The sequence below is a fragment of the Hirundo rustica genome, chromosome 5 (assembly GCF_015227805.2).
Source record: "Hirundo rustica isolate bHirRus1 chromosome 5, bHirRus1.pri.v3, whole genome shotgun sequence".
Classification (NCBI taxonomy): Eukaryota; Metazoa; Chordata; class Aves; order Passeriformes; family Hirundinidae; genus Hirundo; species Hirundo rustica.
The window spans coordinates 23,244,564-23,532,921 of NC_053454.1; the positions used below are offsets into that span (position 1 = coordinate 23,244,564).

Genomic DNA, 288,358 nt, shown 5'->3' on the forward strand with positions numbered 1-288,358 from the left:
AAAAAAGAGAAAGGCTAGCAGGGACTTTTTGTAGTTGTTACTTTGAGGGCATTAATGCGTGACTCAGCTTGAGAAATCTGAAGATTAATAACTTTGCTCTTAAGTAAAACTTGAAAAATGAGGTCAGATACAGTTCGAACTGGTTAAGATTCCCCAAGAGTAAAGTTATAAATATGAATAACCCCAAGACCAAATATGTTATTAATTACCTTCCAGGGAGCTAAAGGGCACATAGTAAATGAAGATAAAGAAAAACTCTAGTAAATACACAGCAGTAATTTATCATTTTCGTGGACAGGGGGGATTGGGGCAGAAGGACTAGGGACTCCACCTTTGTGTAGACTGTTATAGAGAGATACTCCACTAAAATATATAAATCTTGCTTATTCTAGCAAGAAATGCCAGAATAAGACTCCACTCAGATGGTGATACCTATCCACTACAAGAATCTGTATCAAAGACAAATATTTTCAATATTCTTTTGCTCTGTATTAAAACCAAACAGTCTGGTTTGTTACCTTTACCCAGTTTGTTACAAGCCTGGCAAACCTAACAACAGATACACATTTGATGCAACATTTCTTCAGAAATTTGACACATCTAACATTAAAGGATACAGGGATTATTTCCTTGAAACTGTTATTCATCAGTGATGGTAATTTAAAATGATAGTCCATGAACCTATGTTTTATTGCCTTTAATGTGTAAAACTGACCTAGACTCAAGCCAGACTCTGAGTTTATCTGACATTTGATGATAAATTTATTATCTTTCAAAATTGAACACCATAATATAATTATTTAGATCTATTTATATTTTTCTAAGTAATGAGAAAAGATGCTTTTTGTTTACACTCACATCTATTTTATAAAATTAGAATATTGGTGATGAAAAAAATTTGTGTAAGCCATGGTGATATTCAGAGACCAAATTAAGCATCGTTATTTTTGATAAAAATCTAATAAGTAATTTTACAGAGGTGAAGGATTACTGATCCTGGACTTTTTATATCTACATATTTTAAAGGATCACTGGGGCAGGATCACTGCTCTTAACAGAGTCAAAAGTATCATGTCTGTAGTGTTTTAAGTGGAAGCCTGGAGCTATACTCAAATGAAGACACAACTGATGCCGCCTTTCAGGCTGAAGATAAGGTGATAGTTGAAAAAATACAAGTGATGAAAGGGGAATGAAAATCACTTTTTTTGTAGTCTGAACAAGGTGGCAGGAAATTTTTGAGTCAGGAGACAGTAAACAAAGGAAGAGCCTCCAGAAAAATGAGTGTGAGGAAGATAATGGTGGGCACCCATCCCTGAGTCTCAACTAAGAACAGGACTGACAGAGTCCCTGCATTTCCCTAGACACATTAACTCAGGCATAGAAACTGGAAAAAATCTAGTTGCCCCAACTTTAAAAAGAGTGCAGACCGAAGGCAATCTTCAGAAGCAGCACAATTCTTTCACAATACTATCAAATGTAGGTCCATTCCCCCCCCTTCCATATTTTCAAACACCATCATTTCAATGCCCAGATTGTATTGTATGTATGTGCATGCACTCAGTTACTAGGATGCAACAACACCAGATTTACATCTCAAGATGCACCTGCTTCCAGCCTCAGATTCCTGCCTGAAAGGTATTAGAAGTCAGGAAGAAAAGATGCCAAACCCACTGGGTCTTCAGTTTCCTACTTAAACACAAACATCCACAACAGTTTCACAATACTTTGCACTCATCAGGATCTTGGGCAGGCAGATATGGGGAAATTCCCAGAACATCTCCAGAGTGGCATGTGTGCAGCTGCAGCCTCCTTTCATTACCTCCTCCCTCAAAGCTGTGGTGATTCTGCCATTTGAGGCAGAGGCAGCCCAGCCTCATATTTTCTTCCTGTTTAGTTCAAGACTTGCACAGCTCTGTGAGGACCACTCCTAGCCTCGCTCCTCTGTGGTTATCCCTTGTGACCGTGTCCTGTTTCCACCTCATCAAGTAACTAAACAAATAAATATGTTCACAGTGACACATGCTGAAAGTTCACTCTTTTGATTAAAGGAAGGAGAGGATCTGACATTATCGCCTAGTCTGGCTTGGAAATCTCCCAGAACAAGCTGGGGCTTTGCCTCCCTCACCCATTCTTTGGAAAGGGGATTTGTCTGTCTCAATCTGACTGAAGAAATTCCTGACTGTAACAACTCTGTGTGTGGCAGAACCAACATAAATTTACTCCTAATGAAGTGGTTGCTAATGCATCCTTTGACCACGTGATGAAACGGGCAGATAAGACAAACTTCACCTCAGTAAGATTCTGCTACTATTTTATCTGGATTTCGGAGCTTGTCAGGCTGATATAACCAACCAGAAGAGCATATGAACATGACTGCAAGGTTATGCGTTCTGCAAACTGTCATGTCAATGGTCACGAGCATGGCTCTGGAACTCTGGGGAAGCATTGAGAAAACCACCCAAAAAGACTGCCTCAGAGGCAGTGAAGTTCTGGACTCATATCTAAAGCCAAACTTCGATAAAGTTTAGACCTGGATATTTTCTACCTGGCCTGGAGGCTGCTTCTCTTTCACAGTTTAAATGCACACCTGATTAAGGAAGTTGTAGTGTGACACCCTGTGCCAGAACGCAAAGCTCTTCAGAGCTGCACATTGAGCATTTACAAAAGGGAGCAAGGCAGAAAACATGGTATAAGTATCCAAGTATTGGGGCACCAGATAACTTTATATTAATTCCTTGTGCACAAATGTCATATGCTTTTAGGACCCGGCCAGTTATTTTCCAGTTAATATAGTGCCAGCCTGGTAAATGAAAGCAAGCATATCTTGGTCTAACAAATACTTAATGAGAGAGGGAAAAAAGATCACTGTGACATTGCATAGTTTGAGAAAGAGACAGGAGGAGCAAAGATAATGACCAAACCAGCCAGAAAACCTAACCAGATGGAAGTTATTAGATAAACCTGGTATGAATAAGGCCAAAATCCTACAGAGAGCTTTGCACTTGCTTGACTTTGAGCATGTACGTTGTCTATTTGCTGCCATTGTATAATTTTGCCAAGTACAAAAGCGTTTATTGGCACAAGTGTGGGAACGAAATGCAGAGAACATGTCACAGGATCTGGTCGTGACAGAGTCCTAAGGTAAGAGAAATGAATGGTAAGAAAAAACTTCCATGAAAAAGATCAAGGTTATAGATGAAGATATACCAGCAGAATGAATACATTTTAGCGATGAAACAGACCAATATACAAGAAGGGTACAGAAAAAATTACATGCTGAATAGATAGCCAAATTTCCTTTTATCCATAGTTAAATATCTATTATTATGCACAGTCAATTTATTCAGGCTGCCATTTCAGTTCCCTTTGCTTAGTTGCACTATTCTGTTTGTTTAAAAATACTGCACTAAGCAATAAAAAGCTAAACCTATCATGTCCCTTTCAATCATATTTATGTCTCTTCTACCTGGATTTGCACAGCTGTCATGTACTCAGTTGCTAATAACTGACAGCTGAAACTCAAAATATTTGCTATAAATGAATACTCAACACTGGGGCTTGGAAAACATTGTCTTAATTACTTGATAGACGTTTTACTCCTTGCAAAACGAAGAATAAAGCTGTTGATAATAAATGAGCCTCTCAAAAATATCTTGTATTTGACTGTTGTACAGTGGCGTGGGCAAAAGGGAACTCTCCTGACAAATGATCCCAGGTACTTTTCCTTAGTAGAAGGCTGAGAGGAAACGGCTCCTTGTTCCTGCAGCTCCTCCTGCTGGAAAAGCAGCAGAGTTGATGGGAGAAAAAAAACCAGAGAGCGTTTCCTCGCCCTCTGCGCGGGGAGCAGTTGCCAAGACCGGTCATTTCCCCGAGCTGAATGAAACTTTAATTTTTAAAGAGAAAAACCTGAAAATATCTGCAGCCATAAAATAGTGCAGTTATAGTCCTTATGGAAGAAAAAATGTTGCCTTCTGGCTTGTATGCATGTTATGATGCATGTTATGATTCTATAGCAAGAAAAAAAATACATATGGCAAAATGCACTGATAATTACAGTGATACACACATTAGTCAGTACCAGTCCAGACACTTAGTTTCACAGCACTCTGGTGACTAATTGAAAAAGCAGCTCAAAAGTCAGCATCTATATTACATTTGACCTTGCAGTAAATGTTTTACGATCTGTGGGACCCCAAATGTTGATGTTTTTACCCAGTCAGCACTTTGAAGTTGGCTGTTTCAGTTCACGATCTGCATCTAGGAAAAAAAACGGAACTGAGAAGTTTGCCTATCAATTAGCACCATGACATCTGCTCTATTTGAGAAACATCAGACTCATAAACTTTTTATTTTAATATTTATTTTAATATTTCATTTTAATGGAAAGGTGGTGAAAGTGCTGAGCTGCCAGTCCCGAAGACTGGAATGTACTATTTGCTCAGAGGAAAAAAGTGTCCAAAAACTAGCCTTAGTTTTGACATAGGACATTGCAAAATTTTAATCTAATTAGGTTTTCATTTGGAAAATGACATATAAAGCTACTGATGCAGGAAATCTAAAACACTGCTGATAGGTCAGGTTTTCCTGTCTCATGTGTCTTCCCGAGAGGTTCAAATAGGTAGAAACCCTCTTCATGCCTGCTGGTCTGAAGTCCTCACATAAGCACTCTTTCTGCAATAGAGCTTGCAACATTTTCATTCTCCAGTGCCATCATGCTAGAGAACATTATCATCTTTACCCAGGACACTGCTGATGCATCTTGAGTTTCTCTGTAGTTGGTAGTATCTTTTGGCCTGTTTTTGCCTCCTTCTTCACAGGTCTACAAAATCTAATTTAAATTCTAATTAAAATGGCTCCTCGACTGCTGTATAGCTGGGCATATTCATTTCACCAGAGGCACAGAAGAAAAGATATATAATGCTAACTACTTTTTTTTTTTTTTTTTGCTGGTTTTGTAATATTTATTAACCACCCAGCACTTTAATGTTTTCATGTATTAATGAGATTTAAATAGAAAATGCACCTGGAAAACTGCAAGAGAAGGGTGCATTTTCTAAATTTGATGTTAAAATGTTTCATACACAGCAAGCTGAGGAATATTTAAATGGAATGACTCTAAATAAGACCAAGGTCTAAGTATACTTTCATTAAAAGCCCCCAGTGAAAGGCACGATACAAATCATACACCAAGTATTCCCTGAAAAAAATACCAGAGACTGACAACGCATATGGCTCCCTACTGCACGCCCCGCTCTGAATGTGTGTCCCTCTCAGTTCTGCTGGCAGAAGAAAATATGTGGGCGTTTTCTGTCTTCTATGCAATATCCCCCAGCTTCACCTGAACTGCCTTGCGCAACAGCTTAAGGTTAAGCCATCAGACTTTGCACTGATATGGCCACAGTGTTTAGGTGCCATTACAGCAGTGATATCTGACAGGTGATAAGAAATCCTTGCATAAGAATTGTGGTGAAAAGGCCTTAGCTCTAACCCATTTGTCAAACGAACAAATGTTTTAGGCTTAGGTTTACTTTTGTGATGGATGAATGTCATCTGTCTCTACCTGCTATTGGTTATAGAGAAGGGTAATATAAATGGAAAAGCACAGGCAAGGAAAATGAGGCTGCTGCTCATTTGCCCTGGGTGCTGGTTGAGAAATACTGAAGTTCGTCCAAAAGTCAGCCAGCACCATGTAGAGCCGACGAAGCGGATGTGTGAGCACGGCCCTGGTACAACAATGGATTCTCAGCCTGGCTTAGCGTTTGAAAACACAGTGAGGGCCTGCAGTGTCCTATGTGAATCCATAACCATCGCATACACGAAAGCACCTTTATACTGTGACACGCAGGGATTCCCAGCGCCATTGTGCCCCATCTTTCCCTGCTCACCAGGCTCTCCTGTAAGGCCGGAGTGCGGCACACCCCGCGCAGCAGCGCTGCCAGGAGGCTCCAAGCGCCTGCGGCACTGCCCGGCTCCGGCTCTTCGGGAGCGGACGGGAGTCCAGCAGGATGCCGGCCCGGAGCGCCGGGGCTGGCCCGGGAGGGCAATGCCGAGCCGGGCCCCGGCGGCACAGGAGCCATCTCCTCCAGGGGTAGAGCTCCTTGTCCGCATCAGAGCTCCGGACAGCTCCAGCGGGCTCAGCGCTGACTTACTGCGTGCGTTCCGGGGCGCGCTGCGCTGCAGAGGGTCACTTCCCTCCCAAAGAGTCTGAATGAACCAATTAACAGCGCCTGACTCCACAACATCTCCTTAATGCCTGAGGAGGTTGCTGAACCAGCTAATGACGCTGTTTTATTTGATTGAAGGTGGTATTTTTTCCGTAGCGATTGCAGTCATATTAGTGCATCCAGGAGCGTAGCAGAAACCCCCAGATTGTTATGAAGGGCTCAGAAAGTCTCCGATTAAATTAAACTTAGCTAGACAAAAGCTTAATGACTTTTATGATATTTAAACATTATGTCCAAACACAGAAAAGTTGGATCTGCAATTTTCTGCTAAGATGGACTGAATGAGCATTAGCACCAGAAATCACATTAATTCAGTTACAGACGGAGTTTGAGCTCTGGACTTTATGGGTTGGCCTAACTCTTTTTAACCATGTGCTGTCTCCAATCACAGTTTCTTAACAGTGAGCAAGATCTCACCAAAATGGGTGCTTTTCTGTTGTCTGAGATCAGAGATGTCATTCATTCCTTTGATCCAACACGTTCAAAGAGTAGGGGATATTTTCTTATTTGACTCCAGGGCTTGGATTCCAATGGGGAGAGATATAACACCAGAACAAGGAGAATTTAGATATGTAGCATTAATGCAATCAGATAACTAAGATATCTGATGAAACACTGCCAAATTGACAATGTCTTCTGTTGAATTTATATACATGTTTTGTATGGTAAGTTCAGTGTAATGTTACAGAATTTTATTGAAATGTTCAGTTTAAAAAAATACTCTGGCAAAGTTCAATTTGGGAATATTGTTTTTCCCCTGGAATTCTTCTCATGTGAAAAAAATAGATGGCAGTATGTTTCAATTTCCTTCTATGTAGGCATCAGGATACAGCTCTGGCCTGGGTTCTGCAAGATAAACTGATGGAATCCGAACAGTGTCAGGAAGTAGTAGAACCATAGGAAATTCAGCACCAGAATCAGATCAGGTTTAAACTACTATTAACTCTTCTCTTGGCTGGAATGATAACACAAATCACTACTAGAAATCTTTCAGATGAGAAGAATAGCTCCCCACTCCACAGATATCCTTTCTATACATTCTGGGAGCTTTCACATCATCGGGGGGTTACTGCCGAGCCAAAGCAGCCAAGTGCCAGAACTGAAATCTGTAAAAAGACTATGAGATTTTTGCTGTAAGTTCTGAATGGATCATTGGACCTCATGCTGTGAACCTGCAACACAAACTTGAGAGACTAAATGTGGAAGGTTTCTTAGGAGTAACCCAATGCCTGTTTAGAAGACAATGTTCAGATTCCTTATTGGAATATCACTGAAATCACCCTTATTAATTGTTTTGCCTTCTCACTGGTCATCTCAAGTAAAAAAATGCACTAATTAAGTGGTATGAATCTGTTGGGTGAATATCCTCAGGCAAAAGTAAAATACTCTTAATTTATTCTAGAAACCTAGAAAAAAACTAGTTTTTCTAACTGCCAATCACCTGAATATATAAACTAAGAAAATATGCAATTCCATGTAACAAAGATATTTTTAATTCAAACTAGGTGAGCTAATGTAGTATTTTGACTGCCCAAGGCTTCCTATGACCAATAATACACTGCTGAATCCAAGCGGAGTTGATTTGGGTGAACAAGACAGGGATTTAATAAATTAGAAAAGAAAGATTAAATAATTGAGGACTCTTTCAGTAATTTAAATATAAATCTATTGGAGCTCTTGTTTCAGAAAGGAAAAAAGTTGCTTAGACTTGCATCCCTGTATTTTCCTCTCAATGATACTTCTACAGATCAAGGGGAATTCAGAAGCCCTGTCAGGAAGAAAAAAAATCTTCAAATTGCCAATAAATACACTGATACCAAACAATTAGTGTTTCATTCACCTACATAAAAAGATGAAAAGTCAGGGCCCTCCAGTGCTTCTATGATGATTAACAATATCACTGAAGGTTTTAACAAGTGAAAGAACAGAGGAGCAACAACCTTCCATGTCATTTAGCAAGTTAATGTCATGATATCCTTTGCTAGCATACTGAATGAGTGCTTCACAAAGAATTTAATATATGTAAAGGTTTGGAAAGAAGAGATGATTATAAATGGAAATATACTCTCAATCTGTTATACTCTCATCTTTTTTTTTAGTATTTCCCCATTAGTTTCCTCGCAGTATTTAGAATAGAACTCTTTTTCTCTTATGAAAAGCAATAGATCTAATTCCAACAGTCTCTACAGAAAACCATAATGTTTGAGAACAATTACTAAGTTGTGAAATGCTAATGTACACAGTGTTCTTTGGCTTGAACCAGACTGGAATACAGATGCAGAATCAGTGAAATTTTACATGGAAGCCTGATGGCTGTTTTGATCTAGGACACTGCTATTTCTGTTCTGAAAAGTTTTGCTTGGAAAGCTAATATGATCACAGTGGTGCACAACAGCTTTTAGAATCTCTGCCTATTAATATTAACAAATTTAACCACTCAGAAAGTGCAATCTTATCACTAACATCCACTGAGTAATGCAAAAAAGCAAACAAGCCATAAAATCACACGCAAGAAAGGATGTGATGTGAAGTCCTCAATGAGAACAGTAAGAGCTGCATAAATCCTTTTATGCCAAAACCATGGGGAAGAAAATTGTCTTCTTATCTCCATGTTGGCCATTTCAATATTGATTTGATGTCTTTGTCCTACATGGAAAGAACAGAAACCTATCAGCAGCCTGTAAAACTGTTTTTCTTAGCTTGTAGCTTGTATGTCTCTGTCTACTTTGACACTGTGATCACTTGCATGAGGCACATGCACAATTCCTTGCCTGAGAGGCTATTATTAGATGCATGAAATCAGTTGGAAGGCTGTGTTTTCTAAAGCCTGCCCCATTTGTTAGAGTACTTAAACACTGCATGGTACAGGCTAGGGAAGTGCCAGACTTTATAACAGGTCACATCTGTTCTTCACTCCCTAAAAGAAACCAGGCTTAAAGTGAGGAACACAAAGAGAGGAAAGGATGGGCACTGTGAGGACAGGCTTCAAGCCCTAGCAGTGTTCTACTACACAACATAAAGACAGCTTTAAAAGCCACTGGGGTATGCAGGTTACCTGTTTTACAGACAAAAGGCCTAAAAAAAGCCACTGATCTAAGATGTATAAGAAGGCAAAGAGTGACCACCTGCTTCTAGTCCCAGGTAATGTCCTGAGCAACACTGATCTTCAGCATAATACCAGAACAGAAATATGATTCAAAACCACTGTTTCTCCTCTTTATCCTCCTGGCTTTGACAAATACTCTTATGTTGCCTCTGCTTGTTCAGTGAATTAAATTCTTTTAATCTTTGTTTGGGAGGACCGTCTCATTTCTGTTTGTTCAAGAACATAAAAATGCAACTGTAACTTGCCAGGACTAAAAATGTGCCTTTATCATTATCAGTTCTGCTAAGTATTGGTGAGAACACAATGGTTATACTAAAAAAAATGTCAATTCATGTTATTAACAGATTATTTTGTCATTATTGCTGGAAAATTGTGACAAAGTACTCAAAAGGGGAAAATGGACGATTTCACACAAACAAACTTATCAAGTGAGTTGCAAATGGTAAAAAGCAATAAATAGGAGCACAATATATTTCCTATGGCTGTGGCTGCATAATAGATCAAGACATCTCATTCCCAGGCAATGATCTGATGATGCATATGCACTGCCACTATAGATGCATTGAAATTGCTCTGCTTAAAAAACACTTTTCACAAATCTCCTTCACATAAAATACATTTGAGAGAGAATTGATTGATCTTGTGAATAGGGTTGAGTTAATTTGAGACTTAAAATGGCTGGCAGCATTCCAAGGAGAGTTAGACTCACAGATTTCTCTGCAATATTTTTATCTGCAGAGCAGTGCTGAAGATTTCTGAAAAAGAAATCAGCTTCATCAGCAGAGAAATTTGCATACAGGCACTGTGATGAATGCTCTTAATCAGAAAGGTGTCTGCAACACATGTGTGTATCTTAAGTTGCAAAGTCAGCATGTTGACATTCAGTTGAGATTTAGCTCTTGGTTACTATGTTACTTAGTTTCCAGCATGGAGAGAAAGTAGGAAAACCCTCACAAAGATGGTAGTTTTGTGCCTGCTCCTGTAAAATCTACTGGATCGAAATAATAACAATAACAACAGGAACAGTAATAACAACACGTGCCTAAATATTGATCTCTGTCTTTTTAAGCTTTGCAGTTTTTATTTATAACACTGCCTAACACATATTACAAACTTTTAAGAGACACCCGGAAATAGTCTGGGCTGAAAAGTGTGCTATTAGATGATAGTGAGTCATGGGGAAGACTACTGGAATGCAAGGCTCTTCTGATAAATTACCCCTGTTCTTACAAAGTACTCAGGATAAACAGCCAGAGCTGTAAGAGCTGTTTGATCTGGCTGACAGATACTCTCAGTTTTGTAAGAAAGGGGCTGGAGACCCATTTGCAGATGGAAGGAATTTGAAAACAGGAATTCCCCTCCAGAAAAGGGGGGAAAAAAATTAACCAAGCTCAAGAAGATTCTTGGGCTTATCACTAATTATGCTAACAACAAAATTAAACACAGTGAAGTGGGTGCTTGTGGGCATTAGCAGTATGTCTTCACTTTGGTTTAGACCACAGATACCTTAATGCTTTGTTTAGAGTCTACCTTAGCCTTGACATGTGATTTACAGAGCAGAGACAAGATCAGGGGAGAGACATGGGCAGCAGTGAATTTGGATTTTAGGGAGAACTAGCAGGCACAGATTCGTGGTCTCTGTAACTGAAACTGCCATCATAGTAAGAGGGGTATCAACAACAGTGTGAAATGTCAGAGTGGGGAAGGGAACATGGATAACCCTACAACACCAGCTCTCCCACAGAACTGGATACTTACTATTTCCTTGTGAACAGAATGAAATTAATTTGGAGCAATGAGTACAATGAACTAAGAATCTCAAAACCAACAGGTGGCTATTACCTGGGCAGAGGCAAAGCCTGATCCTGTATCACTAAACTCAGTAGGAGTGTTTAAATATAGCTCAGTAGATGCAAGTTGTGAGAGGAAAGGCTGAATGAGTGCCAGGAGCCTAAATCCATCTTGGTGTCTAGTGTTACCTGTGCAGGGGTGCTGGAAAAGAACAGAGGATCTCATTTCTTCACATCTGCTCAAGTTGTCCTAGACATTCAGATTGTCTCTGAACCTAAGTTATAGAAGAAAGGAAGAATGCAGACAATAGAAGTGTTGAGCACCACTTTAGACATGTACCACAAAATATGTACTAATGAAGCAGGTTACAATTGAATTTTGCAACTGCAGGGATGTGAACAAATCTTTTGAGGCTTGATTCATTACACATATACAGCTTCAGGGCTCTCCATTCTGTATAGGTGTGCTTACCTATGTACAAGATGAAAACTAAAGGAGCTGTTTATGTTACTAAAACCACAACGTGTTGTCCCTGAAAGGTGAAAGAAAGTCTTCTCTTATATCTTGCCAAACAACATAGCTGCTGCTTTTTGGTGTCAAATTATCTGACTGTGCTTTACTTCTCTGTGCTGCATCTCCTTTATCTTCCTGGCAGACATCTCTGCAATTTTATTAGTATTTGCATAAGTGAACACTGTCTTGCACAAATGGTTTCTATTGAATGTATGCAGTAGCTTTATTTTTCTTGGTAAAGTATAAGCATTAGTAACTGAGGTGACTTATATGTTAAGTCCTTACATTTGAGCTCTAATTAAATTATCATGGGAAATATTTGTACTGGTAACTGCTCTCCTGTTCTTAACTTCCAGGAATAATATTTTAAATACATATCTATATTTATATACAGATATAAACTATAAGTATGCATATTTAATATAGATATATAATATCAATATCAATATATAAGATATTATATATCTATATAGACACATGTATTTATATTAAGAGTATCTGAAGGGGGTGTTCTTTTGTATGAATATGTCAAAGTCTAGCTTTGCTAAACAATATTATTTTGATAATATGCCAACTGGAATTTATGCTTGCATGTCTATGAAAAGTATTTGTGAACAGAAAATCACTCTTAAATCTTAATGTTAGAAGTAATGATTACTATATTAGCTAGAAGTCATATCACAAGAAACAAGGAACTCAGTTTTGCATGTTCTTGGTAAATAAATGATAGAAATACTTTTATATAACCTAAGCTGTAATGAAAGAGTATATCTGAAGAGGAATGTTTTATTAATACCCTGGCTGCTGTGTTTTTACAAAACATCAATAATAATAATATTTGAAGACTTGGAAAACTAAGGTCATGACTGACAAAAATGTTAAATACAGCTGCAATGTTTTTTGTAACCCTTGCTTCTATGTGACTGAAAACTCCACTATTTTGCTCTGCTCCTTCTCTGATAGCTTCTGGCTAGAAATTTTGGCTCTGTTTCCTCTGTCTCTTGCTCCTGTTATCCCTGAAGCAGCTCATATTCCTCTGGTCCTTTTTCAAGCTCCTACACATCTTATTAATAGCAACTATTCTGGTACCTGATCTTCAGATTTCTTCCTGAGCTTTCCTTGTCATGAGCTTTCCCTTGTCCTACACACTTCCAATTACTAAAATAATGCTTTAGTTATCCTACTGTTTTCTTCCAAGGTATTTTTTAGTTTCAAGCCAATTCCTGTTAATGGCTCTGTGTTATTCTGAGTTACAGTCCTCCCAGCTGTAAAATAATTGGTCAGAAGTGTGAATGAGGTAAATTTATAACATTCCACATCAAAACATACTCTTCCCCCCGCCCCCCCCCCCCTTATTATAAAGCCTAATACAAGATTTCTTGCAAGTGTAATGAGATAAAAATTAAATAAAATCTCAGTTGTTAAGGACAAAACATATCTGGGCAAGATTTCCAGTGAAGAGCTAATCATTCAGTAGACATTACCAACTTTTGGACTCATTTGGCCACTACCTTTAAAAATAAAATTAAATATTCTAGAAAAACCAAATGTAAAAAAGGGTTTTGAATGAACCCCTTACATTTTTGACTGGATTTGCAAATCAACTAGAAAAGCAAAGGAGGAAGATTTGTTTATCACCTGTACTTCCAGGCAGCTGTTTGTGTATGCTTGTATAGCTAAAGATTTAAAGTTGAAGTTATTATACAGAATTCAGTTTAGTTTCAAAATCTAAGCAAAACAAGCTGCTCTAGAACTTAAATCTTCCAGGTCTGAGGCAGGAAACCTGACCATAACCAGGATACTGATGAGTATTCAGAAATTTACACTAAATGTAACACTTCAACAAGAAGGAAAGACATAAAAGGAAAAAAGAATTTCAGATAACATCTCATATGTTTTTCCCCACTATAGCTCCCTAGATGTTTTAAGTTTAACACATGGTACTCATTAAATGTCCTGAAAAGTGAATCAAAGACACCCTTGAGTGTCTTTGAAACAAAGTATTACAGGGACTAACAATTAAATCGGAACAATTAAATTTCCTAACATTTCTGCAACAAGATTATTTTCAGTTTCACTGAAACCACAGTGATTTTGTCCCACATTATAAGGGACAAAACTGGTGAGGTCTTTGTTCACTTACCAATTCCCAGTTACTACATAATAGGTCTGTTTACACATTAATTTGGCAACCTGTGTTAGGTCAAATAAAAATAGCAACCTTTCTCACATATTTAATCTAGTCCAAAAGACTTAACAAAAGACAGCAACACCACACAGGGTCATATGGTGGCTATGGTTCCATAGCCACCAATAACAGCGTGGTTACATACGGCATCCTGGTATAGAATGTTGATAACATCTTACTTGCTTTAATTATTTACTAGTCTTTAATTATTAAGAACTTCACAAGCCATTAAACCCAAGTTCCTGTGGATTCAATGAGTAATCAAAACTTCTACAATGTAAAAGGCTTAGATGTATTGAAACTCCTTTGATATGTTTGATTTTGCTATACCATGTCAGCACCTGCCACTTCACTAGAAAAATCAAATATTTGATGTTTCTTGATTTTTTTTTTTTTTTTTCTGAGAAATTGAGAGATTCAGAAATCAGCGTGATAGATGTTTGTGGGCATGATCAGTATGGCAGATTTTGATCTTTCTGCCTCTGCATAATTTATTATACTGGGATTGTAATTTCAAAATAAGAAGGGTACAAAAGAATGTCCTTTTATGGGTGAATAATTGGCAAAAAGATTGTAAGGGAAGTCATCAGTAGAGTTCTTTAGTAATTTATATTCTGACTTTTTTGTTCAGCAACAATCTGGAAAAAGAGAGGTGCAATGAGATGTGATAATTTGCCAATACATAGAAGTATTCAGAGTAGTGAGGATGAGGGAAAGCATTAGAAATGAAGTCACAAGGACCTTATGATACAGAATGAGTGCTCAGATAAAAATCAGATACATTATGTATGTAAGAAAAAAAGATCCCTGGCTTCAAATATAGGTAGGTGGACTTGAGATTAAAGTTGTGATTTAGGAGCAAGATCTCACTCCCACAGAAGTACCAGTTCAACGCACTGTGTCATCTTCATGCCAGCAAGTTCAAGTTTTACCATACGCAGTCCTTGAGTAGTACTAGATACAGTTTAAACCATTGTCTTACATAAAACAGCCTAATGGTTTTCTATTGCTCACCTTCAATGAAACAATTTACCAAATTTGACATTGTTTAGCCTAACACCTAACAAATACACTCAAGTATTCCAAGTTGTGCTGGAAGGAAGTGAGATTTAATATTTTATTCTCGTTCTTAATGTTCTACTCTAACTTTGTCAGCAATTCATTCAAGCACTACCTAGAGTGCTGAGCCTGCAAGCCAGTGAGCCACTTCAGCTTGCATCAAATTAACCCTAATGAGATTGCTCAGCTCCAGAGCATGCTAAACTCTGGGAAGAAAGGCCCCAGATGGAGCAGAACACTGTTTCCTTTTTTGTCCATCCATGAATAAGTTAAAAGCATGTAGGCTAAAAAGTCTAACAAGTACTGGAAATTCTTAACAGAACTTCTGGCAAGATAAACTACTTCAGAGTGAAGGTGAAATATTAGTGCACATAAAAGAAATTGACTTTGGGTGGCAATTTCCAGTTGCGTCTTTTTAGAAGAGCTGCCATATCTATTTGGACAAAATGGAAAAAACAGCACAAAAAATTTCTTTCCATCTATACTGTAGCTAGCATAGTGCTCTATTGATCCACACAACCTATTAAACACGTATTTTACCTCTTTATCAGGAAGGATTCAAGATCTGTTTGAACTGCTACGTGCAAAGTTTACCCAGCCTATTTGGCTCGCTTTGTAACTAATTGCTGCTGTCAAAGTTGAACCAGCCATGCTGGAGCACTTAGCAGATCCAGACCAGAGGGATGTCTTTGTACCACCAACAAATGAAGCATTATTTTTAACTCCCCAAATTTTCTAGTCCTGATGCATGTGATTGCATAGAGTCACATCTTGGTTTGCTTAGATATCTGATAAGATTGATACCAGAAAGGGATCTGGCAAACACCCAAGATTTTGGGAGGATTAACAAGCACTGGCTTGTGTGCTTCAATACAGCTTGCTCCCAGAAACTCTGTAACCTCACAATTTATAAAAACACGGCTAAGGTTTGTACTGAGGTTTACAAAATGTGCTGCCAACCTATACCAAAGCCTTGGCTATCTAGCTTTTGTGCAGCCCTGCTGCAGAAGAGTCTGTACTTCCACCTTTCCTGTGAAAGGGCACTCGTACCTGTGACAGATGCTTTTGTGAGGTGCCAGGCAGGAGCTTGTTGGAGAAATGACATTCCACAAGTCATCACAGATTTTAACAGAATCACGGGGCTTTTACCCTTATTCAGGAGAATTAAAAGTTGTCCATGAATGCATTGATGTAACAGGAACAAAGTTTACAGGGAAAAAGCAGATTGCTGGGTTTTGACAAAGGTTATGGCTGATTTATTGATTATTGGAATATTTTAAATAATTTCCCCACTTTTCCCCCTTAAAAAACCAAACAAACAAACAAACAAACAAACAAACAAAAAAACCAAAAACCAAAAACAAACAAGCAAACAAAAGGCCAACCAAAAAGCCACCAAACCAAAAACAAACAAACCAACCCCCCCCAACACCTAGAAACAACTTCAAAGCATGTTCCAAACACGTTTTCAAACTCTGAATAAAAGCAGTGGCCAAGATAGTTAAATATTACAAGATCACGCTGCTAATTTCAAGTGCAAGTGAAAACCCAGCGCCTTATCTGCAGCTATTCCTGTACTTGGGGGATTTCCAGTTCTGTCACTGGTGGCGTTTCAATGCTGTTAGGAATATGAGTGTTGGTGACGCTTGGCTGTAAACATGCTCATGGAGTTTGCGACAATCAATGCTGTTTGGACTTTCTTCTTTTTTTAAACAAAAGGGTTTAAAAAACAACAACAACCCACCCACACATACAAACCCAACCAAACAAACAAAGAAAAAACATCCAAAAACCACCCCAACAACTCAAAGTTACAAAAGGAGCGCGGGAGCAGCTGTTGCTCCCGTGAAGGGATTTTCTTCGAGGTCCGTTCAGCGAACCCTCTGGAATCACTCCTCCGCCCCCGCCGCCGTGAGTGCCGTTGTCCGGCCGTCCTGCGCCTCCCGGTGGGTGCCTCTGGCGATGGAGCCCGGCTGTCAGGCCCTGCTCGGGGGCAGGCGGGGGCTGTGCGGGCGGAGCCCCCTCCCCAGCCCAGCGGGCGCGGCGCCCCGACCCCCGCGGCGGTGTCGCAGGTGCCTGTGGGCCGCGGCGGGGCCGGCCGGGTGCGGCCGGTGGGCCGTGGCGGGGCCCCGCTGCCCAGCCCGGCAATGGGGCGACCCGTGCCCGGCAATGGGGTGACCCCTGCCCGGCACGGGCCCGGGGTTGGTGGCCGGAGCCTGGCCCGGAGCGCCCCGAGGGAGCCCCGGGCCCGGCCCAGGCGAAGGGCAGTAGCGCGGCCCGCGACTGCGCGGCTCTGGGGAGCTGGCTGTGTTTCAGGGCCTTTCAGGGCAGTGTTACAATGAGCGAACGCTTTGCCTGTTCTTACAAAGAAGCAGCTGCTTTCTTCCCCCCCATATGCCTGTCCTGTGAGTCGAGTTCAGCCGTTTCTCACATGTAAAGCGCAGTAGGGGAGCGGTGTCGAGGCTGACTTGTTTTCCTGACTCTCACTAGTCTTTGCTGCCCTCCAGCTTGGCCGGAGCTGAGGACATCAGAGGCTTTGGAGCTCAGTGTTAGTCGCAGTGATTGGGAAGTAGATGCTGTGTACCCACAGAGTTAGTGAGACGAGAACTCCCGTGTATGTACGGCTGTCAAGGAGTTACTGTTTGTCGGCGTGTGGGCAGCCACGTCCATGCTCACTCACCCACTTGTCATGCAGTCCCTGTTAACGTGAATTGGAGCTGGGTGTTCAGGCTGCCTGCTCTGCCTGGTACAACACAAGTGCAGTGGGACTGTTTTCTGTTTATCTCTTTTCCTTATTTGTAGACTTTCCCTGTCAACTGAGCTATCTGCTTGAGGTACACAAGCAAAGACGGGATCTTTCTCTCTTTTTCCGGCTGAGCTTTGTATTAATCCAGCTTGGTGTCCTCTGCTTGGCCCAGCATTCAGTAATTCAGATTGTGCTTTACAGTGTTGCAAACATGCAGCGTGTCTGCACAGGGCAAACACTGCCATCTTGTCTTTATTAGGATGACATTTGTCTTTTGGGAAAGTATATTCATCAAATCATCCTAGTAGCAGTGTGTGTTGTGGCTCAGCAAAAATGGCTTTGGCAAAGAAGTCACAAAGAGTAATTGGCAACTCTATAAATCTTCAAAGTCCTTACACCACAGACGTAGTTCACGTGCTGAATATTCTAAAATGGAATACTTGCGTTCACCTGGAGAAGACATTTGAGTTTCAGGTCTCTGAGATGGTGCCCCTGTTTCTGTGAGATATATGTTTGCTGGTGAAAATAGTGTAAAAGATCATGAAAGCATTTATGGATTTTTTTCCTTTCTAAGCACAAGTGTTTCAATTTGGTTTAGGTGATCTGGTGCTTTATTCTAGTGATGAATAGGGCTTTCTTTTGATAGCACTGCTTGTTCTGTTTCAATATAGCTTCATAAAATAAATTTATGTTTGCTCCCTGGACCCATCACTGCTGCATCTAACAGGGATGTCGGAACAAAACTCCCGCTAGAAGAAACTGTGGCCACTATAAAGTAACAGTAAAAGCTGCTTCTACAGGGTTAGCAGTTCTCAGTTTGGGAGAGTAAATCCTGGGGAAGGAGCATGAGTTGTGGCCTCCTTCAGATGAGCTGCCAGAATTCAGGAGTTCACCCTGGCCTATTGTGTGGAGTATGCTGGGCTAGTCAGACGCTGACTTGTGCTGATCTTGGAGAGGGGAGAGACGGGCTGAGTGTCACCCATGTTTGGAAAAGGGAGTTTGAATGGGGCAGTGCTGGCTCAGCATGGAGCATTTCATGGCTGCCTGCTGGAGAAGCAACAGTTTGTGTTCCCCCCCGCCACCCCTCCAACTCTGTGCTGCCATCTGCCATTGCCACCGTGGCTTTTTGTGATGGGGGCAGGAAAGGAGAGAGGAGGAAAGGATGCTGAGCAGGTATGTCTGAACTGGGGAGAAGAGGTATGTGTTTTATTGTAATGAACTAAATTATGTAGCAAAAAAGAAGACCCCTTCCATCTGATCAGAATAACTCCTTTTTTTCTTGATTTTTAAACTGGCACACCCCCTCCCTCCTCCCCAGTTCTGCTGTTTTGTGCAATTCATCCTAAAATATCCAGAACTCTTTGGCAGCAGTGCTTTGCCTACCTTTTTTGTGCCATAGCTGCTAAATTCCTCATAGTTCTGTTGTATTATTCTTCCCTAGGCAGGAAGACTAGTTTTATTCTTTAAAAAATCTTTATTCTCTGTTTAAATTTGTCCTGGCTTAACCCACTTCTGAACATTTAATTTGACTTCTGCATCTCCAGGCATTATCATAAATGCATGTTATAACAACCAGAGTAAGTAGGGTCAGTCTAATACTTTAGGTACATTTTATGTGGAACTTTAGCATATTTTTGCATTCAACTGACTCTGAGACTTTTTCATTTTCTTGAAGTCCCATTCCAACTCTGGGGAAGGTAATTTTTATTTTACTGTTAATGTAAGATGTTTAGAAAATTTAAGAAATGCATATGGGCTTAAGGAGAGTTGGATAATACCTCCAGAGACTCTCAGAGTGTATTTCCTGCATTTAAAACTGCTCTGTAGGTGATCTCTGTTTTCCACTTTAAGGACAGATGTTTAGTGGACAAACATTTGGAATTCACTGCAGCTTTTTTCAAGATGATTCTTCTTTGGAAGGCATGATGTCTGCTTTGAAATTCTGGTGTTTTTTTATTAAGGGAGAATTCCTAGTAAGAGATACTATTCTGCCTGCAATAATAATGGTTCTTTTTAGACACTGAGAATCAGACCTGTGTGTATAGTCCGTAAAGGACCAGTGATTATAAAGCACTGGCCTTTTTGAAACAAGTAACCAATCTTTGCATGTGCATTGATGAAAACAAATAATGTAGGGAAAACTCTTATAAATACTCCTCTATGTTGTATAAGATGATAGATGTATAGAAATATGGATTATACACGGAAATATGTATTTGCAAGATTAGAGCCTGAAAAAGAAAATAAATTCTTTTGAAAACCCTAAAAGGAAGGGAAAAGTGTATTCTAGTGAAAGAAAATGTCATGATTTGAAATATACCCCCTCTAGCCACCCCCTGGGCTATAGCTAGCTCAGTTGTTCAGGGGTTTTAGGAAAATATATTTCATAGAGACTGAATAAAGATTTCGAAAGAGTGGCTCTCACCCCCAGCTTCCGTCCAAGCTTTATTCTCAATGTGATGTTCCAGGAGGCCGAGGAGAGAGAGAGCGAACAGGAAGAGACGGGGGTTTATCTAGCTTTGGGCCAAGGAAAGATATTGGCCCTGAGCCAATAGGGTCAGGAGTAGGTAAGATAGTGAAGAAGGGTTCAACTACATGGCACAGGCTTCAGGGGGGCTCTGAGGGGAAAAACCATTCCTCAGAGGAACACAACAATGATTCAGTACAAACTTTGTTTTTTGCAGAGGCAGCAGGATTGTGACGTTCACTTACACAGTCAGTAACTGGAAAAATGCCCGATTCTGAAAGTAATTTGGTGCCTTCACATGAGGATGTTATAAATGGTACTTCAGTTTTGAGTAAAATGAAAATTTCAGATGAAAAGAGATCTGTTGCAAAAAAACCAGTGACTCGGATTGAGAAGCATGGCTATCCTGACTCCATATACATAAATGCAGCTAAGATTTTTCAAGGCATTCGTCCTGAAAAGAGTAATGATAGAAACCCAGTGCAGTATGGTGATAACTCAGAATCTCCCATGATGGCTTTTAAAGATGAGCATTCCAGACGTCTATCTTATGAACTGGCTTTCAATACTCTAAAATGTAAGTACAAAACTTACCCAAGAACTGCCAACAGAAATGAAGCAGCTGAGAAAATGTGGAAAAACAAATGTTCAGTGTCTGCCTGACAGCAGTCATCTGGGGAAGTTTTTGTTAAGCTTCAGGTTATTAAAGAGTCACAGATTCACAGAATATTCTGAATTGGAGGGCATCTACAAGGATCATACAGAATGGCCCATAAGGGGATTGAACCCAGAACCTTGGTGTTACTAGCACCCTGCTCTGACCAACTGAGTTCATCTTCGAGGTTATTTTCAGGTCCTAAATATGGATGGATATATACATTTATTAGACTACTCATATCCCTCAAATATTAAAATATGGCTGTTATTAGCATTTGTGAAATCAAACATTTAAAGCCTATTCTTTTTCATGTAAATGAATGACGTAGGATTGCTGCTGTTGGTGATTGAATTTGCCCTCAATTTTCATGATGTTTAAAATTACAGTTTAGTGATTTACAAGGTCACTAAACTTCCATAGAGTCTCGTAGAGAGTGGCATAACTTGTCAACATTTTCTCCTTTTTACAGATCAAGGTCTTCTTGAAGAAATATTGTTAGATAGTAAGACTTACCCATCCCACTCAATAGTAAGTGAACATTTTTGTGAGGCATTTTTATTTTCCGTATTGATGTCATTAATATCTTTTCTGAGGATTCTACAACATTCTTCAAAACAACCTTTGTTGTTTTGAGCTACATGACAGCCTTAGACTGAAGTATTCCTGACCTTTTTACATAGTTGTCTAAAGCATCCATCTCCAAGGTCTGTTGTGAGATTCTCTTACAACTGATTGCTGGGAGTCCAAACCTTCAAAGGAAGAAGTTGGGAGAACGAGCCATGAACTTTGCTGCAGCACAGTACTTGCTCAGTGATATTGTCCATGTCCATGTGCTTTCCTTCTCAGCTGTGTCCCTGTGTGAGCATGGGAAAAAAAAAAAACCAAAAAAACCAAACATTCCTATCCTTGGGAGTTGGAGAAAACAGAGTGAATCCCATCAGAGAAAAGAATGCATTGAGCCCATGGTTCATTTCCTGGGCAAACTGTACTCTATGCAAATACTGTACTGGCTAAAACTGGTCCAATTTACTCTTTCAACATGCTTTGCTGCTTTGACATGAGAAGAAATTTTAGAGCTGGCAGAATATTCTTGCTGTTCCTTCCAGTTTTGTCTTTGGTGCCTTTGAAAATTGAAAGATAAACTTGAGCTGATACTGTTTGTGGAGGTTGATACAAGCAGGCAAATGATCTAACACCTTTATCTTTGGTTTGTTTTTGTAAGAAAGTAAGACTTTCACAATAACATTTTGTGTTTGGTGGTATTTCCCTAATAACTTGAGTTTTCCAACTAATTTTGGTCATGTTTGTGAGAAGGTGAGAATTTTAGAAGGCATAATAGCTGTAAGAATTTCATGTAAAGAGGCAGACAGTAGTAACTGAAGTGCAGTAATTATTGTCCTTAAGTAGGAGATGCTCCCTGGTTTAAACATTTAGACAGAAAGAGGAGGTTTTATATATATCCCAAAAGCAGAAATGTTGTTATAACTGAGCATATAGGATCCTATGTATGGAAGAATCCCACAAGAGAGGAATTGATAGACAAGAAGTTTTTGTTAGCTTAGCTATTTAACAAAATACTTTATGAAGAGAAAAGAATTTCAGTTTCCATTCCGATAACATTAGAAGTTAAGATACAGGATTTTATCTGTGTGCATGGAGAATGTTTTTAATTTTGATAATCTAAATAACTTGTAAGTTACGTATTTGAGTTTTAAAAACATCTTAAAAAAAAAAAAAGTTTTATTATCTCTCCACAAGTAATTATTTTCATATTCTTGCAAGTAAGCATTTAAGGGGTTTTAATGCCTTTTACATGGGAGACTGCTGTTTGATATGGATCTTTTTTCAGAAATAAGGCATGCTTTGGTTCATTTTCACTATCCAGCTGCTTTTCTCTTGCAGCCAGATGAGTTAACCAGCTTGCTTGTTGTGATGCTTTATGACCTACAAGACCGAAAATTTCGAAAACGAAAGATTTTTGCTGAAGAGGAACTTGTAGAAGAAGTTCAGGAAATAGGGCGTTATTTATACAGGTATATCTGCAAAAAGCTATTTTTTGTTGATAAAGGTCAGCAAAAATGAAGATTTGTATAATCACTGCCTTTTAAAGATAATTATTAAACATGTCTTTCACCTTAAAATTTTGAGGGCTTTTTTTTTTTTAATGAGGGCCTAGTTTGGAGGCATACATTCAGATTTATACAGTTATGAAAAATACAGATAAGAAACCATTCTTACGTTGTAGATTATTTTGCAGGCATCTTATTTTGGTATTGTTGAAACTTTCAACAATGAAAGTTGCAAACAACCTTGCATCTGCTATTGTCTGGGGCAGAAAATGTTCTGTAACTGTATTTTCTGTTGCAGCTCACAGAAGGTGTCCCTTTTAGATTTGGTTTCTGAGCAAGATGGTATTGTAACAGAAAGGTTGCATGCTAACAGATGATGAAGACATTTATAAAACTTATTAAACTTGTGACTGTTTTTATAGTTACAGGACCAAACTGGCAGCTGCACTAGCACGATGTCGTATCAAATATGATGCTCTTTCAATTGAATACTTTTTACCAAAAACCATATGGAAGCAGGAACAAAGGGCTTCTGCTTTACCTATCTGTTTTTGGATAAACACACTTAAAATCAGGTAAGGTCTTTAAAGTATCATCTGATATTTATGCTTTTGCATATGAAATTATATAGTTTGCTACATGCTTGTTTTAGAATTTCCAGGTTATATTTTTACCAGTAATTAATAATTCTTACGGGAAACGCTGCTTAGTCCAGTGCCATTGTTTCTTTTTTTTTTTTGTAGTTTTTATATATTGCAGTATTGATATTTATGTTTTGAAACAGTTCAAAACAGAAACAGTGTTTTGAAAGAGTTCTTCTTACTATTCTGTTGCTTGTGTGGGTCTTCACCAAATAAATGAGGAAATAAAGTTAGGAAAAAAATATTGGTGAATTAACTTGGTGACAGAAAATAAAAGAAAATGTCTTTAAAAGCAGGTGTATTAGTGTAAACCATAATCTTGGCAAAGGGTGCTAAGGCGCTGTTTATTCTGAAAGGATAGTGTAAACTTGAAATTAAAATACACTTTTAAAAATACTTACATTCTGTAGGCTACTATATATGTAACACTGATGTTGCCAGCACTGTACTAACTGATACATGAACCATACCAGATTATCCTGTTATCTGTTTTGTTAGACAGGTAATCCATTTTATAACTTTTTCAAGAATTTTGTTCTTGTCTTGGACCAATGTTCAGTGCTTAGGTTATAGGCTCTTCAAGATAATATTACCTTACTTTGGGTGTGCCTTTAGAATCCTTAAATAGGAAATAAATAAAAGCTGCTCCATTCATCCCATTTTTAATGTACTGTATTAACTTATGGCACTGCCTGAAATAGCATTTCAGCAAACACCTCTTGCTATATATATCATTAAATCTTTATGATATCTGAATTGCTAACCTCAGCAGTTTTGCCTTCATTACATTTATACAAGGATTCTTTCAGTATCAGCCATTAAAATTATTGGTGAGTTGGGCTAGACTGAAAGCAATTGAAAGAACTAAAACATTCCAGCAGTAAATTTACTACAGTGTCTCCTGAGCACATGGACACTTCTGTTTTGATGCTTTGAATCATCCTCTGGAGACACATACCTCTTTTTAAATTAATTGTATCAGACTTGTTAACTTGATTGTTTCAAACCAGAACTTACATGTCTAAAGTAGAGTAAGTTTCCCTCCTGCATTAGACAGTATGTATTTTATACCTATATATGTACACACATGTATACACTCACAATAACAGAAGTAAAAAATTCTAATAAATGTGAACTATGTTGCTTAAGTAACTCATGTATATTTAATGGTCAGAGTTGTACGTTAACAGCCTTGAAGATGTTATCAGAGATTTGGAGATGAAGGGATTCACAAAGGTTGAATCTGTGTCAGACTTTGACCATTATACGTATGCTGTGGACCAACATTGCCATGATGTATTGGTTTTTCCTTCATCTCTGAGAGAAGAACTGCTTAATTTAGATCTTTTTGCAGATTGCAAACTCTTACTGCAGGTGAGTTGATGTTCAGCCTTGAGTCAGATGATCTGCAAATTGAAATAATCGCTTTGCATTAGAAAGGTTGTATATTGTGTGACTATTCTGTTAAATCAGGCTGCAACAAACTCCCATAAGGTTTTGGACATTTGTAATAATTAGGTTACAAATTGATCCACTTACTAAATTTAGCATACAAATGTCAATGCTTATAATTGATAGCTACAATTAAGTAAGTAGAATGTTTAAAATTTAATCTTAGAGCTGTTGAACTAAATATAAAAAGTGGTGAAAAGAGGCAGTCTCACTTCTGAAAATGTGAGGAAAGTTTCAATATAACTTTATATGCTTTTCCCCAGTTAGTAGATAGTGCTATACTATTGTAATATTTCTTCCTCCTTAAATGCGTGTTTGTGATGGAATGATCACACTTCTTTGTATTTTGTGCAAAATGCAAAGTTCCTTGATCTCCATAACCCCCACTGGTCTTTTTCCTGACTTGCCATCATTAGACTCCCCAGTGAGGTTTGGTGAGAGGTTTCTGTTCTAGAGTAGTGGTTTGCAGTAACCATGCAACAACACAACCATGAACTATCTGAACTGTTTGATGATTCTTGAGTGCCTAGTGAAAACATTTCAACCAGCATTTTCACTAGATGTCTGAAAACTTTAGTGTCAAAGTTTATTGCTCAACTTAAAAAGTGACTCAGTATTCAATACTCCATAACTGTTTGTAGATTTTAAATAGAACACTTAGAGAAAAGAACTATAGATGATAGCCCTATCGACAGTGGGAACAAATTCTGAGTATTACTACTTAAAAGTATTCAAAATGAGTAAATAAACCCATCAAAACCTCCATCTCTGTGGTGGGGTGTGGTGGTGCTTGAATGCTGTGTGTACATAGACAATGCTGTGAACTTAAAGGCTTAGAACTTTCTTTTTCCCATTCCATATATCATCAGTTTGTCAGATTTGGTGCAAGACCTGGTATCTGTAGTCAATATCTTCACTCCTTGCCTTTTAAATTTGATAAAGTTTTTTCTTAATCACCAGTGGTACAAGAGCATTTACTCTTTTGGAGCTGTCCCTGTGTTTTCTGCATTCCAATCTTCCTCTCTTGTTTGAATTTCAGCAAAATCTTCATATTTGATCTATAGGGGCAACTTTTCTCCTGTAATTATCATCAAGAGCTATGTAAATAGTTTTACATTTCTCTGTTAAGCTGTCTCGGAGGATGAATTCTGCCTGAATTGTGGCCTATGTTTGTCTTTTCTGGAACAAACTGTTGCTAGGGGTTCCTCCTCACAGGGATGATATGTACTTTGCTTTCACCTATAGATATTATGCTTTTTTATGTATTATTTAGAATTAAGTAATTTAAATTTATTGAGTGACTGCTTGGTTTTGTAATTTATTTAATTCTGTTTTAGCAGATATCCCTGATTAGTTTTTTCCCTCCCTTCTCTCCCATTTCCTATGAAAACAATGAAATACTTTCCTAATTTGAAAAAGAAGGTTGGCATTCACAGAAACCAAAGCAGTTGATCTTACTTAATTTTTGTGTCATTGTTTTGTAGGATAAGTCTCGCAGCCTTGCTGTACACTCTGCACAGGCGCTGTTGAGTGAAGGTGGTGACATTTTAGTGGCTCACGTAGGTTCCCATCTGACCATTGCCCATTTGTCAGCGCTGACAAACCACAGCACATCCACAATTTTTGTTTGTGGCGTGAAATCTTCGGCAAAAGAAGAAGAACTGAGGAACCGTTTCAGTCCTATGGGATGTGAAAGTAGGTGATAAAACAGTTGGTATTCAAAAAGTATTGTAATACAGATGTTTCTGATATCTGTAAATATGGACTAATTCTGTCAGAACTCAGAGATCCCTTCTTTAGAGGCTTGGGGATGGCAGTAGCAACTTTTTTGTCACAAGGTGAGCTATTAGCTCTTCAGCTACAGTCAAGTTAATTGCAGCCTAACGGTATCACAGATGCAAGCTCCGGAAATATTGGTGAATTTTTCCATAGAAGTAGCTACTAAGTAGCAGTTGGTGTAGCTGGTAGCGGGGAACTTTTGGTGTTTTGGTTGTTGCTTTCAGCCTGATTTCCAGCTGTTTGATAGTGTTAGTCCAAAACACAAGCACTTGTTCAGTTTACCTGGAGGACACAACCAGGACAGAATGCAGCATGACTGCAACCCCATTAACTGTCTTTTCAGTGGAAGGTGCAGCCCTTCAATCTGTTTGAAGTCCATAGGCCATGTTTTGGAGGATCTGAATCTAGCAGGCTCTAGCTCTGTCGAATTCTGTGTAATACCAGTCTCTTCACCTGTATCACCTGTAGGCAGGATTGCTCTCAGTCTACAAGTGTTGAGTGTTCCCTGTTTTTCAGATATTCAGTTGTTACATGATGACTTTACTGAGCTTGAACCAAAAGACTCAAGACTTGAAAAGGCAAAAGTTATTTTGCTGATACCACAATGCTCTGGACTGGGTGCTGGCAATCCAATGGAGCTTATTTTAAGTGAAGACAGAGGTAACTTTTGATACAATATCTATCTCATGCTTTCTGGTAGAAATAGATCCTAGTATTGTGGTCTAGGTAGTGTAGGTGCTTCAGTAAATTGTATAATTTTATTAAAGGAACCTTTCTTATCTTAATTACCATAAAATATAAAAATTAACCTGCGTAATTCTGTGACTGCTTCAGGTTGATAGTATGAAAGTTTGAGGGTGATTCTGGGGAGCAGTGTGTATAGCTTTTTTTTTTTTTTTAAGTAAAAAGACTATAGGCAGAAAATTTATTTCAAGATACCAACATGGATATAATTTTCTATTTGATTACATTCCTTTATTGACTGTTTGTATAAGTCCTTTCACTCTACAATTTTCATTAACTAGAAGCAAGTAAGAGGCACCAGCAATTACAGGTAAAGAAGTAAGGCAAATAAATCAGGCACTCCTTGGTATTCTAATTTGTAAAACCTATCTTCCCACTGCACCAGTAACAACCAGGTCTACTTCTGCAAACAACTGAGTTTTCAGACACTAATACAAATTGCAAGACTAAATATACGACTCTCTGCTTTTAGATGCAGGATTGCTACGAGACCTTCTCCAGGGGTTTGTGTCTGAGGATAAACTCAGTATTCTTGCTGAGAGGCAGCTTAATGAGTTGATTCATGCACTGAAATGTAAGTAGGCTACTGTCCCAATCTCTGGGAACACGTTGCACTATCAATTCCATATATTATCACCAGTTATAATATAGTTAAAAATACACCAATTACTCTATTAATTAACAATAAACATGTAACCAAACCCCCTGAATGACAGTCTCCTCCAGTGTGAGGGTGTTTCTGTGTCCTGGTGTCCACCACACATTAATACAATACTCTTCAGCATTGTGTAGAGAACTGGCTTATGGCTTAGTTATACTCTGCTTTGGAAATTCTACAAATGTAGTCTCCCTCCATCTGCATGCTGCCACTTTCTTCCTCTCTCCTTTGGTAACTCTCCTTTGGTAACTCTCCTTTGGTGTGAAAAGACTGGAGACAGCTTTGACTTTGTGCTGAAATCTGAAAATATTTGAAAATACTTGAATTACTTAAAAACACTAGAAATCAGGAGGTAAAAGTGACATTATTTTTATGATGCTTTTAATCCTTATCAAACCACTGTCTGTATGAAGAATCCAAAGAGTAAAAAAAGTTGTGTTTTGTTTTGTAGTTAAGAAAGTACAAGCTATTGTTTACTGCACTTGTTCAATTTACCCAGAAGAAAATGAACTTGTAGTGAAAAAAGCACTGGAATCAGGAGTGGAGGGAGAAAAAGTACAACGATACAGGTACAGAACGAGTTGTTGTATCTGTGGAAAAATTAAAGTATGACTTTAAATTGTAGCATAATTCTTATCCTAGACTGATACGTATTTTGCATGAAATTAAAATAGCTTTTGCTGCCTGTCATGACATTTTTTTCTGTTTATGAGAGTTCTTAGCAGTATTCTACTGAGTTTTTCATCTAATATTTTTGTTCATCTGAAATTAAGATGGGAGGAAAGCATCACTGGTTGGAAATAACATTCTACAGATAGAGCTATTGCTATTGTTGTATTAATATTCAGAGAATGAAAGAAACTTGCTAGCATGCACTCTGCTTCTGATATAGAATGATCAGTTTCAAAGGAAAAAGAAATTAAATCTTGAATTGTAAGAATAATACATAAGAATAAGAACCATTTCCTGTAGGATTGCTCATTGCTGTATTTAGATGAACGACCGCTGGGAAGGACAGGTTACAGTACGAGATCATCCTGTGCAATCATGGCAAATGCAAATATATATGAAAAAAGTATGTATGCTGTATGCTTCATATGTAGTTATAACCTGTTAGCTGTCACCCCTGTCAGCCAGAGGAATTGTTAAAAGACTGATGGATGTTTTCTGGAATTTTTTTTCAGTCACATAAATGCAAACAGTCAGCACTCACTTGCACATAGATAAAATAGTGGATTACAGGATGCAGGTTTAAAGGAGTTTATGTTATAAAAAGCACAGAAGAGTAATACTATGTTTTTAGATTTTATATTACCTTAGATGATGTTAATTGTCTGGCTATCAAGGGGAAATATACTGTGGCTCAAGATATTCAGTGTAACTAAATTTTGCATGATTAAAATGGTAGCTATTTACTGAGGCCAGTCCAAAGAAGGTTTAAAAGTAGCATGTTATTCATAAGGCACAGTGCAACAAATGAAATTCACTGATAGAAAATAGCTGCCTGCCTGATTTATTTTTACGGTAAGTGGGATGAAATCAGGGTATGTCTTGCTCATGATGGTCTGTTAGACCAAAAGCATTTATTGCCTCTTGCTTATGTTTTCCTTTGGAATTTGAAATTTTCTGGAGTCTGTCTTGACCTCTGTGCAGCTCTATGGGGAGAACTTGGGAGACCTTGGAATGTAATGGTCTCTAAATTACTGAACATAAATAATACGTAAATTCATAGCATATAAAATAATCTTTATTTTAAAAAAGTTCCTGGAGCTTTAATTATTTTTTTAAAAATCTCCCTTGTGAAGAACACTTCCCCTCCCCACAAAGCCAACCCAAAATCTGTTCACTGTTTTGCAGAAGCATCATGAATGTTGTCAAACCACCAAATCATACTTACATTTTTAAAAAGGCAATCTTGGATGGTAAGAAAAGGACAATAAAATTTCATTAGGATTTTTTCAGACCTGAGCAAATTTATGACTGAAGATTGATTGAGCTCCATAAATGACTTTCAGTTTCAGTTCCTCCTTCACTGTCATGCAGTATCTTGGATGTTTCATCGTAGTCCTTGCTACAATAATATAGCTACTGGTGACCAGCATGAACAGAGCAGTAATAAAACACCATAAATAAAATATATAGAGTGATTATGCTTAAGATGAAAGCTCAAGCTATTTAAGATGCATGTACTACTTACAAAAATTTTACACTTTTCTTAGAATTAATTAGAGAACTTACTTGACTAAAACAGTGCAGTACAGAATGAAAGGCTGTTGCAGAGTCACTAGCCTCCATGTTCACAGCAGTATCTTTGAGAGACAAGTCATAATAAAACATCTTGTATGATCATAAAAGATCTACTGAGTATTAATTCTCTTTTCCAAGAAAATTGATGCCTTTCAGGAAACTCTTAAATTTTGCTTATGTGCATTTTATCTTTTGGAATTACTCTGCAGTACTGAAGTGGTGCCAAACAAAATAAAGCTCTGTTGGAGTTTGGGGTCACAAAGCCGGTCTTAGGGCTGTGCAGTTTTAAGGGTGATTTCAAACGTGTTTGCATGGGTTAACCTGAACTTACCTTTAGGATATGAGAGTTTATAGCAACAGCTTTACCTAAAGTTAAGAGTACACATGGTGAACAGCTGTGTATAGAGAGGAGTCTAAACCACTCATGCATTTTGCTTGGGCTTATCAAATTTGAATTAATTTCTGCATCATTTTTTAGGGTCTTTGAAGGAATTCCTGGTGAACAGTAACTTGTATACATCAATAAAAGATTTACCACTGTTTTTTTTGGTGTTTTTTTTTTTTTTTGTTTTTTTTTTTTTTTAACATTGAATAAGCTGATCTAAAATCAAAAATCTGTTTCATAAGACATAAGAGTTTTATTTAGTAATGCGAGGAGGATGTGAGCCTTGTAGCTTGTTTTATCAGGTTCCACGGAACGTAGAAAAAAAATCCAGATCATGGTGAGAATTTGGAAACAAACAGTTTTGCAGACTTCCCATTAAAAGTGAACTAGTCTGCCAAATCAGGATATTGCTTTCAAATATTGAATACATTTCTCTGTAACCATCTTTGAATAAAGTTCTGTAACAAGAGGGTTAGTGGAGCATTAAGGAGTAGGACTCTATCTTCCAGTCCTCAGTGAGGAAGAGGGGGTTATAATTACAAAAGGACATTTTGATATGTTTTTCTGTACTGAGACAGCTTAGTACTGGTTTGCCAGCCTTATGAGCCAAGTCCTTGAGACTGCTTTATAACAACCAGGCATTTCTGGAATACAAGGAGAATACAAGAAGAGGCTAGGTCTTCCCTCTTCCCTCCCCACTGATGCACTGCAAAACTGTAAAATTGGAACATAGTTTTCATTGTCTGATTAGATATTTATTATCTGGTGATTAATATACTTAATATTGGTAAAAGAAAGGAATTACTAAAAAAAAGTAAAAAATCCAATTAATTCCAAAAAGATGAATTCTCATGCCTTTCTTGAATTGCAGTTTTTTAAAATTACAGTAAAGCTATGTTATTGAAAGACCTAATTTGAAGATTACTCTTAATGTATCGTTGTTTGTTTCCTTTTATATTCTTAAATATTATTTTCTGGCTTTCCATTTCTTTTTTACAGGCTTATTCCTTCTGTTTTTTCTACTTGCTCCAATTCAGAGTCTTCCACTGAAATGTTTTTCAAAATGGAGCCATCAGAAATTTCCAGTGGTTGCTTCCTAGCTGTTCTAGAGAGAGAGGTAAGATAGGAAAATAACCATTTAAAATCATTTCACCACAGATGAGCACTGCAATTTTCCACAGAATTAACAAAACAGAACATCTGAAATAAAATTCCTGGCTGCTCTTTAGTTGTCTTAAGACCAAAAGGTGAGTTGAAATGTGCCACTTCTGGAGTTTTATGCAGAGCACAGCTTTAAAAGATGTGCCTGTTCTTCTGGAGCTGTTCATGATCAGAGCAGGCCCTTGATCCAATTTAGTGCCAGCCAATATCTAGAGGAAATATATTGCTGTTATCACACTTTGGAATGAAATACACAGCTTGATCATGATAAATGGTATCTAGTAAATGTATCACCAAGATTTTCCAGTAACCAAGCAGCTGAAATCTTAATCCCTATGGGTGACACTATTATAATTTGAATAAAATAGATATGAATATGTTTCCTTCCCAAACTAAGGCATATGCAAATCTGGCTTGAAAGGCAGGGGGCTTTTGCTGAGTAAATGGAAAAGTCTTGGCATGATTCCTGAGGAAAGGCCTTAAAGGGCTAGTTTGCATCTCTGAGCATCAACATTTTCCTCTTCTCTCTTAGAAAAATACACATTTCTTCCACCAAAAGTGGAAGGGCTGTGGGGAAGAACTAATCAAAATTTCATTGCCAGTTAAAGATAAGAGATCTTACTTGGTTATTTGTACCATCTTCTGTCCCACTGTGATTACAGTGCTAGAAAGAAGCTTGCCTCCTGGGGGAAGTTAGATTTTGTTAAGAGGAAGAGAATTACATATGAAAAGCCTTTCAAGTTACCTATTATTGACCTCTTTACAATATTAAATATTTTTAACTTGGTCTGAATTTTAGTTAATCATGCTATGTGCATCTCTCTACCATATTGTCTCTCTCCAGAGAAACAAGCACTTTTGTTGCAGGTAGTTAATTCAAGTAATTTCTTTGAGTCAAATTCTACTACAAAGAAGCAATTGCTTCAATGGCCAATTTTTAGGTGATTCAGGAAATGAACATTTTCCACAAAGTAGAAAATATGTACTTATAATTTAAACCAAAATTCCTTCTTTACAGAAACCATCTTCTTGGCTAGTTGTAAATAGTTTCTCCTCCCTCATTTCTCTTTATGTACTTGGATGTTGACCTGGTTCCTCTATTTTTGTAATTATTTCTGATACACACACAGGTAATGGCTGTGTTCTTACAGACTCAGAGCAGGTCAGTGTGCGAGTATGTTGGTTTGGGCTGGGGTGGAGTTAATTTTCCTCACGGTCACTGGTGTGGACCTGTGTTCTGGATTTGTGCTGTGTTGACAACATGGAGATGGTTTTGTTATTGTTGAGCAGGGCTTACACGGAGCCAAGGCCTTTTCTGCTTTTCCTGCTGCGACACTGGTGAGGGGCCTGGGGGTGTGTGGGAGGCTGGGAGGAGACACAGCCAGGACAGGTGACCCCAACTGACCAAAGGGATATTCCAGACCATGTGACATCAATGCTCACTGTGTAAACTGGGGGAAAGGAGGAGGATGGGAGGACATTTGCAGTTATGGCACTTGTCTTCCCCGGGGAACCACAGTCTTTATCCCAACCCAGGAATTCCTTAGCTTTACTCTTCCAGTTCCCGCCCTGAACCTGCTGGTGGGGGAGTGAACGAGTTGCTGTGTGGCTTGGCGACCAGCTGGGGTTAAACACAAGTCAGACACACATTACAGAGCCCAGAATTGAGTTTCCCCTCATTGGGTCATTAGAGAAGAACACCTCTGAAGAGCAAATGCTCCAGTATCTCTTCACACAAGTCAAGTTCTTAATTTTGTGAATAAATAGTTTGGTTAGCATTTATCACATGTGACTTAAGTCCTTCTGCTAGATTCTGCTGTCTCTTTCTCATGGAGTAAGTTCTTAGAAGCTCTGTATTGTGGCTTAGATTCATTGTTGTTTCCTGTGAAATTTTCAGAAAGATACTTCTAAAACAGCTAAAGACATTTTGGCTTCTGCTGTGGCAAAAAGACTACTAGATGGCATTGTTGAAGAAAAACCAAAAGAAGAGGTGAAAAAGCAGAAAGTAAAACAACGTAGACGTAAGGTTACTGCTAGTGAGGGTAAGCCAAAAGCTGCAAAGCTCCTCAACTGCCAAACTGGAGCTAATGTTAAGGCTGAAGTTCCTGTATCCAAAGCAGCCAGTAAGATACAAGAAAATCATGTGCACCAAAAAAAAGCAGTGAGTAACACACCACAGAAGACTGTGCACCAAAAAAAATCAGCCAGTAACACACCACAGAAGACTGTGCACCAAAAAAAATCAGCCAGTAACACACCACAAAAGAATGTGCACCAAAAGAAAGCAGCCAGTAACACACCACAGAAGAATGTGCACCAGAAAAAGTAGTCAATAACATACAACAAAAGAATGTGTGCTAAACGAAAGCAGCCAGTAACATGTCTTAAGCAGTCAGCAGTCAGTAACACACAGCAAAAGAATGTGTCCTGAACAGACAGCCGTGTTGAGCTGAAGAAATCTGTGAACCCTGATTCACACACAGCCCCATCAAAAGTGCTGAAGCCCAAATCTCATCTGTCACCTCTGGGCAAGGCCTATGAGAGACAGACACCTGCTCAAAAGGCATGTGCAGAACAGAACAGAACAGGGTTGTACTGAAGCCACCGACAATCACTTTGCCTCCACTGGTAACACCATATGAAAGGTTGTAATGAAACAAACCCAAGTTATTAACTTAACATTGCCTTCATGGCCAGACTGGCGTACAGGGTCCAAGTGGTTGGATGTTTCCACCACTCTGGTCAAAAATGGTTAAGCCAACTTGGCTGTATGAGCCTTCAGACTTCTTTGTAGAGAAGGTAAAGGTTCCTGTATATTAATACTCTTACATTACAGTATGTCTTTATGCAAGGATAATCTGGCCCTAGGAAAGATATATTATAGGCTATTTATGTAGAAATATCCATGTTAGATAGTAACTTTTAATCCAGTAATCACACTTTAAAGTGAATGGAGCTCAGCTGCCTAAGGCTGATAGACTGTTGGTGGAAGTGAGGTCAAAAAACTATTGCCTCTTGCTATACACTTTAAAGTGTCAAGTTAAATTATACACCAACCCTCCCCGCCCGTGATCTAAACCTGTACAAGTAATCAGTTTCAAACTTATGTTTTAAAGGGAGACTGAATTTCTTAAAGTGGCTTTTCTTTACAAGTGCTAGATACTATTTTTGTGAGTTTCCCCTTGAGACTGATGCATGGAAAATAAACCTTGCACAGTAAGCCTGTTAGCTCTCTTTTTATTTCTAAAACTAGATGTGAACTTTTGTACAGGAAAGTGGCCAAGTACATTGAAGCCCATGCATAAGCTTTCTAGTATGTGCTCTCTTGGTTTCTACTTAAGTGTGCATTGAAATACTAACAAAAAATAGAAAAAAAAATAGATCAAATATTCTCATGCTAAAACCACTGCATTTTCATCATAATGTCACAGTCACATCAGACTATGTCATGGTTCACAACTGCTTTTTACCAATTTCTTAATATACACAGTTCTTACTTGAAAAGAGCTGCTACTGTCAAAGTAACATTTTTATAAATGTTACTGCTAGTCAGCTGACCGACAAAGAGTAGCTGCCTGTCTTTGGAAACAGCCATGGGCTTTCTAAGCTGCTCCCTTTTGCTAGCAAAGATAAAATAACTGTGAAATATCCACAAATGTCTTGTAATCTGAATAGAGGATAAAGGGAGGCACAGAGATAATTTTAACAATAAATCTGATTTGTATTTAGAACTTGTGAAAATGAAATAGAGAGAGCACAGCAATAGAGAAATAGAGAAAAGCAAAACTAGCTGTGGTCCAGAAATTTTCCTCTATGCAACCGTTTCAGATACTTGGCAAGAGCGTTGGCAGGAGCATCACCAATATAGTGTGGAACTTAACTGATTTGACATGTGGGTCTGGATTTAAACCCATCCAGAGAAAAGTATAACATCTCCATTTTGTTTTCACCCGCACCAGTCAGTGTCACTGGATCAGCAGTACCTTTATAAGAAAGGATATAAATGATGTTACACTAGCAGTGTAGACAGCTGGTTCTTGTTCATCTTTGCTTCACTGCATCAGTGAAAATTTCTTTTAGCATTTTAATCTGAGTCAGCTGTCCTACACAAAGACATCCCTCACCTTGTGCACATCCCTGTGAGGAATCCATGCTCTTTACCTGTTCCAGTAACACGGCAAACTCTACTCTTATTTGTGAACAAACTCGTAAGGATAGATTTAGACCCATACATGTGCCATGTGTAGAACCAGAAAAACAGAATTTCTTATTTTATTTCAAAACCATCTAGTAGGAGGAGATTCTACATGTTGGATAGAAGGAATGGACAGTATGGATATGTTTTTTTTTCCCAGTATGGTTGTTAAGTGCTTAAAATAAAAGAGATTCTGCAGTTACTTCTTTTTTTTTTTTTTTTTTTTTTTTTTTTAATAAATAACTGCCTCATTCATTATTAAAGTTAAAATTACTTGTAAAACAACATGTATGTGTCTAACAACAGAATTTCTGGGCGACTTACATAATACGTGCCATGATGTCCCACACTTGGCCTCATCTTGCTTTCAGGAATTTGCATTTTTGACACAGTATGGTGGTTAAACCAATAAGGATCTTGATGTCTTACCAAGAGTATCTTGACAAGTGAATATTTCAACTGCAGGTCAGCAGCTTACTTTGTAAGCATGGAACATCTGGGTGGTGGCAACATGCTGGGACTGACTTCAGATGGCTTCTAGGTAGATGCCTACAACACTCAATGACTTTTTACAGTAAAACTGTATTTTATGCAACTATTTTTTTGTAATCCAGTTGACTATTCTACTAGAAACTCTTGATTCAGCTTTATAGATACAAAACTCTTTATTGTACTGCTATTGCCTCTAAACCACCAGTATGTTTCTTCCTTCCCTCAACCACCATTTTGAACAAAATAATTTCGCAGTTTCACAGAGCAGTAACAGTTGAGACAATCACTTTGCGCAGCTAAATTTATTCTCAGAACAGATTACATTTAAATGTGGAGAAGTGGTCAACAGCAGGGAAAACTGTCCTTTTTGTTGTCAGTCAGGTACTTTTATGTAAGACTGGGCTCTGCTAATAAACAGGGGTGTGGTTCCTTCTTTCTTACTGCTGTTGAGTCAAACCTGTATTGGCTGACGGGACAGCACACGTTGTGGCAACGTGTTAATTAACGTGGCAAAGAAAGGAGTAACGCTGAAATGCTGAGCCCGTACTGGCTCTTGAAATGAGAATGTTCTCTTTTCCATGGGTGATGTACTAACATTTTTAGATTCCAGGATAAATGATCCATGAAATGCTTGATAAAATTAAGAACTCTTAGGAGAGACAGAGAACTGGTGTAAGCTATTAGATAACTCCACAATTGTTCCCTCTGCCACTAAAGGGCATAATATTTCTATCAGGTACAGGTGACTGCACAGGAAGTATTATATAACTCAACCTTGTTTTACTGAGAATGGATTCTATGCCATTCCCATGCTATTTTTGTTATTCCCACCCTGTAGGTGGTCTCCATAGCCTTGCATCTCCCATATCTCCTTGCTCCCCTGTAAATGAAGCAGTAAGTGGCTTAAATAAAACCTACAGCCAACACTACAGATTTCAAAAGAAAGGCTTTTATCTATGTCATTGCCTGTGAATATAAATCTCCTTGCTTTTGCAAGGGAGTGTGTTAATGACATGATTGACTGACACGTGATACCTCTAACTTACTACTTGCATTGAAAAAAATTAAGAAATTAGGTTTGCTTTACATGATTCTTCTACAGACTTCAATAAAAATGTGACTACAAATAATTACAAAGCCTGCCTCTTTTTAAGGCAACCTATAGGATACAGAGTGGAGAATATTACAAGAGCACATCCAGTAAAGACAATACATCAACATAATAATGGAGGATATTTCAGTAAAAATAGAATAAATAAAATAAAAATATTTTAAGCCGTATTTAACAGGTTAAGTTAGAATATGGCATCAGACATACAAGGCATAGTGAACATGGCTGCCAGCCTACAGAATCACTAGGTATTATAAAAAAATGCATAGATAACCGAAGGGTTGCTGTAACATCAACTAGAACAGTTGTAGTTGCTCAAACACACACACATCCCATACATACTTTTTTGGCCATGGTAAAAAAAGAGTGTCTGAATATATTGTGAAACGAAAGATAATAGGCATTGCAGTATTAGGCTCTGATTCTGCAAACACCTGGCTGTATATTAAATCTTTTGGAGAATAAGGAGCTCTACTGAAGCAAAAAGGCCACAAATAGTCAGATCATTGAGCACACATTAAATATTTGCAAAATCAACAGCACTTTGTTAACAGACATAAACCTCTTAAAACACACACTGGCAAGTGATGTACAGCTTTTCAAATCCTTTTCTGTCTTCCCCTCAGCCCTGCCCGCAGTTGCACACATTGCTAATGAAAGCTAACCAGATGCTCCTAGCCTCAATAACATGGATGTAGAAGCTTTACACTGCTGTTTGCTAAGTGTTGGTTTAAAGAGAGTCTAGATCTCTCTTGGGTAGAATCAGCACTGTGCAGATGTAATGACAAAATTAAATTATACTGTATAAAATTAATTCAGTGCTGTACAACAGTTGCCAATCCCAAATCATGACGTTGTCAGCAGGAACTTTAAAAAAATGCTGTCAAAGTATTTAACTTAAAATAATATAAAATGTGAATCACTAGCACAATGACAAACAAGGAAACTTTTATCTCTTAACTTCACAATCCTACCCAAGGGTAGAGTGTTGGCCACCACAGTTTGAAAGCAGTCATCCCTGGAAATGCTCAAGATCAGAGTGGATGGGCAACTTCTTCTGGTGAAAAGCGTCCCCCCGAGAGGGGTTTGGAACTAGACAACCTTTGAGGTCTCTTCCAAACCAAACAGCTCTGTGATTCTCTGAGAGGAAGTGAGTTTTACACTGATCCTAACAGAGGTGACTGGGATCAGTACTGGAAACTAGAGAAGCTATATGCGAGCTGCCATCCCCATGCTTTGTGACTTGGCTCTGTGGTCAGGTAAACCACAGGTACTGCTAAAGAGGGTGGGTTTGTTTGCAGCTCTCCCTGTGTACTCAGCGTAAGCAGCTTCTCCAGCTGTACAGGCTATAGAGGTGGTGCAAAGGAGGTGGCAAGAGCGTGAGCCTTGAGAGGTGAAACAGTTGCTTCAGTGCCTGAGGTGCAGAATTGTGGTCATGAAGAGATCTGAGATCCATAGAGGATCAGCTCTTCAGGGGGATCTGTAGAAGGCAAAACTTAATTACAATAGTTGCATAGGCAGCCTTCACCTGACGCTTGCTCATACATCATGCTGACTTTAGTAATGATTTTCCTGCATTTTTCAATGCAGAAATTTCTTGAATCATCATTCCTTTCCTGTTGTGTTCCTAAGTTACTTTGCCAGGTGTGGTCATTAATTTCTTCAAACAAGGAAATAAAAAATAAAATAGTTTGTTTATAACAGTCTCTTGATAAGTAAAATAAAAAAAGAGTTATTGTAACAAAAACTTTGCCAGTCCTCCTTTATCATTGGAGTATGACGAGATTTGCAGACTCGGGAGACAGTTACAGTTTGGAACCTAGCTATAAATGGAGGAAAACATTTTTAACACTAGTTAAACATAGTTAATGTTCCATTTCCAAAATCTGTACCGATCTGCAGGTTTAGACAGAAGATGACAAAGGGAAAGACTGAAGATGCATGACTGCATTTCAAAATTAGCCTGAGGTACAATTTTGAGGGCAATGTTGGGCTGATTTGTGAGGGTCAGCAGGTGTGTAAAGCAGATCAGCTAGATGAAGTCTTTGGAGCAAAAGCATTGACATCCAATTACCTGAAACACTATCATGTTAAAAAACAACTCTCTTCTTATTTTGTTACAAGAGCATTAAAAGTAAAATAAATTTAATGAAATTTTGTAAATAACAAGAAATGTAATTGTTCTTCTGGCATGCTAAGTATTCAGCAACAAACAAAAAAAAAGGGGGAATTATGCAACCAGACACTGAACTGAACATTTCATCAAACACTTGTATAGAAAAGGTATGGAATAGTTTAGTCTCTATAACAGTTGTAAGACAATAAAAGCACTAACTACTTCTTTCTTATTCCTGATTGGTTTGTGCCCTCCATGAAGCAGTGTTTTTGATGAATTAATGATAGATTTAGGAGAATAAATTTAACAGCCAGCAGTTGAATTTGTATGTTTAAAGCTGAGAAGCTTCAGCAGATCACCCTGCAACTCAATTACTGAAAACACACATGGATTTTTCATCGTTTGGTTTTAAACACAATTCTTCTGTAAAACCATGTGTAATCAGAACATGACATAATGACACTAGGACTTAAAAACATGTGAGGGAGATGTTAAAGTAGTTGCTAGACCAATGCTGCCAAACAATTTAAAACAGGTGTAGTTCTGTAAAAAAAAAAAAAACCTTGGTATTTAATCTACAGTAATTCAATTGTAGCTAATACTTGATCCTATTCCAGTGTTGAAGAGAGCAAAGTGCTGTAGGATTTAAGATTGGTTTGTGAAAAATCCAGCTCAAGAAGGTGAAACTTTTAACTCAGGCATCATTCACTCCAAGGACTTTAGCATGAGTTCACTAGGAGGGACGTGGCCATATTCTCTTTTTTGTGTGAGTTTAAGTAATGTTCATGTATTTACAATCAAACAGACCTTCCATTGCCCATGATGTAACTCAATGACAGCAAAAAAATTATTCATGCTTCTTTTCATATCACACGATGGTGGCAAGAACGAGAGGACATGCTTGTCTAACATTGCTTCGATAGGGGAAAATTCTCTGAAGAGAAAGCATCAGCAACTGAAATGGAAGGTCAGACATCGTCCGTTCATTTCCTAGTGTAGCTACTGTTATCTTCAGTCAAATGGTAGGAGAGTCTTCTCTCTTACACTGCTATGGCATCTCAGTGACCGGACGCTTCTGTTTCAAAGTGTCAATGAGAGACAAGACTCCTCTTTTCACGTTAGTTGTAACTCTTCTGGTCACCGAGTCTGCAGGAGGTGGGGGAGGCCGAACTTTCTGTGAAGGAGGTCTGGCTACTAAGCACTTCTGATACCGTAACTGCAACAAAACAAAGCCGTTCTGCAATCATTACTGGATCAAGTAACTTCACAGACCATTTAAAATAAACTTTCAGTATTTTCTCATTAAATACAGTCAAACCTCTGTTTTGGCTGTGACAAAAAGCTCAGCTTAAGTTAATGGGAAATTGGTCTGACAATGATTGGGCATAAACTGTCCATTAGTACACAACAGATACTAAATCATATAAATACCCATTTGAAAACTGAAAAATAAGTTTTCTGGGTTCAGTTATTCTTGAAAAGGGATTATTCTTCATTATATTACCACTGGATTTCATAGCACAATTCCAAGCAAAACGTTTTTTCTGGCATTAGGTAACTTGTGTGGTGAAAGAAAAAGATTTCTAATTTACATAGATGTTGCAGAGGTTAGGAGAGAAAATAATTAAAGGGACATTGCTCACCAAGCTGGCACATCAAACATTAAAATGTTTGGAATTTAATTTATTAAATATATCATAATATAAATTCCTATTTTTGTTTTTCTTTTCTCTGTCTTGAAATTAATATAATTGCAAATCTGAAAAAATGATCATTTATGGAGGCAGTGAAAATCTAAAGTGCTATTAGGTGCCTTTGAAGGAGGCCACTTACCATACAAGCAGCCTGAACAGCTTCTGATACATTGCCTGCATTTGGTTCACACCAGAAAACATGGCACTCAAAATGCTGGTTCCCTGTGTCCATAATGAAGGCGAAGGTGTGGATGTCTTTGCCTACCCCCATGAAGGACAGGAACCGCACACGACACTCCACCATGACTTCCTCTTCATTCTGGTCATGAATCAAAGATTGATCATTACTTCTGGATACTCTGTGGAACTTTCAATTTCGATTCAATGGGAGGATAGCCCGGTAAAGCACTGTAATTCCTTCTTATCTATCAGCATAAACCAAGCATGCTCAGGCCTGGGCTGGATCTCCCCTTCTAGGCTGACACCAGAAAATCGAGACTCTGAGCATTACCACAAAATTTTAAAATGTTGTACATTTTAGAAGCTGCTTGTTTTGTGAAGAAACAAAACAACATGGCTATAATGACTCCAAAACATGCTCCCCTATCACTGGTATGTTATAGAGATATTGGTTTAGCACCTTATCAAAAGACATATATAAAATACTACATTAGTAAGCCTCGCTGTATTAAACTCTATGGAAAATGCTCTATATTTTCTTCTGTAACACAGATTTTTATATTACTCTTGGCTTCCATACCAAGAGTAAGGCAAATGCAGTTTGGAATTTAGGATTGCTACTACTTTGGGCTTAACCCACAACATTTTAGGCTCAAAATTCCTTTAAAGGAAAACACTGAATTTAAGTATCTACTGAATACTTATAATTTTTTTCTGAGAACATGCTTGGAATGTTAAAGAAAACTGAAGCTGATAGAAGCAGTAAGAGCCTCTGCAGATTCTGGAAGGAAATAAAATGCAAAACAAGCAAATTAACTTTAATTTAAATTAACCCTACTAGCATTTCTGTGTTCCTGGGTTTCAACCCTCATTATTTTAAGTGTGTTTTAAACAGCACGGTCTGCCTTACTCTTTCATTGATGACTGTGACAGTAGCATCAGCAACATTCATGGTAACTGGCAACCAGTCATCTTTGCTAGAGGAAGCCATTAGACTTTCAATGGCACTATTCAGAGTATCCATTCCTAAAAGAGAATAAAATGCAACAGTGAAAATTAATATATATAAAATAGAACAGATTTTTTTATCTTCACACGGTAGTATAGAAAACAGAGTGTTTTGGATTTCTCATTAAAATTAATTGATCATGGAAGAAAGTATTGTGAAGTTGTATTTCTCCATGTGGAAAACCAAAACAGGTTCCTCTGGCTTATAAAAAAGCAGGATAGCATCTTGTTTAGCTTCTGTACTGTTTCAGTTCTTTAGGTCCCATCTCATTAGTAGCAGAGAAAGCTGTAGAAAGGAACTCTGCCTCCTTGGCAGCTCCCAGAATACCCTATTTGCAGAACACATCTTCATATGATGCCCAGAATATTAGGAGTCTTCATGCCTGATTCATGTGACTGAAACACAAGAGTTGCTACCCTTCAAAAATCATGCACTGACAGTTGAGTTAGAGCCATTAGAATTTAAGCAAGGTACTTTGGGATTCACTTAAGTGGTACATACCTACAGGTTTAGCTACAGGTAACATGCCCAGGTACTGGACGTGAAACTTCTGTACCAGTTCTGTCTTTGGTGTTGGGAAATCTACTGCATGGGAACAAAAGTCAATTTCTATTAATCAGCAATCACAGCAGGAAAAAGCACTTCTATTTCATCAATAACATAAAACTGTTTACCCATTAATTGTACTCGGAAGGTATTGCATCGATTTAAAGAAATTTTTATTCCTTCTAACAAGAACACACCTCAATAATTTCTAAAGGAATTTATGGTCTATGCTAAGAATAAAATCACATTATATTGCTGGCATATTAAAACACAGAAAATATAGATGAATGGGTCTCTGAGATGTATAGACCTAAGTTTCACTGCAATAACTATGTAAAAATCTGTAACCTGCTTTTAATACCATCCTTGCTAATATGGTAAACACAGTCATGCAAAGGCAACTTCCTTCTACCAAGCAGTAAAGTGTGCAAAAGCTGGATGACAACCCACTTGGACCCTTGCCTCAGAAGTTGCTAAAAATAGATGCTGAAACCTAGGAATAATATCCCTATGGCTTTTCTGAATCCAAATGAGTAACTAGAGTATATTCTGGTTTTAAGGAAGATTTGGCTAACTGGTGCAGTCTCAAGTCAGGAGGTATTTTGATTTGAAAAAGACAATATTCTGAGTAGCCACAAATAGGTAAGACTTTGTTTGCACCACCTGCATTTCAAAATAAAAGAGGAAATGCACAAGTTGACGTAACTGAGCAGGACTCCATAACTGTCAACATAACCAAGAAAAATACTTAAAGTAATACAGGAACAGATTACAATCAGTCAGATACTTTAATTAAAAAGCAGGAATACACTTCTGACTTCTCCACCCAGCATTCTCAGTTTTTGTCAAAAACTGCATCAGAAACAAAACTTATCTAAAACAGAACCATCCTGAGGATACTAGCTGTAATACACAGTACCTTGCAGAGGAACATCAAGGGTGACATTTGTCCTGTCTTGCAATGAGCTGCAAGCCATAGCTTTAGCATTCTTCCGTTCAGCCATAATCTGAAAAAGACAGTGATCATACAGCATTTAAAAAAAGATATAGTACAGCAGCAACTACAAATCTACTCCTATTACAACCCTATTTCTGAAATCTGAAAAAGTCAGAAAGTACATAACTATGCAGGTTATTTTTAACCTTATATTTATATTTAAATATATATTTATATTTTAAATATATATTTATATTTTAAATATGTATTTATATATATTTAAAGTTATATTTAACTTTAATTTTACTCCACTTTATTCACCATTCCTTGACTACATAAAGAACTTAAGTGGTGTCCAAGGCCAGATGAAAGAGAGGTTGAGAAGGGAAAAAAAAATCTAGTCATTTTTATCAATAGCAAAATTATAGTGAGGAGTAATATAGAAGAAACATAAATATTTAACAGACACAGAAGAGTGCTCATTATGCATGTTCCTCTCTGAACTATCTTATGCTGTGTAAATTTTTTCCTCCATTTTTACATCTATTCTGCAATTAGAAATCCCATGCAAAATACAACATGTGGTTCCTTCAAAATGTGTAGTACTAGCAAAAGAGGAATAAAGCCCCACTTCTAAATAAACATTTTGGATGGCTGAGATATATATGACTGAGAAAGGATCCAGGGAAGCTAACAGAGGTTTTCCAAAGCCCATATGTGAAGCATCATTATCTGCTTCTTTATGTTAATGACTGTTCATTGTAACTAAGCTATAAAGATACCTGGTCTTACAGCAGATTACACTTGGTCTGAAAATGCTTCTAGCAAAATTCTCTCCTCTGCCCCTCTTTTCTTTTTAGGTTTTATATTCTGAAAGTATTTTCAGTTGCTGGGTCACATTGGAATATTCCTGTCCCCTCCGATGAAAAATTCTACACACTAGCTTAGGAAGAAAACCTGACTCAGTAAAGATGTCAGCACAAGTGCTTCCCTGAATCAGGATTACATCTACTGCTGAATTAACTGTGTTGCTGTTAGCTATGGTTTTAAATGCCTAGTTGTTCTATTATCCAAAATTAATGTCAGAAGTTTCACGTCATAGTTACTTATGTGACAAGCTCTGCTGCCTTTCTGATATTCCTGTGTAAAGCTACCATGGCATTTACTTGATGTTGACCTTCCTGGACAAAAGCAGTAGTAGTAGGGCCTGTGTAGCACATTTCCTTAATAGAGTTGCTGTAAATACCTGTGTGAATTGGAGAGCTGGAGGAGAACTAGGAAGAATGTAACAGGTCTCCAGTCAGCCCCTGCTGCAGTGCTGGTGTGAAAATTCACCAAGCACAGCCTTGGCCAACCTGAGCAGCTCCCTGAGCACTGCCACTGGCACACCCTCTGGAGCCCAAACCCACACAAACTTGCCAGGTTTTGCACAGTTGCTGGGCTATCTTCTGTCTCAGGCATAACCCTGCTGCCCACAGGGTTCCAGTAATGCACACTGTGCAAAGGCTCACACTGCTTGCGTGAAACACCACAAACAAGTTCAATACCACATCTTCAGAGTTGCAAAATTGAAAAGTTTTTAGACTATTCAACGGACTACAGAGGATTTGGCATCACTGATTCCATTCACTTGAATGAAGACAAAATGCAAAAAGCAAATGACAGTCATACAGCAGAATTTTAAAATCTCAAGGCTTCCTAACTAGCATTTCTAGAAGAGCTGTGACTCATGAGGAGAGACAAGTTATACAGGGATAACTGATAAGCTTATTCACCTCCACAGCCCACTTTTTATGTGACGCAAACTAAAGTCTTTTAAGGAAAACCAAAATGAACAGTATAATATTTTTAAAAAGCGGGATGCACTCTGAAGTCCACCACAGCTCAATAAAAGAATAAAAGAGTTTCAAGCAGATTAGTTCAACTTTCTCTTTATAAAGTGTTTCAGACTGCCCATTGTAAAGGATATGCTGTGTTGTCACTGCTGCATAGAATGACTGTACAGAGGACACTCATAAACTGATCATACAAGAAAACCAAAATTAATAACCAGTAATAATCTGTAAGGCAAAATGACTGAAAAGAACAGTCCTCCCCAGTATTTTGGACAACACCATCAGAGCAGGACCTAAGATCTTTTAGTATACATAACTATAGGACCTCAAACCCCTTCTACCCCATTACTTTTTAAAATACAATTAGCAACTATTTTCCTCTATGTCTTGCAGGATAAGACCATTGAATTACACCATTCAAAAAAGGTCTGATTTATTTATGAAGTTTACCATAATTGGTTATTATTAATTGAACCTCTGTGTTCTTCTTCCATTTTGAACCTGCAGCTTCTTTAGTATTAAGGGAAGCATTTGGCCTCTATACACGCTTGCCAAATCAAAAGCACATATCATCCTCCTCAAATCTCCTCAAATCTCCATGCCCACTCTCCCATAATTCCCATCTATTTGCATCTTTTCCCTTACAAATTCTCTACGCTGTCTCTCGTTGCCAGTTATATCAACTAAACTAAAACTGCATACAACTGCTGATTACATGTATAAGGCTCAGGGACCTCTGAACTGACAAATGCAGCTGATTTTAAATCCACTTGCCTTTGAGCAGATTTCATGTAAACTTGTAGCAATGGCTTTTGCAGGTGTGTCACATCGAAACACATGACATTTCAGAATTCTTGTGTCTTTATCTCTTGCCACATAAGCAAAGTCTCTGTGTAAACAAGATAAATGGACACATTAGAAACATGCAAAACAAATTTGATGACATTAGAATCAGTAGTATTTCCAAAACTGCAAGTCCTACTCCAGTTTAACAGGTGTATGCCTCAGGTCTCTAGGTATAAAATACATACCTTTGACAAAGCAGGTCTACAAATATAATTAACTGCTTACCCAAGAAATATATATCGAACGTTTGGTGCTTAATCTAAATAATTCAAAAGCTCATTACGGTTTCCTAACCATGCAACTCACTCAAGTTACAATCCATAATTCCAAATGCAATTGTAAATAAACAGCAAAATTTACTCAAATGTGTTATTGAAGATGAAGTAGAGAGAGAATTACATATTAAGACAGAAAGCATATGCAGCTCATAACTGCTAAAAAACCCCAAGAAACAGCATACAACACTGTAGTCAGAGAAAAATTGTATTTCAAAGGACTGTGTGAAGTGTTTAAAATATGCAGATAGTAATTAGAGATCTGGTTGCATAAGGGAGATGTGAACCTGCTGAGCTTTGCTCACACTAATTGCCCTAAATTCTGACCTTATTTTTTCAAAAGTTAAATAAAGCTGCCCTACAAAAGAGATTTTCCCACTGTACTGGCTAGTCACCACAGCACAGTATAGCTTTCTAGCATGGATGAAGGAAGTACCATGACTAGGTTTATTTGTTCTCAGGCTGCTTAAGAGTTGGAGCTCTTCTGAAACAGTCAGCAATATTTACTGAGCCAGGAAGAAGCCTGACTTTGCCCAGCTGCCATCCTTGCTGTACCAGACTCTCTCTTCACTTGCACCTCTGCTTCTTCATGTCCTCCAAGCAACCACAGCTCATTCCTACTTTTTGACCCTCTTGCTACCTTCAGATTTCTCTGGGACCTTGTTCCAGCCTCTTATGCCTGAAGTCTCTTTTCAGTGCCTTTCTGCTTTACATATAAATAATTACCAGCAAAGCTCTCTGTGGTAAAGAGATAGGAGGGATATTCCTAAGCCACATGCCTAGTATAAACTGAAGTATTTCTGTATATAAAAGTCTGTAAATATTCTGAGCAACATTTAATGTAGCACGGATGTCCAATTTTAAAATTCATTTTAAATGCCCAGTGAATTGAAGAATTTTACACTGAAGCTATCCAGAGAGAACCAGAGACTGTGGCAATTGGATTGCTGGCCTTCCTGCTCTGCACAAGACACAGACACTGTCCTGCAGGCAAGTACTGTACCTGTGTCTAATTGAACAGCAGATTTTGCTCTTCATGAGCCCTTGCAATATAAGAGCTGCTCAGTAACAGGTACAGGTGGTTGCTCCGAGTGCTTTGCAACCTGAAGCCTGATGAATAATATCTTAAAAAACCCAAGCCGCACAAAACTATCAGAGCATGAGATCTGAAAGCAATTCCACATGTCAGAACCATGCAGAAACACAGCGAAGCTGGAGGCCCCTCTCCATCTTGCTGCATCCCAACCTGCAATGGCACACATTAGGGCACAGCAGGGACAGGAGGCAGTGGGGCAGCATGTGGAATGTGCTGCCACCTGAACCTTTCCTGCATGGGGAATGCAGCCCATGGGCTGCCTTGGCTCTCGCTGGCTGCGGCACTGCCCTGCCAGCATGTAAGATACAGGCATCCTTTGGGATAGTGTTTCACCCAGCTGATCCTGACCTGCAGGAAAAATCACAAAGCAGTAATCCAGGAAGGTGCGCTGTCTATGACAGAAGATGCCTCAAGGCTTCCTAGCTCCAGCCTCCAGCCTACCCCCAAGTCCCTCGGCCACAAGAGTCTTTTGGCATGTTGTTCTCTTTTTCTGCACTGCAAGATGCTGAGTTTCAGCTGCAGTCTTGCTCCTGGAAAAAGACTGATGCTTTTGGCTCATGTGGACATGTGCCAAGCCTTGCTTTAGAATGGTTTCTTCCTCACTTAGTGCATCAAAAGCAAGCTGAAGACTCCTAGCTGGACTCCAAGAGAAAAGGGTAGCCTATGAAAAATTAGCAGCTCTGGCTACAAAACATGAAATGAGAAGCCATATAAAAAACCCCAGGGGTTGGCTGTGGGTGCTGGGAAGGAGCTGCCAGGACCACCTGGCCCACGCCCCAGTTCCGCAAGCGCTGCCTCAGTACTGCAGAGCTGCATGCGAGGCTTGTGCCCAGCCTCTGCAGCACTTGGTCCTGCAGCTCCTGTCAATATTTCTGCTTGCAATGGTATGCAATCATAAACAAGGCTGTATAATACAATTACAGAAGAAAAGGACACACCAGCCAGTACATCAGTTTCAACTACTGAGAGCTAATAAAACCCTCGTGGGGGTGTTGCAGACTCTTACACTAGTGTTTTGCTCTCAGTACCTGAACAGCTTGAACAAAGTAAATCAGCTAATTACAATAATGGATTGTGAATATACTTAAAGTTTTAGATGATCAGGGCCTGCATCTACTGAGACAAAGTATGAAATGTGAATTCTTGTAAACCTGTGGTACTACATCACACTCAACCCTGCCAGCACCATCTGTTTTCAAATCATCAATCAAAATTAGCACACCAGCCATCCTTCCCCCTTCTGGCAGTGCACAGATAGTGCCACTGATGTGATTCATTCACGGAAGTCACCTAGATGCCCTGTGTGCTTGCACAAGTGCCCTACATGGCAGCCCAGCAGCCAAGACCTGGAGATGGAGTACCAACTGGTGGCAGCTGGCTCCTCCCCTGCCAGCAGGAGCCTTGCAGCCTTGCTTCAGGCACTTCTAGGCATTCAGAAAACAGAGCTCCACAGTTCCTCTTGGAGAAGAAAGGTATGGCTTTCTGAGGATTTCAGAGTATCTGCTTCCTACAGCAACAATAAAACTTAGGAAAAGCTTCGTGTTTCCCTACATGGGACCACAATGGAACAGCTTCTTTTTTGTCCAAAGCCTTGAATCCCAAGTAAGCCAGAAGCCAGTCTCTGATTCTTCTTCCACTTGAGATCCCTTCTGGGTTGCTTCATCTATAAACCTTCATTTGACTGCAGCTACTTGAAGCTGATTAACATTTAAGTGAGATTTATGTGCAACAGGCCCCTGGGATAATGAAGAAGTGCTGAGCAACGTGTTTGCAATAGAAATTTATGGAAAAGGGCAAATGCCTCCTCTTACCACTCCCCTGTCTTTACATTCTGCTGGGAAAACAAGTGAAAAAAGACATTAAAAAGCCATTTCAAAGCCCATGGCTGAATAGAGAGCTAGCACAGGGTTAACAATCAGATGGATGAGTGTCAGTCTCCATAGGGTGTATGTGCACATGAAAACAGTGGGATCTGAATGACAGCTCCTAGTAAAATTTCATTCCATGTCAGTGGGGAGAGCAGCAAGGTGTTTAGTGTGAGAATGGTGTTGCAAAAAAACGTGTATACTCTTGAAATTTTATAACACAAGTGCAGCACTTCAGTTGATACAGGATTATAGAGAAGAAGTACCACATAAAAGGTAATTTTAATTTTTTTTAAATCGCTTGCACACGTACTACATCACCCATTAATAACTTTCCAGTTATACTAACTGGACATAAGCTAGAAAAACAGAAAAACAGATAAGAATCATTTTGTGCAAGGGTGGGTAAAACTGGTTCTGCGGAACAGTTAAACATTTAATAGTAATTTATTTTTAAAGAATACAGAACTAGAGAAAGACATTTTTAAAAGCAATTTTGAGCATTGAAAAGACAATATCTAAATGCTAAGTAGAAGGGAATTTAATTTTTATTTGCTCTTTTACTCTATTTAATTGGCAAATGTCTACAGTCGTTTACTAAACCTTAGATAGTCATACCTATTTAACACCTGGCTAAGCATCACTTAGCTGCTCAACCTTGGATGAATATAATCACATTAAAAGCAATTTCTGCTAATGCTGTCCTGTTTGAGTAGCACTTATAACCATTTGCCACTATTATGCTGAAATCCTAGGAGGCATCCCAATTAAGTACGGCCTAAAAGAGTGGCATATCCTCCATTACCTTCTCACATTAAACTTATTTCTTCAAAAGACTGTAGAAGAATGTAGAATTGCATGAATCCATTTTTTTGTTTTTGGTTAAAAATCCCTAACATCCTAACCCTAAAGTATGAAATAAAATTTTTTACTCTTCCCAATAAAATTAAATTGCTATTTAAAACACCTACATTAAAAATGATGCAGGAAAATGTACATTTCTTTCCAGATTTATGTATTACAAATTGTAACTAGAATCCTTGAACCAGAAAATTATATTCTCTGGGTTTGTCTTAAAATTGATTGAAATTCATCCAGAATAGCCTACGGAAGATGATTTCTCTGCCCTGGTGCATAGACTTCTGCAACTGCAGGGTCACAGAACAGATACCTCAGGCTGCGGGGAAACCATCTCCTGAGTCTGTAACTTTCAGGCTTCCCTTTGCTTTCCTGCAAACAGCTCACTAGAGACTTAGGAAAGCAGGAAACAAAAAGGGGAGGGCAGCCACCACTATAGCACAGCAGGGTCAGAGACACCCGGCAGGAGGCTGCCATTCGCTGACAAGAGACTTGAATGTCCATGAGAGCAGAGAAGGAGAAAAGCAAGAGGAAATATAATGCCATCAAGACCATCCTCGGGTGGGGTTTTTTCATGACACAAATATTTTAGTATCACAAATGGCAGAAAAGATGAGGTGCAAGAAACCCTACAGTGATATGTATGTTAGAAATGACATATCATCTGAATTAACATTTCAGGCTTTTTATCCAGACTTCTTATTCACATGGGAGAAAGGACAACGGCTTATAGCTGAAATAATGTTTGTGACTGTGTTCAGTTCACTTGTCTTTTTATTACGGTCACACCAGGGAACTTGCAAAGATACGGAGAAAAATCCAAAGGTAAGAAAGAGATAACTAGATCAAACTTGCAGCACACACAAAGGCTGCAAAATCTGTTTGTAAAAGATTTACTGAGCACCTTTCAACTACCAGATACCAGACAGATACCAAGTGAAACCACTGCTTCCCTTCCACCTGTTCCAAATGCAACTCATAGCCCCTTCTCCAGGTGAATATACACCCAACACTTCGAAATCAAATCCTGGAGGAGAAGGAAGGAAAATTACTATTCCCAAGAGTCTTCTCCTTCCCGTTTTTCTTATACAGTAACCACGTCTACCCTTCTCAGTCATGAGAGCTGGAAGTGATGTGGGGGAGAAGGAATTTTCCCTGTGTTTCTGACAGTTGCTGGAAATCCTAAACACACATGAAAACCTTCCATTTTCTTCACTCCAAGCACTTCACCTCACAGAGCTCCTCTACCTCTTTAGCTGCTCTCCAGCTATAACCAAAATGGTACACTTGGCCACCCTGACATTACCCTGGTAATAAATTTTGGATCCAAGTAGTTAAAACGTCCTTCCCAAGAAGAAATTTTTGGGAGACTTTTCTTGTTTCAGTTTTTACACAATTTGAAAATGGATTTCCTTGCAGCAAAACATCAGTTATGCATTTTAATAAATTCTCCTCAAACAGTCTGGAATTGACAGAGTGCAGCTTGTTTTTCTAATTCAAGCATGAAGTTTGTAGGGCAAATTATCCCCTGCTGAAAGGCTGTTTGCTTCCTTCCTTGATAATGTCACTTGCTCACTCTGAAGGAGGAGCTATGGCTACTTTGTGTGATACTTAGAGGCTTTAATCTGGCAGCCCTAAAACTCACAGCTGCCGGTTTTTCTTTGATGTCTTATCATTGCCACAGTTCTGTGAGCTTCCAAGATTTGTTTAAACCCTCTCAGAGCTGATATGTCTGATACCCAGCTCAGCCCTTCAGAGCCCAGCACTTCCAAGCCTGAAAGCATTTGTGTGACTTTCACTCCAATTTCCTTCCTGCAGCCTGATGCTTAGGCAGCTGCAGAAGCCGCTCCCCCAGATGGGCTTTCCAAGCCTCAGTGCTGCCCAGGACCTCTGCTCTGCAGAGGGGACAGGAGTCCTGTCAGCCTCGCCACCACCGCCTCTGAGATGTTACAACTCATTTACCCCTCTACTACCAAGGGCTTTATTCTGCTCCTGCAAAGGGCCACAGATCTGCATCAACTGGGGTCATGCTGAAGTGCAATTCTCCAGACCCATGAGCTCTGTTAGCACAGTGACAACAGTACAGATGGTACAGTTTAAATGTATGTCCCGTGCTGGTCCTCATTCCCAGCCTCGCCTCACTATCACCAGCATCATGGCAAGGACAGTCTGTCACATGTGCCATGGGCACCAGCCAGGGGGTGCCCCGGGAAGTGAGCTCCTGCAGGACTGGCAGCCCAAGGGGGCCCAGCTAACAGGGTGTCACATCCAGCCTGGGGGTCAGATGGGGCTTACTGCTGCTCACCAATGCTAGACAGGCACGGCAAACTGAAAGGTCAATTAGCAGCTAGACCTCTGCTTGCTTTATAGATGGATTTAACAAGACAGAACTTCTGGGACAGATCATATGAAAAATCACCGGCCGCTCACTTGGTCAACACAAATTTTTCAGGGTGTTTTGTTGAATTCTTCCTTAACTACTTCACAATATTTTTGAAATGTGCGTGGGCAGAGGGCTGCCTTCCTACCCTGTGCAGCAGTTTTCGAGGAAAAGGCACACACATGAGGTAGTTTGTCAAGGCCATTATAGCTGCTGCTTCTCCCTTGAAGCATTGTGAAGTGGTGGTTTAACTCCTCAGGATGGCCAGTGTGATGAATCTTGAATTTCCTTTAAGTAAATGAATGTGTTATTATGCCTGTGAACCTCTGAACAGGCTCTTAGCAGCAGATCCTGTAAATTTGACTTGGACAAATTAGTATTTGGATATTTTTGACAATGCTTCTGTATTCCAGATCTATTGGAAGACATGGGCTTTTGTTTAAAAGGAATATTTAAAGATTTAATAAATAAATACATTAAGTTGAGATGCTCAAAGCTCTCTAACAGATTTAAGTGGAGACAGCAGACTACACTAGAATAGTAAATCTCTCCAGTGTGTTTTGTTTTAAAAGCAAGGCTTTCTAGTCCTTTGTTCTTTATAATTCAGACAGAGAACACAGCAGTTGTGCACAGACACTATCCATGAATCTGCCTGAAGCACACTGTTGCCAGTGCTAGGCTGGAAGGATCATCACTCTCCACATGCAAGAAACCTACATTAGACTGCAAAACCATAATCAAGAAAGTTCAAATATTTCCCTAGGCCAACACTGCCTGAAGAATTGATTAAAAAAAGTCAGGCCTGGAAACCATTCTCATTGTATTCCGCAAAGCAAACATGAGGAATAGTCTGCATCTCTAAACTACATTCCTTTCACCCAGTCCCATTTACAAGTTTCTGCAATTTAAAAGAGCAAACAAATCCCAAATCTCATCTGAGGGACGCAGTTCTATCGCTAAGAGCCTTTGGAGTGGCTGCAGCCGTTGTGCTGCAAAGCACCTGACTACAATGCCTTACTGTCTGTGCTCCCATGAAACAGGAAGAAGCATTGTAGAGAATTTCAAACGATCCCTTTGTACGTCCAAACGAATTAAACATACCGGGGACAACTTTTCTTCAAACTTAAAAGACAAGCAAGCAACCCAGACGCAAAACAAATACCAAAAATAGAAAATAAACGTTTACTTTTCCAAATCTTGCTAAACTTAGCTCTGAAATCCCCTGCTCTCAGTATCATGATTTTCCAATTTTAAAATAAAAACTGGGATTTTAACACTAGTGTCTTGCCTTTCAGATGCCAGAGAACATCATAATCTGAATTTAAATCCCAAGACCAGAAGCAAATACTAAAACCCACTGCATCACATGATTTTAAACTATTAAAACTATTAGAGGGTTTGGGACCTGAGGAAAGAAAACCCAAAACAAACAACAGCCAGTATCAGTTGGACAATTTTGTTAATAGCAAATTGAAAAGGTAACAGATATGAATTTACTCACTGAAGCTGAGCTTCTGCTCACTGATACAAGCAAACCAGTACAAGATTTTTCAGTGCATGCCGGAAGGATAAACACAAAAATGGAAGAAATGAAAATAATTTACCTCTCTCTGAATCCAGGGAAGCATGAAGAAACAGAAAGAGCAAGTTAGAAAGCACTCAAGCAGACAGAGCTCCAGCATATGATAAGACAGGATAGCTGAAAAGTGCTGTACATTTAACATACACTGTTTGTTTGTAGCACAGCGTATCTAAGCATACGGCCACTATTTCCTCTCGACACCTTTTTTCATTGAATCTTGTTGCTCTGAAGTTTGTATTTTTGGAAGCGTGCAATGAAGCCAACAGGCATCAGCTGAATTCAGCGAGGCAGTGCAGACATATCAACAGTGGGAGGTAATAAACCTTAAAATACCACACACAAGTCTGGGATGTAGTATGCAGAAAGTATAAATAGACACAGAAAGTGCATGAAGCCTCCTTCTTCCAAAATAACACTTTCTACAGCAGACACTGACAAAAGAAACAAGAATAATTTCTTGTGCAAACCTTACATTGTTTAAACTCAAAGAGTAGAAAGATCATCATCAGGTTTTTTAAATGCCTTTTCCAAAAGCTCATGCCCAAAGGTCACTTGGGGTCCTCTGAAAGTTGCACCCCGAAGAAATGACAGCCTGGGGAACAACCTTCCATGATCACCGAACTGAAGCCAGGACCGATAAAATCACCACACACCTTCATTTCTAAAACACTTCAGCAACCACTAACTCTTGGTGTAACTCAACCAACATCCCTTTCCCACAGGCAAAGGCAGACAGGAGGCACAAGCTTCCCTGGCTGGCGGCTGCCCTTCTGCCCCCTCCTGCAGATCTCTATCCCTGCCTGCCTCCTGCCCTGAAGCCCTGGAGGGGGCTCCCTGCAGCTCCTGGCACCTACCACAGCCTGCTGCTTTCCAGGTCATGCCAGCCACCACAAAACCCCAGCAGGGTGAGGTGGCAGAAGCTAGTGTGCTCCTGGAGCTTGTCCTGTGGAGAATGCTGTTTCCTGGGATGTTCCCACAAAGGTTAGCTGGCCTGGGGAAGGATGTGGGTTGCAGCCTTCTTTGCTCCTCTCCCTAAATACTTGATGCCATTCTATGCAAGGCATAATGTCTCTATAGGGATAATGGCCATTCTCAGAAGAGAGCTACATAGTCCTGCTTTCCCACTCCTGCCTCCACCTCACAACCTCCCTTTTTTAAAAGGGCTTATCTCTAGTGAGCATCTGAGCATAGTTCATGCACTGTGTGCAAAAATGCAGGACCCTACATCATTCCAGCTTGTAACCTACTCTTGAAGGGAAAAAAAAAAAAAAAAAAGAAAAGTGGAGTGGAGTGGAAAAATCATCACATCTCAAGTAATACAGCTAAGATTAAAGACAGAACATACTGAAGGGAAGGGATCCAATTCCTATTAGACATCTCATGTCAGCAAGCTTACAGCAATTGATCTGTTGCTTAGAAATGGCTTAGTGAGTAGATCTGGAATAAATGTAAGTTTCTAAGGCAGGTTTTAGCTAAATGTGCATATGGTTCCCTAATGCATCCACCCAAAATGGATGTGTATGTGTGCAACTAGAGATTTCATATTTTCTCGTGTTGAGATGAAACCCCTCCTGCTGCAACTTGTATACCTGCTATCCCTTGTAATAATCTTGATGTGGCTCCCTGTGATGAACAGGAGTTCACTGCAACAGCTTCTCCATGGACATGTCAGAGCTCCCATCACAGGAGGCTTCACTGGACAGGGTGCTAGACTATTTCATTTAGGCTCCTTTTCCCAGAAATGGCTGGATCAGATGATCTTTTCATATTCCTTCTGATTAATCTGGTTCTATGACTCCATGAAAGCAGCCAAGTTGGAAAAATTATCTATATTTACAAATGTAATGGACTTCCCTAGAAATTTTACAACAGAAGCATGAAACTTAGCGTCAGTGTCAAGAAGAAACACGTGGTGCTCTGCTCCACTCCTGTCATACATTGAACTGGGAGTTTCCCCTCTTCAGCATCCAGTAGTGACCTGTGTGGATCTCCCTGGCCAAAACCCTACTCATTCCTTTGCTTCAGCGACATGGGCTTTCTGCCGGGCTTTGCAGAATCAGCAAGCACTTCAACTATTGCTAACATTTTATAAGTAAAGGGTTAAAATTAGATCTCGAGATTGCAAATATTGGAAGTCTTTCAAACCTAAACACCGTTGATACTATATGTCAGTGCCAATATGAAAATCAGAATTGAAAAAGTACTACCACTTTCATTCTCTGAGAAAATGCAGTGTTTCTAAGTAGTATGAGAAGTAAAACATACACTATTTTCTTTGTCCGTTAATCACTGGCTTTGTATGAAGTGGACAAACAGAGATTTTCATCTCTCAGAAACAACATTATATTGGAGAAACTCTCCTGTGACTTAGATACAACATACAGGGGGGAGGACAGGAAAAGAAATGTCTTGGAGACACAAAACATGACCCGCTGGAGCAAACTCTGAAAGGGAGATCTGTTAATTCCCCAACTGTTATGCAAAATACAACTGTACAGAACAATCACGATTGCAGCTGCCAGCCCAGAGAAAAGAACACTGAAGGAAATTCAGGAAGGTGAGAGAAAAACAAGCAGCTGAGCTGCTGGACTTCCCCAGGGAGGGAGAAATGAGTGGGGCTCTGGCTGCCATGGCATGCATATGAATCAGCAGAGGCTACCTCCTGCTTCTAACCAGTTAATTACAGCTTTCCAATTAACCCAACAACTTCTCACAGAGTGTCTCGTAATTCCTTGATTATTTTCATACAAAAGACTAGTTGCCTGTATTCTCTTTACATTCTAGTAGCTCAAAAAATGGTTGAATAATTTTCCTTCAAACTTAAAAAACCAATTTTTTTAAAAATTGCCCCAAGGGTAAAAAGAAGATATGGAAAGTTTCAGTTCAAGCGGCAGATTTTGTTGATTGCTCTAAGTGCCAGAAATGCTTCAAGAGCAGCTGTACAAATGCTTCGGTGTGGTGTCCTACATATCCCTTTCCAAGCTGACTGAATTAAAACGGGTCAGACCAGAGCCTGCCAATAACCTGGGAAGACAATCCCCAGAAAAATGTGCCAGGGCTGCTACACAGGATTTGAGATTCATTTCTGAGGGGAGAAGGCCAAGACCAAGAAAAACAGCCCACGACCTTCCAGGCTGCAGAGGTGTGAGAAAAGACCCTGCTCCTGGAGCAAACCCCAAGAGGACACTGCCTTCCAGGGAAGGCGGTAACAATCTCTTCCTCCCCATCACTTCTGCCAGGCTATTTTATTTCAGATTGTTTTCTGATTAGTGCCTTTAGGGACAGAGCATAGCAGTACTGGAAGGGCACCTGCCTCTCTGATCCCGGCTTTCCTCCAGAAAGTCCCCAAGCCCAGGGATGCAGTGGAGGCAAGAGAGTTGTAGAGTGCTGTAACTGATGGGGCGAGTACAAGACAATTCCTTCTTTCAGTCCCAGGTTTTGTACATCAGTGACTGATGCAAACTGTATCCTGGGGGCTGACCATTGATGTGCAATGCTCACCCCACAAGCAGAAGGGTGGAGATTTCACTGAGGTGAATAAACACCGCTTGACATGGTGCTCATGAGGCTCTATCTGCACTTCTGCGTGCAAGTTCGGGCTCACCAATGCATGGAGAGTGACAAACTGGTGTAAGCCCAGCTGCAGGCAACCAAGGCTGTAGAAGCCATGCTTGTTTAGCTTGGAGATGAGGTGGGCTTGTTTAGCCTGGGGACGAAGTAATGGGAGAGGATCTATTAATGTCTCCCACTTGTTCATGGGAGGGTTTAAAAAACAGAGCAAACCCAAGTTTCTTTGCCAAGAGAGTGGGTAAACCCACAGATATATACTCCAAGAGGCTGTGCAATCTGTTCTTGGAGCCTTGTAACTATCAGCCTGAAGTGGCTCTGAGTGTAATCCTGAACCCTGCCCAGGTTTGGGCAGCAGGCCGGTCTAGCTGACATGTTGCAGTCCATTCCAGGGTAACTTTTTTCCCCTGACTCTAACAGAAAGAACTCAAAGCACAGATCTGAGATGTGCTGTACTGATGGACATGGTGATGCTGTGTTTATGCAGATGACCAAACTATCTGACTGTCTCGAGTGAAGAAGGAAGCTGGCAGGGATAAAACAACATGCTCCAGAGCCTCAGCAGCTCAGGTGCCTCACATATCCATCCCTATGGCTGGGACAGCAGGAGTTATCCTGGGCTCCGAACACTCCACAGTTGCTACTGTTGTGTCTTCTACTTCAACAAGGGCCACTGTAAGGCTACAACGTGATGGAGAGCAAATCACACCAGAAAACCTGACGTGTTTTGGTTTTGTCACCTCTAAAAAAGGGATTTAAGGATCAAGGTGATGTTCCCATGCTTGGATAATGTTTTAGTGTGGCACAGCACTGCACATAAGCCTGGGAGACTGTTTGGAGTTTAATCCCCTGTACCTGGCAGAGGTCTACAGCCTAACCACTTTTGTGACTGATGCATTCAACTAATACTTCACACCTCCTCATTCCTGTAGCTTCCCCTGGAGTCTGGCACACTGCAGCTTCCTCAGTTGTGTTTTTTAAGCAGATCAGAAAAAAATAAAAGGCTGTCATGTGTTAACTACACCATTAGGAAGTACAAAGGTCTGCCCTGCAATGTTCAACATTTTCACATGGGACAACAGCCACCAGCAGCAGCCCTGACCATCTCTCTATTTAAGAAATAATAACCAGCTGAAATGTCTTTGCTTGTCAATTACCATAGAGTTTTAATGGAGAAAAACATATTTAACTTGATTAAAAATTGCAATCCATTGCGCGAGCCTTTCATCTTTATTTAGTTACAAGGATTTGCCTGAGCACATCCTCTGAGGCACAGAAAAGGCCCTATTCTGGTTCTCTAATTTGTAATTACAAAGTCTAGTAGCACTTATTGCAACAAAATCCCTATGTAAAATGTAGTTACACATCAAAAACACAGCATGAAAAAATAAAGGACACAGCCTTCATTTCTGTGCATTGAAAGTCTCCTGATGCTCAGAGAATTATTATGTGTTTCACTTTTGTATGCCGTTAAAGAAATAGTTTCTGTTAATGAAAGGAAAAAAAGCTGTGGTTTATAATTTTTCTAAGGGTTTGGTAGCTTTTTAAGTTTTTTTTTTGTTTGGGTGTGGGTATTTTGTTTTGGATGTTTGTTTGTTTGTTGTTTGCTTTTGTTTTCTTTTTTTTTTTTAAGTAATCCTTAAGCCTTTGTCTCCCAACAAGCACTGAAGCTGCAGACTATTCCAGCAGACTGGTCTTGAGTTTCTGGGTCCCTGCCACCACCAGAATGGAGACTGAGTAGAATTACAACTAATGCTTTCTGCATGAATCCCCTGTTCATTGTGAGCCAGATTGTGCCATCAATTTTTAAGCAATTCTCTACTGGTAGCAAAGAAGAGTTCTGCTTAAAAATTGATGGCTTGATCTAGCATTCTGTTGCTAATTATATATTATGAAGACTACTATAGCCTAATCAGATTCTACTTTTAAAATAAAAAGAAAATATGAGGCACCCTGACAAATCCACATTTTGTAAAAACTAAATTTTACTCTTAAAACCAGGAGAGTTTGTTTTAGAGTACAGACTTTCTGAATTAGTAAGCCCCACTTACTGGGGCTTTTGGTATTTTGTCGGGTATCAATGTGACATCTAGCACCCAAACTATGAAAGTTTCATAGTTTGGTATCTGACAGCCAAGCTGGTTCCTTGTTATTCTTATGTCCTCTCCATAAATAAGCAACCTCAGGTCATTTTGCCTTTCCTTCAGGGTTTCCCTCATCTGCACACACTCAGTGACAGAAAACCTGAGATTACAGAGTGGGTGCACTTAGAGCCCTCTGAAGCACATGGCAACCCCAGGTGCCTCCTCTCCCAAGGTAAACCAGAGATGTCTTTCATAATACACTGCAGATCCTTTCCCTCTCATGAGAAAATGTTGGCCTGTTAGGGAAAACAAACACATTTCTAGAAGCAAGAAAAGAATGTCAAACAGCAGGCCACCTTTCCCCCAAATCACTAGAGCACCATTTAAGATGGATTGGTTGGGTATTCCCAGGCAACCAGCAGCAGGACAAGAGGACACAGTCTTAAGCTGCACCAGGAGAGGTTTAGGTTGGACATTAGGAAGAAGTTCTTTACTGAAAGGATGACTGGGCATTGGAACGGGCTGCCCGGGGAGGTGGTGGAGTCTCCATCCCTGGAGGGGTTTAAGGAAAGACTGGATGTGGCACAATGAAACAGAACATTTTTTACTGACTTGATATCCCTGATTTGGAACTGTTAAATTTCAGTGTTTGACCTATATTAACTTTATCCATAGAGTAAAGTTATCTCAGCTATCTTAAACTACATTGAAGCAAAGTCGGCACTCTAAAACAAATTTAAGCTTTACAGTGCAGTTGAATCAATACTAGCACTCTAATATCAACTATATAAGAACTTTGTCCACTGTAAAAGTTTTATTTCATGTCATGAAATACAGGAAATTGTGAATGATGAATCAGAAAGCCTTGCTGAATGCCCAACAGACTGCAACAATACAAGAAATATCACACACCTTCAATACACACCTTGATTATCTAAAATACTAATTCAAATGGTTTGCTCTCCATCTACATTGCAACTGATCTTTGCTTAAAATGTCTTCATAGATAGGGTTTATGTATATACACACACTTGTTGTAAAAGGGAAAACTAACCTGTACTTAAAAAAAACCAACAAAAAACAACCCAAAAAAACCCCCAAACTTAAAAATTATAACTGGTATTACATAAGAAAACCCCACTATCTTTCCCTTTCTCTCTTTTAAATACTTATGAAAACAAATAAGCCACTTTTTACGGAGAAATGCTCCTGGGTTAAATAACATTCTTTTCCTCACTCACAAATTGTTACAATTACCACAAAGCAACAGCTATAGGAACATAATTAAAGCCATAGTTTTAAAAATGAAACAGATCATGTACTTCCCTCATAGACTCAGCTATTATCCTTTAGGAAAGCAAAAAATACTGCACAGAACAGGGACAGCAATGAGGTTCCATAACATGTGAGAAACCTAACTGAAGAGCGAAGCTGCTGAGTTTAAAGAAAAAGAAAAATGTGCTTGTCTCTCTTCCTTCCTTATGCACCCAGTGTAATAAGGATTCAAAGCTATATATCAATTAACAAATCAATGAAATTTCTCCTGCTGCAATTTCTTTATAAATTCAGATAGGATTAAGCAAGCACGGAGACCTTAAGGCAATAGACTACATTTAATCATGAAGTTTCCTCTTCTGTCAAAAGAGCTGCTAACCATTTCACTTCAACTAAATATATTTAACATGCATGTATACCCATATATAGTGCAATACTTTTGCCATTAAACATGTTCACATCTTTTAAAGAGTTACTCAGATTGTTCAATCTTCATTATCAATTATGGGCTGAAAAAAAAGAAAGCCCAGACTGTCTAGCTAGAAGTTAGCTGGGAATTAGACATAGATAATTATACAGGTGGTGTATGTTGGGAGCAAAACCACACAGAGCTTTCTTCACTTTAGCAAATTAGGTTTTTTCACTGTTCTTAACTACAGCATCTTTTTATACGTTAACATGGCATTACCAGGAAAAAAAAATTATGACCAGCCTTTACAGAATCAGGCTGGTCAGTACACAGTCAGTAACCACAGCCAGTTTAGGCACATGTAATTCTGAGCTGAACACAGTCCCCCAAACCTATTAATCATCAGGATCCATTAGTTAGCTTACTGCTCAAATGAGCAACATCTGAAGGGATAAAGGAGAGGGAGAACAGCATCAGATACTTACCGCTCAGCACACAGTCCCGAATTTCTGCTACAGTGCTCTCCTGAAGGTTGTTAAGTGTCAGCTCTTGGAGAAAAGAAATCTGACTTGCCTTTGTCACACTAGGAGCTGTAATTTGCCTTGCAGGCATCCACACAGTAGCTTTAGACTAATAGACCATAGCTTTGAAAATACAGCTCGAGACAAAGGCTACACTAATGCAAAACTGTTTTCTGGGGAGGTGGAAGGGGGAAGGGCTTGGGTTGTTTTTCTTGTCACTTTTTAGGTTTCTTACCTTTTTGTTGCAGCAAACAGGAATTAAATGCCAAACACGTCATACAAAACACCCAAGTCAACGCTCTGACTGGTCCCCGTCTCCGTTAATGTGGATGTAGGCATCAGATGATGCAAGTGCACTTGATGCAGCCGCGTACTTGTACTTCAGCGATGGGGGGCCAAATACCCCTGGGAACAGCAGCTCATTCATTTTGCATCGAACTGAAGCACATCATGTCAGCTCCCACTCTCCCCACGGACTGTGCACGCCTGTGTTTGCCGGCTCCAGCTGGGAGTGAGTGGGTGCTTCTCCCCAGAAGGCTGTCAGGGGTGTGTCTTTCCCACCCTTCCCATCCCTTCTAGCACTTGTCCGCTCCCTGCGCTCTGACCCGCAGAAGAGGTGCCTCTCCTCCCCCGTTAATGAAGCTTCACTGCTGTGCATTGTGTTTCTACTCCGTAAACTTCAAAGATTAATCTTTTGTGACAGAAGTAATCTTTTGGGGAAAGCTGAAGCGCACGGGGAGTATGCCCCTCTCAATTTTCCAAAACCTCTGCAAAGCATTCACAACGTATCTCTGTGCTGAATGCAACAGAGAAAGAGGGTTTCCTTAAAAAAGGCAACAAAGACTTACAGCTAAATCCAAAAATTCAGACACAAGTAACAGCTGCATTTACTACAATGAAATTACATCCGCTTATGCTGGAAGTGAGATTTATCCTTGAGTTGTAAAAACAAACACACCAAATAATTTGATTTTCCAGAACTGGAACAGGCTGTAATAGTAAATTCAATTTAGAGGTGTTGCTTGTACTAAAGGTTCCTGGAGCTCTAGTTTTTATCAAAACTCCCCATCAAATGTGCTCAATCAGCAACAAAGATCTGCTTCTGGCAGGGACTGCACTTGAAACGTATCAGGGATTAAGCCCCATTCCAGGCCATTCAGCTTTCACAGCTACCTGCAACATTGCACATCACTCCTCAAGGCAGGAGGACGACTGGGGGGAGGCAAATTCTGACCAAGGAACAGCTCCAAGTTTGCAAGGACACTGGTCACTACCCAGCAAGTCACTCTTCTCCATCCAAAGGAATTTCTCTTTTAAATGTGCCAGCAGAGGTATCTCTGGGATCACACCTGTTATCTCCAAGGAAAATGAGCCAACATGAAAATGTCCAACAACAAGTCTCTTTAAATTATCTGAGCTCAACTTGAGTGAAAGTAGGGGAAGGAACATGACCATGAATATTTCCACCAGCAGAGCTGAGAGGGTGAAAAGCGGTTAAGGACAATTTTCTGGCAGTCACTTCTTTCAGCCACACAGATGCATAAGGAGCAGAATGTTTTTTTCACCACCTAAATATACCCTGAGAGTCTAGTGGGATTCCTTCCTTCCTTCCTTCCCTGCAGCTTATCATCAACAAGGTTTGGCAGGACCAGTTATGCTCAAGTAACAACCTGTGCAATCCCAAAAGCTTTCCATTGATTTCCAGGGAGTAACAGGAGGGAATTCAATAAACAAATCTGTTGATGCTGCCTAAGATAAAATAGCTCCAACCACTCCTTGGATGTGCTGAATGCTCAGTGCTAAAAAGAATTCAAAGCCATGTAATAATTTTTTCATTGTCCAAGTAACTTCTCTAAAGTCTTGATACAAGTGTGGAATTCAGAAAGGGGCATTTTATGGACAAACAAAGTGGCACCTGAAACTGGTTAATGTGGTAAAATATAAACGCATTACATTTATAATCTAGGTTCCAATAAGCATTCAGTGTAATTTCTTTACATTTGAAAATGAGGACACAATTGATTTGGATATTAACTATTACGACAACCCTCTTCATTGCTGTTGTCCTCCTTTAGTCTTGGTAAGTAGAATACAAGAGGGTATGGTAGGTTTCCAGCTGGCCAAACAACAGCACTGATGAGAACAATGTCAGACGTTTACTTAAAAGACTTCTAAGGAGAGAAGCCAGAATTTGCCATTTTAATATGCTGGATCAGTTTGTGGGAGAGAACTGCTCTTCTCTGATCCTCCTTCAGTACAAAGAAAGAAAAAGAGATTCAGCAAAACTTTATAAACCTGTAAAAAAAGTGTAATTAAAATGAAATCTCAGTTTTTAAGTTATTAATTGCTTTTCAAATTAATTGCTTTTTATTAATAAACTTTTCAAAAAGTGAACTGGGGTTAAATTCTAATCCTGTGTTGGTTTTAATATTCTGTTAAATGCCACACTTACTGCCTGGGCACTGTCAGTAATGATACCACTAGATACAAACGTGTTTCAAGGAATAACTTGCCCTGGTTTCAGCATTTCACGTTCCCTTGCCCCACACCCTCTGTTTCTCCAAGTTTGTTACTTCTAGTTGCAACTTATGGAAAGAGCAACAGATTTACCTCTGCCACCAGATATAGGAAAATCTCCCAGGGCTTGACCAGCAGCCACTTTCTGAAAATGAAAAACAATCTGAGACAAACCTCTTCCTATTTGTGCATAAACAATTTGCTTAATAACTACAACTGTGTTGCTGTGGCAAAACTTAGCTTTATCAATTCTCAATCACACAAAAAAGAGTGAATTCAAGCATGAATTAAAATTTTTAGGTACAGGCTTCAGGGTAATGGAGGCGTCTGGATTCCGACTGCTTTTAGTTTACTTGGCCAAGTGTCCTTATTCTGAAAATGAAAGGTGAAACACACAGAGAAGTCTTCTTTCATGAACTGTATTGTAAAGAATAATCATCAGTAAGCTTTGAGACTTGTCCTGGAAATCACAGAATGCACCACTGGATGCCAAGTTTGGCTGACAAGCTCTCCCTAGCAACAACTGCTACCAAAAACACAGTAAAAAATTTCCAGGGCAAACACCACACCGAGTCCCATTTCCCACCGCCAGCCAGGCGCTGGGAGCTCATAGCCAAATCTCTTGGGAGGAAGGATCTTTGTACTGCAATTTACCCGCAGGCTGCCAAAGAAGTAAATTTACAGCAAGTAATGGGTCAAATTTACACTAACAAAAACTTCACAAGCAGCCAGCCCAGGCAAGGTGAAAACAGCCCAGGGGAGCACTCAGCTCATGAAGAGCTGACAAATCCAACTCCTGCAGCGTCAAAAGGGCCAAATCACGGTAGAAGGGATGTTTTGGGGCATGCCTGGTGTATAAATAACACCTGTGTTCTAGGCTCACCCAGTTATCATATGCTGCCCTCTCATGGGTCCACAGCTGGGGTCTATTTCCCAAGCTGCTGTGCTCTTCACTGGGGATGAGGTTGGGCCAAGCTCATAATGAGGGAATGAGTATTTAACACTGCAAAGAACCTGGGCAGATCTCCATGCACTTGGTAGCAACGACGTGCCCAATTCTCTGGTTAAACTGCCAGTGAACAGCAGGGCGCCCGAGTAAATGAAATTGGCTTATCCTCTAATCACAGCTGGGATCACCTTCTCCCTAAACTGATCAAATATTCCCATTGCATGGCCAGAATCTGCATCTCAGAGTAAAATACCAAGTATCCCATCCCACACTGCCCATGTAATACTAGCAGAGCTGTAGATGGGCTGAAGAAACAAAACCACTATTGGCATCTGAGATCCTCATACTCACCCTGAGCATGTGGCAAGGACTGGATCCAAGGGTTTCACACACACAAAATTTTGAGTGAAAAAGAAAATGAGTTTATGAGTATGGAACTTGGATTCAGGTCGCAGTTTGAGCAAAAGGAAAATTTTATTATAGCAACATATTCATACTGTGAAGCCAAGAGTGTATTTTAATCAGTCCTAGCAGCTGCCCTCACACTGCTGGCTCACAACTGTACCCTTGCAGTCCCACACCTGAAATAAAAGCTGGAGCAGGTTTGCACCCCAGCTCATTCTACTGCAGCACTCAAAAGCTCCACCTCTGCCCTAAAGAACAAATGCTTCCCAAACTAGTCCTGCCTTTTGCTGTTCTGAAGCATCCATCCTATCCCTGAAACAAAACATTCTGACACTTCCAGGAAACAAAAAATTAGTCCTTTTTGCAAACCTCAGAGCACTATAATATTCTTAGTCTTTAACAACCTAGAAGCATCAAACCTCCCCTCATCGTGATCATCTACTTCCATCACAAATTATCACGCAGTAACAGAGGTGCCAGTCTTCTAATTTATCTGAAATTTCCTATTATTTTTGAAAAGAGTATAGAAAGTGAGAGGCAAGAGAGGAGGCATTTCAGAAGGTTTAAATCCTGGATTCAGGCAGGTATATGTGAATCTCTATGCAAATCAGAAAAATGAGTTTCCAAAATCCATGGATGGATGAAGAAAATTTGAAATACTACCTTGAATCCTAAAGGAAGTGACAAAATGAATATAGCAATTGTGAATGCCTGAGTTGGCAATACTCCAGAAGAGCTTTGTTTGTCTTTTTTACATGAAGGCCCTTGAAGGGCCTTCATAAATGATACTTCATAATTGTACTTCATAAATGAACAGCGAGCAAGAACAATTGCTCCGTTTGCTTTGTCTAATTCATCTCATTATGTTCCTAATGGTGGTTGAGTAAAAGCAGAGATGAAAAGCTATTTCCCTAAATAAATACACACAAGTGTTCTCCAAAGAGAAAAGAAAAAAAATGGAATTTTTCTTAGTAATTTATTTTCTTGTGGGTGTGGGTACTATTAATCTTAAACACATATCTACATTGTTGGAAATACATATATGAAGTTTCTTTAGGTTCTTCAGACACTGCTAAAAAGGAACAGGCAGAAAATAAACTTCCTAATCTATGAAGAAAGACTGATGAAACACAACTGCAAAGCAAATGCAGATCAATACACCCTTAACAAACTGAACTACACTTGTGGTAACCTGCCAAAGAAGGACCTTCACTGCTCTGATATTGTCTGCATAAGGACCCAGGAGGGCTCTTCCCATCTGAGCTACTAAAAAAAAAATATCTGTAAGTAATCTATAGTACCTCTCTCTGCATCTTGTTGGCAAATACAGCATGATTACAAACACTGCTGTATCAGTATGAGATATCCCAGAACACAGGCAAGCTGGCTTTCACAGGGTCTTGTCTGAAGTGGAAAAACTCACTTCATTGATGTTAAACAGGATCAGAATACTACATCAAATATTGAAGACAGCCACCTTGCAGACCTTTAACTCTTCCATACTCTTTTAAAAAATATAGTAGGCTCCTTACTTTTTCTCCTGCTATTTTGAGCTTGTATGAGAACCTTAGTCCTGCTAAAGAAATAACGTTTACACCGTCCTGATGCCCCCAGAGGTACTACATTGATTTTGCTGAGCAGTATTCAGGTCTTGGAGGTCCACCTCTATAAGTTACAACTCGTGGTGAAGCTAATAAAAAACTTCCCATCAATTACAAGGGGAATTTGGTACAACTCAGGGGGCACAAGTGTACGTCCAGCCAGCTTCGAAATTAATCAAGGTGGGGAGAGAGGAACTTCAAGCAATGAAATATTGAAATTTAGAGATAATTGAGTGCTATGTTTAATGCATTAATTCAGATTAGAAATTGAAATATTTTTTATGGGATTAAGATGAATAGCATTTGTGTGAAGATGACTGTCATCAGAAAAGATACAATGCACACTATTTTTTCAATGTCACTAAGCACAAATTTCTTTAAAAAAATACAGATGTTAATGTAACAGTTTCTAAATACAAAACCAAGTCAGTCAGTAAATAAATCCCTAAACGTTTAAGACACTTGAATAATCTGTTGACAAAAATCTTTTCATTTGCTCAAATTAGTGTTTAAATTTCTGCTAATCAATCTGCACATACCAAAGTGGCTTCAGCAGGCAATCTACCTCTTTTCCCAGAGGTCAAATTGTGCTGAATCCCTGACGAACAAAGGCCCTTTTCTGCAGTGGAGCCAGCTTTAGGAAAGAAGCCAACATACTATTCTCAGAATTAAAATCCTAAAGTGAAAATGCTTTCTAAATACATGGAATGGATAAAACAGTATATGCTATGATTTACATAAAAATGCACTGCATATAAATATTTGAATTGCAATCATCTAGCAGGAAATGTGAAAAACCATCCAGAGGTAGATGTGACACTTAAATAGTTGAAGTGCTAAATTGCTAGCAAGAGAATCCTCTTATATTTTAGAGGCACATTTCCAATTATTATATAAGTGCAGGTAGTTGAGTTTGTGACTGTGCATAGAGAGAAACACAGGTCTAAGTCTGTCCCTTGTTTTACTATTGCATAAAGCAAATGCCAGAAGACATTCAGTGGTCTGCAAATACACAGACATATCAAAAATCCTCTAGATATCAGGAAAACATACACACAAACATCAGAAGTGTTTTTATGTAGGTGGATATAAATATTTACACAGTAAAGGTGAACATAGACACATCCTACTCTCTCTCTAACCAACCAGTATAATACTGGCATAAGATGTTTGGACAGGAAGAAGAGCCATGACAAGGTCATTTTCAGTCTGTACTTTTGCTTTTTAATTTGCTACATTAGAAAGTTGTCAATGTCCTATATTCTATTAGCCAGCCTAACAGTGAGATAATTAAATACTTTCTGCTGCACAAAGTATTTTTTCCCCTCCACTATTTTTTCTGAAATTATTTGCCTAGTAACAATTTTTACGAAGTCAAAGTTTTGCTTACAATAGAAAACAATAAGCAAAGTAATTACATGTCTTGCAAAAGGTTGACATTTTCAAGTGAACCACTACACAACAGAAAAGTCTTTTGCTGCTCATGCAAACATACTACAATCAAAGTTGCAGAGTGCTTTATGAACTTTTAGCCAGCAAAGTGTTAGTAAGTGTTCTTGGCACAATTTTTCATAAAGCATGCTCTTTTCTTCAATGGCCTATGCTTTCTGTGGCTTTTCTCCTCAGAAGGTTTTTTATATGTCCCCCTTAATACTAACTGAACAGCCTCAATATACATTAGACTAACAAAGTGAAATCACTAGTGGATTAATTTGGTTTTCTCTCATCTGCTACAGAGACCTTAAACTAAAAAAGGTCTTGAGATGAGAACAAAAGAACACAAAAAAGTCACTATTGAGTTTTTTTGTTTTGTTTTTAAGAAAAGTGTTAATCAATTATCTGACAAACATTTATTCCATAGGTGGCTCCCTCTATACACAGTCCCTATGCTGATATAGCCTCTGAGAGATGTGTAATTAAGAGCAACTTCAGCACTGCTGAAGAAAAAGGGGGTGAATGAAAGGCAGGCACCTTCCATTGACTCCAACTGGTTTGGGAAGGAAGACCTTTTTTTGTTTGCACAGCCTCTTTGGACAGGAATAAACAGAAGGTGTATGCACTCAAGTGATGGCCACCCAAAGTACACAAGGGAAGTTTAAACCATCTTTGACTGTGAGGTAAGATCAAAGCTTCTGGGTGTTGACATCTAGGAGGGTTGTAGAGAGCTGGGAGTAAGACAGATGTTTTCTGTTGACAGCTACAGTGTGGACAGCAGCTGCTTTTTGCATCACTTGCATCACTGTTTTGCCATGGAGTTGAAGCAGCAGTTACAGAAATCAGTCTGGACACAGCATCTGCTTGATTAACATGCAGCAAAAAGAATAGTAGAAGAACTCATCAGATTTCCACCCCAAACTGGCAGTCAATAGCTCTCCCAAGCCACAGACACTTTCACAGGCAGCTCAGCTGTTCTCGAGGGACCTCTGTGATAGCCACTTAAATTCATGGATTCCTCTAGCTGTATCCAAAAGGGTTTGAGTTTAATAGCTGTAATAACAGGGAATGTGAGCAGATTTTCTAGCACAAATCTGTATAAAGGCTTTAAGTCAGGGACTCAGTCAATATGCTATCTTATTGAGACAGCCTATCACAGTGGTTATTTGTAGTCCACGTCTAGGTACATCATTTGTCTTAACTGAAACTTTTACAGTTGAATAATTTCAAGTGCTATTTTAAAAGGTTCAGGTTGGAGATCAGGAGGAATTTCTTCCCAGAAAGAGTGACTAGACTTTGGAACAGACTGCCCACTGAGGTGATAAGGTCACCATCCGTCCCCTGGAGGTGTTCAAGAAAGACTGGACATGGTGCCACGGTCTAGTTGACAGGGTGGTGATTGCTCTAAGGTTGGACTCAATGACCTCCGAGATCTTTTCCAACCTAATTGTTTCTGTGTTTCTATGTATTAATTTTTCATCTTGTTAGTGAGATTACTCAGAAAGGATAGAGGATGCTGCCCCAATTGAAGCCACCAGCAACAGAAAATTATTGGGGCAAAACTACAGGTGTTCTAAATTATATATTTCAAGTTAATACCAGCCTATCTCAATGAATCTTCAATCTACTGTGTCTTTCATGTAAATCCCAAAGCTAAAATAAACCAGTTTAATGAATCAAAGTATGAATGCACACATGCAGCTTTTTGCACCCACTTGACCGCATTTGCTTTAAAACCCATTAATTCCGTAAGCTTGACTGGATTCCCCCTTTTACAGCTGCATTGTTTCATTACTCCCTGCTAGAACACAATGCACCTCCAACTATGCCAGAACTTAAGGATATAAATAGGAAGTTTAGCATAAATAACTACCTAAACTATTTCTTACTGAGAAGGGAAAATGCTACCAAAACATACAGAAAGCAATCTTAAAATGCAGCTGGTTTAGGGAATAAGAAAAAGCAAAAGATAACTGTAAAAACCCAGCTAAGAAGAGAGGCCAGAAAAGCCAGTAAAATCCTCTTCCTCCAGTGTAATCCTTTACCCATGCCCTATTTATGTGATTCCTTACAGTATGTTTTGTCCTTATTCCAAGGTTACAGGGACCAAAGGGAATAGGCAATATTGATTAATGGTGTTTCAGAGATTGAAGAGCTCAGCTGAAATTACACATTCTTTCAGAGGTGTTATCTTTTCAGAAGAGCAGGTGCAAACACCATTTCAGTTTTAATTTATTTTCTGCTTTTCTTGACCATGTTGCTATTGCAGAATAGAAAGTTTATTCTTCATTATTTTGTGCAAAAGAACACAAGCTGAGAAAACCATATTGTTGAGCTGGAAACTGCACTGCAGCTCTTTTCATCTATACATTAGCACACAATCCTTACATTCATCCTGGTAAAATAACCTGTCGCTACTGAGGTGAGAAATAGTAAAGCCATTTTTCCAAAAGCAACTTACCCTGATTATAGGTTTGCCAACACCAGAAAAAAGCAGTAAGATAAGATGAAGAGAGAAGCAAAAGCAAACCTAAACTTAAAAGTTACAACGATAAATTTATTAACACACACTAAAAGAAAAAAAATGAGAATCAAAATGAAACTTTCAAAGCACTCCTTCTCCTCCTCCCAAGTGTTTACTTTCCTACAAACAACATAAAAAGACAAAACTTGTGATTTTTAGTCAATTTCACTATTTAAAAATATTCTTTCATTAGTTCTTTAGAAGAAGAGTCTCTCTTAGAACTTCTGTAGAATTTCTCTACTAACAACATGCAACAGTTCTCTTGTAGGTCTTAACTTTCAGAAAAACAGCTGCCTAAGAAATCTGAATCTGTGAAGGCCTTCCTATTAGCCGCTTTCTTAACACTACATATGGGCTGTGTTTGCTTATTTTAAGGTACCGTTTAAGGATGACTCTTCTAATATAAAACAAAACTCTTCTTCTATTTCTAAAGATCATTTTCATCTCAAGGAACAGAGGCCTCCCTTATCCCTGGGAGCAAAGGGCTTTACATCACTTTCTATCTTCCTCTGTTTGAAATTCCCTGTTAAAGCTCAATTATATCAGTCCACAGCTATAACTAGATCTCTACACCCTCCTAAACAGCATTCATATGTTACAGAGAAAGTTAGTTTATTTTTTATAGTTTCACAAAAGAAGTCTAACCAAACGAAGGAACTCTTCGCTCTTTTGTCTCACTTAAGACTTAACTTTCTCTCTTTACTGACTTTCATCTTATCCCGTGTCTTCTCTACGTTCACTCTGGCCTTTTCTTCTCACTCAAAAAAGAGTTAGGCTTTAGAAACTCCGTATGTGTAAGAAGAAAGTTGTTCTCTTGCTCAGGGCCTGTGTTGGTCACACGATCTCTGCCGGGCAGCAGCCTCTCAGGCCGAGGGATCTTAAAGCGGCCGAGTTTCTCTCCCTCCTTTTCCTCTCTGCTCGGGAGTCACCGGAGGGGGACAGGGGCCTCTTGCCCACCCCCAGGCCCACGGCAGCAAAAGCGAAGCCCGGCCGGGCCGTGCGCAGGCCCCAGGAGGGGCCCGTGGCGGAGCGGGACCGGCCCAGCCTAGCAAAGCCCGGAGCGGCTATCAGGGATCGGGGCTCGGCAAACACCTCCCCCGGCCCGGCCGGGGTTGGGGCGGGCTTTACGGTTAGACAGACGTTAGGATGCAGCCTCCCACTCCCCCGCCGGCAGCCATCGGGGCTCGGAGGCACGGCCAGGCTGGAGGCAGTCCCACCGCAGCGGAGCGGGCCCAGGGGGGCTGGTGGTTAACTGCCAGCGAGCTGGAAGGGAAAAGGAGAAATTCCCTACTCCACCCACTTTATACAAGTATTCCCGAAGTCACATTCAACTTCCTCAATTGTTAAACAATGTGTCAGCATCTAAAAACTGGCCTCAGATAAGTGCCTGGTAACCCATGACAGTAATTCGTCCCATCATCCTGTTAAGATTAAACCATAAAAACAGTGTTCTATCCCATTGAACAAAGATTGTGAGCTCAGATGGTGAATAGAAAGTGGCAAACTGTAAATTTAAAATCTTACATTACTCAAGAGCAACAAGGATTTATATGTACAAGTAACATAATGGATGCCCCAGACATATCTAGATGCTAAGCAAAGCCTCTGCCATTTTGAGATTCACCCAAGTACTAACCAAAAGACTATAATTACATATATTGACCATAGTTGTGCATGCTTAAGAGCCACTCGTACATTTATAGAGATAAATAAAAACAATGTATCCTTACCTACTAAAAATCATTCTAATTTTTGTATCTGCAATTTTGTTAAGATTGTCAGGTATGACTTTTCATATTTAGTGCCAGTTGTATCCCACCAGTTGATCAAGTCTAATTATACAACCGATCACCAATTGTTAGCCACACATATTAGAATGAACCTAACCCTAAAAAAGCAATTAATGAAACATTAATTTGATTAAAATTTGATGAAAATTGTTAAAGAAATTCAAAAGAACAAACAAAATACCTTAGTAACTGTCCAACATGATACCAAAAACCTAAGTAAAGTCCTACAAAAAGTAAAGCAGGACGCAATCCACAACAGGTGGGATGTACTCTTTAGATAGTCATCAACAGCAACTAAAGTCTTATAACACCCTATGTCACCCCATCATTATTCTACTGATATAATTAGTATAAATTTAATCATGTCTATTGTAATACTCATACAGAACTAGAAGATGTTAAAGCAAGTAGCAAGTTTAACCTCATTATCTAAAACACACAGGATAATGTTAAAAAAGAATTATCAAGATAGTTGGTTAGGACCAAAAAGAATCCCCAGTAGTGGTAAAGGAATTTACTAGATCTATAGAAAAGGGGGGATTAAGACAGAAGTTTGAAAATTCTAGCTGGTCTTTATAGTAAACTTAAGAACATACTCTATATTTTAGAATGTATTTTAAATAGTGCTTTAAAACGCTTTTTAAACTACATTTTAAAAGCCATTTAGTGAATATCAAGCGCTGTGTCTGTTACCCTTTATGTATTTTAAAGCAGTACAAGCATCTGGGGCCCCTCAGTGATAAGAAGAAAAACTAACCTAAACACAGCAAGATAATAAAGCTAAGAATACAGATAAAGAGAAAACCACAGAGTCTTAAACAGCAGAGACTAATTCCTTGCGTTAAAAAAGTGCCAGAAAAACCAAAACGCACACAAGAAAAATAAAAGTGAAGAGTGCACTGAATAAGACTCCATTTCTTTCATCCTCTGGAGACCCTCAGAGACCACCATGAAAAACTAAGCACGGCCAGAGGAGAGTGGAGTTAGTTACCATAAGAGGCAAGGACAGGCAAAGACAGAGAATAGATATATATATAAGGCAGATTGTGAAATGCCATCCATATGTAAGACCTCGAAGAAAAATACCGGGGGCAAGCACTCTAGTGTTTGTGAGTGTCTTTAGTTAATAACAAAGTTATTCCCCAAGTATCTCAACATCAATTAAAATACATACCGCTCTAACAGCAATTATTATTTGTGGAATTCTTTTCCACCCCATTTCAAAATTACTCAGCAAGAAACTACTGGGCCAGAAACTACTCGGTAAAAAACTACTGGGCACAAACTACTGGGAAAAAAATCTACTGAGCAAGGAAGTACTGGGCAACCAACTAGTGAGCAAGAAACTACTGGGATGGAAAATACTCAGAAAGAAACTACTGGGCAAGAAACTACTGGGTAGGAAACTAATTGTCAAGAAACAACTCGGCATAAAACTACTGGGCAAGAAAATACTCCATAAGAAACTATTGGGAAAGAAGCTATTGGGCAAGAAACCGCTGGGCAAAAAACTACTGGACAAGAAACTACTTGGCAAGAGATGTGTCCTCCTTTTGTTCTGTCTCCAAATGCCTTTTTCCTGTGTGTTAGTGCTTCTTCAGCAAATGCTACATCTTTTATGCTACCCCTGAAAGCGTGTTTCCTACACTGAACATCCCTATGCCCAAAACATATTGTACATCTGATTATGCACTCCTAAGTTTATTCTTTCTGCTTGTCATTTTGATCTTCTGCCATTTAACATCACATGTTTTTCCTACAATCTTGTTTTATAAAATGTGTCAATAAAACATTAAACAAATTAAATTTCAAAAAGAGTGGGCTCCAGACCTGAAAGTCATTCTGGGTACAAAATTTCTCTAAAAGCATCTATCAAATTTCTTAAAAATAGCTATGAATAGGAAAGGTCTGAAATGAAATTTCTTATGATGAAAACCCCCAAATTTCCAATAAAAGTGGCTAGCAACATTTGTGTTCCAGCAAATGAAATATTAAAACTGGTTTTGACTTTGTGTTCAATACCTGAACACAATATATATTAAAATTTAATAAACTATTTCTTGCTGTTCCTACAAGAACTGGTCAAGAAATGTCATGCTCTCTAGAAACATGAAATGCTCACTTTGAACACAGAAAGGCATGCTCCCATTACTGACAGTAGAAACATGAGAAAAAATTAGTTTATGTCCTCTGCCAGTTTCTCTATATTGTCAGTGTCTTGTATAAAACTTCCTTTCAGGAAAACAGTTGAGAAAGTGACTACTTTTTATGACCAAAAGGAAGAACTGGGTTTGAGGGGTTCTTGTTACTTGTATTTTTAAAATTGGACCTGTACTTCTCCCATATATTCCATATCTAAACATTTTTTCTTAATAGAGACATCAGTTTCTACAGAAGTCTTAGCAGAACTGCAATTCATCTTTGGCCCATAGAGATGGCATGAAAAAGGACAGGAGTGGGATCAGAGATTTCCTGTCCTGCATGTAGTTTTTGATAAATATTGTGGCATGCCGCAGCGGGTCAGAGCAGAGTGACAGTGCACATGCAACTTTTCCCAACAACTCCTGCCCTATTGGTAGGGCTTATGGTCATCTAGGAGAGTCTACTATTGCCTCCCACCCCCAGACACATTTCACCAAAAGCATACGGTGCCACATGATTGCAAAAGGTACATTTCTCTTGAATGTTTCCTAGAAACATCTATGACCAGTTCTGTCTTTAGGAAAAGTGTGCACCTAGCCTGAAGAAATATGATTCATTATCTTACTTTATAAAGAACATAATGAAATTATTTTATTTCACAAAGGAACGTAAGTATTTGGGAAAAGAACTGAAAATGCTTAAAAAAAAAAAAAAAAGAAAATCAAAGCTGGCATCCTTTACTTTGTAAAGCTGTGTCACGTTTAGGTGCTCCTTAAAATGCTCTATTTATTTTCTGACTGAAGCAAGGTACTACAAAAACTGACTTGAAGGGAAAAGTGTAATGCACCTATTTTCTAATGCAAACAAAGAACTCTAATGGATTATTCATTAGGAGTTAAAACCTTTTTACTTCCCAGCATTTCAAACTGGATTTGCCCCTTTTAGGGCTCTTAAAAATCTGTACCCATGGAAGTGAAAAACAGTTAACCCATGCCCTGTCGACTATCAGTCATTTATAAGAGTAAAAAATTAGAAACCTTTAGTCACCTAAAAATTAATCACCTTTCCTTTCAGAAATTTAGCCATTGGTAATCAGAAACTTTGAGAGAGATAAAACAAGTCTTAGAAAATCTTTTACTGGGAAAGATATTTTATGTTTGAAATTACCTTTCCTATCGGAAGTTAGAGGCAAAAACCCCCAGACTCCTACTATCGCAAATATTTTGACAATCACAGAACAACTTGGGTTGCATGGGACCTCAAAGTTCATCTGCTGCCTTAGGCAGGGATGCCTTTCACGAGACCAGGTTGCCTAGAGCTCCGTCCAAGCTGGCCTTGAACCCTCCCAGGGATGGGGCATCCACAGCTGCCCTGGGCAACCTGTTCCAGTGCCTCACCACCCTCACAGTAAAGGATTTCTTCCTGAGATGTAATCTAAACTCACTCTTTTTCAGTTTGAAACCATGCTCCTTGACCTGTCACTACAAGCTCTTGTCAATTGTCTCACCCCATCTTTCCTGTAAGTTCCCTTCAGGTACTGAAAGGTCACAATTAGATCAGCCTGAAGCCTTTTCCAGGCTGAACAATCCCAGTTCTCTCAGTCTTTCCTCATAAGAGGGGTGCTCCATCCCTCTAATCAACTTGGTGGCCCTCCATGTCCTTCCTGTGCTGGGACCTCAGAGCTGGATGCGGCTCTGCAGGTAGGGTCTGACCAGAGCAGAGCAGAGGGGCAGAATCCCCTCCCTCCCCTGCTGCCCACGGTGCTCTGGATGCAGCCCAGGACACGTTTGGCTCTCTGGGCTGTGAGTGCCCAAGGCTGGGTCATGTCCAGCCTCTCATCCACCAGCACTCCTGAGGCCCTCTCAGCAGGGCTGCTCTGGATCTCTTCATCTCCAGTCTGTGTTCATACTGGGAGTTGTCCTGACCCAGATGCAGCACCCTGCACTTGGTTTTGTTAAACCTCATGAGATTTCCACATCCCCACTTCTTGAGTCTGTCCAGGTCCCTTTGGATGGCATCTCACCCTTCAGGAGTATCAACTGCACCACTCAGCTTGGTGTCATCAGCAAATCTGCTGAGGGTGTATTTGAACCCTTCTTCTATGTCCTTAATGAAGATATTAACTAACACTGGCCCCAATACAGATCCCTGAGAGGCACCTTTTGTTACTGATGCCTATTAAGACTTTGAGCCATTGACCACTATGCTCTGGATGCAACTATCCAACCACTTTCATATCCATCTAACAGTCCACTCATCAAATCCATTTCTCTCCAATTTACAAAGAACAATGTAGTGGGAGACTGTGTCAAAGGCCTTTCAGAAGTCCAGATAAACTACATCAGGAACCCTTCCCTTGTCCAGTGATGTGGGTACTCCATCACAGCCAGTATTAGTCATGCAGGACTTATCTGACATTATCAAACATGGACACAAAAAGCAGAAGGTTGCTAGTGTTACTCAAGCCTTACTATCCTTGTGTCTGGATGGGTACTGTCTTGAGATCCCAGACTTTCTTGATGTGAATGGCAATGTTTTCACTACATCAAAATGCCCAATCAGACTGGGAGACAGCTCACTGTCCTGCTCCAAATAAGTCACTTTCATGTCCCTGTTTCCACAGCAATGTTACATGACTGTCCTGGGGTGACAGACAAGAATGCTACCTAAAGATCAGTCAGGAAGGAAACCAAAGGAAAGACTGCTTCCAGGGCAGAAGGCCTTTAGCACACACTCCTGGTTGCTCCCTATCACAAGGAACAACTTCAGCTCACAGGCAGCACATTTCAGGGACAAACCTCAGTTTTCCACAACACCCTTGGGGATTTTCTTACATCAAGAACTAGAAGTAATAGTAATGACTTAAACCTATTACTTTTCCCTCAATCCAACTTTTTTCTCCATCACATTAAATATCTCAAGAAAGTAGAAACACACGCATACAGTCAGAGCATTGGTAGTACATTTAACTTGAATCAGCAGGAAGACATGCTATATATATATATAGCCAGGAGAAACTTACTATGAGACATATTTGAAAACATGCTTTTATACCAAAAAGTACTACATATATCTAAAAAAACCCAATTTAACACGTGCAGTTTTATGCACCTGAGTTAATCTGAAAGGCTTGTTCAATGCAGATTTAACAAAACTGCATATAAGTGATACACTACGAAAAGCAGAGAGTTTAAAAAGTAACACCAGCAACAAAAAGAATAATTTACCCACCTTCTCATAGGCCCTGGGACAGAACAATGTGTACTGTGTATTAGCAGACCAAATTAGCAGCAAGTAAAGACAGACAAGAGTGAACACTCACCGACCATTGTCACGCCCCACGCCCCAGACTCTGATGCTCACAATAGGCTGCGAGTGCAGAACTGTGCGGTCCATGGGATCAATCAGGTTCAGCATGTCATTTTCCAGTATAAGGTACATGTCTTTGCCCTGCAGTTCCAGATAAAGTACAATTACACAGTACATCACCCTCTCAAACTGGCTGGGCTCAAGGTGTTATGTCTGTGCTGTTCAGACTAGCTTCACCTTTACTCAAAGTTTTGGGTTGTTCCAAGAGCAAATGAAAAAAAAAAAATCTTCATATACCTCTGGTGTGAAAAAAAGATCTAAGATGCTATCTTGCTACTATATTTTTAAACAATCCCAATGACAAAAAGCTTCGATGTTTTTTTAAATACAACTCATTCAGACCCAAACCACTGAGTTATTCAACAAGTAGTGTTTATCTGCTTTTCAGTATTTCTAAATATTTGAGAAGTCATGGTTTGTCCTCACAGTAAAACCTTGTATCAAAACCCGTACTTTTGAGGAATAGTTCCTTCCTTCAAAGTGTTTTGTTTCCAAAAACTGTAACAAATGGATTATGGGAACAGACAGCAATTTGTATGTGTCAAAGGATTTACTCTTTGAAGAAGAATTAAAGGGGAAGACCTAGGATTAAGACCTGAATGTGAATTCTGCTAGTGACTGCAGAATCTTAGAGCCAGGACTTCTCCCCAATTCTTCTGGCACATAAGAACAAGGATAATGCTTTTTTCTCCTACAGGATACAAATTTAAAAATGATTTTCCTTTTGATGTTAATTCACAAATGCTTATTTTCCTTCTTTTGACAGCATTTGTAATAGGTCTGCTGCCTCTTCTATCACATGTAATAACCCTCTTCTTGGAGGCTGTACATATACTCTTCAGACCACGAGATCCTGCAGAAATGATCCTGGACCTATTGCTGAGCAGTAAGACAAGCTCCTGCTGATCAGAAGGTGGAAGCTATCAGCTAAATATAGACTAATTTGTTTCCTCTCTTTTGTGCCAGAATCTATACATGAACAGATAGAACAGAAAGGGTCTGAATCCCTACTGACTAATGTTTCAAAATGGACGTTTTTCTTCACCTCACTGACACAGAAACCCTCTTCCTGCTTGGTTACAGTGGCTCAAGTCTTTATGATGTCCAATTCTGTGTCTGTATACAAAATACATTTATGTCACTCTGTGAGGGCTTTCTGCCGCTGTTTGTAGGCAAGGCAGCAAGGGGCAGGCACTGCCCATCTCCTCTCCCAACCCCAGACCTCCTAACAGGGATTCCAAGGGAAGCTGTGACACTGGCAGCTGTGAGCTGGCAGTGCAAGTACCAAGAGGGATGTGGAAGAGATAGGTGACACCTGGTATGAGCAAAGCCAACACAAGAATATTTTGACTGATGGAAAAAGCACATCTGTGGCTGAAATGCAAGGCTGGATATATAGGCTGCTCCTAGGGAAGCAGAAACAGATGTAGCTGTGAGAGTCATGGAAAAAAAATGGGAAAACCCAGCAGCACTGAGATGGTAGTGGCAGAAGAAGAAACATCACAAAGCAAAAAAGGGAGAAATTTGCTTGGAGGTCAGAAGCAGTAAACAAATTGTGTGAAGAATGCTACAAAGTGTCACAAAGATTGCTTTCTGGACCCATTTTATACTTATATATTTGTTCCAGAAGGAAATTATTACAAGAAGGAAAAATATGTTATTCATGCAAAATAACACTGGGATTAGAGTAACATAACAGAATCCAAATTAGCTGGAAAAAAATTGGAGAGTGGGCAGATAAACAACATAAGTCACAGGAAATTATCCTTGCAATGCTCAGGGGAATCACTTGTCTGCAGCCAGAAGCAATAAATTTTGCTAAATTTTGTTGCCTTATTATAAAAAAGCTATTTTAGAGATAAAAGCATAGGTCAAAAAGAATTTAGACAGGCTAGGAGCTTGAACATAGGCTTTAATGTGTCAGACTGCTGAAGAGCTGCATTGATCTGATGGTTTGAGATGAGGAAGAGCCATGGAGGGAAAGTGAATAAAGGAAAGAGAGGCTCAACCCCAGCAGTTTTTCTGGAAATGCTACAGGCTGCAGTATATAGGTCAATGGCAAGAGGATATCTTTTACATGTAAGTGATATTGTAATGTACAGAAATGTAATTAATGGCAAAAAAGCAACACAAACAGATGAACCACATTTTTAGATTTTACGGAACAGTAAAAGTTCAAAATCTATAGGTAATTTATTTTGGAGCGAAGGCCATGAAATCCCACATTAAAGCCACTAACAAAGCTTCTGCAGGGTCAGGATTTTACCCAGGGTGTGGGAGGTTTTGTGGCTTGTTTTGCAGTTTTTTAAATCATGAAAACTTGGGGCTAGTCCTAACCCCAATTTCACTTTCATTACATTCTAGCTCAAGTAAATCTTCAGGCAATCTTAAAACTCCTACATGCAGTCATTCAGCTTCATAATAAATTCCTGCTATAATTGCCCCATCTGATACATCAGTGATGGAGTATAATTTTTTCAGGTTCCTCTAAAACATGCCTCTTCAAATCACTCCTGAAGACTTACATTGAAGGCAGGAAAATGTGTTTGGATGTAATGAACTCTTAAAATCAGGATTATAATTTACTTCAGGAGCCACCTATTCAAACACAGTGTCTGTATTGCTTTGTCAGGCTATTTTTTTTTCTTTTTTAATGAATAGCACTCTTAATTTAAACATCCATTCAAGAGGACCAAAACTTTTCACCAGCTTGGCTTGAAAACCTGCAAGGGCTTCCAACAAACAACAAAGGTACTGACAGAGAGAAAAACATAAAAAAAAGTGAACATTAACTCTTAAATCATGAGCGTTCAAAGTAAACAATATATTTCAAGCTGATCAAAGTGCTGAAAAATGGATGAGATTACACACATACAGGGATACTGGTTTTTTTCTCTCCTAGGGTCAGCAGTAAGTCCGAAGTCCATGACTGACACATATCAAATTGCTAGTCTGTACATACATTATCTAAATAAAACTGTTCCCAGGTGTAAGAAAGAAAGAAAGGAAAACAATATTATTTTGTTAATTCATATGTACAATATATTTTTCTTACTTAAAAAAATCCTTCTGAAATTATTTTAAATAGATAGGACACTATATTGCTCCTTTAAACATAATTTCAGTTTTTAAGGGTGCTTTCTCCCAGTTGTTCCCCTGTAGCATCTTGGCATTGCTGTGGTCATAGGATGGTGGACTCGAGCCATAGACTGCAACAATAACTTGGGAGGACTGAATGCTATTTTCCCTGAAATTTTTACTGAAATGTAGACAAGTCTTTCTTTTGATTTCTTTTTTTGTTCGGCAGTGCAACTTCTCTTAGATCGCACAAGGAAAAGTTACAACATTCACTCTTTTGTGTTCAGATCTTGTGTGGCCAATCCCCATTAGTGTAACCCTTCTGCAAATATGTCAGGAGAGAGGTAAAAAATAAGATTTGGCAGAAGTTTAAGTTGTTCCATGAACAGTCAAATAAAAAAGATACTTTACTGTGGCTTTGTCTCCTGTGCCCTCTGTATGTCCCACCTTTTCCCTTCTTGTTTCACTTACTGACCCCTCAACATCCTCCACTTCTTCATCTGTCCCCCAGCACACCTATTTTCCACATCACAAAACCTAAAGCTCCCTTCAGTTTTCCCCAAGTTCCCACAGCGTTATCCTTTCTTTGCTGCCAACCCAGAAAGAAGCACAGTGCAACCGCGGTTCAGTCAACGAGGGCACACCGACCCTTCAGCAAACCAAGGAAGAGGAAATCTGAGCTTTTTCCCTCAGTGTGTGGGAATCTGGCATCCTTCAAAACTGGATGACACTGGTACAGAGATTCAAGAGTTATTGGAGAGGAGCCAACAGACAGACTGATGACACATAATTAATTTCCTTCTGAAATACTGATAAATAATCATCGTAAGATAAACCATCTGTCCACCAGTTCCAATCTTCTCATACATTTCAGAATCACAAACCCTGCCAGCGTGGGTTTCCTTAAAGCCCTTTGTCATTGCGAGACCTTCGAAAATGCTGTTATAAAGCTTCACTTTCAGACCTCTGGCCAGGAGGAAGAATTACACTGAATTTCAACAGCTTGGCCTTGGTGCCCCCAACAGTGCCACTGCACAGGTGTGTACTAGCAGAGATGTGGCATCTGCTGTCCTGAGCAGTTTGGAACAAAAAGGCCAACATTTTCCCTGAACCCTTTTATACATTTGGCAGTGCCAGGCTGAAGTAGTAAAATCCCAAACACAGAGCATGGATGTAGTTGTCTACAGAATTGTTCCTTTGAGATGTTTTATGACACAAGAGGGATGTTCCAGGAGCAGGGAAGTTCACACTGTTCTTACCTCTCCCCAAATGCCAACAGTGTCTCTGATGTCATTTTTACAGTAAGAGAGTTGTCTGATGCAATTGTTCACAGCAACACTGCTCTTTCCAGGAGCCAGATCTTCTTCTGCCATTTCTACCCAGCCCAGAGATCGCACAGCAAAGCACTAAAAATAAACCAAAAAACATCTGTCATACAACAGCAACTAAACAGTTAGGGTTAAAGGTCTTCATCTAGAATGGGAAAAAAATTAAGGCCTTGTAGATGGGCTTATGCTCAAAGATAAGTAAATGAAAATATATTTTGTTGTGATAGTTTGGGAAGTTCAAGAACCAATTAGTGACTAGGCATGAAAATTGGCATGAATGGCAAGGTGAAAACGTTGAAAGGAACAAAGAGGAATGTATGACTTCCTATGAAAGGTGTCTGTGGAGGTAACACTAATGCCTTCCAATAAAATAATTTTGTTAACAAAAAGGAGGAAGCAAGAGAGCAGTAAATACTAGGATGCACACAAATATAAAAACAATAAAGGAAAAAGCACAACTATCGATTGAAATTTTGTAGAATTGTAGAATTGAAATTTTACCTAGAATCTAGAGCAGTAGTTGAAAAGAAAGAAAACACTACTGGATTATGTCTCTTGTGAGATATCCACTGTCTGGCTTTTAACCAGAAAATTACTCTTTTTTGTGGATTACAGCAATCACTTCTATAGTGAGTTTACCTAAGGTAGCAAACAGTAACAAATTCAAAGCTAAGAAGATAAGCTATCATAAGAGAAAAACAGGCTTCTTCTAGAACATCTGCAAAGGTAGAGAATAAAAAGTGTTAATTCTGAAAAGGCACCAAAACCTGCTCATCTGCTCTCAGTCATTATGGTGGGAGAAATAGAAGTCAATAGGAGTTTGTCTACGAGACCAAGACTCCTTCCAGAGGACATCGCGGGTGTTTCACACCGACCTACAGGAGCACCGCCACCAATGGGCACAACAGGCTCACTGTTGTACCTCCTGACCAGACACAACAAATGCTTGAGGTGGTGCCTAGAAGTTCAGCAATAGTAGACCAACACTCATGGCTGAGCGCTGCTGCCTTGCGGCACGCAGCTTTCTCTGCTGTTGGCAGCATCCCGCGGATCCTCAGGAAAGCAGACAATGATCCTGGGAGCTGCTGGGAGGAAGGCAGTGCCAGTGACTGCTTGGAGCCCTGCTGCCTCCAGCAGCACACTGCCACACAGCCCAGGAGCTGCAACAGCAGGCCCATGCTGCAGTTATCAATCCTTCTTCTTAAGATGCAGTAAATGAATCAGCTTCAGAGCTCAAAAGCTGAATATTCACTTGCCACCTTCTAAAATCTGCTGTGAAGTCGGTGAGTTGACCAAGCTCACACACCATCACTGCTGTGCCATTTGGGAACAACTGCCCTCAAAAATACCTACCCCAAAACACCAAGGTATTTTAAATATGCATAATATGCCAACTTTGGCAAACCAAGGGAGGAGTAAAATTCACCAGAGGATAAAAAGATTAATGAGTTTCTCCCTCCCTTTAAAACTTCTCTCCTCCTTCAGCCTTCTTTGAGTTGGCACAATGCATTCATCCAGGCTCACTCCACCAAGCAGGAAAACCAGCCTAAGAGCCTGCTCCCTGTACCTCTGGTACCCACTCCAACGAGTCACTAACCATGCATCTTATCTCAGGTATCAGACAGCAAACACACTCTGCAATTGCACAAAACCTTTTAATGAGTGTAGGTAAAAAAATTAAAGCCTTTCATGCCTCCAGCTTTTCTGTGGATTTTTTTTTTTTTTTGCTTTGCAAACAAGGGAATCAACATGAAAATTCCCCCACATTGCTGCTTCCTGACCCAGCTCTGCTGGAAACCCACAGAAGTGCTGACTTTCCATTCTAAAGGGCCATGAAGGAGAAGATGAAAGAGGAGACAAAGGAAGGGTCAATACTCAGGGGTGCTCTTTACTTCAGGGCTACACAAGATACTTAAAAAAACATTTTTTTACCAATTATTAAGGTGGCATAATCTTAAGATTGCAGAATTGTTTCAGGCACATTAGATGATCATGAATCTTGCTAAAAGTGCTGCTATACCCACTGGAGTATTAAATATTTATCTTTGCAAGCTTTAAAAATACTAATTTTTACTGTACCAGAAGAAAGGGGTTTTTTACAAGTATATAAATATTAAATTGAATAGCAGAATACTAGCAGAAAGAAACATTTTCCATATCATAAGAGAGGTGAAGAACTATATATATAATAAGCCTATTGTTTCCTTGTTGCTCTTCACATCTCAACCACATCTTAAATTTGTTAACCGCTTTCTGAACACAAGGATAGATACGGAATCACAGAATGCTTTGGGATGGAAGGGACTTTAAAGATCGTGTAGTTTCAATCCCTGCTGTGGGCAGGGACACTTTTCACCCGAGCAGATTGCTCAGAGGCCCATCCAACCTCTGCACCCCTTGCTAGGAACAGAGTGTGTCTTAGGAAGGCCATAAAATGAGGAAAGACTATCTGTTCAACCTGATGGCAGCTAAATCTCTTATTAGTAAAGATGGTGAACTGTTTTGCTATTTTTTTCCTGGCCTTTCTTTATTCTATGTTTGAAATTCTCTGGTGGCAGCATCCACTGTATTTATGCAGCCCACTGTCAAAACAGTACAGTGAGCTGAATGCAACACTCTTGTCTGCCCCACATATCGCCCTCCATGGGAAGGAGCTGGCTTCCTTCCCTGCTTCTGTTCACTCTTCACGCTTCCAAGTGAGGTAGACATGAGAAAGCCCTTGGTTTCTGGCACCTGACAAGTTTTTGTGTATTTCACAAGAAGCCCTTACCATAATCAAAACGAAATGCTTCAAAACAGCTTCAGAAAACAAACCAATTTCCCAAAAACTCACTGCAAACAAAAACCTCTCAATAAACCCTAAAAAGACTCAAAGTTCTACTCACAAGGCAATGAATGCACCTCAGCATATATATATAAGTAACTTTCTTTTGCTCAAAGTACACCTAAACCCCAAAAACTTTGTATTTTGTGGTTAAGTGAATACATGTGCTGATGTGGCTCAGTAGACATAGAGTCACATAGATTTTCAGAAGTAGAAAATAGGAGGACTCAGTAACGTGATATGTACCAGGGTCCACTCAGCAGAACAGAACGTAACAGAACTCCACAGGTGTGTATAAACACACTGGAGTGGGAGAGAGGTGAAGTGTGAGCATGCATGCCTACATGTCTGTCTTCTCTGCATATTGCCAGCAGCTGGATTGTAAGAAATATACTTCATGTTTTATAGTTGGTTGCTTTTTTCCTCTTTCCTTATTTGACTTAGAGGTTCTCTTCTCTTTAAAACAAAACAGCACAAAACCAGCAGAGACAAAACATCTAGTGTCTCCAGTCAGACATGACCTAATTTTTAGACCATGGCTGGCTGAGTTAGGTCTAAGACATTAACACAGCATCATGATTCCCTGCCTCCCACCAATGATACTGACAAGCCAAGAGACAAAGCATTTCCTTTGACCCCCAAGAGTTTTGATAATGCACTCTATTGTCTTCTGGAGCTTACACCTAGAGGCAAATCAAGCCAAGCTAAAAACCAGAGTGTAGCTTTTCTTCATTAAGAGTCTATGAGCTCAGTAAAACCATCATCCCTGGCAATGCCAGTTTGTTATGCATCTCTACTCGAAGCTTAGAGATAAGTAGTGGCAACTAATAATAATTGGCCTGTCATAATCTCAAAGTAATCCCAATGCCAACTTTTGTTTTATGGTAGTCTATCTAATTTGTTTTCTCTCTTAGAGAAGGTTTTCTGTGCCTGGTCAGGCGCTGTCTGCTTGCCCCCAGACTCTTTTCAAGAGCTGGCAAAGAAAAACAGGCTTGAAGAAAAACAAAAGAAGTTGATAAATACAGCAGGATGAAAGATACTTAGGAATTGTATACTGTGCAAACGTTGCTATTTGGGATTGGGAAGATCAAAGATACTACCACAAACATTGCATAGCTAAGAGAAGCGAATGAAAAAATGTCTCAAACCATGGGAAGTCAATAATCTTGCACTTTTATCTTGTCTAAAGACTTCATCTTTCCTGTCTGGCTACACAGGACATTGAGCAAAGAAATTACACAGAGGAAAAAAAAAAATCCACCTTATCACACACTAGCCCATGAAAGACAGGTGAACAAAAATGAAAACACAGGTACTGCTGCTTGATTTTACAGTTCAGGGGAACCTATGTTTAAATAGTTGCAAATCCAATTAATGTTTCAGGGTTAATGATCTGTAACCTAAGAACCAAACTCAAATATTGTCATCTGAAGTCTGTATAGAGCTGTAAACCTCTCTTGCAGCGCAGTTGTGATCCAAAACATTGCCTAAAGCTGGGGAACTTTAGGACTGAAGAAATGAGCAAACCACAGATCACACTTCTGCTCTTTGGCATTGCAAACCCTTCACCACAGGACAGGGTTCTGCTCTGCAGCAGCTTTTCCAAGGGGAACTCTGGAAGGAGCTTTGGCAGGGACGCAGAACTGTGACAGAGTTCTAACCATAAGCAAATGCACACTCTAGCTGTTGCCTCATGCAGCGCTAGGCATGTAGCATTAAAGAAAATAAAAACAAAATAATTGAGAAAAACAAAGCAAATACAATCCCCTACTAAAAAGAGGACAAGAGATCAAGTGCACATGACTGATGGCAGAGTAGTATTGGAAACTTGATGGATCATAAAGGCGTGGATAGACAAGACCCCACTGTCGGGTGAAAATGAATTAGAACATCAGTTTGAGAATTGTAGTAAGTCGGCTGAGACTCCATTATCTTCATGCAGGGAAAAGCCAAATCTTTATTTTCACAACCCATTTTATACAGTTTTTACAGATCTTGCCTGCAACTTTAATCGGTTAATACCTTTCTTTCCAATTATTCTATTGGTTAGTAAAAGGTCTTGTCTATGAAATATCTCTATTTTTGTATTGCTTACATATTTTCTTTACCGATTCTCATGGGAGAAATCCCTTGTTATTGCAGGTGCATTTATTTTTCAACCCAAGAATAGGTTGTAATGCTAATGAGTTTTCATACCATGATTGTTTTCACTTGCAAATTGCTTAACTACATTTAGAAGATATGTAGGCTAGCTATTAATTTAATAGAGCAGGCCTGCTTTTATGAGGCCTTTCTTTTATAATTCTTCTACCTGTCATGACAGAGAACAACAAACTAATGTACATTACAAGACCACAGCCAGATTGCTCTTCGTATAACACAGCTGTTAGCAGCCACTATGAACACATCTGTATTAAGAGTATGTTTGCCTTGATGCTTTAAATCTGTGCTACTTATCTCTTCTCTACTTCCAAGCCCACAGGACTTGGTTTTGAGCAGTTTCCCTTTGTTTCCCTTTATATTTTTCCTTTTTAAAGGTTAAATCTGCCTGCAGACATACGTAAATCCCTACAGTTTTTAATAAGGCCTTTTATCACAGACCACTGAGCAGGTTTGTGCCTGAGACACAGCATGTAGGTCACGTAATTAACCATTTATTATGCAGCCAACATAACCTTCGAAATTTCACTTGCATTTTCTTTGATAGTTTGAAAATTAAAAGACCTATCATATTATTTTATGCTTTGGAAGATCAAGTATCCTAACATATTATGTTTCTATTCTGAGGAAGAAGTATGTTTCAGTATATTTGCCTGCTACATAGCAAGAAAGATTACATTGATTTCAGATGAAAACACTGGAGAAGATCAAAGATAAAGTAACAAGAGAATAAAAAGAACTTATGCAATTAATGAACGAGCACTTTCATTTAATTTACATGAAGATACTGCAGTGCATCTGCTTTCTCAAAGAAATACTCACAGATGTCACATAAAAGTTCTTAGCTACAAAAAAAATCAAAATGCTTAATCAAAAACATACTAATAAGACTTTTAAACATTTCCAGCTTCCTGTTGCAGTACATCTTGTATTACTTGAATTACTGAAAATGCACATGAAATACAAAAATAAGCACAGAAATATTCAGGTCACAACAGAATTCAGGAATCACTAATAAATGCTCTTTCAGGCAGATGATTATCAACTAAACTCCCCTAGAATTAAATATGGGGACTTTACAAGTACTATAAAAAAACCTTTATAATAAATTACTTCTTTAGAGAAGGTCAGTATCAAATGTTCTGCTCTCGCAGTCCCTTACTCATTCTCCAAGCCACTACAGTCTCATTTTTCCAGACCTGCAGACTTTAGTGTGTAGGATGACAAAAGTCCCTCTCTTGTTTTGAGCTTAATACTTCTGTCTCAGTGGTTCCTCCTGGCTTACAGCCAGAGGTCAAATCTGCTCTATCAAGGCAAGAAGATGTCGCAGGAACATTATGCTGGTTCAAGACTTTTTAAAAACCAGTCGTCTGAGCAAAAACTAAAATGGACGCTACTACTCTCTACTAACACCCCCTTCTGAAGAAGAAATTAAAATCACCTTATTCTTTTCCCCAGTCTTCTCAGCATGAACAGGTTTTCACTTTAGATGCTTCACGGATAGCTTGACTTCAGATCCTAAAGGGATGGGTTTATGCACTTTGCTTTGAGCTAAGGCTGGTTTGGGCTTCAATTTGATACAGTGAAATAAACCCTGTGCTTCCTCATTTAAGAAAAGGCAGTCATATTTTTCACTAGAAACTAATAAAGGATGTTCAAATTGGGGAGTAACTGAGCTGCGAGGGTAACTCAAACAGATTTCACTATTCTGCGACACACAGCCATGACCCCAACAAACACACATATGCTTTGTCAGTAGAGACAAGCCCTGCAGGAGTTTACAAAGCATAAAGAACGTGTGCATTTATTTCTTCAAAACTAATGCTCTGCACTTGTTAACTTTAACCTTAAACACTGTGTTTTCCCAATGTGGGCTCTTCTTCAGGCTGACAGATGTAAGTGCTTTTAATGCCACCAGCAGTACTTTATTTGCTACTGTGGTGCGTAATTTCAAATTTTTCTGTTTCATCCAAATTTTAAAAATCCCATCAAAATGCACAAAGAAACAAAAACCCCTGAAGAGCTTCCAACCTTTAAGTGAACTCTTGACCTTATAAATCAATGGAGAAAACCTTTCCAGCTTCAATAAAATCAGAAATTCATGTCTCTTTTGAAGCAACATTATTACAATAATTTGATTTCTGCAGAAATTATGTTTACAATAGGATCCAAAGTCAATGAAGTTAAACCACTATTGATCAATTCCCACTTTACAAAGAAGACTCAAATAAGCATGAATTCAGAGTCCAGAAATCATGTGCCCTGCTGGACCTCCCACATTTGAGGACCCATTTACTGTCACCTTGAAGCACCATGGAGTCATCATCTCCAAACATATGGAGTAATGCATAACTGTGCAACATGGCACTATGATGGATGGCACACCTCATGCTTTTACATCTCTTAAGAGATAAATATTATCCCTTCTCTCTTGAAGGTAAATGCAGAAAATTTTGAAAAGGGAAACTTCTCATTTTTTAAAGTGAAATTTAGAAATGGAACTAAAAATAAATATATATGCTGGCTAGAGCTATCTAAATATTGCTCTCTGTCATTCACATCAATGTTCCACTTTAATTGATTTTTAAATGAACTTCCTCCATAAATGTACCTTTCAGCTAGTCCACAACGGATAAATAACTCACCAAGTTTGTATCATGCTGGTTTCAAAACGTATATGTGCAATATATAGCATAAATAAATATACATATTTTTATATACACATAAATACATACAGCACTTTTTTTCCAATAAAACTCTATGCCATGGAATGGTAACACCGTAACATTTCAAACTAGAACAAGCTATTTCCCTGAGCTGCCCTAAACTGGCAAGGTAATGTAAATAATTGAAGAGAAATACAAAAATATCTGTCAGTTCATTTTCTAGCAATAGGATGAACAGACATTCGAGAGGCAATTCACAATCAACAGGCCATTCTATAGCTGAAGCTGACAGAGGCTAGATTGTTTTAGAGGTGAAATAGTTGGTCTCAAGTGGGGAGTATGAAGGGTTGCAAGCTGTCATTACCTCTGCACTGTACGAGCAGAGATGCTGCTGAGCTGCCAGCGAGGTCTGCCAGCAATACCAGCCCAGGCTGTGCTGAACTGCGAGCTGCTTGCTGACAGAATCCATTGGTCCATTGCTTGTGGCACATGAGTATGATGAGCTGCTGCTTCTCCCAGTTTCTGTCCATTCCTGAGGGTTCCTTCAACAATCACACACAAAGTACTGCTGGCCCAGGAAAAGCTTACTGTGTTGCACCACAAAACAGTGAACAAACTGTGATTAAAAACTACTAAAATAAGCTACACTAAAATATTAGAAAGTGAAGATTCTTAAAAAAAAAAAAAATATTGCTTAGATCAGCAGCCTGGGGTCTTCTGTGTTCTACTGAATCACCACAGTTTGTTATATGTTGTACACAACAAGATGCTGCACACAGACTCCAGCCAAGAAAAACTGGACTGTGCATCTCCATGAGAAAAGTACTGAAGATGACACTGGCACTTTGACCTAGTGAAGCAACAGAAACTGCCACCACGGAAGAAACAACATCATTTAAAACAATACATTTAAAAATAGATATATTCATATTTTCTCAGACGTAGCCAATATCCCATGCCTGAGAGGCCACAGCAGCACATTGGGTGTCTCACAGTTGCAATTCCAGAGGCAAGGATGCCTCCAGTGTCACCTCACCTGACTGGCAACCAGGGAAGGTGCCTCCCCACAAGGACATGGTCACTGGCATGCACCTAAACTGCCCACACAACCTGGCCACTCATGGCAAAGGCAGTAATTGTTCCAAGGGCAAAGCATGACCCACACGGCTCCCATGTGGCAGACACAGCCACTGTCAATACTGGGACTTTACTGGCCATGAAGATACTTTGTTTTGATTTGAAACAACGGTGTTCTTATGATTTATCTTCTCTTTTCCCAGTCCTGCAGGAATCTCACAGCCCAGTGCAAACCTTTTGTACAGTGTATCTTAAAAAACAAATCCTGATAATGCCCCTAAACTCAAGACCTAATTCTTGCATTACAAACCTGGAACCTAACCTAAATATTCTAGCAGCTCCCATTCTCTTTTCACACGAGGAAAAGCTTTGTGATGTGTTCTCCTAAGAAAGACTACAAGTAAAATCTCTCCTCTACATGCCTCCTGCTGTTTAGGCACTCATGTCCTGATAGTGCATGTTAGGTTCACAGCTAATTAGATTCCAGAGATATATGGGATTCCTAGGAGTGAAAGACATGCAGTATTTTGAAGGATCTCATTATAATTTTGAATGGTTTGATAAATTAAGCTACATTATCCCAGATATTTATATTTTACATGTAATATAACAAAACCCCACACTGTAACTCTGTATGCCCTGATAAAGTAAATCCATGAGACTTGGGAAATGCTACATCTTCCTCTGCCCTGAACTCATCTTCATATCTGATTAAACAAGACTCCATTTAGGAACAAGGTGGAAACAAAAATCCTCTACATGGAAATCTGTATTATGATCTACATCACAGTATTAGCAGGTTTTACCTAATGAAACAATAGATGTCAATAGTAGTAACTATCATGCACAGAGGTAAATGCAGCAGACACATTCTCTGAAAGGTCTAATGCACTACATGAAAAAGACTATTTAAAAAAATAAATCATTGAGGATATGTATTTTGGTGCTTTAGTTGGCTATTTCTAAAATGGCTTTTGAAGCAGAACATTTTCAAGCACCTGCAGCATCTCTATAGATGGGAGGATGCCTTAATGCTGCTAATAGGAAACAGGCAAATTCAGAAGTAACAAACCAGTTTAGAAACAGCCACCCCCATCACTCACCACTGCTAGCCAGGAGCTGCAAAGGTGGAATGGTGAATTACAGTTGAATCAGTTTGTCAGTAAAACTAGTCAAGGCGGGAAAAAAACCCACAAAAACCACTTTAGAATAAACTTGAAATTAATACATGGGTTTATATATTGTGGTTCCCTTTTATGAGTAAAGGAATGGGTACAAGATCTCTTCTATTTCCTAAGAAGTGAAAATAAAAGATTTTTTTGAAAGAAATAAATTCCTAATCCAAAACCAAGCGAAAATACCACTTTAGACAAAAAACTGTTGAAGATACCCTATTTCTCATTTAGACTTAATCTGCTTTTGTAAAGAGACTTAAGATGGAATAAACTCATCAAATTTAATTAATTGAAATTAATTGAATGGAGGCTTTCTGCAGCATTTTGTGAGATCATGACAAGACTGCAATGCAGCTTGAGATGTAACTGATGGAAAATGCTGAATACTCCCTGCTTGCACCAAGAACTTTAGAAGCTACTCTGTATGAAAAGAATTCTTTCTTGGGATTGCTGGACATGGCAAAAGCTCCTCTCAGGTTAAGTCTTGGATCAGAAATCAGACTGATGTCCATCCCCAAGGATACACCCTAATTATTTACACATGATCTCGTGTCTAGGCAGTCCTGTATTTGCCTCCAGAAAAGACCAGAAAGAAGCAAATATACATACAATGCCTCCAAAACACATATACCAGCTTCCATAGTAAGAAAAGCAGCCAAGATGTGGATATTAAATCTTTGGAGAACACATAGTATTTAATAAAATTATTTTGATAGTGCTTAGATAAATTATTTTGATTTACAGGCCACTTTCACAACAGACCCAAATCAGCTTACCAAAAGCCATCTGATTAAACCCTAAAGCCCAGGTAATCCATAAGAATTCATTACCAACTCACTTTTCAAGTCTCCAAGTGTGTTTCCATTCACCTACAGGTGAATCACTAAATTTAAATACCTGTTATCAACATCTGCTGATGCTCTCTCTCTTAGAAATAGTCTCATTCTCTTCCTTTGAGATCCAGAGCATTTATGGATTTCTAAAGTAGAAAACAGTCTTTTGGAGTAAATGCCTAGGACTTCCACAGGTTTAAATACATTCTTCCCATTCTTAGACAATGGTACACAGCTAAAACTGCTCTACAATGGTGAGGCTCAAAAAGCAAAGCTTTTCTGAGCAGACTAATGTGGATAGGGAGTTTGAAAATCTGTGCTTGAAGAGAAAAGGAGAGAACAAAGGCATGTCCAAATGTCAGGCCAAACAGGCCAATCTGGAAAAGGTTTTAGAGAAAATCAGTCACACAGGCTTCCCATTTTTCATCCATTCCTAGGTACAGTGACAGGATTTCCAAGGGGATCTGTTTCTATATACAGATATAAGAAAAAAAAATTAGCACCTTCCTATGTTTTTACATAGAGAAATCATATTTTATAACAATGAAAAAAAAGACAACCCAGAAGGATTTACAGTCTGGGATTGGTAAAAGCATCTTTTGCCTTCCTTGAAACTCAATTAGGAAGGCACACGTTGCTCTGTAAATTAACCAGGAAGGTTACGATCTGTCTCCTGGGAAGCACCAATTCAAAACTCATTTCTAGCTGTGCATGTTTCACATACACAATTAGGATCCTCATCAAGCACAATGAGCCAGCTCTTCAAGAAATTTCTACCAAAAAAAATTACTGGAATCAAGAAGCTGGATGCAATAATTCTCCTCTTTCCACTTCTCCTTTATGACCTTCTGCAAACAACCTGACTGAGACACTACAGATACGAAACAATGAACTGCATCTTAAGCACATGATACATAGAGAAACATTTGTTCTTTACTGACAATTAGGAATGCTTGAACGTGGTGCTGCAGAAGTCACTTTTCTTACAACAATTACGTGAATTATAGTCCATGCTTTTCCCAAAACAGGCATTTTTGCAGCGCTTCAATCTTTGCAGAAGTTGACACTCCGGGGGAAGACAACCACTACAGTCTTCCACGAGGTGGCACAGTTCCCTTTGTGAAATTCAGCATCAAACGAGCCATAAAAAAGCAGGTTTTTTTCACAAATGTACTGGCCAATGTTTAAGATCTCTAACAGACCTCTAACGAAGTTCAATTTCAAATTCTTCCAATAGATAGTTTAATGAGTTAAAAAAACCTTCCTTGTGATGAAATGAAGAAAAAATATTTATCTGTGCTCGCTGCCACACAAAAGCAAGCTTCAATCAAAGATAGTTAAGGCGCATAATATGGCAGGGGAGAGCTTAAAGGGCTAAAAATAACTGATTTTTCCAAGTCATCAATTTCACATCCTATCAGACTTCTTTCAGGCTCTCAATATTTGGGGTAAAATGGACTAGCAAGGAATCCACCTACCTCATCATCCCCTTCCCATCCACGTGAGAAACAAAGATGCCTGAGCATTTTCCACAGGTGAAGATTTCCCTGCTGTTTCTGGCCCACTTCCCATTCCTGTGACACATGGCCACGCTTGCCCTGTCCTTGGGGCAGAGGCAGATGCAGTGGACAGCTTTGCCCTCAGCCTCTGCTGCTGCAAATCAAATACCGTAAGGCTCATCCTGAAAGGAACATCACTATCATTCTCAGGACTGAAACCTAATGCTCCTTGCTCCCTCCTCAGCTCCTTTTATTGTGCTCAGGATTTAGTGCTTGTCATTGTAATGAGCACAGCTGAAACCCTTGCTTTTAAACTACCAGCGGGCCAAGCAAAGTACAACTATTTACATCTCATTTAAACATCACAAGCCAAATAATCAAGATAACAAAGAAAATTTCGTGCCCTGATCAGTCTGTTTTCTCTCTTAAAATATATCATTAATGCGATTAAAATTATCAACTCTGTTACATACATATTTGTTCCTGCAAATAGATAGCTTCTGATCCTGTCAGTTGCTGCAGCTGTATGGCACAGCCAAAATACTTATTTAAATTACTTGGATTTTCAATTCTAGATATTCATATACACCTTTAAGAGTAACAAGGCAAAATTATCAACAAGACAAATCTGGAGATAGAAAGGCAAGTATTCAAAACTTTCTGCTGCTCTGTTCTCCTCAAAATCCTTAGATTATAATAGCAGAAGCTTTGATTTAATTATGTGCTTCATCATATAAGGGTCAAATTTTTCTCTGTGAATTGCATCCTCAAAGTAGGTTGCATTCTCTCTTCCAAAACACGCAGTTTCTTGCTCTAAAAAGTACTTCCTTGTTAGTAGGTGTAAGTTGAAGCAGACATATAAAAGAGGAAGAGTACTTTAAAAAGGGACAAACTTGAAAAAAAAGAGCAAATTCTGTCACTGGATGCCCTGGAAGCTATCCAGAGAGGATAAAAAACAGAGCTCTCTCTCACACAGATACTCACTTAGTTGTGCAAGAGGACATTATTACATCTGGACAGTAGAATCTTGAGCTCTAAAATCCAATTTACTGGCTTATGTAATTTTAAAATAAGTCACACTTTCCTGACCCAATGGAATGATGCTTTAGATCTGCAAATTCCTTTGATGGAATTAGTCTTGCACGGTCAATCTACGTTGTGCCAAGAGGAAGGGTACACTGAATTTCCAAACTTAGGAGACATTCTGCATCTTGCAAGTTTACGCTTACAAGTGCTAGATTTTTAACTGCTATATCATTGTGGATCTTCATACAAACCTTGGCTTCTGGATCACTGTTGATGCTACAAGAATCGTCATCATCAGATTGTGGACCATTTCTGTTACATAGAAAAAAATAAAGAGACAAAATCAGTCTTAAAATCATATGAAAATTACAGCACAACACAGAATAGAGTTGGTCATTTCACTGAGTCTTCTGAAGTCATTGTACCTGAGCTTCAAGGAGGCATAGCGTAACGTTGCTCCTTCAAATTCTTTCAGACTTGGATCTGGGTTCACAGTGGCTGCATGCAGGTCCTAGAGACAGAGGCAGTGCTATTAGTATAGTTCTAACACTACTATAATAGTACTCAGTACACCATCATGTTATTTCTTATCTCAAAGGGAAATTAAATCCTCCCTGCAAAGAAGCAATAGTATTTCTGGCTGAAGTTAAAAAGAGGCATGCATATATATATAGATATATATATTTCTCAAGCTGCATTTCATTCAGTGCAGGCATCTTACTTGTTATATCGTGGCAGTTGCCCTGCTAGTTTAGATTGAATCCATTCCAAGTGGAAAGATTAGAAAAGGCAGCATGTTTGTGAGCTAGACATCCCTAGAAGTACTCCCATTAACTTTGGCCTAGGTTATGAATGACATTCATGGGAAAATAAAAGGGGAAAACAGCCACTGCCATGCAAAAAACAAGGGTAATAATAGTAAAGGTTCTAAAATCTGACAATATACTTGCCTTCCAAATGTCACTATTAATCTTTCCCCCATTCAGTACAGCAAAATCACTCCATGGCTGTTTCTAGACACATAATTATTCACACAGGAAGAAGCACATTTATTAAAAAAAAAAAAAAAAAAAAAAAGAAAAAAGAAAAAGAAAAAAAAAACACAAGACACTGTTGTTAGCATTGATATTTACAGGATGGGTTAGGGAACAGATCACCTCAAACTTCAACTACTTATGCCACTATACCATGGCATTTGGAGGAAAGGGGAGAGAAGACATGCCTCTAACAGTTACTTACCAAAACAAATGATTGAAACAAGGAAAGTTAATATAAATTAGGAACAGACAATGAAATTACTCTTTAACTGTGATCTTAAAAGCAAGCAAAATGAATCTGAATATGAATGTTGGCCACAGCTGCTACAGCCTTCAATCAACAGCAATCAGGGGAAACATTAGGCATTCCATTTGATTAGCACTTGTTAAAAGACCCTAACAGTACTGGAATTAGAAATACTGAAACACAAAAAATATATACAAGGATAAAATACATACAAGGTAAAAATCAAATATTTCTAGAGAGAAAGCACAAGGAAAGGGCAAGGAAGGGAAGGAGGATTAGTGAGGAGTGCAGAGATTTCTTGCTGAAAAAGTAGTTTTGAAGTCTATCAGCTTTTTAAAAAAATAACCCCAAACCAATCAAAGCACCCACTCTCTCATTTTCCATTCAAGTTTCTCAAATTTTTTCAGAGGTGTTCAGTGGTACAATCTAGCAAGCAGCAGTGTGTTTAGCACTAAGCAACCTGGGGTTCAGGCTTTTCTGTAAAGCTTGAGAGGAACAGCTGATGCTGGAGTGCCTCTCTCTGTCTCACCAGGAGAGAATTCCTACAGTCCTCAATAAAAGCCAGGAGATTTGATTGCTGGGAGGCTCAGAACCACCTCTTTATAGCATCACCAAATCAAAAAATCCTGAAATTAATTCCCCTTTTAAGATGAGCTCTGCTGGGCTGTCCAGCTCAGCCCCAAGGTGAAGCGGTACCCACTAACACGGCCCAATGCATTAATCTGCAGGGTGGACTTTTCACCCCAAAAGCATTCCCAGTATATCCCCACTGGAGGAATTACTTTGTGAGAAACAACTCCCAGGAGTAACCCTTTCCTAACATGCCTTTAAACTAATTGAGTTGTCACTTTTTCCTCACAAGCCTCTTCCCTTTAATTATTAGCTGCTAGTGGTTATGTTACCTACAGAAGAACTTCTAGAGGTGCTCAGGACCTGGGATGAGTTAGGCTATAAAATGACACAACTACCATCACCAAATTCTGCTATGATCTCAAAGAAGCTCCTACTGAAACTTAAACACTACAGCCTTTTCTCTGCACAGGAAATGGGAAAGAGGCAGCAAAATTTCTAAAATTTGGAATAGACTGTTACAAAAGACAAGGATTCAAAAAGGAAGTAATTTGACAACACATGAGAGAAAGGAGGGATCTAAAACTAAGTCAAATTTAAACAGCTGAGCAAAACCAAAATACATTTTCATGCTTTTGAGGGGGAGGAAGGGAAGGAATGTTACAGGTTACTCATATTTAGCATTTATTAGCATTTTTGTTTAATCAGCAGGATTTTTGCATAATGCTTAGCCCATAATTGCTTTGGATTGAAATTTACTGATTCTCTTGTGAAAAAATTTGCCTTGCACTTTGTGTAAAAATAAGACATCTTCACATTATTTTCCTTTTTAAAACATTTTGCCATTTCTATGCATGACAGCACCATTCCTCCCTACCTTTTTTTTTTTAAATTATCTGTTCAACAGTAATATCTGTTTTTCTTTATGCTAAATATTCAGAGTAAGCTACAACAAAAAAATGGCTGACTTGATCTGTTCTTTGATGATTGCCCTCAGCTGTGAGCCACATTCTACCAAATGAAGGAAAGCTTCTTTATATTACATTATTTAAGAGACAGGGACAATAAAATAAAATGAAGGAAAATAAAAGGAGGAAACAAGACAAAGGGTAAAAAGGTCTTACTCTAGGGGGCGGGGGGGGGAAACCGTGATTCTAAATATTTCTTTGACAAACTCAAAACCTGAAAGAACTCCAATAAACTCCTTTCAAGACTGGCACGTGATGCTTTACAGACAAATGTGACTTAGATACAGTATTTTTATGAACTCATGGAAGCCAATTGGTTCAGATTTGAAATGCTACTCATGCCAGTCCTCAATCCTAGATTATACTCTTTCATCTGTCTAAAACCTATCTATCTCCCAACCTTTTCAGAATGAAGCAATACAAATCCAGCATGGGAGAATGAGCACAACCAGCTCTCTCCAAACACATTATCTTGAAGCCCAGGCTTCCAGCAGCAATGAGGGAACCAGCAGCACACAGCTCACACATGGGTCCAGCTTGGAGGTGGAAGTTCCACTTGGAAGTGATGCTGCCAGTGGTAGTGCTGGGATAAAGGCATTTGGGAGCCCCAGTTTTCTGTGAAGTGTCAGACTGACCTTTTCACAGACACCTGTATTACCCTTTCCCAGGGAGGAGCACTCGGGTATGCAGCAGTGCAGTGAACAGGAATTGAAACAACTATCCCCTGCCAGTGACTCGGAGATGATACAGTGCTGGCATGTACCAATTGCAGAGAGAATAAAACCCAAAAATTCATGACAGCTGACACTGTCAAATTATTTCATTACCCCAATCTCTTAAACACACACTATGACTTATTTCTCTCTTACTGCTCTGCACTGGGGTTCTGTAAGGATTCTTCCTCCACTTCCTTTTAACAAAGCTTGGCATCTGTGGTTTCAAGAAACACAAGACCTTTTCTAACAGTTCTCACTCTAACTCCAGCCAGCTATGCCTGGAACCTCTGAAGCTCTTTCAGTATTTGGAAGTGGACAAAATCCTGAGCCCAATTCATGCTCTTGTTTTGAACTCCAGTACTGTAAGTCTGGCGGTACTATACTGGAATGCTATCCCAATGACCACTGAGTCAAAAAGGCAGTACTGCTTCAATAACACTAGGACGCTTATCAATGAATGCAGAAACTGACAAAAAACAAATGCTTTTGCCTGTATCTACAATTAAAATAACTACACGATATCATACTAATACAAATTGTGGGGATGTGTTTATTTTCTGTATCACCTTTTACAGCACAGTATATGATATTGGTGCTGCCATAGAACTGTCTATGCATTAATCTTTGCTGGAACAAATTCCTTGCTGAATTAAAACTGCCATACCAAAACTTAGGTGAGCCTACTATGTACTCACATACATGTATGTCTTACTTAATACACCTATACTGTATTAAAATCTATGTTATTATAATTCATACATTTTGTACTCTCGCTGATGCTGCTGAGAATTAATGACTATTATTCATGATCATAAACTACAGTTCATTTAAAGCAAACAGAATCATGAAAGGTTAAAAAGACACATAATACATTACCAGCAGGTCTGAAATTTTAATTGCAAAGACACTTTAAACAGAAGTAGAAAAATATTTAAATGAAATACTGAAAATGAAATGAAAAATGAAAATACACCATTTTTCCCCCCGCAGTCTACCAACCATAATGATTTCTGGGTTTTTGTAAAAACCATCTATAATTTACTAATTAAGGTCCCATTCGCTACATTCTAGAGTAAGGACAATAATAACGCTAAAGTTATAGCCTTCACATGTATATTACAGGAATTTATACTAGAAGCTTGTGCAGCACTTTACATTCAGCATTTCTGAATTTTTTTTTGTTTTCTACCAGAATGGTAAGAGTTACAATTCTTTCTCCATTAATCCTCTCAAAAATTATTTCCAGCATCCCTGATACACAGGATGAGAGCTTCACTGATGTAAACCATAACTGAAATGTTGTGGTCAAGTTTGCAGACCTTATGAGTAGCATTTATGAACATGTGGGAACAACCTTTCTAAAATAATGAACAAGATTGTACATATTTAAGCCTACACAGGATAAAAGTTTCAGGGTCAAGATGGTAATACATACCTGAATGTCCTTAACTCCTCTTAATTTTCATGTAAGTTAGTTTGTTGCATATATGAACACAATCAAGAACAGAAAAAATGTTCTCTCTAAATGAATTAAAAACCAAAAAACAAAACCCCTAGGCATTGTCTGATCCAAAATTCAGAGCCAGTACAAAGACTTCTCTTAACAGAGCTGTGGATATTTTTCTTAAAATTCAGTATAAAAATAATTTAAAACCAACCTTATATTATATTAGTATTTAATTCCATAGAAGTCTTCCCAGCATCCTAAAACAAAGTGATTATATTTTTTTGAAGCATACTCTTCTTTATGAGAATTGATTTTATTTTTCTACTTACATGACACAAAACAAACCCTTGGATTGTGCCTGAAAGTATTATTTTAAAAAGCAGTACCACATACCTCTCTTTCAGCACATGTGGAGGACAGAGTGTAACTCTCTGTTTCTAGTTGAAGCCTGACTGCAACACTGATAGACATTTGGTACTGGCAGGATGTACAGAGTCTTACACTTGAGAACACTACATGTTTATTCAACAGAAACTACCCTGTAAAGGAACTAGTGTCTCAAATGAAGACTCATATCTTCTGTGATACTCCTACCAAATGAGCCAAAAAAATGCAAACAAAGAGTCCGGCCAAAAGTCATCTATCATGTGCAAAAATTATATGTATCCTGTATCCATATAACGCAGCAATGCTTCAGCCTATGCTACAGAACTGCCAAAGTTTCACACTCATCAGACACTGCCTAATTTATCAGAGAGATGTCTGGTTTCATCCTACACATGCAAAGTTTAGGGTGTTTCTTCAGGCACCACCATTATAGAATGAACATAGAGAATTGATACTTACGAGGTATTATCAACAAGTAGCTACACTTTGGGACATTATCAGGCCAGTTTAGCTAACAGCTAAACCTGCAAGTTCAAAAAGTTATTTTAATTTTCCTTACAGTATGTAGCCCACAAGAAGACACAGCTGGTTACCTCAGTTTCTGGAGTAGGAGATGGAGTAATGGAACCAAGTGATCCTTTCCGTGAGCCCTGGAGATCAGTTGGGATGGACACAGGACGCTGCCATTGAGTTGTTCCTGTTGGTATGTGCCAGTAGTAGATCCCAGCCACGTCATTTATTTTTTTCCAACCAGGTGGTAAGTCTGGGTCTGTCTGAAATGAATGATCACTCCATATATCTGCTGAGAACAAGAAAAAAAAAATAATCACACAAAGACACAAAGTTCTTACGTGGTATTGCTGTTTTACAGTTCCTGTGCAAATGAATACCAGAAAAACATCCAATTATTGAGGCTCAATGTAACATGACAGACTAATAACCTCTTGTTATACTGCTGTTCTTAAATCCCTTTATGGAATTAAAAGTTCCTTGTTAGTCTACCCTTCAAGCCTTCTTCTAGGAATTTTCTTATGGGTGCTTTTTTCCGAGTCTCTCTCATTTCTGGTACCCAAATTTACACACATGCACACAAACAGACACACAAAGGTCACGATAACTCAAAATAACTCTTACACTCCAAGGTATGATTTATCATTTGAGGACTAATCTAAGCAAGCTCTGCAGATGAAATGCTAGATTGCATCATTACACTCAAATTTAATAAAAAGCTTCAAAAGCCTCACCTACGGCTCAAATCTGAAATCAGCAGCATTACCATAATCAGTTCCAGAACTTCACAAGTATTCTAAATATTTGATTTTAAATGTCTCCTATTGTAGCTTCTATGGCATTCAAGTACATAGCTCCTGACTCCAAGGTCTTACATGTTTTAAAACATATTCATCTTCAACCTTGCCCACTTTTGTTTTCCAGCTGAATAAATCAACTTTCATTCTTCTCAACCACATAGAAGGCAAATAAACACAAAACACGTTCCACAAATTGAGCCACATCATGCAAGAAGTAATGTGACCAAATATCTAAACATCACAATGAAGTATGTTTGCAACATCTGCAAGTCCAGGTTAAGTTTAAAGTTCAGGCACAGCTTCTGTCCTTGCTATACATATATATGGATGTATACACAGCCACTCAAACATACAGTCAGAAAGGTCTTAAGCTATAGTTGCATTTAACTACCGATTTCACACTAATCAACCAAAGACACAGAGGAACCAACATACTATTATTTATTGTTGCAATGACATGCCGTAGCAGAAAGACCTAAACAGGAATTACTTTGAAGTAAAAGCAGATGAAACTCACAGCCGAAATAAAATTTTTAAGCCAGAGACTTAAACAAAGAACATTTCTGCAACAATTAGTTGCAGAATTACAAGAGAACAATTACAAGAGAAGAAATTATCTTGTACGTGAACAAACAGTTGGAAGGAAATAATGTAAAATATCTGGGATAAGAAAATATCACCTAGTTGAGTAATATTAATTTATTTTGAAAATGTATCCACTAGCAAAAATAAATACATCAAAAAATGTTTTCATATTTTAAGAAATGAAACAAGAATTAGATTCCTTTTGAATTAACATAGCTCAGGACTTGCGGGGGCTCCTTTTGCGGGAGTTTAAATTCCCCGGCATTCAGGTGGTTTTAGAGTTCTGGCCCTCTGCAAAGCTCTGTGCCAAACGCAGGAAAAGACGGAGTCTTCAAGGTTACATGCTTCGTTTATTAGTTCTTATCTTACAATTTTCTCAGTGTCCAAAAGATGTTTGCCGCGGCTCGGACATCTGGTGACTCCCCCCGTCTCTGGGCTGTCCTTATCTTTTATACTAATTGCTACGTATTCTTTATTTACTATTTCTTACCAATGTCTATCACTATTACTAAAAAGGTCATCTTCACTCTGACCCAATCCTCACTAACTACTTTGTGCCAACGTCACTGCAGAAATGGAGTGAGGGAACAAGAAGGAAGAAGAAGGAGACAACGCCCCAAAATCTCCATCTTGCCCCATTCACTTCAATGCCAAAAATCCCAAACCCACTGTTTTTTCACCCTGTGATACACTAAACTACTATTTTTCACACTCTTGTGGCCTGCAAACCCTCTTGCAGTGCAAGAAGCCTCTCCCATGGACTGAGATCAAAGCCAGTGTCTCTCTGAGCTCTGGGCTGGGGTCCCAGACCCCCCTGCCCAGGTCCCTGACCCTCCAGGGCAACCAAAGGAATGCCCTGGACTCCAACAAGGACTTTGAAGGAGCAGCATTTCCCACACCAGTGACTGACCTGTGTCTGTGTGCGTGTGCAAAGGGACTGGCCTCAGACCGTCCGATCAGCGCGGCTGAACAGGACAGCACCAGAGGGCACGTGTTCATCCAGGAACACCAGGCCTCATGTTTGCTATGCAAACCTGCTTGGAAAAAACCAGACATATGTGTGTCCCAGCCCATGCTGCAGAATGGCAGACTGTTGGGATAACCTTTTCACAGGCTGTGGCTTCCTACCAGCATGGACTGGGAAGCCTCCCTGGTGCACAGACTGCTCTAACACAGGAAAGCACTCAGTGTGCAAGTCAAGGGTAATGCGGCGTCACAAGAGATGCCAGCACAAGAAAGACAACAAAATAAGCATCAACATACAAAATCTAACGAGACAGATGAAAGTGCTTGAGGCATCAGAGACCTACTACAGGATATCAGGACATTGGTGGCTTTACTCTGAACGCGGAATTACAGGCAGGAAAATAACTTTCCTCTGAATTTGAACTACCCCATTCAATGGCATGACATTTCAAAACATGTAATTCGTGTTGCACAACAGGTAGGTGTTATCTCCACTTCCAAGAGAACTTGGTGATGATGATAAGCAAGGTGTGGGGACAGAGTCAGTGCATCTCTGCTTAGGTCCTTGTGCATGAGGGAACCTGGTTTACTGAAGGCCAAGCAAACTTCCTTCCTGAAGAAAATACTCTTAAGTAAGGCAACATCCCTAACGCGATAAATTTTGTATTGAACTGAGACTTGCACTTGGATATTTTGCATGTGCATCTTTTTCTTTAGGTGAAAACAAATCCCACCAATCAGCATGGCTAGGGCACTAATATGTGGACAAAAAGAGTACCCTTGAGTAAAAGGAAATGCAGCCCCAAAGGACTTGAGTTTGACAGTATACATGACTTCAAATCAGAGACTGTAAAATGCTCTACAGAGTTATCAGAGTGCTGGAAGTTCTGTTCCTGGGAGGTGCAGTACAGTGTACAGCTCTTACGCCACAGGACAATTTTAACTGTTATTTCACATGCTAAAGCCACATTTTTTTGAAAATTGGGGGACAGCAGCAAGGTAGAGGCATACTAAGACAGCAAATATATTCAGGGAAATGTGAAAAGTGTCATTGCACCATTCAAAGGACACGTGCTTTGCTTTTCCAGGGACTCGTTTCAACAGAGGGATCTCATTTTGCCTCCTTGGAAGCAGTAGCAGCAGATGTGAGTGCACAGCCCCTGGCTAATGCAAATGCAGCTCTGTTGGAGTTAGTGGAAGCACTAGACTTTCAGTCAGTCTTTCTAGCTTACAGAGGCCTTATTTCACTGCGTGGGAGCAGAATGCCCAAGTGGGACTGCTTGTCTGCAAGGCTCAACAATACCTGCAAACACTTGATCTATGCTATCTAAATAGGCTAAGTAATAAAATACCCCCACTGTACAGAGATAAAGATGAGATATCTCTTTCCTGTTTTGTACTTCTAGCTTAGTTATCTCAATTCTTATGATGGTTTTGTAACAATTTTTCTTCTGTTAAGATCCTCTGAAGAAAAGGGACACCATCTCAACACTGGATTTGATCCAGACTGTGACTGCCTATCACTGTCTCAAATGTATACTTCCACATTATATAATGACTGAAAATAACTGAAAAGGAGTGTTCATTGTCCAGGCTGGAAGCAGAAGCATGATGGTACAAACATGAATACTTTCAGTGTTTTCCAAATGTAAAAAAAAAAATCTGACCAATAATAAATCTGTAAAGTCAGTTCTGAATCTCTGGACCTCCTATTGCTCACATTCCAGCAGGGGATGCACAATATAAATGAAGAATTCAAACTGAAAAGCACTTCGTCTGTAATAAGAGATCTGCACCAAAGCTTCCTGGGTCAAGAATTTCAGAGAATGGGACAGCAACCATATTGGACATGTTGTCCTAGTGTTTGTGCACCAATGGGAAATCACTAGCTTCATATCTGATGTCTGTCTTCATTGCTGGGCTGAAGCATAATGAAAGCTGTCCACCATATCACAGTGTTACACATGCTCTCCTGGACAATAGAGGGGAAGCACAAAAACGAACTGGAAAAACAGGATAAAAAGGCTTCAATAAAAGGAAAAGGTGGGGGAAAATATTGTTTTCTTTTATGAAGTTCCAAAATCTTGAAATGAAAATGGTTTACTTCTGTCTTCTACATCTAAATAAAAGCAAAACTAAAGGAAAAGAAGGCCACAGAAACAGTCTTTTTGAAGAGATGCCAATCACTTCAGCAGATCCAGGATTTCATCCTAAGGGAAGCATATTGCCCCCCACCCCATATGCACGCTGGAAATCAAGTCAGGCACTGAAGGGAGAAGATTTTGTATTAATGACTGAGGGCAAGCAGAATTCAAGGAGCACTCTCCATTCAATAGCACAACACAGGTCATGTATATTTTTATCCCATCTATTTCCTGCAGTGGGCTCAATGTGCTAGTTTAAATTGTTTGGTTTTAGCAAAAAGAAGTCTCCAAAGATTCCTTCTCACTTTTTATGCACCGCAGCAAAATCAACAGCTTCACCTACTCGCATGATTCACACCAATGATGGCCAGCAGGCAGCCTCGCCTAAGCATCGCTGCAAGAAGCATGAATGCTATCCCAGAAACAAATGCAGTAAAAATACATACCAACAGGTCAAATAATCGTAAATCAGACATGTCTGTCTAATTTGGGGAACACTGCTCAACAAGGAGTGATAACCTGCCAGAAGCTGGTCATTTGTCACCATCTTTGCTCACAGCCCGTAAGCGGTTGTCATGACAACCCTGTCGTCCTCCTTGCCGAATCGCTGAACCAGTCACATGCACTTGGGCAGAGGAAGATTCTCTAACACCTTCCAGGAAAACACGCTGAAACGTGGGATTTACAGGCATACATGTAACCAGACTCTATTTGTGCTAAAGGGATTTTCTGTTTTGATCAACTGTAAAATCAGCCATGATCAGAAAAGACTGACTTCGTAAAAATCCTAAGGAACTGGGATGAATCGCCTGTACTATTTTTCTTGAGATATGACCTTTGTCTGGCTGTATAAATAAGTTACCACAGGCATAAGAGGCATTCAAGCAGAGATGATTAATCTGATGGAAAGGAGATGAAAGCAGATTTGTCAATATTCAGGAAAAAAATCCAAAACCCACGACTAAACCCACTTGTTTTGCTGTCTTGGCTTATTTTCCCTTTCAATGACCAAAGCCCAGGCTGCTGATATAAGGACCCCAGTACTAGCACAATTACCAAAGAAAACAAGGGGAAGTGACTTCAGCAGAAGGGCTCTGAAGAACTGTTGATGACAGCCATGGATGAGGGTGATGGATGACACTAGCTGTCCTGTTTAAATGGGAGAATTTTTGGGCTCTCCAAGTTGCCTGCTCAGGGGCAATACTGTCTGAGGTGCAGAGCTGAAGCTGTGAGAAGCCAGCACCACAGCTTGCATTTACAGGAGCTGATACTAACAGCAACAGCAGTAGGAAAAAGTATTGCAGTAAGACTGTGAGGAAAGGTCTGTATGTTTTTTCCTGGAAAATGAGCAAAAAATAGGTAAACACAAGAAGACTAGCCTGTTCATCAACCAAGAACATCTCTCCAGAAAACAGGCAGAGTCTGGTAAAGTAAGGAAGGAAGACTTGGAGGCGACCTGAATTGCTGTCTCAAGGGAGTTGTTGTGGCAACAGATGGACCAGGAAGAAGCCAGCCTCTGTCCCATCTGGAGGAGGGTGGCTGTTTAGCCAGGTGAAGCAGTGGTGACAACATGAAATTGTAGACGTGTAGGAAGGCTCATGTCAGCTTGAGCGAAAGCTGATGAATGGCTACCTGAAAAGTGCTGTACTGGAGACATATTCTATGGCTTTTCCACAAATTTAACTATGACAAGATCTCAATCTCTTGATTAGGGAGCTGGACATTACGAGAGCTGGGCAACTAAGATGATGTACTTGATTTGGTTGATCTGGTTGATTTGGGCTAATTTTTCTTCTTAGCAGCCTGTAGGTACTGCACATTACATTTGTGACCAAATGTGCTGGAAACATACCCACTGTTTGGTAATTGCTGAGCAGTGCTTGTATAGGCCTGAGATCATCTCTACTCTCAGCCTCAAGCAGACAGGCTAGTCACTGGCCTGCTAGCGCTGGTGTTTGCATCACTTTTTATATATTATTATTTATTTCTTCACTCACTAAGCTTTCTTTATCATGAGTCATGACTTCTTCTCACTTTCACTCTTCCAGCTCTCTTCCCCATCCCACTCGTGGGAGGAAACAAGCCAACACAAAATTCAAAGCACATTAGCCAACCTAAGATCCAGGAGAAAATAAGCAGGTAGTGTCCAGGGTGGAATGAAAAGGAGACACAAACAAGTGAGGGCAGCATATAAATGAATGCCCTTTCCACCAACTTGGTGCTTAAATGAGATAGTATGTGAACAAGATAGAAGATTTCTACCACCTAATTTTCAAAGCAGTCAGAATAATTTGCTACTGTTCTAGCAAGTGATCTACTGCTTATAAATACATTTTGCATATCACAGAATTACAGAATGGTTGGAGTTGGAAGGGACTTCTGGAGATCATCTCATCCAATCCCCCAGATTGTACACCTAGAGAAGGTTACACAGGATTGCATCCAGGTGCCTTTTGACTATCTCCAGAGAAGGAGACTCCACAGCCTCTCTGGGCAGCCTGTTCCAGTGCTCTCACCCTCACAGTAAAGAATACAACCAGTATAGGTGGGTTTCTAGCTTACTTGAAATACTAGTTCTCTATTCCTTCCACTAGATGGCAAAAGCTTTTACCTAAGGAGTAGTCCAAAACACAGCAGACTGTGCACTTCTGATTTGGTCTAAATCCACTGTGATCTCTCATCGCATGATTGTGACCCAAACAACCTCCTCACCTCAAAGGACTGTGCAGTAAATAGCTCATCAAGAGCTATTCAAGAGCATTTTCATTATCATCATTAGCAAATTACTAAAAACGGTATTGCAAGTTAGCTTTCAGGGCTAAACCAGTCCAACAGCAATCTGCATCTGCTTTTCTGATTTTATTTTTGCATAGTATCTCTTCTTCCCATGCCATTCCCCACAGAGAGCAGAACTGCACCATATGGTCTCATGTTCTGGGTTCATAACCCATGTAACTACTTCATCTCGTTTTAGGAGCAAGGTGTTTGGTCTAAGGAGGAAGGATTAAACAACCACCCACACCCAAGGGACTGCCAGACTCACAGAGCAAAGCCTGTGCACACACTGTCACACCAGCAGGCACGCTGCACAGCGCACCAAGGGAAGGCACGGAGTCCAGCCCTCCTTCCCTTCACAACATTCCTCTGTCACAACAACAGCAGCCAAGCATTTGGTAGAAAACCTGGCAAAATTATGTTGGTAGCAGCTCTGGATTTATGTATTTCTCTCTTAAAACAGAGAGTCTGATTCTCCTGTCTTCTCAAAGCATATTGGTATGCTAGTATCAAACCATCTATAGAACAAACCATTAATTTTGGGCAATGAGCAAATATAATCTGTAATTTTCACACAAAACAGAAAGATTCAGTCTATTATACTGACACAAAAAGAACTCAAACCACATGTCCTTCTGACTGCAATACACAGGATACCTGCAGAGCAGGAGGGGATGTTGTGCCAATGTCTGACATATGGCAGTAGGGTCACCTCAGCAGCTTCAACTCTCCACAAAGGAACTCCTGCAACATAGTGCTTTACCTACAACTAACACTCTTGTTTTGCAATCTTCAAAGAGAGCTCATTATCTCCCAGCCTCGCACTCTCCATTTTACTGGGACTGGCTGTAGACACAAGTGGTTCCCACCTTCCTTACATTTTCTGCTAGTAGCTGGTGTTTCTTACCTTGGTACAAGCCATGAAAGACAGAGGAACAGATCTTAATCCCACCAATACACTCGCCACCAACCCCTGGTACTAAAGAATGGCAACAAGGTAGGACTCCACACATAATCCCATTTGTTTGAACTCAGGAATAGCTTTTTATCCTCTCTATTCTATTTCTGTTGCATCCTCAATAGTTTAATTTGAGGACTGGTGAGAGCAGTGAGTGCCTCTTTAATCTGAATGACACAAGAAGTAAGGCAGAGTATGGAAGAAAGAACCTGACTCACAGACCTCATTTTTATTCCTGAATTTTAGAAAAGGAACTGCATAAAAAATATTTGCATTAAAAGTCAGGTACTGGGCAAAGGTAATTTTCTTCATCTAAAATATAATGAGGCCTTCAGCAGTCCACACAGAGGAAGGACTGCACTTCTCTGGAGAATATCCTGCATAAATATATTTATATACTCTGAAATTTTAGGGACATTAGTGGTTTTGTGCATATGAATGGCTAATTAAAAGCAAGTGAAGCTGCCCAATGGCACAGACATACAATTCAACTGGTGGCTTGACTAAATCTGCTTTGACAGCTTCATTTAGAGCACTGTGCAAATACATTAGAAAAGTATTTTTTGATATTTAATGATTCAGTGAAAATAGAACATAAAATTGAATTACAATGGAGCTACTGTCTGAAATTAAATGTTTTACTTCACCAAAAAAAGCAAAGTTTGCAAAAACAGTCATTTCCCCTCTCATATGCAAGCTCTGCTCATCCTCCAGTTCACACACTGCAGCAGAGGCTCTAGGATACCAGGAAAATGACTGCTTTATCTTCACACCAACCTTGTGAGGCATAAGAGTGCAAGCCCCATTTTAAAAAGTCAGGGAGGTGTAGGAGGAGAGGTCTGAGATGCATTAAATAACTCTCCTGGAGTCATGCCCAGACTCCAGGCTGGTGCAGGCTCCCTGCACCCAAGCACCAGACAAACACATACAGTGCACAGAGATCAGCCACTGCACTCCAGTGGGACTACACATCAGAATCCCCTTCCATCCTACAGTGTGGACTGCTCCTCCTAGTATGGCAAAACTTGCTCAATTTAGTACTATCAGTAAAAGCTGGAATGTAACTTTTAACAATCTATACAATGGATTAGTTTGCCACTTTAAAGCTATGTGAAAAGTAGTGAAATGTGCATTAGAGAGCAAACTGAAGGCTCCTGGACTTTTTCAACATAGAAGCCAAAGACCTAATATTTCCCCAACTGCAAATTTCATGTTGCTACAATAATGAAGGGATGGGAGAATTTATTATGGTGAAAATCCACTTAGAGATGAGTAAGTGTGCAGTTTTGCACAAGCCTAGGAAGCAGCACATTGGCCCCATAGCCTGCCTGCAGTGAGAAACTCTAAGGGGGAAGCTTGGGCACCATGGGCAGCTCCAGCCCATGCTGAGGGCTCCTAAGATGGTGAATTCAAGCTTCACCTCCCAGCCTTCAAACTTCGAGACTTTTTATAAAAAAAAGCCAACAACCAAACAACTTTAACCTTTTCAAAAGTAATTTTGCTTTAGCTGACCTAAGTCTTTTCCTGCACATTGCATAGAGCCATCCATGAAGTGCAACGTCCAGCATCTACAACAGGGAGGCTTTATGAACACGGGCTTCTGACAGCACATGGAAGCTCCAGAGGAGCTGCCTGTGTTTCACCCACAGTGGGAGAGGGAAGCATGCTGATAGCACCCAGGGGTCTCTTAGCCTGTTGGAGTCCAGGGCATTCCTTTGGTTGCCCTGGAGGATCAGGGACCTGGGCAGGGGGGTCTGGGACCCCAGCCCAGAGCCCAGAGAGACATTGGCTTTGATTTCAGTCCATGGGAGAAACTTCCTACACTGAGAGAGGGTTTACAGGCCACAAGAATGTGAGAACTAGTAGTTTAGCTTATCACAGGGTGAGAAAATAGTAATTTTAGGTTCCTAGCATTGGAGTGAATGGGGCAAGATGGAGAATCTGGGGCGTTGTCTCCTTCTCCTTCTTCTTCCCTCACTCCATTGCTGCATTGACGTGGCACAAAGTAGTTAGTGAGGACTGGGTCAAAGTAAAGATGACCTTTTTAGTAATAGTGATAGACATTGGTAAGAAATAGTAAACAAGAAATACGTAGCAATTAGTATAAAAGATAAGGACAACCCAGCTCGGGGGGAGACGTGAGGAATCCATGCAGCTGCGAACATCTTGTCGGACTCCGAGAAAATTGTAAGATAAGAAACAATAAACGAAGTATGCAACCTTGAAAAATCTAAACCTGAGAACTCCGTCTCTTCCTTCGGCTCGGCTCGGAGCTGTGCAGGGGAGCAAGGACCCTGAAACCACCTGAATGTTGGGGAAAGCCCCTGACATTAGCCCTGCAGTTTATGCAAGTATTTCACATCACTACATTGTTATATCAATTTTCTATTAAATCTTTAGTCATGCTGTCCAAATACTTTCTGGTATTAAGAAATCCCATAGATGTTAATCATCTTTGAAAGCATCCATCTAGCATTAGAAATACCAGTATTTTCATTCTCGTATCTTCTTATGGCACTAAAATTCTGTACTTTTCACAGAGTGGATTCATATACGTAATTGAAGCTAGACTTAAAAATCTGCATTTAAGGAGATACAAATGGTATCTCTGATATAAACAATTGCAAGAATTAGAAGAAAATTCAGAAAAAATTACTGTGGCCTGAATCACCCTGGGAATGTTTGCTAAGTTAGCAAACAATAGCCAGGAACAAACCCAACACACAACAACTTGAGTCCTATGCCAGACAGCATTTGAAAGAGAAAAATGAAGGGAATAATTTTAAAATTCCACAGAACCACAAGACAATTCCACTTGCCATTAGTACCACCTTCAATTCAAAGCCCATTAGCAAAATGGACGCTTTGAAAGTGAGGATAAATTTCCCTTAAAGATGCATATGCCCAGAGAACAACCTGAGTAGTTTTCTTCATTGTGACCTCTGAGATAGAATACCCCTAAACACAAACACCTGCTTGGTAAGAATAAAAATATACCAAAGCACAGGAAAACCAATAGACAAAATCTCCAGTGTATGATAAACCACAAGCCACTGAGCTCTACAAGCACTGTGGAAAAGTCCTTCTGGGGTTAAGAAATCTCGAAGATATTTGTCATCACAAACAGATGACAGTCATCACATCTACAAACAGTAAAACAGGAGATGCACAAGCAACAGAATGGTCCTTTCCCCCAGCTGAAAACAGTAATTAATCTTTGGTGGAAACCTTAAATTTGTGGACATGTCAGAGGACTGCAGGTGGTCTTGGAAAGCTGGAAAACCAGTTATGTAAGATGAGAAGAGTGCTCTTTCTGGATTTCTATTCACTTTTGTTGCTGAGCAAAAACAAAAGACTGCAGATAGATCCTACAGGGTTAAGATACACAGTTTCAAGAGCTGTTTTTCAATGCACAACCTTCATCTTTCTGTTTTCTTCAACAGAGATACCCATCTCCTCTTTTTTTATCCATTTCTCACAAGTTCCCTTACTGTTACTCTTCTGCTACTTCAAATCCTCATATACAAAGGCAGGCAATTAATCATCTTTTGCCGCTTTGGAAGGATCAAGGTTACAAAGATTTTTGAAGGAAGCATTTTAATACTCACTGGCAGCTGAAAAAGTTACATTTTAGGAACCAAGATCAAGATAAAAGTCTTTATGCCTACAGTTTTAATGTAGGATTGAACTATCATAGGACTAGTGCACGCACTTCACATGCCCGACAACAGAAATGGATGTTGGAGAATTAGAAAAGCCAGACAGATAAAAATCTCGCTACAGGAAAAGACACTGAGTAAAATAAGGCTCTCCAGCTTGGAGAATAAATAACAGGGAGGAGGCGAGGATGTCAGAGAAATCTGTAAAATCATGAATGGTGGGAAGAAGGCAAGGACGGAAAGGAAATCATCATTCACTGTTACTTACTGCTTCCTAAAACAGAAAAGCAAGAGGCATCTAATGAAATTATTGGAGACCAATTTTATAACAAAAGGAAATACTTTTTCATATAATATATAATTGGATTATGGAGCTCATGGTCACAGGATATTGTGGATGCTAGAAATACAAATGAGAAAAAAATTATTAAATAGATTCCTGTTAGAAAAGTCTGTCAAGGGCAATTAAAGAGGATAACATGAATGACATACCAAGCCTGAAAGTTCTAAAACTATCAATTACTGAAAGTGAAAAACATATAATAGTGGGAGGACCACTTCATGCTAGCCCTGTTTTTGTTTTTAGTGAAGCCATATGTTTCTGTTACTGACCCCTGTTGGAGAAGTGACCCATAAAGAACTACATGAGCCTAAGGTCTGCTACATAGGGGCATTTGGTTATGTACAACATGGAACTGCAACCACTATAACTCTTGTAAAAGGTCTGCTCATTTACTATGTTAGTTTACATTGGAAACAGTGGAACTAACAACGTTATTGAAAAACTTTGATAAAAGTTACCACAGCAGTTACACTAGATCAGATTAAAAAGCCTCATCTGGTATGAGAACTCTCAAACCAATATATTCAAGCTTCCTCTAAGGGATTTATATATAAATACAGATATATATTCCTATACATACAAAAGGAAAATAGACAATAAATTTATTCTCATAAATACAAAGGTGAACACCTTTGTACCTTTTCCTACCCTGAGATACAGAATAATCTCATATGACAATAGAAATGCAGGAGGTTATGGGACTGAAAATTATTATATTTTCACACTTGTCCCAATTTATATTAAAACGTATCCAAAGGGAAGATTTTACTGCTTTTATACTCAATTATGCATCACCATTTCACAAATACAGATTTATTTATAGACAAATAGAACAGTTGCTCTTAAATATCTGCATGAATAAGGAAAGGGGAACATAGCTGAACTACTGAGGAAGTGATCACTGCTGTGGAGAGGTAATTAGCACCGCTTGCACTACATGCTTTTACATGACAATTACTACAGTTCAAAAAAGCTCTTATGTCAGTGTTTACAGTCTCACTGTCCTGATATTATTTGCATTCCAGAAAATTTCAGAAGAAGAAAGGAGAGGTGACAGCAACATACTGTAAGCAAGATGCTAGCCAGAAATTCAGTTTACGCCCTGATAACAAATCCTGAGTGAATCCTGCCACCTGAAAACAGAATTAGCCCAGATAAAATTGTGGCCAGGAAAACACACAATCCTGACATAGCATTTGTAAAACAATAAACCAAAAGTCAAAATAACCTGATCTGGTGGCCTTTACACTGACCCTTTTGCAGTAATGCTCTCTCTTTTAAACTTTGACCACCACCTTACCCCTCAGCAAGTCATAAAACCACATCTCACCAAAAGACCTTTAGCGTTTTACCAAATGAGGTAGTTGATTTGTTCATTACTACAGCATTCAAGCTGCAATTTCATTCCTTTCAAAAATTTTACTTTTAAAATGCAAGAAATGAAACACTACTCTTGTGAACTCACACTAGCTTTCCAGCATTTTTGACAAAAATTTTTTGGATTTTTTGTCTTGTGATATCTGGAACTTTTTCACTCCTTAACTCCTGTAATCATTGGAAAAACTGCAGCTTGTCCACTTAAAAAAAAAAAAAAACACAAACCCAAACCAACAAATATTCAAAAACCGTCTCATTACAACCCATAGAATCCCCCACATTTCCCTCTCAAAAAAGGTAAAAGCCTGAAAAAAATATTAAAATGAAAGCTTAACCCTATAAAGATAAACACTGACCTGAAATTTATTCTTGCTTTTCAATACACATTGTTTTTAAACTCCCATTTGGGGACAAGGTGCATTGGTTCCAAGAAGAACTTATGTTTGTTTTTGTTTTTAGTTGGTTTACTGGCATATATTGAAGAACTTATTCATCTCTACTTTAGCCTTTATAAATGCATCCTAAGTATTCCTGTGCAACAAAAATGAGGATGTAAAATTAAATGTATTACTGATAAAGGAGCAACATGTGAAAACTCCCTCCTCTCCCTTCTATTTCCAGTGCTTGATCTGTCCATTTGCCCTATCTGCAGATGGGGTGGTTTGCAGAGGAAAAGAAAAGAGGTCTACAATGCAAATACTAGACATATTCCTCCACCCACAATAAAGCTTCTGTTGTGCACTTGAAAACTTAAAATACAACCATAATTAATAATAATTACTATTACAGTATTTTTCAAGCATGGTCTGCAGGGAGTGTGACTTTTAAGTCAGTACATTTTGCCTGTGTTTTTTTTTAATACCGTCTGACAATTATTGCACTGACGTTAACAAAATTTGGAAGTAGTGAACCTCAAACTTCAGTTGAACACAGAGATAACATCTCCACTTACTTCTGGCAGAGAGAAAATCCACCCTTCTGCATCATTCCTGGAAGACCACAACAAAGTAGAGTCACTATGCAATTGGTTTTATTTTGGAACAGCTGAAGCTTGTCCCAGATTAACAACAGTGCCCCTCAAGTCAGGGACACCTATCCACCAAAAAAAAGGTGACTTCCTCTGGGAAGTGTTGAGTACACTGGACTGTGCCCCACTGTTTTCTGGACCAGCTTCTTGAAACTTAAAGTGGATGTGGACAGAAGTCACTGGGAGGAACACAGAATGGGGAAACTTCCACTGTCACCTTACTCCTAAGGCAGCTTCTTTCAAGATGCTGCATTTTCCCTGTGAAGTCACTGTAAGATTAGAAAATCTTAGATAAGAGGAGCTCAGTATATTCAAAGTACAGAAGTCTGGAGTATAGTTCTGAAAGAGAGAATTCACCTGTGACATGAAATCAAGAGAACTATAGAAAACAAATCTTCTATTAATGATCATACATTAATTTTGATGTTGTATAAAAGTCTTACTTCCTATACTTACCCATAATACACAAAGCCAATATAATTTTACAAAGCCTAACACACCCATTTTAGTGGGAAAAAAACAATCCTGTAAGAAAAATGAAATTAACTTCCTCTTCCATGCCAGTGGAAGCTTTGCCCTGAAATCCCTGTTGTTCTGACGTCATCTTCCTACCTTCCAGATATCTTTGTTAAAAAAAGGCTTTAGTTATGTTTCAGCGCAATTAACCAAAGGAAATTAACATAGCCAGGAGACTACAAAATTCCTTAGTTGATCTGCTGACAGCCTCCGTGGGCAAAAAAGGAAGACTCATTATTTTGTTCAATTAAGCACAAAAGAAAAAGAAGGTAGTTTGAGGGTAACACCAAACATTATCTTGAAATTCTGCTACAGCTGGAGCGTGACAAACAATGCTAGCTGACCCACAAAAAAAAGAAGTTAACTAAATTTCAAATAATTTTACAAAAGCCAAACCAAACTATTTCTTATTATTAGTTTGTTTCTGTAAGCAGCAAATACAGTTGTGCTATTTAATTACAGTTCTCCTGTAATGAAGAGAAAAAGTTGTGTAAAGGTTTTGTTTGAGTCAGTTTTCCAATAATACATCCTTTTTCTACCTCAACAAATTAATTTCTTTAGAGCTGGGAAGATGAACAAAACAAACTATCCAAGATATTAGTCAACACTCTTCGACAAGTCCTAATTCAATACTGGCTATAAACTGCCTCATCTTTCTAACCCCCAAACCCACACTCAGTATTGCAAAAGCTCTTTTACTTTGAACTTTAGGGAATGACTAGGGGTACGACTATTACACTGTTTAGAGATATTTTTTCTTCCATTTGACTACAAGAAAAATATAGGGGAAGAATTTGTCACCTGTAAAGGAGAAATCAGAAGTCTGGTTTTTAATGTATATTAAATCTATGAAAAGATCTTCAAGCTCTATGGATCACAAACATAAAACATCACTTGTCAATTCACTACTGAAATAATGAGCATTCAGGAAGATACTGCTGCAGCCTAACCTGTCAGATAACAGCTGATCTTTCACTGAGCAGAATTTTTATTAACAGATAAAATAATTGCATTCAGTATCCAGGCTTAAGTGACATTGTCAACCAGTGCTATGAAAAAGTAAAATAGAAGTGTTACTTACAGTTACTAGATGCTCCTGTATAGTTCAACATGTACTGATCTGCTACCAGCATCCTTTAGGTTTACATACATGTCCCAACAGCTTCATATTCTCTTTCTGGGTAGCATCTCCAACTCATATATGAGAAAATACACTGCTGTGTTTAAACAGACACTTACTTAATCAGTTGAATGAGGAATGGTACTTTGGATGGGAGGGAAGAGAAGCCATCCACGTTCAACTGCCAGGATATGTAACAGAGGAAACACCACATGTTGATGGTATAAATGACTGCATTTTCTAATAAGCCAAGGAAAAATAAGAGAGATGGCTATACATGGATTTCAGCAGTTGTGCATATACTGCATCCTCCACTGAATTCATTCCAGCTTGCAAGACATTGATGTATTTTCTGACTGACTCTGCTTAGGAGACAAGCTTTTGAAACAGTACTTTCAGTCCACAAGCTTTTAGATGACAATCAAATCAAGATTTAATCAATTTTGAACCAGAACAGCCCCTCATCCTGCAGATCAGTCCCTGGAAATATATTTATGTTGATTTTTTTCTCTTCAGCTGCCTGTATAACCATGAAAAGTAAAAAAAAAACAAAACGTAAAGCAGAGATCTTCGAAGACCAGATTCTTCTTAAGGCTGTATACCTCTGACTTCCTGAAGGTGCATTGCAAGAATGGTAGAAATTGATTTAGTGAAAGGCTTCTATTAGTGAGAGCACTGTTCTATTAGTGAGAGAGCTGTTCTCATTGCAAGTCCCTCCCCTTGCTATAATCAATAATTTAAGCAAAGCCAAGAATCATGTCAGCCAAAATGACCAGGATAACTTGACTGTCTCTTTCTTACAGAGTAGAAGTAAAATTAAATTAAGGTCTGAATGGGAATGTATTCTAATATAAAAAATAATTTGGCCAACCTGAGTTGTGCTTTTTGGCTTTCATGCTGAGTAGGGGAGGAGGGATGAGGTCCTTTGTTCCTTACTAAAAATTTCTCAGGTTCAGAAAAGTACGCAAAATCCACTTCCAAGAAGTAAAAGCTATAACCTTTGATTTAGAGTATTTTATCAGTTATGTGCAAACAAAAATGTGCTCTACAAAGTTAAAGCTCTGACTTGTGGATTATGATAGTGCTACTCCTCTCTCAGTGCTCTGCAATGATGTCTGAGTTAATAACTGATGCAGTGTTTAAAATTTAAATTGAGCTCTGCAGAGCCTCAATTCAAAAGCAATTAAAAAACAGGAAAAATGCATTTAGTCAAATTGTGTTATTGTTTAGGATGAAATAGTTTTATTAAGAAACAGTTTCATGGAATGTTCTGAGAATGATTTTCAAGCAAAAGCCTTGAAGTAGCCTTACTATGTAATAAATCAGTCCAATGTATCAAAATATGTACAGTGAATGTAATGAATAGCAGTTAAAAAACAATCCCTGGAACACACCACCCTATAAAAATGGTTTAAAATGCCTCAGAGACACTATAAGCAGGAAGCAAAAATATATGCTTTATATTTGGACTTGTTGTCTCCCTCTCTCCCCAATGATTTCTCATTACCAGTGTATCATGGACAAATCTGCACAAGCCAAAGGACACACACTGCTGGGCTTTACAAAACCAGATCCAGGCACTACAAGGAAGCCACTTAATGTCATTATCTTGAGCTCTCTGGCATCTAGCTATTGGACATTTACAGCCTAATCCTGAGTACCCAGGGGCTCTCAGAATGAAGTAACTGAGTCTTAACAGCAAATATACGTGCTTTCATGAGACTGTTTAAAAAAGGCTTCATGTCCCTTAAGGCAGGGACCAGGCATCCACTCTCAAGCGAGGACTGAGTTCAGAGCAAGGTCTCTGCAGTCTGCCAAGTCCTATCACACAACACCTCTTCTGGCCCATGGAGATGTTCAGCACTGCTCTGAAACTACCCACCTTCTCCTGATGCAACAGCAACCAACCCAAAGCTGCCTGCAGCCATTCCATGCATTCCATGTCTTGGTGGTACATGGTATAGGTTTCTGTATATCCAGAAACTTCTGTATGTCCAATACCATCCCTAGGAACATCACCATTGTGACTCAATGGACTCACAACCCCCCTTCAGCAAATCCCATGTTGTCAATTCAATCTGAATTCAACTTCAATCAGCTAATGCTTGACTTATGTCAGAATTCAGCACACGAGGAACCAGTGCACTGATAGACCAGGGTCTAAAGGAGCCACTGACTTGGGGAGATGAAAAGAAATACCTCCAAGTGCAAACATAACAGGGCAGGAACTTGAGGAGGATTTAAGCCTGTGTCCCTCACTGTACAGACATCTCCTTTCACAGGGGCCTGAACTAAGATCTGAGTTTCTCTTTGCAGTACTTCAATACAAAATAACTCAGAGCCCCCCATTTTTGTGTGAAGTTTTCAGAACCTCTGAGAAATAACATCCCAGCACAAGCAAAATCCCCAGTAGTCATTTCTGCTGTCAAACAGTCCATCTGATTTACTGTCATCGCCTTTGTGCTAGTCTTGCTTGCCTAACCTACTGCCTACAAACATCCCTGCTCGCTTCCAGCTCTCCCTCAGTTGGTGCCAAGTCCTTATTTATCTCCACAGCTGCATACAATTTACTCTCCTTTTGCTTCCCCCTCCAGCGGCTCCCTCTTCCAGGTCAGGTTCCCATCCCCCAGCACATCCTTCCCCCTTCACAACCCACTTGTTCCCCATCAGCTTTGTCCTCTCAGAGCAGCAGAGAGACCAGCTCACCACTGCTGGGCCCGACACTGGGACCACAGCAGGCGCTCACAGGAACAACCACAGTGGCCCAGGCTTTGCATTTCCACTCTGCACAGTGCCAAGAGGCAGGAATATCTTCTGAGCAGGGAATGCCCCAAACTGTGCTGGCCACCCCCAGCTTGTACACCTGGTGAATTGCTGCTGCCCCAGCAACTGCAGGGTCCTCCAAGAGCTCAAGGGCCACTGCAAAGACTAGACACTCGTTCTGCTGTGTGGCTATACCATTCCTCTACCACACCTCCTGCACCTGATATACAGGAGCCTAGAAGATAACAAACAAACACCCAAATAGGTTGCAAAGAGCTTCAGAGCACACAGACCCCACCTAAAAGAATACAGCCTCGTTCTCAGCCTGCCTTAACAAACAGAGGCCTGCACATAAAGCGCCCTCCCAAAGGTAATACTGTTTCCTCCTTCCCCAGAGATATCTGTACCATTTCAAAGCATCAATCAGGTGGATTGAAGTTTGGCCTGACTTCTAAGCAGCATTCAGAAGTGCTGAGGCAGAGGTTTACTGGATCGATTTCGGCCATAATTTTTTATTACTTGAACAGCTTTATGAACTGGAAAGTATTCACAACCACACTGGAGAGGTGGTTAGTCTGGTATCAGTTTATTGTGGCTTTTCTTCTGTGAAACTTCCTGCATTATCATCCCTCTGAAATCAGACTTTTCCCCATTACCTTCTCTGTTTTCTCTTCTGTGATTTGTTTTCCTTTCCTCTTTGCTTGCTCCTCTGTCTGACAATCCTAGGCAAAGAACTTTTCTAGCAAGATGCATTCAGCCTCAGAGAGGACATGCAGGATCCAGAACTACACACTTCTGTCCCTAAACTACAGAAGCTTGGAAAGTTTCCAAAAACAGTTTGTCAAGTTAAGTACATGATTAAGTTATTTACCACTTCTGAAACTTGAGTCTGCACTATAGATGCTCAGAAGAGTTTTCCACTTTGCTACAGCACACAAAAAGCATGTCCTAATATCCCTTAACATTACACATTCATGTAAAGTGCACTGTGGAGTTAAGGGAAACGTGCAGTGCTATGGGCATCTTGTGAACAACTCAGGCAGGAGTACGATGCTGGCATTTACTTCCCTGTGTTGTCTTGGCACCACCTCTACTCCCCACTGCCACCTTTTACTTTCCCATGCACGTATTCCACATGTTTGAGGCGCAGGCCCTGGATAAATTTGCTTATCCCACAACTATACAATTTACTGAGTAGAAAAATATTCATTTTTAACATGGTCAAAATCATAGTACTGCACTTATACAAGAAATAAAATATCAGAGCCAAAACAACCCAGTTTGTTAGACTCCCATCCAGTGGCCAGAAGTTCAGCTGGAGCAAGGTCAAAATTAGTGAAGCTGTGTCAGGTAGGACTGGGCCACATTTGACACCATTTGTAGCCAAAGGACTGAGCTAGCCACAGAAATGCTTTAGTAGTCAAAGCACAGGCACCACAAGACAACTGTCTTCAAACTCAATCTTCCCCAGCCCCAGGCACGAGGGAGAGATGTCACACTAGGAGAGAGCTATATGACAAACAATCCCAGACTCTTTGGGAACAATATAGCAGGGATTAAACAAGGAGCTATTTTTAAAACAAAGACAGACACCGTACATGAACAAATTTCATTTCTGCATTACAGGGCAGGTGTTTCAGACCCTACTTATCTGGTTAATTCATCTGTGAGTGTTACCTATATGTGCATCCTGCTCAGCCTGTGACTGTTTCTCCAAATGCAAGTCCTAGCTCTTGCCTCTTCACTGCTGCCTGTCATGGACACCACCAGACATCTCAAGGGACACCAGGGGGGCAGTTGAACCAAGCTCACTCTAGGGAGGAAATTGAATGGCTCTGATGAACTGAAAAATCATTATCTTTTTGGTAAACAGTTAAGTATGAAACTGTAACTGTGACCACACAACACATTCTGGAAAACCTCTTCTATAGCCCAAATTTTAGTAATTGCAAACAGAGTTTGGAAGAGGATGTTAATCATTGCTATATAAAGCCTCTGTTCTCCCATTCCTGAATTTAAGTACATTAATTCACTTTTACATACCCATTTTTGTTATCTATCTCAATTCAAAAGGGTGCTGATTATTATCCTTAATTGTGGAAGCTTTAGATTTCAAGTCAGAACATTCACACACCCAAGATAGGGATTTAGGAAGCTCCACTGAGAATCACAGATTAAACCCAACCTGACTGCCTAAACACAGCAAGCAGCCTCCCTGTGCAACTGATCGTGCCAATGTGTACCTGAGAGGATCATCTTTCAAGTTCAATTTACTATCAAGTTCAATCTATTTCACAGCCTTCAACCAGGAGACTGTGAACACCGTGTAACCACAGCTGCCCTTGAAGTTTTATTTCTTTTAAACTGACCCTAAAATCTTCTTACAAAGATGGCTAAATAAGAGACAAACATTCAGTTAGTAACTTCACATGCAGAATGTTACCTACACACACACTGGAGATATAGCGTCACCTTTCTTATTGCATAAGCAGTCAGCAAACAGTCAAGCCTTAGACTATAAAACATGCACTATTCTTAAAATGTGGTTATCAGTAACATGCAGGATTAAAAAAAAAATATAACAGCCCAATATTAAAAGTTAACAGCCTTTAGGATGTACAGCAGATGTGAACCAGAGACTCTTATTCCCAAATATCTAAAAATTGGGTGTTCACTAAGAACCCTACAACTGGTTCTCTCTCTAGTTTTATAGGATTTGTGTTAATCCACAATGTAATTGAATGTATTTTTAGTACATTAATCTTTTTCCCCCACTCAGGAACACAGGAAACGTTTTGAGCAAGTAACAAACTTATTGTCTGTATCAGATAGGTACTGCAAAGGAAGAGTCGTGCTTTTAACAGGACATCCATTTTAATTTGGTCAAAGATACTGGTTAAAATCAGAGGCAGAATTGACCACTGCTATAAGTCTTTCTGACCAGTCCATGATTTACTGTAATTTTTATTGTATTAAGAGGGCTACTCAGCCCAGACACACTGTTACATCAGAACACCGGGCTCTCTTTACAAGAGCGGCCCTCCTGACCCCCAAGGGCCAGTCTCACAGCTGCCATTTCTGCATGGGACTGAACTCCTCTATTTGTACCAGCTGCTCAGCTGCCCTCTCATATCTGCCCAGAGACCAGCAGCAGACAGGCATTTGGTATATTGCAGTTGCACACAGCAGCAGCACTCCTGAAAAAGAGGACACTTGTGGTTTTAATACCCCTTTGATTTCAGCTAGGGAGAAACGAGGCATCATGGGACCCCAAAGCTGAGAGGAGGCTGCTGCCCCTGCACAACCTCCCACAACCCTGAGGAGGGCAAGAAAGGCAGCTGGCACAGAGCAAGAAACATCTGCGTCCCACATCTCAGGGACTTTCCTAATTATGGGGCTATTCCTGGCTCTAGAAGATGGGGGGGGTTTATTTAAATTAAAAGAGAAAGCAAAAGCAAATTCCAGTTTTCTTGTTCGTTTGGAGGCAAAGAGAATTCATTTCATTTCCTGAAGAATTCCCATTCCTAATTCATTAGAGATTATTACACAGATCACTGCACTTTAATATGGTGGAATAACCTTCCACTGAAATTGTTTTTCAGGTGGTACAAAGATTAAGAAATGTGCCTGCCTTCTAGGGAGCTTCTTAACAAAAAAAACAAAAAAAAGCAAGCCACAAAGAGAAAACATCACCCTCATTCTCTGCTAGGTTTGAGCTCTGGGGCACGTGCTTTGCTGCAGCTTGTACCACGTAGATTCATACAATGAATACATACAAATTCATCCAGGTGAAACTGATGGATACACAGAAAAGGAGAGAAGGAATAGGTAGATGGTGTAATAACACAAGATGTGTTTCCTTTGAAAGCTAGACTAAAGGAAGTTCCTTGAGAGAGGAGGAGGAAGCATTCCCCAGGATGTGAACCCAGTTCTGGTCATTTGCAGTATTAAAACCACCTGGGGCTGGTGTCTGGTTATTCATCAGACTCCCCAGATGCCAGAGGATTCAGCTGGATAGATACAGTCAGTCCCAGGGGAGATGCAGTGCCTGAGGCCGGTGGAGGCAGGTTTCCTTGCTTGGGGGACTGCCTGCAGTGCTGGATGTCAATCAGCTCTGGAGGCAAGGTGCTGCCTATCTCTAGGAAGGCTGCCTGAAAACCCACCAGGGCTCGGCACGTGCTAAAATCTCGATGACACCCCATTGCTTTGCTGACTATAGATTTTTTTCTGCTTCTAAAATCACCGCAGACTCTTTTTTCTTGAAGTACCGAATCTCAGAAATAAGGTTAGATAGCTGAAAGCGCTAATAAAATTATCTGAAAGTTGAGGTCAATGTAGTTCTTGTCAAGATGCACATACAGCTAATTTCCCGGGAGAAGAAAGAAGAGTTTCCTCAAAACATATTTCTTATACTGTGCTGTGCTTGTGGTGTTCAGTGCCAATTTTAATGGATTCTATCATATCTGTTTATCAGCACTAACATTTGTTTAAATAAGTCAGTTGCTTTGTACCTTTAAACTGAGTTATATTTATTTTTGACCTCTTCATTTAGAGAGAAGGTCAAGGCTCTTGAAGACACCTTTTTATTAGACCACATGTACAAGTATCCTGCCCTAAGGAGACTTAAGGAGGATTTTATCTAAATAATGATGTTTTCCCAGTGCAATCAATTAAAAATAAATTTTTCAGGGTTTTTGAATTACACAACTCCAAAAGAAAACATATGAAAACGAAACAACAAAAATACCTCACAAAACAACATTCAGATTTCCAAGATTTAAATAATGAAATATTGTTAAGAGTGGGAAAAAGAAGACAAAACAATTCTGAAGCCCTGAAAGAAGCATATTGTTCTTTTCAACAGTGTCTTCTTAGAAAAAACATATTTCTATAATACTTCTGCATAAACTGAAGTGCTAAATACAATCTCAGGACTGAACATTATTAATTCCCCAGGTATCTGCTGGACCACATTCTTTTATGGATTAACTGTTCTCAGTACTGGGGTTTTTTTTTCACTTCCTAGAAGTTATATGACTAAAAGCCTATTGCATTTCTTTTTCCCCTACATAAATGTCTTTCTTTGGTCCCTATCATCTATTATTGGAGCATAAATGCAAGGCTTGGAGAGCACTGAGCTGTGGAGACCCTACACGATGCTCTCCTCCTACCCCAGATGCAGTGGCAGTGAAGAGCCCTGTCCATGCCCAAAATCACAGACCTCCAGGATGGACACCACCAGGGCTCACTCCTCAGCTGGGAGGGCTTCTCTTTACCCACGTTGGCACTTAGGGAGGGAGCATCATCAAATGACTGGGAGGTAGTGGGCACACTTACAAAGTTGTGCCTTATGAAAGTAAAAATTTTCACTGAACCTAAAAATCATCGTTCAGAAAAGCTTTTTTGTTGTGTGTAGGTAGCTGTCAATAGTTCAGCATCTCCCAACAATCATGTTCTTCTCACAACATGTACCCACTGATTACTGAAGAGCAATTATTTATAAACTAGCAAGAGGTGCAGTTAGCATATTTCTAGGACCCTGTATAGGGCATCTGCCGGTGCCTTTCTTAAAGCTGCTACAGTCGACCAGGAAGCTTCCAAGAATTCCCTCACAGCCAAGCAGCTGCGTGCAAGGCCAGGGCTTGTATTTTGATAGAACCCACTTCCTCCACTGAAACTGCTAAACACCTCTCTCCTTGCTGGCACCGGCTGAGAAAAGCTAAGCAATCCCTTTGTAAAAGAGTGGCTGTGAGGAGCCTTTGCCTGCGTACCTGTCTCATCAGGCGAGCTCGGCGACGCGCTGTCCTGGGACAGGGTAGTCCAGCTGGAGTCCTCGTCACTTGGGGCCAGGTTTTGGATCCTGTGAAGGGCACAGTCTGTCTTGGCCCCAGTTTTTGGGTGATCTTTCTTTGTCTCAGGGCTTGATGACACCGTGGCAACCTGGCCATCCTCTGGGCTTGGCACCTTGTTCTGTTTCCGGGGCAGGACTTCCCCATTGACAATAACAGTAGAAGCCTGGCCGTTGCTTTGCGCAGACTTGTCTTCCGTCGCAACAAAACCCTGCTCTAGATCTCGAGCCGATGTCTCTAGGTCGGCATAGTAATTCAGGAAGCTCTTGGTCCTCCTTGGCTGCGAGGGTAGTATTTCACAGCCGGAGGAATCCTGCGGGATCGGCTCATTGCCTTCAAACTTCTCAGAAGTTACAGTTACGCCTGCAGTGGTACCGAGGTTTTTGTTGGGATCCTGCTGTCCCTGCTCGGCAGCTTTCCTGAGCTGGTTTTCTCCATTCTTCACCAGCTTTATGTTGGCGGAGCTGTTCCCCAGAAGGGGCTGAGCCGCTGGATCGGAAAGACCCATGGCTGTCTGAATGTTAGTCAGCGCGTACTTTTTCCTGCATTTCGGAGGAGTGCTGTTCTTGGTCTCTGTGTGCCTGATCTCTGCATTCAGCAGCTCGTTGTGAGAGGAGCGCAGGTTCAGGGTGTTGGGCGGGGTGGCGGGGCTGTTGCGGTTCACAACGTCCGTCGTGCTGCCGCTTGCCATAAACACTGCCAACGCGTCCACGCCGGAATCGACTGAAAAGCAAAAGAAACCGTCGTGAAACACGTTCATTACACACACGCTTCTGCTAGGGCTTCTGGGAAAGGCATGTAGCACTTTAGGTAATTGTTTTACAGGAGGAAAATTACCACAACCTAAGTGGGTAAGAGAAGAGACAAAAGCTTATCTTATTAAATAAGGAAGAACAGAGGCAGAAAAACGTACAGAGAGATCATCAGGATCACGAAGATGAGAAAAAGCAGAAAGCTTGACCTTACACAAGACAATTTTAGGGCAGATCTTTAATTTGTGATTCTGTTGCAGGCAGGCTCTAGGACAGCAGGAGCGCCCTTTGCAAACGCCTGGGATTCTCCCTGTCTTACCATAACTGTTTCAGTATTTCACCTCTGTCTCAGATGAGGAGGGAAATGAGTCCTTGTGTGTGGATCACTAGGAAGCAGAAATTTGAAATATTTCTAAGCAGACTGCAGACAGATGCTGCTTCTTTTCCATCTTTGGGTAATGCAGTTACTGCTAAGCCTGACTGGCTGGTCAGTTGTTGACTCCTAACACCTGCATTTTCTCTGTTATTTGTCTGTCTGTCTTTCTTTCTTTCTTTCTTTCTTTCTTTCTTTCTTTCTTTCTTTCTTTCTTTCTTTCTTTCTTTCTTTCTTTCTTTCTTTCTTTCTTTCTTTCTTTCTTTCTTTCTTTCTTTCTTTCTTTCTTTCTTTCCCCTCCCTCCCCTGCCACCTTCCTTTTTTATTTTTTTTTAGAGAAGGGAAATAGAGGGTCAGGGAATATAAGTAGAAGATTATTTCATAAAGGTGTATTTGATTTCCAGGGGCAGGGAAAAGAAATTCCCTTGACAAAATACCCTGCTGGAATTCAATCAACTTCAAAAAAAGGGCTGGCTCTAGAGATGGTTTACTATTTCTATAGCTCACAAAGCTCAAGCTTAAGGTTAAAACACATCCTAGGGCACAGAACACATACTACACTGTTAAATAATATCATTCTATTGTCTGCTTGTAAAAAAAATTCTGATTTTTCTTAGCCAAGGGTACAGCTCATATTTTGAAAAAATATTAAGAAATTCATTAAAAAACCTGTAATTTGTTCCTGTACTGTCTATTTATGGCTTCCACTAATCTGCTCAAATACTCCATGAACACCTCAATTTACTGTAGTAGTCATTGTTGTTTGATACCTAGCAACTAAATTAGAGGCCAATTAATAAATCATTCCACAATAAATCTGCCACAACATGGAATACCCTTTCTGTTGTTCCTAATTCTCAGCTATCATTGACTGCTTATATTGCACATAAAAAGGTATTGGGGTTATCCAGCAATGAAAAGCTGTAATTTGAGCTAGCTGATGACAGATCATTCCAGCTGAGCTGTGCTGCATCTTTGTATATTTGATAGATGACAGAACTGACTGCTGAATGGATTTACAAGAGATTAAAGATATGGGTTTTAAAAGAACCTATAATACATAAACATAGAGAAAAGGAGCACTTCACATTGTTACCTAAATGCAGGCACCGTTGCTAGTGTTCCCTCCTCTTTGATGTGCTGTCAAAGCTGCTCACTTGCAAACATCACTCTGGTTCATTTGAAACTAAGATCAAGTAATACTACTTCTTGTTCCCTGAATAACCCACCCAGCTGTAGAAGAACAAATTTTAAAACTTGTTAAAAACAGAATTTAAACGAAATTTTAAAATTTTTCACGTTTGACAGTTTCTCAAGCTCTAGTCAGTCAGTCTAAACCAACTGCAAATGCTTTAGAAGACTGATCACCCCGTGCACATGCTGTGCAGAAGCCATCATCTTAGATAACAGCTAACAAACATCCTGAAACAAACTTTAGCCACAACAGACTTAAAAACACAATTAAGAAAATTAAAGGAACTTTATAAATTACTTCTCAGATAAACATGTCTTAATACACACACTGGGCTTTCTGGATCTTGTTCAAAACCAACCAGGTCTAATGTAAGCAAGGTCACATCTGATCAGATGTTATCAAAACGTTTTACATAAAACAGCTTCTACATATAAACTGGCTGCTTTGTATTCTTTTCTGAATCACTCAGAATCTGACAACATGAAAGTCACATAAAAAAGAAAAGCTATAGGGCAGTATAATTCCCTCCCCCATCACAGCCTGACCTTTAGAATTCATGCAACTTCATGGTATCTAGGGATTTATCTTCATGCTTCAGCAAATTAAAACAAGCATTTATGTTTTTCACCAATAAATACACCACAATACGGAACAAGACTGAAATTTATTCTTCTCCTTTGTTACAAATGAGCTACTTCATGCAGTGTTTGCTACTATTTTTGTCACTGAACCAATTTCTTAAAAAATAATCTTCCTTGTGGTGGTGCAGAACTGTTTTATTAGATTTTTGTAAGAAGTTTATGTTATGGTTCGTTTCACTGTATCCCCAATTCTGTATCCCTTTTGTGTTGTCTGTATAATAATGTGTTTTGTGTCAATCATCCCATACCTCACATGACATGTAACATCCCCTCTGCCCCAACCCCCCTCTCTGGGGCAGCTTGTCAATCACTCCCGGGGTCCCTCCCAGATTGTGAAATCTCCGGGAGAGGGCTTCAGGTGATAGGTAGCCTGGGGGAAATTCCTTTGGCTCTGGATTTTAGTGGTCTGAAGCTTGGGGGTGGGCACACCTTGTTACCCCCTGAAACCCCTGATTTGTGGTCTTTTTGTATCCTCCCTGGGACCCTCCCCCGCTTATAGGGGGTGGGAGGGAGGAGCAAACTCTCTCAGCCGCCAGGTTCTCAGCCTGGAATCTCTCAGCCGCTGGGTTCTCAGCCTGGAAGCTCTCAGCCGCTGGGTTCTCAGCCTGGAAGCTCTCAGCCGCTCGCCTCGGAGCTTGGAGATCTCTGCTAATAAACATCTTTTAACCTGCTAAGCTGAGAGCCAGCCTTTTCTCTTCTGCTGCTGTTGACTGTCACCTTTGGGTCCAGCTGCTAAGCCGAGAAGCCAAAACGAACTGGAAACTTTGTGTCTGTGTTTACCCGAGCTAGCTGGGGGTCAGCTCCCACCCGGAGCGGGGACACAACCGGACGCACTTCCTAGATAAAACTTAAGTATTTGCCTGCCAGCTTATCTTTAGCTTGTGCCCTGATGTTATTGTTTCATTGCTCAGAAAGATTGTCAAGAATAAGCCCTTAGAAACATTGTAACAAAATGTATTACATTTTACTAATCTGCTTGATAAAGGTGATTTGATGAACTTTGGCACATTGTTCAACGACTGAGCCAAGGAGTCTTTGTGACCCACATAGCGTTTGTGACTTGTGTGTTAAGTTGGGCTGGTGACTATGAACGGAAAAATGTCAAAACGAACCTCTCACTAGACACCATCTCCCCTCCTGACCCCACGTCAGGTGATCCATTGCTCAGACCAAATGATCAAATGATCAGTGAAGAGACAAACAGCAGCACAAGGAGGGCACGGAGTGAAGCAGGCTGTTCTCTCGGGGGCCACCAGCCTGCCCGCCAGCCGTCACCCCGCGCTCCCAGCCACGCCCTGGGACGTACACGGCTGGCTTCCCTTCGCTCTTGGAAGCACACACAGATGTGAGAGGAAAAAAGAGAAAAGAAAGAACAAAAGAAGAAGAAAAACAGATGGGCAGATCTTCCATCTCAAGGGTAGAAGGTGCTACGAGACTAGGACTAACTGAAGCGCCAGAAAAATTGGAATGCCAGGAAATGCCTAAGAGCACTGAAGAAAGATGGCACAGTAGAACAGCGTAAGGAAGAAGAGCAATAGCCTGTCCCTCCTCCTTTATACAGGACACAATGATGGCTGAAACACATTCCCCAGAGGAAGCACATCCCAACTCCCTAATTAAAAACTTCAATAAAATGCAGGAACCCTAGATTCTGCAGGCAGGCTCCACCCCCCCTCTCAGACAGCTCCTTGTGCTGCCTGGCCATTTGCAGGGACCATCCTACTGGCACAGGGCATCATACTTTCAATTTCTCTGCCTTCTGCTGAAAAACACAAATAGCCAACCAGGCCAGGAATCACCAAGCTGATACATATATCTCAGTTTAGGTGGGGGAACACTGCTAAGCTGTAAGTGAGTAAAAGTAAGGTATTACACTAAAAAATAGTCTACTCTGGTGAAAAGCTAACAACAATTAGAACATTATATTACTGGGAATAATAAAATTATTGGTTTTTCAAGACAGCACCTAACTTAGCAGAAGATCTGTCACAGCAATTGATTAAGGGTTTCAACTTGCTTACTTTTATTTAAAAGAACTCCCAACCTCAGCTGCAGACTTTTAACATTCTTACAGATATAGATTAAAATACTTTTACCACCATAATGTGTTCAACACAGAGTAGTGCCAATTCTCTAAGGATCACAGTAATACAAATAGCACTATTACTTCAACGGCTTTTATCGGTGTTTTCCAATCTTGTCATAAAACTTAGAGAGGTAGAAGAAAGAGAGAAAATGCCATTACAAACAAAGAATAGTGCACGACCAATTTGTCTTAGCCATCTAATGACTTTTTTGCATTGTATTGTCTACGGGAAGTTTTTAAAAAAGCTGAATAGAGAGTTTCTTCCAAAAGGCACAGTTAAAAAAAAAAAAAAAAAAAAAAAGAAGCGCTTTCTCTTTTTCATGTGTAAGGCAAAATGAAAGTGAAATATGTGCCTGGAAAAAAGAAGAAGAAAAATAAGTGGAAAATTTCACATATTTGCATAGCAGAATCTTTTAAAGGGCATCTGACCTGGAAGTACTTCTGACATGGCTCGCGGGGCGTCAGCAATGCATCAGGAAATAGATTATAATTTGAAATCTGAAAAGAGGGACCATTTAAGAATTAAAACCAAAGGAAAACACAAAAGAAAAATACTACATCTTAGAAGCTCCTGAGAGATGTTAAGCATTTTAAATAAAGCTCACAGCATAACAGTGAGGATCTTTTGAGTTTTTAATGATATTTGACAGTCCTTAAAGTATGGGAGCGGCTGGTCCGCAGCAACACGAACATATAATTAAAAACAACTATTATATTTTTGTCAATGCATAACTTTACTAGGAGCATAAATTCAAAAATAGTCTCCAGTTTTAGTCAACATACTATAGCAAAAACTTAAATACATTGGAAAATACAAGGTTTTTCCCAGTTATGAGATTACAGCTTACTCAGGAAACCACAGCAGCATTGGCAAAAGAAAACACAGCAGTAAGGCAGGTTCACAAAAAAATCTGCAGGATGAGATCTAGCATATGAAACTAAGAAGCACAGGGTTGATCTCACAGGAGGGAATCATAAAAAGAAAGTTAGGCAGTAAAATCCAGTATGGGACCCTTTCCTGGTCATCATCTCATAAATAAACCATCTTGCCCTGAAGTCTCTGGTTTGGATATGAATGACACACACAGCGAGAGACAAGGTACTCATTACAACTCATGTGTTTTTGTCACTGCACCTAGGAAACAGGAAAAAAAATAATACAAATCTTTCTATAAAGCAGATTTCCCTTCTGCAAGGATATCTCTTGAGCACAAAACTTTTAATGACAACTTCATGCCACCAGGCTACAGCCACAGGTCTTATACACTTGGGCTTTAGTTAAAGTCTAAGCAGCTGCAGAGAACACCTTCATTAAACAATGACTGAAACTCAACACCAGCTAACTCCCCTCACTTCAAAGGGTGAATGCCAATGTTAAAGCATTCATTCTAAAACTATGACCACCTAAATGGTAATAGTTAAACAGATGTCAGCCAAAAGCATCCTAATAAACTCCAGATTTACATTATTAGCTGAAATCAGAATTGAGATTAGAAGCTTTCTTTCATCTGATTCTTCTTACCTAGATATCTACACAAATGCCAGGCAACACCTAAAACTTTCGGAGTGGAAAAGGAAAAAAAAAAATTCAATTGAAGTGCTGTGGTAGATCAGAGACTACAGCCCATGAATTTCATCTTGCTGCTCCCTCTGTCAATGGCATCTTAGCTGTACTGAGCTTGGAAGCTGGAAAGAGAAAGCTCAGCAAAGCCAAGAAAGCGAATTATGATGGTGGGCAGAACAGTGGGGAATGCAAGAGCAGGAAAGGAGCAAGGCTGCAAGCACCTTACACATGCTGCTCTCTCTGCAGACGACTCCACACAAATCTCTGAGTTGCTGGAGGCTGGAAGGACCTCTCCAGATCATCAAATACAACATTCCTGCCCAAGCAGGTAATCACTGCTGACCTTTCTACTCCACCCTGGATCTGTCCTCGCATCAGAATAAAATCAGGACTTTAACCTGATTGCTGAATGCAGCTTCTCCCACTTCCAGCTATTTCCTGCTTCACCTAGTCCTACTGAAATCACCATCTGGTAACCAGCTTTATGTCCCGGCTCCTCCACCCCCAAGTGGCACTCTGCCAGTCCCTGCTGCCACAATAATGACATTTCTCGGTTTAGAGCTAATCATGCTGCCAACCAACTGCAATAGCCTAGCAGCAAGTGCTGTTTCTGTTCTAGTGGTGCTCTTATTAACAGGAATCTATAAAGCTGATCGGTCTTTATGTGGCGTAATTGAAGGAAAAAAACTTTGGATCCTCAATGAGTTGTAGCATTCAAGTTGAATATGCCTTCCCATTTGCCATTTTTCTCCTTCCCCCTTCCCATAAAGCCAAACTCCTCCAATTTTTTATCCAGAAAATGTTCCAAGACAAGTTGCTTCTTAGAATCAGATTCTACAAGATACAAAGAAAAAAGAAAAATAATAATAATTAAAAAATATTAATGACAAAAAGAAACCAGCTAAATCCGCTGTTCCTGTACTTTTTTTTTAATTAAGATACATACATCTAAATAATCACTGTATATTTGACTACTTGACTGAGACTTTATATTGCAGACAATGTGGGTCATCTTGTGCTACAATGGTACTACTAAATCAAGTAACCACTTTAAGAAATAAAGAGTAATTCTTTCATTTATATAAGGTATAGCCATGACATGCCATAACAACTAATCCTGCATTTAGTGAGGGGAAAAAAAGAAGATGGTATGCTAAGTCTTTTCCAAATTCAATTTTCTACCTTTAATTAGATTTTTCCCTGTGTGTAGAATGGAACAGTCTGGTAGGCAAAACTAGCGTTGTCACAGCTAGAAGATGGAGTGTCTTTTGTCTGCTGGCTACATGTGAGCACAGATAACAAGACCCTCTGTCATTGGATCTATATGTTCACAGCGACATTTGTTAAGTGAACGGCTGTAATTTTTGCTAATCCCATTGTTTAAATTAAAATGCTGAGCTCCAACATTCTAACATTAGTTTTTAAAATTGTCACATAAATTACTCAATCTCTACAATAAAGATCGTGCCTTGGACTTACTTGTTAATTTACAAATATCCCTACTTTTAACGTAAGTGCCACTACAGGGCACAAGCATAAATGTCATTCACCCTTAAACAGAAACAAAAACTCAGAAATTGTAACCTGAATTTCTGTAACTGAGATGACCAATAAAGCAAGAAGGACTTCTATGCTCTGCAGCTTCAATCTCAAGTACCATTCAAAAATAACTCTTACCAATGTGCAATCAAAGCTGACCAGAGATACCAAAACAAAAGCAAAATGTCATATGAAGCAGAAAGTTAGGATAATCTGTCCCAGTGAAAAAATGACAGGCAGCCTACCCATATGCTTGATGAAGCATTAGAAAGGAATCAAGGGCCACAGATTTGGCACATGACTTTGACTGATTTCAAACCAGGAATTTTTCAGCCCCACACAAATTTAACTTTGATCGTTTGTCAGTTCCTAAATCAGGAAACAGGGCCACTCAAAAGATGATCGATTTCTTAACAGGTTTAAGGAAACCCACGAGGTCCAGGACCAGCTTTCCAGCTGTTGGAAACAGCAATGGACCAATCCCAAGCTCTTTGATCAGGTGACACAGGCACCAAAAGCAGGAAAGACATTAAGCACTAGTGAGAGAAGTAGGCAGAATGTCAACTGAGACCCTGTCAGGTAGAATGGTTAAGGTTCCAGCACAGATGCTGTGCTGGGAAAAAAAAAAAATTAAGCTGATTATTATCAATAACCACCTCCCACACACCCTGCAATTTGCAGCTAGCAAACACTCCTTGTTCCTGCAAAGCCTAGAAACAAGACTGCATACTCCTGAGCACAATCTGCTTCTCTAAGAACTAACTGCATGCACATAAATAAAGACATTTCAGTTTCCCTTTCTAAACTAATTTATGATTTCACCTTCTACAACTTCATCTGCCCTCTGAAGTACTTATTACAAATTTATGGCTAGTTACACATTAAACTTTTATCAAACAAGGTTATCTATTTTTATCCAATGTTAAAGCATTTATCTAAAGTTATCCTCAGATTACCCAGACTGGCAGCAATAGTTTTGAGCCACCTATTTTTACTGCGTCATAGCTGGGATCTTAAAAAGCATTTGAAAGAGCTAATTCTACAGCAAATACTGTCTTCTCTTTACTGTAAAGTTGTATTTAGTATCAAATTAGGTTCTAGAGATGAAAATTTGAAAATTAAAATGGGAAATAATCCTTCAGTCAACTCTCTACAACTCTATATGGAAATAAAGAATAAAAGTATCTATCTATCAAAAGTATCAACACAAAGAAAACATCTAATTTCATTAATTCCTAAGTGTTAGCAAATAATTTCAAATTGCTAACAGTAAGCTGAGACCAGCAAGTAAAAATAAAAATCCAAGTCTCAGACACAGAAAAGAGCAGTAGAGTGTCAGCTTTTGCACAATGAGACTATCAGAGCTCTCAAGAAAAGCAAATTAAGATTTTCCATGTTGAAAAGGTTGTTCATGTTCCATGTACATTAAAAACATTCTGTATCTCAGCTAGGTAAGGTTAGTACATATCTGCAGTTCTAATAAAACCTGCTAAAGTGACTGAAAATTGGACTCACACGTCCTACCCACATATTCTTTACCACCAGTAAAGAAACAGAGCTCAGGGTATCAAACCTAAAAAGGTCTCTACATTTCCAGTCTGTTTTTTCATCAAAGGCTGAACTAAAACAGAGCTCATTACACAAAGACATACATCTCAGCAAGGCTGAAAGCTCCCTTTTAAAGCTGTGTGTTGTCTTCAACCAGACTTCAATGGGAGAAAGCAGAAACATTTCGAAATGTACAACCGTTTATAAACCAAGTGTTGCAGTACTGCTTAAGCTGACAGAACGCCAAGGAATGACTGAAAGAGCCATACCCTACAGTAACTCACCCAGTGTCATATGGTACCAGAATACAGCAATGACTTGAATCCTGGCCTGATGCAGCCAGTAGAGCTCCCTGAGAAGGCTCTGCCCATAGCACTCATATATAAAACAAACCACATGCTCGTAAATGAAATCAAACTATCACATTTGCTTTATGGTCCCCATAAACTAAACAGATCAATCAATAATAAAGTGGAAGGAGAACATAACAGAAAAGCAACTGCACTTGCTGGCATTTATATTAATTACACTGAAGTGTGGCTGAAAGCAGATTCAGTTTCAACAAACTTGGCTGTAGAAGACATTGAACAAGTGGAAAAGAACAAACTGCTTGTATTACTGGCCTGAACTGCAACAGGGAATCTTGAGTTCTTGACATGCTAGCCAAAATTCTCAGTTCTTCTTTCTTACCTACAAACTCACAGATCTCCACAAGGTATCAAATACTGAAGGAACTAGAATTTCTGTGAAGGGGGACAAACACATGATGCAAATCTGCTATCGTGGTGGCTCTCCATGACCATATGCAACCCCAGCTGGAATTACAAGGAAACCTTCAGCCTCTATCTCTGACTCCCCCATGAAGAATTGACCTGTCAGGGTCCTGAGATAGGGCTTCTGTTTAATTATGCTAAGAAATAAATGCATAAGTGACGATAGGCATTCAGAGTACTACACAGTCCCTAAAGCCAGCCACCTGCAGGCTCTGAGTCAGCTCCTACCTGCCAACATGAGCACGTGCTTTGGAGCTTCACCAGGATCACTCAAGAGGAAGATGAAGTTCTTATGACAGTCCCTACACAGCTTCCAATGAAAGGTAGAAACCAGAGAGACTTTAACAAAGAGAGCACCACGTGTCATTGGGTACTTCTGCAGTTTCCACTCCAACATTTGTCTGTATTCCTGCCTTTTCATCAGGTATTATCTGGAGCTCTTAAAGAAACTTTACAGAAAAGTGCCACCTGCCCAAGCATGATCTGAGCAGTGCTAAAGCTTGAATCTCATTTACACCAAGATGTCTTTATCTGGAAAGAAGAGGTCTGGAGATACAGGGCAGGATTTTGCAGATGTAGAATTTTACTGACGCTTCTACCAAGAGCTGCACATTGCATACACTCCTCCTCCTTGGGATTAGATGCTTCTTTGGGTCAGTAAGCTGTTATTCTAGGAGCAGCTCCAAGCCCACAGAGCCACACCACGATACATTTTTATACCAACTCATCTTGTGCTAGTGACAGCAATGTAATTATGAGAACTTGGCTGCAAGACTGGAAGTTAGGTGTTCATTCAGGGGTTTGCTGTTATTTATGTCACTATTCTCACATTTGTTTCTTTATCTCACTGCAGTGAAACTAAGTTTTTCCAGCAGTTTCATGAAACAACAGCTCCCTTGCAAGCTCAGAGCAAAGAAAGGCACAGTGGGGCATTCCCTGGGAAGCTGAATAGACAGAGGCAGAGCAGAAATTTGAGTGCTCCTCAAGGGATATCAAGCCCCAGGTTTATAAAATCAACCCTGCCTCTCTGCCCTGAAGCACTTTGAATTCTTTATAAGAGCAACTTTATCCTGAAGCATATGATCATGAAGAACCAAGACTCAAACCTCTCCCATCTGCAGTCCAGGGGAGTGCCATCTCATGAGGAATATTTCCTTTCATTGTCATCTTTGATTTAGGAATGCTCCGGAAAAATGGCATTTCCCATAAAAAGTTTGCTTGGGACAAAAAAGTCACCCTCCAGCAGATGTTTCTGAAATAAAACCTGAGTCAGTTTCAATAATTATATTGCAGAATCACACGAAAAAATCATTCCATATGGACCTTTGTCAGAAGTCACTAATAGGTCAAGTATCCAGAAATCCACCTGTACCTGCCACAAATCAAGAGGAAGACTTAAGAGTGGCACCACTGTCTGTGAGCAGCAAGGGTTGGTCTTGGAGTTCCCGGTGCAAGCAGGTCCCTTCCCCCCAGTGAAGGCTGATGTGCCACTGCTGGACTGAGATTTAACCCCTGCACCGGTCAGCAAGTCACCGAAGGTCAGCAAGTGCTGAAAACAACCATCTACATATTTCTGCACTTTCTCACTTCTAATGTCCTCTGAAAAAGTGGGCTTTTTTTATTTAAAGCAGTCTCACAAAACTCTGCATTTTTTGGTTTTATTATTATTACTACTGTTATTGTTGCTGTTGTTGCTGATGCTGCTGTTTAAGCCCCTCATGAGCATTAAATGCCAGCAGGATGACACTAGAAACAAACTCATTCTCTTCAAAACACTTGGTCAGATTTCAATGTCATGTAAAAGACTACAACTAAATAAAATAAATGAGTTGTTATGCAGTGGACAGGATATGCGTGGACAAGCCCTTTTAAAAGGTTTTTTCCGGACATACAAAACTCCGTGCACAGAAAAAAAATTTAAGATGAAAAACAAATTGAGGCTACCTCCTAAATATCACAAACAGAACCATGTTTTTTCACAACAGCTGCTGCAGCCAATGCAGAAAAGTGGAGTTTGTGAACAAGTATTAGAAAAATATAAATAAAAAAGCTCAGGAGAAATTAATGAAAGAAGTCTGTCAACAAAACCTAGCTTCTCAGTAGGTGGAAACTGTACATTCATCTTTAGTCTGTACTTTTTCACAGGGAAAATACAGAAAAGAAAGAAAACCCAGCAAAGTAGCACATGAGGGACTGTTCAATCAGCACAAGCAGCATTAGACAGTGCCAGGGATATGCCTGAGACTGTTTTGCTTGCTGACAATAATCAAGGGAGATCATTGCTCTCTAATTACACTTTAAAAAAAAGCCTAAACCAGCAGGCACCTGCTAAATTCACAGCTCTCCATTTTACAATTTAAACACCTTGCTGTTTTTTATACCTTCAGTGCCTGTACAGGAAATGTATTTCCTAGCACTGGGCTTCAAATAAGCCATTTTCTGTTTAAACTGTTATATGTTTCCACAACTACAAAACCTTTTGTTATTCTCATAAGACCACACACTATTCCATCCAATAAATTTATGAAATCATTCAAAGAAACAGTCAATGCCATAAATGGATGAAATGTTACCTTACCACCTAAGAGGCAATACAGCTGCTACACTCCACAGACCAAATGCTTCCCTTCACAGATTTACTTAGGTATAGGTACATGTACGGACAGAAGATAAAGTCAGGGACTGACTTTAAAGGCTGCACCAAGTCCTTGATGTACAACATTAAGATTGTAACAACTATAAACATGAAATGCAATAACCTAGATGGTGCAATTACTCATAATTTATGCAATGAACACAAAAGCAAAATCATCTGTTTTACCAGCACTTCCATCAAGATCTAATCTGTTATCAGAGATTTCATTATGATCCACATTTCCCAAATACTGGGAAATTTCAATACCATTATTGCTGAACGCCCAAAACATGTTATGTTAAGCACCAGGAAGCTGCATACATCATACAGTAACAAAACCAGGAAAAAAAAAAGAAAGTTTCCTGGCTTACAAACTCTGACAGGTTAAGTAAGGAAAAGGAAAACTTAGCTTAACAAAAGCACAAAGCAGTCATGAAGTAAGTGTTTTGATATCTCTGTCTTCAGACTGGGGGAGTTCTGGTACCAATTGATTCTGATGCAAGTTTTGGCCCTGGCAGATGATGGGAGCCCCAGCTTTTCCCCAAGTAAACAATTCTACAACTTCATGCCTAAAACTGTTCAACTAGACAACAGGAAAGCATTTCTGGTGCCTCTGGTAAGAATCGAATGCCTATTACTTGTCCTCTCTAAGCAGTAGTGGATTTGATTAGATCTGCACTGGAACATCTCAAATGTCTGAGCTCCAGTCCTAGGCATGGGATGTGAATATGTCCAGCACTACACCGAGAGGCCACGTTTGAAAGCTCATGCCTAAATTGATGTCAAGTGATTCAAAAGATCAGTCCAACTCAATACTCTAGCACCTGACCACCAAAGATCTGTTAAACCTGTAACAACCATTTATTTCCTCCACTGTGGTATAGACAATATCCCTCAAACAAGTCCTTGGACACAGTATCTAACCTGGCTCTAATGCACCATTTTAACACATATCTTTGTGATATCTATGACTAGCCTGCAGCAGAAAATAACCATGCTTTACTCATTCCTAGGGTTTAGCCCTGTGTTTAGGCAACACCCCAAAAGTCAGGTTCTAAATGCAGGATCTCACCAGGCAGTTCTTCATGTCCAATGGCAAAGCCACCACAGAAGTCCCTGTGCTGCCACAGCTGGCAGCTCTCACTGCAGTTTACCCCTTGAATCAGCCAATGCTGTGTATGTGTGGAGCCAGGTGCCTGAAGCGGTCAGGGGTTTTAAAGAAATCTTTCAAGTAACAGAAAGAATGCTACAGAAGTGAGAGCTTGTCAAGCTGGCTTTGATGCCAGGAAAAGCTTTGTGAGATCATGTTCTTTTGCTACAGCAGAAAGAAGAGTGAATACAAAAGTTAACCTACCACAACTTCTCCTCAGCAGCCTGAGGGATCAATAGAAAGTGCACAAGGACCAGCAGCAGACTTTTGGAGGTGGGCTGCTCTCCCCCAGCTCTCCAGGGAGGTCACAGCAGCTCGCTTCCCATGGTCTGCACTGTGCAACCACTGCAGTGGCCGGTGGAAGGAGTGAGGTGATAAATTCTAGGAGCTCCCTTTTTGCACTTCTACAGGAGACAAACTTCAGTAAGAGGCCATGTAATACAATCCAATAGGATACAATTCAGAGGAAAGAAACAATGTGAATAATATTGAACTCAAGAATATAAATAATCTGAACTGGGGATGTTAGCTGCAGCTGTAAGCAATAGTGCACAGTGACATTTTAGGTTGAGCTCAAACAGCCTGTTATTTGAAGGTTTCTGGTATTAAAAGCTTGAGATGGACGGGAAGAGGAACAGCAGCTAACCCTAGAAATCTATAAAAAATGAGGTTGGAGACCTTGAACACAAACCACAGCACAAACCACAGCACACTGCAGCAGATCTGGTCAAGTCACATGGCAAGCCCCTTTTTCAAGTTCTAGAAAGCACCTTCGCAATTTAAACACAAATCAATATTCTTACCGTTTGGGTACACACACAGAAGGGCTGGCATCGATTAGAACATGTCAGCACTCTTTATAAATACGATTTCAAAATTTATAGGCTTAGCAGCCTTCAAAAGTAATAAAGCAACAAACAAATTAGATGGATAGCATACGTACATGAGCTGCTTGGCCGGTAGTGAGCCCCTGGGTACCGCCTGCCCATAGTGCCAGTCAGCACATTACCACACGCTCTCAGCTGCTTCCAAAGCACAACTCCAAACTCTTAACTGAGGGAGAAGAAAAAAAAGTGAAGATTTAGTACAACAGCTGTATCTTTTTCATTAAAATGCTAATAACCCCTACAAATTCCAGGATAACTACGTATATAAATTATTCAGTCGCGATGTCAGAGGAGATGAACTGTTGTGCTATACATGCAGCACAAATTTATTATTGGTGGTTGGCCTTCATTAATAAGCTCACATAAATTTTGAGACACAAAGGAATCTCAGGTCACACAGTAGCTTCTTTTAGCCCATGACAGAGATCAACAAAGACTGCAAGAAAGGGCTTGCTATTGGCTTTTAATAGAGATAGCCAATAGGTGAGATTTAAAAACAATGTTTGTCTTAAATTTTGTGAAGCAATCATTAAGCAATCATTTATGAATTGTTTACTGTAGAAGCAAAACTAATCTGTGCTACATAACACTGACTGCTTTGTTCTGTTCTGTTCTACCCAGCAGTGTCTTTACAGGAATGCAGGCTATTAATCCATGTATCAATTTTCTTGCACTATCAAAAAAGCAAACAAAAAATTACATCTCACGGTCAGTTTGCAATAACAAATCCAAAGTCTTAACTGAAATGCCACTGAAGCTGTCAAATTACTAGTATAAAATGTTTTAGTCTAAAACCAACTCCCATTGGTTTTTTTTCATTTTGTATTAAGACTTCCAGTTGCTTTTCAGCTTTACCTTTTTCTCAATTTACCTGAATAGCCTTCATATTCCCAGATGTCTATCAATAAATATTAAATGTTAACCACATCATTTGTTAAGATACATTCCCTCTTATTTCATTTACTCCCTTGCTGGAAACACTAGGAAAAGCAGCAAATTCTGAAGAGTGTTTTTCCTTATTCATTAAGGATTTTTAGTACCTCAGGCTGCAGCTACAAGCACAAGCTTGTTCTATCCAGGAAATAAAAAGAAATATCAGGATACAGACAAAATAGCACTGCACTGAAACTGGGATATCTCCCCAAATCTTCAAGCATGTCAGTTCCCTTACTGAACACAATGCTAGCTTATTCCTGAATTAGATAAGACTTTTATATATACTGCTATCCATGCAATTCTCTGGTGAGCTGGTCTGGGAGCCAACACAGCTGAAAACTCCATACACAGATATTTTCAGTTAGATTAAGCTCCTGAAATGGCTCATGGTGGTTGCACAAGTACTGGTAGCTAAGGAGAGTAAATGGAAAGAATGGGACCATGGCAATCTGAGCTTAAAATGACTTTAAATGCAATTGCATAACATTGCTACACAGCCTTTGTAGATTACTTCTGAAATAGACACCTCTAAGGTTGCGTACCTGACAGTCCAAAAACAAGTAAAGATCTCCACTGTTTTCCAAATCAGTGCTGACAAAGCATGTCCTGTTCAGCTCTCCTCAATGAGGAAAGTTCAGTGAATCAACAGACAGGAGTCTCTTTCCACTAAAAGAATTCTGATTGTTAAGAAGAAAAGTGAGTGGCATGCAGTAAAATTAACCTTCATTCAAAAATCCCTGCATTTCTTTTGCAGGACAATATGGGACAACTCCTTGCTATGGGTCAAACAGACCTTTGCAAGTATTTTTGCTGGCCTAGTAGCTCAACACATTGTAAAGCTGTGCAAGGAAAAAACCTGCAGATGACTGCTTCCCTTTTCCTGTTCTATAGGAATAAAGCTAAAAATAAATATTTATTAGTTGAAAAAAAAAAAAAAATTAAGTCCCTCCTCACCCCAAATGGACCAAATTCATAATTCATAACAAAATACAACAGAACAGTCTTTAGCTGTTCAAGGATTAGGGAAAAAAAAAAAAATCACTGAGGTGGAAAACAGACTGTAACCAGAAGACAGTAAGACAGTATTTACAATTCTTTTCTATAGCTTGTGAAAGAGTTTGACCAATATGTATGGAGATGCAAGATTATTCATTTTTGATAAATGCATTGTTGTCTTTCTAAAAGATATATGCTTTCCCAAATCTCACTAAATTATATCAAATGTCTACAGTTGAGACAGGCTATTTCTTTTTTACCTAGTACCACAGAATTAAAGGGGGCCTTCTGCACCATACCATAAGAAAAAATGCCAACAAATAAAAACAAGACTCCCAAACCTTACAATCATGCTCTCAAACAGCTGAACTGTACAGTATGGTTCTCCCAAGGTAGTGTGCCCACTCTGGGAGCAAACCACTCTTTGCAGAGGTCAGGACCCAAAGGTATGACCATTTTTAAATACCACATTTTAATACTCTATAAATCTCAGTGGAAAAGACAACATAAAGACAGACTCTCATTATAGCAAAGGTTTCATCAGATACTGCATAAAATGTGAACTTCAAAGATTTACAAGGTGGATTAAAGCGAACTGTCAAAAGTCAATGAAGAAGCAAGTGTCACACAGTAAGTGAAGTTAAACTGCTCCATAAAATAACAGTGAGATTGGTTTGTATGTACCAGTGAGGACATACCCAGATCAAGACAAATGAAGATGCTGCTTGGGTGTGGTTGTGGGGTTTTTCTGTGTTGTTGTTAGTTGGTTTTTGTTTAGTTTTGTTTTGTTTTTCCTTAAGAATCATCTTTGAATTGTGACCAGACTAGCCAAAACAACCTCCCATTTCTTTAAACACATCCACTCAAAAAAGGGGAACTTTGGGGGCATTTCTGCTCTTCAGCAAGCTCAGGGAACTCTTACAGAAATGTGACCAACCTTGTTGGTATCCAAATCCCATAGCTAAAGCATCTGAAAACTAGCCCTTATTTTTCAAATACATCCATGAGACTGATAAATAAAATGGAAGGAATTCTCAAATGTTGCTTTTGGAAAAATCCACGTATCATACTGTAGAGGCTTGGATTTGCTCTTATTTTTAACTGTACACAATTAGATATCCACAACTCCACATAAATCTGAGTTAAACCTGAATGTACCTGGTAAGTCAGATCAAGTCTTCATATTAGTTTTTACCCTGTTGGCTCACATTTGTTTCGTAACAAATGTGTTTCTCAACCACTTTCTGAGGGTTTTTTGCTTATTATTGTACTGTGAAATTGCTTTAAAAATGTTTTATAGTGATTTCTCCATCTTTATAGTTACATTTAAAACTACATATACACAAATGGACACATAGCCTTGTGGCTTCTCTTCAAGAAATAATTTGATATAGCTCTTCCTGAAGATTTTTTTTTTTGGTCCCTTCCTGACAATCTCCCCAGATTCCTTTCAGGTGGCTGTCCCCATGCTGCAGCAGTTACAGAGAACCACGGAAACAAAACCTGAGCACTAGCACTGCATCCCTGCTACCCAGGGGACACCTGAAAGCACTTCACCTCAGGCCAAGTCCCTTTTAGGAGCTGTGGTGACAGAGCAACCAGCTACTAATCATCACATGTAATGAGGACATACAGCATCTTGGAAAGATGCCATGACTTTCAACTGAGACTGTCATCTTCCAAAGACATTTTCTTTGCAGAGCTTTTCTTGCAACTCTTCCACATTTCTAAGGTTTTATGACTGCTACATAGAAGTTTCATTTCACTTGTATTCATGTTTTGATACTATGAAAAAAACAAAAACCAAAAGACAAACTAAATTCTGGAAGTCTTTGTGACTCGTTTTTTTCCAAGGAGTGAGTCAAACCAGTTCTGTCTATTCAGCTGGCACACAGAATCCAATTTGCTTGAACTAATTCCCTTTGGTTTCAGAACAAACAATTCTTAGTCCAACCTCCATATTATTAATGGCCATTAAAGCTATGTTTTGTTTCACCCAAATTTATTTTTTCACGCATGCTGCTGCTTATGAGGTCAGCTGACTCCTTGACCTTCCCTGGTTCTCTACAAGCAACATTTGTTATATATACATTTGCATTCAAACATAAATATAGCCGAACATATTGGTTGCTATAATCTCATACAACAGATTGTTGTACAACCTACCCTCACATACCCAAGAAAAAGGATATGAAAAAAGAAGATGACTGCAAATTAGCTACAGAAGTCATCCAAGTGTGACTGACTACATCACTCAACACTTGCAAGGAACAGCTGCACACAGCGTGGGGAAAGAAAAGGTTAGTGCATGATGTTTCTCAGGGGACAGCTACTCAAGAAATCACACTCCAGCACTCTTTGTGTGATATTCTGACACACAGCACAATTCTACCTTCCAAGTGCTGTGTTGAATACCAGGAAATAGGTCTGCTAAGGAATGGGTAAGAGGAATGCTGTGCATTGTTTTAACAGCACATACAGGCCACACGTCCTACACAAACAGATCCATTATAGCAAAGGGTTCAGACATTGAAAGAGGTTAATCTAGAGGGGAAAAAAAAATAAAAATCAGTCTTTAAGACTGGTGGATGGCTCATTTTAAGAAATCACAACTTAATATACACACAAATTTTGTGTACATATTTGCATATATAATGCAAATTTATTGTTTTTCACTTTGCCTGCATTCAAAGTAGTGATTGCCAGCATCATCTGTTGGACAACAGTGGCAAAACACAATTAAAACAAGCAAGCTAAGTGCCAGCCAGACCATTAGGAAGTTGTGTTGCTTGTGATTTCTGGAGACACCTAGAGACACCACTTTCATTTTCTGTACTCGGAACAGCTATTGGACATGGATCTCTCAAGTCAAACTTCCTCTTGGAGAAAGCACAATGTTGTCTAACAGCCACATCCCTTCTATCATTGCATGTGACCTTTTTGGAGGTCATCAACAATTCCTAATCATTGATTTCATCTAATAACTACCAAAAGTTTTTAAAATAAGGTATTTTCATTTCAGGTCTTCAGTCTTCTGTTACCTAAGAGACCTTATTCGTTCTTCCAGTTTTGTCTGGCAGTGCTCACATCAAGGAGCTTACGCTGTCCCCTCCACCTGCCTTTGCTGAGAGGCAGAGAGCCACCCTGCTTTCCAAACAACTCACTCCTCCATCATCTCCGCTCGCTGGCACAGGATTAAAGTTTTCCGGGAACCGGAAAGCCAAGCACAATCCCGCAGACAAGAGGATGTCCTGCCTGCACTCCAGCCCTGCCACAATTTCTGTGGTGTTGGACCTGACGTGCTGAGATATCTGCAAAGTCCTGTCCTGCCCAAAAAGTCTGGCAACTCCATCATTTCTACTTCCAACAAATTCTTAGTACTCAAATTCTTGTTGCATGCAGACATTCCTGCTTGCATTTCTCTGTCCTGTATACTTTCTGCATGCCTTTGTCCTTCTAATTTCTCCCCTCGCAGGTTTGATTTGGATGCTTTCCCTCTTCTCCATAATTGAGAAGTCCTCCATGCAGGCTTTTCTTTTTCTTGGTTATCCTTTCCAGGTACTATGCCAACCACCTGCTTAGTTGAGGTTCCCATACACCACGTGGGGATGGATGCTATTATTTCCCACTCTGTTCTGGAGGATATCATCACTGCTAATCACTTGAACAAACCTTCTACTGTTTAAGGCTTTATGATACAGACTCTAACTCATCAAAAGCATGTTTTTCTGAAACTTAGCCTTTCAGTACTTCTGCAGATCACATAGAGCAAGCCGAATTTAAAATGTCCCCTGACCATAGCCCCCTGCACAGATGATACATACTGATTTCTCAGTAAAGCACACGTGCTTTTTACATTTATTCTATATTATCTTAATGCAGATTTTGTCCACCAAACAGTAATAGAAAACATCAGAACATTCTGTGCATAACTACATAAGCCCATATAAGTTTTAACACAAAGGAAAGCACTGTCTATAGCACTTGCAAGTTCATTAAAAATACAGTTAACCTCATTCACCCAGTGCAGCTATCTGAACTGGTATCAGTCAATGATCTCAGTTTTACTTGGTCATTGGTAAGGATTTGTTAAATTAGAAGTAATGTTGCACATTATAAAAGAAGACCTGTGGTGCTCTGGGCCTCTGGGGCTGCAGCAGGTTGGGCTGTGTGCCAGAAGGAAGCCTGGCAAGCTAAGGAGCTGTGGGAGTGCAAAGGCATTACACGATCAAAGCAATCGTCACTGGGAAACAGAGATCTCTCTGTAAAGCCTGAACCTAGAGGGCAATACTTCAGACATACATTCTGAACCTCATTTACACCAAGATACATGAAAAGTATTTTTCAAAGCTGACTGTCTTGTAAAAACAGTATTTCTAAATGAGAAGGCATTATTTCTTCTAAAGTTAGAGATGCCACTGTGCTTCTGCTCTCTGTGGGAATCTTTCCAAGCACAGCTAGATTTTCTGCTGTAGCATTTCACCACTACTCTCTGCCTTCATCTTCCTTGTATCTCGTAGGAATGAACACAGTATTGCTGCCACCCGTCCAAGAACGGATGCAAAAATTGGAAGCTGAGAAAAAGCAGAATCAGATTCTCCATGTTGTTGGAGAAATGTAATTTCTGCACTTGCCAGCTCTCAATTAACTAGTGTGAAGAGCTACAACTTCTCGCTCCAAACATGGTATCTGCTAAACCCCAAATGTTTGTCAACTGTCCAGAGAGAAAAACAAAACCCAAACCTACCACCTTCTAGATCTTGCTGGTATCCTTCATTAAATACTGAAAAGTAAGAGAATGACCTTATATTATTACCCAAGACAAAAATTCCCAGTCTATCCATTTTGTCCATTTGCATCTTAATCATCTAATCTAAATTCCCTGCGTTCTACCCTTTCAAAAACACAGTGAGCACAACAGAACCCACCTACTGCTTGAAGACTGGGATTTCAAGCCAAAGCTATTTCTAACTGCCATGGATACTAGAAAGCCCTCAAAGGACAAGAGACAAATAAACCACATTATGCAGGATTTGTAGTTTTACTTAAGTGAAAATGTAGTTGAAACACGTGTGTAACACTGAGATATGGACAGCCTTTTTGGATGTTATTTAACAGAGACACAACCCACCCTGCATATGAATCCAGTTTTATACTAACGTCAGTCACCCAAATCTCTTGCATAAAGAAGACTAATAGTGAGACTCTCGTTAGGGCTCTTTGATACTTTCTGCAAAGCTAATGACAGTCATTTAGAATAATGTAAACATATTCCTGGGTGCCTTCTTCCTTCACAATCCATATTGTATTGACAACTGCCAAAAAACAGCATAAACTTTTCCTCAGCTGAGACGCAACATGCCATGTTTACCTGGGGACAAGGCAGTGAAAAAGATCCTCAGTATCTGAAAAGAAAAATTTACTAACTGCTTCACAGGTTAACATAAGGTTCATTATCTGCAGTTATCACATAGAAGTTCTGCCTTTCTTGATGGGAGAATTTATTCTTAAGGAAAAAATAATTAATAATGAAATATTGAAACATCTGTCAGAATAATCAGAATAATTTCAATAATTTCATGCTGTTGCTCATGCTTCCTAGTTCTAGCTCAGCCATGAATAATCACATTAAATATTGTACAATTCCATAAAAAAAGTAATTTATTTACTACTTTCTAAAAAACTAGTAATTTCTAACTCATGATGTCTTTTTCCATTTTTTTCACATATAGGATGAGTATGGAATAATGAAATACCACCTCAAGACAATCAACTAGCTATGATTCAATTGTTTCATTTTAGGTCCCTCCTGTCCACAACATCCTCCTCCTGCACACAAGGCAAGAACTGTGCCCGTTGTTCACAAGGGCAACTGCTATAAATACAGCAAGAAACTTATTTATTTTTGAAAATATCATTTACTAAGGTAGTGCAAAAGGATAAATGATGTCCTACACTACTCAGTACTACATTTTCTGTTACGAGTGGCAAACCAACAATGAATGATGGCAGCACTGGGAGCAGAAGCACAGGCTTTGCCTGCTGCAAACAGAGAAGTTCCCCCAGGGTTTCTTTCTCAACCTATTAGTATTATTAACAAAACCAAGCACCAGAAAATAAGCCTGATTTTGTGAATAACATCTTCCACAAACAAGCAGGTATTTTTTCCAGTCCTAATCATTCTATGGTTCTGTGATTTTAAGTGACAAAAACAAAACAGGAACTTTGTGATAGCCCGTGTTGATTAATAACTTGCATGGCAACCCTATGTTTTAGACTAATACTGCTCCATTCCCATGTAAGAGTTGAGACTCTGTCCAGTAGGTATGGAGACTAAAGAACAACAACCTGGGAAGACAAGTTGCATCTTTAGCCCAGCCTCCCTGCATACAGACTGCTGAGTCTGCTTGATTAACATACATGAAAACTACGAAGACCAAGACTAACCCTGAACTCTTCCAGAAGTCCTTAAAAGACATCTTTACTGGACTGGTTAAAACATTCCTATCTCACATAACTACATACAAGCATGACACTAGCCCTTGCTGGCTGAAGTCCCATCATTCTCTTTGCACAAAGACTAATAGAATAAGAAATGTCACTGCAGTGTAGCTTTATGTAGGGGCAGAAAAACAAAACAAACAAAACCCACCCCAAATCATAAAGACCTCTGAAATTCTTCTGAGTGAGAAATAAGAAAATTCTCTTGGAAGAGTAACATGCACCATGAAAAACCATTTTCTAAATCGATGCCTAGGTATTAGCATTTATCTTCTCTTTGCATATTAACTAAGCAGCCAAAGAGGAAACCTACAGGATAAGAGTTTGCAGCTGTGCATCCCACAAAGTAAAGCAAGAACTTAAGGCACGTGTAAGATTTGCTCAGAGGCTAACAAGGCTGGCATACAGCTGAAAGCTCTGCCAGGTCACCTCCATCCATTAGGGCTGTACTAAGTAACACCTTTGTAAGGACCACGTCTGCAAAAGCCCAGAAGAGTGCTGCTGCATTTCAGAAACACGGAAAGGCAATACTAATGGAAAAACTTCCTGCCTCTATCAGCAAACAGGCCAGTCTCTCCACAGGGCTCTGCCAGTACGACTGCTTGTACAGCACAGACAAAGAGACATGCTTAGCCCAAGTCTTCCAGCTAACAGCATTTGCTCTATGTACAGACAATTCCAGACTTCTCACATACCTTATTACAGAAGATGAGAAACACGGTTGGCTTCTCAGGTACTGGGAAATACATCCCCAGCCTGGTAAATTCACGTGAGAAGGAAGGGAAAGCCATGGCATCAGATGCTGCTGGGGAGGATGACACCAGATAATCTCTCTGTGCGCCTCACTCCCACTCCAAGACCCACAGAAAACCATCTGGATACAGCACAGGAGTCTGTACTTGTGTGCTGCACAGAACACTGATATCCAGCATAGGTGTCTGCATCAACAGATAGCATTACTGACACCACGGAGGAACAGCACTACTGTCAAACACCTCTGCTGAATACAGCTTTTTTCCCCACACAGGTGGCAGAGCAAGTGGTAGTACAGCTAATCTGCAAAAATAGATAAACCAAGAACTCTTGCTGGAGTACAGAAGAACTGGGCCACCCCTGTTCATGATAAACAAAGCAAACACTGCAGAGAAATACAGGTACCTCCTGTCTCTGTGCTGAAACTTCAGTGTTTATGATGTGGGACATGAAAGGTTCAGAAAGAGTGCCCCCACCTTAGAGGATCCCCAGATATGGAGCAGATTACTTACTCTTCCCAGCTTGTTGGTGGAAAGAGCACCGTAGAAGAGCACCACGTTCTGGAGCACCAGCACCCCCTCAGCTCTCTGCAGAAATCAGGCAAGCTGCAAAAAACCACAAATCATATATTTTCATCCATGAAGAGTCAAGAGAGATAATGAAAACTACTGAACTTGCAAAGGTGCAGGAAATCAGAAGAAAGCTGCACAGCCACCCTCTGTGCTAGTGGGAGCCGCAAGGCAGCAGGAGCCTGGGAATCAGAGGAGCACTGGCAAATGATTGAATAACCCAAGTAGCCACGTTCAGTTTACATCCTCAAAACTATCTGCACTCAACAACGTGCACACAGGAGAACTAAAAGCAGAGGATCTATGTATCACAGTGCAGGGATCTTCCCAAACCAAGCAGGGGTTACGATATGCTGCCAGACTATGGCAGATCAGGTATCTAAGGGACACATTGCAAAGCACGCTTTAAATTCTCTCTCTCCACACTGCAACACAGACCTGGAGTTTTCCCCATGAACAAACACTGAATATCATGAAGAAAATTAATCCAGATGATAGACATGAGCCCAGGTTATGAAAAAGCAGCAAGAAGTGCTCAGTAAACAATAAGTTCATTAAAAATCATGTTTTCAATTACGCTTGCATTCAGTAGACATCAAGTATATAATTTATTTTTTCAATGTCAGTACACTGCATCACAGTCATTTCACCCCTGGCAAATGGCACAAATATACCAAAATATATATAAAGCCCCATACAATGAGTTTATCCTCCCATCAAAAGATGCTCCAGCAGCAGCAACATATCTGTCAGTCAAACTATGTTCTAGGATTCAGGGTGGTATTCAACTTTCTGTTTGTTCCCCCATGTGGAGAAAATACATATGCAAGGCCAAAGATACAAAACTCATCTGCTGTAGCGCTTGTATAATATTTTTTTCTTTATTAAAGCAAAAGCCAGGCTAAATCGAGCCAAATTATATTCCATTTTAAAGTGAGGTTTGTATTTTTCTTTGTTCAAACAGAAATCCAAGAACTAAAAATCCTAGAAAACGTAGAGAAAAAAACAAGATCATTTAAGAGAGCTGAATACATTCTTGCTCAGAAATATACTTGTTCTTTGAAACTTGGAAATAGAACTTTTTAAAGCTAGATAAAAAGTAATTTTAAAATATAAAGCTTTTTTTAAAAATCAAGAAAATATACCCACTTTATAAAAAAAGTTCTTCAGGAAGAAAACATACCAATGTTCATTAAACTAATATTCTAACCCAATTTACCACATTTGTGAACTTCTGTATCAGACGATCACATTTCAGTATTCAATGGAGAGGAAAAAAAAGAGGGAGAGAAAGAAAACACATGTGTTGTTAACACAGTCCTACCAGGAAAGCCAAGAAACCAGCAAGTTCCTGCTGAGATACATGGGTTTATATAAACAAAACTTTCTGGGTCAAGTGCTGAGACACCAAACTTCTTCACAGGCTGAGCATACATGCCAGCTTTTCCAAATAATTTTAAAGGACTTCTTCCCAACATAATCAAAAAGATGCATCTGTGTGTCGCAGCACTGCCATTTTTATAATTAATGTTTTCATCCTATATATCAAACTGGTTCTAAACCAAGACTAGAGTAACTTCAACTGAAACAGCAGTCAATTCACTAAGCTCAAAGATAATAAAATAATCTCAAACTCAATTTTTTTTTCACTCCTGAACAGAGACAGTTTTGGACACAAAGATAAAGTCAGCTGCCAGTTCTGAGATCAGACGAAAGCCTGAAATACAAAAGACGGGTCACAAAGGTAGGAATGACCAGCCTCTTCATCAAAACACCAAATAGAAAATTGCAAAACAAAGTTTCATCAACATACATCTGACCTCTGACCAAACAGGATCTTAACAGTGATGGCATAAATTCCTGAAACTGTGCTGCCACACACCCAACATTTTCTATTTCCCAATTGAGAATCCACCACACTAAGTGTTTTTCCCTTCCTGTGAATCTTGCTGAAAATGTCCACTTCTCCACCCACATTTTTACCACACTGCCTGCCTTGAAAATTGGCAGACTTGAAAATGAAGACAGGAATCTTTTTTCATCCTGTTTATAAACCTTCATATTTCAAGAAAGGCTTGGATGGCCAACAGTGGAGCCAGCTCACCCCCCAGACCTACAGAAGCAGGAATAACTCATCTAGGAATTTATTAAAAGCACATAATTGAAAGGCAGATAACATGCAGGCGCTGATACCCTTAGTAGAGAAGTAATTAGCAATTGTTTAATGCCCACAGATGACAAAATAGTAGTATACCATTACCATTAATGAAATAAACAACTGGCTGGTTGAGGTAATAATAGGTGCAAGTTAAAAAATAAAATTGTCCTTATTTTATTCTTTTGAAAAAATGGGGTGATAGCTACATATATTTGAAGTGGGATTTCTGGGTACTTGGATTTCCACAGGACACAGATCTGCAATCCTGTCCTCACCTAGCCTAAGAAAGAAGTGAGGTCACAGAAGCCAGTGTGAAACCTGATCTTGAGCACATTATAGAATGTCAGCTAGAAATAATAAAACCAAACAGAAAACAGCAGTCTGCATAGAAAAAAATTGGGAGTTATTGCTCTTCTTTGAGAAGCTAGAGCAAAACCTAGCTTTGTACATGTCTCAAAACAGAAACAGACATCTGATAGACTCCCCCAAAATCTGTAACATTTAAACTCAGGCCAAATTTACTTTCTTGAGGTTTAGCAGGAATTCAGCAACCTAGGAACCACTGCAGCCTGTGCTTGTGCCTGGTGGCCTCCTGCTAACAGCTAAGAAGGTGAGCTGGCTTTACAGCCCTCCTTTCCAATTACTTGCTATTGGTAAGGAACTTGAAAGTTCAGGTTAATACAAAAGAGGCAGGTTTCCAACCACCAAATTTCAGCTGGAATCATTCAGTACCAGAATCAGTTCTATACTTCAGTAACTCTTTCGCCTGAAGCACACACAATAGATAAACAGTGGGTGGCTCAGCAATAGCATAGTATTTTTCTTTTTGTCCTTGAATAAAAAAATAATCTGTACCATCAAGATTTTCAGATGTTTCTGCTGGCGTTGAATGAGGAACTCTGATTTAAATCCACTTACATCTGGAGGAAAAACTGACCAAAAAAAAAAAAAAATCAACTCTTCTTCTTGCCCAATGGGCAACGGCTTCTCAGATGGGCTGCAGAAAAGAGCAGCCAGACTGGACCCAGGGGTGGCATATCTGTCCAGGGAGAACAGCAGATAGTCTTCCTCTTCATAAAGCTCATTCCATATGAAAATAAATCCATGTATTTGAATCAGGGAACACAAATTCTAAGAGTTCTATCACTGGAGCACTCCTCCTGTATCCATTACAGTAATGGCTTATATATTGCTATAGGACTGCAAACCTGTTTGTTGGGTGAGGTGAAAGGGTGTAAAAGCAGTAACATCAAAGTCAGTAGGAATCCAGTTGCTCTGGGAAAAAACCTAACTACAGACTTCACAATTCCTGCACTTTTACACTGGAAGCACAGTTATGAACTCACGTGTGAGACTGAGGCTATTACGTATGTACAGTATTTGTCATACAGAGCTGAGTGAACTGGTATCAGAACAAACCTGGTGACAGTTTTCATACTGCAGCTTCCTCTGGGCATGCACAGACATGCAAACATGCCACATTAACATTATCAGACTGGGAGCTCTACCTTAAATTGTCTTTTAAACAGGAATCCCAGGATCCCACATGCCCCTCCATTAAATCTCATCTTTTCTTCCAATTTCTTAGTAGAATAAAGAAGTCATCCAATGTAACATCAATAATTAATAAGTACAGCACGGCCATCTATTTCAGGGATATATTTTTCTCTTTCCTTCTAGAAAGTACATTAACAGTGTCTAACTTCTGCCCATCAGACAGCCCACCAGTAAGCCTCGTGCAACCACCCTAAGAACCCGGGCTGCTGGGGCTTGTTTCCAAAAGGAGAGAAGGAGAGCTTCATTTTTTATAAGGCTTCTAGGGGTCTTAGTCTGGAAATAGTTTAAAAACAAACAAACAAACCACAAAAAAATAGCCTGACAACCATGGGGGACTCACATAACATAATGATAGCTAAAAAGCTCACTGAAGACGGGCCGGAGGAGAAGGCTGCTGTCACACCCCAAGAATTCCCTGACACTTTTAGCATCTACTTTCTCTGCATCCTACCTCCTTTGGCAGTAGTTTTTGCTGAATCCACAGAAAGAAACATCAAACACATTAATTCACTTACTGCCCTAGAGGGCCAAAAGGAAAATTGCATCACTTAGACGGTTTTACCTTCCCAAACTTTTGAAGGTCAGGAAGAAGCATTTCTTTCACAATTAGTGGATAAAACACTGAAATGCACATGGCACTGTTTCATTTATGAACCCTGACAAGTCAAAAAAAAACCCTGAAGCGATTTGGTGCTCCACTATTGGCAGGAGGGGTGCCTCTCTTCCCCTTGCAGGTTAAAAAGCATTTTGGGGATACCCTCCTGGAAAGGCCAGGTGGGGGCCTCAGGTCCTCCTGGGACATGGGCACGTGTCTTCTGCTCCCTGCTCCCCACAAAGACCGACCAGGGGTCACTTCAGAGGAGACTGTGAGGGAGGAAACTCTCAATATTTATGAAGGATAGTTTCATTTTAGTGATTCTTTTATTTAAAAATATCCAAAGCAGACACTGAAATGTGGTTTTTGTTCTCCCTTTTAAAGCACTGGTCAGAAGGTGGCACATGTGGGTGGGACTAAACATTTATGCCACTCTGGCCCAAAACTATGTTTCCATTTTAGCAAATCCTCCTCACCTGCCCTCAAAACACTTAGGCAGACCTCCACATTGCCAGTGACTGCTCCCAAGCACCAGGGTGTTACTTCAGTCCTTTGGCTGCATGCCTTACACTGCTTTTCTTAAGCATTACTGTTTGTTGAACTGCACTGCACAGACACCAAATCAGAAGAAAGCAAAGCCCTGGGTGACAATGAGGCAGAATTAATCTTCGGCCTTGGAGTGGTTGACGTCTCCCAGTGCACAGCACTGGCTTCAGCTCACATGGTCCTGTCATATTGTACACTCCAAAAACGCCACTTTGAATTGTGTTCCGCTGCTATAGTTACACATAAATCATACTACCTTACCATTAAAAACTTTTGTGGAAATACCCTACACTTCCAGCATGAGAGAATTGGTATTTTCACTAGTGAGTAATTCAGCTTTTTAAGGGTGAACCAGACAGCCAGGGCAAGGAGCTCTTCCAGAGAGATGTGCTGCTGTGGTGTGATGTCTCAGCACACATACATCCAATGTGCAAAAGCCACTGGAATAGGGACAGCTTAGAAACAGCCACAACACAGCTCCCACACCTTAGGGCCCTGCCTGAAACAGGCTTGCAGTGTGTTGAGCATCGTCCCAGCAGCACAACGAAGCCTTGTATCCCCCTTTCTGTCCCTAAGTCCACTCCTCCCCAGCTTTCAGTGTCACTACAATCATGACTCGCAACTAGAACCAGCCAATTCCTGCTAGTACAAACCTGTCTGAGCAAACATCTGGGCTGAGGCTGACGGTCTTTGGGATATTATGCCAAAAGCACAGCACGATCAGCACAGGTATGTTATCATTCAACAGCAGCTCTTCAATCAAGTACCACTGCAGCATGTTTTTCCCCCAGCGGATGGCAATCAAGCCATATTTTGTTTCCTCATCTGTCCTGACCCAAATTTTAGAGCTCACAAAAGCCCAACACACAATCTGATGATAGCACTTCAGCAGTAAAACAAGTATGCTTTGAAAACACTTAAGCAGCTGAGTTAAAAAGAATTTTAAAAACCTCGAAAGTGGAAACAAAAACTTGAATCAATATTTGAAAACAAAGCAATCTGGAATTTCGCTCGAAAAAATTTATGCTTAGCACAAGGGGGTGCAGCATGGCTAGCTGAACAATTTTCCAATATATTTTAGGAATAACTTTCACACAGGCATCATATTTTAAAGAGGGAATTGAAAGCTAATATGTGACAGAGACCGACCACGAGGGTTAGAAGCAACTAAAGATGCTTTTCCATAAGCTGTTTAGGAAGTAAAACATCTCCAAATGATGAGACTCCTTAGCAGACACACCATAATTGAGACCAGGGTTTATCTGCCACTTACAGACCTGTGGGTGATGAGTATTCAGGTCACACACACACCTCTTCTGCAGCAACCCACAGCACAACTATTCATGTGATAAACACCCACTTCACAGTAGAAGCCAGAAGCTATGAATAATGCAGGAGATTCTACCACATAGCATCCCCATGGGATATGGAGGCAGCATTTTAACTTAAGTCATCCTTCTCCCTCCAGGGACCAAGCAAGCTCTTTAGTAATTCTCTCCCCACCTCAGGTTCTGCATATACATTAACAAGTCAAACCCAGCAAACCAGGACAAGTAGTTACAGAAGAAACAGGGACACAGAAATGCAATACACCCGCTCACAAGATCACATTAAAATATTACATCATCTGCTCAGCTCAAGAGCTCCACAAACGAAGAACAGTTTCCCAAAAAGGCAGTCCTTTGTTGACACTTCCCAAGAGATGTACTTTCTCACCATTAAGACAATAATTTCTCAAAGCATTAGCTAAACTAGGATAAATTAAAACAGAACCACACTCAGCCTTTGCTTATACCTCTGCCTGAATGAAGACAGGTTATTAAATGCACATTGCAAAGCTGAAAGAAAATCTGAGTTTGCAAGTCACCTCGTTTTTATAAAGGCATTATCACCTATGCTTTAGGCACAAATTCCCCCAGTAACTCACTTGAGTTATGTTTCTATTCTGAATACTATTATCACAGTATAATTCTCCATGACCCTTCTTGATATTCTTCAGTACTTTTCACAGCTTACACTGCACACAACAAAGTGCTCCCTCTCAAAGCATCCTTGAGACCCACCTCACCAGGGCAAGGCACAGAGATAGCAGATATCATGACACAAGGCACTTGGCAATGTCAGCTTGGCTTCTCTGGCACACTCTGCCTTTCAGCATCCTGCTCAGTCAGCCACTGCCAGCACGCCTGGCCTTCACACAGCTTTTGCCTTAGCCTGGCCATCCCCCCACACTGCAGATTTCATGTGCCACTGGAAGGGCACATCTGTCTCACATCTGTGTTGTTGCACGCTAGTTCTTCTACATTGTTTTCATATATCCAAGAAAATCTGTATAGGAAAGCTGATCTAGCAAGAGACCACACTGCATCATTAATGCCCAGGCAGATTCTCAGACTGCATGCCTAAAATGACTGCACTAATAAAAAAGAAAAAAAAAAAAAAGACAGAATAAAGGCTCATGTCTTTCTCCAGTTTCAGTCATAATCAATTTTAATGATGCTGTTACAAGAACTTATAATTTCGGCTTCAAAGCTACCTAAAAGACAATAAAGAATGTCTAACTTCAACAACATGTACTAACAGAAATCACACTGATTCTGCACACCAGGGCAACATATTCAAAACTTTTTTTGCTCAGTTGTAAAATATGTGTGAAGAAATATATGTGCTCAGTTGTAAAACGGGATCATCTCATCTACCTTACAAGCCTCTGTCACTCTGGTTTGCCATGGGACAAAATTAAAAATTATTACAGCACTTTTTTGCCCCACACTAGATGACCTTATACAAGCCTATGAAAGGTTTGGAATAGATCATACATGCTTAACAGAATTAAGGCAGAACCACTATTAGAAGTAGCTATCAAACCTGTTTATCTCTATCAAATATAACAGTTGTTGGGGTTTGGGGGCTTTTTGTTTGGTTTGTCTTTTTAACAAAACAGGGTCAGCTAATCCTTGGAATTATTTCTTGCTCAGAAAAACTGGTGGTTAACAGAAAACATCTTTGGTTAGCTTCTTTCTTTATTAATCATCATTGCTGGTGAGCTGACTCACTATCTAGGGTTGATCTCTTAAGGAAGTAAAAAAAAAAATTTTATATATATATATATTTTTTTTTTTTTTTTTTACTTAACACTACACTTCTAGTGCTATGCAGTATTTTCTCAATTCACTGCCTCTGATTATTAATGGTGAAATCACCTGATGAAAAGAATGAGATTAATTTTCTAATCATTTTCAAAAACTTGTTCACATTTTCCTACTGTCTTAAAATCTGCTATGAGGCTAAAATCTCTTATTTAATACATTTACTTCTACTGGTTTTACTGTATTTTTTTTTTTTTTTTAAATCAACTTGAGGCCTCTGACAGAAGAGATACTGCAGTTTCTCCTGAGAAAATGATGATGAACTATTCTAGACAATGACAGGAAAAAATACTTTTTCCAGGGAAGAAATATTAGGAAGATAGAAGACACAAACTTGTCAGCTACAGGAAGTTCCAGGGAACCACTACCTAAAGAAAAACCTCAAAGAATGGCTGTCACCTGACACTTGTTGGTAAGTACCAACAAGTACATGTTGGTACTTACATGCCACAGAAGTAGGTCCTATATTATACATTTGCTTCCTGCATGGGCCAGTGAGTTCCCATTCTTCTTAGTGTGACTAAAACTGCAGACCAGCGTTAACTACACCTTTACCCAAAGTTATACAGAGATTTTCCTTTACCATCCTTTGGCTTCAAGAGTTTATTCCTCTAAGCTTAGCCATATTCTACCCCGCAACATGCAAGCATACTCTAAATTAATTTGAAAAATCTTTTACAACAATTGCAGAGAAATCATCAGATCTGAACAACAACATGCCCTAAGACCACAATCAGGAATTCTACTTTAAAAAAAAAGACAAAAACAAAAAGGGATTTCTCAGTAACAACTTCTGCTCATGTATGACGGCACCTCCAAGAAATACAATGTATGCTCACAAGTCTGACGTGACATTTACTCATAAAATAAAAAATATAAGAATCCAATATTGATTAGGAAGCTTTTCAGAAAGACAACCACTTTAAAAGTGGTTTATTTAACAGAAGAGCAAGAGTGATACTGCAGAACAATTATTAGCTATATTGCTTTGCTCAAAATTTATTAATTTATGTTCTTTGCAAGGTCTCCATTCCTAAGATTTTAAGACCTAGATTTTTATTAATAAGCATTGTGTTTGTGTTTATTTTTTAAAATAAGATCATTTACAAAACACATTAGAAGCATCTATGTCTGTATTAAAACAGTTTTAAATTAATTTACTCATGAATTGAAAGGAAATTTTCCTACTGGACATCACATGCTTAATTAAGCAGCCAAATGATTATATTTATCCATCATGTCAATACGAAAAAGTCAAACAACAGAAATTAAGATTTCACTGCAACACTGCAGAGGCTTCAGTAAAATAGCCTGTACATTGCTAAACCACTTTCATTGACAGACAGGAATGCCATCTCAGAGCAGACTTGATTTAAGCAGATGTCCCAAAAGGAAGCAATAAAATTCCCTAGTAATTCTTAACTAATAATATTGCCTTGCTCTAGCTCACCTAGATCCCCATCATTTCTGGCTATGCATTAAAACCTCCTGTCATCCCTTTGTTTTATTTAAGGCCTCAATTTCAGAGAATTACATTGAACTTTTTCCAATTTATGCAGAACCATCTATGTCAGTAAGAAACCAAGGGGTATCATATATAACCACAGTGAGAGGAACCTCATCTCTTAAAACTGTGTGCCCAGATTCATTTTAAGACAGAGTAAGAAGCAAGGTTTTTTTCCCCTCCAAAGACTGCCCTGGATGTGCACTGCAGTGCTTTGTCCTAGCATCCTGATTTCAAGAATGCCAGCTATGTTTAGTATTTGCTTGGAGGTACTGCAGGAATGGAGGGTCAGCAGTAGCCACAGGTGGTCAAATTCACTCAAAACAGTTAAGTTAATCAGTACAGCAAAAAAATGTAACCTCTTGAAGAGAGACAGCAGGACTGGATAGCTTCCAAAATGAGTACTGCCAAAGACCAGAAGCTGCCTTGGACAGGAGAGTTCTGGGGCTGTCTATGTATTGATCCTCTCTGGCTAAACCGTGACAAAAGGTGTAAAGTATCATGGAATCAAAAAGAAGGTGCTCTAGAACAAGAAGCGACGCATATAATAGAATAAATTGAACTGATAAAGGTCTGGAGGAGGCCTCCAGAAAAATCAAAGGAAATTTAGCAAACCAAACCTAGATTGAGATCTGTGCCACAACTGAAGAATAAAATTCAAAACTCCTTTTAGCTTAAAAGTAATTTTCTTCACAGGTCACCTCCAAGTGGAACTTGTTAGTGTTCAAGTGCAGAATTACAGCTCTAGGAAACAAAATCACTGACTAGTCACACACCATGGTTGAACACAGCTGAAATGGGACCACCTGAGAGTCAAAACCATTAAATTTTTCCATCAGACCCTTCAAAACCTAAATGGTGCCAAGAGTGGCTAGAAACCAGTATGTGAAGTAAGCATCTACAATCTCTCCTGAAGTCACAAATAGCAAGAACAATAACTCCCATTGTTTCCAGTTCACCCACCTGGGAAGCTGGTTATTCTCAGAGCTACTGAAGGAGAACCAGCTCCTTCAAGACTTGCTGTATGTGTATATACATATGTATGTGTATATACATATGTATGTGTATATACATATGTATAAGTAGGCATGTGAATGGACACAGGCACACACTTTACATGCCTGCAAGACCAGTTAGCTCAATTTAAAATTAACTTATCTCCACAGGTAAAAGCAACAGTGAAATTTAGCATTTTAATTAAGCTCAGTATAAATTTGAAATATGCAAAAACAAGAGCAGGAACAGTCTTTAATTTCATGCAGGCAGAACTTAAAAAAGAACACAGCCACAGCCCAGGACTAAACAAGTTAAAGTCCATGTACGAACAGGCAGTGCTCACAAGGAATCATTTCAGGTACATTCAGCTGCAGAAAGCAAAAGCCAGAGTTGCTGTTCCACAGCCAGCAGAGTGACACTAACTGGACAGTTTTACATCTACACTGATTCAAGTCAACTCCTGTTCAGGAGCACTTGGCCTTTAGACTGGCTCCACCTCCTCATCACAGAGACATGGCCACAAAGATGCATCTTCTCTGAGGGATTCGTTTTCAGTTGGGTCCTCAAATCAATCAGACTAGACAGGGGGCCAGAAGAATGCCAGGGATGAGGAGGTGGCATGTTGTAATAGCTTGAAGAAGACGGACTGACACCCTTGAACGATTGCTGTTAACAGCTTTTAAGACATTAATTTTGGAGCAGTCCAATGCGATGTGAAACCATGCCCATGATCTTTCACCATGCCTTTAAATTTTGATAAAAGATGTCACATCTGGCACATGTGACAGGCCAGGAGCACTGCCAGCACTAATGGTTTGGATGACACATGTAACCAGTGTACTCAACTCCTCCCTGCCCACTCTGGTTTTTCAGTATTGTTTAAAAATAGAAGGGTGAAAAAGAAAATTAAAAAATGCATTTAACTGGGGTAACAACAGAAGCTTACAGAAATCCACAAATCCTGATCTAATTTCAGCAGAGTCAAATAGATCATCCTCATTTTCTGAAGGAGGATGAATAGCTGGCACAGGGACAGACCTGCTCTTTGCCACCTGGGAAAAAAAGGGAAGGGTGATCGTGGCATCGGTCATGCAAAAGCCCACTCCAAGGATCTAGAAGTTTCTGACATTTGCTGCCCACAGTAGCAAGCACTCTAAAAGAAACAGCCTATGTCAGAAACATCAGTCAGGCTGGGCAACACGCAGAAGTCCTGGGAGCTTCAGCAGATACAGGAGACAGAATACAACAAGCAGCCACCAGGTTTCACTTGGAGAAACATCACACAAGTCCCCACACATTGGATACCTGGTCAGAGAAGTGTTCTGCCACAAAGGTACTTTCGGTCACAATAATTTAGGCATAACCTTAAATCAATGAAGAATGCTTTGGTGTAACTGCTGGGGAAACCTTGTTCATAGCAGTAACTAGCAGGCAAAAACCGGTCCAAGTGAAATCAGTGGAGCTAGGATTCTGTACCCATAACACCCAGGATTCTGTATTCATAATTAAGACCACTGGGTTTTTCGCATTCCTTTTCAATTACATACCCATTTAACCAGGTATTCATAAAATCTTTAGAGAAATCAATGTACAAATTAATTATTTCTTAAAATAAATTTCCATATAATATGCCAAGACAGATATCTGTTTAAAAACCTGACTTGAGAGGGTGCCTTAAAATTCTGTGTGTGTCCATGCCAGTTGTCATCTGCCATCTGATCTCCTGGCATATTTATTACCAATCATCTTTCCAACTTATGCTGTTTCTGCCTGTACTTTCAACAAGCAGCTTGTGAACTATCTTAAAGATAATCCCCTAAAAGAAATAAAAAGTGAAACCTATTTCTACTCACAAAAAAAAAAACGACCCAAAAAACCAACAAACCATAATTACTATAGCACAGGCATGCTGTTGTATGTTTAAACCTTAACAAAGAGGATTTTTTTAAAAACAGCTATTGCTATTCAGCAAGTATTCATATAGCACAGGTTTTGCTGCTCTTCTTTTTGCAAGATCATTGTATTAAAGCAGCAGAGAATACTTTTAAAAGCTCACCATACTCAATGAAATACTACTCCAGAAGATAAAGTCCTAATTAGGGATACCAGTATGCAAAACTCACACTGCAGAGGTTGTTGACTGGCAGAAGACCATTAGATTACTACATCCTTCTTTGCTGGTCATCTTACAGGCACAGGAGGAATTATGCTCAAATTTAACACAATTCTGATATGGTTAGTACAGTCAGCAAAAGCACAGCCTCCAAACCTAGGAGAATGGAGTAGCATTCTTCTTCTGCCTCAGTTGTGGCAGACCAGGGTATCCGACTACAGTGCTGTAGTAACTGAGCCAATTCTGTAATTCCTGACAATCAGGAAAGAGACTGTGCTTTGTATAAGCTAAGTAAAGATTTCTATTATGATGGCTTAAATAAAACAGACCCCAAGAGAGGAAATAAATGTTACCCAAGTCATCTGGCATGTTTACTCTTCTCAGGTGAAGTGGACAGTGACCCTCCCAGACCGGAGACAGCGTTTCCTTTTCAGCGTCATGTCCACTTCCTCCCCTGGTAAAGAACACTTTTAAATAATTTGAATTCTGCCACTGGCCTAGTTTTGGCGTATGTTCTGATGTCTTATTCGTAGTTCCTTGTGCTTTTCAAAAACAGAGAGGCTTCACTAATTTTGAGGCAGATCAATGCTGACATTAAAAAGAACAAAAATACTTCTGAAGGGATAACTTCTAAAGAAAATTACAATCCTCTTTTTCCCTCAAATTAGCATATTTTGTTCCCAAGCCAGATCTCTATGGAGGGACTGACATTGGCTGGACACCAGGTGCACACCAAAGCTATTCTATCATTGACCTCCTCAACAGGACAGGGGAGAGAAAGCTGCTGGATCAAGATATGGACAGGGAGAGATCCCTCACCAATATACCATCACGGACAAAACCACCTCCACTTGGGAAAACTGATGCAATTTATTGCCAATCAAATCAGAAATAAATCAAATTGAGAAAAAAAAATCACATCATCAAACACTTTCCCCCAATCCCTCCCTTCTTCCCAGGCTTAACTTTACTCTCATTTTCTCTACTTCCTTCCCATAGTAGTGCTGAGGAACTGGGAATGTGGGCTGCAGTCAGTTCACCACATCTTGTCTCTGCTGCTCCCTTCTCAGAGGACTCCTCACACTCTTCCCCTGCCCCAGCACAGGGTCTCACCCACAGGAGACAGCAGCCCACAAACTTCTCCAACCTGAGTCCTTCCAAGTTCCTTCAGGAACTCCATGGGTCCCTCTCCACAGAGCAGTCCTTCAGGCACTGAAGCATGGGTCTTTCACAAGGTCACAAGTCCTGTCAGCAAACCTGCTCCAGAGTGAGCTCCTCTCTCCACAGGACCACAGGTCCTGCCAGGAGCCTGCTCCAGCATGAGCTTCCCATGAGGTCACAGCCTCCTTCAGGCATCTACATGCTCCAGCATGGGGTCTTCCATGGCTGCAGGTGGATCTCTGCTCCATCATAGACCTCCATGGGCTGAGAGGACACAGCTGTCTCACCATGGGCTGCAGAGGAATCTCTGCTCCAGCACCTGGGACACCTCCTCCCCACCCTCTCCCGACTTTTGCACTGACCTTGGTGCCTGCAGAGCTGTTACACACATTCTCACTCTCATCTTCTACCTGCTACTGGTGTTGCACAGAGTATTGACACTCGTATCTGCTATCCCAAAGGTACTACCACCACCACTGATGGGCTCAGCCTTGGCCCGTGGTGGGTCCCTCCTGGAGCTGGCTGGCATTGCCTCTGTCAGACACAGCGGAAGCTCCTGGCAGCATCCACAGACACCATCCCTGTAGCCCTCCACTACCAAAATCTTGCCATGTATACCCAGTAAGGCACACAGAGGCCCAGGGTGCAGCCAGACTCCCCAGCAGCCCAGGCTGTGGCCAGTGAGCACATTCACCTTCCCCTGCCCTTTCTGAATGCCAGTGCCGTCCAACAAGCGAGGGGCCAAACCGTACACTGCAGATAGTCTAGCCAACTATTTTAAAACTTAATTCTTAAACAAAGGGCATCTGCCTGTAAATACAAATACAGCACAGCAGTCTGCTCTTTCCGAACATATGCTGCATCTTCTCCAGCTGAGAGGAAAGGGCTGGTTTTAAATAGTGACTAAAAATTCTGCTTACCATTTTTCATTCTAAAAGCACAACTGTTGCTTTACAATTAACATCAATTTTCTGATGCACAAAACAAGACCAATAGTATAATTTAAACCAATTTAGTCAAAGGTTGCCTTTGCCTGTCAAAGGTACAATAACAAACATTTAAAACACTGCACTCCCTTTACATGTTTAGAACAAATGAATTTCCTTAAAAAAATAACTGTTTTAAACACTTTTCTTCCAATTTCTCTATTACTCCAGCAATTTTTATTCTAAATGTTACTGAGTAAATAACATCTAGAAACTGTATCTAAAGAAATCTTTCACAGAGAGAGTAGTTCACCAGTACATAGATACAATAGGGCCCCGTCCACAGTAAAGGCGGTAATCAAGTTTTATGTAAAAAGGAAAAAGTGATGGTGATTACTGGAGGAAATGAAACATAAGAACAGTTACTACAGTTGGAAAAAGACTGCTACTTTGAAGGTTTTGAACAAGTGATTTTATTTCACCCGATAGTGCTAAAAGATCAGATCCTTTTTTTTTTTTGCACTTAAAACCTGCTTCTCAACCGCCTATCTCTTGTTCAGAGATGTGCTTTTAGCAAGGACTATGTTGCCTTTATTTGCACAATAAGAGAGAACATCAGAAATGACAACAAACCTGACTTCCTTAGGCTGAATAACCCACACTCATGTACAGTAAAAGCAAACACTTGCAACCACACAGCTGTATTAATTAGGATACAACTTATGTAATATGAGCATCTGTGTGTATATATACATATACATATATATATATTTACCTATCAGTTGAACTAGTGCCATTTAGAAGATTTGTTTTAATATTAAGCTAGTGAAAAATCATAGCTGAGGCTAAACACAGAGTAACAGCACAGAGATCCAGGATTTTATTTTACTAGTTACAATGAGAGGGGCCTTATACAAATTGCTTAAACTCGTAGTAGGGTGGTTTACAAATTGACTTAAAATCATGACCAGCACATGTAGTATGCTTGGCTTCTTGACAGGTATCTTAGAACAACATGGAAGAGAGAATCTGTAGCACTCTCTACAAGTGTACTAATAACTTGTTTTGATGCTTGGAGACCCTCAGTGGAGGGTGCACAAAACACAGCGCTGGGGGAGTTCTCTCCACGACTTCCAAACCAGAGAACCATAGCAAGATCCATAATAGTGACAAACCAGTAAAGGAGACATGAAAAGACATAAAGAAAACCAAAGCAACCTTTTACTCACAAATAAAACTATCTCAACAGTCAGAACAGACTTAAGACTAACCATTCTTACGCCACAGCCCCTGCAAGATAAAACAGATCTTCAGGAATTCAGCCAAACCTCCCCACACTAAGCAGGCAAATTGAGTGAAGAACCTACTGTCACCTACTGCTGCAATTTAGCATCTTCTAATATTCTTAAGTCCTAATTTCCAAGACAGTAGAGGCTTGTTGAAAGTCTGCAAAACACATCCAGAGCCACTGACAAAAGATAATATGCAAGTACACACTATTACCAGTAAACCTTAACCACACTGTTATTTTGTGCTCTTATGTTTTCCTTCATTCCAGGCCTTTTACAACAAAACAAACAAAAAGCACCTATATAAAGATTGCTTATTTAAGTGATAAACAAAGCAGTAATTTATGCTAGCTAATAACAGGACAAGTCTACTGTATAACTTCAACATTCCAAGGGATAAGAATAAATAAGTAATAAATACTTCCATTTGAGTGAAGCCCAAAGCTAATATTAGGATAAATCTTAACTCACAGAAAACCCAAAGGTCTATAAATGGTCCTGACCTTAGTACATTTCTTCTAAAGCAATCCTTTTAGTTGCTCTGTTTGGTGGAAGGCACTTGTAAATAACAATAAATCTGAGGCTGAACAATTTACAAAATACAACACAATGTATATATCTGAGTCAGTGACTGTGGACCATGTAAGGGTCAGAGTTAGTCTTTCAAGTAACTACTGCAGCAGCTCACTAGTGCTCAACACTGCAATCCAAAAGAGCAATTTCCCTCAGCAGGAAACAGGGCAGGTTTAATCTCCACTCACATTACTACACCGGTTGAGTTGTGAGCAAACATGCAGCAAACTGAGTCAACTTCTTGGTTTAGGTGAGGAAGCAGTAAAAGCAGCTCAAGACTGATCAATTGTTAAGGTGTCATGATTCACACTTTCCCCTTAGCAGCTGCAGAAGAAATTGCTTGGTGTCTTACAGGAATAACCCAACCCTTACACAACACTACCTACAATTACTAAATAATGATCAACAGGCTTGTTGATAGTTAAACAACCATCTACTTGTACAGGCTTTTCAAAAGCATCTAACACTGACACAAAGTTCTGTGAAAGGATAAATCTTTCATGGGGAAAGTGAACATGCACATCTTGTTCTCTCTAGAGATGTTGCTGCTGCAGTATCCCACTTCCAGGCCCAGCTATCAGATGAGCTGTCAGTGCGATGACTGACTTAACCCCCACACCAGCTGCAGCAGTCCTGCACAGCACAGGAGCTTTATACTGCCAATGCTTGTGCTGGGGAAGCATTAGAAACATTTATTCCTCAAGGTCCACTCATGCTTTGCAGCGTTTTCTTTTCTGACAGATGTCTGATGTCTGCAAAACTCAAGGCCAAACTAGTGTCAAAGGTCCTTAAGCTGGCAGTGGCACATAATGAACAAGGAAATTGCACCATGTAATCACAACAGGATCATTAGTGTATATTTACTTTGTCAGAGGAACACAAGGTGAATAAAACAGGCTCAGTACCACTTTGCTGCTGGAGGTTCTGTAGAGGCAAGAGGCAATTTCTCACAGCACTGTCTCTCGAGAGCATGCAGCAGGGATCAGCTGCTTTCTCATCACACCTGAAAGGACACCCAGAGGACTAACACCTCTGGGAATTCACACCCATAACACAAGCATAAAACAAGCAACATCTGACTGAGGCATAGATCAGAAACAACTGTAATGACGATACACACAGCAAGATATTATGGATTCAAGAGCAGAAAGCTGCATTTTTACCTTCCATGAAGCTGAATGGAGAGGAATGCCCACTACTGCATTTCATGCCTGTCTTCAATTTGGGTAAGTCCAGCTAGCAAGATGGATCTCTTCCCTATTCCAAGAAACTCTTGATGCTTCTGAAAAAACACAACCCAATGCACCCAACAATCCAACATCACTGTGCTCTGTGAAACAACAGAACTACACAAGTTTTGCTCCTCTGCAACAAACACGTCCTTCTCCCCTTTCATTAGAAATGCTTTACTTTAGATTTCCAGATGTCTTCTCTTCAGCAGGGTTCCCTGGTGGACTCAGCCCACCCTGAGCCTCCCAGACCAAGGGAGGCTCAGGGGAACCTTTTCTCTCACACCTCCTGATCTTCTGTGCCTGGTCTGGCACCCTTTCGAGGAGCCCCCACAGGGAGTAGGATGAATCCAGGCAGTGTATTTAACTCACACTTAGTGATGTATAAAATCAAGCCACAGCATTGGCTGAAACAAGAGGGCAGGGCTACATCACACAACATGTGGGGGAAAACAAACCAAAAGAATAAGAATTACCTTTTCCAGCAGTAATTCACTGGCTCAGCTGTAATACTAATTTTCATTCTATTCAAATCCCTTTGGCTAAAAGGATGTTCTCCAGTTTATAAGAACTCTTCTCTCAGTATACCCAAACACCTGAAGTTCTTTTTCAGCAGTGCTGCAAACTGAATGGATTACATACAGCTGCAAAGCTGGGTGATTTCACTTTACAATCCAAGCTGTGACAATTAAAAAATAAAAAAATACAGAAATAAGCAGTATTGTTTCTCTGAAAGCAGCATAACTCCACCTCCCCATTCAATACCATGCTAAGGCACGTCCTGTGTATACTTGGACGTGGCTTGTGAGTATGGCCGAGTGTCACACTGACCTTCCCTGCCCTCAATGAAGCCAGAAGCTGGGGACTTCTCAAATTTTCACCTTATTTTCCAACCTTCAGTATAGCAATTCTGTGCTGTTCCGTGAATCTCTAGTCCTTTGAAAAGGGGAACACAGCATAGATAATAGCTACAAGTTGTTAAACACAATATATAAACCAGAAGTCAAAAAAGCATACTATTAGTTTACAGCTGAAATTGTTTCACATGCAATTACGTGTACCTCAAGCTACATATTATATTTGTGCACTAAATTATAATTACTTGGGTAACTTAGGTACAACAGAGTTCTAATGTTTTATGTAAATTCAACTGTTCTTTACCATATTATGCCTTAGTGAGAACTCCCTTCAATTTTGATGAGTTAGTACCGGAATATAAATGCAATGCCATACTAACACAAATCTAAGGAAGGAATTGCTCAGCTATATTTCCACCATCTACTGTTTTTGCAAGCATCTAAAAACACAGTCAATAGTCACTAGAATTGCTGAACAGGGCTTTTAGAAAGTGGGGGACACACACACACACACAAAAAGAGCAAAACTGCAGATCCAAACAAAAAAAATCACTGAGTTCACGTCAACTTCTTATCACAAAGGTTTTTTAAAATTGCTACTGAAATAACTATTTCTTTTTTGGCAGGACATCAAGAAAAAAAGTCTTGAAACATCAAAAAAATCCTATTAAATAATAAATATGTCCCCCAGATACTTTTGACCTTAAAAGGAAATGGTCTCAGCCATGGTGAATGATGCCTGTATTACTCCTCCTCACTTTCAGGCACCAGTCCTCCATTGGAAGCAATGTGATTTTCCTATGGAGGCACCTCAAGCTAGGCACATTGCTCAGATTAGAGTGGCACAAAGGTGAAGCACCTTCCACGGTCATCTCTGCAGCATGCACAGCACAGAGCTGAAGGACAGCAACAGACAAACACCAATGGCACCAAACAATGACAGTCACTGAGAAAGAAGAGCAGACCCTCCAAACCTTACTCTCATGGAGCCTCATCCCATTCATTAAATCAGTATCCACGTGTTCCAGACAAATGCCACAAAACCAAGTTCTGCTAAACCTCAGCACACACCCAGACAGAAATGCCAACCACCTCATCCAGCCACAGCTGCTGGGGCCAGGTGAGAAGCAGGAGCAGTGTGAAAGAGGAGAAAAAAAGAAAAATTCAAGAAAGCAACACTACCTTCCCCAACCAGAATTGCTGCCTAGTTTTCTCCAAACCTGCACCAGGATTTTAAGTACCTATTGCAATGCCAACACCCAAAGAAGTAGAGGGCAGAATGATCAAGTCCAGAATGCGATGTAGGCGTGGGAACTGTATTTGGATTAATTACAGAAGACTAGCAGATCTAATTTAGGGACTTCCAAGAGCACAGCAGCTCGGCTGTACAGCTACATTGCTGAGAGAGCTGTTGGGGAGCCCTACCAGCTCTGATTTGCCCACAAACCCTCCAGTTTGCACATGCATCACATAGTGCAGATTTTGGTTTCACAAAGCTGCGTACTGATATAAGGCCATAACACGGTGAGCTGGCTCTGGAAATCTGTACATTTCCACTTTGTTTTCTCAAGTCTGTTTTTACTTAGCAGAAGAAAAAAATATCCTCTACTTTGTAAAAATGCATAGCATTTTTATTCCTGTTCCAAGCCAAAACCAACACCAGATGGAAACTCATTTAAAATTCTTACATCTTTCCGCCAGGAGGCTACTACTACCAGCTAAGCAGCCCCAGAAAAAAAAAAAAAAGTAAATTAAGGAAAAAAAAAGAAAATCAATGGACCATGAAAGTGATTTAAATTATACAAGATGAGTGAACACAGAAGAAAACTGACCAACCAAAGTGACTTCTTAAAAAATAATAATGTCTTACTATTTACTTTGAAAGCAATGAAAAGTCCTGAAAATACCATTGTGTCCCACCAGATAAAAAATGCATAATACATGTTCCTAAGGACAGTGGAGGAAACCTGAAGTAGTTTTACTCTGCAACAAATCTCAGCACCTAAAAAGACATAAGACCACAAACTGACTTGCTGTGAGTCCCACCGTGCCAACTGGAGAGGCCAAAGACACCCAAAAAGCCATTTCACCTCCGTTCCCCACCCTCGGACTATGCAACAAGTTGAGTGAGAGGGCCAGACCAGGAGAATGAGCCATCTTGTTCCTTCCTGAGTTTCTATCTGTAGCTTTAAGGTGGCTGCTCTGCATGTCACTGGGTCACTTTTTTTGCTGGAATAATAGGGACAGTTCTGTACGTAACTCATTTATAATTCATAAAATCTTAGGCGTTTTGCAGCTCTCACTAGGAATGCAGGGCATCGTTTTCTAGTCCTGTTTACCACATCCAGTCTTGACAACAAACTGATATCAAAAATCAGTAACAGAAAAGTTTTCTGATACTGAGAATATTCAGCAAATAGTGTAAATACAGTGCTTATAGAGCAATCTTATTCAGAATTTGTGCAGTGGCCCTTACTGATCAGTCACAACAGAAATCTGAACAATGGCATGTCTTTTTAAGAAAGTAAGAGCTGTCAAAGTGTTATATTTATACTATTTGCAGAGCGTTCTTTATTTAGATTTCTATGGTAACCAGTAAGAGGACTGCAGTTTGTATTTGGAATTTTTTCATTCCCCATAGTCCAAACTAGCAGCACTACAACCTTCTTTCAAGAAGGAAAAGCAATAAGCAAACATCTTACAGACTCAGATAGAGCCAGCCTTTGGTAATTAACTTGAGATGGAGTTCTTCTCTAACACAGCAACAAACAAATCATTCATTTAAGCTATCCTTTTTAAAGTAACTTAGTAACAAAACCAGTCTGGTATGTCTTACCCACCAGGCAAAAATTGTCACTACTGGATTTCTTCTGTTACATCATTTTACCTGTCAAGATGCAACCACTGAAGAGGAAACGGGCAAGTTTGCTCTCCCTTGGTCACGTAAGGAATCAGAGAACCACATACATCGTGAGAACCAGAACATGCTGCAGGGGTTCCGTACTGCTGACACAGGAGGCAGCATGTTCATTATTAAACCACACCAATTTAATTTGAAAAGCGGGTCAGACAGTGCACTGCAGCCCACAGTCACCCTACACCTCCAGAACAGACGACAGCCAGGCTGGTTCAACAGCAAATTGTGCTTGCTGTAAACACTGCGGGGCCAACATGAGTAGCACCAGCTCCCTCACCCACACTGCCTGCTTATGGTTTTCACATCAAGTTCTCCTACTTACATTTTGGGATAATAAAACATGAGGAAGAAGAACATAATCGCTCTGTTTTGTAAATAATCAGAACTCAAAATGAATGTTATTTATTTCTTTTGAGGGGGAGCTGCAAAGTAGGGAAAAATATCTACCTCTCCCAAAATACAAGGTATGTCCATTTTAACATCAGAATTGTATGTATTCTCAGGTATTCACTTCCTTCACTTGGTTAGCCTTGATTTCTGAAGAGGATGCCAGCCCTAGACACTAGCCAGTTAGCCTTTAGCTCCAAATATCCAAGACTAATTTCCAAAACCCTCACAGAAATTAATCCACTGGTGATGACAAATGACTTCTATGGACTATTCTCTCCCACACTCCACATCTGGCACCTCTCTTCCAAGCATTTTGGTTGTCAGAGATGGTACCATACTCCTACCTTCTAGAAGCTCATGAGCAAGTCTGGAGCAAGTGCTCCCCAGCAAGCCCATTTTTTCTCAGTGCATTGAGTTACGTTTTTGGGAACTGTGATTCCTCCCTAGGCAAAGGCTATTTTTATCAAGGAAAGAGGATATCCTGTCCCATCTCCTGTGAGTTTTGTCAGACATCCACAATTCCCAAGTGAAACCGCTCAGGACTTTGAGAACTACAGCATTCCGGCACGAACACTGAGGGTTTGGTCATGAGGCAGCCCAAAACTGCCTAGAGGAAAGCAATCGCCAAACGCAGCACAGCAGAAGCCCTCCACTACCACATCCCCTTCCCAGATGACCAGGCAGCAGCAGATGACAGCCAAGGCAACCATGCTGCACCTACCCAGAGTCACCAACGAGGACCACACAGTCTCAAAAGTCCCCTTTTGCCAAACCTGTTTAGCACAAGGCAAAAGACCCCTGCCACCAGTGCTTGATCAGCACAGGGTCAGTCTGCATCCAGCAGTGCTTGCAATGGGACAACTGGGATGTCATCAGCAGCCCCACAGCACAGACCTCCATGCCCTCATTGCTGCCTGGGAAGTGCAGAGAAGATGGCAGAGGCACTCCAACTATCCAAAATATCCTAAAGTGCTGAGAACCAGGCACCCTTCGCAGCTTGGGCAAATCGCAGAGCCAAACCAAAAGAGAAGAGAAACACTGGGGAAGGTACACTTTACTACTAGAACCCCATGAATGGGCACCATTTTGCCTGCTTCCCCCAGGGGCCTGTAAGCACCAGCCACTTGATCCCTCTCACCGGCTCTTCCCGCCCCCAAAACGGTGCTGCCTGAGCACAAAGGCATCCTGTTCTAACAGACCACTTTATGGCAAGAGCATGGAACAGCAACGGTAGGCCAGAGTCAAAAAAATTAAAGAGAACAGAAGTTCTGTGGAATAGAAAGTACTTTCAAAGCACTGAGTTTCACTGGGATGCAGAAGCCAGTGAATGAGCACTCAGCTTCACTAAAATTACTCCAGACTAGTAAAGCATACCATTACACAGGATAATAAATTCGAAAAACAAGAGCTTGTTAGATACAGGAGAACAGGAATACATTTTCTACCTGTGGCTTATATCCCTCCCTTCATCGAATAAATCCAATTAATCTCAACGTCACAGAGTACTTCATCTTCCTCATGGTCCTATGTAATGCAACTGATCAGTTTAAAAAGGGAAAAGTCACAAGTGCCTACCAAGATATTTGTCAGCCAGAGGTAGGCTCCTTGCCAACAAAAACTGCAGCATGTTCATCTCTGCACCTCCACACCAAGCCTCCTAAAAAACACTTTTTGTAGCAAATCTTTCCTTAGAAACTTCTTAGCATGAACTATGCTAAGTATTTCCTACTGTGTTTTGCAAAGCACATTGCAAAGGTCTCAAGTATTTCCTCACTTTGTGCTTGCACATGTTAAGTCATATAAGTCATATAATCATTAATCACAGAATATTTTGAGTTGGAAGAAACCTACAAGAATCATCAAAGTCCAACTCCTGGCCCTGCACAGGACAACCTCTACAATCACACCGTGTGTCTGAGAGCATTGTCCAAATATTTCTCGAACTCAGACAGGCTTGGTGCTGTGACCACTTCTCTGGGGAGCCTGTTCCAATGCTCAAGCACCCTCTGGGTGAAGAACCTCCTAATATCCCATCTAAACATCCCCTGGTGCAGCTTGATGCCGTTCCCTCAGGCTCTATTGCTGATCACAAGAGAAAAGGGTTCAGCACCTGTTCCTCTGCTTCCCCATGTGAGGAAGCTGTAGACCTCAGTTTCCTCCAAGAACAAACCAAGTGATCTCAGCTGGGCCCCACATGGCTTCCCCTTTAGACACTTCACCATCTTCATGGCCCTTCTTTGGACTCTCTCTAATAGCTTTATATCCTTCTTACACTGTGACAATTGACAAAGCACTCAAGGTGAGACTGCACCAGTACAGAGCAGGGGGGGGCAATCCCTTCCCTTGCCCAGCTGGCGATGCTGTGCCTGGTGCACCCCAGGACACAGTTGGCCCTGCTGGCTGCCAGGGCACACTGGTGACTCAATGCTGTGTGTTAAAGAACTACAATTCACCATTTAGGTGGCACACTTTAGCACATTTTCTCCAGAGAAGTCACTCTGAAACATTCCCCTGCATTTAACTACGCCTCTGCTTGGTGACACCAGCTCAAAAATGCATCTCCTGTGTACTCACCATGCTTCAGGCTGACTAAGGTCTAGGGAGGCAGTCACTGTAGCCAGCTAATTCCTTTTTGTACTTACCAAGTGATTCCCAGCGTGACTCCCTGACCTTTGCTACTGCATCCTCACAAAACACACCATGACAGAACCATCTCTATTCATCCCATGTTCGATGACTAGAGAGCTCCAGACTGGAGCTCAGAAACAGCAGGAGCAACAGGTAGATCAAGAACTGAAAGTGGCACCCAGAAGCTTTTTTTTTTTTTTTTAAGGAAGATAGATATATATATATACACACACCTCCATATGTCTACTTACACTTTGATCCAAAACACGCAAGCCACCAGCAGCCACCACACAGTGAAGGAAACGGTTGCTTTTAGATGCTGATACCCTACTTCAGAGCAAGAACAGTCCCAAAGACAAGAATCAAGAGTAGTTTGGACTGCACAGTGGGACCTCACACCTTTGTTTTTTGTTTTAAACATCAATGCTTTGTTTTGTGAAAACACAGACCAATTTTCATCACAACAATGACAGGAATCCAGAGCATTAGCATCCTTCCCACTAAGAGATAAGGCGAATCACCCTGTGTGACCCTACCCAAAATAACACACTGTTGAGCTATGGTACACTGGGCAGGTCCAACCACGGTGACACTGTCTCGCTCTGTCCAAGCAGAGCCAGCTTAACCCAGCTGCAGATGGCTGCTGGCCTCCCAGCGTCACAGCAGGAGAAAGGTCACCACCACAGCAACACAACAGTCTGGACGGAATCTCCCTGCTTTCAGCCCTTGCTCCAGACTTCACCATCACAGTTTCCTTCACTAACTGAAAGATATGTCAGTAAAGTGTCTTTAGCAATTCACCATCATACACACATGTTCCAAATAGAGGGAGGGGGAAAACCCATTCGGTTCATTCAATTACAAGCCAGCCTCCTGCTACTCACAATACTGCAGTGGTACTCCCATACAAGGGTACTTGCTTTTGAACACCAGAGATGATGGAGGAAAAAAACCCCACAAATCAATGACACTTCTTCTGCACCGATAGTAAGCACAAAACAGAGATCAGCATAAGAGAAAACACTGTAACATGCATTAAAAAACCCCCCCAAACAAAACAAAAACAAAACAAAAAAACAAAAACAAACAAACAAAACCACCAAAAAACCCACCAAAAAACCCCACTAAACCCCCCCCAAAACCAAATCACAAACAGAAAAAATGGACTGAGTGGCCCAGTTGTCATCCTGGCCACCTTGAGGTTCTGCCATGCTGGCAGGTAGCACTGTAACCTACAGGGGCTGCTACTAAAGGAAATGCAGCCAGTGCAGAGCAAAATGCTCAGAAGAGCAAGGGAATAAGGAGGCAGGACTTTGGATGGCTTTTGCTCTAAATGTTTCTAAAAGGACTAAGTTATTTAAAACAACTGCCTATTCTTCCATTTGCAGCATGTTTTATCTAGCTTTCAGTTTGTTTTGATCAAGCTCATGCTCCTTCTGTTCAACCAAGTAATCCAACAACTCAGTATGTGAACCACTCAATATTCCCCTTAACATGGAGTTCATATGCCACTGATAACCAGTTCTTAGGATGCAGAAACACGGCAAAAATCCCTGTGCAGTTCCTGTGGCTCTACATAATAAAGGGCACAAAACTTTTCTAGAAAAATATCTCTAGTATCCAGCTACAATGAAAGGGGAGCATATCTACACAGTTTGATTGACACAGATATCAAATGTTTGGCCTCTATAAGTAAATAAGCAAAACAGAAAGACAAGAAAGTAACGTGAAATTAAAATAACCACAGAAAACCCAGGCTAGGACTAAACCCCCCCTCAATACCCCCAAATATGCCCACAACAAAACACAAAACCCAACGTGAACACAGGTATTGATAAGGAATGACATAAGAACATTTTGCTGCACTGTCCTGTAAGTGTTCGGATTTTAAGGTCATGCGTAACTGTTCACAGTTTCTCAAGGAAAGAGGAATCAGATGGCAATCATAGTGCCTCTCTGTTTGTGCTGACTCCTAAGGAAAAAGCAACTAAAAAATTAAAAGCACCATAAAACTGTTATTTATTAGCATTAGAAATAGCACCATTATTTATTAGCCTGAGGCATCTTTAAAGCGTAACTATTCCACTTTTTTGAAGCAATTCCATCAGCAGTCCTGTAGGACTGTAAGGTAGCTAGAAAGGAATATATACCCATTTGTAGGAAAGGGCTAGTTGGGAAATGCAGCAATGGCAGGGAAGCACACAGAGCTGAGATCCTCAGCACACTGCACAAGCCTGAGGTGCTTGGCCACCCCAAGGCACAAAGGGCAACAGGGAGCCTTCCTTCCTGTTTTCCCAGCACAAACCTCAACACTCAGGTATTATTTTCTATTATCAGATAAGAGCTGGCTTTTGGAAAGTTAAGAGTCTGACAGTTAATCAAGAAAATTCTCCCCAGAGAACAGACTGCTTACTTTCTGCAGGAATCACAAACACATCCGGCTGCTTCTGATATAAAAGTGATTACACAGCAACCCATGCCACTAACACTGCAGTCTAACACTTGAAGTTTCACTACAAGGCCATCACCACCAAAACTACCAGTTTATGCTGTCAAACAGCACCTTAAGAGCAATTTGCAGTAGTATTTTCTTTATATTAAATATTCAGAGCATAGAAATAAGTCAAAGGTGCACTTTGAAAAGGTAGTGAAGTACTTTTCTTCTAAAACCAGATTTCAAACAGATCATTGACAAGCAAGAAGACCTAGGGGTACGTTCTCCAAATATTTTGTTCAGAGGGTTACCACAAAAAATGCAAAAGGCCTCCAAAACCCCTACTTGAATCTAGCCAGAAATGCATACCACACAAGCACAGTCCCTGCACTAAGAAAGCAGCCTATGGGGTGGTTTTGTTTATGCACCGATTAGGCTGTTGAAAGTATTCCGAGGTACCCCACCTACCAGAGTGCATTCCTCAGGGTGTGTAAAAACACAAAGCTCCTCTTTTTCACTGAAGATCGCTACAACTGTAACAGAGAACAGATTGTTTCCTAACATCTTTTACACAACCCTGTTTGCGTTCCTGCAATTCAACACATTATTCCCAGCATTTAACTTCCTCCTCATCTTAATCCCTTAAATTTGATGAATATATCAGCATTATTCTCCTCACAGAAACCCAAAGCCAATATGGGTTTTTATAAAACAGTGAGGCTTAAAGACCTTCAGCTATAGTGCTACCAAAATTTTTTTGTAGAGTCCAAGTGCTGCTGTTTAGATATAACTTTACTCACATTACAAAGTAAAGATGCAAAGGACAAAATGCCTGGACATGTGACTGGTGTTGCAAGTGATGACTATTTTTCTTTAATCTATAAAGCCTTTTCTCTTAACTACAGTCTTGTACATGTAAAACCAAGAGTAATATACGTGTACAAGAGTACACTAGGAACATCAGCAATGCTGCCTCCAAAGCAGAGATCCGTCCCTGAGATGGCACCAGCCCAAACTGCCAAGGCTGCACGCTGCTGCCCAGGCTCAGGCACATTGCTTCTGGTCCTGAGCCAGATGGCATGAAACCAGCTCACATCCCCTCCACAGCCACAGCACATTTATGTGCAATGCAGATAATCCTTCTGCAACAACCAAGTGTGGAAGGTGGGGGAGACATGACGCTATTCACTACAAGAAAAATTCCAACAACGCTTGGCCGAACAAGACAGCAAATTTGCCTCCATTACTGCATTTGTATCTTGCCATAAACACCACTATCTAAAGCCACCTTGCTTCCAAGCTTTAAACTCAACAAACAAAACCTGCTTGAGGAATTGTACTCATTTACATATCAAATACTAACAACCATTTCACTGTTTTAACCCTTTTCTTATTCCTTCGCTGATGTTAAAACTTGGGTTTCATTTTCTTACTTTCCCATGTTTTTGCTGCACGCTGGCTACAATTTGGTAGAAACATCCCACCCTAAGATTGTAAGCTGTGTGTTTGGAGAGGTGCTGGAAGTGGATGCTGTCTGTCTGGATCAAAGTAAAGCCTTTGATCACATTTTCCACAGCATTCTCCTAGAGAAACTGGCTGATCATTGCTTGGTTGGGTGCACCGCTCTTCAGATAGAAAACTGGCCAGGCCCAGAGAGTGGTGATGAGTTACATCCAGATGATAGCCAGTCACAAGCTCTGACCCAGAGCCTTGTCAATGACCTGGACAAGTAGATGAAGTGCATTTGCAGACAGTCTGCATACAACACAGGTTGGGTGGGCTTATTGATCTGCTGGGGGACACAAAGGCTTTCATAGGAGGAACTGGACAGGCTGGATCAACAGCCCAAGGCCAACTGCATGAGGTTCTACAAGGCCAAATGCTGGGTCGGGCAACTGGGTCACAGTGACCTCCTGCAGCACAACAGGCTGGGGGCAGAGCAGCTGGAACGTGGCCCAGTGGAAAAGGCCCTGGGGGTGCCGGTCAACAGCGGCTGAGCACGAGCCAGGCTGTGCCCAGGTGGCCAAGAAGGCCAATGGCATCCTGGCCTGTGCCAGCAGTGTGGCTAGAAACACACCAGAAACATCAGAAACAGGGCAGCCATTGTCCTGTCATCAGCACTGGTGAGGCTGCAATTCCAGTACTGTGCTCAGTTTTGGGCCCTTCATTACAGGAAAAACCGTAAGAGACGCTGAAGCATATCCAGTCAAGAGCAGAAAAGCTAGCAGAGTCTGGAGCGCGTGAGGGAGCTGTGGTTGTTTAATCTGGAGAAAAGGAGGCTCATGGGGGCTGTCCTACTCTCTACAAGAGAGCCACAGTTGAAAGGAGGCTGCAGCCAGGTGGGGGTCAGGCTCTTCTCCCAAGTAACAAGTCATTTGACACAGGGCAACAGCCTCAAGTTGCGCAAAGCAGATTTATACCGCGTATTAGGAAATATTTCTTCACTGAAAGGGTTGTTGAGCCTCAGAACAGGCTGCCCAGGGAAGTGATGGAACCACCGTCCCTCGAGGCATTTAAGAGACATGTAGCTGTGGTTCTTAGAAGTAGGGTTTGGTGGTACACTTGACAGTGCTAAGTTAACAGCCAGACTGGATGTTCTTGGGGTCCTCTTCCAACCTAAATGATTTTATGATAATGGGTACCATCAGCATGCAGAAAGCAAATAAGAGCTGGAAAATATTTGACCTGTGAGTACAGGATTATTGACTAATGCTCAAACACAATTTGAAAGCACAATTTGATCTCCACAGTTATGCTTGCATGAGGAACACCAAGACAGCATTCACACACACTACCTCAAATGAATATACACTCTATTATCTGGTCCAATCTTCCAATTGTTCCTCAAGTTATGTAATTTTTACAGAAAACTTGTCTTTATTTTCCTACACTCATGTTTTCCTCTCTCTATCTATATATATCTATATATGTATGCATCAAGATCTTAATATGTGAAGTACAGGCAGGCATAAAGGCACCTTTTTTTATAAAAACAAAACCAGAAACCTGAAGCTCTGAGCATTTTTATTAGAAACCAAAGTTATCATGACGATTTTTTAAGTGGTAATTTGTTACTGTCGCAATTATTTCCTTGCTTTCACGTTCCAGCTAAAATCAGCTGTGGAAACAACAGAAGAAAGGGTGGGTTTTTCAACACCATACATTTTAAGCCAGAACAGAAGCCGGAAGTTCTGGAAGTTTCACAGGAAAGCTGGTCAGTTTAGTTTTATTGCTGGAAGCTACCTCAACATTTCTTTTAACATTTGAATAGAGAACAGATACAAATCTCTGAAAATTAAGGTTCATGTGCAGCCAAATCAAAGCTACACATGAATGGGTGCTGTTATCAAATTGAATTCTAACCACCATCAAGCTCACCACATACACGGACTCTGGTGTGATGTTTTATTAAATAAAGTGATACAGCCTTTGTTTCTCAGGATAAGGACTATGCATTTTGAATTAAAATGAGACATTGTGGGCCATTAAAAATTAATACCGAACGATCACTTCAATGCTTCTGGGAAGTTATGACTGCTACACAGAAATACTTGGAAAGCTGTATTCGAAATCTTAAGTTTTTCCAGTCTTGTACTTCTAGTTAAGTCATAAAAATCAATTTTGGATGGAAGGTAGTGGAAGTCAGCTGGAAACCTGGGCTGAGTCCCCTCCTCACACAGTTTAGAGCAACCAAGAGAATGTGCCAGCTGCCCATTCATTTCACTGCATGTGGGACCCCCTTTCCACAAATTTGAACTACTGTAAGTTTTTACACCATGGAATCAAGCACAGAGTTTCATTACAACTTAGCTTTAACCCCAAACAGTCGCTATTTAAAAGTTAACAGGATGTACATGTGTACATAAAATGTGGACTAAAAAAAAGAAAAGAAAATAGAGTTCTCATGCTTGAGTCATTAGAGATTATATGTTTCTTGGCATAAAGCTAAATAAGGAGGGGGAAAAGAACAAGAACAGCTGGACCAGATCCAAGTTTTTAATGCCTCTAAAGCAACTGACATTTACTGGCCAAAGAAGAAAACACTGCAAGTAATTTCAGCCAAAATAAATTTTTTCTTCCTAATTCTAAAATAGCTGTAGTTACCACGGCAAGACTACCTTATCCACCCAAACTGTCCTCCATTCTTTGAATTAGTGCACTATGGCCACTAGTATCAATGTGGATCTGTTTTACAAAATTAATTCAATGCAAAAAGAACCTGTACTGGACTGCTCTGTGGATACCACTAGTAACTGCCATAGAAACCTGAAATCCTCCAAAGTAACATGGCCAACCACAACAGGCACACTGGTGTCTGAGAGCAGGTTTGTCAGTCAATAGTTCCTGATGCACTTTAAATGAAGTGTGCTTTGCACTGCCCACCCAACCAAGGAGGAAGCAAGGACTGCCACATGCACCTCCCCAGTCAGCGTGGGTTTGCCAAAGTAACCAGATGATGGGCAGGTGGTGAGATGCACACATACCAAGCCCTGGCTGGGAAACCAATTGCAAGAGTCAGTATAAGGGTTCAGTGTGCACAAGAGCAAAGAGTGGCACCCTAGCTCCCAATCCTTGTCTTTTGAAGTATCTCACAATGCTATGAACTGAAAGGAAGGTTGCAGCAGAGAGAGATAAAAGGTAGGAACCTCAGAAAATGACAGCTTCTGATGTAATCAGAAATGGACAGGACCAGAGAGAAATAAGTGACATTAATGGACAAGAAATAAAATACCAACAGATCTGAGCATTAACAAATGTGCATTAAATGCAAGCTTTTAACCAGCTATAAAACCTCACAGGATTTTTAATTGAATCATTAATTCTAACATCTAGAAAGGGACTTGAAAAAGCTCAGCAAAAGGTTCAAAATACAGCCACGGTTTAAAAAGCAGGACCTCAAATTTCACAGCTTTGCATACACAGAACTGAGATGAAGAGTAATGTTAGCCTAATTAATGTCTTCTAAAGGACACTAGTGCAGATTCCTTTATTGCAACATGCTGTGCTAGTCACTTCAAAAGGCACTGCTAAACCAGACAAGGCTACCTCCTTGATAAAGAGGTACCAAGTCTGGCTCTGTGAGTGGAAAAACCCTCTGGAAAATACACTGTCTTCTGAACAATCCAAATCTGCTGAAAGACACCCAAGTGCGATAAGACAAAAAACCATTTGGAAAAGGAAGCCTGGCAGTTTCTGCTTGCATATGCAAAAGAGTGTGAGTGTATATAAATACAAAAACTAATTCTGGCAGGAAGTCATGGAAGTCAAGAATAGAACATTTTATGTGGGTATCAGGACCAGGAGAATTGTTCCATCTACTCCAGGTTTATTACCAAGATTCATTTATCAACAATCTTAAAGGCACAGGTGTACCTCTAATCATGACATACCACAATAAAACAACAGTGGGTGAGATACCCATAAAACCCAGAGATGATTTTACTTTTTCCTCTGGAAATGTACAGCAGTGACCCCTCATGGACAGGGTATTGAAAATAGAGGGACACAGGGTCTGATCCACCCTGACAACCTCCCCCACTCTCAAACAGCACCTCTCAATCTGTCTGGCACAGATAGAGCTCATTCCACAGTGGGTCTGGCTCTGGAACCAGACAAAAGGAGCCCTACACAGGAGCAGTAGTACCTGCTGAAACTTGAACAGATTTTGATGGGAGAAAGGGTAGTTTTAGCCCGGACATAACTGGCCAGAGAAGTTGTAGATACTACATGCCTGTATGTAAATGTTCAAGGTCTGATTGGATGTGGCTTTGAGCAACCTGGTCTAGCAAAAAGTAAGATGTCCCTGCCCACAGCAGTGGGGTTTTTGGGCCAGGTGATCTTTAAAGGTCCCTTCCAATCCAATCCAAAACATCCAATGACTCCATGATTCCACCTGCCCTATAATGTCCTCTCTGCCTTTCCTAGCTACCACCCATACAAAGCCAACCTGTTTGAGAAAACAAGGGAGCACCAACTAAATAGTGCCAAGAGACAAAAAGATACAAGATACACAAAGACAACTATACAGAAAACCGTAAGGGCCTGCACACTGATTCTCATGCAAGCGGGAAGGACAGCTTCACACGAACAGTACACAAGGGTAACTCAGAGAAATGCTTAACTTCTGCAGAGCTGACTACTCCTCTCAAGAAGGAGAAATAGCTCTCCTTTTTAACGCTTTCTGATCTTAGACCTAGCATTTTCCATCTGGAGATTTGTCAGCCATCTATCCCAGCCACAGAGCTCCCCTCCTCCTCTTGTTGTTCCACACAAAATGCACACACCAGAACCCCCTCCATAAATTGTGCCAAGCTTAAATTGTTTCAGAAATTGCACACTCAGCATCTGGGAACGTACACATTTCTTAATTATCTTCTCAGTACTGCCTGTGCTGCTGAAGACTTTTCAACCCATTCACCTCAGGAAGCATATATTTAGCATGAGCCAAGATCTATTTTCTCGGAGAAAAAAATGTCTTAGCTTGAAGCTTAGATAAATCAGTGTTCCTAAGATTAAATTATCTTGTTGCCCTCAAAACAAGCCCAGATGAATTTCTTTCCAACTGAAAAAATAAGTTTAATGCCTTTTTCTGCCACTCTGTAAGCCAAAAAACTGTGATTCCATTTTTTTGGTGTTCAGAGTTAGTTAAGCGGTCCTTGGAGACCATCAAGATTTGTTACATCATCTTCCTTTCTATTCTAGGAAGGCAACCTGTAGTGTTGTCCAAGTCATTGCTCTTCCAGGATGTTAGCTCCTCCAGAGGGTAACCAACCTCTTCTAACTCATCCAAATCCTATCTTCGCCTCAGGGTCTCTGTTTAAAAGTCTCTTTGTCCCAAGACAGGGTCCCAGGAAAAGTAACCCATTCTAGGCTGCACAAGACCATTCACATTCACTCCCTACTGAAGGCCCAGACAGAAGATCAGGGCCAGATTCTCTCTCTCCTGATATCAGTATCATGAGATTAAGTCCTCATACATGAGGAAAGCCTCACCATACTTGGGCAAAATACTTGTAACTCAACAGTTACAGCCCAACTATCCACTAAACTGTGTTTTGATAAACCCCAGTGAGGTATGGAATATTCAGTAATGGAGCTACAGGAGTGCCATGCCAAGGATGGAGCTGCATACACACATAATCACTGTAAAATACTAACAGATATGTAGCTTGTAATTTCCTTCTTTTTTTCCTACCTGTTCCCACAGATGAGTGAAACACCAACACTTAACAAGTCTGCCTGGTTGAAAGATAGGACTGCCATCACCAAAGGAGATGCAACTGAAAATCCTCCACCATTCAAACTCATCAACTCCAGTCATAAAAAGCACATTTCACAGCTTGCTGCTCTGCTCTACATCCACCTTTGGGCTCTGGTAGATTTTACTCTCTGGGAGACCAATCACTTCACTTCAGGTAACAGCTTGTAGAAAAAGATGGCTTTTCCAGATCTATGAGCTTCACCTTCATATTGAAGGTGACCACTTAAGATTAAAGCAAAATAAAGACTTGAAGGGAGCAGTGCATATATCAAGAGACCAGTTCCCAACAGCTATCTGTACTCAAACATACAATGGAGATGCTCATCACATAAGCCTATGATTAATGGTCCTGATTAAAATAGGAATTCAATTTCAATTCTTCCAGAATAGCCAGAGGCCTTTTGGTATTTTCAGGATGTAATTTTGGTGTCTGGACCTTTACACAGTCTGAAACAAAGAAGAAGCACTTGCAAAAGAAAGATAAGGAAGTATGTCATGTATAGTCTGAGCACAAAATCTATGCTTCATTTACAATGAAGGGATGTTTCTGCAAAAAGCAAAGTGATGCAAAAACAGGCAAGAAACCAACTGGAAAATATAGGTGACTTCTGTGGCAAATTGTACATCACTGCATACAACATTTCACTGTGGGCAGCACACCAGGACAGAAGGCAATAGAAAAAAAAGAAAAGGAGGTGGGGAAAAATGGGGGGGGAAAGCACTCTAAAATGAGAATATTTTGACTTTCCTGAGATCCCACCCACTGCAAGGACTCAAAGACCCAGGCCAAACATACTCCACTGAGGAGCTTTGTCAGTCCTTTCCAGAAACAGTGTGGAAGTTTCCTCTCTCCATTATACTGGAGCGTAAGTCCCCCTTACACAGCAACCCCTCTGCAGGTCAAGTGGAGCAAACTGGAATCACTAACACCCTTGCATGAAGATGTCAGAGCCCAACATCTCAGAAGAAAGCCCCAGCCATGAGGCAGCTGTCTTCCGCAGATGCTAAGAGCCATATGCTAACCCAGTAAGTTAAAACCAGATTACTTTTCCCAACCGTTCATTCCAACACACTTTGTTCAATGGAAAGAGAATTAAAACCTAGAGAACTTGTTGTATTCATTAATCTCTGCAGACTCACTGCAATCATAATTGGGCAGCCTAACTGCTCAGAAGATTATGCCAGTGATTCAATTGCACTGCAATACAAACAAAAATATCTGCAAAAAGTGGGCTGCAAAGTACTAAATATAAAGACTTACTGAAGTTATACATTCGTGCATCATTGCCCTTTCTAATAGAGTTTGGAAAATTGAAGGCAACAGACTATTATATATCATGTGCTATTATTTCCGTAAGTGCCTAAATTACAGAGATTTGGGAGATACTAGTTACATGCTTATTAAAAAGTCATTTATTTCATCATATAACACACAGGCCTCTTTCAAGATTGAAAAAGGAAACATGAAAGCGACATCTGAATGGCAAGTCTCAATCAAAAATTATTTCTGCTGCCATAACAACAGCTTTTCCCTCCGGATTTTGGGTTCCCCTCTCACACTGAGCTCAGCAAGAGGAGAATTTCTGAACTCTAATTCATGCTCTTCAAATTTATCTTCTTCCAAAAAAAAAAGTGCACTGAGTACAAACTGTGACAGGAGTTCACAACTTCTCAGAACACTGTATAAAACTGTTCATACCACTTAAGTACAAAGTTAGAGGACCTGAATAAATCAGGTTTAGACTAAATGTTTAGACTAGAGGCTCTTGTGGGCAAGGGGGAGGTAAACATCCACACCAGATAGAGCAGAGATACAGAAACCATTATTTTAGAAGAAGAGTGCAAAGGACACCCTCAAATGTGCAAAGGACATTTAGATGTAGAGAAATGACCAAATTAGCCTTTGCAGCACTTGTGATGGAAGCCTTGGCTCACCTTGCACAGAGAGGGATGAAGATGCTGAGTAGCTGTCAATTGTATGTCCCTTAATGAAGCCCTGGTGATATTTCACACCCAGCTATGGCTTTTTGGTTTTCTTCCTTGTTCTTTTCACCCAGTGCTTAATTGATTACAGCTTGGCTACCACTGGAATTTGTTCAGCTTCACAGTACACTGGCCAGGGAACTCCACAGAGGGGCTGCAGCAGTGCCAGTGGCCATAGGGAGCAGTCAGCCCCCAGCATCCCACCAGCCCCTCCTTCAGCAGGGGAATGGGGACAAGGAGTGATGCCCGGGCACAAAGGGTCTCCAGGTCAGCTGACCTCTGGCACTCTGGAATCAGCTGCTCCTCAATAAAGTTTTTCCTACCCTGTGAACACTAACTTCCAAACCTCAAATTCAGAGTTTCATGAGTCTAGCTTTTCAGAAGGCGTTTAATATCAGAAATGGTTTTCTAAGCACTCCCTCCCTTCCGCCTCAAAGGATTTCACACAGCTTCAGGGAGACAGACGAAAGCTTCCTCTCAGAATTTAAATATAAATTCATCTTCAAAACAGGCTTAATTCCCAAACTGCAGTTTGTTTTATGTGAAGGGATTTGTCTTTATCATAGAAACCACAGCTGTTAAAACAGTGTCTGATAGTACTTTTCTCCAATCATCACTATTCAATGATTAACCACAGTGTATATCTTCTATCTTAACTGTCAAAAAGAAGCTCCAAACTACTAAGTTACACAACTTCTACTCGAGTTAAGAAGGCTGTTACCATCCTCACAGAGACACATCAACTGCAACTGCCCCAACACTGCACAACACTGAAGTCACATAAGCAACATCTTTCCCAAATTGTTCTTTTAATCATTCAACATGTGTGTACTCAGCTAGAAACACCAAGCAGAACGCAACCCTCCTCCACAACAAGCTTTTACAACCAAGGATGCCACACACTGTTTTTGTAATAGTAAGAGATAGTACCAAGCTAGATTGTAACTGGCTGCAGTGAGATGCCTGTTATGCTTCTTTTGACTTCTCCACATATTCTTTTCATCTGTGCTTGGTGATGTGGGCTTGAAGCTCTTGAAAGAGCATGAATCTAAAACCACACACTACATTTAGTTTGAATGGGTCTTTGAAGGTTTTCAACAGATTTCTTTTGGATTCAACAGCAAGCTTTTGAAAGAGCTAACAGCAGCACCCTTGTATCCCTGTAGATGGGATGGCTGACCTCACATCTAATCCCCAAACCTTCACTTTATAACCTCCTCCAGCTTCTCTGCCTCTCTGCCTCAAATCTTCAGAAGTGCAGGGAGTCTGGAAAGAAATGGAACAGAGAAAAAGAAAACAAATGAAATTTTTAGCCTTTTGTTTCAACCTCTCTTAAATGAATTTTTAAGTTCATTTAAAATGAAGAGTGCAGTTTTCAATGCACAAAAATAAATTAAAAAAAAAAAAAGAACTTTTACAATGAGAAAGGAGTTGGAACAGAATACCTCAATATTAATGGTATTAACAGCTGAACAGGAAGTTCATGAAAGGTATCCTTAGCCATGAACACTTTGTGGTTTTCATTGAAATGTACTGATGTATCACAACTTTGGCTGAACTTCTAACTACACATACCTCAGGGCATTAGATAACTTCAGAAAGAAGTCCTCTTTTTACTCAAAAACACACCAAACCTTAAATTTTTAAGAAAGTCTCCTCATTCTAACTTAAAACCACCACAGCAACAGGGAAAACTTCTCCATTACAATGCTGCCTCTTGTGTTGCCATTGAGCTGGTGGGCTTTCCCTACCTCGGTGGCAAAAAAGATCCATGCTGGGAGAAGAGGATAATGAAACATGTACGTAACGTCAGTCAGGGTCTAGACAGTGACTTTTTATGAAACCTTTCTTGTTTCCATGCTGTGGTAAGGCCAGATTGATAAAAGGTGTTGAATTGCAGCTAAAGGCACTCCGGAAAAACAAAACACTGCAGCAACAGGAGTCGAGCCAAACACAACTGGATGTGTTTGCAAACCCTGGCAGGAGCATAATGACCATTGTAAAATGTAGCTGTCCTGACAAGGCTAAGGAAAAATACTCCCAAGCACACGCTATTCAAAGCCTGGAACAGCTTAGGCTGCCAGGCTGCTAATTCCTGCTGTTTATAAGTTCTTAAACAATCTGTTGACTATTTATTCAAGGAGAAATAGCTTGGCACTCAAAGTCTTTTCTTCACACAACCATCAATAAAAGAAGAGTTGACCTGCAAGTAAACCAACAAACAGTCAGATGAATTTCCCTCCTGCCAACTCTTGGATGTCCCACAATCCCTGTAGATGAATGTACCATGCTAGTTATCCTTTACATGACCGAACACTAGATTGCAGCTGGCACTTTGAACACCAGTGCTAAGAAACCAGGTGGAAAAATTTCCCCAGGGACTATGGAAAGCAATGCCTTAAGGGCAGCTATATCTCAAATCTGACTCAGTAAGAAAAGACAGATGTGTAACTATTTTATTACCAACTGAACAACATTACTCAAGCCACCTCCCTCCACTTTTTCCCTCAAAACACATAAGCAGAGTTACCAAGTATTTGAAGTATGTAGGAATCCTTACATAAACTAGACAGTAAATGTGTTAAATTCCCCAGCACTGCCAACGTAGATCCTTTTGTAATTAAGCACAAAGCAGTTATGCAGGAACTGAAGGCAGGCACCTTCATGGCAGATACACATTCATCACTCCTTTGTTCTGATGTCTTGCAACACAAATCATTTATTGGTAGCTAAATACTATGTTTCCATATAATTTTAAAATTGTTCCACCATAGAGTGTTTTCCTCAATAAAATGCTTTCCGCTACCAACACTAAAAACACTACTTGAGTCAGGCAGCTTAAAATGACCAGGGAGGCTTAATAGAGAATGAGGTGAATTTAACAGCAACCTTTAATTTTTTGCTTGGGGAAGGGGGGGAAATTAGAACTCATCAGCGACACTGAACTTTCCTATCCATTTTGACCTGGAGGAAAGTTTTACAGCAGGAAAGTGTTTGTTAATCTTTATTTCTGGTCACCCAGGGACATGAGAAATGCTACTACTGGTTACCCATCGGGGATGGTGGTGTTCTGCCCTAATTGCAGTTAAAAGGTACATCTGTACAGAGAAACCTCAAATAACACTGCAAGTTTACATCTGCCTTGGCAGGGAGCAAAACATAAAAAGGGAAACAGGGAGAGATGTTTGTGGTCCAACCCACCACAGCAGACTGAAATATCAAACAACACATATGCTTACAGCTCCTCTGCTCTGCGCCACAGCTTTTCCCTGACCTTACTCCCGTTGCATCATGTACAAAACCTATTAGTAATTGCCTGTTGCTGTGCTCCTGCTTTCCACACAAAGCCATGCTTTTTTTTGAATGCTGCTCTGTATCAATCCCACTTCAGTCAGTAAAACATTGCTAAACACTTTTGAGTCCAAACACAGTCACCCTACTTCACAACATACTTGTTGTGATTGTTTTAGAAGGGGAAGAAAGGAAAAAAAGCAAAGTCAATAAATCTTTAGCTTAGGGCAATTTTACCTTGTGTTTTGCAGCTGCTCTACAGCAAAAATTATGCTTTATAGCAAGAATTAAGAAAGTGTTTTCAATTAAAGCATAACTTGATCTCAAAATTTCACCAATCTGATTCAAATTCCAGGCCCCCCTTATCACATAAGTAGTTTTTCACGGGTTTTGGATATATATCAACATTTTTAAAGTACCAGCTGAACCACTAGGACTAAAGGCATATCTCTTAAAAACAATCCTGAAACTACAAAGGTGTCACTGTCTGCCAGGAAAGAACATCAAAAACACGCTCCAACTTGGCTGATGCTTGGACTAAAGCCAAAGCGTTCCGAGCCAGATACTTCAAGAAAGAGTGAAGCTGTCTCTGCCCTCTTCATTCTGCAAATGACCCTATGTCAAGACCAAATGTCCAGCTTAGGGAGGGAGAGGCATAATTTTGTATGAACAAAGTGACATGACCTACAAACATGATTCAGGGCCCAGTTATATCAGAGGGAAGTACTTCAGCACATCTATTCCATTAGCACCAGTAGGCCAAAACCAAAGTATTGAAGACATTAGCCTAAAATGCAAAAGCAAAGCCAAAGGAACCACATATTGCTAAGAGAAAAGAACAAATATTATCCTGCCAGGTAAAAATGTTTTCCCAGAACATCAAAATCCCTGTTGTAACTTAATAGCATTATCCCAAGCTATTCAGATCCAAAGGCTTTTTAAGAATTTTGGAAACAACATCTACAGAATTAAGAATGAACAATGCCATACTTATCTCCTGACCATAAACGACTTAACACTTCTCCTCCATCTTATCTTACTCATGCCAATTCCGATGAGTTACTTAGAATTAGCATACCACCCATCAGTAACAAGGGTGGCAAATGCCTTCCTTTAGACAAGGAAAAGCTTGTTTTCTACACTGTTCTTTGAGTCTAACACAGGATAGATCTTACCACATGTATTAAGGGTATACCACTGAAAATCTAAATAAAATCCTGAATTGCTGCCATAAAGATTTTAAATACAGTAGAGTATTTAGGGAAGCCAACTCTCATTCCTGCCCTAACAACTCTTCTGTTGACCTTACAGAGCTGCCTTGACTTGCCATGCAGATCTGCAAGGAACAAGAAGAGACACTACTTGGATGATGACTCCGTATCTTCGTGGGTTAGAGATGGCAGCCCATAACTTACATACCATGGACTGGGAAAAGCTGAGAGCAGGCTGCCCATCCCTCTCCAGCATCATGTTCAAAGATAGAAATCACACACCATAATGCTACAATGACATTTAAAAACACTGGGAAAGGAGAGATGTCCTTTGGTATTTTGAAGACAGGCAACCCTAATATATAAACTAAGCCCCAAACCTGGGGGGGGCGGTTCTGGTCACTCACAACACTACTATGAACTTTATAATTCAGATAATGATAGTATTTAATAAATACTAATGTATTATATAACCTTCTGTATTCAACACAATTATTATAATTATGTATGCAATGAAGTCCTTGCCAAAGCTTTTGCAGCAAGAAACACCAAAACTCCACTGAAGCTCTTGGAATTCACCTCCAAGCAGCCAAATAGGAAGTTGTGACCACAGTTTGGGAAACCATATAGCCACAAGCAGTTCAAAACCCAGGAACCATAGAGCACTTCTCCCTTTTCCCAAGCTGAGCAAGCCAGTCCAGTCATTCTTTGTGCCACTTCCAAAGACAATTAGCAAAATCTTGCTTCAATTAGCAGAATCTTGTTTCAATTAGCTTTTCCAGAGCTATAAGCACAAAGAGTACTGTACAACTCCAGAAAGAAGAGGTGAGATCAAAAACATGCAAACTGAGGCAGACCTTGAAAGGAGGCAGGGGAAGACCGGATAAAGCAAGGGACAAGACATCCCAAAGCACGTCCCCCCAAACTGCAGGTACTACGTGGGGTAAAGCCAATGTTTGTGTTCAGAACAAGGAGCCTTCTTACACCAAGCTGGATTTCAAATTATCTCACTTCTCACTATCAAAATGATTAATTTCTTCCTAGACAAGAACTCTACAGTATACTGTATAATGGCTCTACTTTTTCTGTATAAGGGCTAGATACATCTACATCTCATTTAATACCAGCAATATTAATGCAATTTTTGAGCACTCCTAACTTCTGGCTGACAAATTTTTTTTGGCAGCAGCCCACCCCTAGTCTTCCCCCAGTTTAGCATCTCCTTTGCTCTTCTATTGTTTCCCATTTAGCATAACCCTTAACTGCTTTGTAGCTCTAACAACTGCCACAAAAAATGTTTTATTAAAGACCAGATGAAATAAAAATATTTATCCTGACTCACATCTTAAGGTAGGAAATAGAAAATAAAGGGTCATTTACTCTGACATAGTCCACCAACAGACTGACTTCTGATGCACTTTGTCCCATTTTCCATACATGGCTTTAACTATTCTTTCCTTTAATATTGGTTTTAAAACTTAACCATCTGACTGTTTCTTCTGTAAATACAGACTTTGTGTTTGTGGTTCAAACACACCAGGGCTGTTACGAGTTTGGACAATAAATAACTTCTACACACGTTTATATTCTATTAGAACCAAATCAAGAAATATGCAGAGAATGAAAGCACAATGCTTCATTGCTCAGAGTAGAGGTTAAAAAAACACACACCCCAAAAACCACAAAGTTCTCTTCCAGAGAGTCTACAAGAAAGATGGAGAAAGAGGATATAGTGATGGGAAAAAGGGAAATTACCAAAGGAGAGTAGGTTTAGAGCAGATATTAGGAAGAAATTCTCAGCTGTGAGGGAGGTGATGAACTAGAACAGATTGTCCAGAGCAGCTGTGAATTCCCCATCCCTGGGGAGGTATTCATGGCCAGGCTGGATGGAGCTTTGAGCAACCTGCTCTAGTGAAAGGTGTCCCAGTCCATGGCAGGGGGGTTGGAACAAGAGTTTTAAGGTTCCTTCCAACCCAAGCCATTCTATGATTCTGTACGGAGAATAAAAAATATGGTTAGTCACCCAAGAAAATAACAGCTTTTCCTACAGCTTCTGTTTGACTTACTCCAAGAAGCAGTGGTCTGCTGAGAAGGAGAATTTCAAAGTTTGTGTTTTCCCTCCCAATATGAAAAGTCACCTCAAGGAAATCCACATTTTCCACAACAAAATATACCCATTAATTTCTGTTCTTTACAAAATACCTAGTATACAGCAACAGCATTGCTATCTCTGTAACCACCAGTAACCACCAACATTGGGAATTAGTCAAGCAACTAATTGCAGACAAACACAATTGTGTCACAGGCCTTGAGAGGTGTTAAGTCGCTCCATGCTGGGGAAGAGACACATGAGACCTTTCAGCTCAGTTAGCGGCTTGCAGTGCTTGTCCTCAGAAATCCCACACTGCTGTACCGAGATAACAAGTACATGTTTGTACAAAGGGGTCACTGGTGTGAAATTAAGCAACCATATTTCAACCAGTTTTGATACCTGAAAGCGTGAGTAAAACTCTACTGCTTACATATTCTAAGTTTAGTTGGAGCAGCAATTTATGCTCTGTATGCTGAAAGGTTACATACACATGACAGTCTTAATAACAGCCACTCAAAAATTCACAGAAAAAATCCCAGTACTATTCTCACTATGCCTGCCTGGATGCAGTCAGCGTGTAACTTCTCTTTTATAGCACTAAAAAGCATGGCACACATGTAATCACAGTTCCTTAATAATGATAATAATATGATCCCACACCTGATGGTTGGCTGCAGCTTAATGAAACAGAAGAGCAATTAATGATTTACATAAAACCAGGATGGAGGCTGAAACTAAGATTTCTTTCCTCTAGACAGAAGGATCTAAGTGATAATGATTAACTGTGAATATTTGGAAAAATAGATCATCAGTGATAAAAGCAATCTCAAAATGTCTGGTATACTACCATCACTTCTAGCTTCTACTCTTAACCTCAGGAAAAAAAAAAAAAAAAAAAAAGAATTGACTAGTTTCTTTTATATTACCAACGGCCCTACTCAGAAAATTATTATGGTAATTATTCCCTCTTTTAAAAGACTTTTTTTTTTTTTAATAACTTCTTCAATACCCTTTAATACCCTTATAATATGGGACAGCAGTCAATTACCATCTCTCAGGAGGAAAGTCCAAAAGATGCCACTTGCATGAGTGGTGGCACAACAGACCTCCTTTGGCAACACAATCACTGCTGACAAAGTTTTCAGTTCAAAAAATTAATACAGTTTAAGAAACTCATCTATCACAATCAGTATTTGGGGGGAAAACCCATCAGTGTGGTAGGACCTAAACACAGCATCTATCAAACAGTTTCATTTAGAATGCAGGGGGAAAAAAAAAAAAAAAAAAAAATATATATATATATATATATCACAAGACTTGCTGTTCTCCCTCCACGCCTTCCACTGTGATTCATTACTGAAGACAAAAATTCTCATTTTTGATATACATTAAATGTTTACACTTGCCTGACTTGATGTAGAGAGGAAAGCAGAAAAAGAGTAACTGGGTCAAGGGTGTAATCATCAAAAGTTGTATTAATGTGGTGAAATCCATGCGACAACAGGAAAACCAGAAGATCTAAAAATTCCTGTCGGGATGCTATTTCTTAATTTTGTACTTAGAGCATCTAATTAAATGCTGCCAATGCCATGCTAACATTATAAATACTTTGCTTCTGTCTTCAAAGATAAAGGTTTTAAGAAAAAGGTTGGTTTAAACACAGATATTGTTATACCATGAAAAAGCATGGAGCAAATGAAGGAAATGAGCACATAAAAGCCTCCTAGCACTACTTCACTTTGGAAGCAAGAAGCGAATTTTGTGATTTTGATGCTGACAACAAGGTGAGGTTCTGAAGTCATCCCTGGTGACCCTTGAGATAACACCACTGGAGTCAGACTTCCCAGCGGAGCTGTCTTTTTTTTTTTTTTTTTTAAAAACTTGCTCCCCATCAGAGGGTATCCAACCCCACAATGTCATTTCAGTGCTACATTGCTTTGCTTCTGTCAACGCTCAGCAGACCCTCAGTACAACCAATCTACTTCAGCTGCATTACTTCACCTTGTAAAATTACGATGTGCTCCTCACACACCAAAGCCTATTGCTTCAAATTGAAACATTTTATCAAGTTTAAGATATTGTATTGCTTTCTAGTTATGCCTAAAAACCTTGACAACACTCATTTCAAAAGTACTAATAATTTTACTACCATTTCTTGTATGCTGCGCAGATACCATCTGAGGTAAGAAAGTATTACTCTCCAAAAGAGTCAAGCATTCATGCGTGCACTGCTCTGTTCCAAAGAAAAAGTTCTTTCAACCACAGCTTCTGAGAGAGGTAGAAACACAGGTAATCAATGAGCATGTCACTCTCAACTTACAGGCCTTCGGAAAACACTAGTTTTTAATTATCCACCTTTACCAACCAGCTGCGGCCACTTGGCAAGCTTTGCACAGGGTTTCTCATGGCCTATTAAAAGTCCCTGTTGTGCTGTGAAAGCAGTTGAGGCAGCTTATGCTTCTGAATTAGAGATAATAAAAGCTACAGACACTGTTATGTTAGGAATAGCCAAGAAAAGTGCAAAGGAACATAGCTTGCATGTGAAACTCCCATGTGGAAACTTCAGTTTCTGCAAAACAAAACACAATTATTTTCAAATCTGGGTACTTTGAATCTTACAGGATGAACCTTGGCCTGTCCTTAAAACAAGGAGAGAAAAGAAAGAAACCTAAAAAACATTTTAAAATGGATTTATTTGTACTTAGCACAGACTGCACCACAGAAGAGTTTTATACCCAGGTTAGTGTCTAACTCTGTGCAAGAGACTTCGGCTTATTTTACTATTGCTTTTTGCTGCAAATTTCATCATCATCTAGCTCCCCTGTGTAATTAGAATTCCTCTTCATCTATTTATGTACTAGCTCCTGCCTCCACCTGAGCCCTCTGGCTGGTTTCCTGAGCCAGCTTTTGGGAGTACCAGTATCTTCATTTTGGAATCGCAGGGTGTGTGTGCCGCTCTCCTCAGAGCATCTCCTCCGTCAGTTGTTAAAATGCTCAAATTCATCCTCTGCCATCATGGATCTAGAATTTCAACGCCTCCTCTCAAGCTCACCTGGTGCAAGGAGGACTCACATGCTGCCATAACAGCACATTGCATCTACCCACGCTTAAAATATTTGCTCGCAACCTCAGCTCAAAGAACAACCCCAGAATGGGGAAAGCCCAGTTCCCTGCTTGAACACTGGCTGCTTGAGGAAGTTAGCAAGTATTTGCGCTCAGCAGCAGGAAAAACTCAGGACATGCTCACCCCATGTGCCAAGCAAGAGCGCTCTAGGAAACTCTGGACATCCTCACACTCTGTGCCAGGCAAGAGCTGCCGAGGACAGCCTGATGACACTGTGCAAAAAGTATCCACCCCATTGCTCTTGGAGAACTAATGACACTAGGACAAACAGCAGCAACCTGTGAACTTTCCATCCCCGTAACACAGCAAAGGCAGTATAGCCAGTAGAAGCTAAAGTTCAACATTAGCTAGTTTGAAGCCAGATCAGCACGTCCTGAATCAGCCCCACACTGTCCAGTCTTGGTTTTACAGCCAGCGTGTTGTGTGGGCTGACAGTCTTATTTTAAACATTTGCATATGTGTTATTTAACCCACAGTTTTAAAACAACCTTGGGACTTACAGACATGAACCTTAACAGTGTCCAAGGAGTAACAGGATTTATCAGGCCAAAAATTAAGGGGTTACAAACTCAAATTTCTGATTTATAGCAGAAGTTCATATTTCCTAATTTAAGTCCCAGTGCAAGCTGGGATACCAGATCAAGCGCTATTTTCTCTAGCTCTATATTTACACTTCAAGGACTACGCAGACGCACAGAGCAGAAGCAAAAAAATCAGCTAAATGCCTCGACTGTGAGCCTTTTGGGGGAGGTTCAGAGAGGTCCGGATTACGTGTCTTCAAACAGGTTTTCAAAGCAGTACAGATCTAGACATCCACCACAACTCAAGGAAGGAGGACCCAAATCTTAAATTTAGGAAAATAATACCTTTACCTTGCATATGCACAGAAGCTTAGAAAAGCACTGTGACAAAAAGATGGGTTTCTCTTCTGTTCTAGCAGGAGGTGCAGCTGAAGAATTTCAGCCTCACCCATACAGAATTAGATATTTATTTTGGATAAATCCCACAAAATGTTTTCCGCCCAGCCAGCACTCCTACCTGCTGGTTTGGCAGCAGCAGAGCCAGGCGCTGTGCTGCAGGATGGCAGGCAGCCAGCCACCAGCTCCTGGGCCTCTCCAGACACTGGCAGGGTACACTGCTCAGTGAAGCCTTGGGGTTACTGCAAGGCAAGGACAGTGACAGCTCTCAGCTGCTGCATCTCTGAGGCTACAAGGGTCACCAGAGCCTCTGCTGCCAGGGAAACAGCAGATTTAGGGATGTACCTTGCCATATCCTGCCTGTCAGCTGTTCCCTTCTCTGTAATATGTGCACACACATTGGAAAGGAGGGAGAACATCACCTCCTGACTTGCTGGTTGGACCAGGGAAGCACTGAGGGATCCCCCTTTTTTCTGCCTAAAAACAAGCAAGTAAAACCATTCACGTCATTGCATGTGTTCCTATACACCGGCTGGCCAAAACCAGAGAGCGGAGATTGTATTTCAGAACCAACATGCAACATACGCTGGCTGAGTTTTAGCTCAAAGCGAGACAGAAAACAACAGAAATGTGACTGCTGCCTGAGGAACAAACCTTTAACAATGCTCTGAGGATCCCATGACTTAAGGACTTCCTTGGCATCAAGCCTCACTGACATCCCTCAGAGTGTCCCAATTGCCCCTCTTGAACTCCCTCACTGAGAATTCCTGAATTTTCTGCGTTCTGCTATCAAGAGCTACACTTTAGTGCAAGGGCATCACAATATTGACAGGCTGCAAAGACAAATTTCCCAGGGAACACTTAAGCCATTTCCCTGACAAATGGCACCATCTTTATCACATTAGGACATATCTATATTGGTTTTCAAGAAAGAACCACTGGTCCCTAAATGCTCATATGCCTCTATCAGAAAGCTTCCTATATTTTAAGACGTATAGAATCATCATTTTTACCCATGTTTAAATCCATATTTGAAAATATACAGGATATTTCACTGAAAAAGTTTACACAGGTCAGTGCTGACATAACGGCGTGCAAAGATTATAAAAATAAGGTTAAAACACACATACATAATTAAGCATTGTTTGCTAGCAGCTCTTGCACATGCTTAAATAATAACACATGCTTAAAGCCAATGTTATTTTGTGTTACCTCAATATCCTTTGTTAGTCATCTTACCAACTACCTACCTACAAAGTTATCTAACAATAAGTCCGATCTCAAACGTTGCCGAGAAGTAAACATCAAATAATTAAAAATATGGGTTTTTTCTAATGTTTCTCTTTTCAAATATGCAAGTATCATCATTTTTCCTAAATTTGAGAACTTTTTAAGGGAATGAATGTTAAACTTCTAAAAAAAAAAAAAAAAAAAAAAAAATTAAAAATCCTGTTTGTCTGAGTACAGCTGTGTTAAACCACTCCCTTTACTGATGGTTCTTGGGCTGTTTCACTGTTTTCTTGAATTACGGTGGGAAAAAGAAAAAAGGGAAGGAAAGAAGAAGAAAAAGGCAAGCAGGCTCACACAGGACTCGAAAAATATGAGTTTATTTCTCAATCTGCCACTCCACCAGGGTGCCTGTTCTGGTGAGATCTCATATTCCCCAAAGGTTTTACACCCAGATGGATATCAAGGGGAAAAAAAAATCAACAACAACAACAAAAAATCAACAAAAAACCCCAACCCAACAAAAAACCATGGAGATCCTGCCTCTCCTGCTCACATAGGAAGCATGCAGGGTGCCATCCAGATAAGATCATCTCATAGTGCTGAAGGTTTTCTTAATGCCACGAGCATCCCAAACACCCAGGCTATCCATTTCCACATGAATCTTCCTGTAGGTTCCTACACTGTGGCCTATTCATATGGATCTCCAACTCACTTAAATAACTTAAATAAACTTCCTTTCCATTATGGCACACTTAAATCCCAATTCGATCTGTCAAGTGCCAAGTTCTAGAGCATCCCCCCTCCTTATTTCTCTTCTTTGCAGTTCCCTTTCATGTTTCATGGTGGCTCTCTGCACAGCTTCCTCCATAGCTACACAATTCAACACCTTGCTAAGAAATATCTCCTCCTAACATTAAACTTCTTCGCAAATAGAATTAAAAAGGCAAGTGTAAACACAAGAGCAATGAATTGGAAGCAGTAGTTTAGATAAAAATGGCAGTAGTTTGGGTAAATGAAATTCTATATTTAATAGGATGGCTTAATGTTGAGCTTCTCATTTGCTGAATTCTGCAGCTGGCCTGTAAGAACCCTGCAGCATTTCCCTAAAGTTTCTTAAAGTATACTTAAAAAGTTTCCAACAAAGTCTTAACTAATTTGTGCCAATATTAGTCACACTAATGACTGCCATTTAATAACTGTTTGGAGGGCCTCCTATCCTGAGAACACTGCAAAGACAATATATGTTCCTATAACAGATGACAGCAACAAAGTATATAAAGCTTATGGTAGTTTCTTTTGTTAAAACAAGTTAATTCATAAAGGCAAGGAACATTAATGCCTGTCAATTTCCTTCTCTTTGGCATCTGTCCTTCACGCACAGTAATTACATCAGGAAACCTCTCTCCAGAACCAGCTAATAGATATAAGGAAAAAAATCAGTTGTGAGTAAGAGAGTACTGCATGAAACATATTTTAACACCAACATTAAATCCAAATGGTATTTTTAAACACATCATCTACACTTGAAATCTGCAGAAGTACTTTAGAAATCTTCCTTTTATCGCCTTGGAAAATTAAACTGCACTAAAGGCGAACAAAACCAAACCTCCAACAAAACAACTAAACGTACTGCAAAATTGCTTAAAAGTATATCATAGTGAAACATGACTAGTGCTTCTAGGATGGTTTTCCCACAGGCAGACAGAGCTGATACTTTGTCTGACAGGGTATATTATCTGGGATGCAATGTAATCCTGCAAAGACGACAAAAGAAAAAAAGACTCCCCTTAAGTCTTCTACAGAAAATAAGAACAGCCAAACAGTAATAAATCACTGAGTTATAACTCTATTTTGGCACAGCTACAGGGGGACACCACTGAGATTTTAGTGGAGGCTTTTAAATTGTGAAGTCAGACAGATTAAACTGTCAAATATAAGTCTGCCGGGAGTTTGGTTAAAGTATTTTACAGCCATAGCACTATTCGTAAGGTAAACCAAACCAGAATTACAGACACTGGCTATCTGGGACTGAGATCACAAGAAAAATTTGCATATTTTATTTTCTAGGAAACCTCCCCCTGTCACATATTACTTTTAATGCACTACTACTCAAGTTAGTAGTTTACATTCATGAATTCCTAGACTGAACCACATCCGATTTCACTCTTCTGAAATCAGTGTTCAGTACCAAATGCAGCAAAGACTACTGATAAAGGCACATATTTGCATTTAGTTAACCATCCTAATTGGTATGCAGACCACTTTAAAAATGCACTAATCGGTGTTACACTCAGATGCAGGGTTTGTTCAGCAGTAAAAGTCACGATTTAAATACTTATCCAAACAAATATCACATTTTCAGGGAACAATGAAGCTCAGCACGATTCAGTTAAAGAAAGAAAATGGTTTTAACATTGGGAGACAGAACTTTGAGGCTGACCTTAGATCTCCAGCTAAATCGAATTTCATCCTTTTAAGGCATAAAGAAACCCACTTTCTTTAACAAGGTTAACTCACTATCTTGAGAGGGATGGAGGCCAAGTGTCTGCTGCCTTTGTCACGGCAGACTCCTGCATTCATTTCCCGATGCCTTGCTGCAGGAACTGCTCTTACACCATTGGCAACAGACTTAACCAGGACCTCCCAGATGAGGCACAGATAAACCAGCGTTCATCAGCGATCCCAGGGCACTCTCCAAAAGCAACACTTCCCTCAAATGCTTCTGCCAGAGCCCTACAGCCTCCCACCTGTAACCCCTCTTGCAGGTGAACAGAAAGTGGTAAAAGAGACAATAATCTCAGCAGGGATCCAGGAGAAGCCAAGCAGAAAGGAGTTCTTTTCACAGCCAGGAGACAGAGAAGCAGCACTCCTGGCTTAAGGCCACAGAGGCTGCAGCAAGGTCCCAGGAGGCTGCAGACAGACTAGACAGGCATTTGGAACCAAAAGCTACCAAATATTTTGAAGGGAAAGCTTGCATCCAACTCTGGTAACACCAAGCTAAGAACAGACAGGGGTTCAGAGAGTATCTATAGAGAAAGTTTTGAATAAGGGCATCCTGTTCTTATTTTTCCTTTGACATCTGCTTACATTGCAACAACAACAACAACAAAAGGTTGCAGAAGACCGCAGATTACAAAGAAAGCAGGCTGAAGGGTAAAAAGAATTAGGCAACTAAAGCAGGACACCACAGAGAGCATTCCAAAACCACCCTCTGCTCCTTAAATCTCTAAGGACAGCAGCATAGAGTAGTCCTCTGCCCAAAGCATAATGAGACAAGGAAACAGGCACAGCGGTGCTGGGATGCTGGTCATCACAAGACGCAGTCAGGTACTGCTGACAGTCACAGCACCCACTGTATACCATCTGTAGCTGGTTGTATTCCATGTTGCACACACAATATTTTTCAAACCAACTACAAACATCATACAACTTCAACTACTGCAACCAACATGCCAGATAACTCAGCTATTCTGTAAGACAACAAACGAGACAAATCCCATGCACAACTAGCTCAATTAGGCTTGTCTTCAAATTTCGTTTAACTTAATTTAATTCTGGTCTTCCAGTCACAGCATACCTTGGAGAACTGGTCTCAGTTCACACTGTCTGTGTCTACTGTACAGCCCCCCAAGAACTCATTTTTGAGAGAATTTATGAATTACTTCTGTTGGGGGGGGGGTGGTGGAATTGCTGTAGTTCATTTTTTAACCTGAAAGTTTATAAGCTCAAGCAGCTCACAAATACAAACACAGAGTTTCCTTTTGCTTGGACTTAAAGGAAAAGAATTTCCACACAATTAGATGCAGTTGTTAGACAACACACTATTTTAGAGGGGAAAAAAACCTAACATGCAAAACATTTCAGAAAGTGGCCGCTAAGCACATTGCTACCACGTAGCAATACAAGCTGTAAAGCAGACATTTTTATACCCGATTTGTGATGTCAGATTTTAAAAATAAGAAACACTAACACACAAAATCTATATTAAGTTAACTCAGACATACAGAAAAGCCTTTCCTGAGTCACCAATCCTTCTTTCCTACTGCCACAGCCAAGCATACAACACAGACTTCCTCAACATATCCTCAAGAGCCAGTTAAGGGGCTTGCTCCCATTTATCCCATTTTAAGGTTGTTCTAGAACCTGAGCCCATTTAGGGAAGAAACTGCTAATTTCAGCTTAAGTTTATTCATGCCAATTTACATTCATTTGTTCTCATGCCAACATTGTTCCTTAGCTTAAATAGCTCCTCTCTCCCTTTCTAGTGTTTATACCCCAGCTGTTCTTGTAGACTGCAATCATACTCCATCTCAGCCTTATTTGCTAGGCTAAACAAGCCAGGCTTTCCTTGTCTTCTCTGGAATAATTGACACTGCTGTCCTCCAGCCTCAGCCTGCACTGTTCCACCTGTAGCACAGGTGAGAGAACCCGTGGCCGGCGCTCCCCAGGAGCTCGTAGCCATTCCACCAGCGCTCCTGCCTGTGTCCTGGCCTAACACACTCCACCATCATCTTTACTTTCTCCAGAGCAGCAAGGCAGCAGCCACCTGGTCAGCGATCAGCCAGTGCACCCAGCACATCCCTGGCTCTACTGCTCCCAGCAATGGAGCTCCTTGCTCGCAGCAGGGTACAAAGGCTACAAAGGTAAGACGAGAAAGGGATGTACAGTATAGTTTGTTTTCAGTGTGGATGATTTGTACAAGTATGACTACACATCCTGTGTCAAAGCTTGCTATCTGATGGAGAGGTAATCAGTCAGTTGCTCACCTTTATCTATCAACTACCAGGATTCCACTCAGTTTTTCAGAACCTCTGCTAAAAAATCCCTACAGCAGGCAATCTCAAGTACTCAAATTACCCTTTAACAAACTCCTGAAGTCACTACTCTCCTCAGCTCAAACCCTGCAGCAGCCCTTTCTAGGCTCCTCAGGCATTTCCTAAGGAAGTCACCGTCCCTCCTGACCAATGGCACAGCAGTCTACTCAACACCACACCAAAAATGACCAGTTTTGTCATGGTTTCCAATTTAGCAGCAGAACTGAAAAACAAAAAGAATAATTCAGGTTTCCAAGTCATGCTTTTCCTCCCCTAGCAAATGATTCCCACAATTGTAATCTACTATTTAGATGACTCTTGCTGGGAAAAGCACACACACTCGTGCTGCTTCAGAGCCAAGAATCTTCCTCCTTGTTACTACAGTTATGTTTTCTTCATAACACAGGATAAAATTACTTTTCATCCCAAAGAGTCTTCTCCAGACCTTGACTACCCCTAGATAACAAAAAAGCCACCCCAAAAATACAAGCCAAAAAGTATTCCATCACACACTCATTGCTGTAAAGGAAGAACAAAAATACCCAACTCCGCATGACTGTTCCAGGCAAGGAAATTAATCAGCCAAGATTTTGTCCCAAGGTCACGGTAAGAGCATGTCTCTTCCTTTAAGTGCTAGGACATCTGCACTCTTATTTTAACTAAATGCAATTAAGCCAGCAGAAAATAGTTTTAAACATAAGACAAACAACTCGTTCAGGCGTTCAGAAAATACTAGAGCACGAGATGGCAGGATGACGACACGTAGGATCTAGAACAAACTGGAGGAGCACACCTCTGAGCCAGAGGACACAGCAAAGCTGCAGCAGCTCAGCAGCAACGGTACCTCAGCTTCTGGGACAACACAGCAGATGCTTGTGAAGCACTGAAACTTACAGCAGAAACTGCTACCCTGAACGACTGACTGCAGACACCATCTACGATGTACAGCTACCGGTAGCATCGATAACACACAAAGCCTACCAGCGCATCACCACTGCAGAGCTGTTTTTTTCCTTCGTTTTGTTATTTTGTGTTTAAAGCCCAGAAGTACACTTACCGTCCCTAGCAAGGAGGAGCCCAGCCAAGAACTATAAAACATTGTGAACAAGCCGGCATAGCAATGAAGTAAAAATACAAACCGTTACACTTTCCATTTTATCTGCCTCTCTAGCAGCAACGAAAAGTAGCTCCGTTGCTGCCTTGGGACCCAAGCAAATTCCTGACAACTTCCAAGACGGATTCATGGGGTCCACGTTTTGTTCCGTGGACTGTATATTTTGCACGCTCCCATTCGCAGCCCCGCGCGCAACCCTCGAGTACCGTTTAATCATAGAGCTCAACTCGCTCACTCTACTAATAAAAACAACAAACAAACAAACAAACCCCACCAGAAATAATAACAAAAAAGAAAGCTACTTCTACGGGCACTTTTACCATTTTGCAGGCTTTTTTACCGCACCAGCGGCAGCGGAACAAGACCGGCTGCCGCTGCTATTCGCCGCCCGCGGGAGCGGAGCCCACGCTCGCCGCAGGCTCGGCCAGCGCTCTGCAGCAGCAGCGGCAGCGCTCCTGCACACCGGGGGAAGGCAGCGGACCGCAGGACGGCCTCGGTCCCCCACCCCCGAGACCGGGATGCGCCGGAATCGCCCGGGGCAAGGGCGGCGGGACCCTCCCCCGGCCTCCTGCCCGGTCGCACCGGCAGCGGGCCGGGCGGTGCGGCGGCACGGCGGGCGGCCGCGCACCGGGGCTGTGCCGCGGGACGGGACGGGACGCGCTGCCCTGCCCTGCCCTGCCCTGCCCTCCCCGCCGCGGAGCGCACCTGCCCGCCGCGCCGCTCCGCCGCCCGGCCCGGAGGCGCCCGAAGCCGCTGCGGGATGCGGCCAGCCTTCCGGAAACGCTTCCCAGCCCGCTGCGCTTACCCAGGAAACGATTCCGGCCGCCGGCCGCCACCGCCCCTCCTCTCCCTCCGCCCCGGCCGCCGCCCAGAGCCGCGGCCCGCAGGGTGCCGGCCGGGCGGGGCGAGGCGAGGCGGGGCGAGGGGGCGGTGGCTGCGGCGCCGTGGCGGGTGCGTGCCCCCGTGGCCCTCCCTCAGCCGGGCCCGCGGCCCCCCGGGCACCGGGGCCTTCAGGTCAGCAGCTCACATCGGGGCCGATGTGCCTCTGTGAAGGAGAAGAGGCTCTGTGTGTGTGAGGCAGGTCTGCCCCTGAAAAAGAAAAACAAAAAACCAACAAAACAAAACAAAACAAAACAAAAAAAACACACACAAAAACAAAAACAAAACAAAAAAAAAAACACAAACCAAAAAAACAACAACAAAAAAAACCCCACGGAAACCCAAAAATCTCCTTAGGGAAAAAAGAAAGGTTTGACTGGTGCTTGGCAAGTGTAGTAATGGCCATATCAAAGTGGGGCAGTGGTAATGACTCTCCTAAAATACCACCTGCTGTATCCCAGTGCTCCTCTGGCAATAGTGAGAGGCAGAGGTAGACAGGTAGACAGCCAAGCGGGCTGGGAAGCCCTAGAAGAAGATTTTATCACTCTCTACAATTACCTGAGAGGAGGTTGTAGACAGCTCGGGGTTGGTTGCTTCTCCCAGTTAAAAAGCAATAGGACAAGAGGAAACAGCCTCAAGTTGTGCCATGGGAGGTTTATGCTGGATATTAAGGAAAATTCTTCCCTGAATAGGTTGTTAAGCATTGGAACATGCTGCCCAGGGAAATGGTGGAATCAGCATCTCTGAAGGTGATGCTTAAAAGGATGAGTAGGTGTAGTACTTGGGGGTGTGATTTAGTGATGGACTTGGCAGTGTCAGGTTAATGACTAGACTTAAAGATCTTAGATATCTTTTCCAACCCTAAAAATTTTATGTTTCTATGATTCTAAGAATGGGTCGTTTTTCACACTGGATATGGGCACCAAGTGGCAAGGTGACAGTGAGTTAAACACCCACATGGCTGATGAATATTAGCAAACCCCTCTGGTCATGGATTAATGGAGTGTGCTTGGCATCGGCGTAGCGCTCCGAACAGCTGTGTTCTGGTGGGTCTCCAAACTCAGATAACCAGTGTGAATGGAAAGGAACGAGGTGTTCTCATGTGCAGCAAACAAATGTGTAAAGGACCAGGCCTGGCAGCTTCCCTGCTCTGACCCTGCATGCACTACTACAGGGTTACGGTTCAGATTAAATCCCTAGACACATCTTGAGATGCATGAGTAGAGAATCACAGCAACGTCCCAGGCAGTGAGAAATGAGGCTTAATAGACACATCTGTAGGAAGATATTTCTGTTTAGTGCCTTCCAAATATGTGGACTATTGTCTGTTCTGTCAAGCTAGGTTTTGAGATTGCAGGAGAAGAAACTGGTGATTGCTAAAGCAAAAAATTCAACATAGGATGATAATTCAGTGGAAAGCGTGTAATAGACTTTTACTTCTACACCTTCTATCAGTTTTAGGAGATCCCTGGAACAGCACGTGCAAAACAATCAGCAGTAAAATAGTGTCGTATTGGAGTGACCTAAGACATATAAGGAGGTCAAAGGAGTCTATTACAATAATGAAATTGGCATCTCATACATTTTCTTACATGTTCTTGTAAATGTAAACACATTTAGTAGTCCTATTGAAGTGCCCAAGTCCAGTTTAAAATTTATCGCACCTTTTATAACAGCAAACCTATTTATCTGCAAGAGATGATTTTTCCTATGCATTCCATAGCCGCCTTCTATGTTTTGTTCCTTGCCTTTACAAATATGTTCCTGGTAATAACAGAACACTCATGAACTGAGAACAATTTAAAGGATCATTAAGATTAATAGCAATATTACATCTTTAATTAGAAATGTTTATGGTTTTAGAAGATCATATTGACATACACCAGCCTAAAGAACAGAAAAAATATTTGTAATTATAAGTACTACACTGATTAAAACCAAGAAACAACAATTAGGCAAAGACATGCAACAATTGGGCAAAGTAATTCAGAGCAAAGCACCTAGAAATTACACTTAATATCTTGCTTTTAAATGTATTGTTCTTTTTGTAGTGGTACCAAATTTATCCACTTGTCTTAAAATTGGATGTGATTTAATCTCCTAACACTTTTATAAGCTAAAACTCACATTTTAATTGATATTTTTACATTCAAGACTATGATGAGGGCCCAAAAAATACCCCAAATAGTTATAATCATCTGTAATAAAATCATGTTATTGTGATCAGTTTCAGAAGGACCAATACCTGAACATCCAAAGGTGATTCATCAAATTCCAGCATTTGCAAATCAGGTGGCTTCCCTCTTCAACAAAGCACATCATCCAGCAGGAGGGAAAGCTTTTATGCTTTGACAGGATACTGGAGAAGAACTCTCTCTGGAATATGCACTACATCTACTGAAGAGATGCAAGACAAGTAGCAGGTTACCAAGATTATTAGTGAATAGCCTATTAATAAATTTCCCTGACAGAAATGCTCAGGCAAGATACTCAAAAATGCATGTTCCTTTAATAAAAATAAATGTAATAACACCACATTGTGGTTTTTGCTATGTGATTAGAGTTATGATTGATATTTAGTTACATAGTCTATATAATGCACTTTGGATTGCAGTGTAGTAAGCAGTGCCATAAAAATTAAGTGTTGAGGGATAGTTGCAGTACACAGTGATCCCATCTCGAGAAACTCGTCTCTTGCTGCAGCGGACAGTAGGAAAGTGATGACTATTTCATAAGCAAGGCTACCACCTAGTGGTGCCACTGCTCTTCCGTAGCACAGAAAACACCACCATCTTTGGCTGAATATATTGATCCTAAGCACAGAAACTTAACTAAAAAAAATCAGTTATAGCAGAATGGTTGGAACACTTTCTCTAACATTTTCACACAGCTGCATTAAGTCTCCATTTTAAATGCAAAATCAAATAATTTTCCAGAAAAAATCAAAAACCACCACAGTGCACCTGCAGCTGGAAGATTTAAGAATTAGACTTGTAGCATGCTATTTTTCATTACAGGCTTGAACATGCTCGGAGGGTTCAGTCCCCCAGACACATTGCTTCTCAGGACCTGTGCAAATCATACATCCCTCCCATTATTTTGGATTCCTGTCTCCTTAGTGCTCCCTGGGCTAGCATATAGTGAAAGGTTAATTCTGCCATGAACAAACTTCCCCATGTCATTTATAGAGAAGCAAAAGCCACAAGACATCAGTCTCAGATAAGATTATTCCAGCAGTTAAATCAATCCAGGAACTAAATCAAGGCCTCCTGCTATACTCATGGGGCCCTCTCCCATTTGCTGTATTAGCTATCTCAGGCACATTGCCACCTCCTCAATGAAGGTTGTATGGGAACAAGTGCAAGTGGAGCAATTTGTAGGCCAACAGTTCTCTGATATCTTGGCATGCCAAGCAAGGCAGAATGATTTTGAAGTTTCTCTTTAGCTCTTCAGGAATGCAAAGCCTTGCATCCAGGAATGGTTGTAAAGTAATGAAAAATGATTTCTTGGACGTCGTCTAGATGTAATTCTCTAATCTCTCCTTTCTCTGCCTGTTACACAGCAGTATATTGAGATTTCCTACAGGGAGAGTGAAGGAAAGGTGAGGTGACCTGACTGCCCCCCAGGCATATAAACTCCTTTGTTATGTGGTGAATTTACCCAGCCCACGCACTCATCCAAACAGGCACAGCTCCATTTTTTTGTTATTACAGGCAGGTTCTGAGTGGTGCAAGGAGGATGACTGTGTTCACTCACAAACAATCACCGTATTTGAAACAGGAGAACATACCAACTGACCACTGCAGGTAAACAGCCCATTTGGGACTTCCTTCTAGCTGGAAGGGCCAGATGGGGGGAAGCTGTGATTTGTAACAAAAAAGCTGCTATTAATGCAGAGTTTCTAAATGCTACAATAGCTGCTTAGGCACTGCTAGAAGCCAGTAGCTGCTTTCAGAGCTGACTTTTCTGCAAACTCCGCTTACTCTTTTATGTGGCTCTGGTGGACAAAAATACTCAAAAGCTGCAACAGAGCAAGGGCTGTAGTTATAGGTAGTCAAATAAAGAGAAGAGCTTACACTTTCAAAGCTGATATCTAGCTAGATTTTCTTGCCTTGGCTGCTTAAAATGGGAACTATAGCCTTGATGGGCGCTGAAACATACGATCACCAATATTTTCCTACAACTGAGAAATAAGAATACAACAGAGATTTTGCAATGTAGGTTGCATTTGGGTCTATAAATATTTTGTTGTTCAAACAGCACAAAATAAAGGAAAACACCTCTCCATTGCCAACAGCTGCTGGGCTTCAGGCCTGCTGCTCTGGCATCTTGGAGCTTTCCCTGGAAGACTTTCACTGCAGGTTCTGCCCAAGAGGCAGCCAAGGATAATGTATCAGTACAGCTCCCTATGAGGTGGTCAGGAAAGCCGTGTTTTAGGCCAGAATGGCTGACCCACTCATGCTATATATGGGGCTTTGAGAAACCTGCCTGGTATAGTTAAAGGTGTCGCTGCCCATGGCAGGGTTTGTGACCTCTCAAAGATTTTTGAATATTCTTGGGAATCTGGAGAGATCACAGTTGACTGGAAGCTGGCTAATTGTTGTTCCAATTTTCAAGAAGGGCAAGAAGGATGACCCATGGAACTACAGAGTTGTCATTCTTACTTCAATGACTGGTAAAATTATGGAGAAAATTATTCTGGGAGTTATTAAAAAACACTTGAAGGATAACATGATCATTGGTCACAGCCAGCATGGCTTCATATGGGGACAGTCATGTTTCACTAACTTAATTTTCTTTTATGACAAGTTAACTCACCTGGGAAATCAAGGGAAACCAGTTGATGTAATCTTTTTGGATTTCAGTAAACTTTTCCATACTGTCTCTCAAGTATCCTTCTGGACACAATGTTCAGTACACAGCTGGATAAACATACCATGGGATGGTGAGCAACCGGTTAATGCATCCGGCACAAAGGGGGTGCCTGGTGGGCAGTGGGGTGACATCAGACTGGGGACCTGTGACTAGTGGGGTTCCACAAGGCTCTGATTTAGGGTCAGTGCTCTTCAATGTCCTTATAATTGACTTGGACGCAGGACCTGAAAATAAAGTAAATTTACCAACAGTACTAAATTGTGGGGAGCTGTTGACTCCCTGGAAGGTAAAGCACTCCTGCAGAGAGACCTTAACAAATTAGAGGGCGGGACGATCACCGACTGTATAAAGTTTCACAAAGGAAGGTGAGGGACTGTGCGCCTGGGTTCTGCATACAAACTATGTACAGGGAATGAGATACTGGCAAGTAGCACCTTGGAAAGAGACCTCTGTGTCCTGGCCAGTGGAAAGGTGAGCATAAGTCAGCAGGGCCCTGGCAGCCAGGAGAGCCAAGCATGTCCTGGGGGGCATCAAGCACAGCATCACCAGCCAGGCAAGGATTGTTCCACCCTGTTCTGCACTGGTGCAGCCTCACCTTAAATATTTTGTGCAGTTTTGGTCACCACAATACAAGAAGGATATAAAGCTATTAGAGAGTGTCCAAAGGAGGGCTGTGAAGATTGGTGATGGGTCTTTAGGGGGAACCATGCGAGAGCACCTGAGAGTGCTTGGTCTGTTCAGCCTGGAGAAGAGAAGACTGAGGGGAGACCTCATTGCATTCTACAATTTCCTCATGAGGAGAGAACGAGGGGCAGACACTGATCTCTTCTCTATGGTGACCAGTGACAGAACTTGAGGAAACAGCATGAAACTGTGTCAGGAGAGGTTTAAGCTGGATATTAGGAAAAGGTTTTTCATCCAGAGGGTGGTTGAGCACTGGAACAGGCTCCCCAGAGAAGTGGTCACAGCACCAAGCCTGTCTGAGTTCAAGAAGCATTTGGAAAATGCTCTCAGACACATGGTGTGACTGTTGGGGTTGTCCTGTGCGGGGCCAAGAGCTGGACTTTGATGATCCTTGTGAGTTTCTTCCAACTCAAGATATTCTATGATTCTATCATCCTTACTAGATGATCTTTAAGGTCTCTTCCAACCCAAACCACTCTAGAATTCTATGATTCTATGCTATGCATATATAGATGCTCACATCCACTAATACACATTAAGAGGTACAGAAAGCTAAGATAAAGTTGGAAATGCTAGGTTTGCTAACAGCAGAAGGCCAGTGCTTTGTCTCTGAAACAAGAGAGACAAAAGTCCAGTGCCTAATGTCCTAAACGCAGCTAGAAAAGCCCAGGCTGCAAATGCACTCAATGGGAATTTTGTCCTACGTGTATAAACATACACGGGAAAGAGCAGCATGTTTGTGTTTATATTTGCAGCTGTAGAATGTGATAGAGTCCCATTGTTTTTCTGATCCATAGTGTAGTTTCCCTCGCAATCTAAATATTTTTCTCCACTGAGACAGGGATTTGTTTCAGCGTGCATGTTCGTAAGCTAAACTCCTCCACTAAAACACTATGGCTCAAGGTCCAAATGATGGTGTTCTTCATACCAACATGTGCTTTGGGTAAACAACTCAAACCAGCACTTGTTAAACTGATCTTTAGAAAAGAAGTTTCTCTATCAGTGATGAACACTGTCTAAAGACTTCTCTAAAGGTGGACGTTTGGAAATACTCTCCTCCTTGTGCAGTGTGAAAAACTTCCTGAAGCAGAAAGGGAAAAAGTCCTTCTTTTCTCCACACGGCTGATGCTCTGCGAGCAGCATCTGAATTTGCACAGGAGGCACTATAGTGTTAGGTTCTAAGAGTGGCTAGGTCAAAGGCAGCTTCGAAAGGCTGATGTTTCCCAACTGGATTTGTTTCACTGTGTTTTTAAAGTTAATTTCTTGCAGTTGAGCCAAGACTAATAACCTTCCACCAGCAACATCCCCAGAAGTGTCAGAGCAGCTGGGCCTCTGCACTATTCTGCCCCAGCTGCTAAGAGTAGCACGTACAGGACAACTGTTTTGCATTAGGAGGACACTGGGTGGTCACCACGTTTAAGACACTTGGTGTCAACATTATAACTTAACCAAAAGGTTATGTTCTGTCAGATGTACTTCTGCAAAGTGCCTATTAATGTAAGGTTAAGACCCTAATTCTTACCCATTCTGAAATCAAAGCCCTGACTTGTAAGTACAAGTGAATAACTACTGTTATTTGTAATTAACGCAGTAATTGGTACAGCAAAGACTTTGGAGATGTTGTTGCCTAAAAAACACAGTCTGCTAGCAAGACTAAGGGATGCATTTAAAGTTTCCATATGCTGTCGCAGAGTGGAGAAGCAAGATCAGCTTGGATCTAGGTCTGTGAGGCTTTTTATCTACCATGGTCACAGTGAGAGAGTCAAAGCTGCGCTGCTCTGAGTCACTTCTGAGTCACTACCCTGCCAGGCCTGCACACCAGATATATGTAGAGGCTATGAACTCTAAGGTATGCCTTAGGAGTGATTAAGAAGAGGTAGTTTGATGCTGTCTCAGATGCAGAAAATGTCTTTCCCATGCAGCCCACTTTAGGACAGGACTAACTAGGCAGACTCACGGCAGACTCAGGGCAATCCAGGGACCCCAAGCTCTTGGCTTCACTCACTGGACTGGCAGCAGCTCTGTGCCAACATCACTCCCGAGGTGAAGTAGCTCCAACAGAAGAACCATGCTGGAACATCTCATAGACTGTCTGCAGCTAAAGCTTTAGATCAGAGCCCTTCTCTAATTAAAAACAAAATCCCCACACTTCCCAAGAATGTGCACATGTAGATTAGGAAGCAAATCCTTTGGCACAAGTTAGTGTCAATATTGTGCTATATCTGTCCCTGCTGATGTGTAGGAGTTCAGGGTAGCTTGTACTACCGGGACATTTTTGCTATGCAATTGAAGATTTTAGAGAACATGTTAAGCTGAGCACAACTTATTTCAGAAATTCTGTAAGTGGGGGTGAACATATACGTAAAGATCAGGTGAGACAGTTGATTAGAAAACTACTCATAAGATACAACAAGAATATGAGACCATGTCAGTTATGTGAAAAAAGCAACCATCTTCCAGGATTCTATGACTATGTTAACTTAAAAAAAAAAACAAAACGGGGGTTTGGGGGTTTTATTTATTTATTTATTTATTTTCATTAAGTGACTTTGTTGTTCACTGATTTCAAGTGTCAACTACTCTAAGTTCCACTTAAGATCTCCATTTGCATAAAAAAGACAGGATGAAGGAATGCTTTTTACATCTGCCCATCACTATTAATCTGCTTTTCCTTCTCCCCAAAAGAAGATAGCTGATATCCAGGACATAGTGTAAGATGGTTTGTTGTGCTGACCTGGAGCAGTTACAAGATTTCATAGTAAATCTCCTGCGCATGAGAGTCCTTTTCTACAGGTGCCTCTGTTGTCATGCAAGCTGGAGAAGTCCATTTTTCTTTTTTCTTCAACAGACTCAAACCCCTTTGCTATTCCCTTCTGGTAGAGCCATATTTCTCCCTTCTTCATCCAACAACAGTCCAGCCAATTTCTACATTTTCTCCTCACATTTCCCCCAGAAACACCAAAGCTACACTAGCATGTAAAGAGAGCACAGGTGACAATAGACTTCATCCAGCAGTTAGATCCTCAGCTGCTCCTTCAGGCATATATTCTGCCCTTTCCCTGAAAAGGTTTAAGTCTAGAGGTTGGAGACTGCTGACATAAAGAGGTATTTGAGAGGCAGCCTGTGCCTTTACCTCAGCACCCCATAAATCTGAGGAAGTGCATCTCTGCTACTGTAAAAGTACTACTGAGTCAATGTCTTGATATCCTTTCAACTGACGGATCACATTTCTCATCTTTCCTTGTTTTCTGCTACTCTCCTCCAGCTTAAAAGTAACTCGTGCTCCAGAGCTGTTTTGAAGCAGCTTTTTATTTTGTTTCGCAAGAAACTCATCCTGCCTAAGGTAAGCTCTTCTAGCAGCCCCAGAGCTCAGGGAGAGATTAACGCTTTTTAGGTGCTGTTGTATGGCTGTTGGGCATTTAGAAACAATACTAAGGATAGACTTTGCTAAGTTGTTACTGAGGAAATGGAAGACTGCAGGGGAGAAGCAGACTGAGGCCACCCCAGGATGGCCTGGCACAATGCAATGATTGGAAAGAGGCACAGTGTTGTACTAGATAGTGTATTACAAGAGTCAAGTCCTGCTATTTACATCTCACAACCAGTAGTTTAAAATCACATGGCTCATCTTGTTTCATTCTGTTAATCTGAGGAAAGCATTCTCTGGATGAAAATGTAAATAGGTATGCAAGTCTTAATCACAGATCATCCAAGTATTACATCAAGATTAAAATTCATTATTATTAGCTATTACATGTATTATGGTAAATCATTGCACAGAATGAGGTCCTCTTGAAACGTATATTTTACATCTCTAGATAAAAGAAGTAATCCTAAGAATGTTGAAGTCAACAAAACAAAGAGGAAGGAAGAAGGGATTGTTCTCTTTTACAGGACTAGAAAGATGGATTATACCTGCCTATAGAGAAAAAAGGATAGATTGCCAACATCACCAAAGCATTTTGTGACAGATGCTGATTGCCCAGGTGCCAGTATATGGTCTTGCTCACCCATTGAGACAAGCCGTGCAAGCTTTCATATCTTTCATAACCAGGCAGTATATCATTTCATTGGAAACTAAGAGACCCTGTCAACAATGATGCCCCTCCTATCTTTCTTTGTGAAAAGAGGAAGTCACTTTCTGTTTGTCCTACTTCTACTGTGAAAAAAAGCATGCTATTGCTGTGCTTCTGATAGACACCATCACTGTTTGGTGGATACAATTTTGCAGAGGAATGAAGAATCATCAGCATCCTGCCAGACAGATCTGAAATCAAGGAAATCATGGCTGCATTCTTTAGAACTGAGACTCTCAAGGCAAGCCTTCAAAGCTACATTTCAGCAGTTTAACGCTCCCACCTACAGACTTCCAGAAGATCTCTTGCTTTCTGCAGAACACGTTCTTTACCTGCTGGTGGACTTGGCTGTAGTTCAGAGGAATTGCAGAGTCACTGCTAGCAGTCAATACACACAAAAGCAGTCCTTGGCAGAGCAGCCCCTTTCATCAGCCTGACAATTTTATCTGCATTGCCGCTGTTACCTCTCTCCAGCTTGTCTTCATCTCAGGTCAGACCCAGAGTTCACATACTTGAGTATGTCTCCACCTCAGAAACCCTTAATTATTCCATCTCATAGCCAAAACATATGCTTCTTGTGGAAGGGAACACAAGAACATAACTTTTCCAACCTTTACATTAAGTAAAGAAAGTTTGGGGGTTCTTTCCCCATTCCCAACTCAGCTCTGAACTGCTTTGATTTTCTTTAATTTGCAAATCTCCTGCTTGACAGTTGAGATGTTTCAGGCCAGAGCTCCTGGCCCATGGATCTGGAGAGCAGCAGCTGACAGCCAGATGCTGAGTAGTGACTGGACTTAGACTTCCCTGCATGCTGGGCTGCAGTCACCAAGACTCCTCACATAAATATTTAAATTAACCTGGATGAAATTCAGAAACAAACAGATGTCTCTCTTCCTGGTCATATCTTTCATTGACCAAGGCCCTCTATAAAAGCACTCAATTTCTTGGCCTATTGATCCCTCTGATCTGCTAATTAAAGGCTGGGGCCGTCTCATGCAGGAATTGCTGCTGTGCTCCAGAAAATTTACCAGAAGAGAAGGGGGGATGTTATAGCCTTATGCAGATCCCTGACACCCACTGTCCCCAGTGGCCTCAGATATGTTTTATGTTTGATACCTTGTGACACAGTGTGCAGGTTCTGGCTGGGATGAAATTAGGTTCCTCCATAGCACCTGTCATAATGCTGTGTTTTGGCCATTCCAGGGACACAGTTGTTCCCTCCACACCTTTCTCTCTGGGCCACAGCTTCAGCCCAGTGCTGTCATTAGAGCTGAGGTTGAGACCCACAAGGTTTCCAGCTTCAGGGACACTGTCACAGCAGGAGGCGTGCCAAAGGGAGCATGGCACTGCATCAACATTGCTCAGTCCACATGCAAGGATGCTGCATTTATGTGTAAATCAATCCCACTCAAGCACACTGCTCTGGTGAAACTGAGCTGACTGCAGGATTTACCTCAGGCAGGATTTAGTCTCAGGCAGGATTTACCACAAGCCAGCGGAGGTATTTACAGTAAGTCAGCACAGTTATCTCAAACACCTTCTACTCACTGTAGGGTAAATGCAAATGGGCACCTACCAGGAGCATGGCAACATGTAGTAAGTCCTGGGGCTCCAACCTGCCCAACCATGCACCTGCATCCTGCTGCCCTGGGCAGCCAGCTATGGACAATAATTGTTTGTTTTGAAGGTAGGGAGTAGGGAATTAAGGAGGTTTCCAGGAACGAGTTTGGAAACCTTCTTTTGAGAAGTGAATCATTATAGGAAAATGAAGAAAAGCACAGGTCTGGGATGTTTGCTAGGCGGGTGAGGATACTGCAGAAGATGTGCACTTGGACTGCCTCAGGGCTTGGATTTTGGCAAGACAATAGGAAAATTATTTTCTAAAGAACAGTATACAGCCTCAGCTTCCATTTTGGGAGCTCTGCATTGTCTAAGGCCAGTTTTGCCTCCTCCACTACTCTACTTGTCATAGGTACTTTTGTTTGGAGATTCTCTGAACTCAGGAACAGGCCTCAATTATAGGTCTAATTCTTATATAAACCTTCAACTGGAATATGGTGAAAAGGTAAATGCTGACACCAAGTTCTATGTCTAAGAGAAAGCCATCTGCCAAAATATCATATATGTAGCAAAGATTCCTCTGTCCACACTTTCTAGATGAGACATCTGAGCAAAACCTTAACACTGTGAACAGTGTTGAACACCACAAGTACTAGTACTACTTTTGGGCAGTGCAGAACATTCACAAGTATGTCCAGTCACTTTTCCATGTGAGTGTTTATTTTATTGCAGTAATGGGAATGAATTGGAATAAATGTGTTATGCACATCTGCTCCGAAGAAAGATGGTCCAGAGACTTCATCTTTGCTATGATGTGGGTGGAGACTGCATATGACAAAGCACTTCCTGCATGACTTTCTGGAGACTGGCATCTTTATGCAACAGTAGCAGGTTTAGAAGTTGGGTATTGCTACACTTAGTGTTTATTTTAAAGTTAGTGTATTGATAGATTTGACAGATTCTTCCATAGAAACAGTTCTGCTATCCCTTTCTTCATGCTGTACATGGCATGCAGAGGCTGAAATTACACTTGCACAACTGCTTGCAGTCTCTCTCAACAGCCTAGACTCAGGAGGCATCCCAGGGATGACTAACCTAGGGGTCTAAGCACTGCCATTGCTGAGGCAGGCTGAAGTTATAACCACTATTTGCTGCTGCACAAATCAGAAATAAGATTTTTTTGCCTTTTTTAGCCTTCTCTTTTGTAGGCTGCAAGATGAGTGTTTTCCTGTCCTCTCAGAGGAGCTGCATGGAGACTTTCCTACATATCTGTCAGGGACCATTAGCACTGAACTTGTTCATTCAAGTTGCTTTGATATCCTTGCATCTTACAGTACATTAAGAGTTCATCATAAAAGGAAAGATAGTCAAAGATACCATATATAGAATTAATATTTTGGGCCAATTTAACTTGCTTATAGGCATCGAAGACAGGTTTTTAGCTACAGTAAAGGGGGGGGGGGGGGGGAACCATAAATAAATTATACTGTCATTTACTGTGAAACTTTTCCTATGCTCCCTAGAAGTCTTTGGTTTTGAACAGTGTGTACTGCTCTTCCCTTTGTGGTGATAGACTAAATCACAGGATCATGGGATACTTCAGGAAGGGTTCTCAGGTTCTGGACCAACCTCCTGCTCAAGGCATGATCAGCTAAAAGATCAGACAAGGTTGCTCAAGGCTTTATCCTGTAGGGAAACATCCCAGCTTTGGCCACAAAATACAAAGCCCGCCTTGCTATCCTATTTTTTCTTCATTAAGTCTTGTTTCAGGTAGAACTAGTGTGAGACTGCTTCTTGAACCTTTTATGGCCATATTTCAAAGATTAACTCTAGGCTTTTTTCCCAAGGAGCTCATTGTAAACTGAGTAATGTTGATGAATAGGTCTCAGTTCAAAAACGCATGTGTGCAACCACCTGATATGAAAGATTCCCCGCTAAATTACAGTGCAATAGATATAAAGTTAATTTAAATGTGCTTGAAATCAGGTAGGGACTTAGAAATTTTGCTGTGCAGGGGCCCAAATAGTTCTGAAACATGGTGAAAAACCAAAGGAAGAAAGTCATCAAAACCAAACAGACTGCAGACATTCAGCTGACTCTTTTGTTCAGTATTTGCATTGTTTGAAAGACAACTGTGAAGCATCTCGCTTATCCACAAGGCTCCCATCAGGCTGTTTACCAGTAAAATCTGAAAAGCTGTTGGGAGTGCACGTGATTTCTAGTATTTTGAGCAGGTTAGTTTTGTTTCCTTGTTCAGACACGTTCTAGTCCAAAGACATTGTGCGCAGAAACTGTCAGGTCATGAATAAAAGATAAAAAGCCCGCTATTTTTTAACCAGCATCACTGGACTGGTTCAGGGGTTGGTCCAAATGCAGAGATACAATCAGCACACAGGAGACTTTCATGTCGGATTTATCATACCGGAAATTTAAAAATAAGCGTTCGATGATTTTGTTGAATATCAAAACCATTGTACACTTTACGCAACGTACACCGAACGGGGTCCGATGCTTAGGAGCGGTCAGGCGCATAAATGTAGACACGGGCTTTCGGGATTCACGGAGCCCAGCGGCTGGGCCGATGGTGGAGGAGAAACCTGTTGCCCTGGGCGATGCCAGCCGCTCGCCCACGCTGCCGGCCCGCTTCCATCGCTTTCCCCACGCCGACGTCAGGGGGTCGGGGTCCCCCGGCGGCCGGCCGCACCCCGCTCCCGCGGAGGCGGCGTGACCCGGCCCCTCAGTCCCGGCCGGGCACCCCCGGCCCCGCGGCCCCTCGGCCCGCGCCCCCCCGCGCGCCGGCCGTGCCCTGCTCCTCCCTCTCCCCCCGCCGCCGCGCGGAGTGGGCCAGCCCGCCCCTATATAAGAGCCGGGTGGGCGGCTCCGCGCCCCAGCGTCGCCAGCGGCTCGGCAGCGGAACTGCCGCGGGGGACATCGTCGTGCGTGGGGCACAGCCTGCCTTCTTCCCGGCTCCCGCCGCCCTGCAGCCATGGCCTGGCAGCCGATGGAGATCAACCCCGAGGTGCGCGAGGGGCGGCGGGGACGGGGCTGGGGCTGCGGGGCGGGTGGTGGGGCGCCGTTTCTCGCCGGCACTCACGCTTTCCACCACCTCCCCCCCGTATTGTCTTCCAGATGCTGAACAAAGTGAGTTGCCGCCGCCGGAGGACCGCCGCGGGCGGGAGGGCGCCGCCCCTTCCCCCTCCATCTCTCGGCAGCCCGCCCTGCCGGGGAGCGCCAGCCGCGGTGGTGCGCGGGGCGCGGCCGCACCTGCGGAGCGGCCCCTCCCTCCGTCCCTGGGCGTCCCGTCCCGCCGGGGCGCGGAGCGGCCCCTCCCTCCGTCCCTGGGCGTCCCGTCCCGCCGGGGCGCGGAGCGGCCCCTCCCTCCGTCCCTGGGCGTCCCGTCCCGCCGGGGCGCGGAGCGGCCCCTCCCTCCGTCCCTGGGCATCCCGTCCCGCCGGGGCGCGGAGCGGCCCCTCCCTCCGTCCCCGGGCATCCCGTCCCGCCGGGGCGCGGCCGCACCTGCGGAGCGGCGCGGAGCCGGCGCGCCCCGGGGCGGGCACGGCCGGCAGGTGGCGCGGCGGGGCCGCGCGTTGTGCTGTGTCACCGGGCGCGGCGGGGCTGTGGCGGCCGCGCCCCGCGGGGACGGGCGCGTCGCGGCCGGGCCACACGCTCTCTGTGCCCCGTGCAGGTGCTGTCCCGCCTCGGGGTGGGTCCTGGCTGGCGCTTCGTGGACGTGCTGGGCTTCGAGGATGAAGCGCTGCGCGCCGTGCCGACCCCGGCCTGCGCGCTGCTCCTGCTGTTCCCGCTCACTGAGCAGGTGCGTGGCGCTGGCCGCTGTCTGGAGCTGTCGTCCACCCAAGCATCAGATGGTTGGGGGCGGATGGGGCTCGGCGCTGGCACGGCGTTTGTTTGGTCTCAGCCTTCAAATAGCGTAAACTGACCTGAGCGACCAAACAAGGGCTCTAATTCCATCCCAGTGCTCCTGTGAGACTTGGCTTTGTATATCAGACTGAGGGGGGAAAAAACCGTGAGAGATCTTGAGTATGAGCAATAGCAATTTCATTACCATGCTGAATCATTGGATCTGGAGAGGCCTGCATTACTTCTTTAATATAGTAATATATTCAGTCCACTTGCTGCTAAGGCAGTGAATGAGGAAACGGGCATTGAAATCAAGTTTAATTAACAAGTTCTTAAAAGGAAAGATTATAACCTTCCAATAGCAATTTTACAGTTGTTTATACATTGTTGTGGTGGGGAGGGGCTCATGAAGGTAAAAAATTCTAAAGGGCCTATTGTAGAGACGTGCTGAGTAGTCCTGTTGGGAGAGGATATAAAAGAGCATATCCATTATGTTATTTCCCTCCCCAAGCTATTTCCAGTGTATGGCACAGATGGAGAACCTAAGAACTGTGCCTTTGCATCTGACTGAATCACCCAGGTAGTCCATTAAGTCTTGGCCTGAATCCAGTTCTGACATATGGTGCTTTACTGGTGCTACAAAGATGAGTTTCTGAGTAAATCTTTGTCCGGTCCTGATACTTATTCTCCTGCACAACAACTTACTTGTCCAGTGGTTTGCACAATACAAAGGTAGGACTGTGATGAAATGCCTATAACAGTTACATGTTTACAGCATGAGAACTTCAGGAAGCAACAGACTGAGAAAATAAAGGACCAGGAGATCAGTTCCAAAGTGTATTTCCTGAAGCAGACTGTCAGTAACTCCTGTGGGACAATTGGTCTGATACATGCAGTTGCTAATAACAAAGACAAATTGAAACTTGGTGAGTATGAATGTTTTGAAGTGCTTGAATTTCCATTTTTTTGAGAGCAGATTGAATGGGTATGGGCTGTTGGGAGACAGGTGGGGCTTTCATGCAAGCCAAGTTAAGGTATGCTGTACTGTTTCAGTTGGTAACTGGGTCTTCTAGCTCTTGGAGAGGGGCATGTGGACTGCCTGAAACACAAAAGGGAATAGGCTTCGACTCCTGTCTGCTAGCTGCAGAGGTATTGTCCTAGTAAGCAATGCAAGAGGAAAAGGGCGCTTAGCATGACTGACCAAAGTCTGTCTGTAATTAGGAAGTACTGTGTTGAGAAGTATTTATTGACATTAAGCTTGATGTCAGTAGATGAGATGAAGGTCTTCATGCTACATGTGTCTAATGTAAATCAATGTGCTCAGAGTAGCCTGTAAATCAGTCTAAAACATGTTTTCTTTTTGCTGGAGAAGTTGTACAGATAGGGGTTTGTAAGGAGATTTTTCCTACCAAGGTAATAGTTTTGATGGTTTCTTTACTGTAGAAAAAGACTCTTGTTGTTCAGCAACTAGATCTGCAAAATACAACTACCATTTTTCTAAGAGAACTTGAACCCTTTCTGTGGTGCAGGATTCCTTTTTATACAAAGGAAAATGTAGAAGTCATAATGAGCATTTAAGCATAGTTTTGCTTTGTTCTTAAAAAGGATTCACTGAAATAACACACTCTTGATGAGTGAAGCAATGATGCAGCACATCTTTTACCTGCTAGACCTCAGTGCATCTTAGTACTGCACTGCTACTTTATGTTCTGGAAAACCAAAGTAAGCCTGTCATGAGCAAGTGCTGCTTTCATTTTAAGACAGTAAGACAATTTCATCTACCCATATTCTGATAGTTATGTGTCCTTACAGCTGGTGCCTTTCTCAAATTCAAAACAGGATCAAACATTTCTGCCAAATGTGCAGTGGAGAAATCTGAAAAGCTAAATCTCACTTGAAAATGAACTTGAAAATGATTTTCAAAACAAGCATCCAGAGTACCCTGAAACACTCTTCCCAGAAACAACTCTGGTTGTTTGTGTAGATGGTTACTAATATCTTCTGGATAAATAGCTTACATTAAGTGGTAGTTATAACGTGCTTATGTTGGAGATAGTTACAGGCTGAATGCAATGACTAGTAGTTAGTTCAAAAAGCATTGATTATTGTGGGCTGCATCTAAACTGCAACTGATGCTTTTCCTATACTGAATAAAATGTTTGATCATCTTGTGCAGAGGAGGGGTCTGCCCTGAAGAAGTTTCTTGATGAAACAGCTGATTTGTCTCCTGAAGAAAGAGCTAAGCATTTGGCAAATAATAAGGTATATGAGCTACAAAAACTGCTGAGAGTTATCAGTACTTGAAGATGTAGTAACTTGTACCTGCTTTCTCTTAAGGCTATACAAGAAGTCCACAATTCTGTTGCTCAAGAAGGACAATGTCGGGTAAGATGTCAATGTGTAAAAACTTGGGAAAAGTGCTTAATAAGGTGGTAGAGCAACACTTACTCTTTTGTTTGTCAGATAGCTGTTACAGTTCATGAGGAAGGTTCAGGATTTCTGGGGCTTGACCTTGTAGAAGTCTTGCCACAGACCTGTTCTGCTGAACTTAAGTTTTCAGTCATTTGCTTTCTTGTTGAAAGCAATCTTTGTGTTGCTTTCAGTGAGAGGGAATCTTTGTTCTGTAGTCACAAATTTGGTTTGCAGTACTAGTTTCAGTCTAACAAATATATCTGATGATGTCTCCTAAGGTTGAGGACAACAGTGTGAACTTCCATTTCATCCTGTTTGTCAATGTGGATGGACACCTGTATGAATTGGGTAAGGTCCTGTGAACTTTGTAGTTGGACTGGGCCCACTTCACACTGCACAGCAGTGTTGGGGGCTCAAGCAAGATACTTTGTGCTAATTAAACTGTTTACTCAGGCTCTCAGAGCCAAAACACAATTTGTATCTTCATCTGAAGATTTTAACTGATGATGGGTTACACTGAAGGCCTAGAACATGTTCTCACTGGTGTAGCTGAGCACAGTTTCCATCTTACTCAGACTAATGACAGTTTGTTCTGACTTCCCAAGTATCATCATATGTGTACTTGGTTGGGTCCACTATGCTCAGTTCTGCTAATTCAGAAGTATTTCTTTCACAGATGGCCGTATGCCATTTCCTGTAAACCATGGCACAAGCTCGGATGACTTGCTGTTGAAGGTAAGTCTTCTCCCTTGCTGCTTGTTTCCCTGAAAGCAAGGCTTACCTAAGCCTTATAAAAAGGTGAGAAGTCTGCATGTGGTGTATAGTGGCTGTACTTATTTGCTGTACAAGTCTGTGCTTAAATCTGCTAAGTTTATGACTACTAAAGATATTGTCCCTAAGATATGTGTTCAGTTTATTTATTAGCTGGTGCTGTAAGATTATGTAACTTAGTTGGTGGGACTCAGAGAGGAACTGCAGAGACTTGCTCTCTATGGGAAGTGTATTTGGTTAGTCTAAGCAGCTGTATTTTTTCATCCCCAAGGATTCTGCTAAGATCTGCAGACAATTTACAGAACGTGAAAAAGGAGAAGTTCGTTTTTCTGCTGTGGCTTTCTGCAAGTCTGCCTAAGACTCTGAAGAGATGCAAGGAAAGCAGTTTAATAGCACACCAGTAAATGCAGTTTAAACTCCAGTGCTTCAGTACTTGTTAAACACAGCTGTTCTGGTAACTTAAATTATTTCCACCTTTTGCTATACACAGAAGCAACATCAGCTGAGCTTATGCTGAAGGATGAGCTCAAGTTTTAATGTGAACGGTTTGGACACATCAGATATCTTTAGACTCTTTTTTCACATGTTAAGTAGAAAATGCTTAACAGGGCTTGTTTGATCTGTGTTATGTTAATTGAGTTGTTGGTTGATATTTTCTTGTCCTTAATGAGAATAAAATGTTCTGCTGGAAGACTAAATGCACTAAAGTGATGACTGATTTTCTCTGAAAAGAGTTGTGTGACATCCTCTGTAAGCTTTCTTTTCAAAAGACCCTCAAAGCTCTCCTCTGAGCAAAACGTTAAGTTAACCTCAGGATAGCAGAGGAATTGCTCTTTCTAGTGTCTTGGAGGCCTTCAAAAATGGAGAGACACCATTCTGTGTAACACATTGCTGTGCAGCACGCTGCACTACCCTTCTAGTAAGGTTTTTCCTAATGTCCAGTCTGAAACTCATAAGCTGCTGTGATAAATTAACACTTAAATGTCACCCACCCTAATGTGGTCTGTGTTAGTGCTACAAGCTGCAGAATACCCACTGAGTTGGTGTTGTGTCCTTATAGGAGACAGTATTAGAACAAGTGTTTTCCTACCTGTAGCTAAATCAAACCTGCTGGCTGAGGCAGAACACAATCCTGGGCTAGACTGTGTGTGCTTACTAATTGGTGGTCCTGTTAGGAGATCCTTTAAAGAGGCTGTACTTATCTGTCCCATCCAAAATGACCTAGAAAGGAGAAACCCACACTACATGAATTTCTAATAGCAGAATGACATTTTGGATTCAAGGGCAAGAGATTTAATCTATAATACATGTTCTTTGGCATGAACCATGACCTATGGAAACTATTTTTACCTGAGCCTAGTTGCTGTTTGCTGCTCTTGCAGCTTCCTGCTGATACTCTGGGTAGCTGTAGGCAGGGATTAAACACCCTTTAACGTGGATCTCTAATGCAGTCTGTCCCTGGCAACCATTTTATACAGTGCTGGGTAACACAGTCTTAGATGGTCACTGGTGCTCTGGGTATGCTGCCAGCAGTTCTAGCTTCAGGGCTTTTTTGACTGGTAATTGAAACTTCTATTAAAGCTCTGTGTGGGCTGGAGTTGTTTTATATTGGGCCTTGTTACTGCTCTTGTAATTACCTTGTAGCTGAAGCTGGCAAAGGGTTGCAACACATTTTAATTTGAAGTCTAAGGATTTCCTAAACCTCAGGACACTCCAATAAACATCAGTTTCTGTTAGTAGGGAGGTGAAAACTATGGCTAAGAAAAAGTCTGTTATGTGTCATTGTCCTCTACAACAGCATCATCTTCTGCCTGTTAGTGCAAGTAGTTTTAGGAGTGGGGAAGAGGTCTCCTGGGGCGCCTCTGCTGCAGCCTGCTGCTCCAGCACAGGCTTGGAGCCATGTCTGTTCCTCAGGCTGCTCAGTAACACAACTGCCAGGAGAGAATATGCAAGGGGCATGAGCACAGGAGAGTGGAAGGCTCAGTAAATCCAGCTACAGGAGGAGGAGCACAAAGTGCCAAGTGAGCTGTCTGCCTCACCTAGTGCTGTGAGCTTTAGTGCTGCAGAGGACCCTCTCCTTGCCCTTAGGGCAATTACTGAGGGCACATGCTGTGACTGAAACCTGAAAATGTATTGGAGATACTACTGTATATTTTACAGTGATTGCAGCAGTCCAATATTTTTTTCTGCTCAAGCTTCTGAGTTAAAAATATACCAAAAGGCAACATTTTGGTAATTTTAGACCTCATGATAAACAGGGAGAGGGTTGTTTGTGCCAGACTTTTCTTATTTTCTCACATTCTGGTTCAAGGTATAGTTTCAAAGGATGGGAATAAAGAGAAAAACTGAAGAATGAATGTTATCTATCTACTGATGTATAGTATCACTAGCAAGGCTGTTGTCCCCTGCAGAAATGATGACAAGGGCTTAGCAGACAGGGGTTTACTTTTAAACACCTCAGGTTTCAGAAAGAGAAAGATGAGTTATTGAGGGTGGCAAAGATCTTGGGAGCTGGGATAGAGATCTCAAATCGTGGGTGGTGATCTGTAAGCTGAGTAGGTGGAAGATGTGATATTTCAGTGTAGCTGTTCCAATGCATTTGAAAAAAAAGTCACAATGCATAGAACTGTGTATTTGACAACTTAAAATTCTGTTGAATAAGCCATAAAGAGAAAACCAGGAAGAGGTTTTAAAGCCATATCAAGCGTGTATAATCTCAAAATAAATTCTTTTTCTTTTGCATGTTTTCTAGCTTATTTTACCTACTTGCCAGTTTTTTAATTTTAATCTCTGCCCATTATTTCACACTTTGGCAGGAATGTTTGAGACAGGAGTTGTTTTTTTTTAGTGTGATATGTATCAAAACACTTTTCATGAGAAGGTGCTCTCATAATTTAGTATATTTTCTTGGGCCCATCTATCTGAAGTGAGGCTCATTTCTTGTCCCTCCTTGTTTTCTCCTCTTTGTTCTTATATCTGTAGTTCCATTTGGAACTGTTACTTTTCCTTGATTTCCTGTGGGTCCTTCTTAAGTAAATGAGCTCTTTTGACCCTCCCTACTTCTCATCTAAAGCCCTTCATGTTTTTCCTGAATTTTCCCTGTGAAAATTGTTGAGAAGGGAAGGAGCTTGCAAAGCATGCTGTGTTTTATGTCCACTCTGAAGAAACCAGTGACTGCTGCTCTTCCCGACAGAGGAGTCTATTGAGCAAATTAATTTGAATTAATAGGTTCCTGCCATTTTTGTGCTGTCTTCCAGAGGTGGACATTCAACAGTTAATATATAGGACTATCCTTGGAAATATTTTAGAAATATTGAAGAGTCTCAGGTAGGATTTTAGGCTTATCTGTTTAGACCTGCACATTGCTAATTTAGAGCTCTACCAGGGTTGACTGTATGTGACCATTCATTCTCATAACTGTTTTCTTGCCTGCCTGCTGAAAGCTGTTGTAAGCTACAACTTACTCTGCAGATGGCAGCATTGGGAAACTTGGAGCAACAAGTCTGATTTAGGACCAATGACAGAATGCATCCAGATGCTGTCTTAATTTTTAAGTCCACAGCTAGTGCTATTGCTTTCAGTGGGATCATTCACATGCTTAAACACACTTCTGTTTTCAGAACCAAATAGCCAATCCTTATCTTAGTCAAAAGTTAGGCATAATGCAGCATGCAAAGCCTCTTACACATGTAAATAGTCTTTGGCTTAGATCCCCAGTTTACTTGCAGCTGATGCACAAGTCCGGTATGCACTGCTGTGCAATATATACAGTACTGTTTCCATACTAAATAGACTTTTTGGGGGGAAGTAAGGAAAGTATGGGACTAACTCAAATAGCATCCAGCTTTTGGCACACAGACCAGCTTATCAATCTCAAATATTTAAGATGGAGAAGTAGTTAGCTGAAACAGGAACTAGACACACTCATATCCTCTGCCATTAATGCAAAGACAGCAGGGCCCGTGGTGGGCATTGGGAGCAAACGAGACTGGCAATAAACCTTGTAGTCACAGGATCCCTCTCCTGGCGCTGCCAGTAGCAAAGAAGAGACTGATGACAGGACTTCAGCTCAGCGAAACTGTGGACTGAATAAGAACAAACACAGATTGAGAAAAATGAAGCCAGAAGCAGAGTATCAACATTAAAATTTCTTTGTGACCAAAGGACATAAAATACCACTCTCATTTTGTACTTTTTTACTTATTGTACAGGATGATGTTACGTTACAGGGGCTGGTTGACATTCCAAATGCTTTGAAACCAAGGGACCTCAAGGGATGAGAGGATGGGTTAGAAGAAACTTCATGGAGTTCAACATGGTGAGGTGCAAAGCTTGGCAGCTGGCTGGAGCCACCCTATGGCTGGGAGGTGATGGGCTGAGTTTCAGCCCTGCTGCAACCTGGGGGTTATGGCAGGTGCCAAGTCAAATATAAGCCCATATATTGAGTGCTCTTCCTTTAAGGCAAATCACACACTGTGTTGGGAGTTATACTGAGAGGAACAAGACCAGCAGGTGGAGGGAATTTATCCGTTACTCCTTGGCACTGGTGAGGTTGCACCTGGAATAGCGGTTCAGTTCTGGGTCCCCCCACCCAGTCCAAAAAGGGTGTGGAGGAATCTGGAGAGGGTCCAGCAGCAGGCTAGAGAGGCAGGAAGCATGTGGCCTATGAGGAGACACTGGTGGAGCTGGGCATGTATAGTCTGGCATGCAGGAGACTAAGGCAAGGTCTAATTGTAGCTTACAACTACAGCAAGGGCAATTGCAAAGATGACAAAGCCATATAATTTCCTGGTAGTAGGAGATGGTCTATCAAAGGGCAGTAAGCCCAAATTGCAGCTTGTAAAGTTCAGTTCAGGACTTTTGGAAACTAGAATAGTATTTCTTCATGGGACATTAATATACTGGAACAAGTTGTCAGAGAAATGGGAGCATCTCCATCCTTGCAAGGGTGTAAGGGACTGGAATTTAACAATCAACTTTTGTTAAGCTGTCTGAGGTTACTTATTGCAGTATGAAAAATTAGAGCAGGGATCAGTGTTGCTCCAGCCTCAGGAACTGAGAGCTGTGCTCCTTGACAGGGAGCTAATCGTGAGACTCCTTGCTGTGCTTTGCCTGGGGAAGTTGTTCCCTGCAGGAGGAGCTGGAGGCTGATGCTGCAGACTGCTGGTTTTCTTCTTTGTCTGGGGTGGAAGGACAAGAATGGCTGCAGAAACAGCAGCCAGTGCATCTAGGGAGAGGTGCAGGTTTTGTTACTGATGGGAGGACTGTCACTTCACAGAAAGCTGGGGAATGCAGAGGCCAAAGAAAGACCTGAGGGAGCACTTCCACAGTCAATGAATTATGAAGTATGAGGAGTCCTTTATGAGAATGGGTGTAACATCCCTAGGGGTACCCCAGGGGGAAAAAGAGCAAGTGAGTGATGGGGAAAATGGAAAAATTAGAGCATTCCTGGACATTTTTCAATTGTCATTTTTTCCAGCAGTACCATAAAACTGTTCAATGAAGTTACCCAATCCCTTAAATAATTGCACATCAAAAACGTAGTGCTAGATGAAGCTCAGTGAACAAACAATGAGCTATGTAGAACTGATTTGAAACTTCTGGGTTTTTTTGCTTAGATGAGCTTCAGATATGGTGAGATGATATTGCAAGGCCTGGAGCAAGATACAAAAAGTGAGATCTGCATGATGTTGGAGGAACCAGACTAGGCAAAGGTATTTCAGCTAGTTTAGCATTTCCAGCAGGGTACCATAAAAAACATGACAGTCAATTCCATTGCTTAGGAACATTCAATACCATACTAAGAGGTATTATTACTTACAGCACTGCAGCCAGACTGAGTTGCATTTTCTTTTCAAGTCTTCATATGTATGCATGTTAACATCTTAGCAGAAAAGCTTCTACTCTTAGTGTGTTGAGAGTGGGAGAAGTGCAGCTTAAATATCCCCACTTTGCAAATAAGGAATGGAGACATAGATTCCCTGACTTTTTTTTTGCAGAGTGAGTTCTTATATTTACTTTATTTGGGTTTGGGCCTGAGTTAATAGACCCTCCCTCTTAGCTAGACTTATTAGCTGAATCTTAGTGTTAGACTAACCTCAGCCTGACCGACTTGGAGAGCAATCAGGTGAACTCATGTCTGTCTGCAAAAGAGGTCTGTATTGACATATAGTCCCCATGGTCCCCTTATAATGCCTGAAGATATTTTTCCAGTAGACTTGTATTGCAACTCAAAATTCAAGAAATACTAGTTTCTCCTTCTTTTCCCTCTTCCCGTTCCACAAAAATGTTTAGCAGCACTGGGGAGTTGAGGATTATGCATAAATCTAAGTTGCAGTTGCTTATATGAAGAGTGGTTACAGTATTCAGGCTTTCTGACATACTGGAGTCAGGTGGCAAGACTGTGGCCATATTCCTGATGGTTTAAAGAAGTGAACAAGATGGTTAGAAAAGAATATAATTATTTGGTTAGCTTGATTCTTTATCTGACTTTACCAAGCATTCCTTCTCCTTTCACTGAACAATGATCCTGAAGGTCAAGTCATGTCAGTAAAAAGCACATTTCTCAGGATCAATTCTTACTGAACAGTGTGAGAAAAGGGGATGAGTGGCTAATTTTTCCCAACTTCAGAAAGCAGCTGTTAGAGGTTTTGATGTAGCCTAGTGCTATTATGAATGAGATCATCCCTAAATACACAGTTTGGGACTTGGTTTTCAATTTTCATGACCCTCTAAGAAGAAGTCATAAAGTAATCCCTGCTGCGTTTTAGAAATTATCAGTACCAGCAGCAGTGACAACAAACTTTCCCGTAAAACATCATTCAAATCTTTTACCAAAGATGGTGGAATCCTGTTTGGTTTGAATCAGTCCAATGCATGTTCATGGCAGTGACTGGGCTATGAGGGCTTAGGAAAACTGTTGCTCTTTGTGAAAAGACAGTGTTTCAGGGCCATGAGAAACTGCTGGTTAAGCAGCCAGGGATCTTGTACAATGTGTTTTACAAAAGTTGTTTCATTTCTATGGTCTGTCTGCCAGAGCTGCTGCAGGGATCCATGTCAGTCAGGTGACTTTAATCCTTTGTTTAGCTGCAGTGTGGATACGTGTAGCTCATGAGCATTACTCCTGAGGCTTTCAGCAGGGCATGGTCACAGGAGAGCCGGGGGCTGGTGCCTGTCTTTCCTGCAGGGAATGTGTCTGCTGTGTTGCAGGCTGAGAACCACACACTCATTGACAGACTAAAAAACAGTAGGAAGAAATTAGCTTAAAACTGCTTTGATTTCCAAAGTTTGAGATATTTCTCCTGCCAGCCTCAAACAATTTGTAAGTGGATTTTTTTTGCCCTAAACTTAACTGAAGATTTTGAAAGCAAAGTCCACAACTGTGCTTGAGTCCCTGTGAGTGCAATCAAATGAAAAGAAATACTGCTGCTCAAAAATTTGAAACATTAGTTCCACAGCATCACTGGCTTTGTTCCTTACTCATTTGATACATGCATGTCAGGGAATGTCATTTGGTTCGTTGGATTTGATGAGTCATGGAAAAGTTCCCTGCTCAAATACATTCACTAAATTCAGCTCCTACAGTGCAAGAGACAAATTTATTTCTAAGTACTCTGTAGAACTTGGGATCTGATTTTACAGAGCACCTCAGCTCATGGCTAGTCCATGATCTCAACTGAAATCAAGCCTTTAGTTAGGCTCTAGCACATGGCTGAATTTATGTATAGGCTGAAGTGATTTCCTTAGTCAAGCACTTGATGATATTTCCACATCTGTTTAGACTCAGAGTCTGAACTCATCACATGAGGAGGGCAAAAGACCATTTGCTTTCAAGCAGAAGCCCATCACTTAGTATTTTTCACTCTGGACTGGACAGGGAATTAACAAACTGCCCATCCTTGTATGAAATTATTCCAATTCTACTGCATCAAGTGGGACAACTTTTCTTGGAATGATTAAACTTTTCCAAGATCTCATATCCTCACTCATCTGACTCCATTTAGCACAGGAAATTACAGTTAAGCTGTAAGAAGGCTTACCCTGACTAAATCCAATGTTTATAAATTATAAAAAGGCAGAAAATGTGAATCTCAACAATGTAACTATAGTCTGAAGTGTAAGCACTCACAAGTTCAACTTCTTTCCCAAACATTTTTACCACAGCAGTAACATGAGTTTGTATAAATAATGTATGCATTTTTAGCATATTTGCACACTGTAATATAATAGATAATATTTGTGTGTATTAGAAGACTGCAGACCTGTGTGGGCTGTCTCTGCCTTCATTCTCAGACAGAAGATTTTAGGACTTTTCACCAGCAGCGACCACCAACAGAGCAACTTCCTTCTCTCTCTCTCTCTTTTTTTTTTTTTTTTCCTCTGTAAGAATGCTGCTGGAAAGCTTCTTAAGAAATAAGCTCTATAAAGCTTCTTAAGAAATAAGACAATAACAAGTTGGGTATGCTTTATCCAGTCCCACAATATTTTTCATGTCTATGGCAAGATATCAATATTTTTCCTTCCAGTATTTCAGCAGTCAGGCCAAGGTATACTTACTATATCTGGGCAATAACCTCATATACAATATGGACCAACAGTGTAGAAAAGGCTCTCTCCAGAGAAAAGAGGAGATCTAGCAGCAATCAGGGCCAGAACCAGTCACACAGTTCAGATTTTCTTGTGCTGTCCTAAACAAACCACTGACTGGACACAGATTCATATATTCATTATTTAATGCACATTGTGTAAAATATGCATCATCCAACATGGATTATCACAGTATAGATCATAAAAGTATCATGGATCATAATCATATAAAGAATTATTTTTAAAACTTTAATGCTAAATAAGAAATCATAAAACTTAAATGCAGCTAATACATCCTGTATAGTAATGCTCTAAAATGCTTGAGATAGAGCTACTGCTCACAAGCATATTCACATGTAAGAGGAAGAGGATTAGGAACAAAAATAAGAACAACTACTGCACTGAATTTAGGGGAAGTTTATCGTACACTGACTTCTGGAATAACTAGGTTTTAAATTCTAGGGTTTGCATTTCTAGGATTTAAACTAGGCTTTGCTACTTAAGAATTGTGCAAAGAGACTGGCTTTAGCTGTTTTTTGTTGAACTACTTTTCTTTAGGGATGATTGCAAACCCTTCTGGGATCACCGTAAAAGCACTGTTAAAATCAACAGTGGTGAATGTGTGGGGTGGGGAGCATAAATTAGGGAACTTCAATGCTTGGTTAGTGCTTGGCCATGGCAGAATAAGCGGCCAGGAGGACTTCACCCCTTGACTCTACATGGAACCAAAACCAGTTAAACTAGGCAGGCCACTCAGCATTCCCATTTAGGACCAGCTTTAAAAAGGAAAATAGCTGCACTGTGCACCAACAAATTCAGCTTAATGGAAAGCGTTAGCACCCAGGAGAATTCTGGCCCATGACCTAAATAATACAGAAGCAAACCATTGTGTGACTGCATCTCTTTAGCAAATGTAGTACTGCAGTCAGCAGTCTGCGAAAATACTCACTTTCAAAGCAAGCTTTCAGTAAAGCTTTCAGAATGACTTTTGTTTCAGGAGGGAAGCACAGATGCAATCACTAGAAAGGCTTTTCAACACCTGTTAATTTATTTATATTTATTCTTATCTGGGGCAAAATAAATCCTTGTGCATTTTGCTTGCAAATAAAGCATGCACAGTGAAATCTGTAACAAAACAAAAGGGTACATGGTGCTACCCCTAAAGCTCTGTCCAGCATATACAAGATAGCTAGCTGGAAGAAACATCTGCAAATACTAACGTGCATATACTTTGTAAGCTGTGAAAAAAAAATCACCTATAGTATAGGAGATATGGTCTGAAATTCGTGGCATTTTTAATAGGGAATTATAGTTGACCTTTCTGCATTAAAAAAAGAAAAGACACAGAAAATATTAGAATGCAATACTGGAAAAAGGCTTCCCAAACTACAGCCTGTGCAGGCTCATGGTATTCAGGCATAAAACTGCAGCACACATACAGATGGCCAGGCATCTCATTTCATAGTTAATTTAGAACTATAGTTAATCTGAAAAAATGCTTAGGGTCTGGAGTAGTCTTTTCATGTAGAAATGTACTGTATTATAACATACAGATTTTGAACTTGAATTAGTAATGAGTTTCACTTACATCTTGTGGCCCAGATGTGTTTGTTTTAGTACATCTCTAAGTGTGCTAGTCTGGGAAGCCTTCAGAGTGAGACACAACAGATGGACAGAAGCAGTCCAGGCCTGCATTTCTTCAAAGCAGCCACAAAACCTTAACTATACTGGAGTTTAACTGATACACACTGGTGAGGGGTTGTTTCCTAGAAAGCTCTCTATACTAAAATACCCTCTCTATTCCCACCATATCTCAAAGAGTGACAGTTTTTCTCTATTATGCAAAAAATACCTCTGCTCAAGAGACTCCATGGAACTCTCATCTCAGTGATATTGTCATGCCCTTATTCTTGTTGAGTGTCAACTACTTTCTACAGCCTGGTGGACATTTAGAAAAATAAAGTATTTACTGAGATGATAGGCAAAGGAAAACTGTCAGTGTTGAAAGAACTACGGATTTGTATTCCAGGAATGGCAGCATAGAGACTCTCATTTCAGCTAATCAGACTTTGGGTTTAACAGTGATTTTTTTACCTCCCTGGGTTTGGGATCATAAGCATTAGTCCTGCTGGAAGACAAATTTTGATTCTCCCTGACCATTCAAAGTATTTTCCCCAAACTTACGTCTACAGCTTTTGAAAAGATAACACAGTCTTTTCCATGAACACCAAATAAAGGTAGAGAGTAGTTTTCAGTAGTGGAAGACTTAAAACTCTTTATTTTGAAAATGTCTGTTAATTTTTGGTTTGTGGTTTTTTGTTTTCTTTTTCTCAGAGTTGTTTTGCAAGTAGGTTTTCGCCAGTGTGGAAAATGGAACCACATTGATGTAAATAGACACAAGAAATTAACCTGCACGGGGAAGCTGGTTTTTTCCAGTTTTATGTCCTCCAGAATCAGAGTTTGAATAAAGCAAGTTCAGGCAAGAAGACCGAACTTCAGTTACTAAAAAGTAACTGAAGTTAAACATTCCTTTTATTTAGCTTAAGAGCAGTTCATCCAGTTCCTTCAGGGTCATAAACCCAACTCCTCCTAAACCAGCTGAAGTTGGTGGCAAAGTGCCCACAGATGGCACATCGTACTGCTTAGATCCTGAGTTTTCTTTTACTCACCTAACAAAATTCTACAGACCTATAAGAGGCAAGAAAGCCATTATTACCCAAAGCAATGAGGATGCTCACTGACAAGCCACAGTACTGTGGCTGAGTGGTGGAAAAAAGCAGGATGGCTGGATGTTCAGACCAGGTCATCAGAATCTTACATTCAACACCCTGCTCTGCCACCACTGCTCTTGAGCAAACTGCACAAGCAAAGCCCTGCTCTCACACATTTTGTCACTCAAGGAAATCGCAGCCTTCATTCAGGCAACATGATCCTCTACAACACTAATGGGAGGAACAAGCGGCTTATGGCTGGGGAGCGCAGAGCTGTACACCTACAGAGGAGGGCATTGCTTAAACCAGGTGATGGGAATAACCAGTCTAGATACAGTTTTTCCCCAAAGGGGGCTAAACACATTGGGATGGCAAGAAGGAGATATTTATCCCTGCTTAATACTCTCACAGTGAATAGTCTCCTACTGTTAGGTGCCCTTTTGAATGGGAGCACGAGACATGACAGGTTGTCCTGGGTTATGTCACTTCCCTGGCCAGGTGTTTTCTTTTGCTCTGCTGCCAAAAACCACACTGAATCATTCCATGTTCAACTAAGTTTAACTACTAAGCTCTCTGGCACGTTATGGTGAATGGGTCTCTCCTCCTGCAGTGGTCCCACATTTAAAAGCAATGAATAGTCACTGGAATAGTGATTTGACTCTGACTTTTTCACACCAATATCTAACTTCTTACTATGAGGCAACATCTCAACATCTCTCCTTGCCTTAATGTATCTCCAGCTTCTTTATGCAAAATGTATTTTAGAGATCTGTATAATTTATTGTAGAAGGTAATAGTCTGCTGGTGGTATACAGCTCCTAAAATACAGAAGCATCAGATGCAGAAAAAACAGGAAGCTGGAGGCAGACCCCCGACCTCCCATCAGACCCTTTCCCATTGGGTGATAACAGATGTGCAGAATTACAAGACTTTAGTCAATTCTCTTCTGTGCAAAGCCTCACCTAAGTACTTTACTAGCCCTCTCACTTGGCAAGAGGAAGGCTGAGTTTAAGAGTGTCCTGACCCTTAACTCAGATCACCAAGCAATTCTGTGTTACCAGGAGATGGAGACCCTCTTGAAAAAAATAAATGCAAAACAGTGACAACACTGATGGAAATATATGGCATAAGGGCAGGAAAGCTGAACTAGGCAGGAAAGCTGAACAAGTTTTCTGAGTATTTCAGCGCCTAAAGACTGAGTGAAGTGCACAGAGTTTCCTGTTGGATTTAATGTTTAGCCTCGCCTGATGGTTAAAAGGGTGACCGGGTTGCCGAAGGTACAAAATGAGGTTTTTGAAGGAAGCGAGACCTCAGTTTGCAGGCTGGTGCTGTCTTCTTCCTACAGATGGCGATGTAACCTACCGAATGTTTTCCCTGCCCCAATTTTTTTTCTGATGCTAGCAAAGTTATGCCATCTCAGAAAGCACACTGAGGGTGAAAAAAATCCCTCAAAGCCATCAGTAACACTGAGATGCATCTTAGATTACGGATGTTATGTCTAGAATCAAGAGTATTAGAGCATTTTACAGGATCTGATCAAAACCATCCTCATTCAGGACCTGTGAATGGTCAGTAAGATGAATGTGGGGTATAATGTAGAAGGAGACTAAACATATAGTGGTCTTCGACAGATTTTTGTTCGGTGAATTTCTTCAATAGCTTTTGCACCCACATAAACACCCATAGCAAATCAGATGGTCCTAGTTGAAACATAACCTAAATTTTTCCAGAGTGAACATAAATTCAAATGCACTGTAAGACATTTGAAGCAATTAATGTGCAAATGATTACCATTATGACCAGGAACTAACTAAAAACAACTGCTCACACATGACAAGTCACATGCAATTCCCTCCATTATCTTTCTCTTTGCACATAACTTCTTCTGTCTCAACACTGCCTTGAATAAATGACACTGTCAGCATCCATAGTGCTCATTGGTAGTTTAGCAAACATCATTGTCAACAAAACCAGGTCATATACACCAACTCAACAAACTCTCTTTGCAACCACAGAACATTACTAAAAATATCATTGAGTGAAAACTACCTCTACAGAAAGATTTGTCCATCAAATTTACAGGAGTATCAACAAATTACCTCAATTCAGAGTCAAAACACTTTACGAAATCCACAGGGACAGTCCAGCAGCCTGGCTTTTCCTCTGGATGCGAGGCTCGTGTTACAGCAAAGAGGCCTTTCTGAGTGTTACAACTTTAGAGCTACAGTAGCACCAACAACCGCCCCACCGCTGAAAGCAAAGTAACAAGTAGTTACACGTTCACGCCATTCGCTCTAAACTCTAACGAAAGAAATATTTCTGCATAACTCTTTCAATCAGGGTCCCCAAAATTTATGTTCCTTTTTCAATAACCTCATATATATGTATACGTAATAAAAGCAGTATAAAGTTGCATTTTCAATCTCAGATCCAACTGTAGTTGCATATGGGATTTTAGAGTGAATTGTCATTATATAGCTTCCTTTCTGATAGTTCTCCTGCTTTTATCACCCAGACTAATAGCTTGAAAATATCTATGAAAAAATCAATGCCTTTATCTTCTGGAAATTTACAGCAGTATTCTTCAAAATTAAACAAACAGATAGTAGAATGTATACAGTAACTGAGCCAGATTCATGGTAACAATAATGAAGGAATAGTCCATGGTTTATACCTGATATGCACAGTGTATTTATTTGGTGGAGAGCAAGAGATTTATTATGTGTTTAAACATTCATTTCCTTATTTTTGTGCATGTTTTCTGTAAAGGATGTGTTAACTGGGTTACAATTACTAAAACAGGTTTGGAAAGTCAGTCCTAAGTTTCATAATCACTCACCGTGTTATAAACTGAGGATATCTGTTGATGTAAACACCTCCCTTCGTACTTCTGTGCTTCTGCACAGTGTTTCTGTAAGAAGAGATAAGTCAGGGGATGGCTTTTTGTATTATCACAAGTTTTAAATGCAGAGTGTTTCTATTAAGTAATTTCAATTCAGCAATAGAAGACCAGAAGTTTCAGAGGGAGATAAGAAATTGATCCAGGAAGTTAGGATGCAATCTTCCAACTCTCCAGCCTCCTCTCTGCGATGGGGTGCAGAAACCTTCTCTCTCTCTCTCTTCTGTGTGTTTCAAAGTCACGAGCATTGAAAACTACAAATGTGTTCAGAAAGTCCATGTGCTCTTGCCAAGTTCACAAGGGGAGTGCAGCAGAATTAGTGAAAAAACGACAGAGGTCTATATCTACCTACAGAAAATCAGATTCTCTCCCTCCCTCCCAGCTCCTCACCTGCCCCAGGGCTAGAGTTTCTTCACAGCATATTCCTTCCCCTGCACTGCTACTGGAGTCCCCAGCACTTTCAAGTCCTCAGAAAATAAGAGTGATCCGAATCTTTGCAACAAAGCAGCTCTTAGAAGTGGCAGGTTTAATGGAGCACATGTACAGTTCTTACTCTTCTGCACAGCACCTCCAGCATGTGATTATGCACACTGTGATGGTTTCCAGCTGGCTTTTCCCATTAGGCCAATTTTAATGCTCTGTACTCAAAATTTTTCACAGCATTTGACAAGCTGGAGAAATTAACTGCTGTAGGAAGTGGAAGGGAAGACTATAGCCACTTGATGATGTTGGGACATGCCCACAGACTGACACAGTACGTGCCTTGAAGAACCTTTGTTCCTCTGAGATGTCATACACTCTACACATGAGACTCCATTTTCCTTGCAGACATGTCTCCCTCCTCTAGGTTAGATCATGAAAACTTGAGTGCTATGTTGGCACCAGTCACCTCAAAGTAGAATTAATTTCATGTTACGAGAGCTCCCACAGCTGATAGCCCAGTCCCTCTGTACAGCTGAAAAAATCTTCCACTCTGTGGAACCACTTGCATGACTTTCCTTAAACAAGGGGATGAAGATCCCACAGGTCTTGATTATCAACAAGGTTTGAGTCTTTATTCCTGACAGGCTCATGATTTCCCAGTTTTACTGAGGCATGTAAGATGCTGACCAGTCTCCAGAGACGAGGTGTTCCAGAGGCTGATCATCTTTTCCTGCACAACAATCTGCTACACCGTGGTTGCAAAGTGGTCTATAAAGAGAAACATTTGCAATGAAGCTTGATTGAAAAGTCTGGAAGTAGTTCATAGACACAAACTTGGCATATTCTAATTCAGCACAGAAACCTGATTAAAGTACTAATTGTCAGAGAAACATCACCCTACACACTGTCTAAAGTTAACCGGAGGCCCCTCATCCCTTAGAAAGCCTTGATTTTGAAGTCTGCCAAATGATTAATTACTCTAGTGTTCCCTGCGCTGTCTGACCTGAACTTTCAGCCATTATTTCTAAAATGTTTCCTGAACAGTAGCGCTCCAGTCACTTAGAGATACACCCTCATTTTGACCTTCTGCTCACCTACTAGTATGCTATGCAAACATGGGGTCACCAGTGTCTTAGGACTGGAATTCTTTAATTGGATGGTACTTATGGGCTTGACTCCATTAATTTTTGAGGTTTGAGCATCTAACTCCTTTAATGTCTTATGAAAATCCCTATCTGGTTTGCTGGACATGGTTCATTAACACAGTCACAGATCACAGACTATCCTGAGTTGAAAGGGACCCACAAGGATCATCAAGTCCAACCCTGAAGTGAACGGAGCAATGAGGATACCTACAATGAGTACTGTATTTCAAGAAGAAAAAAATGCTCAGTAAATATGGCCCTCTCAAAAAGCAATGATTAATGAAAAAATGTAGCTTGGATCAGATACAATTCTTACAGTTCTGCAACCTGTGGATTTTCCGTCCTTCCTTCTGGCTGCATCAGGAGCTCCTGTGATGTACAGTCCCACCAGAAGCCAAAGAGTGCCTGAGAATAAGAGTCAACAGGGATTAGCAGCCATTTCAGTAATGCAGATTATCAGAAAGTATTTTCAGTTCCCTTGAGAGATCATTTGAGATTTTCCTGACTTTAGGGCATCTTGTAAAGGCCCATAGAAGAGCACTGGGCCCTCCAAACTGGGGAAAAACTTCAGGCCCTTTTTCTGGCTGGACAGAAAGACATAATTACAGAAGTAATAAAAAAAGAACATTATGAAAATTAGTTATAAAAATTACTTTAAAGGAATTTGCCCCCCCCCACCCCCCCCCCCCCCCCCCCCCCCCCTTTTGCTATTTTAATGGCCATGCTTGTAATACTTTTTGGCTGTACATTCAGCAGTAGAGATTTCATGGCAATCTTGTTAGCTCTGCTTTCATATGGGTGGGCAGCCCTCATATACTAAATTATTTAGCAGCTCAGACAGCGATTCCACAGTGTAATATCTTTCTCTTCCTGACAATTTGTCAGCATGGACTGTAGCCCAACGGGCAGACCTACATCATCACATCCAGTCCTAAAGTAGGCTGGAGAAGAGCAAACTCTGCTCCAAAATATGCTCCATGGTACTTTGGCTTGAGCACATAAGCCCAGTTTGTTAAGCCAGAGTCAGCAGTACTGACTGGAGCTACTGAATGGTGCTACTGCTTTGGAGGTGGCTCACATCTGGCCAGCTGGGAGCAGAATTATCTTATGGCTGGGTTCAAAAGAGCAAAGTGGAAAACTTATGTGAACCCTTCTAGCACTGAGAGGTGTGGAAGGCTGTGATGGATCCATATTATTGCAGGATAGGCTCTTTAAATTCAGAAAAGTTTCTGCGGGTTTCAGTGAAGCCCACTATGATCCCCAAGAGGTCCAGAAGACAGCAGAGGAAGTTATTCTCTCAGAGCACTGAAAGGTATTAGGGAGGTCCAAGATATATTAACAGTACTCCTTGTTTCTTTAATAGTAAACGTTAGACATTTTTATCAATAAGCATTTTGTATCTGCAGTCAGACTTTGATTTACATTTTTCACCATCAGTATCTCTGAGTTTTTAGCTGGTATGTATGTGTAAGTGGTGGAATTATCTCACAGCAGTAATTTAGGCAGGGGTCCAAATTATACTCCATCCTTTGAAATGAAGGGTAGAACAAAACAAAGAGAACATAATAGAGTTTAGACTGATGGCTGATTTTGACTCATGAATATGTGGCCATCCACGTCTGTGATGGCACAGCTGATGCCACCTGTCCCAGAAATGGTACTTGTGGTACAAAAGCACCTTCACAGGCTTTGAGAAGTGTCTTGTTCTGCAATGATTGTCATGACAAAGGAGATCACTGAGCAAGAGAGCCTGCTTACAGAGAAAAACTTAACCCATATCCTACACTGCACCATTTTTTCTTGCTCCTAGTTGAACATGATCCTCTGCTAAATTCTCTCCTTTAAATGTTAAATCAAAGGAGAAAAAACCCACCTTCTTGTGCTGTGGAACTAAGTCATACTGACAGTGGATACACAACCGGCACCAAAAATGGTGGCAAGCATCAGCCCTTTATTATCATTCTACATAATAAATAAACTAAATACAAACTCTCATACCTTTTCTCTGTGAAATGCCACATGCAGGATCATACAACACCAACTCCTTCTCCCTCACACAAGCAGCCAACCCACTCTTTTATAACACCCATCCTTACTGGACATAGCTGTGACCTACTAAGGGCAAGGCTGCTTCCACTCTTTGGTAACTAGTATAGATCCAGCTCCTCAGGGGTGAGGTTTCTTGCAGCACCATCTCTATTCTCTTACAATCCATTATCCCACATAGTACTGTTGCTAAATAAGATGTATTGTTGTCCTACTGAATGGAGGCAAGTATTTTATTGCTTTTCTTGTTTTCTGACCCTGCTTCTCTCTTTCCTTTCCATTTTCCACTTTTGTTTGCCTATTTCTTTGACTAAATGAATATTCCAATTTGCTGTGAACCAGCTAAACTCCAAACAAATTTGGATAAAGCCCAGTGTTAATTTCAGGTACGGGTTTTCCCTTTTGATCTTCTCCACAGGAACATTTACTAAGAAGAGGAGAGTGAAGATATTATTCACCAGGTCTTTCTGGATGATGCAAGTCACTGCTGAAATTAAAGGCTGAATGTGATGTGGATTTTCCCACATTTCTCAGACTTTCACAAGCAGCTACCTAGCAAATAGCTGTTTTAACATCAGTGAGAGGGGATTTTGCTATAATTTTTGCACATTCGATAAAAGTAATGTGGTTTAGTGAACTACATATTTATGCCAACACTACATAAAATTTATCATACACCAACAAAATGAATATATGGAATTTACTTTGGAAGCTAAGACTTGTTTTTCAAATCACTTTTTTCCCCCCCACATACAGTTTTTGATTTTCATCTCATTTTTCACCAGTTTGGCAAAGTTTCTGACTGCATTCTTTGCATGCTGTCTCATATGTGACACCCTGTCTCTTCACCAAATATCATAACTCTGTGGTTGAAGCCACAGCTTGCTGAAGAGGTTTGTTAGACCCCCAAACCACCTGCTCTGGCTCCTTGTCTTGACTGACTGAGCCTAGTCAGACTCAGCTGCACTGATGGAACTTGAAGCTGGCATGTGCTCTCTAAGCATGTTAGCTGACTTAAAAGACCCCCTTCCTTGGAGGTGGCACTATGAAAGATGTGTTGAGGAACATCTCTCTGAGGGTACTGAAACCTCTCTAACCATGTTCCTCACAGAAAAAAATCTGAGTAGCTCCATGTGCATGCCAATTTACTCTGGATGATAAAAGGGAGTAGGTGATATGTATACTGGCTGTGTGGCAGCAGGGGATGATGCTGCATTCGAATGAGCAGTGTGCAAAATCAGCTGGAAGGTTATTGCAGATACATCCTGGAAGTGGAGAGTCCTGCTCTGGACCAGACTGTGTTTAGAAGAACATCTTCACTTCTACTTCCAGTCCTGAATGAAGTAGATTTTAAGAAAGTAGCTGAAAAGCAGTCAAAATTGAAAGAATACTGGAGGAGAAGTACTGTTTTGAGCTTCTGTGCCACTTCCAGCTCACCAGAGAAGTGAAGGCTGTTTGTTGTCTTTACGTTAAAGAAACAGGATGTCATATTGGCAGGTACATAAGCCTATGAGCGTCCGCTCCCCATCAATGCACTTTTGTTTTAATGGGCTAAAAAGATCCTTGATAACACCTGGTGAAAGACCCATTGTCCTGCCACATCCTTTTCCAGGCTTGACCTGTCAAGAGGGTAGAGCTATGCATCTCTGGGAGCAGAGAGCAGGGTGGAAGAGCCACACATTCCTTCAGAGTACCCTTTCAAATGCTGGTCTGGGCATGTGGACACTTTCCTCTTGTAATCTGGCATATATTTTATGAGAGGAACTGGAAGATACTGGATTTTGCAATGCTTGGTAGCTATGAATGCAGAATGAAAGGATATTCTGACAAGTTCATTGGTTCTGTGCTCAGATTTATTCTTCCCTTTACTTTGGTACCTATTTATTTCAGATTTCTTCATCTCCCTTTCACCACTCCTCCACTTCTTTTTTATGTTACTGCTCACTTGTCAACCAAGTTTATATCTTTTTAACCTTGTGTAACTTGTTCTCAATTATTTATGATCTTTCTCCTTTCATGTGCCTTCTCTCTCCTTTTTATTCCCTCAGTGGTTTTCATGGTTTTTATGAGTTGGGTTTTCCATCCAATACTACATGTGAGCAAAAGGAAGTGAGAAGTACCTGAAATACATACTAGAGGTGAAAGACACAAGATTATGGCAACCTGGGACAAAAGAAGGGCTCATGGAGAAAAAAAAAAAGGAGATGCCTGTTAAAGAGGAAGCTGGATGTAGGAATTTCCGATATCAGAGGAAAGGCAGGTCTTGATGAGAACAATAAAACGAAGGAAGGAAATGATTGTTTGGGTGAGTAGGAGAATTGACCATGGCTGTGGATGAAAGGAGAAGTTAAACCAGGCTTTGTGCCATTAGAAGAGCTATCAACCTGGGACCTGGAGGCCTCCAGGAGAGGCAGAAGCCACTCTCAAAGCCAGAAAGGAAGGCCAGGCAGGAAAACCTCACAACTAAAGGTGCAGCAGCATTTAAAACAAAGAGATATTGGTCAGGGATTTCTTAGGCAGTGAACGCCCTCAAAATGAAGACTTGTAAATGACATTGAATATTTACACGCATTTATGCATGTGAGCTCTCATTTTGAATAAGCTGCACTCTGATTCATTAGGCTTATAGCTCATTAAATAGCCGTATGTAGTATATCCAATCCTGGATTTTTATCAGCTTTTAAAACTAAAAATTTTATGAAATGCAAAGACAGAAAAATAGGGAAATACTAAATGGTGCTCAGGTACTGGATGACAATTGGCTGTACTAGCTTTCAAAAACCAATATAAAAGTCCAAAATAGAGAAAAAAACTGCTTCACAAAAGGGCTTTGCCTTCTTCCAGCACCGTGTAAGAAGTGATAATCCTGCTTTTCTCCCAGGAAAGAGCAAATTCAGATGATCAGTCTACTCCTGCAATTCCCAGAATGACACAGAACATCAATGCCAAGCCTAACAATATGTTGCTGAGTGAGTGGTACCAGAGAGAAAGTGACTGTGATGGAAGACAGCATGGCTGGGATAAACAAACAGATGCTGTCAGCCAAATGCTGAACACTGCAAATATACCACAGCAGATGCCCTGATTAAATAAAATGTGAAGTCACAACATTTGTCTGAGTGGTTGGAAAAAAAATCAACATGCTCTCATGGTCACATATTCATTGATTTTTCATGAGAATTAAAAATAACTAAAGCTCATTTAGAGAGTCATTTTTCAAAAGCAGGGATCTTCTATGTCTTGCTTCCAAGTGGATATTATTACCTGCCTTCTCTCCAAGATAGCTTGCATGTCATTGAGAGCAGAACGGTTTCTGATTCGAATTTTGTCAAGGAAGAGAATTCTAATCTCCTGATAACTATCTTCTCCACCCCCTGCCTTGATAGACGCTGCTTTAAGAGCACTTCTCATCTGCTCACTCAGCTCACCTCTCAACTCACCTTTCCACACAGGACAGGCTGTGAAAATGCACCACCTACCTTTGTCAGTAAAGGCAGTAACGTTAAATCAGTAAAGTCAGTAAAAAAATCTCCAAATACTCTCTGGAAGGGTTAATACCTGCCATGGGATAAGATCAGGCCTGCCATAACAGCAGTCAGGCCTTATTAAACCTCTGCTTCTGCTACTCAAGAGGCTTAATTTTAGATGCTAGTTGAAGACAAAAGAAACAGGAGAGTTCCCCTTCCCAGCAGAGCTAACTAAACAAGGTAGAAGACCAAACTAGTTAATATAAACTGAATACCTAAAACGGTATTTTCCTCAAAGCCTCTATTTTTCCATTTGTGTACAGCAGCAGAAAGATCAAACCAGAGAAGACCCTCTTTCTCTGTTTCTGCTTTCTCCCATTGCCACTATATTATGCATTTTTCTACAGTTGCTTTATTTAGGCATAGGCACAGTCTGCTTTTGGGAAGGGCAACTGAACCTGGACAAAGATATGAAGTTTGACACCGATACCTGCAACCCCATAGGTTGCAGCCCCTGCTTAATACATACAGATATGAATGTGTTGATAAGGATTGTTGAAGAGCTGCCTTGACTTTTTTTTTTCTGGAAAGAAAAAAAAAATGTTAAATTGAACCACTTGCATTTAAATGAGAGAATTTTGAGAAGAACTTCAAGAAAAAAAATCTCCTATTTTTTTTGCTGCTGCAAATACTACCACTAAGTTTCTAGCAATGTTTCTGGTTAGGAGCAACTTAGTAACCTTGGGAAAACCTTGCTGGAGTTTCTAACATTCTAGTTTTCATATTTTGTCTTCTGCAGTTGCCAGGGTAGTTATAATATGGAAAGGAGAATCATTGAAAAACCTGTGACTGGTATTCAAGGGGCTTAGAGCAAGCCCTGCAACTCCCCAGGCAGATGGTGATTTAAAAAAAAAAAAAAAAAAAAAAAAAAAAAAAAAAAAAAAAAAGGCAAACTGGGCTGATGCTAGAAGTGTGTTTCCATGGGAACAGGGAGGTAGGGATGCTGCCTCGTACTTGACCGCATGAGAAGCTGGTTCAGGATTAGGATCAGAAAAGAAGTGGCCAGATTCCTGCTGCCAGTCAGAGTGTCTTTTACACTCCTAAATACATGACAGGGCTCTTTAAAGACTGCACTAGCTCTATATCCATGTGCCGCTGTGGGGATTTAACAAATTTAAAAAGTTGTGTGTGCTTGACTGTAAGCGTAGAAGTGTATATCAGAGCACATTTTCTTTAATGATCCATGAAAATTGACTGCATAAATGGGAAATGAATGTCCACCCCTCACTTCTAGACAAGGTCTAGGGTGGTAGTCTTTGCCTTGAATGCTGTCCTGTGTGGTGTGATGCTTACCCCAGCCCAATCCAGGTCTTCTAGTTCTCCAAGAGGTGATGTTGAGATCATCAGACAGGAAAATCATGCATTTGATATTGCACAGTAATAAAAAAAAGGAGGTAGGATAATTATTTTAAATTGTTAGTCTCTCACTGCCCCAGGAGAATGAATCTAATTGTTGTCTGATAAACATCAATGTTATTTAAATATTACAAGAATCAGAAAATAGATTGTTAGCATAAGTATTTCAAAACACACTTATTATTTCTCTTTAAATATCTGAGATTAGGTTACCCATTCATCTAGTTTTTGTCTAGTTGCAGTTCTCAGAAAAATCCCTGTAAACCTTATATCCTGTTTTTAGGCCCTTTGTTATTCCAGCATACTTGAAGCAACAAACAAAGACCAAAAGAAAGGTAGCGAACAATAAAGATGAATTCCTAGAATGGAAACAGAATTAAACATATGCACTTTTGTGGTATATTTTTATTTTAAGAGTTGGTAATTTTTGTTGATTATCAAAATAAACAAGATTCAAAATCTCAGCCATTGAACTGAAGGGAAATAAATCTCAAACTAAGGGCATGTTGAAAATCCTAGTTTGCTTCTTGTCAAAACTTGTTGACGCCTATCACAAGGTGAAGAAGTGGGCAGTTATGACCCCCTTCAAAAAAAACCTTAGTAAGTAAGGGTTAAGGTCCACACACCTTCATTTCCAGCACACAGATACCTTTCTATGCTTGCATAAATATAAGCAAGTAACTTTGGCTCATCTTTTGAACACTTGCGAGAGATTTTTAGGATTTGGCTTTTAAAAGGCCTGGTGAAAAAAGATTCCTTCTCTTTCTAGAAACTGCTATGTTTAACCTTAGGTTAAAAAGAATGTGCTTGAGCTAGGACTGCTTGCGCCGTGTGAGTTAGGCATGCAAGTCTCTGCAGGACAGAGTTGCATTTCTTCCTCTGCATAAAGAAAAAAAAGGGAAGTATTCACCCATGGTATATTATTTTTAAGCACACCTCGATGCCTGCTCTGCTCTTCAAGGAAGACAAAGCGTTCCGACCCTCACGCGTTTTGGCAAGGCCGGTGTGGCCCCTCGGCAGCCCGAGGTGTTCCGCAGTGCCGTCAGAGGCACCTGCCGTGCTCCGCTCCTGCTGCAGAAGCCCCTGGCCCTCAGGCAGGTGGGTGAGGGAGGGCGAGGAGCAGCGCGCTTTCCCGCCGCGGGGATGGAGATTCTCGGGTGTTCCGAGTAGCAGCATCGATTGATCAGGTGTTTAAGGCAGCAGCCGCGAACAGCAATTCACCGTGTGCGGCTCGGTGCCCTCCGAGAGCTGAGGGTGGGGGACTGGCTGCCCCCCAAAGCAGGGGGTGCCTTGCCTTGCCAACGAGTCCCCCCCCTCCTCGGGAGCAGGGAGGCGAGGGGAGCGGCTATTCCCCGAGCAGGGAGCGCTTTTCCATCACCGTCCCCGTCCCCAGCGCGGGGTGCCCGGCTCCCCCGCCCACGCTCCCCCCCGGTCGCAGCGCCGCCCGCGATGCGATGCTCACGGCGGGGAGGCGGCGGCACGGGCATTTGCATGGGCTGAAGGCAAAGCGGCTTCGCCCGTCTGTTTTATTTTTAGCTGGCAGCTCAGGACAGCGCGGCGCAGCTCCGCTCCGCCGGCGGGGCGGGCGGGGCGGCAGGCGAGGGAGGATCGAGCCGGCAGGGCGGGCGGGCGGGCGGACGGACGGACGGGGCACCGGCGGAGAGAGGTTACCGCAGGCGAGCCGCAGCCAGTCGGGCTGCGGAGCGCCGCCGCCCCCGGCTCCCGCCCCGGCGGCTGCGAGCAGGGAGAAGCAGGGAGAGGCAGGCAGCGGCCTCCGGAGTCCCCTCGCTGCGGCCGCGCTTCACCCCGCGCTGGCGACTCGGTGCCTGGCTTCTCCCCCGCCGCAGCCGCGGCGCGCCGGGGCCCTGCAGATGGCCAGTCCTGGGCTGGAGCTGGGAGAGGTTCAGCCTCCTCCCGAGCCCCCCCAGCCTGAGCTGGCCTTCACCGAGGCTCAGAAGTGGATCGAGGTAAGCCCGCGGGACAACCCGGCGTCCTTCCCTCCCCCCCACCGGTCGCAGTCCCCCCGGGGACCGTGGGCGTTTTATTCCACGCTGATCTCTATCCCGGGCCTCCCCGCCGCTCTCCCCAGCTCTCCTCGCTGCGGGGAAAGCGGCCGGGGCCGACCGAGCCGCCGCTCAGCCCCCGCGCAGGGTGCGCGCCTTTGGATGGGCCCCCGCCCCCCTTCCGTCTCTTCCAAACTTAATCTGGTAATCGCATTTCCCCTCCCGCCCCCGGCGTTGGGATGAACGGGCCGGCTGTAAACACGAGCCGGGCAGGTGCGCGGGGCCGCGGAGCGGAGCGGATGCTTCCCCGTCCCCCGCGGGGCTGCCGGGGGCGGCGAGGGCCCTGCCCCGCCGGGAAGCGTCCGGCCCCGCGCCCCGCCGGCTCCCGGGGCCTCGGGCGGCGGTGGCGGCCGCGCAGGTAGCGCTCCGCAGTGCGCGGAGGGGCGGGCCGTCACCGCTGCGAGGCCGGGGACAGCCCTGCCGCCCCTGTTCCCGTCCCTCAGCCGACCAAGGAGAGGTATTTAGTCTAGCTGTTCAAGCAGGGCAGAAAAAAATAGATGTGCTTGCTGCTAGCTCGCGCCGTTAAACGGAAGGATGGGCAGGTGGTGGGTCAAATTTAATAGTTAAATATTTTGGCATGTGCCAATAGAGACGCCTAAAATAGCTCTCCATCTGATTTCCGGTACAGAGCATGGGTGAAGGTGGCATAAACCCAGATACCAGGGTAGCTGCTCCCTTCAGTTGTGGGCTTTAAATTTAATCTGCAGCTTTTAGAAAACCTCAGTGGATTCTGTTTTCTGAAAGTGACTAGGCAAAAGGTTTTAAACATCTTGTGACCTTAAGATTCTGTGAAGCCCTGGGAATTTCAGCCTGTGATGTTTTACTCCAGTATCAATTGGAAAAGTAATGCTGTGTCAGTCTTCAGGGAATTGGCCCTGATGTGATGTGAATCTGGCTGGTGTAGGACCAGAGGCAGAGGAACCACGATGAATCTGAAAAGAAGGGCTTTTGTGCCAAGGAAAGGTGAGCATGCAGCTTGGAAAAGTGAAGTGCACGTAAACACCATTTGTCTTGGGAAGATGAACATGGCAGTTTCTGTATAGCCTTCTTTATGACAGAGGACCAAGGGAGAGAGGCACATGACTCCATCATACATACGGTATAAAAATACCTTGTGACCATGGGTTCTGCTGACTGCTAATGAAGCCAAGAACTCAATGGTGAAGCAGTTTTCTGTAGATAACAAAGCTGTCATCTGCTACTCCGGGCATGATAATAATGAAGGGACTATAAGTCTTCCTGTATTAGAACAGAACTTTGTAGGTCAGGCAGAAACTTCTCTCTTGGGCAGTTTATTCCACAGTTCACTGTGGCAGGAGGTCTCATGCCTGTCTCTTGTGCCATGCATGTCCTGCTGAGCAGAGCAGGAGGGCTTTTTAAGTTCTTTGTCCTGCATGCAAGTCCAAGAGTTACATGCATACAGGGGAAGCTGTCAATTACTTCTGGTGCGTCCTCCACTTTTTAAAGCATCATCTGCTTGATACATGAATGGCAGAACTGTAATGTACTGTTAATTTTGCAACCATCCCCTTGCCTGAGGGGAATGTGTCAGGAGCCTGGATCATTGCCATGGCTGTGGTGTGAGGGAAACATCTGCCTTTCCAGCAATGCCCAGAGCTGATGCTCCCACTAAGAGAAAGAAGGAAGAAGCTGTCAGTGAAGCAAATGTGGCTTAATTTGCTTAACACATTGTATTTCCTTTTAATCCCGGTTTGGGTTAAGCTCTGGAGCATGAGGGTTATTACCTCTTCCAAAAATCTGGTCAGCATTCACCCTTCTAAATTTGGATGATTTGACCTGACTGAATTATGCAGAACTTGATATGCTAGTGCAAAGTTATTGAAAAGCAATGTCAGTCTTAAAAAGAGATAAAAAAATAGGAAATGATAAGGTATCAACTTTCAGTGTGCCAAGCCCCATCAATCTGTGTGAAAAGCAGAAATGAGGGTCATGCTGTGCCTGGCTACTAAGTCCATCTGCTTCAGCTGGCTCTGTACTTGCCTCTCACCAGTTTATTCTCTGGCCTAGAGATGTTAGCAAATGTCCAGTGTGTTGTGTCTTCCAACTCCCTTCTGACCATTTAAAATTACATGTCTCTCAAATGGAAATATAAGAAATTGTTATGATTGCAAGGGAGGCTTTTGAACCTTTAGTACGGAGCAGATGATCTAATGAGAATGTTAGCAGTGTAAGACAGCTTAAAACCCATCTTAGGCTGTAAAATAGTGCCATGCAAGGAAATTAAAGGAGAAATGGACAGATTGAAAACTCTCTCAGCTTACTGTATGTTTTTATTTCTAATGATTAAATTGTGTGAATTGTTTGATTCTCATCTGATTTAAATCCTCGTGTGAGTGCTGTCACTATTTGTTGCAGGGCTGCAGAAATCCACCCTGTGGTCTGCAGTACATTTCTGCTGTGATGGGACTGGAAAGGGAGGCTTCTCCTCCTCTTGCAGATGGGCAGCCAAGACATTAAGTGATGAATGTTTAGATCTGCAAGGATCGAGGAACTTCGGTTCCACTGCTCCAGAGGCCTTAGGGGTCTTGTCTTTCCACCTTGAGTCTGTCACCTTTCACCAGAGATGGTCTTCTGGGTACCATAAGCCTTCCTTTTCCTCTGCCAGCATTACTTTAGTCTGGATGCTGCAGTTTAAGGTGGTCTAAATTACACTGAAGTTTTGGTGGATTCTTGTACTAGTCCTCTTGCCTCTCCCTGGAGCTCTGACCGGTAGCAGTGAGGTGCTCACCTGAGCAGGGAAAAAGGCCAGAGCTCTGACTTACTGATGAGGCTGCTTATATATTTAACAGTCTGTCTTTAGTGAGAGAGTATTTCAAGTGATAATAGATTTGGGATTTTGGAATTCTGTGGAGTTTTGATCATGCGTCCCTTCGGGTAGGAAACCAGATTTCAGGCTTGCTAAATTTTGCATAAATATCAACTGTGCATTAGGAGAGTTAGACTAGCAAACTAGTGTAATATTTTAGTTTAACTTGACATGTACTACTTAAGTGAAGAATGCCCTCTTAATGATAAAATGCACCTTATTAGTAGCACTCAGAGGAATTAAAATAAAGGCATTGAATGAAAAACCCTGTGAGAGAGCTACATCAGTCTGCATTATTAAAGGTGTGGTATCTCATTTCAATTAATGCATCTCAGTTTCACTGAAAGAATATATCAACCTTGTAAAGCCTAGTTGCATACTACAGCAAAATAACAAATCTAATTTAATCTAATGGCCTGTAATCTTAAAATATCAAGGTTCTCCGTGCGTGTGTTTAATCTGGAATAGCTGGTGGTTGAAAGCACATCTGTATAAACAGAGTTATTCTTGCTGTAAAGACTCATAGGAGAATAATACAGTAATAAAGTCACATTTAATACTGGTGTAACTCCTAAGGGTATTGTTATCTCCTCATCGTGCCTCCTAGCCTTGCCTCATTAATATGCTCTCTCCTCATTGCTGAGACTTGGTTCAATTAGGGATGGCTTTTCCATAGATTTGTATTCCTCAGAAACTTTGCCAGCTGATAAGAATACTTCCTTTGTAGTTATATGGCAATAATAAACAGGTCATGTTTTTCTGTCCATTGTGACCGGTGCTTGACTTTACCATTCTCTCCAGATGTGTGTAAGCTAAACCCCATCAACTACTAATAATCTGCTGCTTTTTTCCTATATACATTCCCCACGAGAATTCTTGTGTTATGGAGAAATTTGCCAGCCAGAGAAGTTTGTTGGGTGTTTTGGGGCTTTTTGCCTTCTAGCAAAACACCTCCTAGATTTTTGTATTTAAGATAGTGTTTTAATTTGGTAAGAGTGGTGCTGCTTCTAGAAGAAGCTGTAGAACTATGTGCATTCCCTAGTGCCTCTGGATGTGTCACATCATACAGCAGGACAGGCAGGCCAGTCCTGCACTACCTTCTCTATGGAAGAGTATGAGAGGCATAAATTCAGGGAAGTGACTCTGGCAAATTACCTTCACTCATTTGCGTGAGCCAGGAGTCTGGAAACAAGATTTCTATAGGGTGTCTCTCTCAGCCAGAGAGCTGAGTTTCCCACTGCAAAAATGTAACTTAAGAGGAGTTGAAGGTAGTTCATTGAGCAAATCTTTCCTGACAGTGAAGGACTTGTTTGGGGTATCTGCAGTGGTGGCCTGGGACTTGAGTAGCAGGCAAGTTTGTTTATATGATCTTTGGAATGCATAAGTATGTTCTTTAGAGTACGACCTTTGAGGAACATCAGAGATAAAGCTCTTTTGGTGAAATGTACTGGGGAAGCTGACTGATTCACTGAGTATATGGTGACCTGCATCCTGCAGGAGTGTTTCTATTTCCAAACGTGTTGATAACATACTCTTCTGTGAAGCTGATTCTAAGATCCTTGAATAGGGACTCCAGTTCCTTTGAACATTGACACAGTTCCTAGAACAGTGGTGCCTATAGACAAACTGGGACCTTTGGGTGCCACTTACAGTCATGCCATTATTTGGATAGGAATGCATAAAATCCAATAGACATCTCTAGCAAGCATTTCCAGAGAATTCAGTTTAACTACATTATGAGAGTATTTCAATGCAGCCACTTAAGTGTAGAATGTTGCACCAGGCTCTAAAACGGAATGGTTTTATTAATCAAATATTGTAGAATAGTTGTTGAATGAGCCTCCAAGCAGTGTTTGCAGGTCAAATTTCTCAGTCTTTAGCCTTTTTGTCTTTTTAGCCCTTTTTCTTCTGGAAGAGTGTCTTACCTATATACTTTATGTAATGTATTGGGAATTAATTTATCAAAGTGAACAAGTGTATTCTTAGACTAGAAGAAACCTATGAAAATGTGTTAGACAAGTTGCCTGATATGCAGGCAAGCTGAAGTATAGGCCAGAAAAATCCTTCCCACAGTGTTTGGAAGATAACCCTGACCATGAAGAGTCAAAGGTGTGTGGCTGATATCTAGCCCTAGATACATGTGAATGCAGGATAACTTTACTGTGGTTAAGTGACGGGACTTGGAGAGGAATTCTTCACTGCTGTCTCTACATCTCCTCCTGGGCAGCATTTAGGGACTGCAGGCAGGACAGATGGGATGCTCTTCATTCTGGCTCAATTAGTCATTCGGTGGAATGAGAGCTAAATTGATTTAATGGGGGTGGAAGAACCTGCCCAAACTCTCCGACCCTGTCAGACGACCACCTTCTAGAAATTTTTTCCCCTCCAGTTGCCTGGCAGCCAACCTCCTGTGCTGTATACATGAACATAGTTCCCTTGTCATAAGATCTGTTTAAGCCATGTTACAAGTAGCGCTTGGCACGGGGGTCAAAATAATCAGAACAACAATACTATTGATGAAGGGATAACGTCAGGAAATGCAGGACTGAGCTCTTAATTGTCTCAAACCTGAATTAATTTCTACTTTCAGTATTGAAATTTTAAAATAAATAAAAGATCTGACCTTAACACCAGTCTGGGATGCTGTTCTGCAGCTGGTGGTGGAGACCACCTAGCTCAGCTATATAATGTCACTGTGCTTGTTCTGCTAGTAACTACATTTTTTAAATTATTTTTTTTAAGGCAAACATTGGTCCTCTAGAAAGGAAGGTAAAATCTTTTCCAGGTATGGAGTTTAAATAGTAGGCTGATAAAACAGAATTTTCTAGCTTTTAAGATGTTTTGTCTTATCAGGTTATAAAAACTGTATTATATTTTGTTTGGAAAATCTAGCAGTCTAGGAGCTTTTCATCCATGGATGAAAAATTCTGTGTATTCATTCCCTGCAAACATTCCAAGAAGAATAGTTTTTCAATGAAAAAGCCATTTATGGGGTGAAAGTGTCACTTGGAAGGACAGCTGCATGGGGGAAGGTATGAACATTTTGGCATGCATGTCATGAAGATCTAAGCTCCTTCTCCTTCTCCTTCTCCTTCTCCTTCTCCTTCTCCTTCTCCTTCTCCTTCTCCTTCTCCTTCTCCTTCTCCTTCTCCTTCTCCTTCTCCTTCTCCTTCTCCTTCTCCTTCTCCTCCTCCTCTTCTTCCAATATTATCACTTAAAGAAGAAAGACTTGCCTCACTTGGGCCCTTAGATCACAGAGTACAACAGACACCATGGCACCAGGAACATGACATTAAAATTGACAGCTGAAACTTCTCCCAGCTATGTTAATCACTGCCTTGGGTGCGTGAAAGGGCTGTGGCCTGTGTCCTTGAGACAGCCTTGTCAGAATGTGAAGAACAGCAATGAAGAACATCTTAACCACTGCTTAAAATGAAGAAATCCCTGCTTATTACTGCCTTTTATTTTATAAACAGCATAAATGTACTTTCTGTACCTGGGACAGGGTGTGGGCCAGCTGCTGGGGCAGCAGCTCTGATGGAAAGGACTGGGGGAACCTGTGGGAAAACAGGCTGGGCACAAGCCTGAGGTGTTCTGACAGCAGGAGGAGCTACCCCTTCCTGATCTTCTGGAGCTGGTAGTGATGGAAGTGGTTGTTTGCTCCTGCTTGGCACTTGATAGGCCCTTCTTGGAATACTGCATCCAGTTTTGGAGCCCAGAGTGTGAGTGGGACATTGATAAGTTGGAGGAAATGGAGCAGGGAGCCCCCGGGCTGAATTGGGCTGGGATACTTGCCATGAGAGAGAGGGTGATGGAGCTGGACTTCTTCAGGAAAGGTGGCTTTGTGTGTAGACATGGCAGCAGCATCCCTGTACCTGTGAGCAGGTTTTTGAGAAGACAGATTCAGGCACTTCACAGAGGTGTGTGACAGGAAAATGAGATACTTGTCATAAATGAAATTAGGAAATATTATGGCTTGATATAGGGAGAAGTTTCTTCACCATGAGCCAGGTGAGCATGGGTGCAGGCTGACCAGAGATGCTGGAAGAACATCGTTCCTGGAATATTTCATTCCTGTCTGGACAAAGCTGGGAATGGCCTGGTCAGACCCAAGAACTGCACTTTGAACATAGAAGGAGGTTGGACTAGAGGCTTTCTGTGGACCTGGCTATTCTGTGGATCTATAACTCCTTGACAGTGGGTGAATAAGCATCACTTAATTTTATTTTTAATGCTACTTTATAGGCCACTTGTGTTATTGTAGTGAAGAGCCTGTTTATATAAGCAAGATCCTTCTTTATACAAAAGCAAAATTCCTATGGCTTATGGCAGGCATCTTCAGGGTATGCTGCTGAGTTTTCTTTGTAGAAACTCATCAAGGCAGTGTGAAATATGTTTGGCTTCTAATCTAACTAATTTTGCTAAACCTGTTTTATTGTAGGAAACTGTAAAAATGACCAATTTCCTTGGCTTGGCTTGACTTTTATTTATTTATTTATTTGTTTGTTTCTTTTTATTTTATTTTATTCATTTTGCACTACTATAATTGACCATTAAGGAATTTAAATTTCCCTTCCTTTCCAGATCTTGAGAAGATGACACACAGGCTTAATTCTTGAGAATTTAGATGCTAAATCCTTAAGAGGCTTTTTGTTAGTGGTATTAGTTGTTTATAAGAATCCTTTACCTTGATAGTCACTCTGCTCAGTTCCAGTATAGCTTGTTACTGTTAACTAGGGTTTTTCTTTAATTGTATGCATATATTATGATTATTGCCAGCAATCCTTACCCTAGAAAAATGTGTAGCTTAACAATAGAGTTAATAATAGAGCTTGCATCTAATGTTAAAAATGACTTAAAGTAGTCTAGTTAATTCTTGATTGATGAGGAAAGAAGAAAATCCTCTTCATTTGCTCATTTTAAGAGAAACCCTGTTTCGCTGGTTTTGGCTGTTCAGAGGTCTCATGCCTAGTACTAAAGACAACTTGATTTTGAAATTGACTTTGACAAGCTAAGATTCTGAAAAATAGTACCGCCGTGGCTTCTTGGCTTTGGTATCATTGTCAGTGATTCATAGAGCCCTTCACAGGCTAAGAAGCAGCATGATGGAGGCAGGGGAGGCAATTCTTTAATTCTACTCTGAATGGATGGATGAGTAAGGTAAGAGAGAAATGCTCTTCATCAATTACTCCTTCACAGAGTGTTCTGCATGATCCCTGGTTTATGATGGAAATAAGACAGGGATTTTTGCAATGTGCAAACCCACTGTGAGTTTCAGGAACAACGTCAAAGGAAAAGTTCTCTGTGATGACTTTTTCCTTATGCTGTTCCAACATCCAAATTATCTCTATCTCCATCTGACTTTTCCACAGTCTTCAGATGAATCCCAGCCATTCAGTTATCTGCAAGCTATATGGAAAGTGGCTGCACATGCTCTATGTAATGCACAAAATCCAGGAGACCTCATCTTGATACTGTAAGCACATTACCTCTGGTTTCCTTTCCTCTTGGTGTTGGTAGATGTCCTAGAGTGTTGCAATTGGGAGCAATCAAATGTCTGGGTGGATTACAGTATCATTTTAAAAAATAAATTAAGCTGTTACCTGCAGTTCCTCAGACATACATTGCTGTGTTTCAGGTTTTTCTCACTAACCATGAGGAAGCAAAATCCTCATTTTGCTTGAAAGATTAATACATAAGAGTTCCAAAAATTTATTTGAGCTCTATACATACATTCAGCAAAAATGCAGGTCAAGGGCTTTACATAAGGTATTGATAATGCTTGATAGCACTGCATCATCTGAATTTCTTCACATGGGATGAGACTCTTGGAAGGAGAAGTTGTGAACTGAGGATGAAGAGAAGTATGGTTTTCCACTTTATGGACCTTTGCATTTCCGGAGTAGCATGAGAAAGCTCCAAAAGATCTTTCCACTAAAATCAGAAGGCCAAGAAACTCAAAGGAATCTGTAGTTCAGCATCAGGTCACAGACTGGCACAAAGAGTTTTAACTGTGGCTCTGACTTGAGAAGCACAACCTTGCTTTTGCAAAAGCAGAGGCTGATGCCCATAGATAACTGATTTCAAGTGGGGACAGAATGCCTGCAGAATGGCTACAGAGGACAGGGGGTTGAGGTTAAAAATCTCTTTGTGGGGCTTTGCCAGCACTGTTCTCCATGAGATGCACAGTTATGCTGTTGTATCACAGCAGATTGTGGTTCTGGTGAAGGTTAGAGGTCTTGCTATGTGCCCTGAAACAAATGTAGCTCCCAAATCCAAACCTCTGACTTTAGTCTTCACCTGCATATAAATATTGAAGGGAATTGTGGAACATAATGATTTAATTTCTTGTGAAAATTTTGCATCTGATATTGGTGTATTGGACACTCCCTTTCAATCCTACTTACAACAAATACTGAAAATCCTTTGTTCAAGCATCTACTTTACTAATCTAGAAAATTCTTAAGTTTTTTCTTAAGGGTTTTTTCAAGTCTGCTGCCAGAGAAGGGAAACTTCCGTGCCTGAGGAAACGTGCCTGAAGTCTTCCTCCCCATTTTTTTTCTCAATTCCTAATTTTGAATATTAACTTCATGCCTTTGATGGCAATTTTGCTCATATTTTCCAATTTCCTTTTTTTCCAATTTAAAACTAGTCATGGTGTGTTAGCTGAAGTCTGTTACTTGTCGGTGAGCATTTTCTGACTGTATTTGGGAAAGGGGGAGGGATGAGAAGAGGCAGAAGTGGCTGCCTTGTCTCTCTCTGGCTGGTGCAGGCAGGGATGCCCAGTGTGCCAGGATGTTCAGCCATGAATCCCCCGGCTTTGTTTCTGTGCGATTATTGTGATTCATTTCAGTGGACTAACTCACATATATTGTTGCAACAAAAACAACTCTGGAAATTTTTTCAGTCCAGAGGCATAAATGCAGCTATGTAACCTAAACAGAAACAAATAAATGAGAATAACTATGTAAGTATTTTTTTTTTTTCCTGTTTGTAATTTTCTTGATTCTGATGAGTTGTTTTTTAAAGTTGTGGTTTAGGAAAAGGAAGCTGCAGATTTAGGAGTATGCATGTGCAGTGTCTGTCTTCTGACATTGTTTGGATCAGTTAAAGATAGGCAAGAAAATAATATGTTTTCCAGAAAAAATTAGGCTTGCAAGGAAAAGAAGGTGTCAAAGTCAGTGTGTCACAAAGGCAAGTCTTGCCTGAGTTTAGAGAAATTATATAAAGCCTTAGCCTAATGTCCTACCCCTCCCAAAACCAATTTTTATTCCAACAAGGAGGACTTCAGTTTTAGAATAACATGTTAAAAACACAAAAATCAACACAGTTTAATTGACTCAAGTGATCCTTCATTAGAAATATCTTGCCTCTTCCAAAGGGAAGCAAAAGTACCCTCTAAACACTTAAATGATGAACTTGCAGATCTTCAGTCTTACTGGGACTTTGTTTTCTCCTTGCCTCAGACTAGAGCCTGTGTCACTGTTCTGCTGAGGGTGCTGGGCTGAAGGACACTTTCTGTCAAGGCAGGTACTTCTGCCTGTTAGTGATAAGGGCTGTAGGCAGTGCCACACATCTCTCAGGAGAGCCCAAGTGCACGGCCGCTGCTGGAAGTGGAGGTGGTGGCTCCTGTGTGGTGGTTCCAGCTGGTGGTTCCAGCATAGGTGGCTGTTGCATTGCAGCTCCTGACATCCCGAGACTCAGACTGGCACAGCACAGCGAAGGGTGAGATATGTCCTGTGAAGAGATGAGCATAAAGGGAGCACGGAGTGTTGCAAATAAAGATGGTGAAGTTGCAGTAATTTTACCTCCCTTGTTTATCTTTCAGTAATTATTTTCTCCCAGGAAGCAGTCTTTGCAGATGTACACTTGCTATAACCATCAAACTGGATCTGTGAAGGATATGCAGTTTATGAAGGATGCACTGCAATTGGTGGGAAAACCTTCTTGGAGTACTCTAAACGGGAAAATATCCCTATTTTTATTTAAAAATGCATCCTAGTAGTAAATGCTTTGTAACTTCATTCCTTTCACTCATTTTCCTTTGTCTTAGTAGCTTCAGGGGAGAAAGTAGGCAAAGGTGTTATAGATAGCTATGGGACAATTTAATGAAAATTCACAGGGGTAGCTCTGGGTGACATTCCAGTAAGATGTAATAAAAAACTTGTCTACCAGTGCTTGCAGGATTTTATCCAATAATTTCCATTAATTGTAGTTCACTTGTGTCTCTGATATTGCACTGCTGAATAATAGCTTTGATTCAGTACTTTTTATTTTTGGATTTCAACCAAGACTCTTGAGTGCATATTCTGGTTATAGACAGATCTGATATTTGTGGCTTTTACATCCACCCTTGATATTCGTTAATTTTTCAGTGCAATACTTAGTTCTCCATTGCCATACTGGGTTTTCTTTTTCTTTTTCCTTTTTTCTTTTATTTTTAAATAAATTATGTGGAAAAAAACCTAAATTTTCAGCTTCCAACATTAAGGGACTTGAAATCAATAGATCAAAGCCAGAACAGGCTTGCTGGAAGTGGTGCAATCTCAAACTGTGTTGAAAGCTTTTGTTTTCTGCCTTTTTCCTGTCTCTTGGTATCTCCCAAGAGGGGGAAGATCATGAGGGGAGTCTCTGTGTAGGGAAAGGGGAATATGCCATCACTGCATGCTTGAGGTGCAGGGCGATGTGACGAGAAGGTGCTGATTTTCGCCCTGATTAGCAGTGGGGACAGGTTTTGCGCAGGACGAGGAGCTCCAATATGAGGCATCAAAGCAATGGTTTCCCATGGCTTTAACTGGTCTCCAGTACACCCAGGGAATAGGTTCTGTTGGAAATAATGCTCATGGAGAAACGACTGCCAGTGTTAACTATATGAACAGTGAACATTTTTCAGCGCATGCAGCTTCAGCCAGGTCAAAGTTTTATTTTAGGATTGAGAGGGAAAATATAAGCATCTTGTACGCAAAAACATATGAAGAGAGCAAAGCATAAACTTCTATTTTTGTGTTTGGTGGGGAATGAGCGTGCTTTAAACTTAGAACTGCAACAGTATGAACACTGTAAATGGGTGGTGAAGGAGACGTGATAGAGTCAACAAAGTTGAGATGCTTCCACATGTCAAAAACTCTTACTGGTACTCTTTTGAAGATAAGCTTTTATTTCTTCAACATAAAGCAAGTTAGAGAAATGGCTCTTCTGCAGTGTAGAAAGCTGCTGGCAAGGGCAGAAGGTTGCTTCATATGTGTACACTTGTGTCATTTGCTGTCCAGAGGTGTATCATAGCAGAATTTCTTAGGACAATGGCATGAGACAAACAGAGTGCTCTCTGACAAGTCTTCTACAACCAATTGCATTTATGGGTGGCCATGAAAATGTCTGGTAAACAACTGAGCTGGAAGCCACATGTGTTTACCTGTGAACTTGTCCTACTCCTCTGAGCCATTATTTCTCCCTGCCAGAAGTGCAATTAGGCTGTTGGAGGGAAAGAGCATGTTTGGGGATTTCTGGACTGCCGTAACTATAGCTCTTTCACTCCCAATGCAGTGGCAGAATATTTGAACTAATACAAGTTAGGAGAATTACAAGTTTATTCTTACTAGTAAAGTAAAATGCCTTGTTTTTTGTTTTTTTCCCCCTCATCAACAGCCAGTCTAACTTAAAATACAGCTTTTGACTGAAGGGCTTTGGTCCATTTTGCTTGCTGCTTGTGTGAGCAATGTTGGGGGATGTTTTGTCTGTGAATGACTGCCCAGTAATCCATGTGTTAAGGCACAGGAGTATGGGTGGCAAAAGGCATTCACTTGATGCATTTGTTGCATGAATTCTGCCAGCTTTCTGCCTCCTGTCTCCTTTAAGATGGGATAATGGTTATTGCAGGCTTTCTTGAGCAATTGATGTGCAGTTGGTCATCCATGCCCCTTGTATCTTCATATCCTGGTGCGTATAGCTTCAAGGTTTTTTTTTTTCTAAACTTGAACAGAAATAAAGAAATTTAAGAAATTTAGTTGAGAGAAGGGAAGAAATGAGAATCAGCAGAGTCTGGATAAAGAGCTTCAAGAGAACACACCCTGAAACAGGCACTTCAGAGAATATAAGCTAGATCAGGCATGTCTAATCCACTGTAAAATCTCCATTTCCCCACAAAGTCCTGGTTGGAGTGGGGATCTCAGGCCCTGATCATATTGCAGGCAAGATGTAGCTCTTTCTACTGGAAATATTTGATAGCAATTCTGACTAGAGTGAGTTGTTCAGCAGGGCATAATAAAGATTCCCTGACACATTGTTTCTATGAAATTGTGTCTTCAAGAGTTCTGCATTTAGTATTCCCTTCTATCACAGTAGAAAGTGAGAAGCATGAGTACAGACAGATACCAATTTTCCAGATCATCTCTTTGAAAACACTTGGGCTCAACTCTCAAATTAATTCCAAACTGACTCTGCTCTGTTTCTGAAGAGAACAGTTGCTTCTTTCCTTTACTGCTTCTGTCTTTGTCCTGCATAAACCCCACTTTTAAAATAGAAGGTGATGGAGGCAGATTTTAGTTAAATTGTGGTGTGAGCTCCTGGTTTTGCTTTGAGGTTGGGCTGAACATATTGCTTTCCAGCTCTAGGCAGTTGTTCCTCTGGTCGACTTGAACAGCATTTCATCCTGACAGCTGTTTTGCTGACATTACTCCCAGTTAGTTACTCATTGGGATTAAGGGCTTTCTGCAGCCAGAACTCTTTGCTGGGAGTGTGCCATCATTTGGCAGACCATTAAACCAGTAATTCTACAGTGCATAAATTTTTTAATTTGCCCTGCATTCTTCATATTTGGAGTTCCAGCTTAATTGCCCTGTGGGTAAAGAATAAAAATTTACTATGAATACCCTATTTTTTTTTCTATCTGTTCTCCTTCCCCACAATATTTTCAAGCCAAAAGAGCCAGATTTTGGTAAGAGTTACCTATTCCTGAGGTAACACATGTACCATGTGTGGGCTTGAGAGTCTGTATACAACTATTCCTTGATCCCTAGGTCAAATCCATGAGCAACAAGAGGGTCACTCAGCATTCGTTTGCACTGTTCACTCTTTGAAGATGATTACTGTAGTTTCCAGATTTGGTCTGATGGGTAGCATAATCCTGGGAGGAGAGGACTTGTAATGGTGGTGATGATGACACTGGTGTTACCTCCTTCTGCCAGTGCTGGTGGTACAGATGGTGTCCCTTCAACCTGATGTCCTCACCTCTCAAGGAAGTGGCAACAGTGATTCTTGGCAGCACAGTTGGGCCGGCTGGAGCTAGAGGAGAGTACTTTGTGTTTTGTGGATACTTGGTGCTTGAATGGCCATTTCTTTCACTTCTCTGCTCCGTGGTAGTCACCTGGTAGTAACTTGTCTTATGCTTAGAAAGTTACAGTTTTAAGCTAATGTGCAAGCAATCCTCCTGTAATTAAAATCAAGGATCAGTTCTCTTTTGGATCTGTAGCTTAGTTTATCCTGGCACTGGTTCAGACTGGATGGAGAAGCTGTTTCCCTCTGCAGGCTTCTTTGCTGCTGCTAAGCAGGAAGAACTCTGACTGGGTTGCATGCTCTCAGAACATCTGTTTCTTTATTTATATGCTTCTTACTGGCCTTGGATCTATTGCATAAATAAGAGAATGTTAAGGCTATGTGTTACTCTCTCATGGTCTGCATCCAGTTTCAGCTCTAGTGCCACCTACTCACACATTGTATCGATAATATTTGGTGTAATTCTAGAAAGAATTGTGATAACCTCTTGATTTTTATCATATCTATACCCTTTCCCTTGGCTCATCTATTTTTCTACCAGAGGGCATTGGATGAATTTGGTATGGTTCTGGTGAGAGCACTCTTGTGGGTTAACCATGGGCATGAAAGGAAAAACAAAAGATTTTTATTATTAAAAAGAACAAATTCTTCAATATAAGGGCAAAAGGACTGACGTCCCTTTCAACTGGAGATAAATTCCTAACACTGTTCAGCTGATGCGTGCTATAGTTTTAGATTTAACTGACTTTGGTTTAATACAGTACCAATTTTGAACACCAGCCCAATTTATACTTGAAAAATCTTTGGAAAAGCAGGTGACTTCATGAGTATGAACTGGCACAACAGAGTTCTGTCTCTGGAAAGACACAATAGTGCCAAATAGTTCTGAAAAAGTATAAAATTCCTTATATCATGTCTGTAATCAGAAGGTTCATCTTAAAACTCAAGACTATCAAAAATTACCTGCTTCCTTGAATATCATCAGCAGAAAGATTTGTTAGCTAAGAATGGAGAAATACTTTTAAAAAAAATTAAAATAAGAGCATCAATCTTTATATCCATCTTTCTCTCAAAGACCAATAATTTAAAATAATTTAAATCCCATCCCTTCTCTGTGTACTGTGTTGTACTTTGCTATCCCAAGGATAAATTTAGGGTCACATTGCAGACCAAGCAGGTGATCCAGCCAAGCTTGTTGGAAGTGGGAGTGGAACAAAGCTTTCTGGGCCTTTGTTGTTTTTGCAGTTAAAGTAAACCCTGCCAGCCCTGCTCTACAAAGCCAAAGCTCACTGGTGCCCAGAAGTCCATCAGCTGGCTTCAATTTATTATTTATTTTATTATTTTTATAAAACAGACTACAGAGATTACTATGTAATACGTGTACTACAAATACTGCTTGGAATTTGATAGCCTTTGAAAGTGGCCCAGACTGGAGTCGAGATTGTAGCTCAAGATGGTCTTGTTATTTACTTCCTGATTGGGAGATTTCATAATTGTCTTGAAAGACCACATTTTTTATGTCTTCACCCTTGGTGATAGTGTTTAATTTCCTTATTGAGTCCAAATGTTTACTAGTTTTGTGTTATAGCACTCTTTGTTACACTTCGTAACTTTGGATAGAGTGAGTCCTTTTTTTTTTTTGTAGTTGTTGTTGCCATAAGATTATATGCCTAAATTTTTACAGGAGACTTATAATTCTGCCTTAGAAATTTCATGTGCTAAGAGTAACTTGGCATTAGTCAGTTTTCCTTCTTTTGTTGTGGCTTCAAGTTAGGGTAGCAGAAGTAAATTTCATAATCCAAATGGGAAACAAAATTATTTGCATTTTTAAGTACATTCATGATTTTTAAAAAATCCATTATGATAGCTTCTAATACCACAGAAGTCAATTGGTATAATTTTGCAGAGAGCTGAGCAAGGCTCTATGCATTCCTCCAAGAATACTTTACTTTCTATGCCAGTAGAGCTTTTATGTTTACAGTACTGGAAAATTCAGCTTCACACCCCCATGAACAGCAGATCTCGTAAGAAGACAAGAGAATACTAATGCAAATTATGGTTTCCTGTATATGTAGGATATTTCTGGGCTAATGCTGGAGGTTTAGCCTCCATTAGAGCACAGGCAAACTGTTTGACTTCAGGAGAGCACAACAAACCTTCTTCCACTGGGCTTTTAAAATTGCTTACTTAATACTACTTTTCATTTGAACGTATACTTGTCTGACTGTTCACTCTTTTGGCACTTCATCTCCTGACCTTTGCTTGCAGCACTTATTAGACTGAATTTCATGTATAAACTTAAAAATGTTACATTATCAAGAGGTGTGCTATATTCTCCTTTGGAAAACAGGCAGGTTTTTACTCCCTTCATATGGTACCCAGCATCTCAGAGCCTGATCTTACCGAAGACAGCTAAATGCAAGTGAAGTAGGAATTATCTCAGTAATATGTTTCTGTCTTCAGTCTTGGAGAACGTGATGAAATTTGCAAGGTCAGGCCTGCTAAAATAACACAATAGTGTCTCCGCAAACTCAGTTCCCCCTCATGGGCATGCATATTAAATACGTGGTCACTGCTGTGTTTCTCCTGAGTATCTCTTTAGTGCACAGAATGAATAGTGGAGCTCTCAATGAACAGCTATTCAGTGTTTCATTTTCTGCTTACTGTTCAACATGCAGTCCTATGCCATGTTCTTTGTTCGCAGTTCAAACCAAATTCCGAGGATGGAATTTTTTTCTCAGACTTTTATGGTGCTCATCACTAAAGTATCTTTGCAAAAAAAGTTCTATGCAAACATGAACCTTATTTCATGCCTTCACTGTAAGTTCAGAATTGTGGTACTACAGAGAAACTGATTCAAGACTGTATGCTAATTTGAGACTCTTAAGACCTTGTGTTCTTTGCCGTGTACTTAGCATTCCGTAGCATTATAGAGGCACGGCTATGGCTCTCTTCCGTGTGCTGGGATGCCAGGCACTCATGGCAAATGAGCAGTGTGTGACTAGTAATCAGCTATCAAACCTTAGTATCACTGGCTGCACTGGTGACACCACTGAGTACAGTGGCACAAACCAGGACAGTACTCACATCTCCAATCAGGCCTGTAGATGGCTGAAATATAAGATCATCTTTTCAACTCCCAGCAATTCTTTCCTGCCTTTGCCGACTACATACAAATTATACAGGCAAGGAAATATCATTGTCCTTGCCTGAAATCCTGGTCTCTAAGGCTTTCGATCTCAGTCTTTTGTGATAAAAGCAATGTAATAAATTTGTCTTCTTTTAATACATGTTCTTTATTCTTAATCATTCTCAGGCAGTTTCCTTTTCTCCTGTCTTCTCACTTCCCTCACTCTCATACTTCACTGGACTGTGTGCTTTAAACTTGGCTCCAGCTGAAATGAAGGAGTAGTGTGGTGGGTGCTGTTGAATCCCAAGGTTTGGGACTGTTTTAACAGGGAACAAATGGGGCTGAAATGCCCCTAGCTAGGAAAGCTTTTTTTATTCTATTAGAATGCAGTCCTAAGTGACTTATTTCCCTTGCTAATAGATGATAAACTATTGTAATTATAAGCACTTCTCTGACTAGCATAGATCTTCTGTCTTCACCTCCCTGGATAAAGGCAATTAAAGAGCTTCTCCAGCATGAATTTTCTGGCTTGCTATGTACATTTCAACTGGAATGTAACATTTTGCATGCTTATGATCACTTTTTGGAAGAAAGAAGTCATGACGAATTAGTAGTTCATACATTAGGAGTTTTAAAAAGACGTGGTAAGAGAGGGGGCCTGGGAGGCCAGCCCATAACATCTGTCCTACTGTGTAGCGTCATCTGTTCCTTGGTATTCAGGTTGTCTGAATTTCTGGGTGAAATTCAACACATGAAAGTTATTAGATCTAAATTTTTCTGTCACAAAGGCTGTGGAAGCTTATTTTGCCAGTTTGTCCTGGTAGTGAATCTGCTTGCTATCACTATGCTTTTCTAAATCTGATTTATCTTGGTAACCTCATCGGTAACTACTGTAATTAGAATGAAAAGTCAAACTGAAATGATTCATTTAATACCCACTATGTCCATTATTATCGTGTAATAGTATTCATTTGGAACTCTCTGGCAGCTAAAATGTCTGTCTTATGGTAGATTTAAAGTAGGGATCTTTATTTTTAAAATTTAAAATCTACAAATTTAATTTTCCTATTTTGATCAAGCTATGAGGTATAAAAACTTCCTAAGGTTGTTTTGTACTTTTGTAAATAGACACATTTAATTTTTTATAGTGGTTAAAGGAGAATTTCTCTGTAATAATGAGGACTGCACTGTAATAAAGGGTACATAATAAATTTGCCCAGGAACCAGGATAATGTTGGTAAGCAATAAATCAGTTAGGTGTCATGGAAGTAGGATGACTTAGAGTCTAAGTGATATGTCTGATATAAGCCACAATACAGTAATGATTTGAGCTTAATGTGATAAATGTTCATAAGTAATGGGTATTTGACAAAATAAAGGATCCTTAAAGGAATATCGTGCAAAATAATCCAAACAACTCTAGTTGGCTGTTTTGCTTTTTCGACCCTTTTGCTTTTTGGACTTCTTTGAGCATGTACAAGTCTTGTTACAACCCAGAAGAGTCATTGCAGCTGTAGGGGCAGCACTGTCTCAGCTTACAACCCTTCAGCTGTAAAATATGCTATCTGCTTTTGAGGCCAATGGTCAATAAGCTCAGGTCCTACTAGCTGGTAATTCTTCATGAAACTGGGAAACTTAAAGAGAAAGTGTGTGTTAAATGTGCACACAGGCACACCAACCATGCAGTCAAAGTGATGTCATGTTTCTCTGTAGCTTAGAAGGCTCTAGGGACAGCAAAGTGATAGTATCACATTCAGGTAAAAGGGAAATTTCTGGCTCATCTTGGTGAAATCATTCATACCTTGGAGAAACTTCAGGTTTTATAAAAAAATTGACTATTTGCAAAAGCTATGGTGACCCTTTAAATGTCATGATAAAAACTTTGAGTTTGCATCTGTTTTTGTGCTGTCACCGTAACATGACCTGATATAAAAGCTCCAGGGAATCAGAAAGCTATATATTTAAATTAAGTTTTAGGATGCCATTTGTAAGACTCCTATTACCAAGATAAGCTTGTTGATCAGTTGATCAGAAAGGAAACCTTATCTGTCTGTCTTTGAAGTGCAGGGTCTGCATCATACGAGTCCCTTTTGGTGTGTTGGCATGAAGTCATTTCTCAGGACAGTACTTGCACTCTGACAGTGTGTAGAAGTGAAGGATAGGCTCCCAAACGGGGACACAGGTAAGCAGAATAAAAGTTTTGGCTGGAACCCTGGGAAAATGCTTGCAGCTAGTGTCTCTTGTGGAAAAAGAGAAGAAACTTGAGATTCTAGCACAAGGTAGCTTTGTGCAAGTTTCTGTTGATGGCAAAGAGAATGTGGAAAGTTGTGTGGCAGACACTTGATAACCAGGCACCAAGAAAAATGCCTTTTGATGTTAAATCCTGTAGGTCCAGGTGGCTTCTGAAAAAGTGAAAATATACCCTTTTTCCCAAAGTAGCTGACCTTGAAGTAGGGGGAGGAGATGGCAGAATGATCCAAAGGAGGGTTTTTAAAGCTGGAGTGTGCCTGTTGCACTAATTTTATCCAGACGTTATCTTGTGGGTCTCTAAATAAAGCGTCAAATGAAGTAAAGAAGGTACTTATATCCTGCTGGTAAGACTGTGATCATCATATCTGGAGCTTTTTTGTCTTTCCTATTCTTTAATTACGTGTGAGCCCCATCAGTTTTCCATCTTTGAAAATCAGGCTGTGTATTCTGCAAAGGGAGGGAGTAGGTAGCTGGCTGACTCCCCAAGTGCTTTCTTGGGTGCCCTTGCAGAAAGCCTTATTGAAGACAGCCACAATTTACCAGTGGTTATCTAGTTACTCTAAAACTTGAGGGTTGAGGTTTTGGGCAGTAGGATATGTTTTTGCAGACTCGTTCACAGCTTTTTTCCTTTGATTTCTCTGTATTGGGTCCCACAGCATTTGCCTGAGAATCTTATGACTCTTGTAAGTCCTGTAGCAGTTTGGTTTAATGACAAGCATTTTGAGTAAAGATCTGTGTTTTACTGATACTCATTTCACTCATTAGATGATACTGAGATCCCAAATTCTGAAAACAAATATAAATTGGGAGGAAATAAAAAAAGCAGACATATGCACATGAAAAAAAAAACAATTGCTAAGAAACTCTTAGTGATAGATTTGAGTAAACAAAGTTGATTCAGAACTTTGTAATATCTTACCACCTCTTGAAGAACTTGGTGGGCTTTTTCCCAGTACTTAAGTAAAGGCAGTGAATGAAAATTCTAAAGCTAGAATTTTTCTTCATTGACTTTGTCAAAAACTAGATTGTTGTCTTACATGAACTGAATATCTGAGCTTTAATTTTTTGAGTGGGCAAGATTGTGTTGAAGTTTAAATTTGTTCTGTAAATTCAGTTCCTGTGGAAATTACTGTGACTGCCAGCGCGAGGAGCATCAGCATCTCTATTTCAGGGGAAAATGAATTTCAACATAACAATGTTATGACAAGCTGAGATGAAGTTCATTTTACAGCTGTTCACATGCAATTATGAGTCAGGATGACATACAGGGACTGAAGTCGGATTTTGATTGTCAGTCTTCTGGGTTTTTTTCCATCTAGCCATGTATAGAATGTTGAATATGTGTAGGTACAGGACACCTCCCCATTTCATCCCTCCCCCTTACACTCAGTTAAGGGCTTGTGGCTAGAGGAATGAAGACAGTGACCAGTTCCACACAGCTGGAGGCAGCTCATGTCACCTGATGTGGGCTGGCCCTCAGCTCTAGCCAAATGACCACCTGTCTCTCAGGGGGCTGACCTCAGAGATGGACTTTGCTATGAGGTGAGGCTGTCTGAGCACAGCCAGCATCCTTTTCTATTGTACTTGGCATCCTGGAAAAATAGCCTGTTTGTGGATTTTCTTTTTTAACTCTCTGTAGCAGAAATCCTCCTCATCATTGCTGAACCTGGAAACGTGCTCAGCTTCTAATGGGGGTGTCTGCCAGATTTCTGACCTAACCTGGCTTTCAAAAGGCCTCGGGTGCCATTTTTGCGTAGCATATTTAAGAGCCTTGATACATCAGTAAGGTTAAGGATATCTTTTGCATGCAGCTCTTCCACCCAAGCCGCTGAGCCCCTGCAGCAGTATTTTTCCCTACTTCCATGCTGCTGCTTTCTGGGGTTTGCAACTGTGACCCGTAAGAGTGTTATTAGGCAGGTTCCTCTGGGAGGTAATTTTCTCTGGTGTGAGAATCACCCCTCTTTCCCACATTTTCCTTATCTCTTGCTTTGTAGATTTTATCTCAGAATGGAAACAGGACCTAGTGCACAGCTAAGTAGATGAGTCCTTTAGTTCTTGATAACTGTTACCCCATGGTGTACGTGCACAGAATCTAACCAGATAATCAGTATGAAACACTTGTACCTAGTTGACATTGTCCAAACAGCACTAATAGCACCATTTATGGGAACAGCTGTACTTCTCCAGCATTCTGTGTAAAATCTGCCTCTGAGGTAGGCACACAGGTAAATGGGTATTGTCTTCAGCTGGACCTAGGAATGTGCCTTTTGACCTAGGATATCTGAGGTGAGACAGGGTATTGTTAGCCAGATATGGCACCCAGAAAATGTTCTGTAATAAATGGGGATATTTGAGGGCCTGAAGTGCAGAGCCTGGCCTGTCAGTTTGGTGACAAGACTGCGTCACTGCTGCAGCTCAATGGAGCATACTCTGGAAGGGGAAGACTATACTGAGAGCACAGCTTGAGTGACGCCTGTGGCCATCTTCAAGCATGCCATTCCTATTCTAAAACATACACTGAAACCAAATATCCTGTCACGTCCAACTGTTCCTGGAATTCCCTCCTCCTCCTCCTGCTCTACCCAGATCCCGATTCTCTCTCTCCTCCTCTCTCTCATCCAAATGGTTTGCTGGCCTCAAAAAAGACCTGGTGTCAGCCACGCTTCCTGACCATGAGACTTGCAGTGTTTCCTGTCTGTTTTTAAGTGCTGACCATACAGCCATCAGAATCGATGCCATGGAGATGGCTTACTCTTTTCAGTACCTTTTTTGCCCAGCCAAAACCCATCCTAGAGATGGGCTGATTCACTCCAATGCTAAGCATGCCCTGCAACACGCTCCAGGCAGGGCTTTATCATTGAAAAAGTGTCAACCGGAAATGTAATAGGTCATGTAATAGGTCAAAATACAACAGAATGTGTATTTAATGCCTGATTCCATTGCTGGATTCTGTTGCAACTGATATTTGGTTTGATTGTTTCCACTGCTGCAATGCCATCCATCAAGGAATGAACGTGGTGGACAGGATAATAGACCAAACCTCTAGGTTTCCCAGGGCCAGTGGGCTCAAAAAAAGGGCACATAAATTTATATTTTTTAAGAGTTGTTGTGCTTAAGTTGAGCCAGAAAAATGGTGTGTCCTTGCTGTTCTCAGAAATGATGATGTGAAGGCAGTGCCGCAGTAGCAGTCTGGTTAAAATAAGTGGCTGCTCTCGAGTGGGCTGTCAGGTGCTGCTTCAGCCCAGCCTTTCAGTGCCTGAGGTTCACCTCAGAGCACAGCTGTGGTGCTGAGATTTGTGCAGGGCTCCTGGGGGCACAAGTGGGCTCTCAGGATTTTTCTGTTCAGTTCAAAGAAGAGAAAAAATTAGTTGTGTGGGAAAAATAAAACCCAAACCCAGAACTTCAAGGACTGAAGGATAATGATTGACATACACAGATTTTTAAGGAAAACGTAGTTTGAAAACTACAGCTTTGTCTTCACAGAACAACCCAATGTTCTTTCAGGGAAGGCAAAGATATCTGCATCCTTTTTTTCTGCACATCAGTCATTTAGAGGTGATAGATGTTCAAGATACCAAATTTTGCAATGACATGTGCTCCTGTAGTGGGCTCAAGCGACACTATACAGGGTCAGTGCATTTTGGAATTCTTGGGTTTGGTCTTGTAGTTTTCTACGTTTTCTCATTCAACACCCTCCCCTCCCCATCCCTTCTGGAATCTGTATTTGTATGTGACTTTTTCAAGTTGTGTTTGCATGTGGCTGTCTTTCCTTTTTTCCTTTTTTTTTATTTTTTTTATTTTTTTTATTTTTTTTTTTTCCTTCCCGCTTCTTCTGCTTTGCTTTTACCCCCTTTAAGGGGTAGTTATGAAATTCTTGGCATTTATGGGCATTCTTATATGAAGTTAATGTGTGTGGTTCATTTTTATCACTGAATGGCAAAGAAGAAGGATAGGTTAGTGTTCTTGTAGCAGTCTGTCTAAATTTACTGAAAAAAACCCCATCTTTTCTTGTCTTTGAATTTCTGTGGGTAAAATAAAGGTATCTCAAATCTCTGTTGCTTGATGGTGCGCATATATATATATATATATATATATATATATATACACACACACACACACACACACATATATATGTATATTCACTAAACTACTTTGTCATTGCCAGGGAGGGCAGCTGAGGTTAGTCCTGCCTTGTGCCCAGTCCGACGGTGTGCTCTTGTGATATTGCCTACAGCTGCTGGGCTGAGCTGTCTCAGTTAGTTGTGGAATTAATCTGGTAGCAAAGAGTATTGTTTATCTTTTACCAGGGAGGTCTTTAAAATAGTTCAGGTCTCAACTCTATTGTTTGGAGCTTTTTTTTTCCGTGCTCTACCCTTAAGCTTTTGCAACAAGTCCAAATGCCTTCTTCTTTTTGGACAAATTTAGAAACTGCTATCATGTTGCTTGTAGCTTGTGGCATGCAATAGAACTGGGAACAAATGGCTGCACAATGATATATTTAATACCATTTGAGCTATGGAATGCTACACCCCCCAAGTTTTTTCTCCATTTTTTAACCCCCTCACTCCTATAGACCTGTCTAGTGATTTAATATTCTGCCAGTTCCTAAAAACAACAAAATCATGCAGATAATGTACCAAAAACCTGAGATAGCAAAAGTTTCCTATTTGCAGAACATAGCGCTAAAGTCTTTATTACCAAAAAAAGAAAAAAATCAAATCCTTCAGAAATTCAAAAGGTCTGGCTGTAAATCAGGTTTTTGGAGCTAAGTGGCACTCTCAGTGAGCATTTGTGTCGTGTCTGTGATGTGAAAAAGCACTCTTAAGCTGCAGTTACTTAAACCTTCCTGCTCTCTCCTGGCTTGCTTTCTTTTGGGATGTTGAAAGCTTTCATTGCTATGTCATTTTTCTCTCTGTGATCTTTTTGCTTTCTAACTCTTCTTACTTAAGCAAGGGGGAAATAAAAGCTCTTGTTCACAGATTTACTGACCAAAGTATTATTTTATTTTTTTCTTTACTGTTCAGTATTAGCAACTTATTGGAAGAGTGCTTCTAAATTATAGCCGTAGAAAATGCAGGTGCCAGCCATTTCACACAAGGGTTCTCACTGATTAATTTAGAAATTGGTAATAGACTAATTTCAAAAGTGCAGTTTTTCAACTCAGCTTTTTATGGCTCATCAATAAAAGGGTATTCCTAGCGGCCAAATTTTACTGTATTTTTTCAAACCATAATGTTAATGCTTTTGCATTATTAATGAAGGTTGGATGGACTTTTGGACAGCCCTGTTGATGCTGAATTTTCTCAACTTTTAAATCTGAAGGTTGCTGTATTTATTAAACAGATTCTGCCTAGCAACCTTGCTCTTGGCACTGAGTCCCACGGTACAGATGAGTGTTGAGCAGGTGATCCAGCTCACATGGAGCCCCGCCGGCAGGGCCGAGTCCTGGCATTGCCAGTTGCCTCACACGGGATCATGGTGACTTCTGTTCTGTGTTACAGTGACCAGAGACATGCCAGTAAACCAGCAGCAGGTTGGTTGATTTGAGAAGCAAGTGTATGCTAACACAAGGGAAGCCTTTGAGTGACTTTTCAAAGTATTGTCCACAAAAATCAGATTTGCTACTTGGTGTGCAACAAGTCAATAATTACATACTTGAGAGAGACATTGGTTGTTTATTTCAGAGCTGTGCAAGCCTGCTATTCCACAAATCAAGCACACCAGCTTTTTATTAATCTTTTGCATTATTCATACATTTTAGCAAACAAAGGAATTCGTGTTCATTGGCTACTCATGATATTTAGTCCCCATGCTCAGGCTTTCTTTTCTTTTGAGTCAGTGAGTTTCTTGGGTTGGTGGCCACAAGCCAGTGGTGATGATCTCTCTCCTGCCAGAATTATCTTTTACCAAGTCAGAGCTGATTTCAGCACAGTTCCTGAGTTGGCTTTATTAGTTTCTTCTTTATCTTGCTAGTTCTGCCAAATATCCTTGCGGCCTGTGAACTCTCCGTGTCCATCATCTGTGGGCATCCTTCTTTCCAAGCTTTATTAACCTCCATCTAGGTCTTAAATCACTGAAACATCAAGCCTTTAACCTTAATAAGGCAATTCTACCAACAAGTAATTTGTTTTTCTAAACACCCAGGCATCGCTTAGAGTTTGCTTGTTACCTGTTCTCTCTTTCATCTTCTTTCCTGGTGATCAGACCTGAAAGCACACAAAGATCTAACATCAAAGAATATAATTTCCCAAGAAAATTTTGCATATTCCAAATTTTGCAACAAAGTTGCTAGACTCTAATGGAAGGAGACAATGGAAACTCAATGGAAAGGAACTGTTCTCCTTCAGACACATCTGCCCTGTCAAGAGCATGGAGAAGACACAGTTTGAGAATGGATGTTCTGCGAATAGTTCCTGCAAAATCTTATGGTTCCATCTCTCTTTTTCATTAAAAAAAAACCAACTAAAAATGCTCTGCTGCTCTTTATGGGCCTACCAAGAATGTTCTCTTGCAGTGCACTGTTCAGTCTCACATTGGGGAAGGGGCAGCCAAACATTAAATGACAGATTTATGTTTGGCCTCTGACTATAAATTAAAACTTTTTTTTAATTAGGAGTAGTGCTGATGTTTGGCTTTCCATAAATCTTATCTCATCAGTATCTTACCAGCACTTCTGTTCAGCTGTAACACAGGGGTTTAGATTCTCTGAAAAAGAATTTGGAGGCCTTATATACTTGGTTACTCCATCTTTCAATGACTCCTATGAAATGCCATCAGCAAATTTATGCTGTTATATTAATTTTCCTCAGCTCTACAGGTCAGAGTACATGCTGGCAGGAAGGGTCCCAAGTTTAAGGGAGAGACAGGAAATTACATTGGACAGGAAAAGTGGCACTGCTGATAAAAATGTGATTTTGGCCTAAGTTGTGGTTGACAAATATCAGGATTGGAAAGGTAGCCTTTGTTTTGTGTTGAATGTTATGTGTTATGATGGAGGACCTGGACAAGAAAATCCCATTGAGAGTAGTCAAGCAAAATTGCTTCCCTGTAGAGTTTTTTTGTGAGAGGACTTTTCAAGTCCTTTTCCTTACTATAAAAATCACTCTTATTTGCACACATCTAAAATATCTGTAATACAGTAGATACATATAAATGTATAGATTTTTTTTTAATCTCTTCCTGTTTGGAATACTGACTAGCATCTTCACAGAACAAATGGAAATAAAGATCAAAGACATTTTTAATAGTACTGAACAAAACACTGTACTATAGAAAAATGTGACAGCTTATTATCAGGATAACATTTTTTAGATGGCGTTATATCTGTCTGAAACTACTAACTGTGTAACAAGGATATTAAGAAGTATTCCTTTTTCTGCAGCTTTACTATGTTTCTTCTTCAGTATTTTAAGTGTTCTGTATGAAAATATATCTTTTCATGACATTGAAAAATGCTTGAAAAAAATTAAAAAGAAAACACAGTGGCAAACAACTAGAATAATCACCTGACTCCTAGAATTTAATATACACTGATTATTTACAGTTGTTGTAGTTACTGTCCTAAAAGACTTATATGAGACAGGAAAACATCTAAAGGAGGAGTGTTGTTTTGCCAGGAAAATTTTAACAATTAAAGCTATTTCACAAGAGCAAATGACTGAGGAGATGTTCGTATGAATATTGTTCTGTAGAATTCTAGTAGCTTTGAAAATGTCTACTGTTTCTTACTTGGTTTCATTAAAAAATTCCCTCCCAAGTAGTTTATGATGTTAATCTTCAAACTGAGTTGGCATAAAAGCTCTTCAAAGAGAACTGCAAATGTGAAAACATTTGGCAATGCTAAATACACAGTTAATATTAAGAAACAACCATGGATATCCACAGATACAAACGACTATTTTGTAGAATCCTATTTGTCTTTTAAAACTTTTTTTTATCCTATTAAATTATGTCAAATACCACTTCCATATGTGGTTTTCTTTGTCATACCTATGCTTGTTGCTTCAAAACCAGAGCTGGGGCAGAAATGCTAAAGTTTGTTAAATGTATGTAGAGCTAGGACAGCTCTCCGACATTTTACTAACTACAAAGTTACATTGTGTGGAGAGTTACAGCTAAGGAGGAGTCCTCCCTTTTATATGACTTACGGAGAGATGAAAGTGGCTGTCTTTCAGTTTATCTACCCAAACTCTTTTGTAAGAATTGTAGGTAGGATGCTCTTTCCACCAAGGTTGGGGCTGAAATTAAAGACTGTCTCTGACTTGCAGGTTGCTGGTGATCAAATCTATTTTTCTTTTGCAGTCTGGTGTGAAAGACAACATTTGTAGACACTGTTTTGGCCTTGTTCATTTAATGATTCTTTGAGTCAGAATGACTTAGAAGCTCTGGTGGAGCTTCATATAGAGCAGAGAGTCCTGGCAGGTGGATTGGAGCTGGGAACTACTGTCTTCATTAGGTCCTTGTCAACCTGACGCTTGAACTTGATTTGGCCCATTACATGGCACAAGATTCAATGAATAGAGAGTAGAGAGCCCTTTGGAGCATTTTCTAGGTCTTAAGATTTTGAGCTATGTATTTGGCTTCTCCCACTCCCTTACACCTTCTGTTTGCTTATTAAAGTCATAGCTAAATACAGAAAATAGAATCTTCATGCTTATTGCAATAGAACATAGCATCACGTCACACTTGTCTTCACTGAAGACTTGGTTAACAGAACTGAGCTTCCTTTGAATTGTTTCTCAAGAAGCTGGTATGATTGTAGCTGCTAATTCCTGCAAAAAACTCACCTATCTTTTGTATACCTCATCCTAACATACTGCTTTCAGACACTGAAACAACCAAAATTTTACTGATGCTTTAGTAGAAATGTGAAACAATCTTGGTATGTAGTGACTCATTTTTGCAGCTCAGTCCTTCTGGGAAAAAAAAATTCTCCCTCTCTTACATTCTTTCTGTCTCTTTCACACTTTGGTACAGGTTGTAAAGACATTTCATGTGTCTACTGTGTAGGATTTCCTCAGTGTAACGATTGAAAGCAGATGTGTGACTATGCACATGCACGCTCTCCCATACTCACATATGGTCATATGGAGCTAATGAATTTTGACTGAGCCACAGATGATGCAATAAATCTATATGGTAGGTTTGGGAGTGTTGCCACTTGTAGATATATGCATATGGTATGTCCACTTTCCTTTCTGCTCTCTCCTTCTCCAATATTATTTGTATTTAAACAAAAGACATATCAGGATGACCTCTGGGAATGCTAGAATGAACATATTTTTTAAATTTTGTGACTCTTAAAAAAGTTTAGTGCAATTCTGTCTGCATTTTTTGTTTTCCCTCCAAAATTATGAAAGATTTTCATCCTGTTAGCATTGTGTCTCCACAGCATTTCATTGTGGTCTAGAATGAAACCAATGCCTAAGTTTTGGTGGGTGGCATTGTTTTGTTTCTAACATGGAAGACTAAAGCAGAGAAATACTTGGAATTAATGCTCTGAAAGAGTGGAGTGATTGGAGCTGTGGAGTGTGTGGAAAAAAAATCAGCCTCCCTAGCAGTAAAGCTTAAAGATGACACAATCTTCTGTATAATTTATTTCCATCAGATTCATCTATTATGTAATGCTCTTCTTATTCACAAAATAATGGGGGACTGTGTTGGGACAGCAAACTGTGCTCTCTTGTTCAGCAAAGAGAGGAAAACCAAGCTTCTTTCTTGACTTTAAAGACATTTGCTTTCTAACCTGCTCATGTAGTTCTTAGAAATGCACACCCATGCCTCCTGAAGAATCTTCATCCTTTAGGAAGGAAGTAGGTTTAGCCTTGCATTCCCATGTGCGATACCTGTGCTACTCTCATGCTGTGTGTATTGTGCTCTTTGCTATTATCGGTGCCTCTGTGAAGCTGAGAAAGAAAACTGCAAGCCAAGAAAATACTGATTGAAAATCAGCTTGGGAGTTTGGTGAGGGTAATGACCAAGACAAATGGTTTGGCTATTTGGACTCCTTTAAATTTAATTAGTCATCCCACGTGGGGTCTCCTCACTACCTCCCACCTACAAGATGACAAGAGAAACCCACTGCAATTAGGCATGACAAATCCAGCCACATATAGTGCAAAACTGCTGTCCATTGCCAGTCACCATCAACTGGGAGTTATCCAGGGTGGAAGTGTCAGTAAATGCATTTATCTGCTGCTTCTATAGTAATCCATGAACCATGAGCTTTTGTTTTAACTTTTTTGAGCTTTTGTTTAAGCTCTAGGGAGTTGAGAACTTGTCTTCTCTTGACTTTTAATAATCTTGTAATACAGTTCAATTTGCACCTTAAGGGAGACAAAGTACAATTAAGAGCATCAAAAACTGTCATAGGTTTTACTCGAGTTTTTTTTTATCCTTACTGAAGTTGTTCCCTTAGAGATTACTGAACCCCTCCAACAAGCAAACACCAGACAAGGAATTTAAAGTGGATATTTGAGCATTAGAGACCACTTTTTGTTCTCCACCTGCATCTTACAAGCTGCAAAATTCTAGGAATTTCTTCTCGTGTTGTGAAGACAGCGCTGCTGTAATACTGGATTTTGGTGCTACCTGGGGGTTCAAAATGGTTTGTAGGTAGGAGTGAATAACCTGTAGTCATTGGAATGTGACTTAGATAGTATTTTTAATTTATTTTTCTGATCAGTTTGAGGTTTTGACATGCCATCGTCCAATCCTGACTGTTTTAAGTTTTGAATAAACAGATTTTCAGGGTTGATTTTGTAATTGTTATTTCAAACTAAGCCATTTTGATATCTTCTATTTGGTGGACATGAGTCATATTGCATAAAATAGAATGTTCTTTTAACCATTAATAAAGGTTAGTGATGTTTAGAGTTACGAACATGGCTGAGAGGTCTTGTAAAATAATAAGACTATAAAGATCACCCTCCAATGCAAATTTGGTCTTGAGCTGACTGACCAAAAAATAGTTAAAGGAATATTTTAGCCACAGAGCCAATAAGATCATAACGTAAACTTTAGTATCTAAAATTTTTTCACCTTTTCCATTTACTAGATCATGACTGTGTACATATATTTGTAGTGACTTCTAGAGAAGGTGTTTGTGGTGCAAGACTCAAACAAGCAACTAAATATGTGGTTTCAAGTCTTGCAACATATTAGGATAATATGAACAAATTAATATGCTTTTTTTCAAATTAATATAAATGAATTAAGAAAGATTTAAAGAACTCCAGCCAGATTTGCTCTCAGTGGTAGATGGCAGGAAAAAAGTGTTTGGCTTGTTTAAAGTATCACTAACTGCAAACTATCTGATGGAGGAGATCAAAGAGGTATGCTGAAAAATTACAAGAATTAAAATGTACAAGGATTGCTACAAATGTAGGTGAGAATATGTTTTTTTTTTCCTTTTTTCTTTTTTTTTTCTTTTTTCTTTTTTCTATTTTCTTTTTTCTTTTTTCTTTTTTCTTTTTTCTTTTTTCTTTTTTCCTTTTTCTTTTTCTTTTTTCTTTTTTCTTTTTTCTTTTTTCTTTTTTCTTTTTTCTTTTTAGACCCAAGTTTTTTAACTGAGAAATTTGTATAGTCTTATGAATTACCTTAATGTCAGTGGAGTGTCTGCTTCATGCCTAGTGCTAGCTGGTAAAGCTTACAGAGAACAAAACCTTCAGTAGGAATTACTCTCAGGGCTGTTCGGCCAGCGTTTCCTGATTACAGCATGTGTAATACTGTAATCATGCTTTGAAAAATGCCTTTTCTAGTGATATAGCAAGGTAGCCCTCTGCCCTCGAGAACCCTGCCCATACAAGGCATGGTCTAGTTTTCTTGTTTCCCTACTGACCGGAAGTATTAAAACACTCAAAGCTTAATACAACAGGACAAATCAGTACTGAGAACAGTGCAAAAAGTCTTGCTAAACTGTCTACTCTAAATCTCATTAATGGTGTTGGCTGTATCGTGTGAGCAGCAAATACATATCCATTGCTGAAGCTTTTTTGTCGGTCACTGTGCCTTCTGTAATGGGTGGCTTTGTACTTGGAGAAGGGAGAAAACCTGGATCTCATTGAGTTTCAGAAAGACTTAACATATGCATCCCTGGCTTGGAGCCTGCACCTGTGGTTTTGGAGCCTGTCTGGACATTCAGGTATGGCCAAGTTTTCTCCAGAACAGCTGTTCTTATAAGATTTAGAACAAGAAGAGGAAATCTCCCAAGAACTGCTGATTGTTGTGGAACTCCTTGCCATTTTGGCAGAAAACTTGCTTTAAAAACTGAGGACAGATCTTAAAGTGCTTAAGACATAAGAGACTTCACACACCCGAGTAGTTCTGCTGCACTCAGAGGACTTCTATCTCTATGTGGAAAATTGCTGATGTGCTTTAGTGCTTGCAGATTCAGGCTTGAGTAGTACTTTGCTAAAGAATTTCATCCTCTTTAAACTTGGATCCACAGCTGGAAGATGTGGGCAGGAGTGTTAAAGTTATGGGATAGGCAGAGGCTGAAATACAAATAACGTAAAACTAGACCTTGAGCATATTTATGCATATAGAAATATGGACATCAGTAGTGTCAGGTCTTAAATCTGGGGAGAGAAGAATGAAAGCTAAGTATTATTAGATGTCTTAAGTTATACAGTGCATCAAGAAAAGGAAGTAATTAGTTTTAGTAGGAGCCTGTAAGTCAGTGGAGTTGGGCTCCTTAGGTTGAGGTCCTGATGGAAAACCCTTTGAAGTTAGGTGGCAATGTTATTTGGTAGGAATCACCTTTCTTTCCAAGTGTCAAAACACAGACAGTATAGTCAACACCAAGAGGATGCAACTCTCAGGGGTGGCAAAACCCAAGTTCAATAATTATTTTAACTGGCTGTATAAGAAAGTAACCAGCAATTGTTCGTAAGAATGAATAAAATTGAGGAAGTGACTTCTTATGCCAGGTGATCATAGTCAAATAAGTGTAAAAAGTAGAAGTTTTTGACAGTAGGTGAAATGCAATGGGCAAGGCAGCTAGGGTCAGGTACCTATCGCAATGCTGAGAAAGGGGCTTTCTTGAGCTGCTTTTGAAAATGTAAAAGCTAGCCAGCTTTATTCTTTGTGATGTATCCATAGCTGTGTGCAGGGACAGCTGTCCATACTTGTGCCAGGCTAAATAAAGATCTCAAAGGAAAGCAAAGAAGTAAACAATATGCCAAGCATGTATAATACATACTCTTTTTTTCAGAAGATATACCATGTATAATCAAGTTGTAACTGTGCTACCAGTTACTCTGATGCCTGAGATCATCTGTTTTGTATAAAAGTTCATAAGGGGACGTTCTACGATAATTTTTGGTGGTGCTGAGATGTTAGAATAGACCAGCTTGGGGCAATTTTTCTCTGTCTTTCTCTATATTTTAAAAAAATGAAAGATCCTTCCTCCTCCCCACACAATGTATAGGCACATTTCCAAAACACTACTAATGAATGCACTAATTTAACAGCATGCAGTCTGTAGTGCCGGATTTGAGAACTTTCTATGCACAGATGGAATTTTTCCCCCCTACAATGAACAGATGAAGTGAGAGACAAAACAGACTTCTTGGATTTCCCAAGGGATTTCTTTGGTAAGACACTGAAGCCGTTCTTTTGTAGGGATAGACTGTGCTTTCCTGTCAAACATCCATGTTTTGGTTCAGAGTAGTCTGTGGTCAAGTCTGTGCTTTCAGAGTTCACTTTCTGAATACGTGTGGCTTCCTATTGCAGGCTTGTGTCAAAAAACCCCAATGCTTCTTAAAATGTGGAATACTTAGAGCTAGAGCCAGCTTGTGGAATTGCTTTGAAATGAGACAGCTTAACTGCTCAGAGCATGGAGATGGAGTCAGTTGCACTTTTGTGCAACTCCTTGAAATCATTGTGGAACTGCTTTAGTCCAAGATATTTAATTTTCCAACCTAGTGAAATCTACTGCAAGAGATACAGGTTATTTGTGATTCATTTGCCTGCCTCAATTTCATATGAGTTACTAAATTTTTGTAGAGGTGTCAACAAAGAATCTCATGAGATGTAGGCTGGTGGATGCAGTGGAAATGTTTAACCAGTTTTAGTAGAGTATGGAGCAAACTAATTAGACAGCATCCAAGGCAGGAAGAGCCTTTTTCAGAGACAGTTCTGTGTTAAAACAAAGGGATAACTTTTACATTTGTACACAGAACTATGAATGAGTGAGAATCACTTTATATCATTGCTGCAGTTACTCTGCAGATGTGGTTCATTGGGTTTTGCAAGCTTCATTCCAAAATGAATCTGGCTGCTTTGGCTTTTAAAGAATTTTTTCTTTTGTCTGTGAAAACATGTGGTATCAACTCACAAAAAAGAAAAAAGAAAAAAAAAAAAAAGAAAAAGGAAAACCTCAAAAACCCCTTTGCTGCATATTGCCTGTAGCAGTAAATGGTTACCAACTGTATAAACAATGAAAAACTTTATAAAGTCTCAGTTCACGTATGTCTTGGTGTGTAGCATGTCTTCAAGTCTCTCAGCTTTGAGCTAGCATGAACTGTGACTGTTATATGGGCATCAGGAAGTCTTGGTCAAATTGAAACTTTTTCATTTTGTTGTCCCAGTTAATTTTGTAAAGGTTACAACATCATTCAGGCAAACTTATTTTCTCTGCAGCTTGCTCATTGTTTTGCATTGTGATAGGGGTAAGCCTTCGTCCACACTTCAATCCTGTGTTTTGGTGTCAGATGTTTTTTGAAACATATGGTTTGTTAATCCTAAATTTCATTTTAAGGTTGAGACAGCAGACATGTGTAGTATTTATTTTAAATTCAGTAGGATGTCCCATTTTGGGGGCAATTGGGATGAATACTGGAGATTCATTAGAAACCCTTTCTTGAGTTTTTAATTTGCAATGCACAATTCCCAATTCTTGGGTGTATTTTACCTGAAATAATGTGGAAGAAAATCATGGAACAGCTGTTTTGTCATCTGGTTACAGCTTGGGTAGCTGAATAAGTGAGACTGATTTTAGTGTTGGATCTGCTGGATGGAGCAAAAAGCACAGGTGTTCTCTGGAGCTGTGCGCCAAACAAGAATTTTTGTTGGGTAGGGAGTGCTTGTCAAGAAAAGGAAATTATTACTAGCATGCCAAAAACACTTCCTGGAAAACCTTTTTGAAGAAGTTTGTTTTCTAGGAATGCAAAATGTTGTGAAAGTCTTGTGTCTTGGGCATAGTAGGAGCAGAACGGACAGGGGAGCAAAGACCTCATTGACAGCACTTTTGGTTTTGGGGCTTTTTGGAGTCACCTTACATTTTCACAGGTGGTAAAAATAAGGAACTCTGTTTCACTGTACAGTGGATATTTTAGTCTTGTCCTACTAAATCCAAACAAATATGTATTATTTTGACTTTCCATTGATTTGAGCTTAGGCTGTTTGAAGTTGGGCAGATGTTGGCATAGCTTGTTTCTGCCATTTTATAGAAGTTGCTGTGTCTATGAGAGAGGTGCATTGTTTGTATTGCTAACTAGCCATCAAAATATTTTAACAACATTTTCTCTATCTAGTTTACATAATTTAATGGGTAGAGCTCAGATAGTTCTCAGGTGCTGCATTCAAACTGTGTTTGAGCTTTGGTTTTTTATTTTTGTTCCCCCTGATGCTGTCATAACTAGAAGATTTAGATTTTTCTTTTCTAAGTGGTATTGCATGAATTTTTAAACTATTAATTATTTTAATTTGCTTGTCATCTTAATGCATAAACATGAAACTTTCTCCTGTGCCATGTATGCATTTTGGTGATGTAACAACCTCAAGACATTTTGGTTGGTTTTAACTAAATGAAAATAAACAGGCAGCTGGCTGTGTAATGACATCAGAATGCCTATATAAGCCAGGAAAATGTTGCAGTCATAACTAAGTTGAGAAGATGGTCTCAGAAAATTCAATTCCCTAAGAAAGGAAACCGCAGCATTTTTGTTTCTTGTTTTAAAAATCTCAAGTCCTAGTAGGTTTTCCACAATAATGGAAGGCGCTTTCAATATCGTGTCGTTTAAATATAGAATTAGTTCTCTTTCTCAGGTTTGTGAACACTTACTTTGACTCAAACATACAACTGGTTTAATACTAAATGGCAAATTCAGATGAAGTTGGGCAGATAGAATGTAATTTTTAAGATTAAATACCATTAAGTATGTTATTTATCTGACTTTCAGTAATTAGTAATAACAGCTGTTGCAAAAGTCCTCCCTGTTTTTACGTGAAAGGAAAACTTTTTTCTCAAGTTCCTTTATATTTGGTGCCTTTCAACTTGTTTTGATGCCTTTGTTTCAATCCCTTCACCACATTCTCTGTGAGTTTTATGACCACACATTTGCAACTATTTATTAAGAATATTTGTGCTTCTAAATGGATCTGGAAATTTTCAAAAAACTGTTTGGTAATACTGCATGATAGAAGTGGTTGTGTGAGATAAGGGATGAAGGACAGTCACTGGGTAGAAGTAAGCCCATGTCTTTCTATACCTAGTTGTGAAGATATGCTATTAAGGAAAATGTTTGAGGGAGGTTAAATATCTTTTGAATAGAATTGCGTCCTCATGATTATAGATGGACTTCCAAAGAAGTTTAGAGCTTTATCTCTTATAATCTATTACTTTAATGACCAAATATGTGCAGCATAGGAAGGGGAAAGGGGAGTATAAATTGCAAACTTACTCTGTCCTTAAGAAAAGTGTTATTTGTTCCACAGAGCAAAGGCCAAGGACATGTAGAACTGTTATCACATGCTGGGGGTCAGGTAAGGTGTCTGAAAAATATTGCCAGCTCTGCTCATTAATTATGTTGATGCAGTGCTCTGCTATAACCTAGCTGAATTATTGGGCATTATCATTTAACTTTCCAGTCCTTCCTTGTGTTAATTCAGTGTTTTTCCTTCTTATACTTCTTTTCCATAGCTGAAGCCAAACTGTAGTGATTCTGTGGGCCTGATACAACTCTTACAATGCTGTAAGAACACATTGTGAGGACAGAACGCTGGGACAACTCTGTTATTTCCTCAGCAGTTTTGCAAATGCATGTCAGATGACTGAAGTTCCTTATTTATTTTTTTTAAGCCTCTTTGGCAAGGATTTCTAGGTCTTAGCATTAACAACTATTTTGTCAGGTGTCAGTAAAGATTATGCATTCTTGAAATTCTCAGAATTGTCACTGATATCTGTGCAGTCTGCTTTGAACTTCCAACTTGGACCTTGTAGCTTGGGAAATACTAAAGAGTATTTTTGTGCATAGCTGCTACAGAAGTACTCTTGAAGGTGTGCATGTCTATTGGGTCTACCTCTTCAAACTTGTTGATTCAGTGTTTTCATAACATGTTCCATACTGAGTATGGTATGAAGTTTCATTTCTCACCTTTGACTCTCATACAGCTCTCTTACTTTGGAAAGTAAGCTCAAAGTATGGCTAGGGCTACCAGCATTTAGTTGGGAAAGGTATTGATGGAAACACAATATTGGCAAACCTCTTTCTTCAGCTGAATGACCTGTACTGTAGACTATCAAAAGAGCAGACATGAAGCCACTTTGGAAACGGAGTGTGCATGTCTCCTGACAGTCTGCTTCTTGCTAATGATAGGACAGCTTTGTGGGGAGCAGAAACCCCTAAGAAGCTGAAACATTGTCCACAAAGGCCCAAATCAGCTAACCATGTAAAATGCTGCAGCCTTCTGCAGGATCTTTAAACATGATTGTGTGACCCATGGTAGTATGAGTGTCCATCCAAGCGGAGGAGACAGCCTACTAAGTGATTTTAGACCTCTGCCACTTGAATAGCTTGAGGAAAGGATTCCTGATGAAGATCTTGTGGAAGATGACCTCCATATTTTATCCTTGGCCTTTAAAAAAAATTACTTGAGTAGTAGTCTAGACATAGTGTCATTTTTAGTGGTCTCTAGTTTTTCAGAGTCCTTCCTTCTATTGTCAAAATCCAGACATTCATTCAGCTTTCTCATTAGACAATCATATTTTAATACTCAAACAGAACATAAATATACCAGAATTCTTTCACTTTGTCTCCCCGACAACTCTACACTGGCTCTGTTATTTGAATAGTGGGCATCTGGACCCTGTTTCCCTCTGTGACAGTCAAATCTTTCTGAAAATTCT

At 40.5% G+C, this 288,358-nt stretch overlaps 4 protein-coding genes across 26 annotated transcripts in view; 3 read left to right on the top strand and 1 right to left on the bottom strand.

The window, feature by feature from the left end:
• Positions 1–20,430: 20,430 nt before the first annotated feature.
• On the top strand, positions 20,431–34,217 carry NSUN7 (NOP2/Sun RNA methyltransferase family member 7). Its single transcript, XM_040064244.1, has 11 exons — positions 20,431–20,671; positions 21,222–21,280; positions 22,655–22,785; positions 23,244–23,396; positions 24,653–24,836; positions 26,399–26,609; positions 27,210–27,353; positions 27,910–28,011; positions 28,547–28,664; positions 31,727–31,844; positions 33,786–34,217. The coding sequence occupies exons 1-11, from the start codon at positions 20,431–20,433 to the stop codon at positions 34,215–34,217; spliced, it is 1,893 nt and encodes a 630-aa protein (XP_039920178.1).
• A 2,645-nt stretch (positions 34,218–36,862) lies between these two features.
• On the bottom strand, positions 36,863–207,729 carry APBB2 (amyloid beta precursor protein binding family B member 2). Of its 21 annotated transcripts, none has more exons than XM_058420590.1 (18): positions 207,585–207,651; positions 152,764–152,856; positions 143,122–143,231; positions 142,383–142,582; positions 133,399–133,467; positions 127,845–128,645; positions 103,124–103,329; positions 98,109–98,171; positions 97,584–97,669; positions 97,410–97,470; positions 83,830–83,976; positions 79,446–79,573; positions 46,778–46,892; positions 44,151–44,238; positions 43,187–43,270; positions 42,587–42,702; positions 41,636–41,815; positions 36,863–41,018 (listed from the first exon to the last, which is right to left on the bottom strand). In XM_058420590.1, exons 5-18 carry the CDS (start codon positions 133,415–133,417, stop codon positions 40,851–40,853), a joined length of 2,262 nt encoding a protein of 753 aa, XP_058276573.1. In that variant the 5' UTR covers positions 133,418–133,467; positions 142,383–142,582; positions 143,122–143,231; positions 152,764–152,856; positions 207,585–207,651; the 3' UTR covers positions 36,863–40,850. The 21 variants fall into 21 exon arrangements, with proteins under 21 accessions (XP_058276573.1, XP_058276571.1, XP_058276572.1 ...); XM_058420588.1 differs by having other exon boundaries at positions 103,124–103,332; XM_058420589.1 differs by lacking the exon at positions 142,383–142,582 and having other exon boundaries at positions 103,124–103,332.
• A 13,883-nt stretch (positions 207,730–221,612) lies between these two features.
• UCHL1 (ubiquitin C-terminal hydrolase L1) lies at positions 221,613–226,692 on the top strand. Its single transcript, XM_040064008.2, has 9 exons — positions 221,613–221,972; positions 222,083–222,094; positions 222,639–222,767; positions 223,587–223,737; positions 224,988–225,073; positions 225,149–225,196; positions 225,502–225,571; positions 225,900–225,958; positions 226,266–226,692. Exons 1-9 carry the CDS (start codon positions 221,940–221,942, stop codon positions 226,350–226,352), a joined length of 675 nt encoding a protein of 224 aa, XP_039919942.1. The 5' UTR covers positions 221,613–221,939; the 3' UTR covers positions 226,353–226,692.
• A 23,763-nt stretch (positions 226,693–250,455) lies between these two features.
• The window catches only part of LIMCH1 (LIM and calponin homology domains 1), a 175,683-nt gene continuing 137,780 nt past the window's right edge, over positions 250,456–288,358 (top strand). Inside the window, exon 1 of one of the 3 annotated variants that reach the window (XM_040064414.2) lies at positions 250,456–250,654. In XM_040064414.2, coding sequence (XP_039920348.1) covers positions 250,559–250,654 — 96 coding nt within the window. In that variant the 5' untranslated portion in view covers positions 250,456–250,558. The remainder of the gene's footprint in view (positions 250,655–288,358) is intronic. The other 2 variants (XM_040064416.2, XM_040064417.2) reach the window with 2 other exon arrangements.

Bases quoted from the DNA above. Each gene is read 5' to 3' on its own strand.
- NSUN7 (XM_040064244.1), top strand. From the start codon at position 20,431: ATGAAAATTTCAGATGAAAAGAGATCTGTTGCAAAAAAACCAGTGACT. The intron at 22,786-23,243 runs GTATATCTGCAA...CTGTTTTTATAG, and splicing joins ATAGGGCGTTATTTATACAG to TTACAGGACCAAACTGGCAG. The intron at 26,610-27,209 runs GTAGGTGATAAA...CCTGTTTTTCAG, and splicing joins CAGTCCTATGGGATGTGAAA to ATATTCAGTTGTTACATGAT.
- APBB2 (XM_040064026.2), bottom strand. From the start codon at position 143,167: ATGGGCAGGCGGTACCCAGGGGCTCACTACCGGCCAAGCAGCTCAT. The intron at 128,646-143,121 runs GTACGTATGCTA...TTTGCTTTTCAG, and splicing joins CTACCGGCCAAGCAGCTCAT to TCGATTCCGGCGTGGACGCG. The intron at 103,333-127,844 runs GTACGCAGGCAA...TCTTGTTCTCAG, and splicing joins GAGCTCGCCTGATGAGACAG to CAGATATATGGAGTGATCAT.
- UCHL1 (XM_040064008.2), top strand. From the start codon at position 221,940: ATGGCCTGGCAGCCGATGGAGATCAACCCCGAG. The intron at 223,738-224,987 runs GTGAGTATGAAT...CATCTTGTGCAG, and splicing joins CAAAGACAAATTGAAACTTG to AGGAGGGGTCTGCCCTGAAG. The intron at 225,572-225,899 runs GTAAGGTCCTGT...TTTCTTTCACAG, and splicing joins TGGACACCTGTATGAATTGG to ATGGCCGTATGCCATTTCCT.